This window comes from Phyllopteryx taeniolatus, chromosome 7 (assembly GCF_024500385.1).
Source record: "Phyllopteryx taeniolatus isolate TA_2022b chromosome 7, UOR_Ptae_1.2, whole genome shotgun sequence".
Lineage (NCBI taxonomy): Eukaryota > Metazoa > Chordata > Actinopteri > Syngnathiformes > Syngnathidae > Phyllopteryx > Phyllopteryx taeniolatus.
In genome coordinates this window covers 26,226,836-26,455,567 of record NC_084508.1, presented here as the reverse complement: position 1 = coordinate 26,455,567, position 228,732 = coordinate 26,226,836, and the positions used below count along the sequence as shown (strand labels likewise).

The 228,732-nt window shown below is 41.2% G+C and overlaps 2 protein-coding genes across 6 annotated transcripts; both read left to right on the top strand.

Annotated features, from left to right (window-relative positions):
- Nucleotides 1-39,787: 39,787 nt before the first annotated feature.
- Nucleotides 39,788-187,643, top strand: LOC133480749 (collagen alpha-1(XXIV) chain-like). 2 transcript variants are annotated; one of them, XM_061779308.1, is made up of 60 exons: nucleotides 39,788-40,170; nucleotides 48,453-48,523; nucleotides 56,289-57,553; nucleotides 65,222-65,275; nucleotides 80,662-80,715; nucleotides 83,720-83,773; nucleotides 84,222-84,275; nucleotides 87,128-87,172; nucleotides 87,635-87,688; nucleotides 88,088-88,132; nucleotides 90,015-90,068; nucleotides 92,060-92,104; nucleotides 99,951-100,004; nucleotides 101,002-101,046; nucleotides 111,626-111,679; nucleotides 112,249-112,293; nucleotides 115,393-115,446; nucleotides 115,621-115,674; nucleotides 117,507-117,560; nucleotides 123,298-123,351; nucleotides 123,419-123,472; nucleotides 124,292-124,336; nucleotides 124,544-124,597; nucleotides 128,323-128,367; nucleotides 133,386-133,439; nucleotides 139,664-139,717; nucleotides 141,036-141,089; nucleotides 142,940-142,993; nucleotides 148,075-148,128; nucleotides 148,252-148,296; nucleotides 152,662-152,706; nucleotides 154,142-154,195; nucleotides 154,771-154,824; nucleotides 154,919-154,972; nucleotides 155,734-155,787; nucleotides 158,565-158,618; nucleotides 158,973-159,080; nucleotides 160,843-160,896; nucleotides 160,998-161,105; nucleotides 161,823-161,876; nucleotides 162,542-162,595; nucleotides 162,717-162,773; nucleotides 163,678-163,731; nucleotides 165,021-165,074; nucleotides 165,337-165,390; nucleotides 170,849-170,902; nucleotides 171,620-171,727; nucleotides 174,811-174,918; nucleotides 175,033-175,140; nucleotides 176,313-176,366; nucleotides 176,495-176,557; nucleotides 176,792-176,845; nucleotides 176,963-176,998; nucleotides 179,343-179,378; nucleotides 180,330-180,356; nucleotides 180,933-181,001; nucleotides 181,170-181,338; nucleotides 181,487-181,596; nucleotides 183,655-183,891; nucleotides 184,724-187,643. In XM_061779308.1, exons 1-60 carry the CDS (start codon nucleotides 40,118-40,120, stop codon nucleotides 184,868-184,870), a joined length of 5,067 nt encoding a protein of 1,688 aa, XP_061635292.1. In that variant the 5' UTR covers nucleotides 39,788-40,117; the 3' UTR covers nucleotides 184,871-187,643. The 2 variants fall into 2 exon arrangements, with proteins under 2 accessions (XP_061635292.1, XP_061635293.1); XM_061779309.1 differs by having other exon boundaries at nucleotides 39,790-40,170; nucleotides 56,289-56,422.
- A 1,670-nt stretch (nucleotides 187,644-189,313) lies between these two features.
- Nucleotides 189,314-228,399, top strand: znhit6 (zinc finger HIT-type containing 6). 4 transcript variants are annotated; one of them, XM_061779720.1, is made up of 11 exons: nucleotides 189,314-189,382; nucleotides 189,476-189,546; nucleotides 190,172-190,237; nucleotides 191,857-191,963; nucleotides 193,506-193,591; nucleotides 199,060-199,163; nucleotides 212,753-212,821; nucleotides 213,010-213,090; nucleotides 213,171-213,251; nucleotides 223,974-224,098; nucleotides 227,861-228,399. In XM_061779720.1, exons 2-11 carry the CDS (start codon nucleotides 189,512-189,514, stop codon nucleotides 228,169-228,171), a joined length of 1,065 nt encoding a protein of 354 aa, XP_061635704.1. In that variant the 5' UTR covers nucleotides 189,314-189,382; nucleotides 189,476-189,511; the 3' UTR covers nucleotides 228,172-228,399. The 4 variants fall into 4 exon arrangements, with proteins under 4 accessions (XP_061635704.1, XP_061635705.1, XP_061635703.1 ...); XM_061779719.1 differs by having other exon boundaries at nucleotides 189,338-189,546; XM_061779721.1 differs by lacking the exon at nucleotides 212,753-212,821 and having other exon boundaries at nucleotides 189,337-189,546.
- The last annotated feature ends 333 nt before the right edge of the window (nucleotides 228,400-228,732 follow it).

The following is a 228,732-nucleotide window of genomic DNA, read 5'->3' as shown; positions in this document are numbered from 1 at the left end:
AGTACTGCAGTTCCATCAAACACTGGCTTGTGGCACAGAGGTGACCTTTAACTTGAAGTTCTGTTGATATAGAGGGGTGACATGCAAGGGAGAATCAGTGACCTTAAAACAGTTAATGGGGAGAACAGCCAGACTTATGTCAAGATAATCACCTATACTCAGGAGACAAGATAAGAGCTGTTACAATCAATTTCTTTGTTACACAAGCGGGACAAAATGGTCTCCCATTTTGATCATACCATGATAATATTGTTACTGTAAATGAAGTAAGGCTTCTTTATACTCGTGCGGACGATGACCCCGCTGACGTCACTGCGGCTGTCCCGCGCGTAGTTTGCTTTTATACTCGAGCGCAACTCACGCGCGCTGTTTTGAAAGTGTGCTGCAATTCACCTCCAAGTCGGGGTGTCGCTATGGCTGGTATTGGCTTGGGCGCCACAGGGTGGAGTTTCCTCTGCATTTTTCCGGTAGCCGTTTTTCCTTTCCTTTCAGTAACAAGCAACAAAGCAACAACGATGGCGACGGTCGAATAGTGTCTACTAGAACAAATGGACCTAGATGACCAGTTGATACGTTAAATTATGCTGCAAAATCGATCGAGAAGGCGGCGGCGTAGATGGTATGTAGAACCAACGGGCACGCTGAGTATGTCATCACAGCATGTGACTAAAACGGACCAATCACGAGCGATGAGCTCCGCTGCGTTCGAGGCGCAGCAACAATTTTTGCTGTGTGTGCGTCAAGCTACGCAGAGGGGCCTGGCAGGCCTTTATTCTCTGACCATGCAACAAAACTGATCATAAATTATATACTGTATTAATCTAGAATGTTTAAAAGCTGTTTTTTCCCTTTGTTTTTAAATGCCTTTAGTCATGTAAAGCACATTGAGTTATATATATATATATATATATATATATATATAAAGGCATGTAAAGCACATTGAGTTATTTATATATATATATATGGTGGCGTTGGGTCCCTGCAGCCTCCTCCGGTTTTTGGGGCGCCTCGGTGGGGTTGGTGAACCGTCCTGGTTCTCCCAATGTGGGACGTGTCCCGTCCGCCGGGCTGCTCTCGGGTGGACTCCTGGGCCCGACCCCGCCTCTCGATTGAGTGGGTGGGGTCCTCAGGCACCCCGGTGCAGGCAAAGCAATTACAGGACACTTCTGTCAGTCATTGTGCATGCGAAAGGGTGTCAATTCACTTACACCCGTGGGACTTATTCTCTGGGTGGGGGGGCCGCTCACTCATTGCGACAAATAATAATAATATGCAAATTGCTTGGGTATTCCCTCACTCATACTCTGCTCCTATAGATGTTTAGAATTTACATAGCCACTCCCACCCCACTTCAGTTGTACAGCCGGGTTGACGACTCTTGTCCTGCATACTTCCCCTCCTGTCCTTGTCCTGTCCTATCTCGTCCTGTACTTCCCTCACAAGGCGTAGCACAACTGCCCCATACAACACTCATAGCTAATGTGTCATTGTTCTAAGTATATAATGATTTACTTTCATCTTGTTTACAGCTAGTGCTTTGTCTTTTGTTGTCTTCTTTTCTCACTCCCCTCTTGAAATCTTGTTGTGTTCGACTGATCGACTCTGTTTCTCAATAAACATCCAGTAAAATTCTAAGAAACCACAGTGGCAGCTTAAAAAGCCCAGTGTGACCCAATAAAACTGTTAAAAGGGATACAGATCCTCCTTTCTGCTCGGCCGAACAGCCGAACAGGACACACACAAAAAAAAAAATAAAAAATAAATTGTGGTATAGCAGTGGTCTAGAATGTTGTTTTCCCTGGTGGGACAGTTAATGTGCTGCTTGTATTTAGGGAGTTTGTGGTTGAGTTTTGCTTTGTCAAAGTCCCCAAGAATAATAATCGTTTACTTGGTCAGCCAGTGTTTGCAGTGCGGTGTTCATGTTAGCCTGTGGGGGATGTAAACACCGGCAAGTATGAATGAAGCAAACTCACGCGGCGAGTGGAATCAACGAATGACTTACAGCAAAAATACAGCGACTCCAAGTCTGGGTTGCAGTGTGTGTTGAGTTCCATGACAATACAGAATTTTACGTTGATGTAGTAGCATATTCCGCCACCTTTTGCGCCGTGTCGCAGTCCGCTCGGTGAAGTTGGAAGCCGGGCAGCGGTATGGGGATGCGTTCACAAAACCAAGTCTCCATGAAGCAGAGAGCGGCAGAACGAACGAAGTCTTTTCTGGTCTTTGTGAGGAGATGACGCTTGTCCATTTTGTTGGGTAGAGATGGTTTACATGGCCTGCTGGGGTTTAGGACTGGAAGCCTGAGTGTGATGCAGCGAAAGGAGAGCAAGGGAGCAAAATCTTCAGGAAGAAAAACAAAAAAAGCAGTTTGTAGGTTTGAAGGATAAAGTGTGGGTGATCGGGGTCAAAAGGACAGACTGAGTAGGGTGAGCGGGGTGGCTTGTTGAAGGTGATGATCCCCATCACATGCTCCATGGTCTCCTGTGGTGTGGATGGCTGAGGGCTAAGCACACACAACACATTTCAACCCAATGCCCCTCCTGAATGCTTTGATTTCTACGGCTCCCTGTGACCTTCATCACACACTCCTATATGTGAAAGTCTATGTACACGTATGAGAGGAGTAGGCTGGATTCTCTGAGTGGCATCTCATCTTGTTTTTATTGCAGTTTGGGATGGAGGATGAAGGATAAAATAATTATAAGAATACCATTTGAGATGAAAAACTCTAACTAAATTAAAAAAGCCAAATTTCAAATAGTTTTTTTGCTGACCACAACATAACAGTTACCCGCACAATCTGATGACGTCCCAAAACAGAGTTTACAAATTAACCACAGCATGTCACTTAGTGGCACTTAGACCTACACCAAGATCAAACAATTTTGCACAATTAGTTGAACAGTGACAACATGCTTCCACTCTCGTCATGTAGGTGGCAGTAATGCACATTTCAAAGCATGCACCAGATGCCACAAAAATAAGCTTTTTTTCACCACAGCGCCATCTGCTGGAGCTCATCAGTCATCACACAGAATATATTTTTAGTTCATTGGTTTTTACTATTTTCTGTCAGTTCAGCCTCTAAGAACCAACTCCAAGAGGCCAAAGACAGCATATAATTTTATTCTCTCTTTTATCTTATACTTTTATTTTTTTAAGTCACCTGCACATGTAATACATTACTTGAGCATGTTCTTCCGATTAATACATAACTATACTGAAAAATAACATGCATGAATATGTAGTGTACCACATACAATTTAAAAACGATGGTTAGACATGAGAAATAGAGAAAAAGAGAATTTTGCTTCAGGGATCAGTTAGGTGGAAAAAGCAAGACAGTAATAATAAGTATACGATGAAAGACAATACTGAAGTAATAAATATGCAATTTCAATAACACAAACCACAGAAAAGTTCAAACAATAAGGACAACAAATTAACACGTTCACATTCAAAGGCAGTACAACTAAGGAACAGGACGTGAGGAACAGATACAAGGAGCCAAATTGGTGAGCAGAAAGGTAAGAAAAATAGGAAGTGAGAAAAAGCTGGAGGAATATGTGACAAACTTTCAGCCCTGATGCTTCGTCAGGACCGCAACCACCCCCCCCCAAACCCCCCAACTCCACAACCCCCCCATACTCCTCCACAAACACGCGCCCGCAAACACACACACTCACAAACGTTGAAGACAGAGTAAAGTTTATGTGGAGGTGGAAAGTAAAAAAAAGAAAAGAATAGCTACTTTTTGCCAACTCGTGATATGATTGAAACAGAAAAGGGGGAAAGGGCAGATTAAGGTGTTGCTCCATGCCACCTGGTGAGTGTGTATGGGTGAAGGGTTTGTTCACACCAGCCCTTATTAATCCAGTTAAATGGAATACTGTAGCATTTACCACTTGGGTGCAGTTTGCTTGTATTGATGCGAACAAGAAAACTGAACCTTGGCACAAACCAGAGATGAAAAAATAGTTGATCTGGTTTTAGTGTCCACATACAGTAATTTGAACCAAATTGTGCTTTATTGTGATTAGTGAATGCTCATTTTAATTTATATTTTGTTAATATTTTTATCTTTGGTTCGCCCCCCCCCCCCCCCCCCCCCCCCCCCCCCCCCCCCCCCCCACACACACTAATTGGACCCGGGGAACACTTAGGTAATCGAAATAATTTCTCAGCAACAATCAAATGGAAACTTACCAGAGCAGACTCCTGCAAGTGATCTGAAAAAAAAAATTGCCTTTAGACTTGGAGATGTAGCACGTTGGTTATCACCCAAGGCAACTTCCTGCACAGTGTGTTCTTTGGAACTTCAAACATAGTTTATGTTTTGATCATGAGGAGGCCCTTTATGTTTTGTTTCAGGATAAATAATACCTCCCTAATCAAAAGGCATTGTACACTGCTCCCGAAATGATGCTCTAGGCATCCTCCTCTCTTTCATGCTTGTTATAGAATTCACAAAACAACTCCTCGGGCCTGATGTACTTAAGGTTGTGCTTGCAAAAACAGGCACAAACTTGATTGCTCACACAAACAAATGTGGAAGATGATTACTAACTGGGCACACCCTGAATCGTCTCTGCCAAACGGGTAAAATTGACTTGCAGTTGATGTTGCGAGTTCTGGGAGGAGTATATGCAGAGAGATTAATTTAGAACACTTAATGTGATTTACCAAACCTGAGGGAAATTGCAAAGGCTGATTATGTATCTTCAAATACCGTGTCTAAAAGGCAGGTGTAAACTAGCACGCACAGCAGTGCCAGCGTACCACAAGCAAAATGAGAGGTGGCAACAAGAGCACTACTGCTCATGTAAACATTTTTGAAATACAGGAAACAGAAGTTATCACAGCATATCATCTATTTTGTAATTTTGGAGCTTCTGAATGATCTAGGGGCTGACATTGAGCCAGTCACAAGAAAGAGTCATGCCATATCACCTGCCAAAACTCCTTTCAACTCTTTATTTCCTTGCATCTGGGCCATTTGCTTTCAGTGCACTGTGTCAATTGCTGCTGGCCTCTCCCAGAGAAGTTTTTCGGGTTTTTGTCCCAAGTTTAAAAAGCAATGTTAAACAGGATGGGCAGATGCATTGGTCTTCCACTAATGCTTCCAATTCCATCACTTCAAACCGTATTTTGCATTTGCATGCTCTCCCAAATTTTCTACGGTGAAAACCATCAGAGGTAACATGCCAACTGGTATTTAATACTTGTACAAAAGCCTTTGTTTGCAATGACACCTTCAAGACGCCGCCTGTATGGAGAAAGTAGTCGCATGCATTGCGCTGGTGTGATTTTGGCCCATTCCTCCACACAAGCAGTCTTCAAATCTTGAAGGTTCCGTGGGCTTCTTTTATGGACCTTGAGTTTCAGTTATTTCCATAGATTTTTGATTGTATTCAAGTCAGGTGATTTTCTGGGCCATTTTAGCAGCTTTATTTTTTTTTTCTTTTAAACCAATTGAGAGTTTCGTTTGCAGTATGTTTTGGATCATTATCCTGATGAAATGTCCACCCTCGTTTCATTTTCATCATCCTCGTAGATGGCAGCAATTTTTTGTCAAGAATGTCTCGGTAAATTTGCCCATTCATCCTTCCTTCAATAATGTGAAGTTTACCAGTACCATTTTCTGAAAAGCTGCCCCACACCATCATGTTCCCACCTCCGAACTTCACTGTTGGTATGGTGTTTTTAGGGTGATGTGCAGTGCCATTTCTCCTCCAAACGTGGTGTGCATTACGGCATCCAAACAGTTCAATTTTGCTCTCATCCGACCAGACTATATTCTCCCAGTATTTAACTGGCTTGTGCAAATGTTGTTCAACAAACCTTAAACGAGCTTTGACATGCTTTTTTTTCCAGCAATGGGGTCTTGTGTGATGAGGGTGCATACAGGCCATGGCGGCAGAGTACATTACTCACTGTTTTCCTTGTGACAACAGTACCTGCTGCTTTTTGAAGCTCTCCACGGGTGGTCCTTGGCTCTTGGACAACTTCTGATTATTATTTGGACAGAAAACTTGCGAGGAACACCTGATGGAGGCAAATTTATGGTGGTATGATTGGCTTTCCATTTACGTACAGTGGGGAAAAAAAGTATTTTAGTCAGCTACCAATTGTGCAAGTACTCCCACTATAAAAGATGAGAGGCCTGTCATTTACATCATAGGTATACCTAGGTAGGGAGATAGGTACTCAATCAATTCCAACAAGGCAATGTCGAGATGGAGAGAGGTAATGCTTAGCCCCTAAGCAAAAGAGAAAAGACAAATATTTTCCCATAAATGCAGTCACACCCTCGGGATTTGTTTGGACTGGACTTCCAGTAAATCTTGAGGCAAAACAGCCGTGCATTCACGCACCAAACCTTCAAAATGCTTAAATGCATTCAAAGCATTCTGTTATGGAACATGAAGGGACGGGCGGGATGGAGACATGAAAGAGGAATGGAACGTGACCAGTGACTATTTGTGGTAGATTTAGGATTTACAGTATTATGGCCCCAACCATGCTCACTGGAACATTCAGAAAGCTTAGATATGCGGCGAGAACCAATGGCATTTGCAGCAATTAGTTTGCGATGGTCTTGAGACAGCTCTTTGCTCTTACCCATCATGAGACGTGTCTTGACTCACACCTTGGCAATGAAACCTTTTTGTAGGCCATCAATTAGGACTGAACCAGCTGATATTCATTTTTCCTGACAAGGGGCTGGATTGCTGTTTGATTATTGATAGATTCTTGGTGTTGTCTTGGCTTTCCATGCCTTTTTGCACCTCCCTTTCTTCATTTGTTCAAACTTTGTTCCTGTGTCATTTCACATTTTTACACAAAACTTAATTTCTGAGCTGATTTGTTCTACTTTCTTTGCATTTATGGACACACGTGTGCTATATGTTCCGCTATATACAGTATATATATATACAGTGGGTACGGAAAGTATACAGACCCCCTTAAATGTTTTACTCTTTCTTATATTGCAGCCATTTGCTAAAATCATTTAAGTTCATTTTTTCCCTCATTAATGTACACACAGCACCCCATATTGACAGAAAAAAACAGAATTGTTGACATTTTTGCAGATTGATTAAAAAAGAAAAAGTTAAATATCACACAGCCATAAGTATTCAGAAACCTTCTCTCTCGTGCTCAACATGAAGCAACGCGTCTTTCCTCAATATGGCTGAATTTGTTCTTTTTTTTTTGATGAATTATTTTTTATTTTTTTTGGTGAATATTTTGGAAAAACCCGCGAAGCACTGAAGCCACAAAACGTAAAGCGCGAAGTGGCGAGGGAACACTGTACTAAAGTTACTTTTAATGTAACTTAGTTACTTTTAAAATCAAGTAATCAGTAAAGTAACTATATTACCTTTTCATGGCAACTGTGGGAACACTGCCCGAGACCGTAATGAGGACGAGCAGTATAGAAATTTGATGGATGGATGATAATAGACACAAGTCACTATTTCTCTATATATTAAATATTTACTATTGTGTTGTCGCTGACTATTTGTTTTGCAGGTCTTTACCTACATCTGTTCCCTACGAGGCAACTTGACTAATGTGGTAGAATGCTTTTATCTCAACACAAAGGTTCAGGGTTCTAACCTCATTCGCCCCCATGACCATGTCTGAGGTATATTTGCACAAGATACTAAATACTCAGTTGCTAATGTACTATACAGGTACATTGACAACATTCATCCCTAGTTGCTTGTGTTGTGCACTGCTGAGGACCGTTATGTTTCATAAAAAGACAAAAGTAAGCCAACTTCACTAGTGTTCATTTGGTTCTTGTTTTGTGCTCTTTTTCTCCTGCTGCCTCGCCTTCTGCTGTAGGTCGGTTGTGTGATGGGGTGTGTATGGATGGGATTGGGGTGCATTTCACACCTTCAGGGCAGCTTGGTGGGGGGCTGGCAGCAGCTTGATGAGCCGAGTGCACCTGGCTGCCCCCCAACTTCGCTGGTACAGACACGGTTTAGTGATCAAAGAGGTAATCCTTGCTTCATCTAGACACAGCCTCTTCTTCCTCCTCTTGCTTCACCTCCTAGTGCCTCGATCATTTCTGTAGCTCCCCAAAAAGTTTTTCTTCTTTTTCAAAAATCCATAAAACCCTCTTCATCCTCACTCTTATTCTTGAACTACCTGTTTCCCTCAATGCCCATGGTAAACCCTGAAGGCCTCGTTGTCGGATTTTCTGACTCATTAGATCTGCTCAGTGAAGTGAAGCTGCCGGCAGATTCCTTCCAGCCAAGTTCATCGGCCTAGTCAGTGGTCTGACTGTGCGGTGATAAACGAAAGGGGGGTGCAACCGTCAGACCCCGCTGCGACTTTGTTTAGTGGTGGACGAGATGAGCAGGAGGGGGCCAGGAGATGCAGGTGGGAGGATGATGGAGTGCAAATGATTTCTGATGCAGTCGTACGTTTACTGTGGCAGGACAGCGCCACACCCTAAAGCACTGCAGTGTGGAGTGTTAACGCCTGTCTGTTATATGGATGCTCATCTTGGCAGCAGGTGTCTCTTTGACCTTGAGTCTAATGTGCAGATGGTGTCCTGTTGACCTTGACTCTTTGTGCTTATCTGAATAAAAGGGACCAACATGGAGAACACCATTTCACGCCAGACCAGACCATACCTGGACAGATAAAAGCGTGATGGTTAGTTTCATCACATGCTCCCATGCATTTTACGTACAAGGTATAAAAGTTGAAGAGCTTGCTGGTGCAGAAGACCATGATTGCCATCATCTATCTCCCTGCTGCTGTGTTTGAGCTTCAGAGGGATCCATCCAAATAACGTGTTCATAGGTGCTCCTTGTATGAGGACGGCAAGTGTAGCTTGTAGGTCATACCAACAAATCAACTGAACATACTGTAATTAAGTCATTTCATCGTTTATGACCAAGAAAAAGCATTTGTGTGTGTATGTTGTAGCGGACATGCACGTCGCAACTTTGAGGCGTCAGAGACTCGCGACCACCTGAGAACTCCCACTCCTCCACGCTGCCCTGCTGTGAGAGGGCGGCTAGGAGAGGGCCTGGTGCACGTCAAGTGGACCTTAACCTAATTAGCAGCTTCCCGTCAAATCTTGATTCCTGTCTTCAAAAGACCCCTTCCCGGACCAAATGGTTGGAGAAGACTACGTGGTTAATATCCACCGATGCGCGTGAGGCTCCACCCACTGGCGTTGAGAGGAACTTGTGGACGGACGGGCCTCTGATGTTTGTTAACAGAAGATAAAATATTCCAAACGTATGCCTAGGTGTCTGTGTCCCCATTCTCACTTTGACAGGTCCTCTGTGTGATTTTGAAAGCTGTTCATGATTTGAAATCAAACAGTACGAAATGTTGTATTGAATAATAAGCAACCCGTCTGCCACGACCAAAGTTTAAACAATGATTCTATTCGTGAGAGTACAAAGTTGGGAGTGTTTTAGATTCATATTATTTTAAAGTCCATTTACTCAAATTTGTAGTCAAGATTCAGGCTTATGGGTGTGGTCTTCTCCAAGTCGGCACTGCCTCTTCCTACGCCCCACTCCTGGGGTATTTAACTCGAAACTCACACCTCTCTCAGGGAGCTGAGTTCAGGCTAGTCTTGTTTTTCCTCTCCTCGTACCTTGCGGGCAGCTCGCCAGCCGGGCCACCCATCCCCTGTGTGTTTCATTAAATATACCATAAAATTCCACTCGTGGTCGTATTTGTTCTGAATTTAAGTAAACCTCTGTAATCTAGGACTTAAAATGTTGTAGAATGTAGCAACCTCCAGATTCTGAGACTGATTTAAAAAGGTTTGGCGTCATTTCGCCTAAAGTTAAACTTGAAAAACTTGACGTGGTGCCCTTTGAGACATTAGTTTGATTTGAACAATCAAATCGAATTTTACGATAAACCGGAAGTAACGCAAACGTCGCTCCAGGCTTATTACTTTATCCTAAATTAATTACAATTCTTATTTCATACATAATTGCTACAGTGTACTATAGGTGATGTGATTGTCAGCCATCCTATAAAATGTGGAGCTTCTTTGTTTTATTTTGTTTCTATTTCAAAATTACGAACCCTCTTAAAATTAAAAGGTTTTAAATGTATGACGCACGGTGAAAGACTGGTTAGCACATCTGCCTCACAGTTGTGAGGATCGGGGTTCAAATCCCGGCCCTGCCTGAGTGGAGTTCATATGTTCTCCCTGTGCCTGTGTGGGTTTTCTCCAGGTACTCCGGTTTCCTCCCACATCCCAAAAACATGCGTGGTACATTGATTGAAGACTCTAAATTCCCTGTAGGTGTGATTGTGAGTGCGCATGGTTGTTTGTTTATACGTATGTGCCCTGTGATTGGCTGGCGACCAGTTCAGGGTGTACCCCGCCTCTCGCCAGAAGATAGCTGGGATAGGCTCCAGCACGCCCGCGACCCTAGTGAGGATAAGCGGTACGGAAGATTGATAGATCGGTTTTAAATGTGACATATGAAGCCAACAAAATAAACATTTAAACATGTTTTACAGACCAGAACAACAACTAGAATTTATGTTCATTTTCACGGCTACAGGGCATTAATAACGATGAGAGGGTTATCTAAAAACCATCATCTTGTTTGAAAAAAATGTTGACTTGATGTAAATTACATACACGGTCTGTAATATTGTCCTAATATTTTAGTAGTCAATCTTGATCAAAAACATTTGTCGCCTGGACCTACATGACCAGATGATACGTTTAATTATACTGCAAAATCGATCAAGAAGGCGGCGGTGTAGGTGGTATGTGGAACCAAGGGAAAAGCTGAGTACGTCATCACAGCATGTGACTAAAACGGACCAATCACGAGAGATGATCTCCGCGACATTCTGCACGTGGCGACAATTGGTGCCGTCTGCACGTCAAGGCATGGCCCTATGCGTTGGTCACGCGATGCAATGCGGGCACTGTCGGCCGCGCGAGCGTGGGAGTATAAAGATGCCTTAAGAATCATAAGATAATTAGCCAATAAAAATATTGTGCTACAATCACTATATCAGTACAATGACATCTGCTCTACATCATATCTGTGTAACCGAAGAAAGGAAAACTTAGTTTTGATACCAATGGTCCAAGTGGTTCACACAGCTGGCGTTGCATCATTATTCACTTTCCCATGATTTTGAGGAGTACAGACAGTCAAGTGCGCACACATGGGCAGACGTATCATTTGATGCCTCATGCTGGTTTATTGACACTATATTATGAGAGATAACCTTACAAAATTTATATTTCCTCTACCGCTCCAGTAGAGATCTTTATCTACTGCATTGCCTGCCGGATTTCTCAAAGTGCAAAAGTGAATCATATGAATCTGTTTTGACAGCCACCCAGAGAAAGAAGATGAAAACAGCCTCTTGTGGAATCGACTTTGCTATGATGAAAATGTAAAATGTATGTCTAAATTATTTAGACATTTGGAGAACAGTTGTAGATTGTTTCTCAGAAATTCCTAATTATTTGTGATACAACAGAAATATTTGTGGTGAGCAATTAGCCCACACAGGTTGCTAACAAAGTTGGTTTTAGTCTGAAGATTTAAAGTAACGAAGCCAGCTGTTTTACAGTAAATGAGTGTGATTGAGCATCAAACCTTGCAGCTTCAGAGAGTCGCCTTTTTAAAAGTTTCATCAGGCATTCCTCAACAACCATTTTCCGTGTCACAATATGTGGACAAAATGTTTGGGACACCACAATACAGTCAGAAAGTAAATTTAATGTTAAAATATAGTTTAACTCCAATAAATTAACAGTGAGGAAGCAACAACGACTGTGAATCAATTTAATATTCTATTATCCATCCATCCATCCATTTTCTGAGCCGCTTCTCCTCACTAGGGTCGCGGGCGTGCTGGAGCCTATCCCAGCTGTCATCGGGCAGGAGGCGGGGTACACCCTGAACTGGTTGCCAGGCAATCGCAGGGCACATAGAAACAAACAACCATTCGCACTCACAGTCATGCCTACGGGCAATTTAGAGTCTCCAATTAATGCATGTTTTTGGGATGTGGGAGGAAACCGGAGTGCCCGGAGAAAACCCACGCAGGCACGGGGAGAACATGCAAACTCCACACAGGTGGGGACGGGGATTGAACCCCGCACCTCAGAACTGTGAGGCTGACGCTCTAACCAGTCGGCCACCGTGCCGCCATATTCTATTATGTAAATTGATAAATAACAGGTTCAGTTTCGTAATGGTCCCATATTTTGGCTATTTAGACTTCCATAGACTGACTCCCTAACATGGACTTGGTATAAAAGTGTCAATTTCATTTCAAAATAACACCTTCCCCCATGACAGCTATATCTGTTTGAGTCCACACAGTCCATGTTTTTCACTTTTGGACTTCATCACTTCCTAACCATGTTTTCCTTTAAAAATTTCAATGTTCCTATATGTTTGTCTTTTATTCATTCATTCAGCAAAATTCTGATGAATAAATAGCTGACTTTTTTGTGAATTTTTATTTTTTTTTGGTTTAGATTGACAGGAGTGTGTTTTAGCTGTGAATTCTTAAAAAAAAATGAGAACAGGTTTTAAACATAATTCATATTTTGTAGGTTTAGTATTATTTTAATATATTTAGTGTTAGTGATTTTATTTAGATTTGTTCAGTAACAGGTCAACTGTTCCACTCTGCTTTCATTTTTACATTAAACTCAACAGATTATGTTATTTTGGAGACATTTATGAGGTCACCTTCATTATATAATCTCAGTTGACATAACCATTGTCTTGGCGAGTTCAATGTTTGGGTTTCCATCGAGTTTAGGGGTGGAGTCAGCTTAAAACTGTCTGGAAGTCTCAGTGATGACCTCAGGTCTGTCTCTGTCTCAAATGCCTGGATACATCTTTTGATTTCAGTTTTACAACAGGATTATGTTTCTTGTAGTAAAAGGGACCCCCACACAGTATAAAAGGCATAAAGGCATGTTATAAAATAAAACTTACTGTGCATTTGAATTTAAATTTGTGGTGCAATTCTACACCACTGAATAAAAAAAAATAGCACAATTAATACAAAAAAACTGCACAATTAACAAATAAATAAAATCCCACTGGCGGTGTCAATCAAAATTGACCAATATTTTTGACATAACACCCTTTTAAAAACTTGTTTTTGTTTTGTTTTGTTACTGCTGCCAAAAGCATGGAAGAGAGGTGTTTTTTGAGTGCTGAAGTGTTTGTAGCACTACACACAAAAACAACTACAAAACAGATTTCAATGAAAGTTTGTGGAAGGATGGCGGACACGTGCATATGTCCAATAAAAATGTATCTCGATTTATTCATTTAAATATTTATATAAAGTATTTATTTTTTGCATTTAAATTACAAAGGTACAAATGGTACAAATGTCCCCCCAGCCCTGAATGCAGTGCACAGTAGACAAACACCTTTTATCATTATCGGTTTGCTACGATATTGCTAAAAGAAATGAGAAAAAATTTAAAATAATCACAAAACACGAACAGAAAATATTTCCCCATTATTTGTTTTGGAAACAAATGTTAAAAATAAAAGTAATATATTTAACTGGATAACGGCGATTTATTTATTTTTTTGCTCTCTAGAAAGGGGTGATAACGACTTGCACGTTTTCCTCTCTTTGCAAAGATTTATTTCTCAAAAGGAGGTCAAAGAACATTGATGCCGCGAAGAACAGTGCTTGGATTTTGAGACTGACACCACGCTGACATGCTCTGAAACCGCGAGAGACAGCAAAATTTCTCAGACAAATCTTGCCGGCAATGCTGCGAGATCAGATTAGCAACCCCGAGACTTAATTTCCTCTTCATCCACTTGTTTTTCCTCTTTTTGGGGGGCTGATTATTATTGATTATGTTTTTTTCAAACCCTGCTGACACCAATATACCATCGTGGAGCCACTCGATGATTGATTGATGGATTGATTTCATTGACGGAAATTTTGAAGCAATCTAGTGGATCCCACCATGACGACCGCAGCAACCCGCTGAAAAGACTGAAGTTCTAACTCGTCCACTAGCACTGAATCTCTACTACCCAGCTCACCCGACGCCGATACTAAAGTCCTTTCCTCCACTGACAAGAAGCTATCACTTCTCGATCTAATGCACCAGGAGATTAAGGAGCTCTAAACCATCTTGGAGTTCACGCACCAGCAAGTCAAAGAGCTAAAGGAAGAAAATGCCGAACTTCATTCAGCTATGAAAGCAATGACAACTGAGGTAGAAGTTTTCAAGAAAGAACAAAAAAAAATCAAAATCAAAGAAGCAATGCTGGACTTACAGTCAATAAACTCATCTTTTCTGGCTTTTCTGAGAGTACACCTGATAATCCAGAGGCTCAAGTAAAAAAACTTCATGTCAACAGTGCTGAAAATCCCAAAGGAGACACTTGCCAACATTTGCTTCCACCAAGTACATATACTAGGTGGACCGCGAGCAGGGAATCATCCCCGTCCAATCATCGCGAAATTCAAACATTTCCAGCAAAAAGTCTTTGTAAAGTCGAAAGGACAGGAGCTAAAGGGTATACCGTTTTTGGATGAATGACCAGTTTCCACGCGAAATCAATGAGCAACGCAAAGTCCTGTACCCTCTAATGAAGAACTACCGGCAACAAGGAAAACGCACCTCACTGGTTTTGGACAAAACTATACATACACCAGTGATTTCCAACCTTTATGGAGCCAAGGGACATATTTTACAATTGAAAAATCTCATGGCACACCAACAAACAAAAATGACACAAAAAGTCGATACATTAATTACTGTATGTACTTCCTGCCATCTAATAGAAGACAATTCGTTATGTCTGTCACTATGCCTCACTGGCATAAATAGATGAACAAAGATGCATTATTTATTATAAATATAATTTTTTGAGCAGTGAAGTCAAATTTGAGAATTTCCCACGGCACACTTGAAGATCGCTCATGGCACACTAATGTGCCACGGCACACTGGTTGAGAATCACTGACATAGACGGTCAATTGTTTCGCAATTCCAAAGTCACCCCTAGTCTCTTTTAATAGATGAGTATTCCTTCTAAGTTTGCTCTAATATTTGGTATATAGTAGAGAAAACTGTAATAATTTGTGGAGGAAATAAATTTCACCCTCCACTCACTGACATGGGACATTACCCTTGTTTTCTTTTTACTTATCTTTCTCGATGGTACTTCCTTTTCCCTTCTTTAAGGCCCCCCCCTTCCCCCCACTTACCGAATGCTCACTCCCCCCTCCCTGCCCCCACTGTACGCATACTGTATGTATTAGCATGCTGCTTATGTTTGTATGTGTAACTCACGTGATATACAGTATGTCCTTGTCTTCCGTTTACATGTTTTGGCTATGTGTAATGAAGACATGCTTGGCACTGATACATTGCTTGCTGATATTCAGAAGAAGATTGCATTTTCTTCTTTTTTGGGAATGTGCTCTGATTGTCGACATTTCATTCCGAATTATTATGACTAGGATTCTGCAGTGCGCTCTTTCACCCTGGACAGGTCACTCACTTCTTCATAAGTCACATGTCAAATGGAAGCCTGACGCTACCAATGCTTTTGAACACCTGAAGTGTGCTTTGCAGTCCTCCCCCACTCTTGGGCTTCCAGATTCATCAAGCCCTTTGTTCAGTTTTTGGACGAACGTCATGGTAACATGACTTCCGTTTTACTTCAGCGTCATTGCTGACCCTCTCCACCCAGCGGGGTACTTCTCTTGTCATCTTGATCCAGTGGTGCGTGGTCTTCTTGCGTGCCTCCGAGCGGTGGCAGCTTCTCAACAGGCTGTGCTCACTACATCTGACTGTGGGGTACTCCCCACCCACCTTGTTTGCTTCTCACTGTGAGTTCTATCTGACAGGAACAACGCTCTTCTCACTTGTCTGATGAATGTTGGCTCCGGTCCAACATGGTGTTGTTGGACTTCTCATGTGATGGTACAGCATTGCAAAACTCTTAACCCTGCCACTCTCATGCCACTCCCTGATGAGGGGGAGCCAGATTCTTGTGTTTCCGAGCTACAATATTTGTGCACACCACGTGTTGACCTCTGACACGCCCTTGCAAAACCGGATTTTATCTTTTATGCAGATGACTCTTCGTCGCAGGACCCTGACACGGTTTCCTGCCGCAGCTGCTTGCTTCGGCTTCAGCGTCGTGTCTTCCTCACCGCTCCCTTCTCATTATTTGGCGCAAGTGGCTGAGTTGGTGGTGCTCACTAAGGCTTGCCGCCAAGCGGAAGGTAAATCTGTTGCAATCTACACTGACTCTCGTTACACCTTTGGCGTGGTTCATGACTTTGGGGAACCCTCTGACGGCACCGCAAATTTTTGAATGACAGAAAACCTATTCTTCATCATGACTCTTGTTGCTGCTCTTCTTGATGCCATTCTTTTCGCTTCTGTCATTGTTGTCTGCAAATATACAGCACACAGTAAAATTTCAGCCGTGGAAATAAAATAGCCCAAAATTGAATTGTCGGACTGAAAGACTTTTTTCACTGAAATACATATTACGTGTTGAACACTGACGGCCAATGCACGCGAGTATGTACACTTGAGATTAAAGAATCATTTACTTAAGAAGAAATAATCTATTGAGCATTGCTGAACCAACTAAATTTACTTTTTTTACACACACCTTAGATTCACGGTTTTATAATGTCATTGTGTGCAAATGGCTAGCTTAGCTCCGCAGAGAGCAGCAACATAACAATTTTACAACAGCCATTCTACGTCATCATTCCCAGAATGCTTTGCACATGCTAAAACATGGCAGCGATAGTGTATCAAATTATGGTCTAAAAAATAAATAGTTGTTTTTTTAATTTATAGGAGTAAATTATAAATATATACCACTGTATTTCAGTAGTAGAGGTTAGTAGTTGTAAAATTAAATGTATTTGTCATTTCAATCGGAGCTCACTTTAAATGACTAAAAGTAATGGGACAAATTAACAATCTGTTGGATTTATCTTACCCAACATTATAAAAAATAGACACAAAAGGAATGAAGACACTGGTTTCTTTTTCTCATGAGGAGGGCGTATGGGAGATTGTTCAGATCACAGGCTCTCAACATGCTCTAACCAATCTCTCCCGTCGCTCCTGCATTTATTTGAAAATAGGAGGGTTTTTCCCAGACATAATGTTCTAAACAATAAGACACAACACAAAACATTGGACCAACACCTGTCACGTCCCCGACCACATCCGATCACGTCCTTGGTCCAGGCGCCCTTCCATCGGATGATGCTGAGTCATCTTTTTGAAGGCGAGACATCTAAAATCGTCCATAATACTAATGAAAGCTAAGCAAATAAATGATAACTTCTAAAATATATTTAACATTTCCCTCCTGTTTATCATGTATTTGCACAAATTCTCATATCATCTTACAGTCACTTCATTTCGATTTTTAACTGTAGAATCATTTTTATGAAACAAATACATTTACACTCAGAGTAAACTTGTCATACATGAATGTTGTAGTTTAAACATCGTAATCATCTGCATCAGGAAACAAATCAGTTAAAGCAAAATCATCATTATCATCATTATCATCATACAGTAATGGATACATCAGCTCCATACGGTTCTTCATGGGGGTTATGGCTGTGGTGATTAATTTACTGATTAATGCCCGAATGCATGGGATACAACAACATCCACACAATGTCAGAATGGCTGCAAAAACAGCAATTGATATCAATATTGGTGAAATTAGGGTTTTATATTTACCAAAAACGTCCATCCAGCTGTCCCACAAGGAGTGTTGATTGAGGGTCCGTAGACCATCGATGGCTCTGGTCAAGCTGCCATCTGAAGCAGTATTGTTTGTTCTCATAACATACCGCAAACACATCCCTCTCTTGCGAGGAGCATGTCGACAGCTATGCGGCCTTGGAACGTCCTTGAGCTGCTCGTGCACAGCTTCCAACCCACTCTTGAGTCCAATTTCCTAATCTCTGTACATTGAAGTGAATATAGTTTATCCCATCAACATTTTTATTAATCGTACACCAACAGCATTAGAAGTATTCAAATCCTCCTGCAACTTGGTCAGCTAATTTGTATTGATTAGGAACCCCACGAGGAACACCTATGGCGTCGATGTATGTTTTATGTTGGATAATTTTGCCTCTGCCAGGATAAATCTCTTTTTTGTCTATGTTCAAGATTGGACAAAAACATTGGTGCCCTTTCCATTAAATCTTGAACAGGCAATGGGTATACAGACACATGCAATATCAAGGTGATAATAGCGCACAATCCAGCTATATCTTTAGGTAATCTATCAAACAGTCTATCAGAATCAGAATCATCTTTATTTGCCAAGTATGTCCAAAACACACAAGGAATTTGTCTCCGGTAGTTGGAGCCGCTCTCGTACAACAGACAGTCAATTTACAGAACACTTTGGAGACATAAAGAGATTGACAAAAAACTATTGTGCAAAAAGATGCAGAGTCCTCTAGCAGCAGTTTGAATGACTAATATCGCAATAGTCCGGTGCAATGACCGTTGTGCAAAGGGCGCTGAGACTTCAAGGAGTGTATGCGGTTTAAAGTGACGAGTAGTGCGATAATCTGGGACAATGGTTGTGCAAATGTTGCAGATGCTCCTCAATCAAGTGTGCAAATGGAGCAGATGCTAATCTGGCATGAGTGGCCAGTACATGCAAATAGTGTAGCATGGCGAGACAACTACAACGAGTGCACGAGTAATACATAATTGGCCCCACAGAAATGTGACAACGAACTCAAGTCAAAAAATTGCCAGCTTGTTGTAATGGAATAATACAAACAACACAATCTTTTCTCGCTACATTTGCTGCTTGTTCCATCAATAGTAACCAATTGTTATTTTGTCCTGAAACTCCTGTGACAACAAGGAACCAATCATCAGTAGTTATGTTGTTAATCATTAAAATTTGTCCACCTTTCTTTGAAGTTTTCAATGGCATTTCTGGTTTAACATGGTTCCTATAACACAATGCTACTTGGAAGTGGGGATCTTTTCCGCCAGAATATGCCCACAAGCTCACCATCAAACACATTGGGTGACTTGATTTGTATTTCAATATTAAACTATGGGCCGTTTTGCTTAGGTTAAACTTCTTTCTATGTTCTTTTGCTGTTCTTTTTGACCAACTGGACCAATCATAACCTGTTTCACCAATGAGGTGTTCCCATCCAAAGCCTATAGTTGCATACCAGTCATATCCAAATCCCCAATTCTGCCCATTCTCTTGAGCATCATTGGTGACAGCCGCATATGGAATTATGATTAAAGCAGCTTGATTTTGGGGGGCACCAAATATTAAACCGTTTTGCCGCATTTGGAGGCCATGCCCACAATTTTGATCATCAGCTGTACTCCTTTTGATACGAGTTAATGATTCAATTTTTTTTATTATTGGGTTCGTCATATTGGTCCAGTTGGTAGGTGATTTTCTATCTAAAAAATGGGTTTTATCATTGAGGGTGGGACATCCCATGTACCACAAAAACAAAACCAACACCATAGTAGCCAAAGTTGCTACGTAACCACTTATCGAATCTCGTAACCAACGTGGGTGTGCCATTCTGCTGAGTTCTCACTAAACGGGTTGGTGTCTTTTTTCTTCACTGACCAGCAAGCGTTTTCAGAATCTACACATCTGCTCCCACTCCGTTATCAGACTTTTGCTCACGTTCCCTATTTGAGTACCCAGCTGAAATGACTCTTTTACAGTGTGTTAAATGAACCCACGTGTTTCTTTCTGCTATTTTTTTTAGGGCTGTAAAGTGTCCATCTATCTGTGCCACCATCCCTCCGGTTGAGACATGTGACACAGCATGGCTCAATATAGCAGTCCATTTGAATAGGTTTTTTTTCTTTTTTTATTTTTATTTTTTTTTTCTGTGCTAATGTAAATTTCATTTTGTAGTTTTGCACTTTGTTTTTCACAATAATTACGTTCTTGTTGTGGAATACTCATATTGGCTATCAGTATAGATTGTACCATCTTTATTTATCATTAGTTTGCATGCCTCGGTTAATGCTACTAATTCAGCAGCTTGTTCAGCCAATTCCTGACAATCATGCTGGGTGCCTTCATCAAGTAAGGGTATTAGTGTGGCTGGATTTAAGGTTGTGCATCGCTCAACAGTCAAATGTGGTTGTGACAGCAAGATGGCAATGCAAGATAAATGTCTTGCAGGTGATAAAAACGCCATATTGGTTTGCAATAGGAGAGCAGACACTGTATGTGGGACCTTAAGAGTAAATGGATGAAATAACACAATTGTGGAACTGCTCTCTACTGCCGTCAAGGCTGCCACAACTGCTCTGACACAATGTGGTAATGCACACGTTACGTTGTCCAATTTAGTTGAAAAATAAGCTATTGGTCTTAGCTTATCACCGTATTGTTGTGTAAGTACAGAGGTCATGCAATAGCTTTTACAATCTACCATTTGAATGAATGTTTTATCATTAAATTTGGAAGGCCTAGCGCAGCACTGGACACCAAATGTTGTTTAATGTCACAGAAGGCCTTTTCTGCCTCTGTACTCCATTAAACAGGTGATGTCATTTTAAGGTTGTCTTCATACATTAATTTTGACAATGGTGCAACAATTTCTGCATAGTTTGGAATCCATGCTCTACAATAATTTGTCAGACCTAAAAATGATTATTATATGTTTCTTCATCTGTGGTTTAAGATTTTTTAAGACTATAGCTTTCCTGTCTTCTAATATAGTCCTTCCTCCTACACTGAAATTATGGCCTAGATATTTGACTTGCCTTTTACATCATTGCAATTTATTTTTGTTAAATTTATGTCCCTCTTCTGTTAGATGATGCAGTAAGGCCAATGAATCTTTGCATGTCTCTCCATCTGTAGATGCCAGAAGACCTGCGTGTTGTCATAACTTGTGAATAAATGGTTGGACTTTCACAGTAACCTTGTGGTAATCTAGTAAATGTATATTTTTTTTATTCTCAAATGTGAATGCAAACCAAAATTATTTTCTATTGGTACAGAAAAGAATGCATTACTTGTGTCCACTACTGTAAACACAGTAGCGTCTGGTCTTAATGAATTTAACAATGTGTGGATCTGGTATGCATGCTGCTCTCTGTATTACTGCAGTATTTACTGCCTGTAAGTCTCCAACCCACTGAAGGTGGGGCCTTTTTTACAGGGAAAAATGGGTGTGCTACATGGTGATTCTGGACACTCCACTATAACTCCTGCCTTAATTAGTGCTTCAATTACCGGTTTGATTCCTTCATGTGCATCTGGTTTTAATGGATATTGACGAATCCCTGGTCTATATTCTGTTTTGGGTCTAATTTGTACTGGTAAAGCCCCTTTAATAAGGCCTACATCAAATGGTCCCGTGGACCATAATTCTTTTTTTTTTTTGCAACTTTTTTCAATATTTCTTCATCAATTTCAGTGAGAATCATTTGGTCTAATCAAACAGGTTGCATGTGTTTCCCTTCATCACCCTGTATTGTCCAAAACATTGCCTTTCTAATTAGACCAGTTGATGCACTGTTTGTTTTATGCAGCTCATCACATTCTTTTTTTATCTTCTATTTTTGTGATAAGCTGCAAGGCTGCAGACAACAGGGCCTTTCCCACGTTTAACGGTGGTTTGTCTGGGATATCGATTGTGTATTTAACCAACCATTAAAGCCGTGTTCGGTTATCCCTGTCTCTAAATATAAAATTTTATCAGGATCCTATTTTTTTTTTCTTCTAAATTTAATTTAATGAACCTCCAACCTTTACACTGCAGTGTATTCCTGGTTTTTATTTTACTACTTCCTTTCCCCATTTGAAAGAATTTGGTTCAGTGTAATACTACCTAGGGTAGTCTAGAACACTGTTTCTTTTCAGTAGGACGGTGATTCAAATTTACTTTCTGTGGTAATTCTCACTTCAACTCTTTCGAGTGGAGAATTCTTGCCTTTGCATCCACAAAAGTCCACCGTTTACTTTCCCACTGTTTTGGTATGGAATGAAAAACCTAGTGGTTTCCCATTTCCCATTTACACTCTCATTCAAACAGTTCTCATTCACACTGGCTCGTTAGAGGACTCCGCCGTCCTATACGGAATTTAACTACGTCTGTCAACAGCTCGTTAGAGGACTCCGCCGTCCTATACGGAATTTAACTACGACGCCACAAAACTTTCCTTGTTTCTTTATTTCACCCGCCATTGACTAGTATTCACAGGGTTTATTAAACACGGAATTTAAGTACGTACAGGACTCCGCCGTCCTCGCGGAATTTGTCGGACTCCGCCGTCCTTTTTCCTAAAAAAAATAAAAAATTTAACTCACCAGTCGTCTTCAATCCTGTGGATTGTCGTCAACCTTCAGATCCCAGTTGAGGAGAACAAAGACCAGTCCCGTAAAGGGTCTTACTTGCCGTGGCCACGGTCTCTTAACTGGAAGTCGGCTCCACAACTGAAATCCGGCTCGAAGGACCAATTTAATGTTGGATTTATCTTACCCAACATTATAAAAAATAGACACAAAAGGAATGAAGACACTGGTTTCTTTTTCTCATGAGGAGTGCGTATGGGAGATTGTTCAGATCACAGTCTCTCAACACGCTCTAACCAATCTCTCCCGTCACTCCTGCATTTATTTGAAAATAGGAGGGTTTTTCCCAGACATAATGTTCTAAACAATAAGACACAACACAAAACATTGGACCAACACCTGTCACGTCCCCGACCACATCCGATCACGTCCTTGGTCCAGGCGCCCTTCCATCGGATGATGCTGAGTCATCTTTTTGAAGGCGAGACATCTAAAATCGTCCATAATACTAATGAAAGCTAAGCAAATAAATGATAACTTCTAAAATATATTTAACACAATCATAAATAAACTTTCACTTATAAATACTTGGTTACAAATCCCTTGCAGTCAATTACAGCCTGAAGTCTGGAATGCATATACATCCCCAGGTGCTGGATTTAATCCCCGGTGATGCTTTGCCAGTGTCATGAGCTGTGTTTTTGTTGTTTGGATTAAATATTTAGTTTTGTTACATGTTATATCTTGTTTTCTTGTGACCCATGTTCTCGTCTTGCTTATGAGGTTTTCGTTTCCACCTGTTCTTGTCACCCCTGTCACTTGTTTTTACCAGTCAGCTCCCTCCAGCCACTTGTCTTGTCCAGGTGTGCCTCGTTGTCTCGTCAGTTTGCATGTATTTAGTTTTGTGGTTTCTTTCAGTCCGTGTCTATTCATTTTTGTTGCTGTCATGTGTCAGGTATCCTTAGTTTTGTCATGCATCCTGTATTCGTGAGTGTTTTGTTTATTAGTGTTTCTTTGTTACTTTGATTCTTGATTTTCTGGGTCTTTCGTAATTTAGTATATGCATTTTCCCATGATCCTTCGTTACCTTTTTTGTTTTAGGAAATAAATGCTTGTTTTGAGAGTTCAGCACTCTGGCCTTGCCTTCCTGCTTCCCTGCAATTGGGTCCACCACCTTTTGCCACCCACTCCACCACGCAAATCAGCAAACCTGACAGCCAGGACTCTACTGCAACTCTCTTAAGTTCCTGCTTCTTCTTGGGGCAGTTTCCCTGCAGTTTTGTCTTCAGCAAGTGAAGTGCCTGCTCAATCTGATTCAGGTCAGGTGATTGACTTGGCCATTGCATAACACTACACTTTTTTGCCTTAAAAAACTATTTGGTTGCTTTCACTGTGTGTTGTGTGAAGCAATGAGTAATGAAGCATTTGGCTGAATATAAGCAAATAATATTGCACGAAATACCTGTTGCTTTTGTTGGCAGTCACATCATCAATAAAAACAAGGGAACCAGTTCCATTGGCAGCCATGTATGCCCATGCCATGGTACCGCCACTATCATGCTTCACTGATGAGGTGAAAAATATCACTTATGTTAACAATTCAAGCTTGACCACAGGGACACTCCACTGAATGATATACTGTAATAGTTTTCCTGTGGCTGCTCAGTGTACAGTAGGTATAACATACAATATTGATATATTAAATTAGACTATCTCTATTCTAATCCAATTGACAATAAAACTCAAGGGATCAGCATTGTTAATTCCCACCCCCTCCTCCCGATCAGCAAAATTCATATGGACCACTAGTGTGTGTGTTTATGTATGTGTTCGAAGGTTGCTATGGCAACTACAGAGACTATCATCTTTAGTACATGCCAATGGTCTAACAATGTGACTAGGGGAGCTGGTACTTTTGGTATAACAACAGCATAGTTGTTTTTTGTGCTTTTGTGCTTGTGAACAGTTCTCAGTTGTTCTCAGTTGTTTTACACTGACTTTGTAGTTAAACAGCAGACTCCTCTGCTTTTAAATGCTTCATTATGTTCACCATACAATCACTAACTTCATCTGTTTACTGTTTAGTGCTGGCTAAGTTGCACACACGATTTTTTTAGTTGAAAAGATTTTCAAAACACTGTTATGAATCCTGATACAAAATATAAAAGTTATACACTGGACATAAAACAGTAACTTATCATTGAACCCAACTGTGTATTACATTTAACAGCAGCATTTTCCTCTTTGCACATCAATGTTAGTTCAGGCTTCAGCTGCCCCAGTCACTGTCTCTACAAAAAATAGCTTAGATATTCTGTCTTGCTGCCTGGCTGTCCACTGGAGCAAAGCTGTGCCACTTGTTCGCTAAACACAGGTTTAAGGGCTCAGCTCCGGTCACAGATGGACAATCACCGCCACCATCATATGTTTGCTATCAAGGTTCCAGCCAACTTTGGTGGGATTGCCTTAACAGCCTTCATCATCATGACTTCATTTGTGTGTGCTGCCCAGACTGCCAGCAGTATTATATGAACATAAAAGAACAAAGACTTACTGTAGGTCACTTCTCGATTTGGGAAGGACACAGTCATACTCATTGAACGTCCTCCTTTTATATTCTGTTCAAACACCCTGAAACCAGACAGGTCCTGCAGATGGCGGGCTGAGTGGGGTTGGCGCACAAGCAAAGACTGAATACAATCAGCGGGATATCGACAATTTGTTTGTGAAGTCATTTGAAGCCTCAATGCCATCTTGAACAGAATACCAAAACCCTGCATTTTATTTATTTTCTTTACAAATGAATACATGCTTGGTTGATTGAACTGAAATAAAAAATGTTTGTCATCTAACTTTAAACTAATGAACAGAGACTTTATTCAATATTTTTTTGTAAACTGTGAAGTCCCTGTAAACTACCAGAGAGAGTTGAAGCAGTCCAGGAATCTAATCAGGAATTTTAGACAAAAATAAGAAATTTTATACAAAAACAGGGGTAATAGGAAATATTGTATTCTATCACCTCTCACGTTCCAGTCTATACTGTAAATCTGTGAAGAAGAAAAAAAAGAGTAGTGGAGATAATATCTCTCACCGAGGCCTTCCAACTATCTAACAACCATCTGCAAAACATTTACATTTAAAAGTACAACCTGGTGTTAGGTGAATAAAGCTGGATGTCGTCACGATACCTTGTCTCTGGGAATTTCACAGTGTCAAATTGTATTTCAAACATTGAGAGTGTGCGTTAGAATGCACCTGGTACTGATGGGATAGGAAGGTTTAAGAAAACATTGGCAAGAATTAAAGGTTTTGCGGGCAGGAAAAACACTTTGAAAATCCACGGGAGCAATAAAACCCTCAGCTTTTGTTACCCAAACTAAAGAGGTTTTGCAGAAGATGATGGTGGTCCTTTTTCAACAAGCCCACATGCTTGAAAATGGTGGTGTAACAGGTGTCATTTCTCCCGAAATGGTGTATGACACCATTGACATTCCTCAAGTTATCCTCCTACTTCGAGCCATAATAATGTGAAGAATATTGACCCAGCAAAGAAGCCTTTGCAAGGGTTGAGCCTGTGGTCAGAGTAAACGTGTGAAATATTTTAGTTCCTCTTTAAAGAGCAGGAGAAGCAGCAGCAAGATGGTGTGAAGTTTTCTCCAGCTCAGGCACTTCCGGCCATGGTGGAGGAACATTACTGTACTGAACTCTAATTTCTGCGTTCAAGCTACGTCAGTCAGCACCTCCAAAGTCTCCTCTCACAGATACACTGTGTCTGAACTTGGATCACTCTACTTCCCAAACATCTTCTCAAGCATCGTGATGCGACTCAATTTTGTTTAGTGTATGTAAATTGCATTTCACATTCATCCAAATATCATGAATTATGCATTTTCCACACATGGACAAAGAATTTGGAGCTTTTCCCAGAGACATAAACATGACAATAGTCATTGTTGGCCACACACAGCCTTGTATCCTACTCTGAACAAAATACCTGTACGTACAAACTCGAACTCTGCAAAGAAGAGAACTCATGTCTATTTAGTCACATTGTTACTTGTAAAATAATGAGAGTATTCATAAAGACAAATGAAACAAAGGTGCTCGGCCTAGTCTCAAAAGAGCGTTACAAGACAAGCAATCACTATTTAGATCAAAAGCTAAGGTGCCACGGGTGGAAAATATCTGGAACAGATGTGAGATTCTCTTGACAGTCAGTATGTGGCCCATGCAGCTGACTGAAATGAATATGAATGTAGTGAACATGTAAACCTTGGCAAAAATGAATCTCAGCCAATGTAATAAAAACAACGTGAAGAAGACCAAACCATATGCAGTCTGTAAAGGGGGACTGATGGGTGAGAGGAAAAATACATCCCTCAGCATTCCTATTCAGATGTGCATCACAATTTTATGGAACCTTGCTATGCACATTCATTATCTATTCACAAAGTTTCACGGAAAGCCTTTCGTTCCCTTTCTTATGCTTACCTTTCAAGAATAATTGGTCAACAACTAGCAGATTTTTTTGGCCATTGGATTGGGCAGATGCACTCAGTGAGTGTATAACTACAGTATATCAATTATTTACTTTTCACTGAATGGAAACACAATATGTCTTCTGCTGGAGTTAGTCAATTTTCACCGTTTGCCGAGGTTTTCATGTTACTTATTGTTGGTGATGGTGTTAATGTATGTCAATTCACTTCATAAAGACGGGTTTCCATAAGGGACAGTGAATATGAAAACTGCTTTCTCATGTCTAACTTCTGTCCGTATATCTTCTACATCATAAACCTCAAACATTGCACAGCAGGAACCAGGGGGGAAACATACCAGTAATATGTATGAAAAACATTCATCCTAAACTTGATTTAGGTTGATGATTTATGATTTGTGCTGGACATGGATGCCAGCAGGTTTTAAAAGTTAACAGGCAGTCTTTTGCTATTATCGGTTTGTCTGACTTTGGGTCAGCATATGTAAAATCAATCCCATAGTTAAACCCCACGTTGAGTCTCGTAATGTTCTTATGGTAAAAGGACATTGTAATCAAATAGTAAAACCAATGCATATTTGATGCACTCAAACAGTGTTTGGGATTCTCATTAAATGAACCATCAACTCATTAATGAGTTGAGAATTGTTTCAAGTGTCAAACCTGTTGAACGTGTCAAAAGTGTTTACAAGCGTTCAAAACCTCAATGAAGAGCTAAACACCAGGCAGTGCCTCCCTGTGAAACATCCTCCTCCCCTCTGCCTCTCTCCACTCCACATGCACACGCACTCCCAAACTTCCTCTCAGCCCAAACACCCACTTCACCCTGGACTCCCCTGGCCCCTCTCCCTGTTTTCCCATGGCCGCTTAAGCTCTGCAAAAGCACCTCAATGCATAAACACTCTTAGCGCACACAGACACACACACACACACACATACTCAAATGCGGAACATTGTTTCAGCAATTGACTGCGCTGTATTCCGGCATCTGTTGAGCACTCTCCCAGCTGTTGCCCACTCTCTCCTCGCTCAGCAAAATAACAGCCCTGAGAGCTGTTGACATGCACACAAGACAGAAATTATATGAGGCATGGGCTAATTAGAGACAGAGGCTGCTCTAGCATGTAGCCGCTCTGCAGGTAGAGTCAGCTGTCAACCTGATCCTAGAGATACAGTGCGTACGCAAAGTATTCAGACCCCCTTACATGTTTTACTCTTTGTTATATTGCAGCCATTTGCTAAAATCCATCCATTCATTTTCTGAGCCGCTTCTCCTCACTAGGGTCGCGGGTGTGCTGGAGCCTATCCCAGCTATCACCGGGTAGGAGGCGGGGTACACCCTGAACTGGTTGCCAGCCAATCACAGGGCACATACAAACAAACAACCATTCGCACTTACATTCACACCTACGGGCAATTTATCGTCCCAATTCATGCATGCTTTTGGGATGTGGGAGGAAACCGGAGTGCCCGGAGAAAACCCACACAGGCACGGGGAGAACATGCAAACTCCACACAGGCGGTGGCCGGGGATTGAACCCCGGTCCTCAGAACTGTGAGGCCGACGCTCTAACCAGTCGTCCACCGTGCCGCCTTTGCTAAAATCATTAAAGTTATTTTTTTCCCCTCATTAATGTAAACAAGGCACCCCATATTGACAGAAAAAAAACTGAATTGTTGACATTTTTGCAGATTTATTAAAAAAGAAAAACTGAAATATCACACGGCCAAAAGTATTCAGACCCTTTGATGTGACACATATATTGAACTCGGGTGCTGTCCATTTCTTCTGATCATCCTTGAGATGGTACTACACCTTCATTGGAGTCCAGCTGTGTTTGATTATACCGATTGGACTTCATTAGGAAAGCCACACCCCTGTCTATATAAGACCTTACACCTCACAGTGCATGTCAGAGCAAATGAGAATCAAGGGAACTGCCTGAAGAGCTGAGAGACAGAATTGTGGCAAGGCACAGATCTGGCCAAGGTTACAAAAAAATGTCTGCTGCACTTAAGGTTCTAAGAGCACAGTGGCCTGCATAATCCTGAAATGGAAAATGTTTGGGACGACCAGAACTCTTTCCAGAGCTGGCCATCTCGCCAAACTGAGCGATTGGGGTGAAGAGACTTGGTGAGAGAGGTAAAGAAGAACCCAAAGATCTCTGTGGCTGAGCTCCAGAGATGCAGTCAGGAGATGGGAGAAAGTTCTAGAAAGTCAACCATCACTGCATCCCTCCCCCAGTTGGGCCTTTTTGGCAGAGTGGCCCGACGGAAGCCTCTCCTCAGTGCAAGACACATGAAAGCTCGCATGGAGTTTGCTAAAAACACCTGAAGGACTCCAAGATGATGAGAAATAAGATTCTCTGGTCTGATGAGACCAAGATAGAACTTTTTGGCGTTAATTCTAAGTGGTATGTGTGGAGAAAACCAGGCACTGCTCATCACCTGTCCAATACAGTCCCAACATTGAAGCATGGTGGTGGCAGCATCATGCTGTGGGGGTGTTTTTCAGCTGCAGGGGCAGGACAACTGGTTGCAATCGAAGGAAAGATGAATGCGGCGAAGTACAGGAATATCCTGGACGAACACCTTCTCCAGAGTGCTCAGGACCTCAGACTGGGCCAAAGGTTCACCTTCCAACAAGACAATGACCCTAAGCACACAGCTAAAATAACAAAGGAGTGGCTTCAGAACAACTCCATGACTGTTCTTGAATGGTGCAGCCAGAGCCCTGACTTAAACCCAATTGAGTATCTCTGGAGAGACCTGAAAAAGGCTGACCACCAATGTTCACGATCCAACCTGACAGAACGGGAGAGGATCTGCAAGGAGGAATGGCAGAGGATCCCCAAATCCAGGCGTGAAAAACTTGTTGCATCATTCCCAAAAAGACTCATGGCTGTAGTAGCTCAAAAGGGTGCTTCTACTAAATACTGAGCAACGGGTCTGAATACTTATGGCTGTGTGATATTTCTGTTTTTCTTTTTTAATAAATCTGCAAAAATTTCAACAATGAAATTTTTTCTGTCAATATGGGGTGCTGTGTGTACATTGATGAGGGAAACAAATGAACTTAAATGATTTTAGCAAATGGCTGCAATATAACCAAGAGTGAAAAATGTAAGGGGGTCTGAATACTTTCCGTACCCACTGTATATGCCAACCTCCCTCAGTCACATTTAGGTCAGACTGCATGACTAATGATCAGTTTACAGAGTGGGGACAATTTAACCAATCAATTAGCTTATTAAAGCCTTTAAAAAGTCAGGCTACTTGCCCCTTACAAAACAAAATGTTATACTCCACCAAGTGAGGAGTCTTCTTTCTGTTCGTCATCCACTTTCTTGTTTTCTTTTTCAGTTTAGCCAGCCTGGTTGACTTTGGCTTCACTCAGGGCATATTCGAATGAAAGTTTCCACATTTCCCGCATTTACAAGCTGCCTTAGTACTGCAAAACGTTGACCTGAAAGACACTCTGCTCCCAAACTTACATACTGCTTGAGCATTGGATTTAGCCGTTCCTGAGTGAGTAGAGAAGAGACTATCCAGGTAGGAATACATGTGGTCCCTGGGACAGAGCCAGTCACACTTCTAAGTCAAAACCAAGGACAGGCTAACAACATATTGCAAGAAAACCCAAGGGTTGGTTTTAAGTGTAAAGAATATTACCGGGCAAGTGTAATGGTTCACATGGCTGACTTTCACATCCCAAAAACATACGTGCTAGGTTGATTTAAGACTCTAAATTGTGAAGTGTGTGTGAATGGTTGTTTGTTTATATGTGCCCTGCGATTGGCTGGCGACCAGTTCAGGGTGTACCCCGCCTCTTGCCCGATGATAACTGGGCTGGGATAGGCTCCAGTACGCCTTGTGAGGATAAGCAGTACAGAAAATGGATGGATGGATGGACGGGAAAACACAACTTTAATTTTGCCAGCCTCGATTTTCCTCGTCTCTCGCCTCCAAAGAGACTGGACGACAAGATAACTCACTCCGCGCATGAACCAGGGGTATTTCTCTTGTCAGGTATTCAGACTCTTTGTCTGCGTGGGCCAGGGAGGCCGGGCCACTAGCTTACACACATGCACAGTCTCACACACGAGGAACTATGCGAGGTCCAAAAAAAGGATGATTCCTCATGCATCATGAGGCATTTTTTTCAATGCAGTACATACAAAGGCAACACTGAGCCCACAGAAAGTGTCGTGCGCTAAAGAAAAAGAAAGAAATACTGAGTTCATTTTAATATAGTTGAAAAGCCAGCATTTTGAGAAATGCAGCAAACAGTTGACAAACACTACGAATTGCCTGTGAGAAAATACATGTCACAAATGGCAGTCCCGCAACTTTACAACAGAGTGAAAGATGACATTAAAATAAATCAAAGTACTACTTGTACATGAGATAAGCATTATCAAACAGGTCTAGATAAAAGTATCTTTTTCTCGAGATAAATATTCAGAAAATTGTTACGAGTATTGTCAGACGTACATGTGACAGGGTGTTCAGTGTGTGTGTGTGGCGTGTATACGAGGGTGAGTTTGCATGCATAGTGCAGAGCGAGTCCATGCGGGAAGTGCGTGTGTGTTTTGGTGGAGGTGTAGAGACTGTGACCTGGAACGGTTATGCAAGCAAAAGAATATTCACTGAAACTAATGCACTACACCCCTCTGTCCAAATTTTTAAGTGATTTTAAGTGACCTTTTTTGTTGATTTTGAGTTTCAAACTTTCATAACGTTCTTAATCTTCATCCTATTTAAAAAAAAAAAAACTGTGATTATTGGAAAGCTTGCTGAACACAGAAAGAGACAATTTTTAATAATGATGAAGTGATGAACTTTAAGTAATTATAGAAAGCCAAGGGCACAAGTTTACAAAATAATGGAGTTAGAGTTTGCGGATGGTGGTCACATGATTTGGTGTGCTTTAATTTAGCACTTTAACATGCATCAAAAAGACAAATTAAGAGTTGAGTATGAACATACACTCCATAAATTGTGAAAATACACAGGTAGGAATAAATAGAGCATAGTTGAGAGGCATTTGTGTTCATAAAAATCATGAAAATAGTGTTGGAAGCGACGAATAATCATGGCAGGTCAGAGTAACATCACGAGGGGCCTGGCCAGCGGCGGGTCAAAAATATTGTGTGCCTTGCAAATTGACCAATTTACATCACATTTGGCAGAAGCATAGAAAAATATAGAATATGTACTGTATTATGATATGGATTTGAAAATGTATTTTACTCATGGAAAGCAAAACATTGTATTTGCTGGGAACAACCATTCAAATTCATAAGTAAAAATATTTTTTGGTAGTTTTTAAAAAAAAAAAGCTCTGTTTCAATCGAACACGTTTTGATGTTGACAGAAAAGTAAACCTCATGAAAATCGGTTGAGAAATTAGCCTTTGATGGGAATGTTGCCTCCATCACATATTAAACTTATCGTATGTACATTATAAAATTATTGTTACCATTATATTATTAAAGCGCCTGCAATGCTTTGGGAAAGGTTTTTTTAATGTTTTTTTTGAAAACTTGTTAAAAGTCTGGCTAGCTGGCAGTAAATTATGTCACGTTTGAACATCCATCCATCCATTTACTTTGCCGCTTATACTCAGGGTTGTGGGCTGCTACCTATCCCAGCTATCTTTGGGCGGGAGGCGGGGTACACCCCGAACCGGTCGCCAGCCAATTGCAGGGCACATAGAAACAACAAACCACTCGCACTTAGATTCACACCTACGGGCAATTTAGTCTTCAATCAACCTACCACACATGTTTGTGAGATGTGGGAGGAAACCGGAGTGGCCGGAGAAAACCCACGCAGGCACGGGGAGAACATGCAAACTCCACACAGGTGGGAATCCCGGTCCTCAGAACTGTGAGGCAGATGTGCTAACCAGTTCCCCGCCGTGCCGGTTCATTTGAACATTAACGTAATATCCATCCATCCATCCATTTTCTGAGCCGCTTCTCCTCACTAGGGTCGCGGGCGTGCTGGAGCCTATCCCAGCTGTCATCGGGCAAGAGGCGGGGTACACCCTGAACTGGTTGCCAGCCAATCGCAGGGCACATAGAAACTAACAACCATTCGCACTCACAGTCATGCCTACGGGCAATTTAGAGTCTCCAATTAATGCATGTTTTTGGGATGTGGGAGGAAACCGGAGTGCCCGGAGAAAACCCACGCAGGCACGGGGAGAACATGCAAACTCCACACAGGCGGGGACGGGGATTGAACCCCGCACCTCAGAACTGAGGCTGACGCTCTAACCAGTCGGCCACCGTGCCGCCATTAACGTAATATTTCAAAAACATTTATTTCAGTGAGTAAATGTGTAAGAAATCTAGCTTTTTTTATTTTTCACTCATTATGTTGAATATAACTATTTCAATAATCCAAATACATTTTCTTATCCAAATACATTTTCTTATTATTTAAGAACTAAATAACTTTTATTTTTGTTTTTTTTCAGCGAAAGCAAGCACTCACCTTGAGAGATACAAAAATCTCCCTATATGTATTTTAATATTAGGCTGGAAAATATAAATTTACTTTTTCCTTTTTTTTTTTACTTCGGCGTCATGATCAGTGCCCTGCAGTTCCACCTTTGGAGCTTGGGTGGCGCTTTGTGCACCGCTCTCTCTCTCTCTCTCTCTCTTGCTCACTCTCTCGCACCCTTGCTCTCTCTCTCTCTCTCTCTCTCACCAACAATTACTACCTCCTCGCCTGCACACCTGTTCCCAATCAGCTCTCATCACTGCCTGTATTTAAGCCTGCCTGGCCCAGGGATCCGATACCTGCGTATTCCTGCTCCCATGTGGTACTACGGTCTATATATTGCTCCGCGACAGTATGATTGAGTTGCTGACTCCTGTGCTTGCACTTACTCGCTGTTGTTTCTCCTCCTTCAGTGCCCTCCTCTCCCGTCCCGAAAAAGAGGCTATGGAAAATTATATACGACTCCCTTGCCTCTGGACTCATGCGGCCCTCTTTTTGGCCCCTGGGGGCCAGGTTCTTTTTTGTGGAAAAGAAAGATACCACTCTCTGCCCCTGCATTGACGTCTGTGGTCTCATCGATATTACAGTAAAGAATAACGCCCCGCTGCCCCTCATTGACCCTTCCTTCGAGCCCCTCTGTGACGCTCAAATATTCAACGTGTATCATCTCATCTGCATTAGAGAGGGGGATGAATGGAAAATTGCCTTCAACAACCCCCTCGGACACTTTGAATACCTGGTCATGCCTTTTGGATTAACCAACGCTTTTCAAACAGGTTTTTCAAACCTTCATCAATGGCGTCCTACGTGATATGCTCAACTGGTTCATCTTTGTATTCCGGATTCCCGTTCCCCCGAAGAACATCACCAGCATGTCTGCCATGTCCTTCAACTCCTGCTCGAAAACCACATTTTTGTGAAACCAGAGAAGTGTGAATTCCATCTCTCCTCTGTACATTTCTTAGGATACATCATTGCCAAGGGACAGTTACAACCAGACCTGGCGAACATCCAAGCAGTCATCAACTGGCCCATTCCCTCCACCCACAAAGAACTGCAATGTTTCCTAGGCTTCACCAATTTCTACCGTCGATTCATCCGTGACTAGACCAAAGTTACAATTCCTCTCACCAGTCTCACCTCCACCAGCACCCCATTCTATTGGACCTCAGGCGCATCGCAAGCATTCGAACATCTTAAGGAACTATTCACCAGAGCCCCCATCCTGTGACACCCCGACCCCTCGCTCCAGTTCGTTGTCGAGGTTGACGCCTCAGATACAGGAGCTGGGGCCGTCCTCTCCCAGTGGGAGAACAAGTGGTTAAGAAGGCTTAAAGAATCCAACCTGACCTCAAGACCGGACCTCCGGACCGGCTCTTTGTGCCCAATTCAGCCCGATCCAAAGTTCTTCAGTGGGCATTCACATTCCAACGGCCAGACGGAGCGGGCAAACCAAGATCTGGAGTCCGCTCTTCGCTGCGCTGCCGCACGCAATACCGCCTCCTGGATCACCTTTCTCCTGTGGGTCGAATATGCCCACAACTCCCTCACCAGACCTGGTCCCATTTTCCCAACTAATACAAGAGTCGTCGACGGTTGCAGGTTCATCCCCCTCCCCGCCTGCTCTGTGTTGCTTGGCTCCGGCTCGAGCTGTTAGCCCTGAGAACATTGATCCTCCGAGTAGTATATGACTGTCATTATTATTATTGGTTGTATTTTAGATTTTCATAACCCCAATTTCGCTTTATCTGCACCATAGAGTGATAATAAGGACTTTCTATTTTGTTTTATTTATGTTCATTCTTCAGTTGTTGTTGTTTTTTTAAGTGCTTTATAAATACAGTTCTGTTGAGTGTCTCAAAGATTAAGCAAAGCAAGTATAAGCATGCATGGGCCTTTACAGTGAAACTGTGAATGGCTCATTAAATCAAATCAAGTCAAGTTTATTTGTTTAGCCTTTAATCACAAAAGAGTCTCAAAGGGCTTCACAGGCCCACAGTTGGCAATGACTGACGACAACCCCGAATCTAAACCTCCCAATCGGGCAAGGAAAAACTCATAGCTCCATTTCGCAAAAAAAAGGAATCTTGTGAAGGGATGGCAGATGGGGGTGGGTCCCCCTTTCAGGATTACCAAACTGCAATGAATGTCGAGTGGACAACATTTATCACATAGTCTAGTGCTGTACAATGTTAATAAAGACGGGATAAGAGTCCACTTAAAAGAGATGAAGAGCCACAAGTAGACCAGGGTCTGTTCTTTTGATAGCTTTGCCATTAACTGCATATCTATGGCATTTTGAAAGCTAATACGTCATTTACGGTAATTTTAAGTAATTCCAGCAGAGAGCAAGTAAACGAGTTTGACGTTGTCATTGCTGTCACTATGCATTTACCTTCCCTCTGGAAATCAACACACCACCTTACCCCAAATGGTCCATATGGTCTTTTCTGATGCTGTTTGACTTCCAAGTTGTTCGAATTTCAAAACAATCTTTCTCATAAGAAATAATGTAAAGTGAATCAATTAGTACCAGACTCAAACTGTGGCCAGCACAAAACATTTATTAACCATATGGCCAATTATAAAGTAACATTTAACATTCTTAACTGTCAGGCAAGTATAAAGAGAACGACAAGTTCAATTTCCGATTCTAGTGTTATGATCATACCCTTCCTCTTTGCCATCTCTTGCCCTCTTCTGTGGCTACCACTCTCTCTCACGGTCTCTAACACACACACACGCAAAAGCGCGCGCAGACACGCGCCCAAAAAACTAAAAAAACAGAAAACAAAGAAAAGGCAAAACACAGATGTGGAGTTACATAAGATTTGCTTATATCTCACGTGCGTCACGCATAATGATGGTTTTCGTTGACTTTTCAGGCAGATTTTTCCAGAAAATTGTGGTTAAACTACAACTTGTTTTACCTTTGGGGTGTATGCTAAAACATTTGGAACACTGACAACATCGCTATAATTAACAGACAGTATGTATTGTATGTAATGCTTTATCATGTCGAAGGTGCTTATCCTTTAAACGACAATCAACCACAATCCTGTCGTCCAATCCATACTCACTATAGTCTCTGTCTGAGAACAGCAGCCTATCGAGCGTCACAGAGACTTTGGCTCAGTTACATCACATTTATCAGCTATCCCAGTGGATAAGTTATGAAGCCTGCTAGAAGGGAATATTATGTTACAAAAGGCAGTCAGTGTCCACCCATCTGCCCATTCCTCGAGACAGAAAAAGAAAGCAGATTTTGATTGTTGGAAACCAGTTGTTCATGGGAGCTTAGTACACATGCTGAAAAAGTTTGATTGAACCGATTTGACAACTTACTTAAATTTTCAAGTTAGGAGCGGTCACATGGTCATTTCTTTGCGAGCCAAAGTGGTATGAACAGCTTCAGATATGCCGCCAGCCAAGTGAAGTGAAACTAAAAGGAGAGTTGAAGTCGCTGATGCACTATCACACGTTTATTGAAAGGGACTGTCAAACACACAAATACAAAAAACACTCACAAGGAGCATGGATCCATATCCGGGGGCATTAGCTGTCACTCAAAACAAATTAGCCAATGAGGACGCATTCCTCATAAAGCCCACCCACCCGAGAGGTTTGTGCCGAAAGTCAGTGCAAAAAACAGAAACGTAAGTGAAAAAAACTGAAACACAAACGCAAAACTAACACTTGCCAACTCAACTAATTCCGGACTCCTGACGTCACTCACTAGGCCACGCCCCCTAAAGGCACACCAAAACAGGAATGTACTTCAGTGTGCATTTGTGTGCGTGTGACTTTCGACTTAATTACGCTTTATTAAACCAATTTTTTTTCTTTCAATTTTTCAAATCATGCTTGAATATTTATATTTTACAATAAAGTTATTTATTAAAAATATGCAACAAAAAATACTGGTATTTTTTGGGAGGTTGGAATGGATTAATGTAATTCCAACTCATTTCAATATGTAAACTAATTTGATATTCAAGTAAACTGATTTACGAGCTTGATCACGGAATGAATTAAACTGTAAATGGATTCATGAACTTTGATTTGTGTACTGAGGTACAGCCATGCTTGAAGACAGAATGGTATTCCGTGTTACCACAAAGTCGGAAACGTCAGAAATGTAATTTCATGAACATGTGTTGGTAAGATTTGAGAAATAAAATGTCATGTGAACGAATCCTAGCATAATCCTGATTGATTTCGAGATGGGTCGCAAATACTCTTGTCCAGTTAGCATAAATGTCCAAACAAAATTTTGTGTTTTTGATTCCTGGAAGAGGTCGAAAACATGTGCTTGAATAATTGCTATCCTGAGATGATAGCTGACGTTAAAGCCAGAGAGAGGGAGCAAGGGAGAAGATGCATCTCATTCACACAGAAACGCTGCTGCACAAAAAGTTTCACGTCATGTTTCTAAGCACCGCAGAATGAAGGCTCTCTGTAACCCTTCTGTTTATAGTGCCTGGCAGACTTCACTTGGAGTTTCCATGTCCCTTTGACCTCTAGTACATTACTCTCTATTAAGGCATCAAAGGTAATTACTCAAACTATCATTTTACTGTGTAGAACTGTGTTCAAGGCAGCTCTGTCTCCCAGTAGCGTCTCGGAGTTTCTATGCAGTCCATGTCTGTTCAATGAACTGGGGGAGGCTACAATCATTTGGAAAAGGGAAGTGGGGCGCGTAGGTGGAGTGGGATGGGCTGCTCAGGGATCCACAGAGCTCTGTTTGTTTTAAGCTGATGTGTTCATCTGGAGCTGGAACAGTGGAAGTGGGTCAAAGCCTGTTTGATTGAGAAAATGTGGTCATATTGTGGTGCTCTGTTCAGACATGAAAAAACAATAAGGTTCAGAAACCTACAGTGTATACAAACAAATATGACAACTGTTAACCAGTCCATCACAAATAGAGGCAGATAAGTATTTATAATTTTCACATTCACAAATACAGGGAATTTAGATTCAGTGAACTGGAAAATGTGTTTTTGGACTCAGAAGCCAGAGATCCCAGAGATCTCTTACTCAAGCATAGGACATGGTTTGTGGGCTGTACAGTTAATGGTTTGAATCCCACAAATGGTGGAAAAGTATTTAGTTAAATGCACAGATGCTAGTCTACTTCTAGAGCACTAAGCAAGGTGCCCCCAGGCAAGAGACAGAACTGCCAAACTGCTCAAGGCGCAAGTCACCTGGTTTCTCTTGCATACCTACACTACTGACAAAAAGGGATAATCGACTTTTGGGTGAAGTTTCAGGCTGAGCTGAAAATTCACTATAACCTTTATAGGTGGACATAATTTCTCTAAACTTTTGAACGCACTTGTTTAACTGTTCTATGTTTCAGTACTTCTTGCACAACTTACTTTTCTCTTACAAAGAGCTTCAGAGGAGCTGTTAGATTCATGAACGACCCAACAAATATCCATCCATCCATTTTCTATACCGCTTATCATGTGCAGGGTCACGGAAAGATGGTCGCCAGTCACAGGGCACATACAGTATAGAAACAGACTACTTTTTCCACTAACAATCGTATCGCCACTGTGTGAGAACTGAACCCAAACTGCCTGCACGGAGGTTAGTCCATTACACAGTATTAGTATCAGTATTAAAACAGTCCTCTTCATCATGCTATTCACATTTTGACGTCATGAGACCAAGACGACACCTAACAGTTGAGCAACAAATCTTCGTCATTGCGGGGAAAGTGGCCAGTGAGCTTTGCGTGTCACAGAATGTCAGTGGCAGGTTGCAACAGAGATAAAGAGAGGCTTGAAGAGTGAAAGAAAGGCATCTTTGAAAAAAAAAGAAAAGAAAAACCTGAATTTTTCATTTCACATTGAAGGTCATGAAAAATGACCAAAGTCATACACATCGCAATTTTATTTTAACTAAAAGAAAATCTGTTTTTCATATTGAAAGCACGAATCAATATTAAAGGATATCCAGTACTTTTTTTTTTTTTTTTTTTTTTAAGTCTTCAAGCTTCTATCATATGGTGCACGTCTTGGAATTGTGTTCCCTGAGAAAACCCCATGCAAGCACAGTTAGGTAAAAAGGTTTAAGTAAAAAAAAAAAAAAAAAAAAAAAACACACACACACAAAATATAATAATAATAATAATAAAATTGTGATTCCAATCGAATAAATACATCTGATTCACACCTCTAAGAAGCTTGTACTTCACATCTAATTTCAGTAGGCTACTATTAAAACATTTACAGAGCCAGCATTTTTGGAAGTCTGCACAATGGACACTAATACATTTAAACCAACAGGTCCTTATATAAATGGTGCTATTTGCCTTAGCGGACAACAGTGAAAGTAATGAGTGCGCACATGCCAAAATTCTATACGTGATGTCACAAGGCAGACCTCGGTGAAATCCAACACCAGCAGCTGGTAGGTAGGAGTTGTAATCGCATCAGTGCAAGTCGAGGCACATAGCGCGAACCACCACTGCCCGGAGGTAACGACGGACAGACACATCGACAGTCGTTACCTGCGCCGCGCGTCTCCAGTTTGGATCAAGAAGCGATCCGGCGAGAGGCAAGAGATCTCTCTTGTGGACTATCTCGCCATGAGGAATCTCTGAGCTGGCAGTAACATAACTCCCGCGGCCGCTCGAAGCTTCCCCTCGGCTGCTTCCAAAGGCTTTGCCCATGAGCAGGTATCCTTTCGAGTGTGATTCTGTTTTCACCCAGATTTCTGCTGCCTGGACAAATGCATACAAATGCATTTAGGAGCTCAACGGACAAGGAGTGGACACGTTTCCGCGGCAGCGACGTAAGTGCGCTTTTGTCGCAGATGTCATATTATGCGCGTTTGAAAGTGTTTACGCCGCATGCTCGTGTGACTGGAAACGTTATTCTGCTCGTTGGCGTCTTTCCCCGAAAGGCTGCCAAATGACTGAACATCTTGTTCGACTTCACGCAGCTAAACTAACTACCATTCATTCGTTTGAAATGACAAGTAAAGATACTCTGCTTGCAGCTGTTGCATTCTTCTAAAACATTGCGGTACCAGTGGTCTCGGTGCTTCCTTAATGTTGGTGCAGTTCTACAGGTATAGGTCAAGGTATTAGAAACACGTCCTTGAATATGATATAGCAGCCTATGCGTTGAAACAATTCTTGAAGATGATATTTAGCCTCGGGGACCAGAATGCTGTGAAGAAAAAAGTGCTTATTCAGCATGCCAGTGACAGGGGATGTAAAAGTGGAGTTGGCAAAAGAGCAGTCCAAATCTTTTCTTGAACAGTCATCTCAGAAGTGACATCCCTTGCGCCCCAGGATAGATGGAGCTCCCCTTTTAGTTTGTGACTGAAAGTGCTCCTTGTAATGTCTGGAACTACATTGTTTTTGGATTCCAAATAATCAATAATGCTCGGTGATGAATTCTATGCAGATGTGAGCAAAAGGGCGGCTTACAATGCGTTCCCAGCGACCTCTTGAAATTAAAGTCGACTTGAAATGATCGTTTGTCTTGTTTTTCCTTCTTCTGTGTGAAAGTGACAAGTGAGTTGCCCGAGCAGCCTCCTTTGAATTCAATGAGAAGAGTTTAGTGTGTATGCATCGGTGGTTTACTGGCTCCTGAGCGCCAGACAATCCGCCACTGTTGTGGGCATTGCCGCTACTTTGCTGTCAGTGGCACAACACAGCTCGCCAGGACCTACCAGAAACACGCTTCAATTGACTTCATTTCAGGAAGTCAAGAGGAACAGCTGCATTATTGGATTGCCTTGTAAATGCCATTTGATGTTCCTGCATAGTTACAATGTGTTCAACTTTGGTGGGTTTGAAGCTGAATAGGGGTGGAAGTTTCTCTACTTTGGACTAAAAGGTCGCAGGTTCACGCCTGCCATGGAGAAAACCAATTGTTGGTTGTTGGAGTGAAGCCAGTTCCTTAGCACTGCTGAAGTGCCCTTGAACAAGGTGGTGAACTTCACTCACTCAGACATCCTCCGAGTTTAAATTGAAAGTCCTCATGCAAGACAATTAAGGGATTCTGTCTTTTTACAATGAGACATGGTCTGCATTTAAAAAATATATATATATTTTTTTACATTTGTCACAAATAACCAAAGGATCAAGAATTTGGCACACGCTCTGTTTTTGTCTTGCTCAAATTAGCTTGTTTTGAGGGGGCGACCCTGACACATTAAAGGGATGGATTTTGTTACCATGATGAATATGGGCATAGCTTTGGGTGGCTGAGCGAGCGTAGACTGTGAAGGACATGCGAGGCCCCACAAAGACTGTATGGATTGTACTGTATTTTCCTTGTGGAGTCAGCACTTCATCACCAAGGTGCTCAATTACACTTGTCAATTCGTGTGCAGATCTGTGTATCTGGTGTGTGCAGTCGACACATGGGGAAACACTAGTAAGCCCGCACCACCACCACACCCCCGCAGACATGACAACTTCATCAAGCAATTACATATGTGCCCCTAATGTGCTGTTTATGCTAATCTGTGCATCCATCAAAACTCTGGGCAGCTCTGGTTACATTTTGGCTTGAAAGTGGAGCATCTTCGCACGACCTAATTTCACTTTAGGTTCATAGGAGGCATTCTAGAGACCCAACATTTTGTATGCATGCAATTAAAAAGTAAACTTTCCATAACATATTCCCTTTAAGCTCATTTCAAATTATTTTGTAAGTTTATGAATTTGGTTTGTTTCATTCTGCAGCGCAGCAGTGTCCCTTTCTGAGTGTCACCAAGTAGAACTCTTAATAGAGAAAACAAAATTAAAATCCCCCAGTTCAAAATACTGGATAGTGTTTTATTACAATGACACAACTACGAGAATGACATGTCAAGTAGACTATTATGAAGTGTGTAATCTTCATCTCACTCATATTGCCATGTAGACATGTTTGTGGCCAGTACTTAGTCATCACCTGTTAACAATGAATCTGGGTTGAATAGTTGATCACTTGCTGAGAGATGACTTGTGTTTTTCTTTTACTTATTCTTTTATTTAAAATATATATATTTATATATACAGGCAAAACGGCATTAAGATGTATTTTATTCATTTTTCAGGTCGAACTAAACACAATGAATCATGCATTCAAAGAGCACAGCTTGCACAATTTTTTGCTCCCTTAACTAACTTTTTGCAGACTAGCAGCCGTAGGGGTGTTGGTCTGTTTCTGTGACTTTTTCTGCATTTAAGGCTTTTAACATCTGGAAATCCTCCTGCAAAAGGAAAAGGGTAAACCAATAAAAAACACTGTAAGTTTACTCACAGCCCTTTGTCTGCTTGCTGTCTTGTGGACTAAGTCAATCTTTACTCTGGTCTGCACTGACCTCTTGACTCCAGACACTACTCTCGAGGGAGCGCCACAGTGGCTCAAGAATTAACTACTGTACTGGAGATGAAATACACATGACAGAAAATGTTTAGTATAATATTTAGTGTAATAGTTGATGAGGCATAGTTTTGAAATCAGTCAATGTGAAGTATAAAAAAAAGTTGGCAGCAGATGATGCAAAATAAAATTGAGAAACATGTTGGTTATTAGGCGGCACGGTGGCTGACTGGTTAGAGCGTCAGCCTCACAGTTCTGAGGACCCGGGTTCTATCCCCGGCCCGCCTGTGTGGAGTTTGCATGTTCTCCCCGTGCCTGCGTGGGTTTTCTCCGGGCACTCCGGTTTCCTCCCACATCCCAAAAACATGCATTAATTGGAGACTCTAAATTGCCCGTAGGCATGACTGTGAGTGCGAATAGTTGTTTGTTTCGATGTGCCCTGCGATTGGCTGGCAACCAGTTCAGGGTGTACCCCGCCCCCTGCCCGATGACAGCTGGGATAGGCTCCAGCACGCCCGCGACCCTAGTGAGGAGAAGCGGCTCAGAAAATGGATGGATGGATGTTGGTTATTAGTGCTTCCACAATATCAAGTCTGAAACACAGACTCATTAACCCAAACTCAAGACACACCTATTCCACACTAATTTTTGTTTTATGTTCTGTTATTATTATTATAGTGCTTGATTTCTCTGAACTATGTTTGTACGGTGACCTTGAGTGGCTTGAAAGGTGCCTGTAAATGAATCCCAATTATTATCATTATGAAGTCCTTTGGCTAAGCATTCAGGTGTTAATGTGAAAACACAGAAACAACATACAGTACATATTGGCTATGGATTATTTACTTGTTTTTGGTTGCGATTGTGAAGCTAACCATGCAAGTACATGGTACACAAACCACAAGCTTTGTTGTTTTAATGATCTTTTTAATTTTTTGTTGCACTCTACAGAGATACATTCCTAGTAAATATACTGTTTCTGACCGAGTTCCTTTCCTATGACACCCACATTTGTATGTAAGTCAGAACACACTTAGGGGTGTGTTTTTGTTACTGGCATAAATCCAGCAATGCGCCTAGCGTAACTCTGCAAGGAGGTAGGCCAGACCCGGTGTTGGTAATTTCTTGGACCGGCGTACATCAGCGCATTTAAAAGTGGGACGTCAGCACTGGTGTGGGTGTGTTCTCAGCCGACTTCAATATTGTCCGATGGAAGCAGCTCCACTCGTTGCTTTTAAATGCGGCGCAATGTCTTGCATGGAGACGTCTCTACATGTGGAAGAGGACGCAGCGATCCATGGGTGACTGGAGCGTTGAACATTAGCGGGTACCCATATTAAATACAGAAGGAGCTGGTGAAAAGCGCTGGGTACTTAAATATGTCTGCGGACCTCATGTATCTATATCCCCTCCAACTATTGTGTGTACCTCACCCCTACCCATTGTAGGTTTTAAACAGTTTCGAGTTGTTTGGATAGATTAACAACTTTTCATACTTCGTTGTCACTAATGCTGTGGTTTGAGGTAGGCCAAGTTAGACTTGTAGACATATACAGTGCTATGAATGTCTCCACTCACTTTACAGATAATAATAGTAGATTTAAGAAATACATTTACTTTTTTGCATGGTGATTGTAAAGAGAATTTTGCTTCTTTGTTAATTTAAGCACTCTGCTTCTCTGTCCTCTGCCTGGCTGAATGAACCATTGTTGACAATCCAAGCTCATTTTCAGGGGATAAAGACACATAACTGTTACTGTGTAAGGATTCAGCGGATTGGGCTAGTTCTAAATTGTGATTATTTATAGTCTTGAGATGACACCCACCCCCCGCATAGTGGTATTTCCCTCAGTCAACAGAACAGTGTTTGGGGAGCATTGACTTACTTTCAGTGCAAGGACTGGGAAGCATGTCACTTACTTTTAATAAAGACTTACTGCCATTAACTGTTCTCATTGTTTTCAGATGACAGGATTACAGTGTAAGTTTTATGTTCCAGTGTTTTTTTCCCTGTCACCCTGAGACTGAAAGTTTGCCAGCATGGTGTTTGGTTGTGAGGATATATCCACCCCCTGTGTCATTGTAGATGTGCTGGATCTTAGTGGGGGGGATCGGGGATTCCTTTAATAGCTCTCGCAGGGACGACAGAAAAAAAAATTGTCTGACTCAGCATTACCCCTTGACAGTCCAAAAGGGAATGCTCAAGTTATATTTAGCTTTTCGTTCCTATTTGAAGTCTGTTTTTAATAACTGAGAAGTTTAGAACGAAGAGAAATTTACTTTTTTATTCCCCTCTCGGCAGATGAATTATTGTAATACCACATGTTGTTTTCTCCTGTTGCGTTTTCATATTTAGGATTAAGTGTCTGTGTTCCTGGACATGGATGCCAGACTACATTCTTGATTGAGAACAGGTTATAGTGTGTTTTTGCAATTACATGCATTCCCATTCGTACTCAATACTTACTCCCGCTTCATCCCTTTCTGCTTGCGCTTCTCTTTCCATTGCTTAAGTGTGGGAAAACAAACATGCCTGCCTTTCTGAGGCTCTCTGCCAAACAAGGCCACACAAACTCTTGTATTTTCAGAGTTGCTTCACTGAGACAGTGAAAGTGAGACGTTTATAAGGCACGACACCGATGCTATTTTCCACTATCATTCTGAAATAACAAGCTAGTGGAAGCTTAAGGAGCAGACTGTGAGTGATGGCATGCTCTCGTTGGTCTCACAGGCACAGAGTGAAACAACCTCTCTTTTTGTCCCACAGTTGTCATCCCAGAAGTTATCAGGAGACCTTGCAAGTTGTGTCAGCAGCTTCTATGGTGGAGCTGCCGGTTAGCGTTATTGACTTAGTCTGAATGTTCAGGGTATGGTAAAGCATGCGAACCCCTTTTGAAAGCAACATCAAAACGTAACTCTTATTTCATTCACTCATTTCTTTCAACTTTTACCCCCACTCATTTTACATTTTTGTTCCCGCCTCTTGATTAGGTGGGTTGGGATCCTCAGCCCCCACGATGCAGGCACAGCAATTACAGGACACTTCTGATGGTTATTGTGCATGCGAAGCGGTGTCAATTCACTTGCAAGTGTCTGGGGACACAGACTTATTGGCTTGGTGTGGGGCCACCCACTCATTGCGACAAATAATTTATTACTATGTGAATTTCTTGGGTATCCCTTCACTTACACTCTGGTCCTACAGATGTTTATAATTTACATAGCCACTCCCACCACATTTCAGTTGTACACCTGTGTCCACGACCCCTGTCATGCATGCTTCCCCTCCTGTCCCTGTCCAATCCTGTCTTATATTGTCCTGTCCTTCCCTCACAGAGTGTAGCACTACTGACCCTTACTACACTCAAATCCAATTGTCATTCTAATTGTTATATAATGCTTTACTTTCCTCATCTTGTTTACAGAGAGGGCTTTGTCTTTTGTTGTCTTCTTTTCCTATATTTAGTTAACTTTTCTCTCTCTCTCCTTTGTTTTTTCTGTGACTCCCCTTTAAAAACTTTGTTCCATTCGACTGAATGACTAATTCTCAATAAATATCCTTCAGAATACAAATAAACCACAGTGGCAGCTTAAAAGGTCCACTTAACTGTGACACAGTAAAACTGTTCAGGCATAAAAGGGATACATATCTTCCTTTCTGCTTGACCGAACAGCCGAACAGGACAAAAAAAAAAAAAAGGAAAAAAGAATAACAATATTAAGTGAAGTTTCAATATGGTCAGCTGCGGTGCTTCTGTTTATAGTTTTGAATGGAAGACGAATGAACGATTTGATCATGCATTTCCCAGAGACATCTTTAACACTACAATTGGGCTCTTCTGATTATGTACACTACACTTAAGGGGTTAAGGCGTAAAATGAGGGCGAAGAGGTAGAACTGGTATTGGCCCTTAGTGTAGCCCTTGGTACAGCTGCTTAGAGTGCAGTGACACCTACAGGGGAAGACTGATTAGATGAAAGGACTGAATCTATTGCCAATTGTACTGTGGCTCACAATATGAATCCTGTCATTCACAAATGCAGAAACGTCTAAAAGACTTTGTGGTTGATGAACTTCTATGTGGTCTTCAACCACAAGTAAGTCCAGTTGTCTTTCGTTTAACCTTTACAAATTACTAGGCTTTACGCGATCAGGATTTTTGGGACCGATCGCCGATCCGATCACAAGATGGAGCAACGTGTCTATTTAAATAACTTTTTCATTTACTGTCTATACTTGTGTACTGTATACTGAGTATCTTCAAAAATTTTCTCTATTCGGGTCATGTATTCCAATCAGTGAGGTCAAGCCAACATTACAACATGACAGAAATTATGGGTGCTAAATTACTGTAATTAAATGACTTTATTATAATTAAATTACTTCACACACACCAAAACTTTAGCGCATGATGCGACAGAACGCTTGCATGTTTATGTATAACCGTTACTGCTTGCACTAGCTTGCTAGGCTACATAACGTTTTGTTGCCTGCTTACGAGCGGTATCGTATTAAAAGTACGTGAACATAACTCAAGCAATCCTTGAATCAAAGTCCTCTCCCAAGTACCGGTGACCACCAGCACACATTTTTCCTCATTTTGTTCTTATAATACATACGACGCGATCCATTGTTGTTGTCGTTGCCATGGTAACGAGTGTATCCGGTCGCGTTTGAGTTGACAAGATAAAGCCCAGTGATTGTAAAAGATGGGATGCGGTGGTATCGGAATCCAAGGTGGATGGATGGATTAATTTGATTGATATGAGTATTTGAATGTTATCCATCAATAGGTCATTGTTGTTTCTAAGAAAATAATATTCTAAAGTAATATTTTTCAAACCTTTCATGCCAAAATGTCTTTACCGTTAGGTATCTGAAAAGAAGTTTCATGATTTGCAACATGTTTTCTGAAGATGCTAATTACATTTTTGGATACATAAGATTTTTGTCTTGTCGTTTATGCCTCTCTTATGCCTTTTCCATGAAAACTAACACAAATGCATCTTAGTGTCTTTCCATTTTTTGGTTCTGTTACAAACGGTCCTTCTTTGTCACTCAAGCTGTCGTTACCATTAATGCCAATGGAGAGTGAGAGTCAGAGTGACTGTTATGTTGTTACAATACACCAGAGGGATCTGTGAGATGAAGTGCCAGGATGAGGCAGCCATTTTGGATTCACACAATCGCAGACAGCAAAATAAATGGTGTTAATTCTGAGAATGAATTTATTAAAGTGTCGGAACCATTGTATGTCTTTTTTATGATTGTATAAAGACATGAGTGTAATGGGTTTCATGAGTAGTTAGGATCATTTATGCACTTGCATCTGCAGAGTTTGAAGGGCAACATGTAAATTGATGATTTGTATGTCTTTGCCATTATGCACATTTGTCTTTACCATTGGGCAAGATGTATGTATGAATGTATGCCTTGACCCAAGGGATGACTTGACTCAACTTGCTTGATTTTAGCCACAGTAACGGGACATGTTCGAAACTTGAAGGTTATGATTTGAGACTTGAAACTGGAATTGGCCCTTACTCTTGACTTGCACATAAAATATGTGATTTATTCCCACCTCTGGTGGTATCAGACCGTTTATTCTCTGTAACAAAACACAGGGTGGGCAGCTAAAATAATAATAAAAAAAGAAGATAAGCTAGTCACTGCCAACAGACAGGCTCCCATTATCACTGTAAAAAAAAACAAATAATAATATTTTTTTGTTTCCATTTCTCCTTTAGGTGGAACTTTCTACTGCTCCTGTCAGTATGCTCTGCAGCACTCTCTGTAGAAGAAGACGACCTAGCTCAAGGTACGTAGCATTTGAATTCATCTTAAAAGCCATTGTCAGCGAACATAGAATACAACTTCAGAATGATATATGGTACAACACCTGAAACTGACATGATTGACTTACTCAACCTTAAATGAATAGAGTAGTAAAATTTAGAGATTAGGCACATTATTTCACTTTCATAGCGCATAAATCAGATCCATGATCCATCCAATCAGTTAGCTGTGATTCCCAACCTTCATTGAGCCGAGGCACATAGACATATTTTACATTACAAAAATCGTACATGCCAACAAACACAAATATAAAAAAAAGTACTGCATACATACTGAAATCATGATAATCGTCTCAATTTACTCACAATTACACTGGGCCGTTTTAGTTGAACACAATCTTACTATTCTGTTGTAATGATGGCAACAGTGGATATGCAGAGTAATTGCACCTTTTGTCATCTAGTGGAAGAGTATTTAATTCTTCTGCCTGTCACTATATGTTGGTGGCATAAATAGATGAAGAAAGATAAACTACGGTATTTGTAGTAAATAATTTTCGGAACAATTACGTGAAAACTGGATAATCTCTCACGGTACACTAATTTGCTGTGGCACAGTGGTTGCGACTCACTGATATTAAGGAATGCATTTAGAAGTATTGTTTTTGTATTCCAATTTAAGCGCCACAAAAACCTTGTTAATTACATTAGTGTCACTACAGTATGTAAAGTAGGTTTTATCACACTGTAACAATCTTATATCTTCAGCAGAAGGTGATTCAGGGGCAAAGACCAGGGGATCATTTTCCTCTGTTCCTCCCTCAACATGTCTGCTCTTGCACTCAGCGCCACAGAATGCACATAAAAGCCACCTAAATAACCTCGCTATGATTGCTGCCTCTAAACTCAGCCATCTTTTCTCCTTTCTGTGTCCTTTGCAGAGCTGTCATCTGTTTTTTTTAAAAGTCTAAATAGGTTAAACACAATCTTAATGTTTAGGTTCATATGAACAGGAGTCCTCTGGGAAAGTAATACAATCACTCAACAGAGATGAAGACGAAATACTGTAGATAATAGATGTTTGCCTCAGCTGGTCACATGTTCGGCATTGGAACACCATTATTTCTATGCTCAGAGCAAGTATGTAAAGCAGTATGCTGTACAGAAGACAGTGTTAACATTTTCACTGATAATCATATGAGCCAAGACAATGCGTCCATTCAAGCATAATCCCCACAAACTCTACCGTATGTGATAACACACTCATTTGAGTGTGAACATGTTTTAGGATATACTTTGATACGGAAATAATACTTCCCATAAAAAGCATTGGAAGAGTTTGGACAATTCCTTCAATTTTGCTATATATGATACAGCTCGCAAGCAGGCAACAAAACGTTATGTAGCCTAGCAAGCTAGTGCTAGCACTAACGGTTGAATTACAATAAAGTAATTCAATTACAGTAAGTCAGCACCCATTATTTCTGTCATGTTGTAATGTTGGTTTGACCTGACTAATTAGAATACATGACCTGACTAGAGCAGTGATTTCCAACCTTTATGGAGCGAAGGCACATATTTTACAATTGGAGAATCTCACGGCACACCAACAAACGAAAATGTCACAAAAAGTAGATACACAGTAATTGCTGTATGTACTTCCTGCCATCTAAGAGAAGAGCATTTATTTGTTCTGTCTGTCACTAAGCCTCACTGGTATGAATAGAGGAACAAAGATACATTATTTCTTGTAAATGAAGTATTTTTTTAGCAGTTAAGTAAAATTTGATCATTTCTCATGGCACACATGAAGATCGCTCATGCCACACTAATGTGCCACGGCACACTGGTTGGGAATCACTGGACTAGAGAATACTTTAAGATACTCATTATACATTACACAAGTATATACAGTAAATGAACAAGTCATTTAAATAGACACATTGCTCCATCTTTTGATCGGATCGGTGATCGGCCCCAAAAATCCTGATCATGTAAAGCCTTCTGAAAACATTTGGGGTAAACATCAAAAGATGAATATGAGACTGGATATTAAAATTTCATCTTTTATATTCATGTATTTACTATACATTTGCATCTGATAATTAAAAAGAACATAATATTGCATTATTTGTAACATAACACAATTTTTTGGGTGGGTAAAGGTATGGTAACATACGTATATTTAAAATACAATCAATTGATGTTTCAAAATATCCACAATAACTATGTTATTTTTTGTTCGCCTGTCTATGGCGTGTCCATTTTTTGTTAGCATTAAGATATCGGATTATGTTACGCTAATGATAATGGCAGTGACGATACATTGAAAGTACTTTCAACGAACATTTATGGTGACAAATAAAGTCCACAACAAAATATGCTCAATAAAAATAAGGTCTAGAATTATTGGATTTGGCAGTTCAGTTGCCTTTTTCAATGGCCAGTTCAGTTGCCTTGAACTTCTGTATCATAAGCATTACGTCGGGTGTGAGCTTGAGCAAAGCAGATCTTAATACGAACTGAATGCTTCAATGTGTGCAAATTTAATTTTAAAAGTAAATCGGATTTTTGAGAATGCCCTCCTCCCCATAAATTCTGAAAAATGCTCGTCAAAAAGGCTGCTCAGAATTGCTTGATTCTGGTTCACCAGAGAAGAATTACCGCATATTAAACTTTATCAGAAGTTCTTTTCAGATTTGAATGAGTATTGTCATGTCAGCATTGTCTTGTCTTTGTGACACTTTTCAAAAATACAAAGAAACAAAAACTGGATCTCTCTAGTTTAAAAACCATGAGACTATAAGCCTTAACCCAGAGTCAGAAACAGATTTGATTGTCATTTACTATGAACAGCATGTCTCCTTTTTAGTGTCTCTGTTGATCCATAAATCACTCGTATATTACTAGTTGTAGCCAACTGGTTTGAAAGATGATGAACAGTCATTGGCTAAGTGGGTTTGTAGGTCTAACAACATGTGCTTTAGCTTTTAACTTGAAAGTAGGAAATACACTAGCCAGATACAATGCATGATTTTGCTTCTACCCATATGATCAAAACATGATCATAGTTTTTTTTCAAATAATTATTCTCAAGTTAAGCACTTTATTTGAACATGTAATCCTTTTTTTTAATTTACTTGCTCTTAGTTTCAAATTCACAGCCCTACTTTTATTTAGTAAATTAGAAAACACACAGTTGTGCTCATGTGTTTGATTACCCAGGCAGAATTTATAAGACGGGTACAATTCTTTTAAAGAAAACATGGACCAGGCGAAACATAAAATTTTATTTTAATGCGATTCAAATTAAATGGTCAAACATTCCAGAAAAGCATGATCATTAAAAAAACACAGACACGCCTTCCCATGAGCAAGCAGAGTCTGGGGTCTCTGAGGCGGGCTCTCTTATCTTTGGGGTTGATTGAGGTCAACGAGGTGGTTAAAAAGCTCCTTGGTGGCAAGGCCCCGGGGGTGGATGAGATTCGCCCGGAGTTCCTAAAGGCTCTGGATGTTGTGGGGCTGTCCTGGTTGACACGCATCTGCAACATCGCGTGGACATTGGGGACAGTGCCTCTGGATTGACAAACTGGGGTGGTGGCCCCCTTTTTAAGAAGGGGGACCAGAGGGTGTGTTCCAACTACAGGGGGATCACACTCCTCAGCCTCCCTGATAAGGTCTATTCAGGAGTGCTGGAGAGGAGGGTCCGTTGGGAAATCAAATCTCAGTTTCAGGAGGAGCAGTGTGGTTTTCGTCCTGGCCGTGGAACAGTGGACCAGCTCTACATCCTTGAGGGTGCATAGGAGTTCGCCAACCAGTCTACATGTGTTTTGTGGACTTGGAGAAGGCGTTCGCCCGTGTCACTTAGGGAGTTCTGTGGGGGGTGCTTCGGGAGTATTGGGTACCGAGCCCCCTTATACGGGCTGTTCGGTCCCTGTACGACCAGTGACAGAGTTTGGTCCACATTGCTGGCAGTAAGTCGGACTCTTTTCCGGTGAGGGTTTGGACTCCGCCAATGCTGCCCTTTGTCACCAATTCTGTTCATTACTTTTATGGACAGAATTTCTAGGCGCAGTCGAGGCATAGAGGGGGTCCGGGTTGGTGACTTCAGTATGGCATCTCTGCTTTTTGGAGATAATGTGTTTCTGTTGGCTTCATCAAGCCGTTATCTCAAACTCTTGATGGAGCAGTTCACAGCCGTGTGTGAAGCGGCTGGGAATAAAATCAGCACCTCCAAAATCTGAGACCATGGTCCTCAGTTGAAAAAGGGTGACATGCCCTCTCCAGGTCGGGGGTGAGATCCTGCCCCAAGTGGAGGACTTCAAGTATCTTGGGGTCTTGTACACAAGTGAGGGAAGAGTGGAACGGGAGAGCGACAGGTGGGTTGGTGCAGCGTCTGCAGTGATGTGGACTTTGTATTAGTCCGTTGTGGTGAAGAAGGAGCTAAGCCGAAAGACGAAGCTCTCAATTTATTGGTCGATCTATGTTCCTACTCTCTCCTATGGTCACCAGCTGTGGGTCGTGACCAGAAGAACATGATCTCGGATACAAGCGGCCGAATTGAGTTTACTCCGCAGGGTGTCCGGGCTCTCCCTTAGAGATGAGGATGAGAAGCTTGGTCACCCGAGAGGGGCTTAGAGTAGAGCCGCTGCTCCTCCACATTGAGAGGAGCCAGATGAGGTGGCTGGGGCATCTGATTCTGATGCCTCCCCGGTGAGGTGTTCCGGGCACGTCCCACTGGGAGGAGACCCCGGGGACGACCCAGGAAACGCTGGAGAGAGTACGTCCTTTGGCTGGCCTGGGAACGCCTCGGGATCCCCCCGGAAGAGCTGGATGAAGTGGCTGGGGAGAGGGAAGTCTGGGCGTCCCTGCTAAAGCGACTGCCCCCGCGACCCGACCTCGGATAAGCGGTCGAAAATGGATGGATGGATGGCTGTACTGTGCTTCTACCTTAGTTTGCCCACGTGCACAGATAGTGAGGTCAGGTCAGGATACCATTTAAAAATACCTTTGACACATAGAATTGCAATTTGTGAAGTTCTTTCAGTTCCCATTTGTCATGAGAAATAATTTTTTTCACTTTTTTAAACTATGACAATTCAGAATTAACATATCTGACATATTTCCCTATTATCTGCCTATAGTTCCATACTTTAAGACTGCAAGGAAGAGCCTTTACTTTAAAAAAAAAAATATTGTTGTTTTTGTTCCTTGTGCCTTAATTTCAACGAACCACTGTACAGTACATCATGGTCTATGGTCACTTTCATGAATATACAGTATATCATGGTAGATTGATTCTAGAAGGCTGTCAGGTAGGGATGCACAATATTTTGTTTGGGCATCGTAATCGCAATGTATGTGTGTGCAATAGTCACATCGCAGGTCTGCTGCGATGTTGGTGTACTGTAATATTCAGTGTATCAACTGTAATATTAAAAGTGACCAGCAGAGGGACCTGTTTGGACATGCTAATAAAATTAGCACTTTGCATGTCACGGTAAATTATAACGCTTCAAACAACACACGCAGAAGCCCAGAGTGTTGAATACTTAACAGTGCTGTGAAAAACTATTGGCCCCCTTTTCAAATTCTTATGTTTTTGCATAGCTTCCCCACTTTAGCGTTTAAGATCATCAAACAAATTTAAATATCAGACAAATATAACCCAAGTGAACTTAAAATCCTGTTTTTAAATGGTGATTTCATTTTTTTAGGGAAAAAAAACCTTTTCAAAGTTTCCTGGCCCTGTGTGAAAAAGTAATGGTCCCCTGAACGTAGTTACTGGTTGGGCCATCCTCAGCAGCAACAAATTAAATCAAGAGTTTTCTATAACTGGAAATAAGTCTTTTGTATCTCTGTGGAGATATTTTGGCCCACTCTTCCTTGCAGTATTGTTTGAATTCAGGAAAAATGGAGGGTTCCTGGGAACCTTCCCAGGACTGGCCGGCCTATACAAATTTTAATTATGAACTATAAAGTGAACTTGTTCATTTTTGGAACGATGAACTGAACCTTGAACTAGTTTGCATAGGAAAATTACATTTTCTAACACTGATCCTGCATTATTTCATATTGAAATATATATCACAGGTTTAAAAAAAAAAAATCACAATGTCATTTTTTTCCAATATCGTGCAGCCCTACTGTTAGGATTGGTGTCCTGTATCCTAGTTTGGCCTCATTCTTTTCTTGTCCTCCTCTGCCATCTGGGACACAGCTGCTTTCTGGAACATGTGGCAGAAAGATACATTTTAAAGATTGTGAGCATGGGGAAACTCCAGCTTTTGAAAAAAAGAAATATATAATTTACCTATGAACTTTAAGTACATTCTGGACTGTATTTTTATTTCATTTACACGACCACAATACAGAGAACCAAAAATATAATTTGTAGGATGTTGAGTTTGCCAGATTCCTGCACCTGTCACTATAGTTGTTTTGTGGTCCTAATTATTGGATGTAATAGAGAGGTAAAATGGAATTGTTTTGTAGCGTAATGTGTTCTTTTCTGTTTTATTTATTATTAGATTATCACATTTTAAGTATAACTGACTCCTATATATAATGATTACACCACAAAGTGTCAATCCTGCAAGGTTTTGATTGGATTGTTTATTGGTTGGTTTGTCGAGGGTTTGTACTGTATATGGATCATGCAAGAACCCATTGAATTCCGGTCTAAATTTAGGTGTTTATTGTTGCCGTTTGACGTACTGCATGAATGGAAAAGTCCTTCTCGGTCAATGTCAAAATGGCCCCATCTGCCCATCTTAAACAACATCCTCCATAAAGCATGAGTAGCCTCTTAACTAACAAAACAGCTAACAAAAATACATTACTCCACAATATATATAGTTTTGGCATCGGAATCTGGGTAATAGTGCTATTACTGTTGGAAAAGTTTACTGTGCCCTCATCTAAAGAAATGGACAAAATGTTATTCAACACCAGTCTTGTAATGTAACGCAGTACAGACACTTCATTGCCATGCTTATGTAGAATTTTCACGTATGTGTACATTATTTTGGTATTAGATTTTCTTCTGGGAATTTTCACTTTTACTCCAGTACTGAAAATATATCCTTTACGCCAATAGATTTCCCCTAAGCATATTCGTTACTATTGGTACTACAAAAATAAAATAAGAAGAAATGGTTTGTTAATGTAATGCCTGAGCCGCATGCCAGAAAGCGGAAGAATAGTTATGCCTGTACTGATGTGGTAGGGATACCAAAAGGGGAGGTCATGAAAATGAGATGCTCGTAATCAAGAAGCCTATATATGGGTGGACCTGTAGAATGTGTGTTTGGCTCGCTCTCTGTCGCGCTCTCCAGCTTGAGGCCAGGCTAACTTCATTCAATAGCCAACACATAGATCTTAAACCAAACCTTTGAACTAAAGTAAATTAAAACAATAACATTAAAATAAAGACAAACCTAATCAAAATTCTAATCATTCACTTTTTTAACATCTCTACTTTTACATCAAATACTTAATTACATTTAAATCAGAAAATTACTTTTGATACTCAAGCACAGCAGTTGTCAGATACTTTAAGACTTTTACGCAAGTAATATTATACATAGTGACTTTAACGTCGATCGAAGTTATTTTCTGTTGCAATGCTTGTACTTTTACCCTAGCATCACTTTCAGGTATTTCATACAATACTGTCCACCACAGGGGCTTAGTACATACATGTTTTTCATGTATAACCCTTTTGTGGGAACTACTGGAACAAAGCAAGTCTGCTAAATTCTAATATTGTCTATTTTGTTATTTCAGGAGTGGATATCCTCTATCAACTCGGGCTCACAGTTCAGAGTATAACAGACCATCCATACGAAAGATCTGCCAAACCTTCAGCCACATATACCACTGTTCCCTCAACTATAAATCTCCCATTTTCTGGATATGGGGTAATACTAGATTCAAACTCTCTTTATGAGGCTCCTGTGGGCAGTCTCTTTCCTCCAGAGTTTGGTGAGGAGTTTTCTGTTGTTATAAGTGTAAGCTCCTGGCGAGCAAAGAACGCTTTTATTTTCAGTGTCAGAGATGGCAGAGACAGACTGCGCTTTGGCATTCAGCTCCTACCACGCAGAGTGGTGGTCTACACAGCAGAGAAAGCCGCCATCTACTTTACCTACAACTGGCATGATGGGCGCCAGCGTCCTTTTGCTATTGGTGTTCGCGCACGCTCAGTGTCCTTCTATTCGGATTGTGGAGCAGTACACCAGCAGGAGCAAACCCTGGGGAGGTCTCAGACACTTAGGAATTCTGGTGGTCAATTCACTTTGGGGAGGCTGAACCCTAAAGCTGCACCATTCAATGGGCGAGTTTGCCAACTAGATATATATCCTTCGGCCCAAGCTGCTGCACACTATTGCAACTACCTTAGAAAACAGTGCCGGCTGGCCGACACGTACCGATCGTCTTTGGGACATCATGGTTTGACTATCGAGGCAAAAGATAGCCCCTTTAATACCGTAACAATGTCCTCTCTTGGAACAGCAAATATTCATCAAATGCTGATGAATTCCAAGGGAACAGTGGCCTCTGACAGTGTGCGCAAATATTATTCAACCCCAAGCCCTATACCAGAAGCTCATCTCGAAGACCAGAGCCACATTTCTGCATTTGAAACCCTTGTGAAGTCTACTATATCCTCTGATCACGCTGACAGAGAAAATTCCGCTACTCTCAGTGGGCAACCAGCTCTGGATTTCATAGTAACTGTAACCACAACCAAAAACATGTTAGCCAAAGGACCGAGACTCCAAGGGGAAGGACTCTGGAACATCTCCATAATCAACTCCGGGGACTCAAGTTTTGGTCCTCAAGAGGGTCAGCAGCAACTGGAGACTCATCCAATGGCTGGTGACACCACTTTTTATCATGAAAATAATGTAGACTCCTTAGAGCAACATCAACTGGATGGCAGCTATGATGACCGGGACATGGGCGGATATGATTATGGGTACGAAGAGGAAGACCTCTTGTATGACTATGAAGATGGCTGGCGTGGCCCCAAAGGAGAGCCGGGTCTTTCGGTAAGTAACTGTATCCACAAACGACAATTAAAGCTTTAAGTGTTCATGAGAAAGGTTTCAAATAGTTAAGCCATATGTTCAAGAATAATATTATGAATAATTTTTATACAGTGCTTAAAGGTCCCATGACAAAAAAATAAATAAATAAAAAACCATTTTTTTTCCCACTGTTTTAATGCATAACATTGGTCAAAATGAGGGTCTCCTGGTTTAAGTTTGACATCTATGTATTGTGTTGATTGAATGCAATAGCCCAAAAAGGCATAAAGCTTGCAAAATGACCAGATAATATTTTGCGGCCGTTGTGATATAGAAACAACACTCAATATTCAAGTACCTGTGTCACGGTTTGTAATCAAATGGTATTGGACTGGACCCAAAAGCAGACGGAGACGGAGACGGAGGAAGCAGTTGGCAATGGTTTATTTGGGAAAGCGCAAGGTCTGGATTTTCAAGGCGTGATGGTGGTCCATAGGAACAGGGAGCGTGCTGTAGGCGGGAGTGTGAGCAGGTGAGGGAGCTTGGCGGCGTGGTTGGGCCAGGCGGTGGAGTGGGAGACACGGGAGGGCACTGGAGGAGGAGGAGAGCACCAGAGGATAAGTACGTATGCGGGTCACCAAGAAATCTTTTCACTCACAAGCAAGAGTAGGGATACAGGAGTCGGCTGGTGTACCATGGAAGTTCGTGAATACTTCGCTGGAACACTGGATATGGTAGGCTTAAGTGCAGGCTGTGATGTGTGCTGATTGGAACCAGGTGTGCGGGCAAGGAGGAGATAATTGCTGAAAAGAGAGGGGAAACCAAGGCACAAAGCGCCACCAAAGCTCCGCAGACGAACTCCAGGGGACAGATCATGACAGTAGCTCCCTCTCAACGGAGGCCCCCTGGCATCCTTTCAGGCTTCCCAGGGTGGCCCGCATAAAAATCCCTAAAAAGTGAGTCATCCAATATGAGCTTGCGAGAGATCCAGGAACGTTCCTCCGGACCATACCCCTCCCAGTCCACGAGGAACTGAAACCCCCTACCCTGGGGCCGCACATCCAGGATGCGCAACACAGTGAAGGCAGGATGGTCGTCGATAACACGGGGGAGGAGGCGGAGGGGGTACGGCTGGAGGGCTATGAGCACTGGTAGAGACAGGCTCGAGAAGACATACATGAAACGTCAGGTGGATCCTGAGAGACTGGGGAAGCTTCACCTGTACAGAGGTGGGATTGATGACTTTCGTGACCGGAAAAGGTCCAATGAAGCGTGGCGTGAGCTTACCTGATTCAGTTTGGAGAGGGAAGTCACGGGAGGAGAGCCAAACCATCTGACCCACCATGTATACAGGCGTAGGGGAGCGATGAAGATCCGCAACCGCTTTTGACGTTGCTTGGATGGGACCATATGTTTCTCCAAAACCTGTATGTACCTTTCAGCATTAATGGTGCCTTCACCGATGTGTAAGTTACCCATGCCATTGGCACTAACACAGCCCCATACCATCACAGATGCTGGCTTTTGAACTTTGCGTACATAACAGTCCGGATGGTTCTTTTCCTCTTTTGCCCGGAGGACACGACGTCCACAATTTCCCAAAACAATTTGAAATTTGGACTCGTCGGGCCACAGAACACTTTTCCACTTTTCATCAGTCCATCTTAGATGAGGTCGGGCCCAGAGAAGCCAGCAGCGTTTCTGGGTGTTGTTGATAAATGGCTTTTGCTTTGCATAGTAGAGTTTCAAGTTGCACTTACGGATGTAGCGCAGAACTGTATTTACTGACATTGGTTTTCTGAAGTGTTCCTGAACCCATGTGGTGATATCCTTTACACATTGATGTTGGTTTTTGATGCAGTGCCGCCTGAGGGATCGAAGGTCACAAGCATTCAATGTTGGTTTTCAGCCTTGCAGTGAATTCTCCCGATTGTCTGAACCTTTTGATGATATTATGGACCGTAGATGATAAAATCCAAAAACTCCTTGCAATTGTACGTTGAGGAACATTGTCCTTAAACTGTTAAAACAATTTTCTCACACACTTGTTCACAAAGAGGTGAACCTCGCCCCATCTTTGCTTTTGAATGAGCAATTAAGGGAAGCTCCTTTTATACCCAATCATGGCACCCACCTGTTCCCAATTAGCCTCTTCACCTGTGGGATGTTCCAAACAGGTGTTTGATGAGCATTCCTCAACTTTCCCAGTCTTTTTTGTCACGTCACAGCTTTTTTGGAAGGTGTTGCAGCCATAAAATTCCAAGTTAATGATTATTTGCTAAAAACAATCAAGTTTAGCAGTTTGAACATTAAATAGCTTGTCTTTGTAGTGTATCCAATTAAATATAGGTTGAACATGATTTGCAAATCATTGTATTCTGTTTTTGTTTATGTTTAACACAACGTCCCAACGTCATTGTAACTGGGGTTGTTGTAGGAGCCGAAATCGAAGAATCCAAACGCGATGTCACTGACCGCTTGGCCGCCACAAGATGGTCGCTGTTGCAAGGACCAATCAGAGCATAGCTCTTTACCATAATTAAACTCAGGTGAACAGCAATCCACTCAGAGCAAAGCTTATTTACATAGGGCTACATCCTCCCATAGTCAGAAAAATGTGCGGAGCTCCGCTCTTTTCTGTCCAAGGTATGGGCATTCCCTCTCATATCTGGCCTTGCGCGTATTCTGCCTAATACTTAAGCACATTTCCTCATGCGCACTCCAGAGGCTGTAGTAAGTCTAGTGCCCTTGGGGGTGAAAAATCATATTGAACGTTTTGATTCGCTCTCGTGCTCCAAGCCTCCGACGGCTTCTGGCGGCTGACTCGGGATGCTGACGGACACCTGGCACACTGACTGCACAGTGGCTGTAATATGTCCTTACCACATTACGCCGAACGACGGCGGAACGTCAACATATTTTGTCATATTAATGAATTAATATCCATGCACGAGCTGCAAGCGGCATTTTCATTTGAAACATGCTGCATGGAGGCTTCGGAGTTTGTCTGAAAGTGCCGCTCAACTGTAATCATCTTAATGGCGCGATGTTGTGTTAGATTTGGAATACTTTTGTTGATATTTGATTTCATCGTCGGTTGTAAAATCCATTTCAGTGACATGCCAGTGTGTGTGGTGCTAGTATGGTTGCTAGGCAACGCTGAACAACAGCTGGCCACTCGCTTTATTGATGGCCTTCCAAATGCGGATTAAATTACATATATTGTCCAGTATTTATTCAATAGAGTATATATAGAGAGAGTACAAAAACACATGCTGCTTCAAAATAGGCTGTTTGAAAACACACAAGCCAAGTATGTAAAATACAGACTTATTGAATAGTCATGAGAAAAAGGGCATTCTGGGCTTTTCCAACCCAGTTTATCTTAGAAACCTGAAGACATCCTGGACATAAAGATTATTAAAGAAATAAACATTTTGATGGAATGGGACCTTTAACAATATTAGACAACATCATAAAGAGCAGCATCATGAATGTGAAATTTCAACTTTTTTTACCATTTTGAACTAGAATAAGACATTTCAAACTAAATTCACCTTTTTATATCCAAATGTGATCTGGTTTACTGGGCTTCTCTGAGAAGTCAGAAATTCATCAAGCATAATATTTAACCACCTAAAAAAATTATTTTCCCTTCTGGAATGCCTGTATCTCTAATATGACGTGTGTGTGTGTGTGTGTGTGTGTGTGTGTGTGTGTGTGTATATATATATATATATATATATATATATATATATATAGTGACCTCTGAAAGCACTGTTCTTTTTACATGTAACGTATGTGCAAATATTTCAAATAATATTTTAGGCCCTTTTTCAAATCTTGGCTGACGTTTTTGCTTTGACTTTTATGTGTGAGGGAATAACTCTTGTTGAAGGATGGCAGTATATACAGTACTTTAAATGTAGCTCTCAGTTCAGCCATTTGATTTACATCAATTTGCCTGTCAGGATAACTTTGCAGCTGAATGCAGATTTTCAGGGACTTAGTAATGTGTCCATGAGTGGATGGCATGAGATATTTTATCTTAATAATGTAAAACGTTTTGACACACCTTTCAGCTTCCATTGTATTGCAGAAAAAACAAAAGTTTAATTGACCTCTGATACAGTACACAAAGCTCCCCAATGTAATTTCCAAGCTACTAGTTATGAATTTTGAGTCAAACATGTTGGTATGAGTATTTTCAGTTTCCAATACAATAATCTTTAAAAATGAGTCCTACTCAGGATACCACAGCATCATTACACCGTAATAGCTGTATCATTACTCTTCTATCCATTATCTTGCCCTTGATCTTGCAATTAAAGTCTAACTCATTAATTGTAGGGCTGCAACTAACGGTTATTTTAATAATATATTAATCTGTCAATTTAGAAAATATCCATCCCTATATTAAAAAAAATTATATTATTTCAAAATGACAGTGCAGAAAATGCACAAACATAAATTGATTATGAATCCGTTACAGGTTTCATCTGTCACATGTCAGAAAATGGACAAAACAGTTTTTTTTTCCAAAGTAAAAACAGATAGTTGCATATGTCTTATTTTGACTGAACACAAAGATAATCAATCTGTTTTTATCAACATAACTAACAGAAACCTGAGAATATTACCGGGGGCCTTAATCTTTGAGGATTTGGAAAATATTTGTTGATTAATTTGATAATCGATTAATTGCTGCACCTCTAATTCCTTCATTTTCCAAGCTTGTCCTGTTCAGGGTTAAGCTGGAATCTCTCCCAGCTGACTCTGGGTGAGAGGCGGGGTATACTGGTCTGATCACCGGTCAATCCCAGGTCAGAGAGAAATGACCATTCATGATGACATAACATTAGCATTTAGTACATTCAGTTAACATGCAAATGCAGACTAATTAAAAGTGAGAGTAATTAAGATGGATGGGAAGGGGTACAGTGAGAACATGCAATCCCCACACAGATCAATAAAAAACAAGGAGAACAAAACTGAGAAACATTTGTATGTGGAAAAATAACAAGCATGCATATGATTTAACACAATGGGGGCTCTATTTTGGTGACTGGCGTTAACTCCCAACTTAATGTCTTTGGCACATATAGCGTTCACTCATGAGACCTAAAAAATGTACAGTGTGTAATTCCATTCAATTTTCATCCATCCATCCTTTTTCCGTACCGCTCAGTATGGTGTGCTAGAACCGATCCCAGCTATCTTCAGGCAAGAGGCAGGGTACACCCTGAACTGGTCGTCAGCCTATCGCAGGGCGCATGTAATAAAACAACTTTTCACACTGACACCTATGGGCAATTTAGAGTCTTCAATTAACCTACCATGCATGTTTTTGGGATATGGGAGGAAACCGGAGTACTGGGAGAAAAGCCACACAGGCACAGGGAGAACATGCAAACTCCACACAGGCGAGGCCGGATTTGAACACTGGTCCTCAGAACAGTGAGGCAGATGTGCTAACCAGTCGGCCTATCTGCCACCAGCCATTCAATTTTGAATGAACTAATTTCAGAAACACATTGCCGTTTCAGTCACTGATGGTGTAGTGGTACACTCGCCTGACTTTGGTGCGGGCAGCGTGGGTTCAGTTCCCACTCAGTGACGGTGTGAATGTGAGTGTGAATGGTTGTCCGTGTCAATATGTGCCCTGTGACTGACTGGCAACCAGTTCAGGGTACACTGCCTTTCGCCCGAAGTCAGCTGGGATAGGCTCCAGCCCCCCGTGACCCTAACCAGGATAAGCGGTGTTGAAAATGGATGGATGGATTGCCGTTTCAGTATGCATCAGATAATTTCCTCCCTTTCTTCCCCTGTCTGCAAACATCCATCCATCCATTTTCTGAGCCGCTTCTCCTCACTAGGGTCGCGGGCGTGCTGGAGCCTATCCCAGCTGTCATCGGGCAGGAGGCGGGGTACACCCTGAACTGGTTGCCAGCCAATCGCAGGGCACATACAAACAAACAACCATTCGCACTCACAGTCATGCCTACGGGCAATTTAGAGTCTCCATTTCATGCATGTTTTTGGGATGTGGGAGGAAACCGGAGTGCCCGGAGAAAACCCACGCAGGCACGGGGAGAACATGCAAACTCCACACAGGCGGGGCCGGGGATTGAACCCGGGTCCTCAGAACTGTGAGGCTGACGCTCTAACCAGTCGTCCACCGTGCCGCTGTCTGCAAACATCCATCAGTCCATTTTCTGAGCCGCTTCTCCTCACTAGGGTCGCGGGCGTGCTGGAGCCTATCCCAGCTGTCATCGGGCAGGAGGCGGGGTACACCCTGAACTGGTTGCCAGCCAATCGCAGGACACATAGAAACAAACACCCATTCGCACTCACAGTCATGCCTACGGGCAATTTAGAGTCTCCAATTAATGCATGTTTTTGGGATGTGGGAGGAAACCAGAGTGGCCGGAGAAAACCCACGCAGGCACGGGGAGAACATGCAAACTCCACACAGGCGGGGACAGGGATTGAACCCCGCACCTCAGAACTGTGAGGCTGACGCTCTAACCAGTCGGCCACCGTGCCACTGTCTGCAAACAATATATTTATATTACTAATGGTGGACTTATACAAAAGGTCTGCCTTTACAAAGATAATCAGTTTTATATGACACTGTCAGTGAGGTACTACTTTAACAAAATGTTTATTATTATGCTGGTACTGTAGTCTGCAGTGATGTTGATCTGCACCTTTGTACTGAGAACTCTTTCTAATATTTTGGTTACCCGATTTACCTACAGAGGGTCAAAATATTTGTGTGCTCTATGATGCAACGCAGTTCTGCAGTTAATTGGCTCTGATGAACAACTTTTATGGTACATAGCCTTGACTATGCAGTATCATAGAGTACGGTTTCTCAAACTTTATGGGCCAGGGACTCAATGGAGAGATTTTTTTCCTAATTAAACATAACTGCCTTGTGCACCTCTAAATGCCATTTGAATTATTTCTTTATTTATTGACCGTTCAACCTAAATATTCATGGCCTGTTTAAAATGAAGGAACTTAACAAAAATGAAATGAAATGTTGATCCATTGTTGCATGATGCATGCATGCAGGGATGTCAGATTTATGTGATAATATGTCACAGTCATATCAGAGCTTTCAATTGGCCCAAAACTCAGACATACTCAGATTCATAGACAATGAGTGTACCTGGTGGGCTACAATGTGGTTGTCTACAATCATGCATTGATAGTTTAGCATTAAATTTAAGAAATATTTTATTTGTCTTTCCTGTTCAATGTTTGAATGTTAGTTGGTAATGACAAATTTGAATTTAAATGATTAAATCATTTGGGGATATGTAGTGGTGTTGTGAAAGCATTGTTTGCCTTTGCTTTACATCTTTTACTACAACTTAATTCTCTCCTGTTCCTTATGTTGCAGACATTGCTTTTTAATCCCAAAGTCTTATCATAGCAGTATGTTCTCCAGTTTGTAACAAAGACCTCCTGCTGAGAGCCTCACAAAAATAGCTTTTAACTGAACACAGGCTCCCGTCTTTAAACCTGTTGGCTCTTACATAAATATCGCACATACTCATTGTGGAGGCTGGGACAGTCAAGTACATGTTATTGCTTGCCATTAACATACTCTAACTCTCTTTTCTGTTTCCCCCTTCTGCTCTCTCTCTCTCTCTCTTTCTCTCTCTTTTTTTAATCTAGGGTCCTCCTGGTCCCCCTGGTTTACCTGGTCCTCAAGGAGCAAGAGGCTCTAGGGTGAGTAACATTGCCTGAGTCAGCAGTTTGTCCATATTGCTGCATGTCAAAGACAGAGACAGTACATTAACAGGTTCAAGAATAGGGATCTGTTTTTAGTTTTATTCTCTTATCACTTTGCTGTATTCACATTGCATGCATTACATCGTAAAAGAAGATTCCCCATGAATGAATGCATGCAGGCAAGGAAGAGAGCAACAGTGTGAAGTACCTGAGCAGTTTGGGGGTTCTCCAAGGCTGGATTTACACTGCAGGTCAACATGCCTAATTGCAATTTAGTGCCAACATCCATATAGTATATGGAGGCACTATTTACACATACATTTCAAGCGACACATATCCATTGCATCACACTTGAATACATGAAACTACCAAGTGCGTTGATGTCCAAAATGCAGGTGAGCAGCTACATAAGTGTCATGCGAAAGCATGGCATAAGCAATAATAAATAAATAAATAAATAATACTACTAATGTGAAAAATTACGTACTGTTTACTCTTTCCCACATTCCCACATTGATTTGGGGGAAACTTCTGGATTATTCTACTGTCCTCTCTCAGCTATTATTTCCCTTATTTAATGAGACATACAATTCTTATGTTTTTTTCTGTAGTTTTGATTTATGTAGGTGGTTTTTAATGTTTTTTTTGTGTTTGATCAGGCAGGGTGCGTGTGATGGATGTGCTTCCGTCACCGACATACAGTAAATTACAGACTGACTCCCACATTGATTTGAGGGAAATTTCAGCATTATTCTACTGTCCTCTTTCAGCTATTATTCCCCTTATATAACGAGCTATACAATTCTTATGTTTTTTTTTTGTAGTTTTGATTTACGCGGATGTTTTTAATGTGTTTTTTTATGTATGTTTGATCAGGCAGGGTGAGTGTGATGGATATGTTTCCGTCACTGACATAGAGTAAATTGAAGTAGTAGTCAGACACCTGCTGTTTGATAATACTGGGTGACTTAAATCGTAAAATGAAAATTAACTAATTAATTAAATAACTGCCACCATAATTGTCTCTGTGTGTGTATATATATATAGAAATATCAAGAGACCGCTGCAATATTTTTAAAATCAGCAGCTCTACATGTTTAACAGCCATTCTATTAGTGTCTGTTGAATTATAATAATTAATTAACGCAGTTAAGTACAGTAAATAACGCGAGAGCAGACCAACGGGATGTATACTGTTCAAAATAAACATTCACAATGAAACACGTATTAGATAAAGATACCTTACACTTAAATACTTTCTTAATTCTTTGAGAAAGCAGAAGTGTATTTTTAGAGGTAACATAATTACAGTAGTTACACTCCAATCTTAAAGAGGCACTGTAAATTTAACACACCACAGAGAAGAGTAATGAGCAAGCCTACCAAATTTGAATGAATCAAAAAAAAAAAAAACATTGCAAAGTATATAAAATCTGGTTTCAAAACTTGAATAATAAGGGCCAACTCTCAGCTCTCAGATGCTGTGGGCGTGTCAAATGTCAAAAATAAGCACACAAGTCAACTTACCCTCGTTGTTGGTGACATAATGGCACAGCCGAACACGGCACCAGACGACAATGGGACGGTCGGAGGGAGTCCAGGTAGTTAGACAGTCGGCACTGCCCCATTCCCTAGTATCAAGTTACCCTCGAAGCCATGTTGTCTCTGGTGAAAGTTTACAAAACTATCCGTCGTATAATGCCCACTACAGAGACGGGTGGTGGTGTTGATGTTCACCTCGCCATCTGCGTGTGTCTTTAAAAAGTTATTCCATTGCTTTTTGATTCCTCATTTTTTGGGAGCTTAAAAAAACATCAACAAGCTGTTCTGTAAATTGAGGCATCCAGCGAAGACGCCTTTTCAGGGCGTAGCCATCATTAGCTTGCTAACTGCAAGCTAGAGTGGTAAATGGGCCTTATTATGGAAGCTAAGCACAGCTAACTCACAACTGAGCAGCATAGCCAAATGAAATGATGTCACTCTGTACTTATATAATGGGGGAGGCAACCCGCGCGAGAAAGTATACGCCCCAGCCCCATGTCATCGCGAGGCTGTGTTATACCCCTGCCCGCAAAATCAGGAAAGATGCTTACGCCATATCACAATAATTCATCACTATATTATTATGTCTTTGCATATGTTTTCAGCCCTTATCTTCTAACATATTTAATGTATTTCAAAACAAAACACGGATATCTGCTTAGAGCCTCTTTAATTTGAGATTTCTCTTAACACAGTTTTTAGCAATCAAATAGTTGTTGGAAATAAACAAAAACATCAGTTTTCAACATTGCTTGTGGAACGCAAAATGGACCTTAAACACTAATCTGCCTCGACTAAAGTAACAACCTACCGTACGGGGCCTTCAAGGAACACAACTTTAGTTGTGGGTTTACCGCTCTCATCAAATTGAGTGTCAGTAACTATCAGTTTTACTTTTCTTACCCTGCAATCTGACCCTGGGTAAACATCTGTTACTCTGGCCAACTTCCATTCATTTCTTGGTGCCAGGTAATTTTTTTTTTTAGAAGAACGACATCATTAACCTTCACGTTTTTTCTGTCCTTCTGCCAATGTTTTCTCGATTGGAAGTTGAAAAGATATTCTTTTTTCCAATCGAGTCCAAAACTGATTCTTCAAATACTGAACTCTTTGCCACTTCTTCTTAAGATACAGCTCTTCCCTGACAAAATCTCCAGGTCGGGGCAGAAGGTTTGCGGACTCAGTGGTAAGAATAGGATTTGGAGTCAACGGTTCAGGTCTTGAAAGATCATTCAAGTGTTCGGCAGTGAGTGGTCTACTGTTGATGATAGCCATCACCTCATTCAAGAATATCCTTAAGGAGGTACTGTCAAGCCTTTGTGCAGAGTGGTCAAGATCTGTGAGACCACTGACCAGTTCTAATTAGTCTCTCCCAGACATTGCCCATGTGACTCGCTGCTGGTGGGTTCATAAGAAATGCACATCCCAGAGCCTTCAATCTTTCTTGCTCCAATCCCTTCATGAGTTCAGCAAACTCTTTTCTTCCACCAACGAAATTGACACCTTGGTCACAACGTAACTGTTGAACATTTCCTCTTATGGCAATAAATGTTTGCAGTGCATTGATAAATGCATCAGTTGTCATGTTATCAATCAGTTCTTTGTGTAGGGCCCTCGAACACAGACAGAGGAGTAAAAGACCATATTTTTGGGGGGAGTTTTCCTTCCATCTTTAACATAAAGTGGACCAAAACAGTCTACGCCAATGTGGGTGAAAGGAGTAATCGTTTCCATTTTATCCTCAGGTAAGTCACCCACTCTGTTCTTTAGTAGATCTCCTATATTTTCTACACTTGACACATTTGAAAATGTGAGTCGAGACACCACTGCTGCATTCTAGAATCCACCATCCATTCACCTGCAGTTAATTCATTGTCATTCCATGGCCTTGGTGATGAATTTTTTTTCATGAAAATGTTTAATAAGTAAAGCTGATATATGGCAGTTAATTGGGAGTATTACTGGGTGCTTCACATGTGGATGCAGTGTAGCTTGGTTTAAGCGTCCTTCCACTTTTGGGATTCCCTTTTCATCCAAGAAGGGTTTTAACTTTAGCTTTAGCTTACTGTAATTTTTAGTGTTGGAGACTGCTTTCTTTGCTTTCAAGCTATTTATCTCTTCTGAGAAGGCTTCTTCCTGCACTAACTTCACAATAACAAGTTCTGCTTCTCTCCTTTCTTCTAAACTTATGGTTTCACCTGTTCCTTGTTTCAAAACTTGGTAGACTTTGACTTGTTTTTTCAATCTGGCGATTGGTCTGACCACTGTTAACCAATCAGAGAACTTCTGTAGGCAAACCAATAATGATGTCTCTTCCTCTGCCTTAGTATTAAACACAAATGTCGTATGAAGTTTAGGATCGTCTTCACTGAATTCTCCCACCATGCCTTATCTGTCTGGTAATTGCTTCTGCCAGATAATCTTTGGTCCAGTAAACCAGTTTGAGGTTTTGAGTTGAGTTGTATTGCTGTTAAGCCTCGAGAGGTGTAATGTGCTGGATTGTTATCAGAGGCAACATGAGCCCATTGTTCAGGTGTTGTACATGATCTAATTCTCTGTATGCAATTAGCTACAAACAGTTGAAACCGTTTGACATCATTATTTATATAGCCTAGGAATACAGTTGAATCAGTCCAACAGACCTCTTGCAAATCATCGATTACAAGCTCATGTTGGACGATATCACAGGTTTTAACTGCAACAACTGCCGCACACAGTTCCAATCTCGGTATAGTAGTGACCTTGGTTGGTGAAACTCTTGACTTGCCCATTACCAGACAGCAATGGACCTCGTCGGACTTGTTGATGGTACACTCACTGTATCCAGAGATGCTTGTGTCTGAAAAATGGTGAAGCTCATACCGTTTGGTTTCGCCAAAGCTTGAAGGTAAGTATGGTCTTTCGAGTTGCATTGTAGCCAGTTAAGGAATATCTCTTATCCAGGACTCCCACTGAGGTCTTAGGCATTCTGGAAGATCCTCATCCCAGCTGATCTTCTCTCTGCACATTTTCTGTAGTATTTGTTTGCCTAAAAGGCCAAAGGGTGCCATGAACCCTATGGGATCACACATAAAAGCTACCGTAGAGAGCATGCCTCTTCTTGTTAATAGATTTAGCTTTACTTGAACTCTGAATTTAAACAAGTCAGTGCTTATGCACCACTCTACTCCAAGAGCTCTTTCCATGTGCATTAGACTTACAGCCATGCCTTGATCCTTGACTACAGGTTGCTCTTCTTCTGGGATGGTTGCCATTACACTTGCTCTATTGGGGACACATTTTTGGAGTCTTAGCTTCACTGCATCACTGCTATTGAACCTTTTTGTAATCGGCATAGGACACCGACCAGTGTTTGTCAAGTCTGGACCAGTGAGCAGAAGATCATTGAGGTATGATTCCTGAAACTTGGCAGAACGGTCAAATACCGTAATTTATCATGTTTAATGTGCATCCATGTATAATACGCACCCTCAAAGTTAACCTCAGAATTCTTGAAAACCATCCATTCATCCATTTTCAACACCGCTTATCCTGGTTATGGTCACGGGACGCTGGCGCCTATCCCAGCTGACTTCGGGCGAAAGGCGGACTACACCCTGAACTGGTCGCCAGTCAGTCACAGGGCACACATAGACACGGACAACCATTCACAATCACATTCACACCGTCACTGAGTGGGAACTGAACCCACGCTGCCTGCACCAAAGTCAGGCGAGTGTACCACTACACCATCAGTGACTCTCTTCTTGAAAACCGTTCTTGTATAATGCATTTTTACAATGCATGATTTTGTTTCCTTTCTCATAACATCAAGGTGGTGGTGGCATATTAGAATGAAAGTGTACACCTTTTTCATAACCTCTAGATGGCGGCATACATTTATAAAAGTTTTTTTAATTTTCCCCTATACCTATGTATATTGTGCACGATTGACTTTTGACAATTTTTGTGGGAAAAATGCGCCTTATACATGAGAAATGACGGTACTAAATGTACTTTCCACGGCTTGTGTGGATGGTAAACTCCATGATGAGGACTATTCCATGCTGAATCACTGTCAATTTCCTCCTCAGGGACATTCTCTGCATCACCTCTTGCAATTATGTCACTCATAAAGTTCACATAATCTTTGTACTAAGTTTTATCTCTCTTTTGTCTTCTTTCCAGACAATGCAAACAGTGGCACAAATTTTGTTGTTGGCCAATCTTGGTCGTTCACGGAGGGTTACTGAAGCTTTCATGGTTGTGTCACTTGTTTGACTACTATGCGATGACTAATCCAAATGGCGTCTCTATAGTCTATGCATGGATTATTGTTGCCAACAATACTCCAGCCAAGATCTGTACGTTGTGCATGTAGCTCATTGTCCTTTCCAGTTACAACTTCCCTCGGCAGTAGCGCTTGCTACTCCAATGAGTAGACCAACCTCGCAGTCTTGGAGATGAGCAATTTCATCCTGAAGATGCTTAGATGGGACCATGCCTTTGCAGTTTCACCTTTTGATATGTGAGTTCTGTTGGCAGGGATAAATTCATGTGTAGACAGATGGTAAAGACATTCTTTTACTTGAGTAAAAGCCCCTGATTTGCAAGTCATTAACTCTTCGACTACTTACAATGGGGGTTCTTGCTGTCATAGTAGAGATCTTGAGTTTGACTTGCTCTTTGTTTGCCTCCAAAGCTTCTGCCATTTGACTCAAAATGAACATTGTCATTTTGTGAATCCGACAGAGCATAAACAAGGACGTTTTGTGCTGATTGAGTTCTGGATGAAAGCCAAACAGGAATTATTGCGGCTGTTTGTGTGTCAGCTTTATGTCTAATGTCTTCAGTAGCTGTTGTGGTTGTTTTGTTGCCTTAACTGGAATTTTTCTTGATTTGTGCTTGGTTTATTTTATTTGATTGATTGGTTTATCCCTTGTTTGTGGAGGTCTTTGTCCATCTTTGAACCTATCCTCATGTAGACAGGTAGGATGTTTCTTTTGGCATGTGTCGCAAACACTTGTGCTTTTGTAGTTCTTGGTATGATGACCAAATTTGAGATAGCCGAAGCACAGTCGTTCTGATTGAACATATCAGACTGTGATATCGTCAGTCCGATGAACTTCATGCATTTGTGCAAAGAATGCCGAATCTTCTTGAAAATGCATCTTGTGACTGTCTTTCCCATGCACCTTGTGGTTGTCCTTTCACTTATCATTGTTAATGTCCATCCATCCAGCCACTGAGCCGTTATCCATTTCTGTTTTTCACTGCTTGTTTTAATGACTGCAGCGATGTAATAGGATTACATGTGATTCTTGCTTCTCTCGTCAGGAATTTGACAAACTGTTTGAAGGATGGGAATTCGCCACACTCTTCTTCAATGTCAATAACCTTTCGGTTCCATCTTGCTGTTGGCCAATCTGGTAATTTAGGAAGAATTTTCCCATTTTCACTACAGTCATTGAGAATCTACAATGCCTTGATTTTTTTTTTACCACGGCAGCTTGGCAACTACGGAGAAAATCAACAAACTCTCTAAGCTCAAAGCTTGTCCTTAGAGCCGATCTTCGGCCAAGCGTTGAAATTGTCGCTATAAACTTTTGCAATCATAAATGGATCTCCATATCGCTCCTCCAAAATCTCCCATGCAGCAACATAGGCAGATTTGGTCCAGTGTAGGAAGTAACCATCAAGTGCTTTCTTTGCATGTCCACTTATGTATCTATGGAGGTAATATATCTTCTCCTGTTATTTGATGTTCTTTTTGGTCAATCAATGTTTCAAAGGACAGCTTTCAATCATTACACTTCAATGGATCCCCACTGAATATTGAAAGTTCTGGAATTTAAAGCACCAGTCAGCACCTTGGCAAGCTCTGCTGTACTTTCATTTGCGTAAGTGGCCACAGCTTGAGGTATAGCAAATTAGTTCAAAGATGTAGGTTTCTTCGGCAGAGGACTTGGAGGAGCAGGTACTTGGATATTTTCGTCAGTTTTAATTTCTGTTATGTCTTTCCTCTTTTCTTCTTTATTGCTCTCTTGACCGTACACAAACATCCGTGCCTTTTCTGCTTTAAGACTTTTCTCTGCTTCGAATATCCGCAACTTTCTCCATTTTTCCTCTAGTGCCTTTTGCAAAGCTACATGTTCTTCATCCATTTGAGCTTTTGAGATAATTCTAGCTTCTTCTTCCTCTCTTTGTATTCTTCTTTTCACTTCCTCTGCTTCTTGTTCTAAACAATACCTTTTAACTACTGCCTCTTGATTTTTACTAGTTTCATATTAGCTTCCACTTCTAAGCGTTCTACAACTCCAATTCCAATGAAGTTGGGACGATGTGTTAAACATAAATAAAAACAGAATACAATGATTTGCAAATTATGTTCAACCTATATTTAATTGAATACACTACAAAGACAATATATTTAATGTTCAAACTGATAAACTTTATTGTTTTTAGCAAATAATCATTAACTCAGAATTTTATGGCTGAAACACGTTCCAAAAAAGCTGGGACAGGGTCATGTTTACCACGCTGTTACATCACCTTTTCTTTTAACAACATTCAATAAACGTGGGAACTGAGTACACTAATTGTTGAAGCTTTGTAGGTGGAATTCTTTCCCATTCTTGATTGAGTCACACAGTCCAGTGTCTCCGTTGTCGTATTTTACACTTCATAATGCGCCACACATTTTCAATGGGAGACAGGTCTGGACTGCAGGCAGGCCAGTGTAGTAACCGCACTCTTTTACTACGAAGCCACGCTGTTGTAACACGCGCAGAATGTGGTTTGACATTGTCTTGCTGAAATAACAGGGGCGTCCATGAAAAAGACGTTGCTTGGATGGGAGCATATGTTTCTCCAAAACCTGTATGTACCTTGCAGCATTAATGGTGCCATCACAGATGTGTAAGTTAACCATGCCATTGGCACTAACACAGCCCCATACCATCACAAATGGTGGCTTTTGAACTTTGCATCCATAACAGTCCGGATGGCTCTTTTCCTCTTTGGCCCGGAGGGCACGACGTCCACAATTTCCCAAAACAATTTGAAATGTGGACTCGTCGGACCACAGAACACTTTTCCACTTTGCATCAGTCCATCTTAGATGAGCTCGGGCCCAGAGAAGCCGGCGGCGTTTCTAAGTGTTGTTGATAAATGGCTTTTGCTTTGAATAGTAGAGTTTCAAGTAGCACTTACGGATGTAGCGCCGAACTGTATTTACTGACATTGGTTTTCTGAAGTGTTCCTCAGCCCATGTGGTGATATCCTTTACACATTGTTGTCGGTTTTTGATCCAGTGCCGCCTGAGGGATCGAAGGTCACGGGCATTCAATGTTGGTTTTCGGCCTTGCCGCTTACATCCAGTGATTTCTCCAGATTCTCTGAACCATTTGATGATATTATGGACCGTAGATGATGAAATCCCTAAATTCCTTGCAATTGTACGTTGAGGAACATTGTCCTTAAACTGTTTAACTATTTTCTCACGCACTTGTTCACAAAGAGGTGAACCTCGCTCCATCTTTGCTTGTGAATGACTGAGCAATTCAGGTAAGCTCCTTTTATACCCAATCACGGCACCCACCTGTTCCCAATTAGCCTGTTCACCTGTGGGATGTTCCCTAACAGGTGTTTGATGAGCATTCCTCAACTTTCTCGGTCTTTTTTGCCACCTGTCCCAGCTTTTTTGGAACGTGTTGCAGCCATAAAATTCTAGGTTAATGAATATTAGCTAAAAACAATAAAGTTTATCAGTTTGAACATTAAATATATTGTCTTTGTAGTGTATTCAATTCAATATAGGTTGAACATGATTTGCAAATCATTGTATTCTGTTTTTATTTGTTTAACACAACGTCCCAACTTCATTGGAATTGGGGTTGTATTTCCCTTTTCTTGTTATTGTAGTACCTCCAAAACCGCTTGACATGCAGCAGCCTCTGCTGCATCTTCCTGTCGCTTATCAGAAGACCTACTTGAATGTTCTGAAATACCCTTCCAGATTGTGGTGACGGAATCTAATCGTGACTCTCCGATGGGCGACTCAAAGAAAGAATCTGCCTCGGGCTTTTCTTCCTCTTTGACTGGAATCCTTTCGCTCAGATATTGCTTTGCTTTGGATAGCATGAAATCTAAAATGTCCACCTTTTTTCACCTTTTAATGAAGTAAATGTGCGTTTGCCTGTCTCATGGTCCTTTGACGAGACTTGCCCACTGGACTCCTGTGATGTTCGTCGTCGATAGCTGCCACTCGGTCGATGAACAGTTTGAGTCTTTACTATAACTCCCTCCAAGCACGACCAGACACAAGTGGTTCTCTTTAACAGCTGGTTTATTGAAGGCTTGACTTTTCCCTCAAGTCCACCACTGTGAAAACTATACAATATACACAAACAAAAACATGTTACTTTAACATAAAGTATAAAGTCATGCATGTCATGTGTTACAGGGAATAAATGGTCTTCTTCAGGGAATAAATGGTCTTCTTCAGTCTTAGTAGTTTTTCCAGTCGGTAGTTAGCAAAGTGGAGCACCCCATGTGCGTTCTAGCCAGTTTCTGGGCATGTGACCTCTATGAGTATGCAAGTAAATAACGCGTGAGCAGACCAACTGAATGTACTGTATACCTTTCAAAATAAAAGCACAAGGAAACGTATTATATAAAGATACCTTATATTTAAATACTTTCTTAATTCTTTGAGATAACTAACAGAAGTGTCTTTGTAGAGGTAACATAATAACAGCAGTTACAAGTAGTACCTCAAAAGTAATTGGTATCAAAAAAATAACTACCGACCATGCCAAAAGAGTTTAAAAGAAAAGTTTTGAGTGAGGAAAGGAATTGTTCAAGTCGTGTAATGCTAGAAAAAGCCCCTACTCAATGAGAAGCAAAGAAGAACCAGCCAAACCTCAGGTTTGCAAAAAATCATAAGAATTGGACCATAGAGGACTGGAGTAAGGTCATCTTCTCTGATGAGTCCAGTGTTCAGCTTTGCCCAAGAGCTGGTCGTCTAATGGTTAGATGGAGACCTGGAGAAGCCTACCAGCCACAGTGTCTCGCACCCACTGTAGACTTTGGTGGAGGATCGGTTATAATCTGGGGGTGCTTCAGCAACGCTGCAATCGGGCAGATTCGTCTTTGCGAGGGATGCATGAATCAAGCCACATACAAGGTTATCCTTTAAGATCCTTATGCTCTGACAATGTTTCTCGACTCTGAGGAGTGGTTTTTCCAGCAGGAAATTGCTCCATGCCACACAGCTAGGTCAGTCAAGGTGTGGATGAAGGACCACCAGATCAAGACCCTGTCATGGCCAGCATGAGAGAGCATGCCAAGACGCATGAAAGGTGTGATTAAAAATAAGGGTTATTCCACCAAATATTGATCCCTGAACTCTTCCCAAATTTTCAAACTAAATATTAACTTGCTTTCCTTGAGTTATTTGAGGTCTGAATTAATTGCATCTTTTTTTGTTATTTTGACCCTTTATTATTTTCTGCAAATAAATGCTATAAATGACAATATCGTTTTTTGTAATTTTGGAGAAAGAATGAAACAAAAATATTTATTTTACTCAAACACATCTTGATAAATAATAAAATCAGAAAAACTAATAATTTTGCAGTCGTTTCTTAATTTTTTCTATTGGTACCATGCGTATTTTTTTTTTTTTAGATGGGAGCTGTCATTCGGCCGAGTTTTTGCTTTGACTTGCGAGCACCAACTTGAGATAAGAGCGTTTTATGGTGGCAGTAAACTCAATTCAACTCACTTCACTATAAGCTCCACTTTAACTAATGGTGAACATTTCATCAAATGAGAGAGGTTTCAAGCTTTTAAATGCCACTTCTAGTTAAAGTTTATGGTCAAACTAAGAATAAAATAAAGAGAATTACACGTTGTGTATGTAAAACAACCTCGCCTTTGCCTTTGGAAAGTCCGCGAGCTTAATGCAAACAAACGACAAAATGAATGGAAAACGCCATTGTTAGGCTAACAGTTAGCATCGACAGTCACAATTTTAGAACCCTTTAAGATATTTGAACGCATATGGTGGAACAACACATAATTACAGTTAATATAACATTACTCACAGGCATACTTTCTTTATCCTTGACAAAAATGACTAATATTACAGCAACTTACTGAGTGGTGGAAGAGCAGAAGAAGAAGATGTAATGTATTCTTCTTCGTTTGTCTGCATGACTGTATTATACAGTAGTGCCTCCCGTTGGCCAAGGTAGGCACACCAGAAGGCACAGCACACTGAAGCAGCATTAAATCATGATTCACAAACTGTTTAATGTTTTACATTCTATTTAATTATTTGATTCTGCGTTTTTTATTTAATTATATGTATTTATTTAATTTATCACTATGACTGCATTAACCGCACTAAAACCAAGGCATTTCAATTGCACAAATTAATATTATGCATCAAAGAGTAAATAAATTCCCAAATTATTAAAATATTTACCTAATACCGACCTTCAAACAATGCACAATATAATTTCCCCCCTCCCCAACCTTTTTAGCGCTACTGACCGTTTTCATGTTATGACATACAGTATTTTGAAGGACCTGCATTGAAACAAATCAAAACAAATGATTAAAACTATCACTCACCATTACGCTTTAATGAATTAGTGTTGTGTTCCATCACACACCATATTTTAATATGCCCCATTGTCACCGGGCGCCAAAGAAACAGGCATTTCTGTTTCACTGTTTCTATTTCACTTGTGCTTTTATTGTATTTGAAAAAAGACCTGCATATTTTGTAAGTGACCATGCTCTCATTTTTGGTTAAGTATTTCCCACACAATCTTTTCAGGGTAGCAGCGATCATATTCGCTGAAGCTAGCAATGTGTGACTAACTCGATGTTACATGGTTGTTTCAGTGCTAAAGATATTTTGGTCTGAAATCGAAAATGCACTTTTGGACCATTTTCATCTGGCAAAACATTTTGGTGACCTTGAAAGTTGTACTTGCTCGGTTGGGCTAGTGTCTGTAAGGTAAGTGGTGGCACAACACAGCGGCATACTGGCCCTGGGCCACCATTAATGTTAGATCCTGGTTCCAGGCCCAGAAATTGCCTAATAGCACAGCTGGCGAAAATGGAACCGAGGTTGCACTATACTGTAATGTTTGTCCGTCAGCCAGCACCACCCGTAAGCCCTAAATTTTTCTTATGTCATAATATTGCTCAAACTGTTCTTCCAGAGGGCGTGACACAGTGTAGTTGCTATGATTTGATTACATTACAAAGGCATAGTTTTGCGTCCTCCCTCCTGCCTTTGCACAGTATGTTGATCGACATGAGAGCAGCTGGTCAAAAGTGAAACATGTCTACTTGTGAAAGGTTAGAGAACACATGTAAACCCTCTGAGTCATGAAGCAAAGACAGAGCAAAGCTTGGAGTTATTATGTGGTCGGAAGCTTAGGGTAGTGTGCGGCGGCTCTGTGGTTTTGTTTCTGTTGGCTCAGCATAATGTGGCTGGCATATTCTGCTTTGACCCGTTATCAAAGCCTTCGAACGATGGCACAGCATATGGTGTAGGTATTTGTCATTGAAACAAACATGGTTTGGGCTGTTATGGCAGTTCCCAACAGTGTTCTTACATGTGGATAGTGATTGATTCTGTCATCAAGGCTTTAATGAAGGAAAAAGATGCAGTCATTGTTTATATGGTTGTGGTTCATTTTCCACAGCAGAACAAGTGAAACTGTCTATATATTTGAGCACAAGTAATATTACAACAGTCAAATCGTGTACCTATTTGTGGATGGGGGGATGAGGACATGTAATAACTAACCAAATGAACAAGATGAGAGAGGACAGTGTCTAAACACCTGTAAGAACCTGTGAGTTGATGCAGTGGCTATGGAAAGTATTCAGACCCCCTTAAATTTTTCATTCTTTGTTACATTGCAGCCATTTGCTAAAATCATTTTTTTCCCTCATTAATGTACACACAGCACCCCATATTGACAGAAAAAAAAATCTGAATTTTTCTTTTACAGATTTATTAAAAAAAGAAAAACTGAAATATCACACAGCCATAAGTATTCAGACCCTTTGCTGTGACACTCATATATTGAACTCGGGTGCTGTCCATTTCTTCTGATCATCCTTGGGATGGTTCTACATCTTCATTAGAGTCCAGCTGTGTTTGATTATACTGATTGGACTTGATTAGGAAAGCCACACCCCTGTCTATATAAGACCTTACTACTCACAGTGCATGTCAGAGCAAATGAGAAAAAATATTGATATTTTATAGTATGTTTTCTCATCTTTATAACAGGTGGTCTAATAAATGTGTTAAATGGGCTAAAAATTGCTTTTCACATTGTGTGTTGTATTGTCCATGGAAATAAACAATTTCATGTAATCTTTAATTTGAAAGCTCTTTTGAAAGACTGAAATATAACTGAATGAAATACAAAGATGTTTCCTCCAGGCCCCTGACTTCAGTGGAGAGCAAGCCTGGTTTGTAAGCAGCAGGGATACAGATGTGCAGGAATGCAGCATATTTATTATGTGGCTGTGATTGTGTGTCTAAGTGTGTGAGGCTGTGATTCTGCATCTTTCAGTGTGTGTGTGTGTGTGTGTGTGTGTATGTATGTGTCTGCGTGTGCATTCTTGCATACCTGAAGTTTGAGGGAGGAAGTGCCTTCGGGGGCCGCAATAATTAATGTTATTTAGGTAATACATTAATGTAATTCTAGTTGAACAAACAAACTATAGACAAACAACAACAGTATCAGACAAGGAAAGTATAAAAATACAAATATATCTGCTCTGGGATGTATTCGTCGCCAAGGGGATGAGGCCTTCTCCATGCAAGGGGTAAGGCTGTAGCTCCTCGCAATTCTAGGTGAAGTATCGTAACAAAGAGGGAAACAAAGTTTGATAGCGTCAGTATTCTCCTGCAAGATATCTTGGACTAAAAAAAAAATAGTGAAGGAATAATGCAATGAAGGAGACAAACAAAGTAATAAAAGAGAAAGTAAGTCTGAGCATCCTGAAACAGGCTGCTGATTCTCAGCGTCCGAAAGTGACTGAAATGCAATTAAAAAAGATATAATCAGAGAATCTATTAACTCTTATTTGAATATTTAAACACTAAGAGTACCGGCTGACCTTTATTGACCTTTATTCAGCCTTACTTATTGCAATCAAGGGGGGAAAATGAAAAAAACAGCATTTTCCACCTTAATGTACCACATTGATCTTAGCTTTTTGCGGAACTGTCACTGTACATACAACCACCTTTACATACAATTGAACATATGCGCGTCACAAGAGTATATGTTCTTATAAACCAATTTATTAAAAATATTTGAATATTAATCTTACTCTACTCAATATTACTCTGCTACTTTCTTTACCTTCAGCCGATCAACGTATTCATATTTGGCCCTTGGTTGGAGGGGCAGGGTACCTGCACAACAAGTTAAATCTACATCTGATCTGTACCGATAGCCAAATCCTTCTTTGTAAAATACACATAGATATAGATCACAGATATAGTCCTTAATTATCTGTTTTGTTCAATAACTGAGGTCAGTGACAAGTTTCTTAACCGAATCTGTGATGATAGACTTTCTTGTGCATCAGTATGAAGAACAATGTTAATCATGTGCAAAGATCATTTGTAATCATGTAATTGATTTGAGGTGATATCACCCCACCAGGATGTTTCCAAAAACATGCCACAATCATGCCTTCATGTAGCAGCTGGTATTCATTTTTGTATATGAGTCATCTTCAGTACTTTGCTGTTAATAGCCACTAAACATAACAGTGTGTTTACCATGTTCTCTTTCTAACCGTTTCAGGGTCCCAATGGTCCACCCGGAAAGCCTGGACCAGCAGGACCACCTGGACCCAAGGTGAGCCACCATCTCTTATTGTAGTCAAATGGTTTTCTGACAGTACGAGACAGGATTCTGCGTAGTATCTGGAGTGAGACTGATTGGTTTTCTTCTGAGCCAGAAGACACTAGCCAGAAATGGTGCATGTCATATTAATCGCCAAGAAATCAGTCCACCCCATCAGCGTTTTTGCAGTAAAAGGGTAATGAAGTTGAGTGATTATTATTTTGTTCCTCGTGCAAATGATAGCTTTCTACATAATACGATTGAAAGAACGAGCACTGTTTATCATCACGTGAAAGTATTACGAGGGGAAATTCACCATCATTTCGCAGACTGACCTGCCAATCACCATTTAGAGAAGATACCAAGATCATTAACTGACAAATGACAGGACATTGTAACAGCCTGAGGACGTGTTTGACATCTTGTTTGTAAAAGCGTGTCTGCTATGATCTCTGTCGACTGAGCAAATTGCTTGACCCGGCCGGCTGTTGACTGTCTGAATGTGCTGATGTATATTCATTAAACATAGTGTCATGTACTTTAGACCATTATAGGATCACTTCACATAAGTGTGATAAGTAATCATTAACAGTTTTTCAAGTGAGGTGTAAACAATAGCCTTAATTAGGAATTAATTTTTAGGTTGTGATTTTCATCACTAAGAAAACAAATGGCCCCACCTTTGACACAAATAATGTAGTAGGAACCAGAATAATAGCGTTTACCGTATTTAAGGATGCTAGTGAATGCAAAATGACAGAAGCATGACTCCTGTCAACACATGTCTAACTCATGGTGCATCTGTCATTCAACACAGTAATTCAACACAACAATATGCCCAACTCAGTAACGTTATCCACAATGTGTCCAAATACTGCATATAGTAGACACAAAGGGGGGAACCTTTTCCACTCCCATGATGCACTGGGGCTGCCTCACCAGTGGGACACTGCAATATACATGTGGAAATTCTGAATGCATACAAATGTGTTGATATTTTGTCCCTACAATGTGCCTGATTATAAAACCTTTAGGCCTCTCGGAAGCCAGCCCAATCAGTGTGACTAATAGTGTGGCCAGACATTATCAGTTGCCGATATGCATCCATTTATTGTACATCTTTTTTTTTTTTTGATAGGGAGGGGTATTTTGGCCTTTTATGCTTGTCACGTTGGGCACCCCTATCTCGACAGTGACGCACATTAAGAACACATGTAATATGATTGGGGAAGCTAGGAGCTGATTGCAGCCGAGCTTGTTTTTCTATGTGGAGGGTTGGGTACCAAGTGTTTGCCAAATGCAGAAAGATCCTTCCATCCTTTTTCTGTAGCTTTTGTCCTCATCAGGGTCTTCAGTAAGCTGGACCCTATTTTATCTGACTTTGGGCAAGAGACAGGGTACATCTTGGACTGCTCATCAGCCAATCGCAGGATGAAACAAGCTAAAGTAGCAACATTGATCTTTTTAAGCTAAGATCTTTTGCAGCCATGGCTTTACTTGAATTAGTAATTGATTACTTGAATTACTCAATTTGTTTATCAGTTAAATCGACCGATGCCACTGGAGCTGCCTAGAAGGTGTTGTAGTGTGGTCATGCAATTTTCCATGGGCATCAGGCTGATTAAAGTATTTTAAATGGCAATAGTTATGGCAGTAAAGACGTTCCATATAAAATACAGTAAAGTCTTTCTGGCTCACACTGTTTGTAAACAAATAAAACCAGCCACAGGCAGATGTTGGCAAGAGGGGTGATAATGACCCAGCATATTTGCGCTTCACATATACCAGACATTGCTCATCAGTCAATTACACCAAATACAAGAAGTTCCTGGTTGTACTTCCCTCTGTGATACCAGATGTAAATGGCACATTGATGCAACCCAGGAAGGATGTCGTCAGGTTGGGGTGACTGTGGCACCTTCTGACATCCACATCGTTCCTATCCCTGTAACCTTAATTGTTCTTGTTTCTTAGCCACCACATTTTTTACACGCAACATTGTGGAGCAATCTGCCTTTGGAGGCAAATCCAATAACTGCTATTCTAATGCCCGAGTTGTTTGTCTGTGATTCATTCTCCAAAACCCCCTGTCTGGGGGTGGAATGAGGGATTGTGACTGTGCCCCAAAGCAAGAAAATATATCCGGTCGAAATGTGGAAGAGATCCCTGAAGTTTAACAACGCTCACATGTTTTAAGCACAATCTGAAATGTTTTGATGATGTACTCGGAGGATTTAAAAAAGGATTTTCTCAATCTTCTTTTCTTAGATCGTTCAAACCGTGTTGAACTCTGCCTGTATGCTGCGCTGAAAATTTCCTACCCACACTTTTGTATGCCTCTCTTGCTGTCAGTCAAAAATGTGAGAATAGCATGCTTGAAGGTATTCAGGCAAATAAAATCTGAGGTGTCGAACATGGTTTAGACAAATCTGAGCAAGCTGGAAGTCTCAACATTCATGTCAGAAGCAGCTGTGTAAAGAATTACTGTATATTAAACTTAATTCCTCACATTTTTGTATCTTTCCGAGGAGTTGGCACAACATTTGTCCCCTATGTACAGTTTCTAACGTGCGTAATTACGTTGTATTTACAAAACACAATGAGTCATGCAGTAGGAAGGGGGTGGATGGAAAAGCTAGAGCCATGGTTCGCGAGAGAACATACACGCATGGCTACAACATTAGGCACACCTGCACCGGCACACATCCAATACGACAACATTCAAAATGTCTTCTTATTCAGGCATAATTTAGATCTGATTTACTCCGTCAGAGAGATATTAATTGAAAACCAATGTTTTGATACATTACTACCTCTGTGACTGTGAAACTCATGTCATAATTGCACATTATGGAAATATGGATGTGATGATCACAATAATAAAAGAATAGCAGCAGATTTTTGGTCGAGATGACTGTGATCTACAAAAATAGACTATCTTCCTGTCAGTGGCTTAGAGTCTGAAACAGATTTAGGCAGCTGACTACATCCTTAACCTGTGACCTTGTCATCCTAGGGTGCAAAGGGAGACCCAGGGCTATCTCCAGGTCAAGCTTCACCAGGAGAAAAGGTAAGGAATCTGACATTGCTCTCTGTGTCTAGGCTCTTCTCTGTAGCTGTGGGAGGCCCTCTTGTTTTTTCCTCTGTGCTCTCCCTTTTGTCATATGTCATCCGTGTCTCCTTTTCTTCCAAATGTAATAAATATTTTCCAGTGCAACACAGCTACACGTCTTCATTTAATTAAGCACCCACAGTAACTTTCCAGTGCTTCCAGTAGATTTACGGTACACTGTATATCTTTGTAGCCACAATTTAAGTCTGAACTCCCCCATCACCAAGACTTAAAATCAGTGCTGTCTTATTTCATAGCTATGATAAATTCCATTCATACGCATGTATAAGCAGGGATTTCTGACGTATTCATCAATGCACTTTTGATTCACTCCGATATACAGCCGTTGCATATTACAATGATTTTGAAAGTGACAGTTATTTATCTTTGTTATATGTTCCAAAAGGGTGACAAAGGGCCACCAGGTCTGGTTGGTTCTGATGGATTTCCAGGTTTGCAGGTAAGATTCAGTCTGTTCTCAAATGCAATGAATTAGTTGATGAAATAAATGTGGAATTCCGTGACATCTATTCCTTAATCTAACACATTTGCTTAATCAAATTTTCTGACGCTGTGCTGGCATACAGAATATTTGAATTGTACCGTCGTTTCCTTGAGTCAAAACCTTTGGTCTTGCTAAAACATGATAAGCTTTGAGATGAAGGTCCAAGATCATCTGAAAGAGGAAAGACACCCACTCTGCTTGGGGTCAAGCAGTCAATTACAAGCACAAGCTATTACCATAGCATCCCAGGCCTACGGGATAGTCAATAAGGTTTACATTAAAGTATATAAAATATAAACTACAGTATTTATTTGGTGGTTCATTGTGTTGATGTTAGGAAACACCCAAAATTCCAAAATACATGTCTAAGCCTAAAATTAGCTATTTAGAGCTGGACTTTTGATATATGATGTCTGGTGTATGTACAAATGTCAGAGATGAATAATCTTGATTGAAGATTCATTCTAGATTCTTCATTCTATTCATCCTGGGGTCCACACTTTACATTGTGACACTACAATCTATGAAAAAATTAAATACAAATACACAAACAAAATAATAGATCACGTTGTACTAACATATTAAGCATTTCAACAATTACAACTCATTTAAACAAAGTAAAAAACAAGACAAAGACATTAAAATTGCTCCAAGTGACTCTAAAGACAAAATATTTAGCAAGCCCATGTGGTCGTCAAGGTATTAGATCCTTTAAGTTATTCTTTAAAACTATACAGATTATTATATGTTGTTTAATATCATTTGGAAGCAAATTCCATTCATGCATTGCGCTGAATATGACTGAGCACTGAGCTGTCTCTTTTTGTATCCACTTGGATATGTCACACAATATTTATCCATCTATTTTGTATACCGTTTTACCCGTCATTAGGGTCGCTGGAGCCTATCCCAGCTGATTTTCGGCAAGCACACCCTGGATTGGTTGCCAGCCAATTGCAGAGTACATATAGACAAAGTACACACCAATTTTTTTTTTAGATACTTCAATTAACCTAACATGCATGCTGCACAAAGGAATGCCAAAGCCAAGATTCTAAGTCTGAACCTCAGAAATGTGAGGCACATTTGCTGAACGGTAGTCTATTGTGCTGCTTTACGTGACGCTTTCACACAATATTTCTCTTGCAGAAATACAATAAAAAGTTTCATCAATTTGTATTTGTGGAACACCTCGTATGAATTAGATCTTCATTCATTAGAAAATCAACATCAAATTTGACCTTCTTGGAACAGAGCAGTCGCAATTAGGTCACCAACTAGTCTCGAGGCCAGTGAGATATCACAGATTTTATCCGCACAAAAGGTGTAAGCTATGCATTATACATGGATGCTGTTTGTATGTAAAGAAATGCGTTTTTAGATGGTGTGCACCCCCCCACACACACACACACACACACACATCCATTTTGTCTGTGTGTAGGAAACGCCAGACCAATAGCCATGTAAAGTTTCACTCTGATTTTAATTTTGGTGGTTAATTTTTTACCAATGGCATGGATAGCACAAATGCAGTCATTAACTTGACCGTCTGATGCTGCAGGTCAGAGAAAAGCTGCAGGCTGTAGCGGTTTGGCCTGGCGACTGGCACTCGGCAATGCATGACAGCTAAGCCATGGACAAGGAGAAGGAGGAGAAGGGAGGGGCAAAGTGGGGAGTTTCTTTGTGCCACAGATCAGCGAAGGGCGCAATTCTCACAAGAAAACACTTTATGGGGAAATTAACGCTAGAAAGATTCAGTTTATTTTTTTTAGCTATTGATCACTGCGATTGGCTGCGGCTGCCTCTCGCCCAAAGATAGCTAGGAAAGGCTCCAGCACTCCCGCGACCCTAGTGAGGGTAAGCGGTACAGAAAATGGATGGATAAATGGATATTGATCAATGAAGAAAAAAAATTGGGCTCCAGCAGAAAGGGCACTTTTCTCATCCAGGACAAAAGGGCTGATGCTTGAGCACCAATCGGCTCTCTGTGTACGTTCCTGGTTAGGTTAATTGAGGACTTACCTATAGGTGTGAACTTGAGTTGAATTGATCTTTGTCTATAGACAGTCCAGGTTATACCCTACCTCTTGCCCTATCTCAGCTGGGATAGACTCCAGCTCCCCCGTGACCCTGAATGGGATGAGGTATAAACTGAATGAATTAATATGTATGACTAGATTAATAAATATAATGATAAAACTGTAAAATAACCTTTGCTCTTGAATGGAAATTTTATTTTTTTTGTAATTGATGAAGTCTTAATTTATGTGAAATTTAATTACAATTCAAAATGTACTGCCGTTAATAAATATACCAAATTAGGGCTGCAACAAATACTGGAATGTTTCGAGTACTACGACTACAAAAATGCTCGAGGAATTTTCTCTGGTTCGGGGATCACTGCCAGCCTTCCTAGTTAGAATGAGTCTGATACTGTATCTGTAATTATGTGTGTAAGCCTTTCAGAAGGCGGGCAGGAGTGAGTAGTGTGATGTAAGTGAAAGGAAATGTCAGTCTGGGAAGACGCCGTTGGCATGAGTTGTAGCCGACAGCAGCTTGTAAGTTTGTGATGTTCTTGTGTTGCCGGGAGCTCAATAAAGCGACTGAAAATGCACTGGCGACTCCTTTCCTCCTTGAACACTTCCGAGGGCATTGCTATACTATTGGTATATACTGTACAGTAGCTGCCTGTTTGAAGTTTCATTTCTTCATGTATTGTGGTCGATGTGATACAGGTATAGGCCTAGCGCTATTAATATTTAGGAAAATATACACTTAAAATGCATTTGCTTTATTCCATTCTCAAGGGTCCAAAAGGTTATCCAGGACCACCTGGGCTGCCAGGAAAACAAGTAAGTAATATATAATCTATTTGGTATTATGATTAATGCAACTAAAACTATAGTACAATACATACTTCCTTATTGTATAAAGCTAGTTCTTTAAATTATCAAGCCAAACAAAATGTCAAAGTTGAAATTAATAGGGTTTGAATAATTTTTTTTTAATGATGATGTAGATTTAATTTAAGACTATTTTGTGTCAACCATGGGTAATCTTGGTTAAGCAAAAACAGAAGGAGTTAATAAAAACGATAATAGCAACAGAAGTTGGTTGAGGGGTGTAGAAAGGAACACTTAACAGATGGGGTAGTCTTGGTGGAGCCTGTCTGGAATGAACAGTGCTTGTTTTATTCCAGCTTTGACAACACTGGTTTGACTTTGTGTTTCTCCTCTTTCACTTTATCCATCCATCTCATCTACTTATTCACTGTTCATTCATTACCTCGCTCTCTCTGTGGTTCTCTGCTACAGGGCATACCAGGACTTCCTGGGGAAGCCGGGTCTGCAGGTTACCCTGGCAGGCAGGTGCAGTGAAAAATACAAAAAAAATATGGTTCTTGTTCGTCCGTTGTCTTTGGTTCTTTATTGCTCTCCACAAAGTGCCAAACAAAAAAGATCGCTGCTTTTTTAGCTACAGTATACATAAGCTTTGGAAGAAAAATCTGTGGTATCTAATGACCGTAAAACAGTCAAGAATATAACATAATGCACTATTTATACTGTGTGTGGAAATAGGTTTATAAATTTGCAAGTAAACCAGATGTTTTTTTAATCATTCTCTATCAGTCATGACTTGTTTTTTCTATATATTATAATTATTGTGCAGATCAGACTGTAAATTGTTTAGATTTGATTTGCCATTTGTTGTTTAGGCGCTCCGTAAATACAAAAAAGTTCTCATTGCCAGTCTTTCTGTTGTTGCAGGGTGCTACTGGCCCAGAAGGTAACCCGGGGCCTAAGGGGATTCGTGTAAGTATTAGTAGCTCCTCATATTTTGTCTTCAGAAACACTTAATACTTCATTTCCTGAAAGGATTAGCATAGTGTCAGTCCTTCAGTCTTGCTTCAGAGAGCCGAGTTAGTTTCTGAAACATTGGCTGCACTCTGCTTGTGGGTGTTCAGGCTCTTGAACACCCTTCAAGATTTCCTAAAATATAACAACAGCGATGCCGCCAGATCGCAAGAAAAAAATGAGATAGGAATACTACTGGGGGAATATGAAAACAAAGAGTGTGAGGGTGAAAGGAACTTTATTGGAGAGTTCCATATCAGAGAAAGAGGAATTGTGGTTTTTCTATAACATCAGGAGGCAGAATTTGAAGTGCATTCACTTTTATACAGAGATAGTGGACACGAAATGACTTCCAACACTCCATTACGTCCAATATATATTGTTTTTAATGTTTTGTAAAACAACTCTCAATATGGTGCATTGCATTTCTTTACCTTTGTGAATTACAACCACAAAAATAACACATTGTAGCCATGGGATACTATACATTCTTTCCCAGCTGGTCGCCAATCAATCACAGGGCGATTGAGAATGGGACTTCATATACACTATATTGCCAAAAATATTGCTCACCTGCCTTGACTCAGATATGAATTTAAGTGACATCCCATTCTTAATCCTTAATCCTATTCTTAGGGTTTAATATGACATCAGTACCCCCTCTGCAATTATAACATCTTAAACTCTTCTGGTAAGGTTTTCCACAAGATTTAGGAGTGTGTTTATAGGAATTTATGACCAGGCCACTCAAGTTCTTCCACATAAAATGTCTTTATGAACCTTGATTTGTGCACTGATGCACAGTCATGTTGGAACAGGAAGGGGTCATCTCCAAACTGTTCTCACAAAGTTGGAAAGGTTCAAAATATTAGCCCCTGTGCTCCAGGGAAAGGAACTCTGAATCCTTCAGCATACCAATTGATTTTGGACAGTCAAACATTTTGGGCATTACCTATTCCTGTTCCAACATGACTGTGCACCAGTGCACAAAGCAAGGTCTGTAAAGAATTTTGTGTATATGCAATTGACTGGCCTGCACAGAGTCCTGCCCTCAACTCGACAGAAAACCTTTGTGTTGATTTTGAGTGGACAGTGAGTCAGGCCTTTACCTCCAACATCAGTGTTTGAACTAACAAATATGCTGCTGGAAGAATGGGCAAGAATTCCCATGAACTCACTCCTAAACCTTGTTGAAGGCCTGCTCACAAGAGTTGAAGCTGTTGTACCTGCAAAGGGTAGACCAACATTATCATATTAAACCATATGGATTTAGAATGGGATATCACTTAAAATCATGTGAGTCAAGGCACGCGAGCGAAAGTCAGCAGTGTGAACCACTACACTGCAAATGCCATTTGGTATTTATTGGAAGTTGCTACACAAGAAAAAGCATGCCAAATGCAGGTGTCTGCTGCCTACCTTTGTACTACAAAATTAAAAAAATGGATAGCATGCATCTCATTTGAAAGAGAAGTAACATGCACATAATTTGCAGAATTGTCATAATTGTAATTGTAGTATCAGTTGGCTCCCAGTTAGATTGTTCACATTTTTGGTGTGTCTGTAAAATAGTGGATCAACCAGAAAAATACTGATAGTGTACTCTCAAAAGGGCCTACTGTAGTAACAGATAGATAGATAGATAGATAGATAGATAGATAGATAGATAGATAGATAGATAGATAGATAGATAGATAGATAGATAGATAGATAGATAGATAGATAGATAGATAGATAGATAGATAGATAGATAGATAGATAGATAGATAGATAGATAGATATTTCTTTCTTGGTCATGTGAAAGTTTTGTGACATGATATTGTCATCTGACAATTTCCAGGGTTTCATTGGACTTCCTGGTATAGCTGGGCCACCAGGACTGGAGGGGGAGAAAGTGAGTGATAATTAGTTTCTTTATAAGTGCAATTGACAAAGTTGTGTTATATCTACCGTATTTGCACGACCATAGGGTGCACCGTATTAAAAGGTGCAGTCTCAGTTACGTGGTCTATTTCTGTATTTAACACATACATAAGGCGCACCGTATTGCATGCTAGCGTATGTTTTTAAAAAGGAAGCGGGAGCAAAACTGAGTTTGGTTGTACTTTATTGAAGTATTTAACAATGTACTCACGTTATTTTTTGATCAATCCTCATCTACAAATCCATCAAAATCCTTATCTTCTGTATCCGAATTGAACAGCTGGACAAGTTCTCTATCAAACATGCCGAGTTCCCTCTCGTCATTGTCAGAGTCAGTCTCGTTGGCGGGGGGCTGTTCAGCAAAGATGCCGGCTTTCGCGAAAGCTCGGACAACAGTCAAAGCAGATACCTTAGCCCAGGCATCCACAATCCATACAGATGGAAAGATGGCGCCGTTTCATAAAACGAAAGCACCAAGACGGATCTCCTTGAAAATGTTCGATTTTCATTTCTTCTACAAGCGTTATTGCCCTCAGTTGAATGGTGACTGTAGAGACGCTTCTCTCTGCTGTTCTTTGCTCATTAATCCATTGCACGAGTTGGTCTTCCAACTCGGGCCACCTCACCTTGTTTCCGTGGAAACTCAGCTTCGTCTTATTGACTTGGCGAAGCTCTTTTTCCTGCTTCCTCCACTTGCGAACCATGGATTCGTTGATCCTGAATTCTCTCGCGGCTGCTCGTTTCCCATGTTCCTCCGCGTAACTGATAGCTTGCAGTTTAAACTGTGCTTCATAAGGGTGTCTCTCCGTAGGTGCCATTTTGAGGGGTCCTGAGCCAAACCGATGTTGTTTTTCACAATACACATACCGGCGCTATATACCTACTGGGGGCGTGCCTTTAGCATCCTCTTTCATGCGCACCCTTCCTCCTTTAACGTCCGCATGCTGTCCTCAGTCATGTCCGTCTTTCCTCTATATAAGCAGCGTGTTGGCAGAGGGCTCTATTTTCATAGATGGTGGATCTGCGGCAGCTTATAAAAACTGGCGTATCTTAATTTTGCAAGGCTCGCTGCACACAGCAGTGTAGACGTTCCTCTTTTAGATGTGCTGGGGTGTGCTAATCCACAAAATTCCCAACACTAGATCTAACCTGCCTCCGCGCAGTTACGCCATGCATCACAGATTTACGCCAGTTACAAAAATACAGCCCATAGACAGGAGTGGAACATGAAGGCAAGTGACAGCAATTTTTTTATGTAATTTACAACCTGATTAGCTGTTAAAAAACTGTTTGGGTCTCAGTTTTCACTTTGGTAGCTAGAATGAATTTCCATTATTCACATTAGGCTAGCGTCTCAAGGAAGTCTTTATCTCACACAGCACAGTTAGTAATTTTATGTGATTTTTAAAGTTATTTAGAAATTATTTACAATTATGCGGCACGGTGGACGACTGGTTAGCACATCTCCCTCACAGTTCTGAGGACCGGGGTTCAAATCCTGGTCCCGCCTGTGTGGAGTTTGCATGTTCTCCCTGTGCCTGTGTGGGTTTTGTCTGGGTACTCCGGTTTCCTCCCACATCCCAAAAACATGCATGGTAGGTTGATTGAAGACTCTGAATTGCCTGTAGGTATGAATGTGAGTGCGAATGGTTGTTTGTTTATATGTGCCCTGCGTTTGGCTGGCGACCAGTTCAGGGTGTACCCCACCTGTCGCCCGAAGATAGCTGGGATAGGCTCCAGCACGCCCGTGACCGTAGTGAGTATAAGCGGTACAGAAAATGGATGGATGGATTTACAATTAGTGTTCAGCAACATGTTTGAATAATTAATTTATCATTGTTCTGTAAAAATTTGTGAAGAAATTATGTACAACAGAAGGAAAGTGCCTTCTCATGTGATAATCGACTGTACAATTCATTTTGAATAACATCTTACCCCTGCTTTCTTTATACTACTTTGTAGGGCATACTTGGTCCTCCTGGAAAACCTGGTATCAAAGGAAGACAGGTAATATAAATGTTTTATTTTTTATTTATTGTGTAGTGCCACTTCTAAACACAATGTGTGTGTTTGTTTGTGTGCGTGTGTGTGTGTCTGTGTTTTGTTATCTTTGTTTCTGTGAGAGTGAAGATCTAGAAATTGCTCAAATGTTCAGAAACGATATCGACTATTGTATTAGGGTGCTTTCTCTGTGTAAACAATGTTTCTGTCCCCGCTATTAAAAATCCAACCCTACTAAAATGTGTCACCACAAACCACGTGACATTGCTCTCTTCTCTTATTGGCTACAAGAATGTAAACAGGAAAATGGTTTGATGTGCAGACTAGCGAGTGAGAAGCAAATAAAGTAGCACACATTAACACAAAATGGAATGCGCCCACACTCGGAGTGGCCCCTTGTCTAATTATTTTTTTAAATTATAAAAATGTTTCCTCTACAATACCTGATCAATTTTAAGTTGTAATAACACCATTTACCACTTGATGGAAAACATCGCTTTGTAGCACTTCCACCAGGTCTTCTCCATCAGAGAAGAAGAATAGGAAGTAGTAGAGATGTTACGAGAGTGTAGTTTGTATAGGTTACTAGAGTTTGGAGATTACAGCATAATTTGGACATAGCTTGGACAGTAGATAGCGAGCGATTAGTTACGTAACTCCTCGGAATCCTTGGAAACAGGCTGTTGGCCACTAACCAAGCACCCTGGGCTAATAGACCAGCAGTTGGTGCACTCGACTCTCAACCTGAGGGATGATGGTCACGTGAGTTGGAACCACAGGCAGGACAATGCTGCATAAATAACAATCATTATCAGTGACATTTGTTTTTCACCTTTTCTTATTTTATTCAAAGGTAAGGTGTTTATTGTGTTCCAAGAAAGTAGGGTACAATAAAACCTCACTGAGAGAGGAAAAATTACTGCACCCCAGTTTATATAATCTTGCTTTTGAATGAATAACTTAAAACAGAAATGGGTAGTGATGGCGAGGTGAAGTTTCATGAAGCATTATAACACTTCAGCCATTGGTTCCAGTAATGGTTCATTTCTTGATGCTTCATTGCACACGAAACCATCTGCTGGCCATGTGCATAATCACAGGCAGCTGTATCTTCACCACATACAGTATGTGCTGCGTTGCATTTTTGCATCTTTTTGGCTCTCGTGAATGACTATGTATGAGAAAACAATGTTTTACCAAGTAATTTCCCACCATAAAGTGTAAAATTTATTATTTTTAATGTATTCTGTGTGCTTAAAATGTTCATTATCACTGGCATACCAAGTTGTATAATGTTTTTCTGTCACTTTGGGAAAATGGCATGGGCTTAAGAGGGCAGAGGTTTTTGAAAGTGCTTATTTAGAAATAACAGTTTATCATCATTTTTGTGTTAAGTGATTCATTAAAGAGCAAAAAATTTTAATTGTTGGTACAGTAATTTCTCCTCTCCCAGTGAGGTTTTATTTTACCTTGCTTTCTGTGAACACAATAAATACTTTCCCAATTAATAAAATAAGAAACGGGAAAATGTAGTTTTTGATCAACAAAGGTAATTGATAAGCATCAATGATATTTCCTTATGCAGTGTGGTTCAGCTTGGGGTTCAACATCAGGCAAACACCGTATCACTAGAAATGGTTGTTATTTCTAAATAAGTACTTTCAAAGTCCTCTGCCCGCTTAAGCCCATGCCATTTTCTGAAAGTGACTGAAAAACATTATACAACCTGCCATACCAGTGATGATGAACATTTTACGCACACGTTAAATGCGCATTTAAGGATGCATCAAACAATTTATTTTACACTTTTATGTCGGGAAATTACTTGGTCAAACAATGTTTTGTATCACATAGTCATTCACAAGAGTAAAAAAGAATGCAACACATCACATATGTGGTTCAGATACAGCTACCTGTGATTATACACATGGCCAGCAGGTGGTTTCGTGTGCACATGAAGCATCAAGAATGAACCATTACTAGTACCAATGGTTGAAGTGTTACAATGCCTCGTGAAGCTTTATTTCACCATCACGAGAAAGCAGTTTATAGTATGTTCAGCAAATTGAAAGGCAAGTCTATGTACCTAGTTTTTTTTTTTATGGACATTGTCAGCCATGATTAATTTTGTGGTCTTAATGAGTCACACAAGGCAAAAGGAGGCTCTATTAACTCGCAAGAACAAGCTAGCATCTTCCATATCTGCTGAGACACCATGTAACGCTTCGCTTTTGCTTCACTCAACAAGCAACAGAACTGGGTTTCATTTCAACAAAGTGCAACATAAATGAAATGCAACAGTTAAATACTGTAAAACACACATTCAGTGAACTATGAGTAAAATAAACACACATAAACAATAATGATTAATGTCCTTATTACAGACAAAAAAAAATCTGAATTTCATGGTGCAATGCACGCTGGGAACCAAAGTTAAAATGCAAGAAGTATACTGAAGCTGCCAAGGGCTGCTCTCGTGGAGATCTCAAATCAAAAGTACACAAACAACTGATTTGTTTTCTTCACAAGAACCCTTGACAGTTCGTTTAAAGTGCACAGTTACTAGTTCTCCGGAAACATGGACATATTTAATACCGTTAATAGTGTTGCAAACGCATATGGTGGCTAGACAAGCAGCAGGACAGGGGAGATGCACAAGGGCTCCTTCAACAAAGCAGAGGGAGCTGCCCTATACTACAAAGTTAGTAGGCTTAATGATTTGGGGATTTTCAATAACATGCAGGACAAACATACTAGTATAATATTACAATTTTGAGTGAGTTGATTTTTGTAAAAAAAAAAACAAAATGCACAAAATTAGTTTTTGCACTTACTGTTGGTTAAACGCCTTTTGTGCTAGAAAAAAAAGTGTTTTCTTTTTCTTCATTTTAAACTTTTGTTAAAGACTGGATCTTTTATACATGCATTTGAGCATGACATATATTAAGATACTGTGCTGTACATTGGTTCAATAAAAAACAGACCTATGTACATATTTTTTGTCCTTATTTAAAATGGCGTTTTTGTCATATATCTAGTTAGGAAGTGTGTTGTCCCATACGGCCCCCTGGTACCGCTGGCTGACAAAAAAAATAAATACAAAATTAATTCTGGCCCCCTCCATTATTTAAGTTGCCCATCCCAGATCTAAACAGATCTTATCTGTTTATGTCTCACATGTAGTCGTTGTATCAATGATATTCAAATGTGATAGGAGCAAAATATTAACACATTTGTGTATCCTGTTAGCTGCCAATGCACACTAATGTTCTAGTACTAGGGTAAAGGTAGCAGTGGCAAAGGCCAAACAAGAGGGATAGAGATGGGAAGGATGTGCAGCAGGTTAGGTGGTTAAGGATAGAGATGGAAATGTCATGACTGGTGCCAATAGTGTGCTGGATAGATGGAAACAATACTTTGGGGAGTTGATGAATGAGGAAAATGAAAGAGAAGGAAGAGGAGAAGAGGCAAGTTTGGTGGACCAGGAAGTAGATATGATTAGTAAGGGGGAAGTTAGAAAGGCACTAAAGAGGATGAAACATGGAAAGGCAGTTGGTCCTGTTACCATACCTGTGGAGGTATGGAAGCATATTGGAGAGGTGGCTGTGGAGTTTCTGACCAGGTTGTTCAACAGAATTCTAGCGGTTGAGAAGATGCTGGAAGAATGGAGGAAAGGTGTGCTGGTGCCCATTTTTAAGAACAAGGGTGATGTGCAGAGCTGTGGTAACTATAAAAGAATAAAGTTGATGAGCCACACAATGAAGTTATGGGGATAAGTAGTGGAGGCTAGACTCAGGATAGAAGTGACTATTTGCGAGCAACAGTATGGTTTCATGCCTAGAAAGAGTACCACAGATGCATTATTTGCCTTGAGGGTGTTGTACAGAGGTCAGAAGGAGCTACATTGTGTCTTTGTAGATCTAGAGAAAGCGTATGACAGACTACCCAGAGAGGAACTGAGGTACTGCATACGGAAGTCTGTAGGGGCAGAGAAGTATGTTAGAATAGTACAGGACATGTATGAGAGGAGGAGAAACAGAAGAACAGTGGAGAGGTGTGCTGTAGATATGAGATATGAGAGAAATTTAAGGTGGAGGTGGGACTGCATCAGGGATCAGCTCTGAGCTCCTTCCTGTTTGCAGTGGTGATGGATAGTCTGACAGATGAGGTTAGACTGGAATCCCCGTGGACCATGACGTTCACAGATGACATTGTGATCTGCAGTGACAGCAGGGAGCAGGGGGAAGAACAGTTAGAAATGTGTAAGCATGCACTGGAAAGGAGAGGAATGAAGATTCGCCGAAGTAAGACAGAATATATGTGCATGAATGGGAGCGGTGGAGGCGGAAGAGTGAGGCTACAAGGAGAAGACATAGTGACGGTGGAGGACTTGAAATACTTGGGGTCAACAGTCAAGAGCAATGGTGAGTGTAGTAAGGAAGTGAAGAAACAAGTACAAGCAGGTTGGAACGGGTGGAGGAAGGTTTCAGGTGTGTTATGTGACAGACGATTCTCTGCTAGGATGAAGGGCAAAGTTTATAAAACAGTGATGAGGCCAGCCATGATGTACAGATTACAGACTGTGGCACTGAAGAGATAACAGGAAGCAGAGCTGGAGGTGGCGGAAATGAAGATGTTGAGATTCTCTCGAGAAGTGACCAGGTTGGATAGGATTAGAAATGAGCTCATCAGAGGGACAGCCAAGGTTAGATGTTTTGGAGACAAAGTTAGAAAGCGCAGACTTCGATGGTTTGGACACCTACAGAGGAGAGATAGTGAGTGTATTGGGAGAAGAATGATGAGGATGGAGCTACCAGGCAAAAGAGCCAGAGGAAGACCAAAGAGAAGGTTGATAGATGGAGTGAGGGAAGACATAAGAGCAGTTGGTGTTAGAGAGGAGGATGCAGAAGATAGGCTTCCATGGAAAAGGATGACACGCTGTGGCGACCCTAACGGGACAAGCTGAAAGGAAAAGAAGATGCAGATTTAGCAGACTGAGGTTGAAATTCCCTGACATCATATGCAAACTGATCTACAGTGCATTTGGAAGACCACTTCTCAGAGGAAGTCTCAGACCTCCTGATTTGGTCCTCATCAGAGTTTGTATCTTTTCTTCACACCAGACCAACTGAAGCACTCAAGGGGTGAAACGACCGAGAGTTTAATAGAGATAAACTAAAGGGTTTTATTGGGAAAGCACCTTTAGATGTCTACTGCGGATCTTTTTATTTATTTATTTATTTATTCATTCATTTATTTATTTTAAATAAAAGTAGCAGCAGTGGACTGCATGTGGCAGCAATTTGAAGTAATTCACAACCTGATTAGATCACAAAATGTGAGGATAACTGAATTTTTCCACTTTGGTGATGACTGGGTAAATTCCCACATTTTATTCACATAAAGTTAGTCTTAAGGTAATAATTTTAGCCATCAATCTTGATTGCTCTGTTACAGATCACCACATACACAATGCACACCACACTACTACTGAACTGCAACAAGAGTGGAAATGATCCTGCAAAACTGCACCGATAGACGACTCCCGTCTGTAATCAAACGGTTCGCAGTCAATGATAATTCCATAAGGGAGTTCGTGATGTGACCACTAAAACTGCAAATGTTCAAGGGCATATTTTCAAACATTGGGCCAGAAATAAATGCTAAATATGTCCCAAGGTGACTAAGAATGTGAAATGCTGCACTGGGCCATTGTGCTTTTTTTTTTATTTTTATTTTTTTATACTTTAACCCTCAGTTTCACTGTGTGTGTTGAAGTTTCCAAGTGGGCAGACTGCCTAGTGTCTGTTTCGTCCAATACTTTTTTTTCTGAACTGTTATTGAGATCAGAGTTTGTGATTCAAGGCAGTCCACAAACTTACAATACATGAGCTAGTCTGGCTTTAATTAAAGCAATGTTTTCACTGAAATTCATTAAAATAAAAAATAGGACTGCATTATATTGGAAAAAAATGTGGTATGCAATATTGGTGTTGAATATTGCGATATCAATATGATTGCCATATTTCACATGCCAGTAAAGAAATTATTTTTTTATTATCTAATGAAATAAATGAGTTTTTAATGTGGCAAAATAAGCAGGCTGATCGAATTAATTGTAATTAAGGCTAAACTATTCTGTGGCACAAACATTTACTCAACAATATACTCAAGAATACTCAACAATCAACAATATAATAGCCATACTCACCGATAGCCAGATGTCAGAGGTGGCTGTAGTCTGACCCACTTGTTGAGTTCTGTAGTTTTTACTGCAGTAACACTATTGTTTGTTGCAATAGACACTTGTTTCTGTTCTTTCAAGTCCCAGTTTGCCAAAAGATTTGGAATTGAGTGAAATATCCAATTTCCAGACGCCGTGTTGTTAGTTCATTTTTTTGCTGAGAAAATGAACGGCAAAGGGTTCAGTTGTGCGACTGGACCATAGGTCTGTGGCGCTAGCGTAAAAGCGTAAACGTCCATTTGCCTCGTACATCTGTGGACTGGTGACTTGGGACAAGTAGATTCACAAGGGCAGCTGCCATCTTTGGTACTCTTCCTTCATTAGATCCAAAAAGGCTTCTTTGTCTGCGGTACTAATTGGTATCGTGCATTTGGCTACAAAACGGGCAACAGCTGTGGCAATAGCGTTGTGGCATTTCAAAGTCTTTTCGAAAGCAGTGAACCTAGCAAAACTCTCATCAATGCTTGTCTGTGGATTTGCTTTTTTTACACCTTGCCTCCGTGTTAGTAGTTTTGGGAGTATTCGACCTGAAGACTTCATATGGCTTCTTGTGGTTGTGCGCCACTGTAGATTGGTGGTGTTTCCTCTCGACTTAGCCATATTCTTCAACATGACTTGACTTGCACAGTATTTCCATCTGGGATACATTTTTTTCTCTTGAAAACCCATATTTCAGATGTGTTATTCATTTTAGGCACAAGTTGTCCATTGTTTTCATCCTCGTTTATTTCCTCCTCTCCTGCATCTGCCATTCTTCCTCTGCCTGCTGCTGCTGAGATTCTCACTGTACGACGATGGGTCCACTCTAGGCAATAGGAGACCAGTATCTAGGTGGGGTGAATGGCGATGCGCATTTAAGGATGCATCAAACAAGCAACAAAGCAGACAATACTATAGAAAAAGTATTAATTTATCACACGTCTTTGTAATACGCATATCGCACGTACCATTATTGCGATGACAATATTTTTTTATATATCCCGCAGCCCTAATAAAAATGTAAAAGGTAGCATGGTGTTCGAATGGTTAGCACTTCCGCCTCACAGTTCTGAGTTTCAGGGTCCAATCTCAGCTCTGACTTTTCTGTGTGGAGTTTGCATGTTCTCCCCGTGCTTGCAATTAATGGTTTTCTCTATGTATTCCGGCCTCCTCCCACATTCCAAAAAACATGTTTCTTAGTTTAATTACAGCTTCCAAATTGTCAAAAGATGCGACTGTGAGTATAAATGGTTGTTTGTCTATATGCCTTGCAATTGGCTGCCGATCAGTCCAGGGTGTACCCCACCTCTCGCCCAAAGTCAGCTGGGATAGGCTGCAGCTTATCTATGACCCCAGTGAGGAAAAGTGATATAGAAAGTGGATGGATGCATGGAAAATATGATATTCTCTGTAACTCTTTGTCATTTTTTTAATGGCAGTATGTCACAGTTATTTTACACCATTGCTTATACGTTCACATTTTCCTAACTCCAGTTTGATGGTCGAGGCATGGAGAAACAACATGCTAAATGTTATACAAATTTTGGTTGAGTCATTTTCTTCAGGTTTTATTGGGTTATTTACACATAATTAATACATAAAATTGAATGTGGATGTGTTTCCTCACAGGGTGTGGTGGGTGAAATTGGTGAACGGGGGCCAACTGGTCCTGATGGCAGTGAGGTAAGAATCTTTGTGACCTCTTGGCATGGTTTCAGTCTAGTTCAGCCTACTGAGCTTTGCTCTTCTCAGTCCACTCTAAATTCAAAGCTTTCTAGCATCTTAATTCAGGTCAGTTGTCCACACTCATTACTTTCCACAAACAATTGCAATTAGGTACATGGCCATTACACCGACAATAACGGAAAATGAAAGAAAATATTGGGTGGGCCTTTTGCACTTTTGCTGTCATGCTTCTGGATGACTCTCTTACAATAAATTTTTTTTAGTGTGTGTGTGTGTGTGTGTGTATGTCCCAATTTTTTGTTCCATTCATTCATAAGAGGATTTCTACTGTCACTGATGTTGGATGAATGGGTCTGGCTCATAATCTGTTCTAGTTTATCCCAAATGTGCTTAATAGGCTTGAGGGACTTTATGTGCTCTGTGTGGCCCACTCAAGTTCTTCCAGACACGAACATAATTAGGCGCTTGAAGATCTTGGAGACCTTGTACAGACACTGAGCTCTATCGTGAGGTGAACTGGGAGTGAGACATAAGCAATAGATGGAGGTTAGAGATCAAATAGCTGTTAAAGAGCAAAATTTGATCACAGTACCACTGAAACTAGCTCATGAACTGTCAAGTAGTGGGGAAGAAGACTGGGTTTATGTATTACTGAGGAAGAGCACATGTTGATGTGCCCCAAGACTTTTCACGTTGTGTTTAATCTCTGCATAATTCAACGTTTTGTTTTTTTTTGAGGGGAAAAAGAGGCTGTACTTGATATGTAAAAGCTTTTGTTTTTCAAACCATGTAAGTGGATACCGAATTGTTAAGGAGTGCAATACCTAATATATATGAACAAAATGCTGATGTACAATCTATAAGATTATGGTACATTTAATACAATCTAATTATTTAAATACCTTATTACATTGGGAATCCCAGGAATGCATAATTTGCAATACTTGAAGTATACTGACCTGTCTATTTAGGATGTTGCTGTGATGTTTTGCAGGGACTTGTTGGTGGTACTGGTATTGCCGGCTTTCCGGGCCTAAGGGTAAGTATGTGTTTTGCAATGTTATGATTATTTGAAAGGTGTCTTACATTGTATGATCCTGTTAGAATCCATATTTGATCATTTTCTTGGCACATACTGATGCATCTGAGTAGTTTCTAGTATTACCTGTCAGTCTGTGTTTTTGCCTCCTGAATGAAAAATGTAATACAGCGGTTTGTGCTGATTGGAGTTGCTGCTACATTTAAGTAGCAGCATATTCACGCCCCAATTGGGGGATATTGGGGGGGGGGGGGGGGGGGGGGGAGTGCTGGTGGAGATTTTGGTTTATTTTCAAAACAGCAATTCGTAGTGTAAGCACCCTGTGCGCCACCCATTGATTGCGCACCCATGGCTGATCATCAACGTGGGGGGTGGTGAGGTGGTGTGTGCGTGTCTTTGTGAGTGCTGTCTCCCACAGAAAGCCGCCATGGGCGGCTCCCCATATCACCCATATCAGAAACAATCCCTGAGGTGAAACCATATAAATGCTTCCTCCCCTCATCATAGTATCACATATACACAACATATTGTTTTGAAATCAGAAGTCAAGAATTGTGTGTAATTTTGTAATAATATAATATCTATAATCTATTTGCGTAATGAACATGAATATCGTCACCTCCGGTTGAGTGAATTATGCCGCTGGCTGCTGTGCTGCCGGTGCTCACCGGCTTCTTTTAAGATTCCTTTTAGTTTTAATCTTTTGTAGAACAGTCACACTTGATTTTAAGGCATTGACCGGTTCATACACAGGAGCTTTTATCTGTTGATCTGAGGAGCCTAGTGAAAGACATCAGTCTTCGCTCCTCTTTGCTGAGTTTTTTGTGGTTTTTTTTTTAAACCATGTGGACTACAAGTGTGAAGCTTGCTGGTTTTGATCATCCTGATCCATCACCACTCTTGATGACGCCCCAACAATAAAATCCATCTCAAACTCGACGCCCGCCACGAAAAACTGTCCAGAGAGTTGACGACACAGTGTTACCCAGTCTGGCTAGGTCGGCTAACACATCACTCCGAACGGACAACACCACCGTAAACTTGGGACTTCTCAAACCTGGTTACTCAAAACCAAGGGACATCTCGTCCAGGATCTTCTACTTGACCGTAAGATGGACTTTTTCTGCGTCACAGAAACGTACCAACAACCAAATGACTGCAGCCCTCAACGACGCGACCCCACCGGGGTTCCGCAGGAAGTGAAAAGCCTCGCCTCTCTTAACTCACGTTTGAATCAACAGCTATACAAACTCTACGGACCCACTCCCACTATCATCGTTATTATTTACCGACCACCTAAACACAACAAAGATTTTTAAACTGACATTACTACCCATTTGTGCCATCTGTCTTCACTATCTCCTAACATTATACTCGATACAATTTTAATGTTTACATGGATATCTACAATCACACAATTTCCAGCAACTTTTCATCTTTACTCAATAAATTTGGTCTTCAGCAATTAATCAACTTTCCCACTCACTGCAAAGGAGATATCCTGGATCTGGTATCCTGTTCCGGGATCACTACAAGCAACTCCAACTTCCCTCTTCAGACCACATGCTACTAACTTTTTCTACAAACCTAACTTTTTACAAAATCAACCTCCCCCCGTGCCATCTCTTTAGCCAGTTCAAGAACATTAGCCCCGACAGTTTCTCCACTCCTATCAACAGCCTCCCCAGCATGAACTCTCTCTCCACCCCCAATTAACTGGTTACTCACTACAATATGTGTGAATATTCTCGTTTATCCAGGTAATTTCATTCTCAGGGCATTAAATCGATCGCAACTGGACTGTTCTGGTTGTCTTAGAAGAGGTTTCAACTTTCATCCGAGCAGGCTTCATCAGTTTATCCAATTTCATGCAGTTCATGGTTTTGTCGATCGAAACGCCGCCGGCTTGGTTGCGGCGGGCGTCTGTGCATGTGTGGGCCGGAGGACAACGGAAAAAGGAAGCGTGAAGCGGAGGTCGCACGGTTCCCAGAGCCAGCACGAGAAAAAAAAACATGAGAGCCAGACCCGAAAGAGTGCGGTAGAGGCGTGATTCAAGGGTTAAATACCCAGGCGGTGTGTCTAAGGGACAGAGAAGGTTGGCGAAGACCACACCCATCGACTTGAATTACAGTCTGCAATTTAGCCATAAGAATGGTGTAACCCTAACTCTCCCAACTTTGTACTCTCACTGATAGATAAAGCAAACAGAATGATTGTTTAAATTTTAGTTTTGGCAAATCAACTGTTTATGGTTCAATCACATTTCATGCTGTTTGGGCTTCAAATCAAGGCAAACGGTTCTCAAAGTCTCGCAGCGGCACGTGTAAAATTGACACACTGACATGGACATCAAGGCATACATTTAGAATATTTCTGAAGAGTTCGTGAAATATCAAAACAGACATTTTATCTTCAGTTAAAAGCAACCTGCGGCACGGTGGCCGACTGGTTAGAGCGTCAGCCTCACAGTTCTGAGGACCCGGGTTCAATCCCCGGCCCCGCCTGTGTGGAGTTTGCATGTTCTCCCCGTGCCTGCGTGGGTTTTCTCCGGGTACTCCGGTTTCCTCCCACATCCCAAAAACATGCATGAATTGGAGACTCTAAATTGCCCGTAGGCATGACTGTGAGTGCGAATGGTTGTTTGTTCCTATGTGCCCTGCGATTGGCTGGCAACCAGTTCAGGGTGTACCCCGCCTCCTGCCCGATGACAGCTGGGATAGGCTCCAGCACGCCCGCGACCATAGTGAGGAGAAGCGGCTCAGAAAATGGATGGATGGATGGATGGATAAAAGCAACCTTGAATTGAAGCTGTCCCAGCTTGGTCTTCTCGGAGAGAGGATCCCCAACCCCTTGGCTGCTGTCAGTTCAAACAAAGAAAATAAGTCCTTGATGACTGCAAACCAAGATTTTGAGGGGACCTGCTAATTACTTAGGGTCCACTTGACATACGCCAGGCATCCTCTCAGTGGCAGTCTCACAGCAGGGCAGCCTGAAATAGTGCAGCCCATCAAGTGGGGGAGGTTCTGGCAACTGGGTCAGAGTCACTACACGTGTGAACATGATGTTATTATCTACTGAGTTAATGTGCTTGGTGAAGGCTTGCACTTCTTGGATTTCAATTATAACCCATGTGTAATCCACATATCTGTACCAATGACTTGGAGTTGTTCCCTTAGAAGGAGTTCAGAGCTCTCCTTTCCATGTCCTCCATTACAGGTTTGCTACCGGTGTACCGGGGACCCCATAGCACAACCATGTTTTTTTCTGTAAAATATTCCCATTAATTGAAAATCTGTGGTGTTAAAACACAGTTCTAGCAAGTGGAATATCTGTTCGGGATGAATTGTGTATCTGTCTTGGAGGCTGTGATCAAGCAGGAGTTGTTGCCTCCCAGTTTCCTGTGCCTCTTGGGTTGGAATGCATGTAAACAAGGAGGTGACATCGAATGAAACCATAGTTTCATTGTCAACCAGCTGTAGGTCTCTGACCTTATCAACAAAGTCCATTGACTTTTGGACAGTAGAGTATTCCAACCAAGGGTGCTAAGATGTTACCCACATACTTAGCAATGTTTTAAGTAACAGTTGATGCTGCTGACAATTGGTCTGAGAGTGCCCCTTATTTGTGTATTTTCAGCAGACCATAAATGCCAGGATTGGTCTCCTGTGGATATAGGATATAATAAATATATAATACAGTGCAGGGTTGATGGTTCCTGACTTTAACATTTGTAGGTGCTCAGTGATTTTTTTTCTTTTACCCGCTTGTTGGGTCTCTTCTCAGTCTTTCATTTGCTGGCATCCTTGTTAAGTGTGAGTACCTTGTTATGGTAGTCTGTTGTGTTAAGGATAACTCTGAATCTCCACTTATCTGCTGGCAAGATTGTGACATTTTCATCCTTGCTCAGCGTTGTCAAAGCGTTCCTTTCCTCTAGGAAGAGGTTGGGGGGTGGGGCTTTGGGATTGGAAAGTGATGCCGACTCTTTTTACTTGGTTTGTTCCCCATCGGTTTCTGTTAGTTTGTTCTTCCTAATAGCTGATTCTGTAGTCGTGATCATATCAACGATTGGAACTTGTTGTGGTGTCATGGCAAAATTCAAACCTTTGGCCAACGCCTCATCTCTGAATAGGTAAGTTCTCTGTCTACCAAGATTTTTATCCATGTATTGTGTACATCCTCACTGGTTGAGTTCCCAGTTACTTGCCTCCATATGAGCAACTGCGAAGTGGAGGTGTTATGTCTCGGTTGTAATTTCTGAAACTTTCTTGTTTGTCTTTCCTTGGTTTTGTTATGGTGAGCAAGCTGGGCTTTAGTTGTAAATGTGATTACCTTTTTCACAGACCTCTTGGGGCATAATTGTTTGTAATTTGAGGAGCAATTCGTCTACTTCTAGCTTGAGGCTTTCAATGGTAAAATTTACTTGTCTTACGCTCTCATTCAAGAGTTGTTGTTTTTTTGGTATCTTTTCCACAATGTTGTCTGTCCTGAAGCCTTTCATGGTGGGGCATAGGCATAGGCTTGGGGTATGAGGCAGTTTTGTCTGCATCTCAGGTTTAACCTAAGATGGTTCCGGTAGTCTGTACATTTTCGCCTGTCTTTTCATGTTCCCGCACCATTTTGAGGGTATCAGAGCCAAAATGTTCAGAAGCATGTCAATTAATATTCTCATTCATCCAAGTCACATCTATTCTGGACTGCCTATTGACTTTAACGTTTCCTATATCATTTGCCATTTTGATTGACATTTTATGTTCTGTTGTTTTCATTGTATTGCTTGATTTCTTGTAACTATGTTTATACGATGACATTGAATGGCTTGAAAGGCACCTATAAATAAAAATAATAATAATAATTAATTATTAATACATTTGACACCTCTGTTCATATTAATATATTAGTTAAGTAATTAATTACTTAGAATCTGTCGAAGCGTGATGGGTGGTGCGCTCATAAATGTGATATTGTTTTGGAAATATTTATTTCTCGAGCTGGTTTTCTCCATAAGCACGTTCTGCATATCTTTCCCCTACTATGCCGCCAACGGCCGCATCTGTGATTTTCCCGTACGCAGAAAATTCCTGTCACTCTTGGCTGCACACCGCCGGTGCCCTGCACGATGCATTTGATGATTAAAAAAAATGGAAAAAGAAAGAAATACAGCTCATACCACTGATGGAAAGTTTTACTGACTTTTAAAACTGTGGTATACCTTGAAAACCTTGAGCGTGAGGCTGGTCGCCAGCCAATCGCAGCGCACTTTTCGACAACCAATTACACTCTCATTCACACTTCAATGAATATATTCAATGGCCCTAACATATCTATTTAGAATGTGGGAGGAAGCCACAGTACCAGGAGAAAATCCACACAAGCATGGGGAGAACATGCAAACTCCACTAGGCGTCCCATCTCAGAAATATGAGACTGACATCCACTTTGCCACCATACAGACAAATTCCTTGTGTGTTTTTGGACATACTTGGCAAATAAAGATGATTCTGATTCTGATAAAAAATAATATATACAATACAGATAGATTGCAGTAGATATAATATGCACTACTTTTTTTAAGATAGTTGCATAGTTTGTTTGAAATGTACTGTCCTCACCATGATGCAAGACTTGTTTGGCATTGGGGTAAGTGACTTTCTAGGCTAATGTAGAAAGATGTCAAGTTTCCTTTATTGTGATTGGTCAGGGGGTGGAAGAACGAAAAAATGAGAGAGTGGATTAGTTTCAATTTAACGATGGCATAAGGCTGCAATGAAGTGAGTGGAAAATGTCTTCCTGCTGTGTTGATTTGTGTGAGTTCACGGCTAGTTTTAACTGGCCAGGTTACGACCTATTGGCTTACACGCTAATGCAGTTATAGTGAGAGCTATTGGACTGAGGCTTGTATACCTAACGAAAGGTTGGACAGCCTGTGATTGGATGGACTCAATTGCCTTCGTGATCTGACAGAAACCTGCCGTTTCTGTTCTGCATCTTCGTGGATGTTTTCCAAAGGGACAAGAGGAGCTACGCTAGGGCTGCTGGTACTTCTGGTGGACTCGATGCTTATTCCCTCATTGGCTGTTTGGTATGGTATTTGAACTGCTCCTTCATCATGCGTAAATGAGAATGGCATTTAACTGGATCCGACGTCTCGTCGTCACATAGTGACGCAAGCATCAATAAGGTCTGCCACGGGATTTTATTTCATTCCTGGCTATTGGTTTATTTTCTGTGTGGTCACATTAGATTGTACAGAACAGTATTGTGCAGTGTTGAGTGCACAGAGACTAAACGAGGTCACGTTTTGATGGCATTACAGACAAAGGAGAAAAGCATCAATGACTACAGTGGAGCTATCTGTAGGACAATATTCCCTTTATTGATGGTTGGTTCCTGAAGCTGACCCAATATGGCCACATGCTTGACATGCCGCTGGCAGAATTGAGATTTGACCAATGGATACTTTTAGACAAGTCTTGGAGACAATAAAGCAACTTCTTTTCGTTCTTCTTGGTCTAACCAAATACGATGAGGTTGTCAAGTTATATAAGACAACTTTACTTACCTTGAGACACTGCAGTCCAAAAACATGCATGAATTGGAGACTCTAAATTGCCCGTAGGTGTGAATGTGAGTGTGAATGGTTGTTTGTTTGTATGTGCCCTGTGATTTGCTGGCAACCAGGGTGTACCCCGCCTCCTGCCCGATGATAGCTGGGATAGGCTCCAGCACGCCCGCAACCCTAGTGCGGAGAAGTGGCTCATAAAATGGATGGATGGGATGGAGGTCCGTGGTCTATTCAGCGCAGTAGTTGGCATTGTTTTTATGTTTATTTAACAAAACTGCTTGATAAAAGACACTTGTTAGTAGTTAAAACCAAGATCTCTGTTGCATACAAGCTCCATTGGGAGTTGCCATATTTACGCCGTGCATAAACAATGACATCACCGCGCAGTCACAGCGAGACAAAGCTTGCACAGACAGAGCTTTTCCTGGCTTTATTCTGAATGATGGTACACATGGCGAAAATGCACTTCTGATCAGTTTGGCAAAATGAATATTCAACCCCTGTGAAGCCAGATGAAATTCCATTCAGATTGAGTTGAGTAGTCTGTTAAAACCAGTTGCAGGTGTGTTGCTCAGAAGACCTGACTGCACAAAGCTGAGTACAATTGAGTTGGTCTGTATTGATTTCCTGTTAATTGAACCTGACGCCTGGGGAGAAGCCAGTGTCTTAAGGCGCTTTCACACTGCATTTGGTTTTTATGATGCTCACCGCAGGATATAACGCAGGACGGCACAGGGATGACGACAGCATGGCACAAGCGTGCCGATATTTGGCACTGGTTGCTAAGCTACCAAACAGGAATAGCCCTCTGGTTGAAACATTAAGTAGTTACAACAGAAAGCCCTGGCTTTGCTTGTAATAAGGAGAAAGAGATGTCATAAAAAGTGAAGCATGAGTGACTATGTTATATTTTATTTGAAGCTAGCAGTATTGTTAAAAATGCTAAAATCACATGTTTCTCCCACTTTTCAACCAACCTGGTATACTCAATGGAGTGCCGTCTTTACCACGTCACTGTACCTGCGATTGGCTGGCAACCAGTTCAGGGTGTGCCTCCTGCCCGATGATAGCTGGGATAGGCTCCAGCACGCCTGCGACCCTAGTGAGGAGAAGCGGCTCAGAAAATGGATGGATGGATGATACGTCATTTGTCTTGTGATCCAGAGCTGGGGACACTGGGAAACTGCATTAATCATTTTTTCCCCCATTTTCTACATGCTGTTTACTGTACAACTCCGCCAAAGTCCTTGCTTTTGTCACTCTGAAATCACTCCGCCACATAGTGTTGCGTTGTTGTGCAGCGGCAGTACATACACAATGAATTAATTGGTAGATGGTGAACTGTGCTCTGCTAAGTGTGAAAAGGCCTTTCGTAGTCATTGACCCTTTCACCCACTATGCTCAGCCTTTCCCTACAAGTAATGAGACTGAAACAACAGTGGCCAAGGTGTTTTTGGAGGCGTTCATCCATTACGGTCTGCCAACATGTTTCCACTCTGACCAGATATGAGACTTCAATGGTAGGTTAATAATTAAAGGTGCTTTTAGGCATGTGGGGAATTAAGAAATCAATAACTACTCCTTACCACCCTCAGGGAGATCTTCAGCCAGAACACTTCAACTGCATACTCCTGTCCATGTTGGGCACTCGCAATCAGTCTCACAAACAGAAGTGGAAATATGTAACTTTTCTGGTGTAAGCCTCCAATTACCTGTTTTGAGGCGACAGGCTACTGCTGTCTGTTGATATGTGTTGTGGTCTGTCTATTGGAGAAAGAAAATCAATGCACAACCAGTATATGAAAAGACTAAAGAGCCATGCGTAAGGAATAGGATATGAAGCTTCGATGAAGAACCCATCAGAAAAAAAGTGAAACTTTGATAACAAAATCCGAGTTCACAACCTGCAAGAAGGAGACAGGCATTGGAAATACTGGGCAAACACAAATGAAAAGAAAAATGGAACCTGTAACTACAGTATACAATATGTGTTCATTGGAAATCTTCCCAACCTACCTGCTTACCGGGTCCTAATTTATCTGAGGAATAGTGAAAACACTACACTGACTTTATCTTCTACCCATACAGTTCCTGCTGGGAGTCCACCAATAGTAACAAGTAAATGTAAAACCAGTCACGACAGCAAGAGCGGCAAAGAATGCAGCACGGTAGACTGGTGAACTAAAGAGTTGTGGCTCTGAATCTATTTAAATGTATACAGTATATAACTCTCATTACTGTTTCAGTCCATTAAATAATCATAATGTATTGCTCCATTTATTTTGTAAGCTAATGCACATACTGTACTCAAAATTATTTTCCTCTCCCTGAAGTTCATAACGAGCCCTAATTCTGACCCATGGATCAAGAGGTGATTGATTGAAAATCACAGTATAATTGTGATCTGGAAAGTCTAATTCAATCTTTCAGCTACCTTGTGGTCTTTATAAAAAATGAATATTGTTCCTCTTTTGACAATGTGTAATCGCTGGACTCTAAACTACAACTTGTAAATGCAACCTGTAGAAATCGCAAAGCCTAAATAATAATTCATTATAAAAGTGGCCCACCTTTTCCAAATCTTTAGATCAACAAACCCCAGCCCACAAGTAATATTGAGTAATCATTCTGTACATGGGAACCAAAACACTTCCACTTCCCTAATCCGCCTTTTGATGTGATTCATATTTAGTCATCTTTACGCTTGAGTCATTTTGGCACTGGTTGGCAACTTTTTATTTGACATCTAAAACACGTTCATTCACACGTTCCAGTCTCATTCACACTGGTGTGGCTTTAGTTGTGTTCATTCATTTATTGAAACCGAATCATACAAAGCAGAGTAATCAGAACGAAAGCAGAAACAAAGCAGCAAGCGTTCCTTCTGGAATGTATTTGATGTCTGTGCCAGTGTGTGATGCTAAATGTGATGTAGTCAGACACCTAGCTGACAGAAACAAGGATTTGATGAAAATAGTGTTTTTTTAAGTTTAGAAGCTTGTTGGGGGGGGTGACTGTGGTAAAATGTTTATTCTTTTTTGCCCTTTCCACGCAAAAAATTGTAATAGATCGAAATTGTTATCTCACCGCTATTTATGGAGGCCACAGTGTTGTAATGTTGAATACTATTGTTTCTCATAATCCCTGGAATCAGCTGCCTCGCTTTGTTTAGTTTGTGTGTCCATGTTCATGTGTTTTCTGTTCTGAGACTTTTCATGGATTCCTCAGGATTTGTTTCATTGGCACTGCATAAGGTTCACATCGACTTATGATTGAATGAATTAAAGTACATTATAAGTGTCTGTCATTGGCCTCTCACAAGAATGCTCCTCCGACGCATAAGCAAACTTTCTGCAGTATATGATAATATTAACTTGAGAGAAACATTTTGTATTGGGATCTTCCATCCATCCATCCATTTTCCGTACTGCTTGTCCTCACTAGGGTCGCGGGCGTGCTGGTGCCTATCCCAGCTGACTCCCCTACCCCTTCTCTTTGAGATGCAAATTAACTGTAGACTCAGGCCCCCTAGAAACTCTCTCCTCCTGTTTGGTGCCATGCATTTGTGCTATGCTATTTATGCGTGATAGAGGCTGCTTTGTGTCTCCAGTTTGAGGTCACTACACACCTCACTATTACTGCACCAGCATTAACAACATTGCTGACATTATTTTTAAATTTAGGCCAACTTGGCAGATCTTTGTCTTGTAAACCCATAATTTTCAGTTCATCCAAATATTATAGCCATTTCAATGGTGTCACTTTGACAGTAAGAGTGCAACTTGAATACTGGCAGTGACGAGCAGAGCCAAGAACACTCATGCAAAACAACTGCACGGACTGTCAGGAGGGCTTAGCCGTATTGTGAATAATGAATGTACTGGGTAAGACATTGGAAACAGTGAGCTGCCAACAAGAAAGATGTTAGGTGCTAGTACAAATGACTTTCAGTGTTAAAGTGCCTATGGGTCTGATTGTGTTTGTAAGATTCATTTGTCCATCTAATTCTTTCCGTAGGGAGACCTGGGCTCTGAGGGTCCTCGAGGATTGCCTGGTATGGTCGGACCGAAGGTAGTTAAACAATGATTATTCAAATGCTTCTAAGTTTGAAATGTTTTATTGTCAAGTTGTAGCTATAAAACTGCATATATGTATACCACGGTTATATACAGTATATGAAATATTGTATTTATCTCAATATTTGTCACATCTAAACCACGTTTTTGTCATTGTATTTTACAAATATGAATTTGTACGTGAATGTAAATCACTGTCATAGTTACAGTATGTTAAAAATGAATATTGGGTTTCATTTTTGTGTGTAACTAATTTCATCCAAATTATCATTTGAAATCTTAAGAAATACAAATCAGCAATATATTATTAGCACTTTATTAATTGAGGCTAACTGCTATATACTGCTGTCAATAATATGAGCAAGCTGGATGTTCCCCATCGTCTGACATTTGTGGCAAAATTGCATTGATTATTCATCATATTTCATCCTTGATAGTATGAAATCTAAATTTCTGTGTTTTTACTTTTCATTGATCCTATTTCTAAACAATTCTTCTGTATCTGCTACTACTTCATTTATCCTTTGTTTTGTTGTTCTCCCTCCTTTCCTCCCTCTGTGGCAGGGACCAGCCGGACGAGCTGGCCTGCCTGGATTGAAAGGTGATAAGGTGATCTAAATATTTATATTATTGGAGTGTATCTGTGTGTAATTTGGCAAAGACATTAATGTGAGCTATTAGTAGTAGAGTTCTTCATCCTGTTTTAGTGGCTATTATAATATACTCCTTGAAAAATGAAACAGAAAATATCCCAGTCATTGGAAGACAGCCCAGCCATTTTTAATTTGTTCTGCTGTTAATAAAGGTTCAAAAATGGATCCAGGTTATGAATCTGAACAAAACTTTGCAGGCAGTACTGTTTTGCTCCAGTCTTATAGGGGAAGCATGTTGCCACCTACTAAAGGAGACAAAAATAAACAAACAGTCCGCTGCTTTCCAAGGAATCTGATTTTCTCATTCAATAAAGTAAAAAAAAAAAAAAAAAAAGTCTTAAATACCTTTATATTAGGGTCAATGTACAGTGAAACCTAGATTCACGAACAGAATTTGATCTGAGATACAGCACAATATTGAGAGAAGTGAAAAAACACTTAACGAAGAAATAAGATGCTGTATTCACTAGAAAATCCTTGTGCAATGTTGTAGCCTTTTCGCATACATTATTGTGGCCTCACCAACGCTATGACCAGCGAGCTCTCGTACAGTGGTCGAAGGTGGAACCTGGGCAGACTTTCACCTCTCTCTGTGTCCAGCTCCCTCCTTCTTCAGCCAGCCAGCTAGCCAGCCGTTAGGGCTGCACAACTAAACAAATTGTAATTGTGATCGTGATTTTGGCTGCCACGATTAAATGAGCCTGATCGTAGGCGATTTTTTACATTTAAAATGCAAGCACTGCTGCATATGAAAAGTGCTTCATTTGTAGCTGTGCCTGCAATGTAGTGAGCCAGCCACCAGGGGCGAACGTATGGTTAAGGCTTCATTAAGGGCCAGCACCATGCTCCCTGGCCAAAATAAAAGCTAAAAATGACATTAACCTCCAATGTTGTAATATATGAAGCTCTTATTTTCAAGTTGGCCCTCAGTACATTGGCGGCGTGGCGGTGTGTCATGGTAAGACACTATTAACAATCGTTGTAGCGACTGCCTTGACTTTTTGGCTGGCCTGACCCCAATGAAAAACTGCCGGAAGTAAATAGAGAGGGAAATCACAAACTTTCGAGTTCTTTGCAGTTTGTGACCGTGCACGACTGACCAATGGTGAAGCAGAACAACGAAGACATACTGCACCCGTCCTTCAAAGTTTACCATAGTGATGGGGATTTTCAAATGAAAAGTCAGTGCTTACAACCTAATGTTATTGTTTTATGCCTTAACTGTATTTGCTTCCATGAAGTAATAGCATATTTATTCAGTTAGTCCTTGGTAATGTAATGGTTTTTTAGGTACATTTTTTTATTATTATCATCTATCATTCGGCGGCACGGTGTACGACTGGTTAGCATATCCGCCTCACAGTTCTGAGGACTTGGGTTCAAATCCGGCCTCGCCTGTGTGGAGTTTGCATGTTGTCCCCGTGTCTGCGTGGGTTTTCTCCGGGTACTCCGGTTTCCTCCCACGTCCCCAAAACATGCGTGGTAGGTTGATTGATGACTCTAAATTTGCCGTAGGTGTGAATGTGAGTGCGAATGGTTGTTTGTTTATCTGTGCCCTGCGAATGGCTGGGGACCAGTTCAGGGTGTACACTGCCTCTTTGCCCGAAGATAGCTGGGATAGGCTCCAGCACGCCCTCGACCCTAGTGAGGAGAAGCGGTACAGAAAATGGATGGACGGATGGATATCCTACCCTCACCTATGGTCACGAGCTGCGGGTCGTGGAAATGAGTTTCCTCCGCAGGGTGTCTGGGCTCTCCCTTAGAGATAGGGTGAGAAGCTCGGTCATCCGGGAGGATCTCAGACTAGAGTCGCTCCTCCTCCACATTGAGAGGAGCCAGATGAGATGGCTGGGGCATCTGATTCGCATGCCTCCCAGACGCCTCCCTGGTGAGGTGTTCCGGGCACGCCCCACCAGGAGGAGACCCAGGGACGACCCAGGGCACGCTGAAGTGACTATGTCTTTCAGCTGGCCTGGGAACGCCTTGGGACGGAAGTCTGGGCATCCCTGCTAAAGCTACTGACCCCGCGACCCGACCTTGGATAACCATTAGAAATGGATGGATGGATATCTATCATTCATTCTCATTTGAAGAATCATTTTTGAACGAAACACTTCCATATTGTTTGTTGAAAAGTAGTGCAATAAAAATAAAGATTTTCCCAAACATGAAGAACAATCGTGATTTGATCAAAATAATCGTGCAGCCCTACTAGCTGTCCATCTCCGGTGTTTTGCTTCTTCTCTGGATTGGCTGTACTACACACAGTAGATGCTCCTTCTTCCGTGAGGGAGGTCTGTGGAGTTTTTTTTTTTAACTTGTGTCCTTTGTGTGAACATATCCAAAGCAACTTTGGGGGTTGAGAAAAGCACAACACAAATTTGATTTATAATAATAATAATCATCATAATAATAATTAGTATTATGCACGGCAAGATCACAAACACGAACATCATTCTCATGTTTAGTCCATTTTTTTTTTTCCCTTCCTTTTATGATTAGGCTTCTTCAAAACACTACAGCTAGCAGTTTGTAATTTCTTTGGAGCCATACTGAGGGGAAATTTTGAGCCCAAAAAAAACCAAAGATACCTGCAATGTGTCATGTACGAAAAAATAATGTTTATGCGATGCATGAAAAAGCACAACTGAGCATTATGTGTCATTTCCAAGACTCTGATGATGTTCATGGACCCAAAATTGTGTGTTAACTGAGGCAATAATTCCTCCAAAATGTTATTTGTGAACTGGGCCGTTCGTGAACCAAGATTTCATTGTATTTAACAGATTTTTAATTGGCCCGTGGTCATGCCTCCAAGAACTTTGGTGGAAGCTGGTTGTGATAGTTTTTTGCATTAGCTTTCAAGCATATGGAGTAAAACAAACAAACAGACACACACCCAACCGAAAACATTACGGGTTGTCAGAAAAAAATAACTGTGCTCTTATAACGAAAGAGCTACAGGTTATTGTATACATGCAATGACTTTATAATATCCATGTATTCAGTGTTAGGGTTGTGTTGTTATATCTCTGTATGATGCTGTGAAATTCAGGGTGAAGTGGGACAACAGGGTGAACCAGGAGAGATTGGTTACCATGGTGATAAGGTATGTGCACTGTCACATAATTTAGCTTTTTGACGAAGCCACTGTACATTTTGATGGTTTGTTAGTCAGACCGTGGTGTCTGGTGTCCTTCTGATATGACTGTATGTGTGTGTGTGTGTATTTGTGTTTGTGTGTGTGCACGCATGTGTGTATGTTTGTATTTGTGTCTTTCAGGGTGTTCCTGGTGTATCTGGTCCTCCCGGTCCAAGAGGAAAACCTGGACCACTGGTATGTTTCAGTCAGTATAGGTGTGTTTTGTTCAGGTTTTGTTAACTCATAGGTTCCGGACAGTTTTTTTTAGCTTATGAACTAAAGCTTGCTCTGCCATTTTCCCAAATCACTGATACAGTCTTTCATTTACTCAGTAGTGACAGAAACAAGGCAAGAAATTAATGGAATGTATTTTGGAATCTGCAGTTTGTGTTCATTTTAGGGCTGTCACTAGCGAATCTTTTTAGAATCGATTAACCTATTCATATTTAGTTGAGTACTCGAGTAATTGCCGCCCCCCCTTTTTTTCTTTCTTCTTTACTCTCATTTATGAGGGCTGGACTTCTATCCTTAAACTGCATATGTTGGAACTGAGTGTATGGTATAAACTCTGTACAGAATTTGAGACAACAAAAATAGCCTTTGCTAAACAGTTAGCTTTCACGATTAGCATTAGCATGCTAGCGATTACCATTCCAATTTCTGTACCGCTTATCCTCACTTGGGTCGCGGGCGTGCTGGAGCCTTTCCCAGCTGATTCTGGGCAAGAGGCGGGGTACACCCTAAACTGGTCGCCAGCCAATTGCAGGGCACATACAGTATAAACAAACAACCGTTCAGACTCACATTCACAAATACGGGCAAATTTAGAGTCTTCAATCAATCGACCATGCATGTTTTATGGAAGTGGGAGGAAACCGGAGTACCCATAGAAAACCCACATAGACATGGGGAGAACATGCAAACTCCACGCAGCCGAGGCCGGATTTGAACCCAGGTCCTCAGAACTGTGTGCCAGATGTGCTAACCAGTTGAGCAATGTGCCGTAGAGCTGTTACCATTCATTTTAGGTTTAAAAAAAGAAAAAAATCCCACTAACAACCATTCAGTTCACTCATACTCTACATAATGTTATATGTATATTACACATCTCATAGTGTCTTAAAAATAACTTAGTTGCTCCTCTGTTGTTTTTGGCAATGTTTTTCACTCGTCCAACAGTGCGTCCATCTGCAACAATTTTTTTTTTCACAGCCCTAGTTCATTTTCACAAAAACAATATTAGAACTTTAGTAAGACATGCAATATTCAGGATTGACTCTACACTGGTCCAGAAGCTATCCTCGCGCATAAGGCCATGGTTGAAAAAAAAAACAAAAAGTGTCTTTATTTGAAGGAAGAGCCTGTGGTACCATCACAATACAGAAAACAGTCAGAAAACAGACTAAAAGAACTAAGGTTACCTATAGATGACCTTCATCACATTCCTTGTGGATTATCTGTAACACAAATGCCATATTTGACTGGTTGAAGTCATCATGATGACTGTTTTCCCCTTTGCGAGAACCGGGTTTGTAAAATTTCTCAAAAATACTGAGCACAAAACATCGTCAAAGCTTTTTTAATGGCAGTTATCAAAAATCCCTGAGTTAACAAGAGGGGGAGAGTAGTCGTCGTATCAGTGTTTCAGTGTAATACAGCAACAGACAAATATTCAAGTACTCTGCTGTTGTTTACACATTTGTAGCCAAGTTGGTGAAACTTATATTGATCGAGTTCTCAAAGCATAAGCAAGCATTGGCTAATAATTGAGACAAGAGAGCCTGATGTCAATGACTTTTGAATCATGTCAATCTTCAATCACAGTGTAATCACAATGACATAATTTTAACAAACTATAGTTGCTGATGAGATAATGAATTTACTTGAGATTATCTGAAAACATTCCAATATAATCATAAACAAATTCAATGTTTCTGTTTAGAATGTAAATACTGAGTGACAAGCATGTACACAATTTTTGAAGAAATTATATTTTCAAGTTTTCATAAGCTCTGTCTTATCAACAGGGTAGAATTGGAGAAAGTGGGGTACAAGGCCCACCAGGCCCTCCCGGACCAGAGGTACTGTTAAGTTTGTTTCTGGTGTTTATGAGAATAAAGGCCAATGATTATATATGGAAATAGTTTTAGATTTGTAACACATACTCTTAGCCAAAACAAATCTAAAGTCTAAATGTGTAAAAAAAATTGTTGAAACACTGTTCTAACAACACATTCTCTATTCTGTATTTCCACTTACCCAAGGCAAATACATTCAAAGTACCGTAATTTGCGCACTAATGTTGCGCACTATAATGCGCACCCATGTATAATACGCACCCTCAAAGTTGACCTCAAAATTCTGGAAAATCCTTCTACCTATGTATGTGTTTATTTTAATGGGATTCAATTTAAACTGTCAAGCATTTCAGAAAAGCATTGTCATTAAACAAAACCTAACCATAAATAAGTTAATGATGGTCATCAGTCGTATGTAAAAGAAAAAACAATATTTCACAAATTCTGCCAGGGTATGTAAACTTATGAGCACAACTGTACATATTATGCAGTCATGCGTACCCCTGTTAAAAGTGTAGGCTACACTAGGGGGCGGTGGCATATTGGAATGAAAGTGTACAACTTTTTCACAACCTCTAGATGGCGGTATACATTTATAAAATGTGAAAGTCTTTCATTTTCCCCTATACCTATGTATAATGCGCACTATTGATTTTTGACAATTTTTTCAGGGAAAAAATGCGCATTATACACAAGAAATTACGGCAACAATCATATGTCAAGATTACATCTACAGTGCATCGTCAAAGAAAATTTGTAATTGAATCAAGATCAAGATCAAATTGGAATTTTCCAAAAAGGGTCATTGTTTGATAGTCCTTACAGGAAGAATAGTTTTACAAATACCGTAATTTCTCATGTATAAAGCGCATTTCCCCATCCATCCATCCATTTTCTACCGCTTATCCGGGGTCGGGTCGCGGGGGCAGTAGCTTTAGCAGGGACGCCCAGACTTCCCTCTCCCCAGCCACTTCATCCAGCTCTTCCGGGGGGATCCTGAGGCGTTCCCAGGCCAGCCGAAGGACGTAGTCTCTCCAGCGTGTCCTGGGTTGTGTCCTGGGTCTCCTCCCGGTGGGACGTGCCCGGAACACCTCACCAGGGAGGCGTCCGGGAGGCATCCGAATCAGATGCCCCAGCCACCTCATCTGGCTCCTTTCGATGTGGAGGTGCAGCGACTCTACTCTGAGATCCTCCCGGATGGCCGAGCTTCTCACCCTATCTCTAAGGGAGAGCCTGGGCGCCCTGCGGAGGAAACTCATTTCGGCCGCTTGTATCCGGGATCTTGTTCTTTCGGTCACGACCCACAGCTCGTGACTATAGGTGAGGGTAGGAACGTAGAGCGACCGTTAAAATGAGAGCTTCGCCTTTCGGCTTAGCTCCTTCTTTACCACTTCTTTACAAAGTCTGCATCACTGCAGACGCTGCACCGATCCGCCTGTCGATCTCCCGTTCCATTCTTCCCTCACTCGTGAACAATACCCCAAGATACTTGAACTCCTCCACTTGGGGCAGGATCTCATCCCCGACCTGGAGAGGGCATGCCACCCTTTTCCGACTGACGACATGGTCTCAGATTTGGATGTGCTGATTCTCATGCCAGCCGCTTCATACTCTGCTGCGAACTGCTCCAGTGAGAGTTGGAGGTCACGGCTTGATGAAGCCAACAGAACCACATCATCTGCAAAAAGCAGAGATGCAATACTGAGGCCATCAAACCGGACCCCCTCTACACCTCGGCTGCGCCTAGAAATTCTGTCCATAAATTCTTCTCCCATGTACCCTCATGGACCCTGCCGAGGGTGTAGAGCTGGTCCACTATTCCACGGCCAGGACGAAAACCACACTGCTCCTCCTGAATCTGAGATTCGCCTTCCCGGCGGACCCTCCTCTCCAGCACCCCTGAATAGACCTTACCAGGGAGTCTGAGGAGTTTGATCCCCCTGTAGTTGGAACACACGCTCCGGTCCCCCTTCTTAAAAAGGGGGACCACCACCCCAGTCTGCCAATCCAGAGGCACTGTCCCCGATGTCCATGCGATGTTGCAGAGGCGTGTCAACCAGGACAGCCCCACAACAACCAGAGCCTTTAGGAACTCCGGGCGAATCTCATCCGCCACCGAGGAGCTTTTTAACTACCTTGGTGACCTCAAACCCAGAAATAGGAGAGCCCGCCTCAGTGAACCCACACTCTGCTTCCTCATGGGAAGGCGTGTCGGTGGAATTGAGGAGGTCTTCGAAGTATTCTCCCCACCGACTCACAACGTCCCGAGTCGAGGTCAGCAGCGCCCCATCCCCACTATACACAGTGTTGGTGGTGCACTGCTTTCCTCTCCTGAGACGCCGGATGGTGGACCAGAATTTCCTCAAAGCCGTCCGGAAGTCTTTCTCCATGGCCTCATCGAACTGCTCCCATACCCGTGTTTTTGCTTCAGCGACCACCAGAGCTGCATTCCGCTTGGCCAGCCGGTACCCATCAGCTGCCTCAGGGGTCCCACAGAGGCCCGATAGGACTCCTTCAGCTTGGTGTCCACCAACGGGTTCGGGGATTGCCGTACCGACCACCTTACGGCCACAGCTCCGGTCAGCCGCCTCAGAAATGGAGGCACGGAACATGGTCCACTCAGACTCGATCTCCCCCACCTCCCCCGGAACATGAGCAAAGTTCTGTCGGAGGTTGGAGTTGAAACTCCTTCTGACAGGGGATTCTGCCAGATGTTCCCAGCAGACCCTCACAATACGTTTGGGCCTGCCACGTCGGACCGGCATCTTCCCCCACCATCAAAGCCAACTCACCACCAGGTGCTGATCAGTTGACAGCTCCGCCCCCTCTCTTCACCCGAGTGTCCAAGACATGCGGCCGCAAGTCAGATGACACGACCACAAAGTCGATCATCGAACTGCGACCTAGGGTGTCCTGGTGCCAAGTGCATGTGTGGACACCCTTATGCTTGAACATGGTATTCGTTATGGATAATCCGTGACGAGCACAGAAGTCAAATAACAGAACACTGCTCGGGTTCTGATCGGGGGGGCTGTTCCTCCCAATCACGCCCTTTCAGGTCTCACTGTCATTGCCCACGTGAGCATAGAAGTCCCCCAGCAGAACGATGGAGTACCCAGCGGGAGAGTTCTCCAGCACCCCCTCCAAGGACTCCAAAAAGGGTGGGTACTTTGAACTGCTGCTTGGTGCACAGGCACAAACAACAGTCAGGACCCGTCCCCCCACCTGAAGGCGGATGGATGCTACCCTCTCGTCCACCGGGGTGAACTCCAACATACAGGCACCAAGCCGAGGGGCAATAAGTATATCCACACCTGCTCGGCACCTCTCACCGTGGGCAACTCCAGAGTGGAAGAGAGTCCAACCCCTCTCGAGAGGACTGGTACTATAGCCCAAGCTGTGTGTGGAGTCCGACTATATCCAGTCGGAACTTCTCAACCTCACACACCAGCTCAAGCTCCTTCCCTGCCAGAGAGGTGACATTCCACGTCCCTAGAGCCAGCTTCTGTAGCCGGGGATCGGATCCCTAAGGTCCCTGCCTTCGGCCACCGCCCAGCTCACACTGCACCCGACCCCAATGGCCCCTCCCACAGGTGGTGAGCCCATGGGAAGGGGGACCCACGTTACCCTTTCGGGCTGTGCCCGGCCGGGCCCCATGGGTGCAGGCCCGGCCACCAGGCGCTCGCCTTCGAGCCCCACCACCAGGCCTGGCTCCAGTGGGGGGCCCCGGTGACCCGCTTCCGGGCAAGGGAAAATTAAGTCCATTGTTTGTCGTTATCATAAGGGGTCTTTGAGACGTGCTTTGGATGGTCCCTCACCTAGGACCTGTTTGTCATGGGTGACCCTGCCAGGGGCATAAAGCCCCAGACAACTTAGCTCCTAGGATCATTGCGACACACAAACCCCTCCACCATGATATGGTGACGGCTCAAGGATGGGTAAAGCACATTTCTCCCCCAAAAATTGTCAAAAGTCAATAGTGCACTTTATACATAGATATAGGAAAAAAATGGAAAAACATTTCACATTTAAATAAATGTATGCCGCCATCTAGAGGTGATGAAAAAAACTGTACACTTTCATTTCAAAATGCCACCGCCACCTAGATGTTATGAGAATAGTGTACACTTTCATTCCAATATGACAGGGGTACATACATATGACTGCATGTATGTCCAGATGTGCTCATAAATTTAATATGAAATATTAATATGTGAAATATGTATATATTTTTTAAAGTCATCCGACTGATGACTGAACAACAACCATCATTAATTTCTTTATGGTTATGTTTTGTATAATGATAATGCTTTTCTGAAATGCTTGACCGTTTAATTTGAATCCCATTAAAATAAAATTAAATCTGCTAACGGGACAAGCCAAGGAAAGGAAAAAGAAAAGAAGTGTTTCGCCTTGTCCTTCATGTTTTCTTTAAAGAATTGTACCCATCTTACAAATTCTGCCTGTGTAATCAAACATATGAGCACAACTGTGTGTTTTCTAATCTACTAAATAAAAGTCGGGTTGTGAATTTAAAAATAAGAGCAAGTAAATAAAAAAGAGAGTATTACGTGTTCAAATAAAGTGCATAACTTCTGAATAATTAATTGAAAAAACTAACAAACTACAGATATTTCATATTTTGATCATATGGGTAGAATGAAATCACGCATTGTAAAAATGCATTGTACATAGGTAGAAATGTTTCAAGAATCTTGAGGTCAACTTTGGCGTATTATACGTGGGTGCGCACTATGCACGAGAAATTACGGTAGTTGAAATTTTGGTATCTGTTTAGAATTTTCTAGAATTCAGGATTATTCCTGTTAGAAAGTTTACGTGCATGTTCACATGCATGGGTGCATACATGCATGTGTGTATTGTTAAGCCACATAAAGTCAAGGCACACCTCAAATAGATAATTCCATCCAAGATTACTAGATATCAAGTGGGTGTTCAAAAGGGCATGTTCTCTTACTTTGGTATCACGATTCTGTTTCATAATACGACTTTTGTCCTCTCGTGGCGTTAGTGAGAGGCTGAAGGCTAATGCACACCGGACTTGAATTGAACCATGTTGAAAGTGCTTTCAAGAAATTGGTGTTGAACAACTGCATGAAGAAAAATGTGTATAGTAAAATAAATGAGGTGTACCAAATGCAAATACATATACCATTGCACCCCAGGAAATGTTTCTGATGCATGTGGGAAAAAACATCCAAATAAACGACATATCCGACCTGGAATTCACATAAAATAGTGTATTTCACTGTACAGTGGTCCAACAGATTTCTGATCCTACAGCAGCAACTTAACCCGAATTTGTACACAATTTGGAACACACTGTAGTCTATCACTAACCTACACAAAGAAATAAAGTCATAATTACAGTAAATATTTGCATGTAAAAAAAATTATGGAGCTGGGGTATATTTGTATTCGAAAATGAGTCTCTGTTTAGTTAGTTATGATTTAATTAATTAATTATTGTCTTTTGTTTTATGTACAGCACTTTGTTGCAGCTGTAGTTGTTGTGAAAGTGCTTTATAAATAGTTGAGTTGAAAAACACATCAATGCCATGAATATAAAACAGTCCAATGAAAAAGGAAGACTTTAACACAACAATATTTCCTCAATAAACCCCATTTTCCATTTTTAATGTATGAGCTACAACTCAGATATTAGTAAATATATATTAGACATATTATTGAGCTCAATTCACACTCGGGTATTTTTCAGGGTTTTCCAGGAGACATCGGCATGCCTGGGCCAAATGGACCACCTGGACCAAAGGTATGATAACATTTCTATTTTTCAACTCACATAAACATTACCATTCATTTAGTGTGTTGCATTTTAGGGTTTGCAAGGTGCTAGGGGTGTCCAAGGCCCAATAGGACCAAAAGGAACACAGGTAAGAGAATTCAATAACTTGAGTTAATTATTTAATATTTTCACAATAATGATATGAGGATAAGCGATATGGAAAATGGATGGATAGATGGATATGTGGAAAACGCTGCCCATCCAAAAAAATAAAAAATGTAAAAATAACATTCACATATAGTTTGAGGAAAAATAAATATTATATCAGACAACATGTCTCATGAAGCATCTCTTTTGTCTAAGATGTTTCTCGGGGCATGTTCCACAAGGTGAAGTCATTCTTCACATTGGTTGCTTATAAAAACAAGGCTGAATGTTTTTCAGCCCTAGGGGGGGAAAAAGCCTTTTGGGCACTGTAAGTGCTCATTGTTACAGCTTCCAGAAGAGACTTTCCGTACCAGTACCTAATAGCATCGGAAATAAAAAACTAAAACAACAAATCACATATGCTCCTGTTTTGTACTTGTTCTTTCCAAATTGTTGATTATACACACATAAATACTGTTCTTTTGCACTATTTAATCAAATGATCAGACTATTTTAAGGCATTCAGTTACAGTGCAGTATGGAAGTCAGATTTCACACTGTGTCAGAGCAAACCGACATTTGTATTACAGATTGACTGATACAGTAAGTGATGTGATGCTTAATTCATCGTTAGTTTCAAGACATGCCGTTGTAACAGTTTTCGCTTTCTATATTCACTGAACATACCTGCGTGAGTCATGCTTTTTATTCTACCAGCTGAATTTGCTCTAGAGATGAGGGTGAGAGGAATGGTGTGTGTGAATGTTTTTGTGTATACAGTATATCAGTTGATGTACAGTACTGTGCTATGTGTTTGCAGGGTGAAGAAGGTCCACTTGGTCCATCTGGGAATGCTGGTCCAAATGTAAGAAGTCTCAGAAGATTTATAAAACACAAACATACAGTATACTCAAAATGAGAGTCTTGCAGATGGTTTGAATTTTACAACTAACTGTGCAGCAATCAGATGGAATGAACTGTGATAAACCAATCATGAGATGAGACATCTTATGATCATGAGATGTGAAATTATGTGTACTCAATGTCTCTGTTGCTCTGTGTATCATTTTAGGGGCGACCTGGAAGAAAAGGCTATATAGGTGAACCTGGTCCAGATGGTCTGCTGGTGAGTCTACTTTTGTACTTTTTCCAAATAATACTCTGTATTCCTGACTAGATCAAAGCTGACTCTTGTGAATGGGTCGCTGTGAGTCATACAAAAATTTGAAAAGCTAATTTCCAAAATGCTATAAATCCATTTTAATTGTTCTGTGAAAAATGCCAGACCTGCAGATTTTAGAAACATGGGTTTTACCCCAGTAAAATAATTAATTGGTTCTGTCTGCAAATATACTGGACAGTACTGTAATAATAATAATAATAATAATCATCATCATCATCATCATAATAGCCATAATAATGACTTGTAATGAGCAAATCCAACCGCAATGTTATTAATTATAAAATCCAACAATTAATTGTTCTAAAGCAGCCCTATGGGAGGGGGGGGGGGGGGGGGGGCTCGTGCAAACTGTTGGCTGGTCCCAAGCCTGGATAAATGCAGAGGGTTACGTCAGGAAGGGCATCCAGCTTAAAACTTTGCCAAACTAATATGAACATTCATCCAAAGAATTCCATACCAGATTGGTCGTTGCCTGGGTTAACAACGTACGCCACCGGCGCAGTTAACCTATAGGGTGCCGTTGGAGATTCAGCTACTGTCGGTCGAAGACGAAGGAGAGATGGAAAGCGGGTTCTTCAGCAGAACGAGAAGAGGAAAGCACAGAGCCTAGAACTGAATGTGCGGACTTCGAATGTTGGGACCTTGACAGGAAAAGCTTGGGAGTTGGTTGACATTAGGATTAGGACAAAGGTTGATATATTGTGTGTCCAGAAGAGCATGTGGAAAGCCAGTAAGGCCAGAAGTTTAGGGGCAGGGTTAAAATTATTTTACTCTGGTGTATATGGGAAGAGAAATGGCGTCGTGGTTATATTAAAGGAAGCGTTAGCTAAGAATGCTTGGAGGTGAAAAGAGTATCAGATCGAGTGATGAGGCTGAAATGTGGAATTGAGGGTTTTATGTCTAATGTGATTAGTGGCTATGTCCCACAGGTAGGATGTGACCTAGAGGTGAAAGAGAAATTCTGGAAGGAGGTAGATGAAGTCGTTCTGAACATCCCAGACAGAGAGAGACAGAGTCGTGATGGTGCAAATTTTAATGGACATGTTGGTGAAGGAAATGGGTGATGAAGAAGTGATGGGTAAGTTTGGTATCCAGGAAAGGAACCTCGAGGGACAGATTGTGGTAGACTTTGCATAAAGGATGGAAATGGCTGTAGTGAACACTATCTTCCGGAAGAGGCAGGAACATAGGGTGACCTACAAGAGCGGAGGTAGAAGCGCGCAGGTAGATTACATGTTGCGCAGACGATGTCATCTGAAGGAGGTTACTGACTGTAAGGTAGTGATCGGGGAGAGTGTGGCTAGACAGCATAGGATGGTGGTGTGTAAGATGACTCTGGTGGTGAGGAGGAAGATTAAGAAGACAAAGGCAGAGCAGCGAACCATGTGGTGGAAGCTGAGAAAGAAAGAGTGGGAAGAGGTGAGACAGGCTCTCGGTGGACAGGAGGAGCTCCCAGAAGACTGGACCACTACAGCTAAGGTGATCAGAGAGACAGCCAGGAAAGTACTTGGTGTATCTACTGGTAGGAAAATGGAGCAGGAGACTTGGTGGTGGAGCCTCAAAGTACAGAAAATAATACAAGGAAAGAGGTTAGCAAAGAAGAAGTGGGAAACTGAGAGGACTGAGGAGAGGAGAAAGGAATACATGGAGATGCGACATAGGGCAAAGGTAGAGGTGGGAAAGGCCAAATATGAGGACATGACATGTATGCCAGGTTGGACACTGAAGAAGAAGAAAGATCTATACAGGTTGGCCAGACAGAGGGATAGAGATGGGAAGGATGTGCAGCAGGTTAGGTGATTAAGGATAGAGATGGAAATGTGATGACTGGTGCCAATAGTGTGCTGGATAGATGGAAAGAATACTTTGAGGAGTTGATGAATGAGGAAAATCAGAGAGAAAGAAGAGTAGAAGAGGCAAGTGTGGTGGACCAGGAAGTAGCAATGATTAGTAAGGGGGCAGTTAGAAAGGCACTAAAGAGGATGAAAAATGGGAAGACAGTTGGTCCTGATGACTTTTCTGTGGAGGTATGGAAGCATCTAGGATAGGTGGCTGTGGAGGTTTTGACCAGGTTGTTCAACAGAATTCTAGCGGTTGAGAAGATGCTGGAAGAATGGAGGAAAGGTGTGCTGGTGCCCATTTTTAAGAACAAGGGTGATGTGCAGAGCTGTGGTAACTATAAAGGAATAAAGTTGATGAGCTACACAATGACGTAATGGGAAATAGTAGTGGAGGCTAGACTCAGGACAGAAGTGAGTATTTGCGAGTAAGAGTATGGTTTCATGCCTAGAAAGAATACCACAGATGCATTATTAACTTTTAGAATGGTGAAGGCATACACTGTAAAGGAGAGGAATGAAGGTTAGCCAAAGTAAGACAGAATATATGTGCATAAATGAGAGGGGTGGAGGGCGAAGAGTGAGCCTGCAGGGAGAAGAGATAGCAAGAGTGGAGGACTTTAAATAATTGGGGTCAACAGTTCAGAGCAACGGTGAGTTTGGTAAGGAAGTGAAGAAACAAGTCCAAGCAGGCTGGAAAGGGTAGAGGAAGGTGTCAGGTGTGTTTTGTGACAGAAGAGTCTCTGTTAGGATGAAGGGCAAAGTTTATAAATCAGTGGTGAGTCCAGCCATTATGTACGGATTAGAGACAATGGCACTGAAGAGACACCAGGAAGCAGAGCTAGAGGTGGTGGAAATGAAGATATTGAGGTTCTCTCTAGGAGTGACCAAGTTGGATAGAATTAGAAATGAGCTCATCAGAGGGACAGCCAAGGTTAGATCTTTGGGAGACAAAGTTAGAGAGAGCAGACTCCGATGGTTTGTACACATCCAGAGGAGAGAAAGTGAGTGTATTGGTAGAAGGATGATGAGGATGGAGCTGCCAGGTAAGAGAGCTCAAAGAAGACCAAAGAGAAGGTTGATAGATGTAGTGAGGGAAGACATGAGGGCAGTTGGTTTTAGAGAGGAGGATGCAGGAGATAGGCTTGCATGGTAAAGGATGACACGTTGTGGCGACCCCTAACGGGACAAGCCGAAAGGGAAAGATTCATTTATTTTTCTTCAAAACACGGATAAATCCGGAAACATAAACAAAAGAACATGCAGTGGGTTTCCTGCAATATTAACAACTTATGTAGTTCGCCAAATCATGTGATCATGGTTCTTAAATAAAAATCATGTACTGTAAATACTGCATGATTCTATTTTGTCTACATGTCAGAGTATATCATGAGTTGACGGTAAAGAGCAAGAGTGCGTGTTTGTTATGGTTATACTTGAGGGTCAAGAAGTCTTAACTAGCTTTACTTTGCATTTATGATAAAGAAAGGACTATTCCATTCCCCATTACATGTATGGGTTTCATTCTTAGAGTACTATCTTTTTTGTAAACACAATTCTAGACTTTGTTTTGACTATGTTTTTATCTGTCATTAGCTTTTGTAGTGTGGCTCTTAATCAAACATAAAAACCATTCATGGCTTTCCTGGCTGTCTAACTATAAGCAACACACAGTAGCGGTACAGTGTGTGTGCACGTGTGTGTTCCTTTTTCAGACTTGGAAAACCTTTCAAGCCTTGAGCTAGTAGCAGGCAGGATGGTTGCACTCAAAAGAAACGTTCTAATTGCAGGAAGCTAATCACTACGCTGTTAAATGTTTCCTTCTTCCAGGGAGAGAAAGGGGACATTGGAAATGTTGGAAAAATTGGACCACAAGTGAGTTGCTTTCACACTAAAAATGACACTGACAGCAATTAACACTTATCCTGTTGTATTTAACTCTTATCCAGTTGGCGATTTGTGTTAACTGTGTCATGTGGAACTTACGTGTAAAACGTGTTATTTAAACTTCAAAATGCTACAATCTTTGTTACATAATAATTGTGTGATGCCGAACACTAACCCACTTTTATGTCAAAGAAGAGAAATATCAACCGATGTTTCATCATGAATTAGGCAGTACACCACAACAGAGTTGAATGCCACACTGAGGGATTCTCTGACTAAACGTCACTTAGCTTGGTTTGTTTAACCTTGCCAAAATGTGCTCAGTGCCTGTTGTTCCATACACAGTGTATGTGGTTTGGATGGCCACATACAATCCACACTCAATCCCAAAATATTCGTCAACATTGTTACAAATAAAATCAGGCATCACAAGTACTTTCACTAAATGTGTTTACTAATGTACAGGAAACTTTACCGACGTAACTTTTAGAGTACATTCTGTCTTCATATGTGTTCTGCACATTGGAGACACTGAAGTCCACCAAGTTGGACTCAGTTACTGGAGTGAACATATGAAAAGGATTAGGTGATACAGAAGAAGGAACACTTTGAAGCTCTACAAACACATAGGCTCAAATAATGCTATTACATCACTTTACAAATAAAGTGGATGCATAAAACCGGAGAAAGACCGTTACTAAAGATTGTAGGTCGAGTGGAGGCACATATGCTTGGCCAAGTGTCCCATAAAATGTTTCAAGGGAAATGATGAAAAGCATGGTGTGTCCACCACTCAGTACTTTTTTTAAATAAACAAGGGCGCAGGGGGAGACAGGCTTGGGCAATGACACGTGGAAGGTCGGATGAATTTGATGGTACCCGGAAGATAAGCTGGCTGCTGTGCCCACCGCCTTACAGAATTCCTTCCAAACCAGGGAGGAGAACTGGGGATCTTGGTCCGAGACGATGTCGATGGGGATACCGTGGAGTTTGAAGACATGGAGAACAAGGAGGTTAGCAGTTTCAAAAGCAGAGGGTAACTTGAGGAGGGGTATGTAATGGACATATTTGGAAAATCGATCGACAATAGTGAAAATGATTGTGTGACCTTCAGAAGGGGGCAGGCCGGTAATGAAGTCCAGAGCAATGTGGGACCAAGGGCGGCTCGGGATGGGTAAGGGGCGCAGCAGACCAGCTGGAGGCAGGCGTGAAGCCTTCCCTCGATCGCAGACAGAGCAGGCTTGGACAAATTCCCGTGTGTCTTTGACCAGGCTGGGCCACCAGAAATGTTGCTGGATGAAGTGAATAGTGCGGGTGATCCCTGGATGAAACATGATCTTGGAGTTGTGGGCCCACTGAAGGACATCAGAGCGTGCCGATTAAGGTACGAATAGACGGTTCGGAGGACCGGTGTTGGGGTCAATGTGAGTCTTTTGAGCGCGTTTGACTATCCGTTCAATGTTCCATGTGGCAGCACACACGAAGCAGGAGAAAGGGAGGCTAGGTTTGTGTTCGGAAGGGCTGGAGGAGGGTGAGATATGCGGGATAGGGAGTCGGGGTTGCTGTTGCGGGATCCAGGTCGGAAGAAGAGGCTGTAATTAAACCGGCTTAGTAAGAGGGCCCAGCGAGCTTATCGGGGGTTGAGTTGTTTGGCAGAACGGAGGTAGGCAAGGTTCTTGTGATCAGTCGAGATGATAAAGGGTACTTCGCGCTCCGCAGTGCCTCCTTTCCTTCAATGCCCAAATAATGGCCAGCAGCTCTCGGTTGCCAACGTCATAATTACTCTCAGCAGGGGACAGGCGACGGGAAAAAAAGGCAAAGGGATGACGTTTCAGCGATGTGGGTTCCCGCTGCGAGAGGACGGCCCCTGCCGCAGAGTCTGAGGAGTCAACCTCCACAAACTGGAGGGAGGGGTCGGGGTGGCGTAGGATGGGAGCACTGGTGAACAGGGTTTTGAGTTGGCTGAAAGCTTGGGATGCTGCCGGGGTCCACTGAAGGGGGAGCTGGTGGATGTAAGGCTAGTGAGGGGAATTGCGACCTTGCTGTAATTGTGGATGAAACGGCAGTAGAAGTTGGCGAATCCAAGGAAGCGTTGTAGTTCTTTCCGGGTGGTGGGAATGGGCCAGTCAATGATAGCAGGATTTTAGCAGGGTCAGGTTGCAATTGACCTTTGGCCATGATGTTGCCGAGAAAATGTACGGAGGACAGGTGGAATTCGTAATTTTACGGTTTGATGTACAGACGGTTTTAAAGGAGGCATTGGAGGACTTCGCGTACATGAGCACGGTGTTCTTCGGGGGAGCGGGAGAAAATGAGGATGTCGTCTAGGTAAACAAAAACAAACCGGTTAAACATGTCACAGAGACGTCTTGGAAGACTGCGGGGGCGTTGGTTAATCCGAATGGCATTACTGAATATTCAAAGTGTCCGAGAGGGGTATTGAAAGTGGTCTTCCATTCATCCCCCTCTCAGATACGGATGAGGTAGTAGGCATTTCGTAGGTTAAATTTGGTGAATATTTGGGCATCGCAGAGGTGTTCAAATGACGGGTCAATGAGGGGAAGTGGTGATTTGTTTTTAATGATGATGTCATTGAGCCCACGTTAGTCTATGCAGGGGCGGAGAGTGGTCTCTTTTTTCTCCACAAATAAAAACCCGGCCCCAACTGGAGACGAAGAAGGGCGAATAAGTCCCGAAGCCAGAGAATCACAGATGTAGTCCTCCATTGCTTTTTTCTCCGGGTAGGAGAGATTGAAGAGACTGCTGGAGGGAAGAGGGGCTCAGTCGTAAGGGCGGTGTGGTGGTTGGCTTGACAGCATGGCGGTAGGGATACAATTGGCGATGAACACGGAGGAAACACTGAGGACAACCAAGGTACTGCAGGGTGGCTCATGACACTATTTAAACATAGTACCAAAATGGAGTGTTCCTTTTCCACAAAAGCTGGCAAAACAGGTGTCATGCAAAATGGCACCAAGACTCAAACTAATGAAAACAACCAATAACCTTCTTAATGAAAATAACTACTTGTCTGCAGCTTTTTAAGGCAACACAAGTGTTTTTTTTACAGAAAGCAGACTAAACCTTTTATTGGTTACCAATCAATCACAGGGCACACAGAGACAGACAATCACTGACACTCGCATTTACACCTACGGTCACTGAGTAGTAATCACTGTGAAACATGCATTATGTACTTTACTGCATTCTGCAGAAGGTGTTTTGTGCAGGGTAGTGCAATTTCCAGGCTATCAAGGCATTCTGTAGTAAAATGTACTGTCCATTTTCAGTAAACTTGATCTCAGCTGCAGGTCATGGGTCCTCCAACATGATGAAGACCCAGACAAAAGATTCTGGTTAAGGCACCCTTCAAATCTGAGCGCTGGAACAGTTTGAACACGCGCTGTGGGTCTAATTACCTGTCAATACGTGCAGAAGTCTCATTGAGAGTTATAGAAATTGTTTGATTCCAGCGATTGCCCCAAAACTTCATGTAACAAAAAATAATGGATTAAAGGGTACCATAATTTTCATACAGACCAGTTCCACCAATGTTTTCCCCAAAGAACTCTGTTAGACCACAGTTCAAAATACGTCTGATTTTCATGTATAATGTTTGTCAGTTACAAGCTAATTTCATGTTGTTCTCGTGTGTATATGAGGTATCTGTAAATAGAAGAGTGAATTAAATTTATATGGGATTTATATTGGCTCTCCAAACTGGAGAAAACCATATTATGACCACATTGGTCTGTGTGGTTGGCCAATAATGAGCCTGTGGTCTACAGCAGGGCACTAGCATGAGTGATTTTCTTAGTGGCTCAAATATTGAGACTGGTCTATGAGTTCAATTTATCCTTGAGTCAGTCTTGATTGACAAGTGTAAATTCATATTTTGTGAAATGTGTGGATTACTCATGAGTCATAATGTAATTTGCAGCTCAAGATTCTGTTCTAAAGAGGCTGACACTGTTTCAAACCACAGTCCCCTTCTCAGACGTGGTCTGGAAGTGATTAAGCTCCTCTGATAACTTGTATATTACATTAGCTAGAGTAGTATTTGCTATTAACCATAAAAAATACTGTGCAGCTCCTTTTCCATGTTGTCATCCCACTCCTAAACCCATTTGGCCAATAGATTATGTCTTGTCTATTATGCCTTGTACTCCCATGGGCAGTAATCAGAGGCCTTTACCTCGTTCTCAGATGTCTTCTGCTGGTGTGCTTGGATTATGTAGTACATTTGGCCTTGGGTGTTCAAGAAGGAGTTTGAGTACACTGGGAAAGAAAGGTTAAACCAGCATTTGCCAAGCTGTTATAACCAGTACTAGATAAGATATTGAAAATGGATGAAAGGATGGAAAAGAAGGAACTTTTTTTCTATCCTTCCTTGTGGCAAAGTATTTTTCATATAACATGTCCGTTTCACTGGATGGAAGCAACCTTTCTGTTGGTGTAAATGAAAGTGTGCGTTATAAAAGACATTCTGTTTGTTTGAGCAGGAAGACAACATGGTGCTTATAATTGTTTTTTATTTAAGATGATTTGAAGACAAACATCTATAGACCATCAGGATATGATTCATCTTACTGTTTTTTGCCTCTTTCCTGTACTATTTATGCTTTTATTCTTCCCCAAATTGTTCCTGTTCTGTACAAATACAGATTAAATAATCAGTCGTCATTTTGCTTCTCATGAGTTTTATTCTTGCTTTGTTGTGTTCTTATGTTTAATTAAATGACACATTTATTAAGTCAACATGAACTCAGTCAGATCTTAAAATTAATTTGAGTTGAATACTTCACACTTCATGGGTCAACTCACAGCTTTATCCTTTAGCCAGCACCTTATTACTTACCAAAGCATAGCATTGCAATCTATGACCTCTTGCATTCCAAGTGTCATAACAGGTTGGGAAATTACCTGGAGAGGAGGGAAGATCAGACTTTCACATTGGCATAGCCTACTTTTTCTCAGCGCCTTTCAATTTTTTTCTCTCTTTCCAGGGTCTTGTAGGACTCATAGGGACAGCTGGCATGAGTGGAGGTCCCGGTGAAAAGGTAAGGAGTGTGTTTTCCGATCATTATGCTGTCAATCAGCATCAGTGGGTTGCTTGTCAGTGGCAGACCCCTGTATTTAGGGCTGTGCTAAGCCGCCATAAATTGAGGCCCTAGAGGCCCTTGAACACATGCCTTAGATAAACAGTCAACACTTTCACTTCCACATCAAAAACAATATTGTCCAATATTGTCCACACAGTCACTGCCCCCTCCCATTGGACTTGTTTTCAGGTGGTAGAGTTAATGTGACAGTTTGGATGGGCCAATTCAGAAGGCAAACCTAGAAAAAGTGTGTTATCTGCAAAATAGTTTCTCCCCAAAATTACCTTGCACCTTTAAAAAAAAAAAAAAAAAAAAGTTCAAGCATATTTTAGTCTTACAGATTAAATAAAAATCATGGCCAATAATTGACTTCTTTTTTCCACCCTCCATTGTAAAACTTCTCCTTTCTATTCAGAGGATCCCTGTGTGTCAGAACATGTTCTGAAGCTGCTCAGTTGTCAGTTGATTTCTCTTAAACTCTTAAACCTGTCCCTCAAACAGTCTGTCAGCACCAATCAAACCTTATCAACATGGAAATTCCTTTCACATTATGCCATATGCATACATTTACTTCAGTAACACCATCCTTCCATCCATCCATTTTCTGAGCCGCTTCTCCTCACTAGGGTCGCGGGCGTGCTGGAGCCTATCCCAGCTATCATCGGGCAGGAGGCGGGGTACACCCTGAACTGGTTGCCAGCCAATCGCAGGGCACATACAAACAAACAACCATCCGCACTCACATTCACACCTACGGGCAGTTTAGAGACTTCAATTAACCTACCATGCATGTTTTTGGGATGTGGGAGGAAACCGTAGTGCCCGGAGAAAACCCACGCAGGCACGGGGAGAACATGCAAACTCCACACAGGCGGGGCTGGGGATTGAACCCCGGTCGTCAGAACTGTGAGGCAGACGCTCTAACCAGTCGCCCCACCGTGCCGCCACTTCTGTAACACATCCTGGATATTTAAAAATATTTCAATCATTATTCCACTCGAAGCTGCTAAGTTGTTGGATTTTCTGAGTTCAAGGTATAGAGGGGTTTAAGAGGAGAACTCTTCACTTTGAGTTACAGTAGCCAGTGGCGGAGCTAGACTTTTATCCTTGGGGTGGCCAAGGCTATTTCAGGGGGTCCACAGACTATGATAATGAATTTGTTTCTCGACCAATGACTTGCAAGTCGAGTCTCTAAATGTTGCAATGCACATGCTAAGCACACAGAAGATGAGGTTTGTGCGTATAATTTAAAGTTTATTAACAATGTTTACAACACAATGCACAACTTCACCAACGCCAACATTTTTTCAATAATCACAGAGTAACCCACTCACACAGTTAGCCACTCACACACACACCCTCACAATTACCCACTCACAGTTACTAACACACACACAAGCTCTTCACTCACACTCTGTCAGTCCATCTTACCGTTGCCTGACTTGCTTCTCTTTAAAGTTATATATCTTGTCCCCCTGTCTTTTCATTTCTCAACGGACCCTATGAAAAAATTGGCCAGGTTTGTGACACTTAGCATCACTTACAATGGCACAGTGTTAGTAAATCCACACTTCAGGCCTAAGAACTGTGAGGGGAAATAGACCACTGTAGATGTAAGTTTAAAATTCAAACTTTCAGCTACTCAGTGGTTCCCAACTGGTTTTGCTTCAGGACCCAAAATTTCACTTAGTCATTAAGTTGCAACCCAAATATTTGACATGCTTTACCAATTTATTTCACACAAAAAAATAGCCCAGTAGTAGAAAAGCCTTTATGCACTGTTGAAAACATGAAAACAGATATATAAATATACAGTGGGTACGCAAGATTTTCAGACCCCCTTAAATCTTTCACTCTTTGTTATATTGCAGCCATTTGTTAAAATAATTCAAGCAAATTTTTTTGCACATTAATCTAAACACAGCACCCCATATTGACAGAAAAAATAAACGGAATTGTTGAAATTTTTGCTGATTTAGTAAAAAAGAAAAACTGAAATATCACACAGCCATAAGTATTCAGACCCTTTGCTGTGACACTCATATATTTAACTCTGGTGCTGTCCATTTTTTTTTATCATCCTTGAGATGGTTCTACACCTTCATTAGAGTCCAGCTGTATTTGATTATACTGATTGGACTTGATCAGAATCAGAATCAGAATCATCTTTATTTGCCAAGGATGTCCAAAACACACTAGGAATTTGTCTACAGTAGTTGGAGCCGCTCTAGTACAACAGACAGTCAATTTACAGAACACTTTGGAGACAGAGACATTGACAAAAAACAATTGTGCAAAAAGATGCAGAGTCCTCTAGCACTTAGAGCAGTTCGAATGACTAATATTGCAATAGACCGGTGCAATGACCATTGTGCAAGGGGCGCTGAGACTTCAAGGAGTGTATGCGGTTTAAAGTGACGAGTAGTGCGATAATCTGGGACAATGTTGGTTGAGCAAATGTTACAGATACTCTTCAATCAGTGTCCAAATTGGGCAGATGCTACTCTGGCATGAGTGGCCAGTATATGCAAATAGTGCAGCATGGCGAGACAACTACAGTGAGTGCACGAGTAATACATAATTGGCCCCACAGAAATGTGACAACGAACTCAAGTCAAAAAAATTGCCAGCTTGTTGTAATGGAATTATAGGTTAGGTGTTTAAGAAGTTGATCGCAAGAGGGAAGATGCTGTTGGAATGTCTACTAGTTCTAGTTTGCATTGATCGGTAGCGCCTACCTGAGGGAAGGAGCTGGAAGAGCTGGTGACCGGGTGCAGAGGGTCCGAGAGGATTTTGCACGCCCTTCTCTTAGTTCTGGCAGTGTGCAAGTCCTCAATGGTGGGTAGGGGGGTACCGACAATCCTTTCAGCAGTTTTGATTGTCCGTTGCAGTCGGAGTTTGTCCTTTTTTGTAGCAGCACCAAACCAGACTGTGATGGAAGAACACAGGACTGATTCGACTACCGCTGTGTAGAACTGTCTCAGCAGCTCCGGTGGCAGGCCGTGCTTTCTCAGAAGCCGCAGGAAGTACATCCTCTGCTGGGCCTTTTTGAGGACGGAGTTGATGTTAGTCGCCCACTTCAGGTCCTGAGAGATTGTAATTCCCAGGAACTTGAAGTCTCGACGGTTGACACAAGGCGGCTGGACAACGTGAGGGGCAGCTGTGGCGAAGGATGCCTCCTGAAGTCCACGATCATCTCTACAGTCTTGAGCGTGTTCAGCTCCAGGTTGTGTCGGCCGCACCACAGCTCCAGCCGCTCCACTTCCTGTCGATATGCAGACTCGTCACCGTCCTTGATGAGGCCGATGACAGTGGTGTCATCTGCAAACTTCAGGAGTTTGACAGTCAGGTTCACTGAGGTGCAGTCGTTCGTGTAGAGAGAGAAGAGCAGCGGAGAGAGGACACAACCTTGGGGCGCCCCAGTGCTGATGCTGCGTGTGGATGAGGTGGCCTCCCCCAGCCTGACCTGCTGTGTCCTGCCTGTCAGAAAGCTGTAAATCCACTGGCAGATGGCAGGTGAGACGCTGAGCTGGAGAAGCTTGGATGAAAGGAGTTCAGGGATGATGGTGTTGAACGCTGAGCTGAAGTCCACGAACAGGATCCTCGCGTAGGTCCCTGCACTGTCGAGGTGTTCTTGGATGAAGTGCAGTCCCATGTTGACTGCATCATCCGCAGACCTGTTTGCTTGGTAGGCAAACTGCAGGGGTCCAGCAGGGGACCTGTGACACTCTTGACGTGGTCCAGCACGAGACGTTCAAAGGACTTCATGACCACAGATGTCAAAGCGACAGGCCTGTAGTCATTCAGACCCGAGATTGGAGGTTTCTTGGGGACTGGAATGATGGTGGAGCGTTTGAAACAGGATGGAACTTCGCACAGTTCCAGAGATCTATTGAAGATCTGAGTGAAGATTGGAGCGAGCTGGTCCACGCAGAGTTTGAGGCAGGATGGGGACACATGCCGCTTTGTTAATCTTTTGTTGTTTGAAGATGCGTCTCACATCCTGTTCATGAATGATTAGGAAAGCCACACCCCTGTCTATATAAGACCTTACAGCTTACAGTGCATGTCAGAGCAAATTAGAATCATGAGGTCGAAGAAACTGCCTGAAGAGCTGAGAAACAGAATTGTGGCAAGGCACAGATCTGGCCAAGGTTTTAAAAAAAAATTATGCTTCCCTTTACGTTCCTAAGAGCACAGTGGCCTCCATAATCCTGAAATGGAAGACATTTGGGATGACCGGAACCCTTCCTGGAGCTGGCCGTCTGGCCAAACTGAGCAATTGGGGGAGAAGAGCCTTGGTGAGAGAGGTAAAGAAGAACCCAGCGAGGCTGTGGCTGAGCTGCAGAGATGCAGTCGGGAGATGGGCAAACGTTCTTGAAAGTCAACCATCACTGCAGTTGGGGCTTTATGGCAGAGTAGCTCGACGAAAGCCACTCCTCAGTGCAAGACACATGAAAGCCGCATGGAGTTTGCTAAAAAAAAACACCTGAAGGACTCCAAGATGCTGAGAAATAAGATTCTAAGATAAGATAGAAATTGTTGGCCTTAAGTCTAAGTGGCATGTGTGGAGAAAACCAGGCACTGCTCATCACCTGTCCAATACAGTCCCAACAGTGAAGCATGGTGGTGGCAGCATCTTCCTGTGGGGGTGTTTTTCAGCTGCAGGGACAGGACGACTTGTTGCAATCGAAGGAAAGATAAATGCGGCCAAGTACAGTGATATCCTGGACGAAAACTGTCTCCAGAGTTCTCAGGACCTCAGACTGGGGTTGGAGGTTAACCTTCACACAAGACAATGACCCGATGCACTAAAAGGAGTGACTTCAGAACAACTCTGTGACTGTTCTTGAATGGCCCAGCCACAGCCCTGTCTTAAACCCAATTGAGCATCTCTGGAAAGACCTGAAAATGGTTGCCCACCAATGTTCACCATTCAACCTGACAGAACTGGAGAGGATCTGAAAGGATGAATGGCAGGCGATCCCCAAATCCAGGTGTGAAAAACTCATTCCCAAAATGACTCATGGCTGTATAAGCTCACAAGGGTGCTTCTACTCAATACTGAGAAAAGAATCTGAATACTTATGGCTCTGTGATACTCCAGTTTTTCTTTCTTAAAAAAGAAAAACTGAAATATCACACAACCATAAGGGGGTCTGAATACTTTTCCGTACCCACTGTATGTAGTGGTGCACTCGCCTGACTTTGGTGCGGGCAGCGTGGGATCAGTTCCCACTCAGTGACGGTGTGAATGTGAGTGCGTATGGTTGTCCGTGTCTATATGTGCCCTGCGACTGACTGGCGACCAGTTCAGGGTGTAGTCCACCTTTCGCCCGAAGTATATGAAACATGAAATAAAAAGGCACACTTTTTTTGAAGTAAATAAAAAGGGAGACTTCTTTTTTTATAGTTGAAAAAGGCAGACTTCTTGAATCAAATAATAGACAAAATATTCACTTGAATTACAGGTAGGCTGTACCTATTTTAAACAAGCTACACTGGTGATACTGGTGAAATTTCAGAAATCAAACAATGAAATATAAAGGCAGAATTCACTTGAATTACAGTATTTATGCTTTTTAAACAAGTTACACTTGTGATAACTCTTTAACAGCACTTTTGTGATGCCCTCAATTCCTGAAGTTTTTTTTTTTAAGCACTCCACTACTTTGTCTTAATAGTGTTTTTAGCTATCTTTTTGCGCAGTACATTATGCATGAAATAAGATGCTTCATATAAGAGAAAAAAATGCAACAGCAACACCTTTGACACTGGAGCGATGTCAGTTTTAAAGCTTTTAAACTAACATATCAGTATACCAACAGTTTAGAGACATAACAAAGGGAAAAACGTGAAGGATAATCCCCCACCCTCCGTCACGTTATATTTCATTTAAGCCAACAGAGCATGAAACAGCTAGCTGGCCTATTGTCTGCTCGTTTCATTCCTATAAAATCACTGGAGAAACACGTAAATATAAGCAGCCCTTTTTGCAGGGTTTCATCCACTGTATCAAAGTATCTGCTTGCTCGAAACCAACAAGCTGTCTCTCTGAGCCTCTGAACTCCAGTTTCATAGCTCTTTGTTGGGAAAGGATGTGTTTCTTTAGTCCGCCAGGTCATAGTTTAATGATTCCCCGAGTTTTTTACCATTTTGTTTTTTACTGTTTCTTTGCCCAGGGTGACCGTGGACCGACAGGTTCAACAGGTCCAGCAGGAGAGAAAGGGCCACGAGTGAGTATGAATTTTGATTTATTGTTTTGTGTAATTTAATTCATGAAACTAATTGATTATAATATCAAGTAAAATTAGATCGAATGAATGAATCGAATCGAATGAATCGAATGTGCCAATATCATGTTATTTAATTTAAGTTTATATATTCACAAACATAACTTGGTCAAACACATTTCTCTCTATAACATCTAAATTTGGCCTATGAGTCCAGCCTAAAATCTCTTGCATAAGGTCAGTTAAACTGACAGCATCATCAAATAGTGAAGAGCCTTGTTTTACCTGCCATCAGTAGAATTTGTTTTCAATTTTAAGTACAATACTTTGTGATGAGTTTCACAATGTTCATTGGTGATTAGCTGCAGAGTAAATATCTAGCATCACAATATATTCACCTTGAAATATTTCTCCAGGTCTCAAAATAAAAACTATGTGAAGAAATCATTGACCAATCCTTCTGCTGTTGTCCTGTGCATTCCGTGCATAATTCTGTGGAGAGTAGCTTTCCTGCATTGCTCACGGTCCAGGACCCTTAAATTGGCACCAGTCCTGACCTTGTTGGATTGAAGGCTATCTGATCGCTGACTGCTAATTGGAATTACTCATGTGGTGGCTGAATAACAAGGAAGATTGAAAAATTACTTGTGATGTTTCACTCTGAGTGTGAGTCTATGTGTCTTACGTAAGAATAAGTTGTGACGTTTTTGTAAGATAAAACGTGGAGTGACAGGTCAATGGAAAACCTTTGAACTATGCCACCATCATCAGCACCCGATTCCAGTGGAGAGCTATTGCCTCAAGATATTATGTTTTCATTTTTTTTCATTTAATAACCATTTGCTTGACTTTATAGTCTTGATGCCCCTCATACATTTTTTGGACATTTCATAAGAATTGACGAACATGCAGTGGTAAGGACTTTGACCCGAACTACTTCAAGCTCCTTAGACATTATTAAAGATAGAAGGATTCTAAAGCTGAATGTCTAATATTTCCTTAAAATTAAATTTTCTTCCGGTGAGGAGGAGCGCTGTTCAGCCGCCCCTGAATTTTGACTTTAGTTCTTTAAACATACGTATTATGTTGTAATATTGATGGTAAGATATAGTCATACAACTCTCTGAACTGAAATGTTCCTGAAGGAACAAATAATATTTGTTGTTCTTTGACCTTTTACTTGAGTGTCTTTGCTTTGGCATTAAACAGCAATTTCTCTAGTGAAGTCAAGTATACAGTTGTGACTGGTCGGGCTCTAAAAAGAACTTACGACCTACAGTACCTTTCTATACTGTTTACTATTTGTGTTTCTTCTCTGAAGGGATATCCTGGGTTACCTGGGAATCCTGGGGACATCGGCATGCAAGGTACACCTGTAAGTGCCATATCCTTATTTCCACTATTTGATTCTTAGCATGCATACATACTGTATGTGTGTGAATCAATGCATTAATTCGCTTGCGTCATTATTTATTTCAACCATTTGGAGTCAATCTTACGAACCCTTTAACTCCATAGAGAACTTTATACTTCACAAAAACATTCACTTATAAAGGGTGATTTTATGTATCGGTTTTTCTGTATTCCCGTGCCTGCGTGGGTTTTCTCCGGGAACTCCGGTTTCCTCCCACATCCCAAAAAACATGCATGGTAGGTTGATTGAAAACTCTAAATTGCCTGTAGGTATGAATGTGAGTGCGAATGGTCGTTTGTTTATATGTGCCCTGCGATTGGCTGGCGACCAGTTCAGGGTGTACCCCGCCTCTCGCCCGAAGATAGCTGGGATAGGTTCCAGCATGCCTGCGACCCTGGTGAGGCGAAGCGGTACAGAAAATGGATGGATGGATGGATGTAGTTCCTGTAACCTGCACTTTAGTGAGGACTTTGATATTTATAAAGCCCCGCTAAAGCATTAATAGCAAAGCTTCAGATGGCCACCATTGGTGTTGGTTAAACACTTTGAATGCATGTTTTGTCCTTGAAAAAAATGATCAAATATGTAAATCTTCTAGTACTGCTCATTCCCCACAAACACAATACATAATTTACTATTTACAGTCAAAAAAGAGAAAGTGCACCTTTATGGTCCAAGAAATAATAATCATCATCATCATCATCATCTTTCCCAGGTCCTTCAATTAGCCTCTACAACACATGCTCTGCTGTCATTATTGAGACAAAAAGGCATAGCAGTATGCACAAAACCTTGTTCAAGGTGTGCCTTAACACAATGCCAAGGAGCCATTTGCGCTTAGAGAACCTATTGTTGCTTATTGCTTATTTTTGCCAAATTGCATCTTAACCAGCGTCACTGATGGTGCAGTGGTACACACTCGCCTTACTTTAGTGCTGGCAGCGTGGGTTCAATTCCCACTCAGTAACGGTGTGAATGGTTGTCTGTGCCTATATGTGGCCTGTGACTGACTGACGACCAGTTCAGGGTGTAGTCCGCTTTTTGCCTGAAGTCAGCTGGGATAGGCTCCAGCGCCCTGCGACCCTAACCAGGATAAGCAGTGTTGACAATGGATGGATGGATGCATCTTAACCAATCACAAAACTTCTGGAACAATGTCCTTTGCATAGCCGAAAGTGGTGATTGTCAAAAGCTGAACGGAATATTTCATTGAAACACACAATATCAAGTGAAAAGCTGTGCAGACAGGAGAAATGATTTGGGTTTATTTTGTCCTGGTGCATGTCATAGTAACATTTTCAATTTAACTTGCAACAGGGCATGCAAGTGTTCCAATGGCCGAGTCAAATCCCAGAACTAAACATATTGTAAGTGGAATTATGTGCAGAAACAAATTGTTGCAGATCTCAATGAACTGAAGCCATGTTGTTAAGAACTGTGAGCCTAAGTTCTTGTACAAAGTGGTGAGCAACTGCAGCTACATATTGGTATTGCTGTTAAAGGTGGTTCTACTGGCTATCATGAAGAATCATGTGGTGTATATACTCTTCTTAGTTTTTGACACTTCTTTTGCCTGTTGACTTAGCTGTTGGTAAATGCATTATTACATGGTGTTGTACAACTGACGTATTCAGCTAATTTTAACTCCTGGCAAGGGATATATTGCATTTACCATTAACTGATGTTGATATGTAAAACCTCTCGGGTTAAATATCATATATAGTACTGTACGTAGTACTGTACAGTACTGTACATTCTTGTATTGTTATTCTTTGCCATAATGTAATTTTGTAACTACTTTTTTCTCATAGGGACTACAGGGGAAGAGAGGGAGTCCCGGCAGTGCTGGTACAAAGGGCCGTAGGGTAAGAACTGAAGTTGTCTTTGGAATACAGCATATTTGTGATATGGCATCCGTGAATTTGCCAATTCACCAATTTTTGGGTGGTCAACCTATCCTCTGTTATTTGCTGAAAAATTCACCTATTTGCTGTTTTGTTTAACTCAGCCCAAAGCCATGTCTAAGATAAAAATATTGCTTTGGCTCCATTTTTGGGCCAATGAACAATGTTGAGATGTGGGGAAGAGCTTAATTTAGTCAGGCTTTTGCCTGATCTAACAGAAAATTATCTGTAGCATCTCTAGGCAATTACAAATTCAGATTTTTGCAGCGGGGCTCGGTACCTATTCCCTGAGAAAGAAGGGGGAAGACTATATGTATTGTATGTATGTATGTATGCTGTAAGCCAGCAGCACACCGAACGACACATCTGAACGAAACAGAACTGAACAATCGCGAACAAACTATAAATCAACTATTCCTATCTTTCTTCCGTCCAGTTTGCCATTTTTGTTGTGAAATATCTTGCGACATAACCTTGGATTTCCATTGGCTGTAAACATCAGTGCTGTTGCATCGTGTCATAGATCCCCGTACACTCTGTGACGCCAATCGATCACTGGTTTGGACGGGCGAAATTGCCGCCAAACTATTTGCAAATGGTCAGCGACTAATGAAAATTAGCTCTGCTGGAAAGGTTCAGTTGCATTTGGCCGCGTCGCTCGGTGTGCGGGTGACTTGAAAAAAAAAATATTCAAAGCTACCTGGCCCTGTGTAATAAAAAATACAACATAACAAGAACATAATCTGATGATACCCAAGACTTTTGGGGGAATATTCTATGGACTGATGAGACGAAAGTTTAACTTACACAGCAACACACACACAGCATTTCAGAAAAAGAACAGCATACCAGCAGTCAAACATGATGGTTTTAGTGTGATCGTCTGGGGCTGCTTTGCTCTTCAGGTCCAGGATGACTGGTGTGACTGATGGATTCTGCTCTTTACCAGAAAATCCTGAAGGAGCATGTTCGGCCATCAGTTTGTGACCTCAAGCTGAAGCCATTTGGGTTCTGCAGAAGGACAATGAGCCAAAACACACCAGCAAGGCAACTTCTGAATGGCTTAAAAAAACAAAATGAAGGTTTTGGCCTGGCCAAGTGAAAGTCCAGACTTGAATCCGATTGAAACGCTGTGGCATGACCTTAAAAATGCTGTTCATGCTCGAAAAGCCTCGTGTTGCTCAATTAAAACTATTCTCCAAGGAAGATTGGAGCAAAATGTCTCTACAGAGATGTGAAAGACTCATTGCCAGTTATAGAAAACACTTGATTTCAGTTGTTGCTGCTGAGGGTGCCCCAACCAGATCTTAGGTTTAGGGGGCCATTACTTCTTCACACAGGGCCAGGTAGCTTTGAATAGTTTTTTTCCCTTAATGAATAAAATCATAGCAGTGTGGAGTTGGTATGTTCTCCCCGTGCCTGCGTGGGTTTTCTCCAGGTACTCCGGTTTCCTCCCACATCACAAAAAACATGCGTGGTAGGTTGATTGACGACTCCAAATTTCCCGTAGGTGTGAATGTGAGTGCGACTGGTTGTTTGTTTATATGTGCCCTGCGATTGGTTGGCGACCAGTTCAGGGTGTACCCGCCTCTCACACAGAGTCGGCTGGGCAAGGCGCCAGCACGCCCGCGACCCTCGTGATGCTAAGCGGTACAGAAAATGGATGGATGGATGGATGGATGAATAAAACCATCATTTAAAAACAGGATTTTGTTGACTTGGGTTATCTTTGTCTGATATTTACCTTTGTTTGATGATCTTAAACATTAAGGTGAGGAAATTATGGAAAAAAAAAAAAAAGAGAAGGGGGCCAATATTTTTCAAATATTTTTCATGGCAGTCTAAACGGCTTGGCCGCAGCCAGCTGGATGTTGTTTAGTATCTGAAAAGTAAATTTTTGTTGTGCAAACTCGTGATATGACACATGACGACGTTCACATGGGCTTCAAATTTCAAATCACAGTAAAACTAGTGGCCGAAAGACAGCAATTCATGAGAACTAGTGGGAGAACGCTGCACAGTGTGTGACAGTTTAGTGGTGTTCGTCAGTGTGGCTCAGTGTGTGGCAGGCCTGAGTCCCGCTTGGCACTTGACTTGTTTTTTGCACCCAGTCATAATATGTCTTTTCGTATGATTGCTTTACATGTATGTGAACTTATCTCCCAAATTCCCTTGTGATTGGTTGGCGACAAGTCCAGTGTGTACCCTGCCTCTTGCCCAAAGTCAGCTGTGATAGGCTCCAGCTCACCTGCGCCCTAATGAGGTCAAGCGGTACAGACAAATGGATGGATACCTCATTCAGGACAAATCAAAGGCGAAACTATGCATTTCTGACGTGACTGTCTTACATGTTTATTATTCAAATTTACACATTTTGTTATGTTACAGCACTATTTGAAAATTGACTTTAAGGTCCCATATTTTGGCTATTTAGACCTCCATTGAGTGACTCTCTAACATTGACAGTGATCCAGACTTTGTGTCGGTCCGTTGTGGTGAAGAAGGAGTAGTAACCGCACTTTTTTACTACGAAGCCATGCTGTTGTAACACGTGCAGAATGTGGTATGGCATTGTCTTGCTGAAATAAGCAGGGGCGTCCATGAAAAAGACGTTGCTTGGATGGGAGCATGTTTCTCCAAAACCTGTATGTACATTTCAGCATTAATGGTGCCTTCTTAGATGTGTAAATTACCCATGCCATTGGCACTAACACAGCCCCATACCATCACAGATGCTGTCTTTTGAACTTTGCGTCCATAACAGTCCGGATGGTTCTTTTGTGGTTCTGTTAGCTTCATCAAGCTGTGATCTCCAACTCTTACTGGAGCGGTTTGCACCCGAGTATGAAGCGGCTGTGATGAGAATCAGCACCTCCAAATCTGAGACCATGGAAAAGGGTGGAGTGCCCTCTCCAGGTCAGGGATGAGATCCTGCCCCAAGTGGAGGAGTTAAAATATCTTGGGGTCTTGTTCACGAGTGAGGGAAGAATGGAACGAGAGATCGACAGGCGGATCGGTGCAGCGTCTGCAGTGATGCGGACTTTGTATCGGTCCGTTGTGGTGAAGAAGGAGCTAAGCCGGAAGGCAAAGCTCTCGATTTACCGGTCGATCTACGTTCCTAACCTCACCGAAGGAACAAGATCCTGGATACAAGCGGCTTCCGCATGGTATCCGGGCTCTCCCTTACAGATAGGGTGATAAACTCGGTCATCCGGGAAGGGCTCAGAATAGCGCCGCTGTTCCTCCGCATTGAGAGGAGCCAGATGAGGTGGCTTGGGCACCTGTTTAGGATTCCTGGTGAGGTGTTCCGGGCACGTCCCACCGGGATGAGACCCCGGGGATGACCCAGGACACGCTGGAGAGACTACGTCTCTTGGCTGGCCTGGTAACGCATCACAAGCCCCTCGGAAGAGCTGGAGGAAATGGCTGGGGAGAGGGAAGTCTGGGCTTCCCTATTGAGGCTGCTGCCCCCGCAGCGGAGGAAAATAAATGAATGAATAACATATGGCAGCACTTATCATGTTGGGGCTTTTGTTGTTTTCCTGCATTCTGTAATTGTGGTTACATTCCCTATATAGCTGAGACACCTCGGACTATCACCTGTTCTTATTTGCAGTACATTAATTTTAATCATGAATGCTATTCAATACATCAAGAATCAGTCAACACTGAGAGATAGTACATTTTGTAAATGAGTTAACCTCTGAATTATTAGCATCAATCTCATTTTAAATATCAGTCACATTAAACTTTACCTGTACTGTCCAAAAGCAAATATTTTGATTCATTTGTCATTCTTCAGTGATTTCCGCGGGTACTGCCATTTATTTTTTAATCTTGCCGTTTTATATTGTTTGTTCCATGCAATGCACCACATACCGAACCAGACCACACCTGTGCAAGCAATGAAGATCAGTCAGAGCTGAGTTTGTTGGTGTGGTGTTGTTATGTGGCCCATGCAGTTAAAATAAAATATATACACTGTATATGGAATGAAAATATACGATTTAATAATATATGAATTATTGTGACTGCGACAGTGAATTTCCTGTACATTAGACAATTATACAGGAGTCATTTTTGGGGGATTTTTTTTTATCATTGTTATTTGCGTTAACCTTATTATTTAAAGTATATTATTATGTTAGTGGCTGCACGGTGAGCAGCAAATCCCAGCCTCGCCTGTGTGGAGTTTGCATGTTCTCCCCGTGCCTGCGTGGGTTTTCTCCGGGCACTCCAGTTTCCTCCCACATCCCAAAAACATGCATGGACTCTAAATTGCCTGTAGGTGTGAATTTGCGTGTGAAGGGTTGTTGTTTATATGTGCCCTGCGATTGGCTGGCGAGCAGTTCAGGGTGTACACCGCCTCTCGCCCGAAGATAGCTGGGATAGGAGCCAGCACGCCCGCAATCCTAGTAAGGCTAAGCGGTACGGAAAATGAATGAGTGAATGATTTATGTTAGTAAAGTTAGTGAGGGATCATAAATAATGTCCTGAACAACTGAAAGATACACGATAGGATGCAAGTAAGTCATTTATCAAAAACTGATGACCTGAGGTATATTTTTTTTCATTTTTCTTTCCAATTACAAGAAAATTTTAAATAAATTAGTAGAATAATAATATTAATAGAAAAAAATCCCTGACTTGAGAAAATATGAGAGATGAGACAGGACAAAAGATAAAGATTGAACCATGTTTGTCTGAAGCTTGAAGACATTATAGTGACATCAGAGCAATCAAGGTCTTAAATACTAAATGAAAGCAGATCCTCTGAAGGAAGAAATCTAAAAGACAAGCAGACAAGATGAAAACATCTGATTTTAGGGGTTTCTGAACTTGACATCACAAGAAGATTTTTATCTTTTGCTTTACCTGTGTGGTGCGCAATCAATTCTAGCAATGCTTGCTGGGGTTTCCATGCAGTTGCATCATCATTAGGACTTTCAGTATTTTATTTTCGGAATTCACTCGTAGACGTGAATGTGACAGTTTGATGCACAATGTACATTCTTTGATTAGCGACATTTTGTCACCCTCAGGGGCCTCGAGGTCCTGATGGCCCGCTGGGAGAACCAGGCCTCCAGGGCGCCAAGGTAACCGTTGACTGCCCCTATACAAATGAGAAATGAAAAAATGTAATATGGAATATGATTTTTTTTCATTGTGTCTTTGATATTTTTTATTTATTATTATGTATTGATAATTTCTCCTTTCAGGGGGAAATTGGTGATATTGGGATAAATGGAGAACCAGGTTTCATAGTAAGTAAACTAGATTTTTCGTGACAATATATGTACTAATTGATAACGATATTGATGATCTTCACCATTCTTTAAAATTTGAGCGAGGCCACATTTAACAAGGAAAGAAAATGGCAAGTATGTGCTCACTGCTCTTATAGTGTGTTGTGTACTTGGGATCACCTACACAGAACACCACACATAAGACCACTGTTAGTCTCCTCCCCCCCAAAACCGAATGCCTGCCATTGTACCAAGAGTGACCTGTGAGAGGCAGCATGGTGCCACAGGGCATCCAGACTGCTGGAAAATACAAAAAAGTAATAGAAGTCACGTTATTTGTTGGGTTGAAAGAGTTGGGTTACACATTATACAATCAAAACAACGAGTTGCTTACATATTTGTGTCTGGCAACAGTGTGAGCTTCAGGTCGCCTCCAAATTGAGTATTGTTCCCTTTCAAAGCACAATCACAGAGCCAGTTGCTTAGCCCACGTCGGTGTTGTCCACACACGTAAGAATTTTGTTCAGAAATATTCAACAGGTTTAACATTTACAGTTGTTGGCTGCGACCATTTTCCGAGCAGGTCGGGAAGCAAAAATTACTCTTACCGCACTCCTAATTGTGGTGGGGACTAGGGATAATTTTAAGATTTTTTATGCTCATGTAGCGGCATGGTGGATAAACTGGTTAGAGTGTCTGCCTCACAGTTCTGAGGACCGGGGTTCAATCCCCGGCCACTGCCTGTGTGGAGTTTGCATGTTCTCCCTGTGGCTCCCACATCTCAAAAACATGCGTGGTAGGTTGATTGGTGACTCTAAATTGCCCTGAGGTGTGAATGTGAGTGCGTATGGTTGTTTGTTTATATGTGCCCTGCGATTGGCTGGCAACCAGTTCAGAGTGTACCCCGCCTCCTGCCCGAAGATAGCTGGGATAGGCTCCAGCACTCCCGCGACCCTTGTGAGGATAAGCGGCTCAGAAAATGGATGGATGGATATGCTCATGTAGAAAATTCCTAGGTTTTCTTAACTTGATTTAATTTTAAAGTCCAATACTATATTTTTCAATTCCAAAATTTTGTGTCTTAAAATACAATCACTGTGATCAGTTATTATCCACACATGTAGATGACAAACTGAAGCAAATATTTTTAAAGAAATCTGAATTTGTTTTGTAGAATGATTTAAATAATAATGATAATAATAATTAAATATAAAGATTTTCCAATGTACTTATTTTGTTTAGGGAAAAGGGAAAACATATTGTTATTTATTATTATAGTAAGTATGGTATGATTTTAGTAGTCCGGCCCGTTTGACATCAAAGTGGGCTGTATGTGGACCTTGAACTACAATGAGACACCCCTGACTAAAGCAGGGACATAGAACTAGTTTTCGTTGCAGGCCACATCATAGTTCTTGTTGCTCTTAGGGGATCTGTTAAAAAGTTGAAACCACATAAAAGTATGCCAAAAATCACACAGTTCATTAGGTACCTTTGTTTTAAGGTTATGGCTCAGTTCATATTTTGTACAACCCCAATTCCAATGAAGTTGGGACGTTGTGTTAAACAGAATAAAATGATTTGCAAATCATGTTCAACCTATATTTAACTGAATACACTACAAAGACAAGATATTTAATGTTCAAACTGATCAACTTTATTGTTTTTAGCCAATAATCATTAACTTAGAATGTTATGGCTGTAACACATCCAAAAAAGCTGGGACAGGTGGCAAAAAAGACTGAGAAAGTTGAGGAATGCTCATCAAACACCTGTTTGGAATATCCCACAGGTGAGCAGGCTAATTGGGAACAGGTGGGTGCCATGATTGGGTATAAAAGGAGCTTCCCTGAATTGCCCACTCATTCACAAGCAAAGATGGGGTGAGGTTCATAGTGCGTGAGAAAATAGTCGAACAGTTTAAGGACAATGTTCCTCAACGTACAATTGCAAGGAATTTAGGGATTTCATCATCTACGGTCCATAATATCATCAAAAGGAGAATCTGGAGAAATCACTGCATGTAAGCGGCAAGGCCGAAAACCAACATTGAATGCCTGTGACCTTCGATCCCTCAGGTGGCACTGCATCAAAAACCGACATCAATGTGTAAGGGATATTACCACGCAGGCTTAGGAACACTTCAGGAAACCAATGTCAGTAAATACAGTTCGGCGGTACATCCGTAAGTGCAACTTGAAACTCTACTATGCAAAGCAAAAGCCATTTATCAACAACACCCAGAAACGCCGCCGGCTTCGCTGGGCCCGAGCTCATCTAAGATGGACTGATGCCAAGTGGAAAAGTGTTCTGTGGTCCGATGAGTCCACATTTCAAATTGCTTTTGGAAATTGTGGATGTCGTGTCCTCCGGGCCAGAGGAAAAGAACCATCCGGACTGTTATGGACTCAAACTTCAAAAGCCAGCATCTGTGAGGGTATGGGGCTGTGTTAATGCCAATGGCATGGGTAACTTACACATCTGTGAAGGCACCATTAATGCTGAAAGGTACATACAGGTTTTGGAGAAACATATGCTGCCATCCAAGCAACATCTTTTTCATGCACGCCCCTGCTTATTTCAGCAAGATAATGCCAAACCACATTCTGCATGTGTTACAACAGCATGGCTTCGTAGTAAAAGAGTGTGGGTACTAGTCTGGCCTGCCTGCAGTCCAGACCTCTCTCCCATTGAAAATGTGTGGCGCATTTGCACAATGGTCATTGCACCGGACTATTGCAATATTAGTCATTCGAACTGCTTTAAGTGCTAGAGGACTCTGCAGCTTTTGCACAATTGTCCAAAAAAAAAAAAAAAATGTACCGGCATTACCAGATAACTATTAACCCTTTATTGCTCAGTGACTGTTTTTTGTCAATGTCTTTATGTCTCAAAAGTGTTCTCTGTCAATTGACTGTCTGTTGTCGTACTAGAGCGGCTCCAACTACCGGAGACAAATTCCTTGTGTGTTTTTTGGACGTACTTGGCAAATAGTGATGATTCTGATTCTGATTATGAAGCGGAAAATACAACAACGGAGACCCCCGGACTGTTGAACAGCTGAAGCTGTACATCAAGCAAGAATGGGAAAGAATTCCACCTACAAAGCTTCAACAATTAGTGTCCTCAGTCCCCAAACATTTATTCAATGTTGTTAAAAGAAAAGGTGATGTAACACAGTGGTAAACATGACCCTATGCCAGCTTTTTTTGAATGTGTTGCAGCCATAAAATTCTAAGTTAATGATTATTTGCTAAAAACAATAAAGTTTATCACTTTGAACATTAAATATCTTCTCTTTGTAGTGTATTCAATTAAATATAGGTTGAACATGATTTGCAAATCATTGTATTCTGTTTTTATTTTTGTTTAACACAACGTCCCAACTTCATTGGAATTGGGGTTGTACAATAAGGAAACAAAATACAAAACAGGGACAGATACAGAAATAGGGACAGAGTTTATCTTTTTGGAAATTTGAAATAAAACGTCAGCAGCTTAAATGTTTTCATTTTCGGAAAGTGTGACATCAATAGTTTGTCTTCTTAAAGAAGTTTTAAATGCTGTTGGAAGTTGTGTTTTCCTCACACTACAGTATATATTTATTTCCAACTAGCCATGATGTCTGTTAGTCAGAAGCTCGCTAGAGCACGAGGCAGTTAAACATTTTGTCCCTTACGTAACCTGTAATATGATTCCCACTGCTTTGAATGGAAGTCCCCCCAAAAATTGTGAAAAGCTTTTGCGGGCCACAGAAAGTGATTTGGAGGGCTGCATCTGTCCCACAAGACCTTAGTTTGACACTAGTGATCTAAAGCCAAGAATAATGATTTTCATGAAAACAGCATCACCTTGCGGCATCATGATTAACGAGCATGTGTCCTTTGAAGATACATATTAACATCCTGGAAATGGTATTACCCATTGTTCCAAACATTTGCCCAGCTCAGTTTTACTTGCCTCTGTAAAAACCAAGTGAGACTTCAATCATTTGTGTTTCCTCCCCTGTTATCGTTACTCTGTCACCCACCACTACAGATTGTTTTATACCCAAATGCAACTAAGTACTATAGCTACTAATAGCAGCCAGTAGTCACCCGAAGAGTGTTTAGTATAATCAATGTAGTGCCTTTAAGCCACTATGGTCAGCTAAAAAAAATAAAATAAAAACATCCCAAAATAGATGTTCTGATATGTACACACAATGATTACTCACTCATAAATAATTTATTCTTTGGAAGGCTTTCAGACAAATGGCAGATTTATATTTTTAGTCAAGGATCGTGATGTATAGTCAGTTGTGTGTATAAGTGCAACTTGCAGGTAGATTTTCAGCATCAATTACAATGTATCAAATTCAAATACTTGTTTCTCTCTTTGTAGGGCAAAGTTGGCATTCCAGGAGAGAGAGGCCTCCCTGGGAAGCCTGTGAGAAAAGTTTACTTTTTTCAGTATTTGCTGAGCTGTCCTAAAATGTGTGCATGTGTTAGTGTGTTTCTGTTTTTTGAGTGAGTATTAAAGATAACAAATGGCCATTGACTTATGACCTACATCGTCAGAGTGGCAGTCTAATTGGAATGCAGTGATTATTATTATTATTTTTTTAATGCATTTTGTTTCAGACAATCAGAGAACTGCTTGGTTAAGCTATTCACGGCCCACTGTTTTCGTAATTGGGTGAATGCAGGATATATTATCTCCCCATAAACTTAATTATGCGCACCTAATCTGGAATTGTATATAAATCTACCTTTAAACCATAGTAATCATCATTAAACTGAAATTTACTGTACTGAAAATTATGTAGCTGTGCTTTGCAGGGCTGTACAATTGCTTCATTGAAGTGTTTAAAAAATTGTTTATCATTGATGAAGGACAAAAACGCCTGCAACCAGTTCCATTACAAACTACAATAAACTGTTAAATTAACTCTGAGATTATCTTTCATTCAAAAGTAAGTATCATTATCTTTGTGAATGCAAAAATTTTATAATTTTTACTTGTGTTCTATCGCTTCTGATTGTTCAGATTTACCTTATGTAACCGATGACCATGTGTGCAGCATATAAAAACTGATGTTTTTGTTTTTATTTTGAACATTTAAAAGGAGAAAGAAGTAAAATAGTAGCAATTGTATATACTTTTTTTTATGAAAACAAAGTGTTCAAACGTCGTAACTATCAATATGAAAATGGAAAACACATTTTATGCTGTAAATAGAGTACAATATTGTGACTGGCCCAACAGTTCCATTGTCTCTGGTCAAATATCGCCATCTACTGTTTAAAAAAACATTCCGTCTTCTGGATCCCTGACAGGTTTCCCTATTCTCTTTATTTTTGCATTCATATCATTTTCAAATGCTGCACTCTTGGTTGAATCTGATTTTACATTGACATTATGATGACGTTTGTGGTTTGCTACCTCAGTTTTTCCTTCCATTATCACCATTTACCCAAGCCAGTTAACCACAGTGTATTGATCCTCTCACTCAACTCAGTTAACAACAGTAAATGGAAACTACTGTACATGTTTTTCAATTGTTATTGCTATGATTAATGCATTGAGTTTATGAGTCTACTCATCACTGTCAATACTGGACTGACTATTGTTTCAATTTAGTGCCCAGTCTCAGCTTGGCAACACAATGTCTAGACGTCAATAAAGAGCCTCTTACATTGCGATAAAGCCCATGTGGCGTTGCTGTCACGTGTGTGAGCATCAGGAAGCTCTCAAAAATCAGACACACTCAACGTGTTTGTGGTTTTCTCCCTAATGATGTTGGCCGTGCGGAGAAAAAGAGGAGGTTGCTTTATTTTGTGTGATTTCACAAATTAATGATTGGCGCTGTGCATGTCTCCAGGGTAAACCAGGTATTCCAGGCAATACAGGGGATAGGGGACCCCACGGTGATGCTGTAAGTAGCTTTATTTCCCATTACCACTAATTGTCAAACCCATCTGGAAACTAGAGTAATGATTTGTGTTAATGTGCACCAAATAGCCATTGTTTGCGCATGCTGTTTTATGTGGCTTATTACCAGCATTGGAACTGCTTGAGTGGAAAACAAAAGGCATTGTTTTAGATTTTCTTTGTTTTCTACTCTGCATTTCTTACACATCAAAACCTTATTATACCTTAGACCTCCCCTCTTGGAGCTGTGTTCAAGTTTTCTTTTTTTTTTTTTAATATTCCTGGAAGTCAGCCGAGCCCTCGGGGAAATCAAGAATGTCAAACAATCAAATATTTGTTATGGCGTGAGGTTTCCATAGCGCAAGAGGAGGTATTAGTAATGGGTCTCATCTTGCTTCTGTCAATGTTTCAGGTTCCTCTATTGCACAGATGAAATCCTGACTGTTTGTATTTGTTTGGACGTTGCGTGTCAGACCTGTGTGTTATGTCTGTTCTGCTGATACATCCCAGATTTACATAGGAAGTCAAGCAACGATGCTACTCAATTTAAGGTATTTAAAAATGTTTATTCTCTTGTAGGGACCCAGAGGACCTCCTGGAGAGGCAGGACCTGATGGAGAGCAAGGACCTGATGTAGTTTTCTCAGAATATTCTTCAACTGATTTATTGTTGACATTCTTTTTTTTTTTTTTTTTTTTTTAATGCTTATGCTTCTTGGTTCCCTCAGGGTGGCCCTGGTGTTGAGGGGGAACCAGGTGCAGTTGGAGAGCCAGGGTTAAAGGTGCCATATTTTACCAAACCAACTTTTTTCTAGTATTTGGGATGTAATATTGGCTCTTTGATGCCTCAGTAAACATGTGAAACACTCCACGCATTCCTGAGTACCAGATGTTTTTCTGCCAAGAGGCCTGGAATCAGGTCATTCCAATTTCTTGAGATTATCTACGTCACTAGCGAAGATCTCCGCCTAGCTCTCAGCTACTGAGCCAGCGCTGTGAACATAACAAACTCTGCATAAAATAACATAACAAACTCAAACTCTTGTGTGCTCTCACAAGTAGTGAGGGTTGGGTCTTCTACACAGTGGCTACCAATCCGAGGAAAGGAGGCAGTCTTAGCCAAATATGAACAAAGCGGATACAAACCCGGATCAAACAGAAGTAGCTGTCAGGGGGGCCTTTTCTGGACACTTGCATGACAAAACCAAGGTGTTTTGTGAATTGAAATTGAGACTTTTATATTAAGGCCATGTTAGAGAGTCACTCTATGGAGGTCTAAATTGTCAAAAATGGGACCTTTAAAGGTCTGTATAACCCCACAAGGTTATTGCAGGCACCTCTAAACTATAAAACATATTTGGATATTCGTTCTGTAGCGCCCTCCACCAATGTGCAAAATCCTTGAACCTTTTCTTGCAATGTGTACCTAATTGTAGGCTTTATTGAGTCTACCACACTGTACAATGCAGGTAGGACGACATGCATACACTGAAGTTTGTTTTAACCCTCAGACGGCCTTGTGTTGCCTGTTGTGCATCCGTAGGGTGATGTTGGACCTCCAGGAGCAGAAGGAGAGCAGGGACAAGAGGGAATTAGAGTGAGTAACTTCAAACTACTCACTATATATGGTACAATAATAACCTTCCCCTCACTGATCCATGTTTATTGCCCTATCTGTTTTGCTGATTGACAAAAAGAAATAACACAGCATAGTTGTATTACATCATATTACCTATAGCACATCAGAATCATCAGAATCATCTTTATTTGCCAAGTATGTCCAAAACACACAAGGAATTTGTCTCCTTGTGTGTTTTGGACATACATGAATTACTGTAACACTGAGTGTGCAATCACACATTAAAAAAAAAATTACAGATGCTTGCGCACACACACACACACTATATATATATATATACCATAGACAGCAAGAATAGAGCTATTCCATCAAAATGGATATTGGTGACATTTTTATGTCTTACCGTAATTTCTCATGTATAATGTGCACCCCCAAAGTTGACCTCAAAATTCTGGAAAACCCTTCTCCCTACGTATAATGCATTTTTACAATGCATGATTTTGCTTCTACCCATATCATCAAAACATGAAGTATTATCTGTATTTTTTTAGTGTTTTTCAAAGAATTATTCTGAAGTTCAGAACTTTATTTGAACATGTAATCCTTTTTTTAAATTATTTTATTGCTCTTATTTTGAAATTAACAGCCTTACTTTTATTTTGTAAAGTAGAAAACACACAGTTGTGCTCATATGTTTGATTACCCAGGCAGAATTTGTAAGATGTGTACAATTCTTTAAAAAAAATCTATATAAATTTGCTTTGCTAAAGAAAACATGAAGGACCAGGCGAAACACATTTAATTTTATTTTAATGGGATTCAAATTAAACGGTCAAGCATTTCAGAAAAGCATTATCATTAAACAAAACATAACCATAAAGAAATTAATGGTGGTTGTTGTTCAGTCAGTTATATTTAAATTTTTATTTTTTTTTTAAATATGACTAATTTCACAAATTCTGCCAGGGTATGTAAACTTATGAGCACAACTGTACATATATGCAGTCATACATATCCCTGTCATATTGGAAAGAAAGTGTAGGCTACACTTTTTTATATAACCACTAGGCGGGGGTGGCATTTTGGAATGAAAGTGTACAGCTTTTTAATAACCACTCGATGGCGGCATAGATTTATGAAATGTGAAAGTTTTTTTTCTATTTGCTCCTATATCGATGTATAATGCGCACTATTGACTTTTGACAATTTTCTGGGAGTAAAAAAATGCGCATTATACATGTGAAATTAGGGTATTTCAGTAACAGTATTTTTGTATAACATTGGGGAAAGATCCATCCATCCATTTTCTGAACTGCTCATCCTCACTAGCGTTGCGGGTGTGCTGCTGTCGATCCTAGCTGACTTTGGGCAAGAAGCAGGGTACACCCTGAACTGGTCACCAGCCAATCGCAGAGAACATATAGACAAACAACCAGTCACACTCACATTCACACCTACGGACAATTTAGAGTCTTCATTTAACCAACCATGCATGTTGTTAGAATGTGGGAGGAAACCTGAGTACCTGGAGAAAACCCAGTAACACATTCAAACTCTACATTGGATAAATAGTAGTCTGTCGGCATCCACTGCTAATATTTTATTTGGATATGTTTTTTATATACATTTTATAGAATATTAACTTCAACTTTATAATACTAAATGATGGGCCAGAAATTGTATGTCTTATGACAAATGTCTTATTATTTTTTATTATATTCGTATTATTTACTTATTGTCATACATTCCTTATAAGCCCTCAGATAGCCACGTTCACAAATGACGTCGAGCAGTAGGTGGCAGCAATGTATGTACATTACAAAGTTGCTGGCACCTGCCAGAAAAATCAAGAAGACATGACAGTCTAGCATGTTTATTTTCACAGCATCTTTGAACCACCTGTCATTGCATTACAATGTGTTTCAGCGTGTGCCAAGTTGAAATCATCCAGCAATTTTTGACACCCAGAGCTGCTGTCAACAGTAACGCATCAGTTATTCTACTACTGCCAATTCCGGAATGATGGGTGGCTCTGGCTAGAGTACTTTTTCTTAACTGATATAGGGATGTTTTCATGAGCATTTTAGACATCTCATATGGAGCGTCAGTAGTAACGTGTACATAAATGGGAAATCTCTGAATGCTGCCGGATGCAAGCTTTCACAGGTTATCAGATGAAGGCTTGTTTTTTAATACACTGAAAAAATGATGCTTTAGCCTTTAAAAATGATCTCATTTGTTACAGCTAAATGTATTAGTTTGGCAGAGATTATATTTATGATTTAGTTCAAACCTTATTTTTTGGTTTGATCCCAAAACAAAGTTTTAATTTTGTCTTTGTCAAAAATTTACATGAACACTGAGGAAAACTACATTTTATTATGAGACGTAGACTATTTTGACTATTGGTTCTTCCATTCCTTTTTTCCTTCAAATTCCTTTCTTCCTTTCCTCCCTTCTTACCTACAGTCTTGTCCTTCTTTTCATTTTTCAGTGTGCATTTGTACAGTATGTCAAGAAGAAAAACAGCTATTACAATGTATAAAGCCTCGAAAGTGGTAATAATCTTCAATTTTAAAACATTATTGTTTTGCTGTGCCACTTATTTGTCTGCCATACGTAGCTAATGTATCATTAACAATTAGTGATATCTGGTGTGTACATTCTGGTTATATTACAATCATGCATTTCAAGTTCAACTTGTAATTTGCAGTGGTATAAAACTGTGTCTCAATTGTCCAACATATAAAGCTTTATCTGGAAAATATTATATTTTGTGAATGCTGTCTTTTTAGGGCCCTCCTGGTCCACCTGGTGAAGAGGGTCCACAAGGGAATGATGGACCCAAGGTAAAGGGGAAAAAAATTATTTTCAATGGAATGCACCATCATTCCAGACTGTGTCATGTATTACAGATCAGTACTTTGTATTTATTTATTTATTTATTTTCCAGACACATTAAGAAAGTTTTCTTTCAATTTTAATCCAACCAGATAGTTCAAGGTTAATGCTAACACATTCTGAATATTACCACAATGCATTGAGTAAATCATCCACTCATTGCCAGAGCCTGGCTTTGAAAAAACAAGGAGTCCTATAAACTAGATGATGAACTGTACATAATACAGCCAACCTGTTTATTCTTCATTTGAAAAACTATTTTCTTTTCAGCTCATTTGACTTTGCTCTGGGCTACATTTCAGGGTGAGCCTGGTGAGTGGGGTCCAGGAGGAGAGCCAGGGGACAAAGGGATAGAAGGAGCCTCTGGATCTGCAGGGCCACCTGGACAACCTGGGAAACAGGGCTTCCGTGTACGTATAGTTACAGTTTTTCACCATAGTTGGTAGATACACCAAAAACTGTATCCCTAAGGGAATAAATGCTAATCTAATCTAAAATCTTGTCGATTTATTGACTTTTTTTTCCCCCCTCTCACACTTTTAATAACCTTTCATTACAGCTACCAAATTGACATTTCTCAGTTCAACCCAAATAATGCCACTGTGCCCCAGCAGAGGTCACCCTCACTACATTTAGGCTTATACTATTCAGTCATTCAGGCGGCACGGTGGCAGACTGGTTAGAGCGTCAGCCTCACAGTTCTGAGGTGCGGGGTTCAATCCCCGTCCCCGCCTGTGTGGAGTTTGCATGTTCTCCCCGTGCCTGCGTGGGTTTTCTCCGGGCACTCCGGTTTCCTCCCACATCCCAAAAAAACATGCATGAATTGGAGACTCTAAATTGCCCGTAGGCATGACTGTGAGTGCGAATGGTTGTTTGTTCCTATGTGCCCTGCGATTGGCTGGCAACCAGTTCAGGGTGTACCCCGCCTCATGCCCGATGACAGCTGGGATAGGCTCCAGCACGCCCGCGACCCTAGTGAGGAGAAGCGGCTCAGAAAATGGATGGATGGATATTCAGTCATTCATTCATTCAGCTTCCGTACCGCTTATCCTCACTAGGGGGGCAATAAATTGCAGCGCTTAGTACATACTACATTACAATACCTGTACCTAAAATATGCCGTTGCAAAGTTAATAATGTTTAGTTTTGATAGATACTATCAAAGAGGTATTAGTTTGAAAATATTTTCATTCTTGTGGATGTAGTTTGCAGTAGTGTTGAACTGCACTGCATCATAATGAAAACAGTCTAATATTTTGATTACCTCAATTGGTTACGTCTTGGGGTAAAACTCATTATATTCTCCCATTATATTCAGGTGTATTGTTCCAGTGGAATTGCCCAAATGATAAGATTTACTGGGCAAGAGAGTGGTCTCGTGGTTAGCTGGTCTGCCTCACAATCGTGAGAAGTTGCCTGCTCTCCCTGCGCTTGCATGGCTTTTCTCTGGGTGCTTCCTGCCACATTCATAAAACATGCAAGTTAGGTTCATTGAAGACTCCAAATTGTCTGTAGATGTGAATGGTTGTTGGTCTACATGTGCCCTGAAATTGGCTGGCAGCTAGTCCAAGTATAGAAAGTAGATGGAATGTCCTTTGGCAAAACTAATATGTATAATTGAACGAGTCTCTCACAATTGGTATCAAATGAGCCCTATCAGGGCCTCTTTGTCTCTCTAAAATGATCAACAAAGCAACTGAAAAGAAACACACAGTAACACAAAATCTTCATCCTGATGATATATGACACCATTTGGTCACACAGCTGAGGTAAGCATTTACTGGGATAGGGACCGAGCCCTGTCACAAATGTAGACAATCCATGAATAATTGACACCTGTGCAAAAAAAGGTTTGTAATTGTTTAAGGAAGCTACAAGGTGGTAGCAAAGCACACTTGTCTCAATGAAGCTCCTTAGTTCACTTCAACATACTTCCTTGGCTCCAAGATACCACAACATAAAGACAAAGTACTACTTTTAATGCTTTTCTGAGCACAAAGACAGCAAATGTAACTTTTCAGCTAATAACAGAGCATATGTTCCTCCAAAAAACCTGCGATTATGTGAATTTAGGAATGCCAAACCGCAAATATGCGAAGGTTCACTGTACTCATTAGTGTTTGTATTATCAATAACCTTGATTTTTGTGTCTTTTTTTATGTTCCATTACAGGGGCCAGAAGGAAAACCAGGGTCACCAGGAAACAGGGGACGCAGTGGAAAGAAGGTCAAAATATAGAACAAATTAATAACAATCACCATTTATTGTGTGCCTAACATGTCCTTTTAGGTCAAATGTGATGCTAAAAAAACTTTGTCTCTACCAAGGGTGAGAGAGGTCCCTCCGGTCTTGTTGGTGAACCTGGAGACCGTGGAGACATTGGCCCCCCAGGCGAGGCGGCGCCAAAAGGTGCCAGAGGAACTCGAGGGCCTCCTGTTAGTTCCCACTTCTCTTCTTTTTACATGATTTTGAGTAGTCAGAAAAGTGAATGTGTGATTGACTCCTATAAATTGTACTTGGTGCACAAATTATTCGCCATGTCCCCTGATTGTTGAAACTATAAAAGTTCACCATGGGGAAGTGGATTAGCTAAGTGTTTATAATCCTAATATTATTAGTATAAACAAAAAGTAGACTATTACACTCGATTTAGCAAGTAGTTCAGGATATAATGTACTTAAATTGATAAAATACACTATTGCAATTAAAATTAGGATTAGAATTATGATCTTTATTGTCATTGGACAGTTTACAATGAAAATGCTCTTATTCAAATTTACATACAGTATGTATGCTTACTTTTTTTTTTTTTTTTTTTTTTACTTATCTCACTTAAACAAGTAAAGCATTTTCAATAAATTGTCTCCTGATTGCCAGTCTGTTTGACAGAGCATAATAAAATAAGAGGAAATTCCCGGTTAAAGGAATCCATTCTTGAGAATCAATTTCTTGACAAAAACAACTTTTTTGTCCAAACCCATATTGAACATGTTGTGATAGTTGTGGAGAAAAGATTTATCTGCCCATCGTAAAGCCGCAGCATGTGCGTGTTTTTGAAGCCAGGGTTATATTTAGCTTCACCGCAGTACAAAAAGACCACTAGCTCTGAACTATAGTTTATTTTTGTGCATTTTTTAAATTTTCTTTTAAAGGGTCGGCCTGGGATCATGGGTATGGAGGGGCAACCGGGATTGGCAGGATACACAGTGAGTTGCTCTACTTTTGGTTTTATAAGAACATATTTGAACAATGTGCAAAATGACACACGTAGAAGTTTACATAAATTTCACATTGCGGATACTGATGATTTGTGGATACTGATGATTTAAAATTGTGGATACTGATGATTTAAAAATGTGTGAAGCTGAGTAAAATGTAGTCTGTATTGTGGCTACAACTTATTGTACCCCCACGCACCCCCACCCTCCTTGTTTTATAAGAAGGATTTTTTTTTTTTTAAATAACTTGATCTAACATGGTTTTCACCAGCGTGGTGGGGGTTGTCCTGGTTTGTCTCCATAAATGCAGACACTGTATTTCTAAGTCTGATGGCTTCCTCACCGCTCTTGTAATGGATTGATCTGATTATCATTTACCTAAAGTCAAGTTTATTTGTATAGCCCTAAGTAAAAAAAAAAGAGTCAAACACTCATCAATATGAATGTGTGTATGTATAGGACTCATTTATATTTTCCCTCAACTGCTGAGTGATGCCTGTGAATAAAACTCCAAAATGTTCAATACTCAAGTGTGAAGTTTTTTATTTTTTTATTTTACAATGTACTTAATTTGGTAACTGAACATTACGAAGCAGGTTTTTAGATTCAACATTTATGATACATATTGTAATTAATTTTCTGTGTCGGTTTAGGGTCATCCTGGCAAGCAGGGGCCCATTGGACCCCCAGGGCCTAAAGGTGAAAAGGTAACATGGCCTGAACACCTTTCAATTTTCTAATTCTAAGATTTAGACAGAATGATTCAGTCCTCCGTCAAGCTCATGAGTCCAGTAGTAAAGATTTAAGTGTGTGTTTATTCTATTTCAGGGTTATCCAGGTGAGGACAACAAGACCCCAGGACCACCAGGGCCCTTAGGTGAACCAGTAGGTCTTGCTTTGCTTTCAAAATAATTTCTGATCCCTTAAACCCTGCATCCCATTTAAACATGTACATGTTTACCTCAAAGATGCAAAATAATCCATTGCAACCCTGAAATAAAAACAATGTTATGGTAGTCAAAGTAAGACTTTTTGAGACATACACTTATTGGACAAAAGACCAGGCATGTCTAAATGTTATAAATTAGAAAAATACAATGATGCAAGGAGAACGTTCACATTCCTGACTTTTAATTTATTAAACGTGTTAAAACCAATCACTGTCGGTAAAGATATGCTAAGAAGGTATACATTGTTAGTACTGTATACTATGTGTATGTGTATATATTCATTAAAAACAACTGTATCACAGCTTTCTGTTAAAGTTCATGAGATACTTTTTTTTTAAGCTGACAATCTTTACATCATTCGGTTCATTAATGTGATGTTTCACAAATTGGACCTTGACATATAGCAGAAAGTGGAGCAAATTCCCGCAATTCTTGCTGAAAGTAAATTATCTTTATCAATGGAAGCATTATGAATCGAAATATTATTTTTGTTGAAATAGTTTATTTTCATCTTTGCACATGTAGCGAAGCTATATACTGTATAAAAGGAATTGATTGTGCTTATTAGTAATATTTGTAAAAGTTGTTAAGAGAATTGCCCTGTAAAAAGACACAGACTGTGTCAAATGTTTGTTCTAGTACAAGCTGCAGGCCACTAAAAGGCAGGCAGCGGGTTGCAAATGGCCTTTGGGCTGTACCTTTAACCCCTCTGCATTAAACATTAGTCATAGATCACTCATTTGTACAGTATGTGTTGAAATGATCCTTACATTATTTTAAGCTTTATTAGTTCATTCATCAGTTTGAGACTTATTCTGAGTACATTTGTTTCTAAATAGGGGACACCAGGAGAGCGGGGAGATCGTGGAGAGCCAGGAGATGAAGGATATCAGGTAGAAAAAAAGACAGCGTTGACATGAATGTTAGACAAAACTTGTAAATGTGATAATGGAGGACACCTCACTGGATTACCAAATTCCCAGAGATCCAGAATGGGACGGTCATGTACAGGAATCTTTGCATTTGATTACAGCTCCAAAATTAGCCCTTTTTAAGGCCACCTACTGTATACCAAGCCTTTCTCTCATAATCAGTAAGTAGCCATGACAAGGCACCCCAAACCCAAAAAACCCACGCAATATTTTTTTATTTTTTTGTCCTGTTCGGCTGTTAGGTCAAGCAGAATGAAGGATCTGTATCCCTTTTATGCCGGAACAGTGTTACTGTGTCACAGTCGAGTTTTTAAGCTGCCGCTGTGGTTTCTTAGTATTACAATCGAGTCAGATGTTGGGACCAATACGAATGTACCTCCATCGTATCTCTGTATGTTGTCAAAAGCGACCCCACAAGACTACAAAAGGTGAAGAGGGCAATGTTAGGCTTAAGCCAACCACACCTCTGAGAAAAGGCTCGATAAATGTCTCTTACAAGGCAAGGACCCATATTTGGTACATTATAATGTAATTGAACTCTGATAGATACTTAAACTTGTGATCTCTTTCAGCCAATCAGGAAAGAAAGGTAAATATAATCATGAAAATGTATACTTAAATTCAATTAAAAAGGTACTTTGTCTATTTACTGTTAATCCATCCATCCATTTTCTGAGCCGCTTCTCCTCACTCGGGTTGCGGGCGTGCTGGAGCCTATCCCAGCTGTCATCGGGTAGGAGGCGGGGTACACCCTGAACTGGTTGCCAGCCAATTGCAGGGCACATAGTAACAAACAACCATTCGCACTCACAGTCATGCCTACGGGCAATTTAGAGTCTCCAATTAATGCATGTTTTTTGGGATGTGGGAGGAAACCGGAGTGCCTGGAGAAAACCCACACAGGCACGGGGAGAACATGCAAACTCCACACAGGCGGGGCCGGGGATTGAACCCGGGTCCTCAGAACTGTGAGGCTGACGCTCTAACCAGTTTATCCACCGTGCCGCTTATTTACTGTTAATGTATATCATTATTATAAACATCGTGAGAATGATTAATGATATTCGATTTTTAAGTATATCAATAAATGGCACAGTGATGCGCGCCTCAGAGCCATAAATTATAAATGAAATTATTTTTACTCCTGGCACAAAGCAGCATAACGCACAGTGTGTTTGTCATCGCTACTTGTTAACACAGGATAAGCGTTAGAGAATGAATGAATAATAATTTTGTATATTATGTTTCAGGGACACATCGGTACCACTGGATTGCGTGGGGCTGTAGGACCACCAGGCCTACCCGTAAGTCAGTAAACCACTGCTAGACTAGGTACAGCAAAGTACTAAATTGTTCATTTTGTAACATACATTGGCAACTTAAATATTTTTCCACTTTACGTTAACTCATTCACTGCCAGCCTTAGCAAGTTACCCTATTATAAAGAAAGAGTCTGTAATGTGTATTGTTTAACTATTCTACACTCATATACAGTGTACAGTATACTATATGTGTCACTATGTATTTAAAAATAAAGGATCCCGTTATTTGTATCCCTTGTTTCAGGGATCACCAGGTATGCCAGGAAAGCCAGGCCCGAAAGGAGAGATGGGTTCGCTGGTGAGTTTGTGCAAATCCCATGAATGTAGAAGAGAATGGAGTAAAACAGAAAGGGGTTGCAGAAATCCTCACTTAAGATGCAGGGCATGACGTTTGAGTTCTTGTGGCAGACATAAACATGTTTCATCATGAAACAGCACACTAAAAGCCAAACTTTCTGAATCTCCATAACACAATCCAACAAATTAAAGCACTACACGTGTGAAAGTCAAACTGTATTTTTATCATTGTATGTCAATTGTCAATTCTATCCATCCATCCATTTCCAACACCGCTTAGCAGGATAAGCGGTGTTAGGGTTGCGAGGCGCTGGAGCCTATCCCAGCTGACTTCGGCGAAAGGCGGACTACACCCTAAACTTGTCGCCAGCCAGTCGCGGGGCACATATAGACACAGACAACCATTCGCACTCACATTCATACCATCACTGAGTGGGAACTGAACCCACGCTGCCCGCACCAAAGTCAAGCAAGTAGACCACTACACCATCAGTGACACAGGTGTTAATTCCTTGCCCTGCCAAACAGAAACAACAGTCAAACAAATCAATATGGAATACAGGCTGTATTGGCCTGCTGCGGGACCTACACCCACGCTCCAAAATCACTGGAACAATGAGGCTAATTCCTTTATTTTTTTTCTGTAGACTGAAAACATTTAGGTTTTCTAGGTATTTACATCTGGATCTGATACAAATAATTGTATCTTCTAAGTTGTTTAAGGAAACACCACATTTTTTCAGTAAAGGTATTTAAACAGATCCACTTAAAATAGACTCAATAAAAGTGAATAAGACCTAATATTTTTGGCAAATCCTCTGCCTCCTTTGCTTACACTAACTTCATCAAGCCTCTGGTCCACAGACATCACCAAAATTTTGCATTTTACTTCTTCTGTACGTGATGCTTTTACTGCAGCATTTCAGTTGTTTGTTTTGGGGTGTTACTCCCATCAATCTCCTCTATGTGGTTTAAGTCTGGATATTGGCTTGGCCAGTCTGAAACCTTCCACTTCTTTCCCCTGATGAACTCCTTTGTGTTTTGGCAGTGTGTTTTAGGTCATTATATTTCTGCAAGAACAAGCTTATAATCAGTTTGGTTGTCTTTTCTTTAAAATGGCAGACAAAATGTTTCTGAAGACTTCTGAGTTCATTTTTTTTTCTGCCAGTGTAACTTATTGTACATCAATGAAGATTAATGACAGTGGCCCAAAAGAAGCTATGCAAGTCCAATCCATGACATTAGCTCTCCTGTTTCACAAATGAATTTGTATGTTTGCGATCATGACCAGATCCGTTCTTTCTCCAAACTTTAGCATTTCCTTCACTTTGGAAACTTTCTCCCAGTATTTTTGCAGCTCGACCCTATATTAATTCCAGCATGGTCTTCATATTCTTCTTGCTAATGAGTAATTTCCATCTTCAATTGTCGTCAACTGCTGTTTTCTTTGGGCTACCCATTCGACATCTGTTAATTAGTGCAAACGATGTTCTTAAAGACCTTGTAAAAAGAACAAAAAAAATGTCTTTTAAATTTGACACACCACAGAGAAGAGCGTTGTTAAAAAGTCTATCAAATTTGAATGATTAAAACAAATTGCCAATTACAAAAATAAAATATGGCTCCCAAATCATGAAAAATGCAGCCCGGCCTCAAGCTGCAGGACTGTGTGAGTATGTCTGCTAAATGCTCCCCTTCAGCTGTAACTCAAGTATGTGTTTGTGGCTCATGTGGCTCACACAGCCGCAAGCTGACTGTCAATTTATTAAACAATTAACTTTTCCTGATGTGTCGCTGCTCTGTGGACGCACACACGACACAAACTAAGTGAGATGGACGAGCCGACGCCATACTGGCGAGCTCACTGCCTAGTTAGCTCATGAGCTAGCGCATGTAAATCTTTCCCTGAAGTGTCTCTGTTGAAAGGGCCCACGTGGGGGGCGGCTTTAGTGAGTTAAATGGGCCCCAATCCCGTTGTGCAGGACTGCTGGCGGTGAGCCATCGTATTTGCCGCGGCGTTGCTCCGAGCGCGGCACGTGGGGGCACACGGCAGAGAACGTGTATCCCAAATAACACAAAACACATTCTATTTCAGGGAAGATGCATTTTTTTACAATTGTAGGCGTACTGTAGCTTGATGACCGACTGCACGCTGTAGTGGTAATTGCGCCGAATAGCCACTGAAGGGGCTCAATACTGATACTATAGTGGGGGAGGACCGACTGCCCGACTCAAGCCATAAGCCCAATTGTGTACCTGGTCTTAGCCCCGCCCCAAAAAATAAAAAAAAAATCCTGTCAACTGAGTTGGCGAAAAACTGTTCAATGATATACAGTACCTAAACAATTCAGTACTAAGTTGTTCTTCTAGTTAAAAACAAGACACAAACATGACTTTACAGCAGGGGTCTCAAACTCATTTTTGTCGCGGGCCACATTGTAGTTACGGTTTTCCTCAGAGGGCCGTTATGACCATAAATATCTTTAATCACCTCATCATTTTTTTTTTTTGTCCTGTTCGGCTGTAACAGCCTAACAGCTGCATCACCTCATCATATTATTACACCCGGAATTTATAAACTAGTTTTAGAATCAGAAATCAAGGGTAATGGGTTTTTCAACTGTTGTTCATATTTGGTAACACAAAAATACTTGCAATATCTCAATGTTGTTTACGAAATATGACAATTTGAAATCTTGGTACAGATTGTAACAAGAATCATGGAAGTTGACACATGATTTGCCTTCGCGGCCCACATAAAATCATGTGGCGGGCCGGATCTGGCCTTGAGTTTGACACCTGTGCTTTACAGGGTCTTTAAGGATGTTTGTGATTCTAGTTGGTTGTACATGCCATGGCCAGTGTTTGTGCAATGGCGCTGATTGATTTTCTATCTTTGCGTGAATTCACAATTGCTGTTTTTCACCCACAGACTGATCTCCGGTGTTCATCACACCTTTGTAGCACCAAAGTAGCAGTCAAGCCAGCCGCCCCTAATTTTGTTCATACTTGGCATTACAGTAATAGGTCGCCAACTCGTGGCAAAAGCCAGCTTCAAAATAAAAGCTTCCCAATAATACGGACGTCATTGCTCTTCGGTTAAGGAATGCAACCATCCACCCATCCATCCATTTTCTGAGTCGCTTCTCCACACTAGGGTCGCGGGCGTGCTGGAGCCTATCCCAGCTATCATCGGGCAGGAGGCGGGGTACACCCTGAACTGGTTGCCAGCCAATCGCAGGGCACACACAAACAAACAACCATTTGCATTCACATTCACACCTATGGGCAATTTAGAGTTGTCAATTAACCTAACATGCATGTTTTTGGGATGTGGGAGGAAACCGGAGTGGCCGGAGAAAACCCACGCAAGCACGTGAAGAACATGCAAACTCCACACAGGCGGGGCCGGGGATTGAAACCCGGTCCTCAGAACTGTGAGGCAGACGCTCTAAGGACTGCAACCAGCAAAGTTAATTTGAATCTTGAGATACATTAAAAAATGTAGTTTATTTGATATTTTAGGAAAAATAAATGGTAAATGGACTGCACTTATATAGCACTTTATCTCATTACAGTGCCCAAAGCGCTTTACAAAGCCTCACATTCACACACACACAGTCATAAACCAGTGGGCGACTGCTGCCATGCTAGGCGCTGCCACTGTGAGCATAGTGTCTTGCCCAAGGACACTTCGACATGCGGACAGTCGTAGCAGGGATTCGAACCCGTTCTACCTACTGAGCCAAAGCCACCCCAACATAATCCCATTGGTAAAAAACATAATCCCAAATCCAGATCTGTGTTACAGACCACCAAGGACTCCACTAAAAGAGGTTTGATGAAGATCTGATATTGTATTTCAAAATAAAAGTCTCCGAAAACTAATAAACTAAATTTTTTAATGCATCTCAAGATTCAAATTAACCTTGCTGGTGCTATATACCTACTGGGGGCGTGCCTTTAGCCTCCTCTCTCAGGCGCACCCTTCCCCCCCTTACGTCCACATGCTGTCCTCAGCCACGTCCGCTTTTCCTCTGTATAAGCAGTGTGTCGGCAGGAAATGCTCCCAATCAGTCAAGCGGAGCGCTCATCACACAACAACATTTATAGATTTTGGAACTCGGTGCACACATAAGGCGCGCCGCATTGTAAGGCGCCCCGTCCATTTTGGAGAAAATGTAAGACTTTTAAGTGCGCCTTATGGTCGTCAAAATACGGTAGTATAAATGCAGTCTTGGCAGTTAAAACCCAAATCAGAAACTGAGTGTAAACATTCAGTGCTGTCTATTGTTGGAATAATCAATAATCAATTTGTCAAACAAAAGGTGCTAACTTCTAAGTTGCATTTTCGATCTAGTTGTAAATATCTGGTGATCTCTCGTCTCATATTCATCTTGTAATGTCAAACCCAATTGTTTTCAGTTTACAGGGGAAATAGAGGACGGGGCTGGATGTTATGCTTGTTGCTGTGGATTAAGAAGAATCATTTTACAGCCTGGATAGAACACACCACTTGTCTAAAATACCCACATGTATTTTTCCTTTGTCACCCGAGACTAGTCCATGTAGATTTATTTTAGTTGGGGCTCATTTTTTGTGCTTCATGGTTTAGCTCAGTTTTGTAGGTTTTTATTAAAAGGGAAAGGGACAGCCTAACCTCTTAATATGAGACACCTGATGGAAATCGGTCTTAGCCGCATAATATGGAGTAAATAGAAAGAACAAATTAGAAAAGTACTGCCAATTTCCATGGTCACCCTGAATTCAAGGCTCCCCTCCTTTCTAGCTTCTTTTTTTCTTTTCTTTTTTTTTTATCCCTGATCTGTTTTATGAACTTTTTTTTTTCATACAACTTCTGATTATATAGCTCAATTTCCTCCATGAAATAATGAACATCCTTCAACTAGTTCCATCACGTATTGTTCATGTTAAATGTAACTCAAAACTAAAAAAAATAAATAAAATCTCTAATTTTCATTCCAATTATATAACCAGTTCAAATACTTTGGGGACACTTTGCTTCAGTATAAGTTGAGTTAGAGTTGTGTCAAAGACAAATAAATGAAGAGATTGAGCAGTGAGTTGACAAAAAAAAGGGGGAAAAAGGAACATTTAGTACCAGCTGCATTTTCTGTATGGCTATACATTACTATTTACTCCCCTATATAAAAAATATTTTTAAAAAAGGAGATGTATTTTTGGGATGAACTTGTGTTGTATATTATTTTCAAAAGAGCTACTTACTTGCTTCTTTTGTCATTTTTGATGTGCAAAAGTAAACATTATTATACCCACAGAAGACAGGACAATATCATGTATTTGGCCTCTCCATAAGGCTCACATTAGACACGCTCTTGAAGATTTCCGTTGCTCATTGAGGTGTGTGTGAGATACATAACCATGTGATTTTCTTCATGTCTGTTTATGTTTTATTCCCTGTATGTGTGTTTGTTCAGGGCTCAGCAGGAATGAAAGGAGCAAGCGGGTTGTCTGGAGCTCCTGGAGTAGAAGTAAGTATCACATCTCTTAAACCCATCACTTGGTCCACAGACAAATCACTGAAACATTAGAATGAATGGCGCTTTGACTTGGGTTGACCATATGAAAGATTTTTAGATTATTTAAAACGTAAAACGCCGTTACTGGTTTTGGAAATTATGAAAGCAAAAGACCTGTAAGAAAAAGCTAGTTGAACTTTAGAAATCCGGAAAAGTATATAAAGACATCTAAAGATTTGAAAATGCCAGTGGTGATGGTGCAGTAATGCCTTTTTACCTTCAACTCAACTGTGCAGCCCATTTTTGTTCCATATTATGCATTTTGAAACATTCACACAAAAAAATTTTGTAGAGAAGCCTGTATTTCAGATGAAGTCGCTTTTAGGTTTGTCTTTATATCCTGAACAATCTTCATGGCAGTTGTGGCTGAAATCTTTGTTGCTCTGCCTGACTGCACTTGGTATCAACAGAACCACTAATTTACCACTTCACTCCAGACAGGCGGGACCGGGATTTAAACCTTGGTCCTCAGAACTATGAGGCAGATGTGCTAACCAGTCGTCCACCGTGCCAGCCATTTTTTATTATTTTATATAAAACTTACAATTATTGCTGGTATAAGCAAAGAAAAAAAAATCAGCTCTCAGCATATTTTACAGAAAATTCAACATTTTCAGACTGGGAGGGTGACAATTTTGTCACATTGATGTTGTTATTGACATTTTGCAGGGGCCATTTGGTTTACCTGGACCCAAAGGCATGAAGGGTTACCCCGGACCTGATGGTCCTTCAGGACTCATTGGCTTACCAGGATTACCTGGAAAACAAGGACGACAGGTACTTATGGACATCATTGTATATTTATTAATGGTAATGACTGTATGTATACTGTAAATGATGATGTTTATTTTTGTGACATTGCTACATACGTGGAGATGACGGCTACAATTCATTCATAGAAATCCTGTTTATTGCATTCATACATTCCTTCTCTACATTATATAACTTTTTTTTTTTTTTAATCAGCCGAATAACACGTGCCCCTGATGTAACCCAGTTGACGAATCCCGAGCAGCCAGCATTTTGTCCACATTATTTCCGCATCCAAACTCGCAGTATTTTGTATTTTTTTGTGATGTGGTCACATGGTCACACGAGTTACGGAGCCAATCAGGTACGTATATACAGTAACAAGGAAGTGGCGCGATTGCCAGATGGATGGGCCACAGGTTAATACCACAACTTTTCTTTCTACTTAAATTATGATCCAAATTAAATTTACAATAGTTTATATTTACAACAAAAGTGAGTACACCCCATTATGCGACTGTCCAAATATTTTGTGTGGCCACCATTAAGAAGGGGCTAGAGGTCTCCAAAATCCACCAGCTCCATGATGTCGGAATGGAGTAGTGGAATCGGATTCCAGTAGCAATCTGTTAAGCTCTGGTGAAGTCCGTGCGCAAGTGCTGGAAAATAATAGGGTACAACAAAATGTTACAAAATGTACTCACTTTTGTTGCCAGCGCTTCAGACATTAATGGCCATGTGTTGAGGTATCTTGAGTTGAGACTAAATTTATACAGTACATGCTGTACACTGACTACTTCACTATGTAGCAATGTGTCATTTCCTCCGTGTTGTCCCATGAAAAGATATAAATGAAAATTTTACAGAAAATTGACGGTTGTACTCACTTTTGTGAGCTACTGTGTATGTAGTATTGTTTCACATATGCTTTGATTGATTGTTTCTTGCTTGTTTGATATACTACAAGTTTGGACACCCAAATGACAAGTATGTCCTAAACACAGATTGAGAGAGAGATTTAGCTGCATCTCGATACTGAAGATGGTCTTCAGTTCTGGCCATCTATGTTGTTGTTAAATGGCTTGTTTAGTTTGATTGGCTACTTACATGGATTTCATGCTTGGATACTGTACTCTTCTAGCTATGAGATTGCCAATAACTTTCTGACAATTGCTAAGTATTATTTATGCTGTAACTCCTTTGCACAAAACATTGCATAATACACTTATATTGTGAGAAGGACAATCATTTCATTCACCAGTATTTTGGGATGTTTTGGATGCCTACAGAAATCACAGCATTATCTCGGTGGCATTATTCCCTGAAAATCTATCAGTTTTGCATTATCAATCCCACACCGTTTTACTCTTCTTTTTTTCCCAGTTGGCTATAGGTGCTTCGCTAAAGGATGATATTTATTTAATTGATGGGTTTGGAGTGGTTCTCCTGTGTTTGATAAGTAATTACAGGTAGCAGCAGTATCCACATTGGAATGGTTGTTTGCCAGCAGTACGGTATTTTTGATTGAGGCTTGTTGTTTTGGTACAGTTTAGTACAATACAGCAAAATACAGTTATTTAAAAGACAAAATATGTAGTTATGTAACCTGGCAAGCTAGTTGGGTACATTACAGGTAGACTCCATCTTAAAAATTGTGGCTTCAAATTTATACACAACTCATTCATACAATTACTGTATATTTAGCAACCTCGTCACGAGAGTCCGTTACCCAAGAGCCTAGACGACCCTTTTATGTTTAACAACCACACCCTTTCTTGGCAATTTGATTTGATTGTTTTGTTCATGTGTGTTGGTTTCTATATACTTGTGTATTATACATTCATATAATGCAAATGCCAATTTAGGTTTATATACTGTAATTATATTCATTACAGTAAGTTTTGGGGAACGGTGGGAGACTGGTTAGAACATCCGCCTCACAGTTCTGAGGACCGGGGTTCAAATCCCGGCCCCGCCTGTGTGGAGTTTTCATGTTCTCCCCATGCCTGCGTGGGTTTTCTCCAGGTACTCCGGTTTCCTCCCACATCCAAAAAACATGCATGGTAGGTTGATTGATGACTCTAAATTGCCCGTAGGTGTGAATGTGAGTGTGAATGGTTGTTTGTTTGTATGTGCCCTGCGATTGGCTGGCGACCAATTCAGGGTGTACCCCGCCTGTCGCCTGAAGATAGCTGGGATAGGCTCCAGCACGCCCGCGAACCTAGTGAGGAGAAGCGGTATGGAAAATGGATGGATGGGTTACAATAAGTTTTGGATTCTGGGAAACCCAAGGTCTTCTTTGGATTTTGTGTTGAAAAGGTTAATATTGTTTCTCATGTATTGTGTAAGTTTGTGCATGTTGCATAACTGCCTGCAGGGGCATTGAGGGAAAATATAGCTTAAATACAGTATATGTATTTGGCAGGGTTTACTGTCTTTCACAATGCCTTTATTAGTACTCCTGCTTGAAATAGCTTCTGTCCTAAGCATGCATTCCTGTGAGGACCTTGGTCAGTTTTAATTAAATCACATTCTCTAATTGAGATGAGAAACCGTGTCTATTTCTTTTGCAAGAGTTTGTCAGAGCATGCACCTTTGGGGTTCACCTTACAAATTCCAAGCAGGTTTAATCGGGCTTATCCACTTCCATCAAGTTGCTCGAGGAACATAAGCCATATGCAACGGCCCACTCAATCTGTTATTCCAATATCACTCTCTCCATTCTGCCTCACCACACTGCTGATGGAAACCGCTTTGGTCTGCAGCGTGAGAAAGCAACTCTGTGACAGGCAGTCCGTTTTACAGTTCGGCCTATTGTCAAGAACTATTATGACTGGGGAGGCCAGCAGGCATCAACTCTGTGGTTTAGAGCCATGCACATACTGTATGGAGAAACTGTATTCGACTGTAGTATGCTAAATATTAAAAAAAAAAAAAATAACATCCAATTTTTAACTGCTACCTTATTTGGTAATTATCTACTTAGCATAAAAAATCTAAATTTTTTTTCAATACTTGCATTCTGTATGAATTCCTCTCATTAGTCTATATTTTATTTAGGACTTGGTGGTGTTCAAATTCAAATTTCACCTACTGTGGGCTGCTTTCAGGGCCAGCGAGGCTTGGCGGGACCGGTGGGTACTGCTGGACGTCCAGGTACTCGGGGCAGTGTTGGACTCCCAGGACCACCTGGAGAACTCGGACCACCTGGTCAGAAGGTGAAAATGACAGCATAAATATTGGATCCAATATATTGTGATAATCTACAACATGCGTTAAGAAAAAATGTGCACTACATTTTGCTGACTTTGCCAATTCTTTTGGTGGTCCAGGGTGAGATTGGCCTGCCAGGAGATCGGGGATTGTCAGGGATCAGAGGGATGGAGGGGGCTACCGGTGACCAGGGCATGAAGGGTGAGACAGGAACCAAAGGGCAACCAGTGAGTACTTTGACACATTAGTTAGGTTAAAGCAAAAGTCGGTCTTAAATACAATTGAACCTCTAAAGTTAAATTACCCATAATTGATACTAATGGAAATTCAACCATTACAATCATAAAATACGTTAAATGTTAAATGTACAACACATGGTCGTTTGATTCATCACATTAACATAATAATAGAGACGAGCAGATGAAAATAAGTTTTTCCTGTTTTGAGGCTAGGTGTAATTATACTGTCAGGTATTCCAAACGAAGGATAAGCATGTTTACCTTTATTTTTCAATGAGTTGGCACACTGAATAAGTAACAAAAACATTGTTATTTTTTACTACATTGCATATTCTAAATTGGTGCTAACCTTTCAAATGTTTTTCTCCCATATTGTGTTAAAGTCCTCTATAAATATATAAATATAACTTTTGGGGCTCAGATAACAGTTGGGCAAGAAATGTGGTTAAGACTTTTCCATCCTAAATGGAGTCAAAGAATTATCTGGAGAAGACCTCAGATGGAAACATTTCTCGTGCTAAGGCCAAGTTATGTAAGATCCTCACACTCCAGAGACCCGAAAAAAGGTGCTCCACTTCACTTATGTAACTTCCCAAGAAAAAAAACAACATTCAGTCCTTTGCAGTCCTCTCCCGTCCCTCATTTTCTCCATTGATGTTCATGTAACAGAGAGCAGACTTCAACCCTTGGGTCAGATCCTTTTACACCATTTAGTGAGTTGCTTGGCCAAAGTTGTTGGCCCGAAAGTGGATCTGTCTGGAGGATGTGGATGACTGGCTGTATAAACATTGTGGCTGCCACCCTGGATGACAGACAGACCTCAGACAGAGTTGGGTGCAGACACTGAATGCCTATACGAGTGTGTGTGTGTGTGTGCGTGAGTGCTCGCGTGAACGTGGGTTGGTCCTACTGTTGATCCAGACGTTAACCATTTTGCATGTGCCCTATTCCTTTTGAAATGCAGCAGGATTGTTTAAAGGACAACATACTGTTTCTTCCGGGTTGGCGGTGTCCTTGTTTAAAAAAAAAAAAGGAAGAAAAAAAAAGATTTCTGATCATACAGTATACACACTATATACAGTATGCTCTCTGATTTGTACGCTCATTTTTCGAATGGGTAAAACACCTCATTAATAATATTATGAATGTTCTTTTGCCAGGGGGAACCAGGTCATCGAGGGATGCTTGGTTTGCAGGGCTTTCCAGGTCCAAAGGTGAGCACAATAGTAATGGTAATCTGCTTAACCATGAAAGTACAAAAGATATGGTAAAATTGATCAGACTACACAATTATTATCTATATAGTGACATATATGAAATTAAATATTCTCTTTTACCTTAGGGTCCAAATGGTGATGTGGGATTGAAAGGTGTCCTTGGTCCCAAGGGCCCCATGGGTCATCTGGTAAGTTTTGTCCAAATAATATGAAACTCAAACCAAGATTTGACAGACATATTCACTCACAATAAGGGCTACTGGATGCAGAGTATAGTGTTCATAGATCCCACTCTGCATTGAGAAACCCAATGATGTAGTCAAAAGTACAGTATTGGGAAAATTCCCTTACCAGTTTCTGTAACTTTCATTTCACAAAAAGAGATACAAGTAAGCCATGCTTAAAAATAAAGTTTGTTTCAGGGATTCACTGGACCAGTGGGGCCTGAAGGAAAGACGGGGCCTATGGGAAAACCTGTAGGTTTTTTTTAATTTACTAAAACAAGTTTATTATGTTCTAGCAGATGGATTTTATGTTTAAATTATGTATGAATGAAACACAATGCTTTTTGTTTTTTTTGGCCATTTCTACAGGGGCCACGAGGTCCAAGAGGAAGCAGCGGTGAAATGGTAAGATCTCAGTCCAACCTGTAATCAATAAGTCAAAAACTTCTAAAGGTGAAACACTAAATTACAACTGATACCATATGTGATGATATCATGATTACACTCACCTGAGACATCAAACTTGATGTCAGCAGATTCCTCTTTGAAAAATCACTCCTGGCTCCATTCATGGCGCCACCTCAAAGCAGCTTGCGGCTCTAAGTTGAATTTTGGATGAATGCAGGCTGGACTACAGTGGTAGTTTTAATCTATTTTATCCGCAGTCATTGTGAAAGAAGTTGGTGTTGACGGGAGTTTGTTTGGATGAAATGCCTCGTCAAATTGTTAGCATGACAAACCACTGTGTGTCTGCATATTCATATTACCCAGGGCACAGGTCCTTCAGAATACATTGTATGTCATATAACACCATACTTTGAAATCATTGTATACAGTATATCTGTGCCTGATGGTGTTAAATTTTTTACTCATCAACATTTAAATTCAACCTCCTCTGGCCACAATGAATCAGAATCGGAATGATCTTTATTTGGCATGTCAAAAACACACAAGGAATTTGTCTCCGGTAGTTGGAAGCCGCTCTAGTATGACAACAGACAGCCATTTTGACAAAAAATACTTTTGAGACAAAAATATCCTACATATCACAATCCACAAAGGTAGAATCGAGGCAACTGGATTTGGTCTTGTTTGTTGGAGACGTTTCACCTTTAAGCCAAAATGCTTTTTCAGTTCAAATTTTTTAGGTGGGAAGTCATCCTATGTATGCAGAAGTTCTATCTCGTCGTCAGTCTACACATCTCTTTCTGGCTTACTTCACATTCCCTGCCATTGCTGTGATTTTGTTTACATCCATCGCACAGGCTTTGTCTGTTTTTGATGACTTCTACTGGCAGCATTACAGCACCACTCAGGCTGGCCATATATACGACAGCATTTCAGCATTTTCATATGGACACCACATTTCTTGAAACGATTTAAAAAATGAAAAGAATAGAACGGCTCCATTTATGTGTGAAAAGGGCCATAAAAGGCTTCTTTTTCACCTCTTTCAAACCAGCAGTCCTCCATCCAAAATTTGGGTGTCATTGTCCTGGAAGGGGGCGGCAGTGTAGGCGACTCGTTAGCACGTCTGCCTCACAGTTCTGAGGACCCGAGTTCAAATCCCGCCACGCCTGTGTGGAGTTTGCATGTTCTCTCGTGCCTGCGTGGGTTTTCTCCGGGACCTGCGGTTTCCTCCCACATCCCAAAAACATTCATTGGTAGGTTAATTGACAACTCCAAATTGCTCGTAGGTGTGACTGTGAATGGCTGTTTGTTTACGTGTGCGCTGCGATTGGCGGGTGACCAGTTGAGGGTGTACCCCGCCTCTCGCCCAGAGTTACCTGGAATAGGCTCCAGCACACCCATGACCCTAGTGAGGATTAGCGGTACGGAAGATTAATGAATGTCCTGGAAGGAATGTCTCTTCTTGAGATACCAATGAGTCACTGATGTTGTAGTGGTACATTTGCCTGACTTCAGTGCAGTTGGTATAAGTTCAGTTCCCACTCAGTGACGGTGTGAATGTGAGTGCCAATGGTTGTTGTCTCTATATGTGCCCTGCGACTGACTGGCGACCAGTTCAGGAGTTAGTCCGCCTTTTGCCCAAAGTCAGCTGGGATAGGCTCCAGCATCCCGTGACCCTGAATAGGATGAGCGCTATTGAAAATGGATGGATGAGATGTCAATGAACCGCTGACTCTGCACCCGAAGAAGCTGCTCGTCAATATTGTGCCCTGTGCCTATATAACAGCTGTTTAGTTTTCCCAATGTAGTGGTCATTGTACTCCTCACTCCACTGAACTGCATAAGCACCACATCAGTTTGTTTTTCAGCTTTTATGGGGTGAAGCAGCTTTTTTTCTGAGGGTGTTAGTTGGGTTAGTATGTTGTGTTTGAGTTTCTTTGACAAACCAGCCATGTCGGGGACCGCCACATTCCGCCTCCTGTTTCTGTTTTCAGGCTCGGGTGTAGTGTCCAGTCTTCTCCTGGTGCTGTTGATAAAAGCCCACTTTGGATAGCCACAGTTAGTAAGAACCTTACTAATATGTGTCTCCTCCTTCTGTCAGTCAAGAACAATTTTGGTTGCCTCGATTTAACCTGGATGACTGAGAATCTATACTCACTTCCACAAAAAAATCCCACTGGTTTTTGTCACGGCCTTATAGAGACTTCGAAGATACATTTTGGCTTTACACTTGACTTTTCTTCACAACAAACTTGTTGTATTTATTTAGTGGAGTGGTGGTTTTAACTTTTTTTCCACAATTTTGTAACATTTTCACAACAATTTCCCATGTTTTCAGGGCCCCCAAGGACCACATGGAAGTGCAGGACCCAGAGTAAGTTGGTTTTGTTTCATGTTAACAGATTTTTCGTTTGTGTGACGGAAACTTGATGAAACACAGTTTCAGTTAACTCTTTATTTCAAGTCCATCTGCCCTTTGTATATACCGCTTGTTGTATCCAAGATAAAAGCGGAGCTGTTGCCTATTCGAGCTGAACAAGGACAAATCACCAGTTAATCACAGGACTGACACATAGAGACAGCCAATCATTCACTACACATTCACACTGATAGGAATTTTTGTCTTCGATGAACCTAACATACTGCACATGGAAAGAGAACATGCAAACTCCACACAGAGATTTTAAACTGCAAACCTATTTTCTGTGAAGTTACAGTGCAAACCAAATGCTCTACTTTTTCCCCCCTACAATATTTAATTACCTATTATCTATAATTCAAATGGAAGAAGTATTTCTACCAGATGGTATATTTCAAATAAGCTAGTAAATGGAATCTTATGTTGTGTGTTGGCTTGATGTCAAGGGCTGTCAGCTGCATGAATAGAGTAAATATATCAGCCTGACATCAGGTAACCCTGTGAATTTAACAAAGAATAACTTGACACAGTAAACGAAGCGCAACAATGGAAATATGTAGTGCCATAGTTAATGTTTCTTCTTCTTGGCATCAAGATATTTTACAAGAACAGTTTAAAGTGATAATTATTTGTCGTCAGATCTCTGTCTCTCAACAGACTGCTATGTTGCTCTATCCTACGTGTCATACGCACCACTGTGGTTGGTACCCAAACAGAAAGGTGGAAACGGCAACAAATTTGTACCAAAGCGAACTTTACTACTCATTGGAAAACTTATAGAATACTATACCACTCTTTTACATTGACAGCCACCAATCCATAGAAAGTCTCTCCTTGTGTGCATATCTTCTTCTAGTATTGCTGTAGACCCACATGCTAATTTTTTCATGTTTCTTTCTCCCATAGGGCCCCCCTGGTGCTCCAGGTCCTACAGTAAGTAAGATAAGAAAATCAAACACCAGAAGTAAACCTCCCCCCACAAAAACAAAAATAAATACAAATAAAAAAATATCTAAACCTTTATACTTTATATAGTACTAGATAACATTAAAAACTAGTTTCTGGACTGCAGAGCTATCGCAGGATGTTATAAAACCCATGGATGCTCTCTTAACACAAATGTATTTTACTGAATATACAGTATGTCAACAAATGGTTAGAAGATATGAAAAATGAAGCCTGCTTATTTTTCATCAGCGGCTTAATTTTACTGCTTCTGTGATACTGACTGACTCACCTGTTCGTATGTGGAAGACAAGAGATCTGATATGGATCTTTTTCTTTCTTTTTTTTTAACATTGTACAATACCTGGTGGAATGCTCGACAGGACCCAATAATATGGTTTATTGATGCCTTTTACTGCTGTCATTTCATTATTCACATATTCAGGTGCTTTATACCCCAGTAAATTATAACTATATTAAGTGGCTTATTTTCCCAATATTTGCAGAAATATGTCAATACATTTTCATTTAATAACAAAATTAATCATGATCTTGATCCCACAGAGGCAACTACTATATGATGATTCAGAATTCGACAGCATGTCTGACTCTAAAGCAGCCCTCGGAAAAGAGGTGAAGTATTTAATTCATTCAGTAAAGGTTGCATGCAGGGTAGCAAAGGACAGCAAAGAGCCTGTATTAATACATGAACATGCTTAAATCTAATGCAAACATACAGTAGATAAATTATGTAGTTACATATTACAAAATGTTTTTTCTTGACATTGCTGTTATGAGCAGAATTTTCAAGACACTGAGGAGAACCTGCCAGACCAGAATTCTGCGATTTTTAAGACTTTGCATCACCTGAGCAGCATTATTGAGAGCATCAAAAAGCCTCTGGGAACCAGAGAGAACCCCACTCGCGTCTGTAAAGACCTGCTGGACTGTCATCACAAGCTAAAAGATGGTGAGAGCAGATTGGTAGATTGTTTATTTGAGCAATCTTTAACTTAAACCTCAAGCTTACTTTTCAATCTCTCTCTCTCTCTCTTGCTCTCCCCCCCCCCCCCCCTCTCTCTCTCTCTTTCTCTCTCTCTCACTCTCACAATCTCAAGGTTGGTTCTGGATTGATCCAAACCTTGGCTGCACTTCAGATGCTTTCCAGGTCTTTTGCAACTTCACTGCAGGTGGTCAGACCTGTTTACATCCACTGGCCACTAATAAGGTAACGTTGAAATATATGCATGTATTAAACCTTGAAGGACCTTTAACGTTAACTAACTAATCCTAACAAATTATTTTGATGTAATTTTTGTTAAAAAAAATAAATAAAAATGGCAGTTAATTTCCAACATTATCAATCAATTTTGGAGCAATCAGTAAATAACTAATTGCCCTGGGAATGCCCCTTTTTCATTTCCAAAATCGATATACCACCATGTCTTTGTGTGTCATCTTCCAAACTCTTTTTCAAAGGTGAGCGATGCAATCAATATATTGATTAAACCTGCGTATACAGTATAGGTGGAAATGAATGTAAACACACTTACCTCATGCGTTGCCTTCCTTCTGCAACGATGCATTACAGCAATCGATTTGAACAAAACAAGCTTATTCAAATGTCAAACTTCCCGATTTTCACTCGTTATTGTCTAAAAAAAAACATCCAGACTTTCAATATGGGCATCAATTACACTGCAGAACACGTAGTACTTTAACGTTTAGCTGACGTGTTGTTTTCAACCACAATGTGGGCAGGCCAAAAAATCTGTCTGAAAATCAAATATGTCATCAGAAAACAAGCCTAAAATTATGACTGAGTCTAATTTGGAGGGATTTTTTTTTCTGCAGACATTGTTTTTAAGTCCACAACTATGGAAAAAGTGCCAATGTTCACAGCATTTTGGAGGTCCTTTGAGATTAGGGGCGTAAACTTTCATCAATTAATCTATTTATAGTTCTAAAATCCAACTACATTGACTAGCAAGTTGTCCCTTGTACTGGAGATGTACCACTATATAGTGGACATATCCATCCATCCATCCATCCATTTTCTGAACCGCTTCTCCTCACTAGGGTCGCGGGTGTGCTGGAGCCTATCCCAGCTATCATCGGGCAGGAGGGGGGGTGCACCCTGAACTGGTTGCCAGCCAATCGCAGGGCACATACAAACAAACAACCAGTCGCACTCACATTCACACCTACGGGCAATTTAGAGTTGTCAATTAACCTACCATGCATGTTTTTGGGATGTGGGAGGAAACCGGAGTGCCCGGAGAAAACCCATGTAGGCACGGCGAGAACATGCAAACTCCACACAGGCGGGGCCGGGGATTGAACCCCACTCCTCAGAACTGTGAGGCAGATGCTCTAAACAGTCATCCACCGTGCCGCTGGACATATACAATAAATGTAAAAAGTCTACAGACCCCTACTATACGTACTGAAAATGTTCATTAGTAAATAAATCCTAAGTGTTCCTCTACTAACTCTTCCTCAATATGAGGTCATCAGCAGTGTTGTACCTGAATGAGTTCAATGAACGAAAGTTCATGAACTAGTTTGTATTTTGTACGAACGTGAACTGAATTTAGTTCATTTCTGCCCGAAGAACATATTTGAGAACGCGCGCATTCTGGCATCAAAGAACAGTTTTCGAACGAAAGTTCATTTTCATTCAAGAGTGCCAGGTTTCGCTAGGGACCTCCAGGATAAACCCGAGAGTTTCCTGTCATAGTCCCAAAATTCAAAGAACATTGAGTGAGTTGGGGGCGTTTCTTTATCAGGCACGTGAAGTGGATGGGGCAGTGGGAATGAAATGAGGTTACATTAGAATTTTGCTAGCTTTTTGAGAAATTGAATAGCCTGCCTTCAGCTACCTTTTTTTTGTTCCACTTAAACTTAACTGCACCTCTGAGCAACATGATCCAACCCCGCAGTTTAGGGAGTGTCTTAAAATTATAAAATAATGATAACCTGACATTTAAGGGACAGGATTGAAGGTACCAAAAATAATTTCACACAGTCACCCTGGTAAGGATAAGATTAATACTGTATCGGTGTACATACGTAAAATTATACTATTCTAATTGTTATTATTAAACCTCAACTTAAGATGCAAGGTGCAATAAAACAGTAAAGAAACATTTCTGATGAAAAGTTTCTGTTTATATGAACAGTCTCCATGCAGCTCTCAAACAGAGGTAATTCTCAAACAGCCACTTTTGCCCGAATGTAGTTATGACATATTGATGGCACCTCTGTCTGTGCTTCAACCCTGCAGATGGTGTTTGGTGTAGGGAAAGTCCAAATGAAGTTTCTTCAGTTACTGAGTACCGAGGCCAGCCATAGCATTGCACTCCATTGCTTAACGGATCATTCCAACACCACCGCTGACGGCTTCAGCTCTCCTGGCCACATACAAAAAGAGAGCAGCAATCTTCGGTTTCGAGGCTGGAACAATCAAATATTTGAGACCGACACACTACTTGAACCATATGTGCTACAAGATGGGTGCAAGGTAGGACTGCCTCTGTCCTGTTTTTCTCTTGAGTTTTAGATTTTGTACCCCTTTATGCTGATAAATGCAGTATTTTGGACTAATCCAATTCCAATGAAGATGGGACGTGTAAAATATCGTTTTCAACTTATATTGAATTGAAAACACTACAAAGACAAGATATATAATGTTCAAATTGATAAACATAGTTGTTTTCTGCAAATCTGTACTAAGCTCACAAAAATCAAGGCATTGCAATTGCACACATTAATAATAATGCTTAAAAGAAAAAAATCCATCCATCCATCCATTTTCTACACCACTTATCCTCACTAGGGTTGCAGGCATGCTGGAGCCTATCCCATCTGACTAGAGAGGGGAGGTACACCCTGAACCGGTCGCCAGCCAATCACAGGGCACAAACAGTATAGATAAGCAACCACTCGTACTCAGATTCATACCTACTGGCAAATTAGAGTTTTCAGTTAACCTACCATGCATGTTTTTTGGAATCTGGGAGGAAACCGGCGCACCCGGAGAAACCCCTTGCAGGCACGGGGAGAACATGCAAACTCTACACAGGGGAGGCTGGATTTGAACCCAGGACCTCAGAACTGCGAGGCAGATGTGCTAACCAGTCGTTCACCATCCCAATGTGGAACCATTTAAAATGACTTCAAAATATCGCCAAGAAACAATACTACAAAAAATAAATCTACAAAACACTTTTTGAGCTATGCTTACAAACCTTTGCTATTTGGGCAGAGCAATCCCCCATGAATAGCGGGGATTCACCATATTTCAATTATGAGTCCATTGTTTTCTCTTCTCTCCTCCATCTATTGTGTTTCAGATCCAAGATGGCAGCTGGCATCAGTCACATTTCTTCTTCCATACTCAGGAGAGTCACCAACTACCTATTGTAGACATAGAGGAAATTCCCGCACCACATCGCAATGTTCAGCAACATTTTGAAGTTGGTCCTGTCTGCTTCCTTTGAAGCTAAAATTGCCTCTGCCCTATCACATTAAACTCCTTGATTGGTTGGTTGTCTACCAAATGTTGTACGCAAAAGATTGTATGAGGAAAATAATCTGTCTATATCTGGCTAGTGACAGACTTTCATAGACCCACTTACAGTGGGTACGGAAGGTATTCAGACCCCCTTAAAATGTTCACTCTTTTATATTGCAGCCATTTGCGAAAATCATTTAAGTTAATTTTTTCCACATTAATATACACACAGCACTCTATATTGACAGAAAAAAAACATTGAATTGTTGAAATTTCTGCAGATTTATTAAAAAAGAAAAACTGAAATATCACACAGTCATAAGTATTTAGACCCTTTGCTCAGTATTTAGTAGAAGCACCCTTTTGAGCTAATAAGAGCATGGGAATAATGCAACACCTGGATTTGGGGATGGTCTGCCATTCCTCCTTGCAGTTCCTCTCTAGTTCTGTCAGGTTGGATGGTGAACATTGGTGGGCAGCCATTTTCAGGTCTTTCCAGAGATGCTCAATTGGGTTTAAATCAAGGCTCTGGCTAGGCCATTCAAGAACAGTCACGGAGTTGTTCTGAAGCCACTCCTTCGGTATTTTAGCTGTGTGCCTAGGGTCATTGTCTTGTTTGAAGGTGGACGTTCGGCCCAGTCTGAAGTTCTGAGCACTCTGGAGAAGGTTTTCGTCCAGGCTATCCCTGTACTTGGCCGCATTCATATTTCCTTCGAATGCAACCAGTCGTCCTGTCCCTGCAGCTGAAAAACACCCTCACAGCATGATGCTGCCACCACCATGCTTCACTGTTGGGACTGTATTGGACAGGTGATGAGCAGTGGCTGGTTTTCTCCACACATGCCACTTAGAATTAAGGCCAACAATTTCAATCTTGGTCTCATCAGACCAGAGAATATTATTTCTCATCATCTTGAAGTCCTTCAGGTGTTTTTTAGCAAACTCCATACGGGCTTTCATGTGTCTTGCACTGAGGAGAGGCTACTCTGCCATAAAGTCCCGACTGGTGGAGGGCTGCAGTGGTGGTTGACTTTCTAGAACTTTTGCCCATCTCCCGACTGCGTCTCTGCAGCTCAGCCACAGCCTCTTTGGGTTCTTCTTTACCTCTCTTACCAAGGCTCTTCTCCCCCAATTGCTCAGTTTGGCCGGACGGCCAGCTCTAGGAAGACTTACAGTCGTCCCAAACCTCTTCCATTTAAGGATTATGGAGGCCACTGTGCTCTTAGAAACGTAAAGTGCAGCAGAATTTTTTTGTAACCTTAGCCAGATCTGTGCCTTGCCACATTTCTGTCTCTGAGCTCTTCAGGCAGTTCCTTTGACCTCATGATTCTCATTTGATCTGACATGCACTGTGAGCTGTAAAGTCTTATATAGACAGGGGGTGGCTTTCCTAATCAAGTCCAATCAGTGTAATCAAACACAGCTGGACTCCAATGAAGGTGTAGAACCATCTCAAGGATGAGCAGAAGAAATGGACAGCACCCGAGTTAAATATATGAGTGTCACAAAAAAGGTTCTGAATACTCATGGCTGTGTGATATTTCAGTTTTTCTTTTTTAATAAATCAGCAAAAATGTCAACAATTCCGTTTTTTTTTGTCAATATGGGGTGCTGTGTGTACATTAATGAGGAACAAAATGAACTTAAATGATTTTAACAAATGGCTGTTTTAAAGGTGTCTGAAAACTTTCCGTACCCACTGTAATATGTATGGACCACCCGACAGATAAGAACAGCTGTATTTATCAAATATGTGTAAAATATGTTTTTGCTTGTTTCACTGTTAATCAAATGGTGCTCAGGTTGGCTGTATGGATGCATATAGCCCCCTGATCACAGGGTTGGGCCTCACTATGCCAATCAAACCCCTACAGACACCATCCCTTACCACAGACACACCCAGACCATTCTATGCAGAGGCTCAACGAAGGAGTGTGCAAGGCCTCTAAATAGGAGCACTGTATAACTATAGATCTATATGAGTGCAATAGCATGTGGATGTTATGTATTATATCCCTTCAAAGGCTATATGGATATTGTTATCATTATATTTTATTTTTAGTCCTACACCGTCGGACCTACTCATCTTGACAGATGGTGCTCTACCTCTACCTTGCTTTCAAGAATGGTTGCTTTTAGTTTAGTCTTTGTTGGCTTTGTGTATGTACCGGTTACATCAAGGTTTATTATGCTGTAAAAGTACTTAAGTTGAGTTTGTCCCTTTTAATTTATGAACTGTTATATTTAGTGTGCTTCATATTAGTGTAGCCTTGCTTATATGTGGTAGATTCTTCAGGGGAATCCTATCATTGGTGCTGCAACAAAGAATGAGTCATCAATTGGTTTTTGCATTTCCTGTGTATATTTGGCCAACATACTGTATGTTTATTTATATCCTATTTTGTTTCGTTTTCCACATTACTGTACAACAGTAAGTTATACTCTCAGAGAACTATTGGTTCATCCACACTTATAGAAGTATTTATATTTTCATGGTGTTTTTCTTTATTCACACCTGCAACTGTATGTTTATCACACTGTTACTTCAGTTTATTCAGTGGACTGGCAGCTACAATGGGCCAGAGTCAGAATTTGTTTAAACACAGCCATCATATTCTTAACTTTTGTTACTTAACTTACATTACTTTGAGTAAAGTATGATTTTATATATATATATATGATTATGGATGAAAAATAGTTGGGTGCATATGTGTAAATAATAAATATGACGACAAATAAATGGAAATTTGATCCAACAAGATTTGTGTGTCTTTAGTAAATGATCATATACTTTACATATTTAAAGTGGTGCCTAAAGGAAAAGAAAAGTGATAACAATTATAAGCGCCCACGGCTGACAGGGACCCTAGAAAATGGATTTTCAATTTGCAATATTGAAGAGGTGGGGCATAAAGTTGTATCTTTTTTAAGGGGCTCCAAATCCCTAGTATTACCTCTGCATACAGTACTTGCATTACTTACTACGTTACCTAATATTATATTTGCAAATGTGCCTAACCTAAATTAGCCAGGGAATGAAGTACAGCACTGGCTTTTGTTATTGCAACCAACACAGTCTAATCAAATAGGGTAACTCAAATGATCAAATTGCATAAACAAAGGAATAACAAACAAATAAATAACCCCCCCCAAAATATTCAAATTTAAAACCTTTGCTCAGAATGAATCATAAATAAAGCATCCAGTACATTCTATAAAATACTCCTAGTTACAAAGGAGGTGCAAGGGAGGATGTTCAGCTACTTCACCAGAGTACCCTTCTTGGTGCCTTCTCCTGGAAGATTTTTACGACCTCTCTCTAATAGAAGAGAGTTTTGGCCAGGTTACTGTAATTACGAGATTGCTTTTATTTTCAACACCTTATAGTGAGAGCTCTTTACATTTTACTGTAATATCTTTGTGGTCATTCTTATTTTCTTTAAGCTTTCACATCTAAATAATTGAGATTTTTAATTGAAATAATACCAGTGAACTTGTTAAATTTGTAAAATAGTAACACTATGTTTAAATTCTCTGTCTTTTTTGTTGTCTGTATCTCTCTCCTACTCTACTGTTAAAGATGACAAAGGCTTTCAAAATCACAGATTTAATTAGTACAAAATGAATAGGCTTTGTGTTATGCATGGATATTCTTTATTGTGAGTGTCCTTTGTGTTAAGGAAATAGTGCTGTAAAGTTAAGTACTGTATTGGGATTAATTTTGCACCAATGTCAGAGATTGGACACACTTGTCTGTCTGATGCTGCAAGTCAGAGGAGACCTGTTTGGCCTGGTGGCTGGGACTCAGCACTGAATGAGAGCTAACTGGTGGAATTCTTACAAGAAGTCAAATAAATGCCCATTAGATATCAAAAGACTTGGTGACAGAGTGGTCATATCTATATTTTAAATATTAATAAATGAAGAAAAAAAGGGCCCAGCAAAATGGGCACTTTTTCCTCATCCAGGGCAAAAGGATATGGTCTGTGCACGTGCCTGCAGGTATCGAACAAAGATAGGGAAGGAAATTAATGTGAACATTGGTACACACAAAAATAAATAATCATTCAACCACAACATCCTGCACTAATCAAACAAATCTAAATCAGGCTAAATGTAAAAATTGTAATTATCAAATTTCAACCTATTATTGCTGTGTGCTTTTTGTTTGTTTGTTTTTCAACTAGTCTGTTTCCATCATTACATCCACAGACAGTACCATGAACTTCAGTCGACTGGATTAATTGTGAGAGCATGGCGGCTGTACAAACAATATGCTCCAAAGGAAACACTTCCACATTGGGGCATGTGGATATTTTTCAGGCAGAATGTTGTATTTTCACATAACAGAACAGCCATCTTTTGCAAATAAACACAAAAAGCTGTCTTAATCACTCTCGGGACGCCATAAACACGTTCTGACACTGGGAGGCGCTAAAGAGCAGATGTTAAACCGGATCTGGCTCTACTACAAGGCGCATGGTCACCGGCGGAAGAGGTTTTGTTTGTTTTTAAGCTTTGCTCAAGTGTGGCTACTAGTCATGTAATATAAAGTGGCGTTTCCCCATCGATGCATACAATGTCATTTCAGGAGACTCCAACCGACAGTAAAAGTCGGGACGAAGAAATGAGGGGGACGAAAAGAAAGATTTCTCTGTCGAAGTAAGTGCGGAATTCAAACTAAGACTGAACTTCTATATTTCCATACTAATGACCGCTTTAATGCGTTTGCAATGAATAGTTATATACACCCATATTCTACTAACAGCACATTGAGATCCAGATATGTTCTCGTTACCAAACGAGTTTAAAGTTATGAAACTATATCGTTAGCACGTTCGCTTAATGTAGCTGCTTCCGGTGACACCGGCGAGAAACATTAACGCGTAGTGTTTAGTTCCATCACCTGTCGTTTATATATACAATAAAAAAATGCATTTACATTTTATATAAATTGTGGAGGCACGGTTGACGACTTGTTAGAGCGTCTGCCTCAAAGTTCTGAGGACCGGGGTTCAATCCCTCCTACATCTCAAAAACATGCATAGTTGGTTAATTGAAGACTCTAAATTGCCCCTAGGTGTGAATGTGAGTGCGTGTGGTTGTTTGTTTGTATGTGGCCTGCGATTGGCTGGCAACCAGTTCAGGGTGTACCCCGCCTCCTGCCCAAAGATAGCTGGGATAGGCTCCAGCACTCCCGCGACCCTTGTGAGGATAAGCGGCTCCGAAAATGGATGGATGAATGAATTGTTTGGTTTTGTGATTTAATTCGTCTCCTTACCAACAGTTGTGGTGTGTGCGGCTTCGGGGAGGCCAAATACAAGTGTCCCGCCTGCCTCACACATTCATGCAGGTAAGAACATTGACAGCCAAGCAAACTGTCATTTTGGGGTTTGGGTGGCAATTGCGCTGCATGCTACAGCAATGGAATGGTATTACCGGGGGTGGTGCCTTGGAGACTGTGGCTACATAGAAATCTGAAGGTGCACAACATTCAGATTCAGAAAACTTTTATTTTTGTGAAGGGCCCATAGAGCGCCACAGTTTTTGACAAAGTCATTGTTTTTGAACTTTACAATAACTAACTAACTTCATAGCATAAGAATGGATTCATTCAGATGTGGGGTACTAGAGGTCATAGTTCTGAGAGTTCAAGAGGAGAAAACCCTGCAGAACAAAGGTGGATATGCTCTGGGACCTACAACTGGATGGCAGCCTCTCAAAAATGTTTGGAAGAGTGAGTGTCCACTTCTCAAAACTGATGGATCAAAAATAACCCCAATTGTTGCTGGGTTATTATAGCACCAAGACAACAGTAGTTAATTTGACCCGGCAGGATGGGTTGGTCGATTTTAGCCCAACAGGTGAGTTCACATTTTTCTATTCTGACCTCCTGCTCTATCTCTTGGATAGGATTATGTAATTTCATTCAGTGTGCACATTTTTGGTATGTGGATGAAAGCTAGAGTACCTGGAGAAAACCCATGCGAGCATGGGATAAACATGCTAACTGGGGGGCCTGTGACAGGATTCTAACCCAGAACTTCTCAACTGGTTAATACATGTGCTTCACAATCACAGTGCTGATCGAGTGACTAATAATTTCAGACTAGTTCTTCCCTTTTTTGGAAAAAATGGCAGTTATGTCATATGTGTTATAGCGATACCTCTCACCGTTACTTAACACAATATTTTTTACTGGCACAGAGCCATGTATTTGTTGTTTCTATTTCTTTTGATTCATGGCCTGAAATAACATGCCACTGCTTCTGGCAACAATCTGTGGTCTATTCCTTGATTTATGTTGATGTTGAAACATTAAACACCTAATCCTCAAAAATCTGATGGCATATTGAAAGTCATGTCTGAAATTGTTGGGCACCCGAGGTTGCCCTTAAGCCTTAATCAGTCAGCATTCCTTTTCCTTAGGTTTTTTATTTATTTTTTTTTTATTATTATTATTTTTTTAAATTATTATTCCATGTTATTCTGACTCTGGCCAAATACCTCTCTCTCAGATGTGAAACCCGCTCTCCCAATGCACAGGCTTTATTTTTTTATTGATCTGGTTTGTCCTATACATGCACATTTGAACAAACTATTTTTGGTATGTAAGCAATATATAAATATTTTAAAACATTGTGGCACCTCTAAGGTTGAACAAAATCTGGGAGGCTTGTAGCTCTCTGATTTGTTTGTATATGGAAGCTATTTTTCCCTTAGGAAATAATGAAAATAGAAATAATTGTTCCATTGTCAAACAGTCAGCCGACTCAACTTTATTCACAAAACCTTTAAATAACATGTTAACATTCTTAATTGTCGTACACAGGCATGAAAAAACAAAATGCTATCTTAAATTTAATGAGAAATGACAAAGGTATCATGCAATGTCACATTCAACTTTAAGTTTTTTTTACATTCTTATTAGTCACACAAATGTGAAACAGATTATGTCTCTGTGTCTTCAAGTTTGCTTTGTGTGAAGAAACACAAGGAAGAATCAAGATGCAGTGGTGTTCGGAACAAAACCGCCTTCCTGAACCTCTCTCAATTTGATGAAATTACTCTACTCAGTGGTAAGGTTGTCCTTATTCACGATGTTTATATATTTTTATATACAGTCCTCCTCACTATTATTGGCACTAAATGTGGAATGTCTCCTGAAGAAAATGAATCAAGTGAAACAACATTTTTCAAGAGAGAACTTGTGTTTGGTACAAAAGAGGAAATGATAAACAACATTTTATGGACAGATGAAACAAAAATAGAGCTTTTTGGCAATGCACACAAACGGTATGTTTATGGACGGTGCCATGAAGCCTTTAAGGAAAAGAACAGCCTGCCAACAGTCAAGCATGGTGGAGGATCCATAATGCTGTGGGGCTGCATCTGGTACTGGAGGCCTTGACTGTATCACAGGTATCATGAAATCAGAAAATTACCAAGAGGTTTTAGAGCAAAATACTGTATCTTACCCAGTGTAAGAAAATTTGTTTTGAGGCAAAGATTGTGGGTCCTCCAACAAGACAAAGACCCAAAGCACACATCCAAAAGCACACAGGAATGGTTGAGAAGGGGAAAACAGGTTCTAAATTGGCCAGCAATGAGTCCTGATCTCAATCCAGTTGAAAATCTTTGGGGGGGAGCTGAAATCTGCCATCGGGAAAAAGAACCCTACAAATGTTCAAGAGCTTGAACAATGTGCAAAGAAACAGTGGGAGAAAATACCACCTGAGAAGTGCAAAAAAGCTTATAGATGGATAAAAGAAATGTGTGGAGGCTGTCAAAGAGTGTGCAATCAAATGTTAAGCAGGCGTGCTATTATATATTATATTATGCTATAATAATGCTGCACATGCTGTTTTTATTTTATTTGAAATTACAATATATAAATTGATAAAAGGAATTTTCTTTGTTAAACTACTTTGGACCGCCAGTTAAAAAAAAAAAAGTAATCATACGACGGATTTCCAGCACCACACCGGAATACTTTAATCCATAGCATTGTGTCCTCGGATGCAAATCATCTTAATTTATGCCCCCCCCCCCCCCCCCCCATCAAACGAGATCTTTTATTGTATTATGTTAATAAGGCATATTTGATCATTTAAATTTTACTTTATATATCGTGATGACTTTCGCAATTTTTCTTTTTGTATAACTTACAGTATATGTGACTTCCAGGTAAGATCTTCATCAATCATGTTTCCTAAAAAAAAAAAATGTATCTGTCAAATTTACAGCCAATCTATTTTTAGTGATAAGTTTTTATTCTGTCATAATATACAATTTGACTTCTTAACACTGAGTGACAATCTGTTAATATCAAGGCAATTTTTTGTACTTTTTCCAACTCATAATTTACCACTCACTGTTTTGCTTGATCCTGAATAAAAACAATGTTGAATCATTGGCAAATAACATACTTCTGAATAGCTTACCGGTAGATGCATTTACAAAGTCATTATTGTACATTATGAATATAAATTGGGTCCAAGAACTGACCCTTGTGGTACTCCGTGATTGATGTCACATAGTTCAGATTTTGTTTTATTTCTCTGAACTAATTAATTTTCTATTAACTAAGTAGCTTTTTACTGTTCCGTTCTCATCTGAAGACTACAGGTTTCTGGAGGATACAGGAAGGTTTGCTGGCGGTGCACAAAGAGACAATCTCATTCGTGTTCCTCATGCTTCGATGAGAGTAAGCCCTTGTTTTTGTACTTTTTTACATTTTTTTTTTTTTTTTTTTTGGTTAAACATTTACTATTGTGCTAAATTCCAGGTAGTGTACTTTAGATGCTCAATAGGTTATTATAAACTTAAAGTGAGAACACGTATTGGAATAAAGACTTTTTGCTGTGTTTCAGTTTACTATATTAATGTACCCTTCATCTTAATTTGCAAGTTCAAAGAATAGGGAGGAATAAACAATAACAATCATAACATGTTTAGTTTATCTCAATCTAAAATTGTTAATTGCACCCTTAATTGTTGTTTCATGGTCTATGAATTGTAGTACAGTTAGCGTATTTTCGCGACATAAGGCGCACCGTATTAAAAGGTGCAGTCTCAGTTACAGGGTCTATTTCTGTATTTAACACATACATAAGGCGCACCGTATTATTGGGCGCAGCCATGGTAAAACATACGCTAGCTTAAAACATACGGTCGCATGCATGCATGATAAAACGTACGCTAGCATATGCATGCTAGCGTATGTTTTTAAGAAGGCAGCGGGAGCAAAACTGAGTTTGGTTGTACTTTATTGAAGTATTTAACAATGTAAACCGTGAGTTCGGTTGTACTTCATTGACGTATTTAACAATGTACTCATGTTATTTTTTTATCAATCCAAATCCATCAAAGTCCTCATCTTCTGTATCCGAAATGAACAGCTTTGCAAGTTCTCCATCAAACATGCCGTGTTCCCTCTCGTCATTGTCGGAATCAGTCTCGTTGCCGGGGGGCTGTTCAGCAATGATGCCAGCTTTTGCAAAAGCTCAAACAACAGTCAAAGCAGATACCTTAGCCCAGGCATCCACAAACCATTCACATATGGTGGCGTAACTTGCCCGGCGCTGCCTTCTAGTCTTAGTAAAGCTGTGTTACTGCAGTTCTTCATTATAAGGTCAGCAAGTCCAATTTGGAGTGTAAATTGTTTTGTTCCCAACTTATGCTACTAAACAAACATTTAAAGGCTGAATACTAATCTTTCAATGTAATCACATCATTATTGCGTGTCATTTTCACAATAGTTTCACAGCTTATTTAAGGAGGTTGTTCCACATATTAAGCAAGTTTTTATGCATAATTTTGAAAAATAGGATGCAGTTTTTTTTTTAAGAAACAACATGAATTAATTGTGGCTAATCACAACTTTTGGTTAATTTTCACTGATCACGCCCAAGCCTGATTACCTCCAGACCTGTTCACTTAAACAGAATCTGGCCTGACAAAATCAAGTCAGACAAAAGATCTAAAAAGCTGCAACAAAATGACACAATCCAAAGAAATTACAAAACAGTCGAGAAATAAAGTAATTGACATCTATCAGTCTGGAAAGGGTTACAAAAGCCTTTTCTAAAGCTATAGGATTCCAGCGAACCATAGGGAGAGCCATTATCCTCACATGGAGAAAACATGGAACAGTGGTGAACCTTCCCAGGAGTGGCGGGCCTACAAAGATTAGCCCAAGAGAACAGCAATGACTCATGCAGGAGGCCGCAAAGGAAATCAGGACAACTTAGAAAGCGGGCCTCCTTTGCCTCAGTTAAGGTCAGTGTTCATGAAACAACAATAAGGAGCAGACTGGGCAAAAATTGCAGAGTTCCCAAGGCCAAAACCACTGCTGACCAAAAAGAACATAAAGGCTCAGCATACTTTTGAATAAAAACATCAGAATGAATCCAAGACTTTGCGAGAATATTATATGGACTGACGAGTTGAAAGTTGAGCTTTTTGGAAGGTGTGTGTGTCATTACATCTGGCATAAATGTAGCACAGCATTTCAGAAAATAACATCAAACATGGTGCTGGGAGTGTGATGGTGTTAGGCAGCTTGAGGACCTGGACAACTTGCTGTGATTGATGGAAGCATGAATTCTGCTTTTTCACAGAAAATCTTGAAAGAGAATGTTCAGCCATCAGTTTGTGACCTCAAGCTGAAGCGCACTTGCTTGGGTTCTGCAGCAGGATAATGATCCAAAACACACCAGCAAGTCAAGTTCTGAATTACTTAAAAAAACAAAATTGCGGTTTTGGAATAGCCTAGTCAAAGTCCAGACATGAATCCGATTGAAATGCAGTGGCATGACCTTAAAAAGGCCTTTCATGCTCAAAAACCCTCAATTTTTAATGAATTCAAACCAATTCTGCAAGGAAGAGTGGGCCAAAATATCTCCACAGAGATGTGAAAGACTCATTGCCAGTCATAGAAAACGCTTGATTTCTGTTGTTGCTGCTGAGGATAGCCCAACCAGTTATTAGGTTTAGGGGGCCATTATTTTTTTCACACAGGGCCAGGTAATTTTGAATATTTTTTTTTTCCCTTCATAAATATCACTATTTAAAAACAGAATTTTATGTTCACTTGGGTTATATTTGTCTGGGTTACATTTGTTTGATGAGCTTAAACATTAAAGTGGAGAAACTATGCAAAAAAAAAAATAATAATAATAATAATTTGAGAAGGGGGCGAATACTTTTTCATGGCACTGTATAAGCTTATATACTGTAAATGTTGATCATAAAACATTCTTTGTAAATTACATTGATGATTACGTTACACTTCCCATGAGCTCACCACCTGTGGGAGGGGCCAACGGGGTCAGGTGCATATTAAGCTGTTTTAAGATTGGGACCTTGGAGATCCGATCTCTGGATACAGAAACTTGCTCTAGGTACGTGGAATGTCACCTCTCTGGCAGGGAATGTGCCCGAGGTGGTGTGCGAGGTTGAGAAGTTCCGACGAGATATAGTTGTACTCATCTCCACAGACAGCTTGGGCTCTGGTACCAGTCCTCTTAAGAGGGGTTGGACTCTTTACCACTCTGGAGTTGCCCACGGTGAGAGGCGCCGAGCAGCTATGGGCGTACTTATTGCCCCCCGACTCGGTCCCTATATGTTGGGTTTACACCAGTGGATTAAAGGGTAGCCTCAATCTGCCTTCGGGTGGGGGGATGGGTCCTGACTGTTGTTTTTGCCCACACACCAAACAGCAGTTACGAGTACTGACTCTTTTTGGAGTACTTGGAGGTGTTGCTGGAGAGCGCACCCAATGGGGACTCCCCTCGTTGTGCTGGGGGACTTCAACGCTCACGTGGGAAATGACTGAGATCGGAGGGGCGTGACTGGGAGGAATGGCCCCGCAGACCAGAACCTGAGTGGTGTTCTGTTATTGGACTTCTGTGTTTGTCATGGATTGTCCATAACGAACACCATGTTCAGACATAAGGGTGTTCACATTTGCACTTGGCACCAGGACACCCTCGGCCGCAGTTCGATGATTGACTTTGTGGTCGTGTCATTGGACTTGCGGACGCATGTCTTTGACATTCGGGTGAAGAGAGGGACAGAGTTGTCAACCGATCACCACCTGGTGGTGAGTTGGCTCCGATGGTGGAGGAAGATGCCGGTCCGACCTGGCAGACCCAAACGTATTGTGAGGGTCTCTTGGGAACGTCTGGCAGAGTCCCCTGTCAGTCTGCTCTTCAACTCCCACCTCCGACAGAACTTCACCCACGTCCGGGGAGAGGCGGGGGACATTGAGTCTGAGTGGACCATGTTCCATGTCTCCATTGTTGAGGCAGCCAACCAGAGCCGTGGCCATAAGTTTGGCCTTTTTGGCCGGTGGGACTCCGGAGACAGCTGATGGGTACCAGCTGGCCAAGTGGAACTCTGCTTTGGCGGTCGCTGAGGCAAAAATGTAGGTGTGGAAGGAGTTCGTTGAGGCTATGGAGAATGACTTCCAGACAGCAATGAGGAAATTCTGGTCCACCATCCAGTGTCTCAGGAGGGGGAAGCAGTGTTTGTAGTGGGGATGGTACGCTGCTGACCTCAACTTGGAACTTTGTGAGTCGCTTGGCCAAATACTTCAAAGACCACGTCAATTCCACCGACATGCCTTCCCATGAGGAAGCAAAGTCTTGGGACTGTGAGGTGGGTTCTTCCATCTCTGGGGTTGAGGGTCACCAAGGTGTTTAAAAAGCTCCTCGGTGACAGGGACCCAGGGGTGGATGAGATCCGCCCTGAGTTCCTAAAGGCTGTGGATGTTGTGGGGCTGTCCTGGTTGACACGCCTCTGTAACATTGCATGGACATCGGGAACAGTGCCTTTGGACTGGGAGACTGAGGTGGTGGTCCCCCTCAGAAGAAGAAGGGGGGCCATGGGGTGTGTTCCAACTTTAGGGGGATCTCACTCCCTAGGTCCTTCTATGACCAGTGTCAGAGTTTTGTCCGCATTGCCGGCAGTCAGTCTGCTTCGCTTCCAGTGTAAGTTGGACTCTGCCAAGGTTGCCCTTTGCCAGCGCTTCTCTTCATTACCTTTTTGGATAGAATTTCTCGGCGCAGCCGGGTTTATCCAAGCCATGATCTACAACTCTCGCTGGAACGCTTCACAGCTGAGTGTGAAGCAGCTGGGATGAGAATCAGCACTTCCAAATCTGAGGCCATGGTCCTCAGTTGGAAAAGGGTAGAGTGCCCTCTCCGGGTCAGGGAGGAGATCCTGCCCCAAGTGGAGGAGTTCAAGTATCTCAGGGGTCTTGTTCACGAGTGAGGGAAGAAGGGAGCGGGAGATCGAGAGGCAAAGCTCTCGATCTACGTTCCTACCCTCACCGGAAGAGCTGGACGAAGTGGCTGGGGTGAAGGAAGTCTGTGCTTCCCTGCTTAAGCTGCTGAGCCCTCGACCCGACCTCGGATAAGCGTAGGGAAATGGATGGATGGATCGATGGAAATTGCGTTACAGTACTAGATATCAATTTCTTTTAGATCCTGTGAGCCTGTTAAAGCAACTCCATACTTGTGTCAAGTCTTGGGTTAATTAAATACTCCCTTAAGACTGCTTCAGGGGTCAATCAGTTATTTAAATGCAGTTTCTTCGTCTTCTTCTGAGAGAGAGAGAGAGAGAGGCAGATAAACGCTTGGCACGTGTTTTTGGATTTGGCTTCCAGACAGTTGGAAATTCACTAATCTGGTAGTAGATTTACCTAGCCCTCTTTTTAAAATACATCTCTTTGACCATCTCTCATTGTCTTCCAATCTGAAGCCATAAGATAAATGAGCACCAGAAAGTTTAGTCGTTTGCCCTTTTAAACTGTGAAGACACTAAAGTTTAACAGTCAGGTTTTTTGATCCAAAACAGATGTTTGGTATTTAGACATATTTGTCTAAGAAGGCTATATCCACCCACACTGTCTTTTCCGCTAAACTGAAATGTCAGCCAACATTTGGTCCCAACAAAATCTACTCATGGCTTTCTCATAGATCCTATCTCACAAAAAGTAAGTGGTTTTGTCACAATCTGCCTGCTGTGCCATCTTTTTGTTTGTTTGTTGGTTTTACCAAATCTGCTCCTACAACTACACTAATAAATATATTTTCTCCCTGTAATTTAGGACAGATCTGTAATTTATATTGTGTGCATTAATCTCTAATACCTGTTCTTGTTGTTCAGGCGAAGAAGCTGATAGTAAATGCCAGAAAGATGAACATCACGTTGAGAACCCTCCCTAGCACCTTCACCAAGAGTAAGGAAAACTCTACCATCTTCAATTTTAGGTAAGAATGCAGCCACGCTGACTTTTCATACAGAGGCACATGATACACATCACTATTACTGTACTTATTTGTGGTTTTGTGCTGAGGTATTACACTCCATATTTCTATGTTTAGTGCTGATTTACATATGTATCAGCATTGGAAAAACAACGTTGGTATTTCTTGGGGGTTAAGCAAGTAGAACATATTTGAATTATGATAATTGTCACAATCCGTTCTTTAGAACACATTTGTTAAGTCAAATTGGTGGATTAAATTATTAATCAACATAACCACTTGATGGCAGTCTTGCTAAACCCTCACGGTTACATGAAGGCTTACTCTTGAAATGACTGACATCCTCCAGCGTGAGGCCTGCAGCTTTGGTGCTTACATGAGCACACAATTGACTAATGTACACATTCAGGCACACAGTCAACCTTTAGAACCTCTTGAGCCATAGAGCCCTTACATTACACTGTGCAGAGTAATATTTTTTATTAGGACATTTGGACATAATCCATCCATTTTCTGAGTCGCAGGAGTGCTGGAGCCTATCTCAGCTATCAACGGGCAGGAGGCGGGGTACACCCTGAACTGGTTGCCAGCCAATCGCAGAGGACATAAGTTAACTGTTAATTTGTTACTGAGCCTTAAAGTAGTTTACCAAAATTGGTGCAAGTTACCTGTTTGTGTTACCCTGGTGTTAAGTAGTTTGCCAAAGTTGAGAATCAGGATTGTGTATGACTGTTGAGAAAGAGTTTCCGAGCACCATTTACTGATTTACAGATAATGCCAGATGGAGTGAAGAGACCTTGACGTAATCTGATTATTATGGCTGGGTTTAATTCAATGGGCATTATTTTGGGCACCAGTTAAGGAATTTAAAGAATGACTCACTGTTAAAATAAAATAAATGGCCTAGTGAAAATAAGTGTGAGTCAGCTTTTCTGAGTCTGACTCAAGCAAGAAGTCTCTACGCAATACTGTAGGATGATTAAAGGCAGCCTTTAAATTAGAATACAAAGAACTCAAATAATAAATAAGAAGCGTTTAAAAAATCACACCCAAATTGCTTTTTCACATTAAAACAAGATTTATTTAAGATAGGTACAGACATTAAAATGTGTGCGAATCAAAATCCCTGTATAAATTGGTCAGCTAGAATGCCACCAGGGTTTGCGCTGCCTGTTCAGTACCTCGCCAAAGACTAATTGAAACAGGATGTGGCGAAGTGAATATTGCCCACGTTCGCCACGCAGGAAAATCAAAATTGCCTTTGTCAAAACACAAAAGCCATTCCTGATAAAAGTTAAAGTGAGCACGGTCATTCTGCCGTGTGTGGTTTAGTTTTTCCCCTGCGTCGTAAGATGCTTCAATCCCCGCCCAGCCGCTGCTGGCTAAGCAGTCAGGCTCACGGGCTTTCCGGGCTGCGGCGCATCGGGGAAAGCGACCTGTTGCCACTTGGTGCCGAATTGAAGCAGGCGTATTTATTACAGCGACGTACGTTTAAAGTGTCAACGGTCAATGTGTCCTGCATTTGTTCTCACATCTAGCTAACTGAATTCTTCATTAACGCACGAGCCGCTATCCAATATTCAATATTAATATTCTTCTGTGATTGATGGTTTTTCGTTTTAACAGTTTAATAGTAAAATAAAGATTTTTTCTTCTTATAAATTCATCATAACATTTAGGCCTGACTTACAGGGAAGAGTTGCTTATTTGTTGGCTATATCCAATGCTAAAGATTTAGCCATTTAGTCTTTTTCCTTTCGGCTTGTCCCGTTAGGGGTCGCCACAGCGTGTCATCCTTTTCCATGTAAGCCAACTGCCCTCATGTCTTCCCTCATGACATCAATCAACCTTCTTTGGTCTTTCTCTGGCTCTTGCCTGCCAGCTCCATCCTCATCACCCTTCTACCAATATACTCACTATCTCTCCTCTGGGCGTGTCCAAACCATTGAAGTCTGCGCTCTCTAACTTTGGCTGTCCCTCTGATGAGCTCATTTCTAATTTTATCCAACCTGGTCACTCCGAGAGCGAACCTCAACATTTTCATTTCCGCCACCTCCAGCTCTGCTTCCTGCTGTCTCTTCAGTGCCACTGTCTCTAAGCCGTACATCATGGCTGGCCTCACCACTGTTTTATGAACTTTGCCCTTCATCCTAGCAGAGACTCGTCTGTCACATGACACACCTGACACCACCTCCAACCGTTCCAACCTGCTTGGACCCGTTTTTTCACTTCCTTACCACACTCACCATTGCTCTGGACTGTTGACCCCAAGTATTTGAAGTCCTCCACCCTGGCTATCTCTTCTCCCTGTAGCCTCACTGTTCCCCCTCCACCCTTCTCATTCATGCACATATACTCTTAATCATAAGAATCAATCATAATTCATCTTAATTCAGATAATCTTCATTCCTCTCCTTTCCAGTGCATGGCTCCATCTTTTTAATTGTTCCTCCACCTACTCCCTGCTTTCAATGGAGATCACAATGTCATCTGCAAACATCATGGTCCACGGGGATTCCATTCTATGCTCATCTGTCAGCCTATCCATCACCACTGCAAACTGAAAAGAGCTCAGGGTTTATGCCTGATGCAGTCCCACCTCCACGTTAAACTCCTCTGTCACACCTACAACACACCTCACCACTGTTCTGCTGCCCTCAGACATGTCCTGTATCATTGTACCATACTTCTTTGTCACTGCAGACTTCCGCATGCAGTACCACAGTTCCTCTCTGGGTACTCTTGTCATACGCTTTCTCTAGATCCACAAAGACACAATGTAGCTCCTTCTGACCTTCTCTGTATTTTTCTATCAACATCCTCATGGCAAATAATGCATTTGTGGTACTCTTTCTAGGCATGAAACCATACTGTTGCTCGCAAATACTCACTTCTGTCGTGAGTCTACTCTTTCCCATAAATTTGTGTGGCTCATCAACATTTCACCAAAGATGTAGCCACATAAACATGAACTTTTTTTATTTATTTATTTATTTTTTTATTTTTTTATTTTTTTTTGCTAACTACACAAGTGTGGCTGGGAGCTTTCTATACTGTTTAGCTACATTGGCTAAGAGTTATCATGTCCCAGTGTCCTCTCTGGCCGCGCATTTGAAATAAAGATGCTCTTGTCAAATTTCTGTTCCCTCCTGTTGCTCCTGTTCTGAATGTTTGAACAAGGTAGCATGTTTTAATCGCAAATAAGCTATTAAGTGAGTAGAATATTGTCATCAATCCCTAATGGTAGCATTGAGACTCAGTATATAGTTGATGTGGTTTTATACTGTTATTTGTAATGCTTTGTTCTTCCCATGTATTCAGTACCCGGAGAATGTCCTCGGTAAAATGTCTGGTTAGTATCTGTCTGTCTAACTTTGGGATGTTTTCACCAGATTCGCATGGGGGCGGCATGGCTCAGGGGGTAGAGTGGTTGTCAGACAGTGTTAAAGCGCTGAGTACCTTGAAGTTTCAAAAGGTCTACACAAATGGAAGCCCATTATCATTTAACCACCCACAACAGGGCCTTATTCACACAACACCAAGAAGACACAGGGGATGGTATGAAATTGTATACCTCACCTTAAATTGTGAAAGCTATATATAGACTTTTTTTAATAATGCATTAAGTACATTATATAAAAAGTATAAGTCCAGCTGCTGAGGGACATTATTCATGGTGCACACTCTGACATAGAGCTGATTCTAGGGTTTTCATGTCTCTCACTGGTGTGTGTGTGTGTGTCTTTTACTAAGGGTTAGTTTGCATGGCTTACTTTGATTATAAAATATCTTTATAGTGTATTCAATTGATTATGAGCTAAAAGGAAATCGACAAATCATTGTTTTCTTATTTTATTTACGTCTTACACAACTGCCCAACTTCATTGGATTTGGGGTTTGTAAATGAGAGAGGAGCAAGATTGAAATCTCCATTGACCAGTATTAGCACAGATGTCGCGATCACAGAATGACGTCATTCACGTATGCACAACAACTGTAGTTATCTAACAGCCGAAATTTTGTCTATTGGCGACCACCACATACAGAAGGATTGTTTAAATTCTCCAGTTCCATTTAGTCGTCTCTCTCTCGCTTCACTGCCTTATAGCGCCGACTCTCAATCCTCTCCATATCTACTCCAGAACATATTTGGAAGCTCCTCGCATTCCCACTCCTTGCAGATGTACCTTCGCAGGTAATCCAAGAGCGCCGCTCAACAAAAAACGGGGCTGCAGCAAAAATGCTGCCTTTTAGGGCACAAAACAACAACTGCCGATATTCTCCTCCAAAAATATGTCAGTCTACAACAGGGTCACATGATGTACAATGAATATTAAAATGAGAAATAAGGGTGGAAAAATAAAGGGAAAAAGTCTCATGAAAACCCATGAGTGACTCGCTGTGGCGACCTGATGGGACAAGTCGAAAGTGACAATCACATTCTTTAACATACAAGTCACATATTTCATCTCTGACATATTGGCTGTGAATGAGTAAATTTAGCAGTAAGAATAATATGCATCGTTTTTTGGAGTAATTTGTGATTTTGGCAAGTTCTTTCAGTTGATTTGTATTAGACTTTACACCGATCTGATCGGTATCGGCCGATAATTAGGCCGATACCGATACCGATCGGCTTTGTCATACTACGCCGATCCTCCGAGAAAAGACATTTACTCCACGTCGCCGTCGTGTACAGAATATTCAAATCCAAAAGCTAGTTTATTTTTAGCCTTGTCGCGTATCTTTTGACATAGTACTATAAATATCTGACCACAAATAAATTTATTTAAAAAACCATGTCGGGAGTGTGAGACAGACAACATGTAATGCCCGGATCAGACTACAAGACAAAGGACGTTCGCCTAAGGCTTGCTTGATGTATGTTCACATAGTTTTAATACGGTACTGCAGGCAACAAAACGTTATGTAGCCTAGCAAGCTAGTGCTATCACTAACGGTTGTAAGCGAACATGCAGGTGTTCTGTCAAATCATGCTCTAAAGGTTTGGTGTGTGTGAAGTAATTTAATTACAATAAAGTAATTTAATTACAGTAAGTTAGAACCCATTATTTCTGTCATGTTGTAACGTTGGTTTGACCTGACTGATTAGAATACATCTGACTAGAGCAGTGATTTCCAACCTTTATGGGGCCATGGCACATATTTTACAATTGAAAAATCTCCCCGCACACCCACAAACAAAAATTTCTCAAAAAGTGGCTACATTAATAACTATGTACTTCCTGCCATCTAATAGAAGACCATTCATTCATTTGTTGTCTGTCACTATGCCTCACTGGCATAAATAGATGGACAAAGATACATTATTTATTGTAAATATTTTTTTTTGAGCAATTAAGTACACAAATATATACAGTAAATGCTTTGCTCCATCTTGTGATCGGATCGGTGTTCGGTTATCGATTTTTTTTTGATCAGTGATCAGCCCCAAAAATCCTGATCGTGTAAAGCCTAGTTTCTAGCTTTCCTCCGGAGTAGCATATATTGACCTCTACTTAATGGATTGCTGTGAAATTTTAGGATTCACAATTGTAGTAGGGGGGAAAAAAATTACGGTGTTAAGTATTTTCAAATAGCGAAGTTGGCCGCCTTTATTGCACATTACATCTTTCAGCTATACATTTTCTTAATGGTGATCACAGGCTAATTGTGTGACACATCATGGTCCTTGGATTCCGTTCTTTTCTTGGCCTCTTTGTGTTCTGACTGAGCTTCTGATTTATAGCAGTTGCCTCATTTGTCCAGCAATTGATGCTCAAGCTAGAAGTCTTATACTGCAGCTGCATATAATTTTTGTCTTGTTTTTATCAAACTCTTTGCAACCTCATCTGTTCAGCGTTTGTCTTGAATCCATGACTGAATGTATTGATCATATCTTTGTGTAGTGATTCCTTCACTGTCTTAAAGTCATTCCACCAATGTTCACTTGCCTGGCACCTGATAGGCAGATACACAGAATACTTATGAATAGTAGGTTGTTGTTGTTGTTGTTTTAACTGTTGTACATCGTGTTTTCGTCGCTTTTCCTAAAGTTTACACATGTAGCATATATTGGTTTAGATAAAAAAATTAATTAATTTATGAGAAAAGAATAAGCCGGAAGCGACGCCTGCGTTACTTACGTTTTAGCGTGATTTTTACGTTTTAACGTTAAAATCTCGTAAAGGGCACCACGTCTCTCTTTTTGTGTGTAAAATTTTGGAAAAAGTGATGAAAAACCTCTTATCAGTCTCATAATCTGAAGGTTGCTATACTTTGGAAGTACGAATTCTAGATCCAAGAGGTCTCTTAATTGTCGCACCCCAAATACACAAACGTTACAGGTAGTGGATTTTTATAGTGAATTTAATGAAATCTGTGCCTGTGAAATCTAACAGGGGAAGCTACAGGAAACAAAACACAGGGGTCTAACTACAGAACAAAGGACATTGGTAAAGGAGGCTGAATTCGTGATGTGAGGGCGTGTTGAGCATGCGCGGTGACAATGCATAGAGCTGGGAGTTCTTGTTACTGTTAATTTAAACCCAAATACGCACCAATCTGTACTTTAGTAGACCGCACGTTGGACTTACATTGCGTGGAACACAATTTAAGCAGGCTGGTCGATCTCCTGGATGTTTGGCCGGTCCGGTCGAGGACAGGTGGTTTTGGCCTCATTGGTGATTATTATTATTATTTTTTTTTAAATCTAATTAGGGTTGTTAGCAAAACTCTCTGTGGCTTGTCAAAATCTCTTTACAGGGACTTTAACTGAGAACAGTGAACATGTATTGAGAATACAGAAAATTCAACAAATTAACAAGCGCATCACTATTTCCCCATATGAACAAAAGTACTCCTGCCCCAAACAAAAACCGAAACCCATTTTGGAAGTCTCAGAAAAGATACTATTAATGGGAAAGTTTATTACCTAAGCAGCAGATGAAGCATATGGCATACAAACAATGCGATGCAATTGGGGACACACAACACCATCCATCCATCCATCCATTCTCTACCGCTTATCCGGGTCGGGTCGCGGGGGCAGTAGCTTCAGCAGGGACGCCCAGACTACCCTCTCCCCAGCCACTTCATCCAGCTCTTCCGGGGGGATCCCGAGGCGTTCCCAGGCCAGCCGAAGGATGTAGTCTCTCCAGCGCGTCCTGGGTCGTCCCCGGGGTCTCCTCCCGGTGGGACATGCCCGGAACACCTCACCAGGGAGGCGTCCGGGAGGCATCCGAATCAGATGCCCCAGCCACCTCATCTGGCTCCTCTCAATGCGGAGGAGTAGCGGCTCTACTCTGAGATCCTCCCGGATGACCGAGCTTCTCACCCTATCTCTAAGGGAGAGCCCGGACACCCTGCGGAGGAAACTCATTTCGGCCGCTTGTATCCGGGATCTTGTTCTTTCGGTCACGACCCACAGCTCATGACCATAGGTGAGGGTAGGAACGAAGATCGACCGGTAAATTGAGAGCTTCGCCTTTCGGCTTAGCTCTTTCTTTACCACAACGGACCGATACAAAGTCCGCATCACTGCAGACGCTGCACCGATCCGCCTGTCGATCTCCCGTTCCATTCTTCCCTCACTCGTGAACAAGACCCCAAGATACTTGAATTCCTCCACTTGGGGCAGGATCTCATCCCCGACCTGGAGATGGCATGCCACCCTTTCCCGACTGAGGACCATGGTCTCAGATTTGGAGGTGCTGATTCTCATCCCAGCCGCTTCACACTCGGCTGCGAACTGCTCCAATGAGAGTTGGAGGTCACGGCTTGATGAAGCAAACAGAACCACATCATCTGCAAAAAGCAGAGATGCAATACTGAGGCCACCAAACCGGACCCCCTCTACGCCTCGGCTGCGCCTAGAAATTCTGTCCATAAAAGTTATGAACAGAATCGGCGACAAAGGGCAGCCTTGGCGGAGTCCAACCCTCACCGGGAACGAGTTCGACTTACTGCCGGATATGCGGACCAAACTCTGACTCCGGTCGTACAGGGACCGAACAGCCCGTATCAGGGGGTTCGGTACCCCATACTCCCGAAGCACTCTCCACAGGACTCCCCGAGGGACACGGTCGAACGCCTTCTCCAAGTCCACAAAACACATGTAGACTGGTTGGGCGAACTCCCATGCACCCTCGAGGACCCTGCCGAGGGTGTAGAGCTGGTCCACTGTTCCACGGCCAGGACGAAAACCACACTGCTCCTCCTGAATCTGAGATTCGACTTCCCGACGGACCCTCCTCTCCAGCACCCCTGAATAGACCTTACCAGGGAGGCTGAGCAGTGTGATCCCCCTGTAGTTGGAACACACCCTCCGGTCCCCCTTCTTAAAAAGGGGGACCACCACCCCAGTCTGCCAATCCAGAGGCACTGTCCCCGATGTCCACGCGATGTTGCAGAGGCGTGTCAACCAGGACAGCCCCACAACATCCAGAGCCTTTAGGAACTCCGGGCGAATCTCATCCACCCCCGGGGCCCTGCCACCGAGGAGCTTTTTAACTACCTCGGTGACCTCAAACCCAGAGATAGGAGAGCCCGCCTCAGAGAACCCACACTCTGCTTCCCCATGGGAAGGCGTGTCGGTGGAATTGAGGAGGTCTTCGAAGTATTCTCCCCACCGACTCACAACGTCCCGAGTCGAGGTCAGCAGCGCCCCATCCCCACTATACACAGTGTTGGTGGTGCACTGCTTTCCTCTCCTGAGACGTCGGATGGTGGACCAGAATTTCCTCGAAGCCGTCCGGAAGTCTTTCTCCATGGCCTCACCGAACTCCTCCCATGCCCGGGTTTTTGCTTCAGCGACCACCAGAGCTGCATTCCGCTTGGCCAGCCGGTACCCATCAGCTGCCTCAGGAGTCCCACAGGCCAAAAAGGCCCGATAGGACTCCTTCTTCAGCTTGACGGCATCCCTCACCGTTGGTGTCCACCAACGGGTTCGCGGATTGCCGCCACGACAGGCACCGACCACCTTACGGCCACAGCTCCGGTCGGCCGCCTCAGCAATGGAGGCGCGGAACATGGTCCACTCGGACTCGATGTCCCCCGCCTCCCCCGGAACATGAGCAAAGTTCTGTCGGAGGTGGGAGTTGAAACTCCTTCTGACAGGGGATTCTGCCAGACGTTCCCAGCAGACCCTCACAATACGTTTGGGCCTGCCACGTCGGACCGGCATCTTCCCCCACCATCGGAGCCAACTCACCACCAGGTGGTGATCAGTTGACAGCTCCGCCCCTCTCTTCACCCGAGTGTCCAAGACATGCGGCCGCAAGTCCGATGACACGACCACAAAGTCGATCATCGAACTGCGACCTAGGGTGTCCTGGTGCCAAGTGCACGTGTGGACACCCTTATGCTTGAACATGGTGTTCGTTATGGACAATCCGTGACGAGCACAGAAGTCCGATAACAGAACACCGCTCGGGTTCTGATCGGGGGGGCCGTTCCTCCCAATCGCGCCCTTCCAGGTCTCACTGTCATTGCCCACGTGAGCATTGAAGTCCCCCAACAGAACAATGGAGTCCCCAGCGGGAGCGCTCTCCAGCACCCCCTCCAAGGACTCCAAAAAGGGTGGGTACTCTGAACTGCTGTTTGGTGCATAGGCACAAACAACAGTCATGACCCGTCCCCCCACCCGAAGGCGGAGGGAGGCTACCCTCTCGTCCACCGGGGTGAACCCCAACGTACAGGCGCCGAGCCGGGGGGCAATAAGTATACCCACACCTGCTCGGCGCCTCTCACCATGGGCAACTCCAGAGTGGAAGAGAGTCCAACCCCTCTCGAGAGGACTGGTACCAGAGCCCCAGGTGTGTGTGGAGGCGAGTCCGACTATATCGAGTCGGAACTTCTCGACCTCACACACCAGCTCGGGCTCCTTCCCTGCCAGAGAGGTGACATTCCACGTCCCTAGAGCCAGCTTCTGTAGCCGGGGATCGGATCGCCAAGGTCCCCGCCTTCGGCCACCGCCCGGCTCACACTGCACCCGACCCCTATGGCCCCTCCCACAGGTGGTGAGCCCATGGGAAGGGGGACCCACGTTACCCTTTCGGGCTGTGCCCGGCCGGACCCCATGGGTGCAGGCCCGGCCACCAGGCGCTCGCCTTCGAGCCCCACCACCAGGCCTGGCTCCAGCGGGGGGGCCCCGGTGGCCCGCGTCCGGGCAAGGGAAAACGAAGTCCATTGTTTGTCGTCATCATTAGGGGTCTTTGAGCCGTGCTTTGTCTGGTCCCTCACCTAGGACCTGTTTGTCATGGGTAACCCTGCCAGGGGCATAAAGCCCCAGACAACTTAGCTCCTAGGATCACTGGGACACACAAACCCCTCCACCACGACAAGGTGACGGCTCAAGGAGGGGACACACAACACATTTTTTTAAATATGAAGAAACACTATTTTAATTAATATATATTTATATTTAAAGACACTTTTTAAATCTAACCAATAGTGGTGGTACATTTCTATTTACATTTAAATTGCAAATACTTCTCTTTGCCTTGAGGATTTAATTTAAAGGGACATTTGGATTTTAACAAAATAAATAAAAATAAATATTCATTACAACTGGGAAAAAAAACATTTTACAAGGATTATTTTGTGTTCATGTTAAAAGGAAGACCACAGTCTTTAATAAAATATTTCATAATAAGCATGTTACCTTTTTTAAGTAAAATAGTCTTTTTCCCATCTCGTAAAGCAGGTTGATTTCAACAGAGGCATTTTCATTTTATTGAAAAGAGCAGTTGATGGGGTTATATATTTATACACATCTGTTCAATTTTTAGCACATTTTATCATCAACTTTTATATAAACAGCTCATTACCTAACACTCAAGACCTTTCAGTTATTTAAATAACCTGTGTAAGGGAGTGCATCCTGATCAGCAGCTCGTTCCATATTAATATCTTTTGTTTTTACTTTTGAATATGCTCTCTTATTGTTTGACAATGAATGGTGGCATTGGCACTTATCCCAGGTGTGCACTCTGCACTTTGCCTTAAATAACTGAATACATTTTGAGACAAGCCCCCTTTTTTTCTAGTGAAGTGCATAGTTTCCATTTGCTGTAATAACAGAATAATGGTATCACACCTGGTGCCTCACCCTCATTTTCTTGCATGTAGAAACACATCAAGGCCTCAACAGATATATGCAGACACACACTGACGCAATAAAGAGGAAATTCTGCCAACAAGCACCTAAAGTCCTCTGACTTTGGAATTACAGAAGTTGTTAGATCTACCTACAGTTGTGTGGGGAAACTCCTCCCAGACCCAGTTATTCATGACTAACCATTAGCTGTTATTTTATTTGCTACAACATTACCATGTCAAAAGTGGAGCTTTTTATTTTATTTTTACCAATGTCACTTCTTTTTTTCAACAATACAGAACAAAGAAAAGGTGGGGATTCTTTTTATTTATTTATTGTTTTTTAATGCTAGTGGATCAACAAATCCAAAACATAAATGCTGTGGGATTAATGTATGTTACTGCGACTGGCAACTAGTGGTGGGCGAGCTGTCAAAAAAAAAGATCATGATTATTTTTTTCATATCGTTCAATCTCGATTATAGGATTTTTTTATATATAAAGTTTTTAAATAGCTGGTTTTTCTGTGCTGAAAACTACAGCAGCTGGATAGTAGTTCAACATTTTAACATTTCTTTTAACAACACTCCACATAGTCAATATTTAAGAGTAACCCCAACATGTTATTGGCATACTAAGCTAGTAAGGCAAAACAATTTTCACTCAACAGCGCAACAACTGCAACAAAAGCCACCAGATACACTCGTTACCATGGCGACGACAACAACAATGGATCGCGTTGTGTGTATTATAAGAACAAAATGTGGAAAAACGTGCTGTTGGTTACTGGTACTCGAGAGAGGACTTTAATTCAAGGATTGCTTGAGGAATGTTCACGTACTTTTAATACGATACCACTCTGAAGCAGGCAACAAAACGTTATGTAGCGTAGCAAGCTAGTGCTACCACTAACAGTTGTACGTAAACATGCTGGTGTTCTGTTGAATCATGCTCTAAAGTTTCGGTGTGTGCGAAGTAAGTTAATTTCAATAAAGTTAGCACCCATTATTTCTGTCATGTTGTAATGTTGGTTTGACCTGGCTGAAAACTTACTTATCTCAGTGGCCAATCCTTGAATGTCCCCCAGAGGTCATTGTTTTACCTTTTGTCTAAAATGCTCGAGAATACTTTTGAAGATACTCAGTATACAGTACACAAGTATATACAATAAATGAACAAGACATTTAAATAGACACATTGCTCCGTCTTGTGATCAGATCGGTGATCAGTTATCGTTTTTTTAAACTCTGGCCCCAAAAATCATGATTGTGTAAAGCCAAGTAAACATTATCCTTTTCCAGTTATGATGCTATTGTTATTGTTGATTCTATTATCACTACATTCAAAAGTCCATCATCTTTAATAATAACAAGTTTTGTCATTTTACCCCACCTGAATAATGATGACACACACAGTTGCTTTGGTCTGGTGGCCTCACCGCTAGCAGTGGCTAACTGCTAATGAGACGTGTGCTGTGCAGTGAGTGACAGGCTGTACTGACTGCGCTCACATTTTTATGCTTTCCACATAATCGCTTCGGTGGTGGTGGTACTTCTTCAAATGAATAAACACAGTGTTACCTGTTTTTGAGGGCGCCGCCATACTTTGCACATTAGCTAGTTAATAGCATTGCTCCATGTCACTTTGGAGACGCCACCATACAACCGGTAATGGAAACTCTCAGACCAGCCGCCCGCCGAGGACGCAGCGTGCTCTGTGTAACGACGGCTGAGTTTGACTCATCCGTGAACCTGACAAACTATGAGGGGCTGTCAGGAACATAATTGAGGATTACCTCACACACACTGTTGACTAAAGTAGTGTGTACAAAAGTGTTTCAGTAGTGTGTACAAAAGCATTTCAATAGCGTGTATGAGTGCATTTCAGTATTTTGTACAAAAGTGTTTCAGTACTGTGTATGAGAGCGTTTCAGTAGTGTTTATGCAAGTCTTTCAATAGTGTTTAGTTTTGCAGTAGTGTTTATGGGAATGTTTTCAGAATTATGTATGAAAGCGTTGTAGTAGTGTATGCGAGCGAAGAAAAATACATGTCAAGGTACATGTCTTGTAGTGTTGCTACTGTCTACCCGAGATACGGCAAGATTTTATGGCAGTAGTCTGACAGTGCAATCGTGAAAGACCAAATTGGTCTTGTAGTCTGAATCAGTTATTACTCAGTCCTGGACAGTGCAGTATTCATTTTTTAACTTGAAAACAAAACAACTTTCTTGCTTTGACAGATAATACTGGCCATCTTATCAAAAGACTGTTTGGTTCATCTTAATCACGTATCATGTTGTATGATTTCTTATGCTCTATAATTATTCTCTAAAAAAAATACTAGATGTCTCCATAAAGCAAATCTAAATTTATTGCGGTATCGTCAGTCTGAAAGATTTGGCAAAACTGAGACTGTTTTGATGTGTGATTGTAGCGAAATCAATCAGGACTCTTTTATAAAATATACTAAAAATTATTTGACTTTGTTTCATGTAGAGAAAAACTTTTTCTTTGGCACCTGAAGATTGTGTTCCCACAGAGCGGTACAGAATACAGCCAGAAAAGGTAAATCTCACTACCAAATTCCAATGCAAGTATAATTAACTGCGGATGTTTTATGGTCTGCAATCTTAGTCTACTATATCAGTATTTTCAATAGTGACCTTTATGACTTTTATAAATGTTGCCATTCATATACCAAATGTATTTTCTTTAACATTTGTCTTACCGGTATATATATTTTTTTATTTTAGGGTGTGTGACAGGCTAACTCTAGAACAGATCCTGATGCCTTTTATACACCCGACAGAGTCAGACCCTGTGATACGCCAGAAGTAAGCCTTTTTTTGGATGATTAAGAGTTTAGTCGTAGCTTAGTGTTGACACACTGTGTTGATATGAATATATTTTTCAGGTTGAAGAGGTATGTACATGCCCCAATTGAGGATGTCAATGTTTTTATGAAGGCAGAAGGATGGAAAGCAAACGCAGTCAGGTGAGCTACAATGGATATAAAAATGATGACTTTCTTCACTGGGTTCTACCATATATTTAATGTCTTGGAACGTCTTTTGTACCCTTCTCCTGACTGATGCATTTGAACAATGAGAACCTTCTGATGCGGCGGAAGCTCTCTGAGGACCATGGCTTCTGCTTTATAATGTGACTACAAAAATGTCACGAAAAGCCTGCTAGAGCAGCTTAACTGTATTTGGGGTTAATCAACAGACACTTTTATGATGAAGCCAGCACATTGTACATGCATTTCTCTCTGAAAAACTGATAAACAAAAAGGGTCATTTTCTATTTATTTTATTCATTTAACCTTTATTAATGCAGGTAAGGCAGTTGAGAAAAAATTCTTATTTACAATACCGACTTGGCTGAAGTCAACAGAATAAGACATTTTGGACCAGGGGTTCTTAACCTTGTTGGAGGCCCTGAACCCTGCAAGTTTCATACATCCATTCATCAAAAACTTCATAATTGGAAAAATAAAATGGTTTATTTTAAATTCAAATCAGGTATGTAAATTTAAAATGAACCACGCATCAGTTGAACACAAAATCAGTGTTCAAGGAACAAAACCAAACAAACATGAACTTCACACAAAAAAAACCATAATTAAATTCAGTGAAAATGTACTGTAAATTAATGTGAATTTTGCAGTTGCCTTTCACCTTGGCATGTGCCACTCTCATTTTCACAGCAAAGTCTGTTTTCTTTTTTGTCTACAATCCTCGAAAAGAATTGTTGTCTAAGGTACGTCAGGTGAAAGCTTGCCAGTATTTGGAAGTACCGTATTTTCATGTCCATAAGGCGCACTTAAGTCTTAAATTTTCTCCAAAATGGACGGAGCGCCCTATAATGCGGCGCGCCTGATGTGTGCACCGAGTTAAAAAAATCTATAAATGTTGTTGTGTGATGAGCGCTCCGCTTGACTGACTGGGAGCATTTCCTGCCGACACGCTGCTTATACAGAGGAAAAGCGGACGTGGCTGAGGACAGTATGCGGACGTAAAGGGGGTAGGGTGAGTGTGAAGGAGGACGCTAAAGGCACGCACCCAGTAGGTATATAGCGCCGGTCATGTGTGTCATGTTGAATCTACATGACACACATGACCGGCGTTAAGGTTAAAACAAGGTCAGCGACGTCAGGCCATTCAGCACCAGACCCGAAAGCAAAGAAGAACCGACAGAAAGCATCAAGGAAATATGGGCTTTCATAACTCCCAGGCAATGCCACAGGCTGATTGCCTCAATGCCACGGCGCATCCAGGCAGTGGTTCAAGCCAAGGGATTCCCAACCAAGTATTGAAGATTAACATATCGTATTGAAAGTACCATATTTTGATTGATTTAATGTGCGACCCTAATTTATTTCTTTTTTTTCGACAAAAATTGAGAAGTAAATGGTGATTTCTTCAGAGTATTCAAATTTCTTGAATTCCTGATTCCATGTGTTTTATTAGCTGGAAGCCCAAATTATGTAAAAATAAACAAATAAATACTTGAAATTGTGGGCCCTGAATCTATAATCTATGAAAATGTTTTAGTTTTCTTTAGAATCAGAATCATCTTTATTTGCCAAGTATGTCCAAAAACACAAGGAATTTGTCTCCGGTAGTTGGAGCCGCTCTAGTACGACAACAGTCAATTGACAGAGAACACTTTGGAGACAGAAAGACATTGACACTGGGCAGTAAAGGGTTGCTAGTTATCTGGTAATGCCGGTACTTTTTTAATTTATTATTTATTTATTTCTTCTTTTTTTTTTTTTGACAATTGTGCAAAAAGAGTCCTCTAGCACTTAGAGCAGTTCGAATGACTAATATTATTTAGAATGGAATTATGGAAATAATTAAACTTTATTGATATTACATTTTTTGGGAAAGGATTTATGTGTGTATTCGCTGCTGGTTGTGTGTTGGCAGTTGTCACACGAGCAGATTTTGCACTAGTCCATGCTTCAATCATGCACCTGGAAAAGCCATTGAACCGCTGCATTGATCCAAGGCTTCAGAGTTTTTGTGTCAATCAAGTAGCCTACACATGCACGCTACAAATCTCGAACAATATCTCCTGATTTTTACAGTTGACAAACAACCGTCAAAAAGATCAGAGGCAGACGACACGTCGCCACTGGCTTGCTTGTGACGTAAGTCCGAGGGGCATGGCTTATAGATTTTCTGTGACTTCCGTTGATATAATGAAATTTATGAACTACAAACGCCTCTTTGTTGTGCTATATGTATTCCTTACTAGGTAACGTATGCCGTGTTTACTCATTCTCAGCTCTAAAATTGTTTTATAGGTTGTATGTTTGTACCACATTCTGTAATTTAACTTCGAAATTTATCATGAATGATTATCGTAGATGGAATTCTTTCCCATTCTTGCCTGATGTACAGCTTCAGTTGCTCAACAATCCGGGGTCTCCGTTCTCGTATTTTGTACTTCATAATGTGCCACCTATTTTCAATGGGAGACTGGTCTGGCTGGACTGCTGGCAGGCCAGTCTCATACTCTCACTGTTTAACTACAAAGCCATGCTGTTGTAAAGGCCTTTTCCCACTGCACTTGGCAAAGCATCTGACGCCCTCAACTTTCCCATTGATTGTGTGCTGAGGGGGTGTCAGAGCGTTTTGACATGGCGCCAAACGTCAATGCAGAGAGGGCGTCTTGACGCTCACTGTTGCGTCATCTGATAGAAAAATATTCTATTCTGGTGCGTTGATGCGGTGATGTTAAAAAGCTCCTCCAATGGGAGAGAGGCCAGGGGGAGTGATTTCTGAGCGGTATTTTGCCGTATTTTAAATGGCAAGGGGAAATTGAAGATGCTCTAATACATGCAGTTTCTCTTTGTCCTGAAATCTCTGCTCTGAAATATACCTCAAAGCGTTCTTGGTAAAATTGTAGCTCACAAACAAGCCTAAATTCTCCAACGAGCCATTACTATGGGGCGAACCCATATCCTTTTTTTTTTTCCTGCAGCTCGTCTCCTCCGGCTCCTCCTTAAAATGAGCAACGCCAGGGCTTTTTTGTGTGAAAAAGACCGACGTTGTCGAGGTGTGGTCTACTTCTTTAGCTGGAAAAACGTTTGTTTACTTCATGGTTGGCTGCTACGTCAGCACTTCCACCTATGGGATGGCTTTATCCCTGTTGCCGTCGACGTTGCACTTTGACGGGGGGGGGGGGCTTTCACACTGAGCAAGTGGAGTGTGAAAAGGCCTTAAACGTACAGAATGTGGCTTGGTGTTGTCTTGCTGAAATAAGTGGCGACATCCCTGAAAAAGACATTCCTTGGATGGCAGCATATGTTGCTCCAAATCCTGTATGTGCCTTCACAGATGTACAAGTGACCCATGCCATGGGCACTAACACACCCCAATGCAATCACAGATGCTGGCTTTTGACATTTTTGCTGATTACTGATGATCCTTTTTCTCTTAGTGTGGCCTAGAGGGCACACTGGTGTGTCCATGATTTCGAGAAACAATTTGAAATGTGGACTCATCAGACCACAGCACACTTTTCATCAGTCCATCTAAGATAAGCTCAGACCCAGGGAAGCCAGCAGCGTTTCTGGGTATTGCTGATACAACTTGCATTTGTAGATGTAGCGGCAAATTGCGTTAACTGACAGTGATTTTCAGAAGTGTTTCTGACCCCACGCAGTAAGATCCTTCACACAATGATGCCGGTTTTTAATGCAGTTCCGCTTGAAGAATCGAAAGTCACGGTCTTTCAATGTTGGTTTTTGTCCTTGCCGCTTATATGCAGAGATTTCTCAAAGTCCTCTGAATCTTTTGATGGTATTATGGACCATAGATGATGAAATCCCTAAATTCCTTGCAATTGTACACTGAAAAACGTTCTTTCACTGTTTGACTAATTGTTCATGCAGTTATTCACAAATTGGTGAACCTCACCCCGTCCTTGCTTGTGAACAACTGAGCCTTTTCAGGGATGCTACTTTTATACCCAATCATGTCACTCAGCTGTTTCCAATTAACCTGTTCATCTGTATAATGTTCCATACAGGTGTTTTTTTTAAAGCATTCCTCAGCCTTCTCAGTCTTTTATTGCCCCCGTCGCAGCTTTTTTGGCATGTGTCGAAGGCATCAAATTCAAAATGAGAGAATATTTGCAGAAAAACAATCATGGTCAACAGTTTGAACTTTAAATTTTCTAGTGTATTTTATTGAATATAAGTTGGAAAGGATCTGCAAATCATTGTATTTTGTTTTTATTTACATTTTACACAACGTCCCAATTGGAATTGGGATTTGTACCGGTATGTTGAAATGGGTTTTATTTAGATAGAAGTGGTGCTTTGCCACTATATAGGCAATTCTAAACCTATTTGGGCAAGGCAAATTTATTCATCATGCATACAAATCAGTCGCCTTTTGACGAAATCCGCCGTTGTGAACTCAACATAGGCCATTTATGTGAATCGTATAGCTCCGAAGAGTTTTTCCTGGGGGGGGTCGCCGTCGTCATAGACTTGTTTCGTACAACTGAAATAAAGTGTTTTCTGTAACTGGCAATGAGTCTTTCATATCTCTGGAGATATTATGGCCCACTCTTCCATGAAGAATTGTTTGAATTCAGCAGAAATTGAGGGTTTTTGAGCATGAATGGCCTTTTTAATGTCATGCCACTGCATTTCAATTTGATTAATGTCTGGACTTTGACTAGGCTATTCCAAAACCTCAATTTTGTTTTTTTTATGAAATTCAGAACTTTACTTGCTGGTGTGGTTTGGATTGTTATCCTGCTACAGAACCCAAGTGCACTTCAGTTCGAGGTCACAAACTGATGGCTGAACATTCTCCTTCATGATTTTCTGATAAAGAACAGAATTTATGGTTCCATCAATCACAGCCCAAGATCATCACACTACCACCACGTTTGACTGTTGGAATGATGATTTTAAATGTTCTTTTTCTTAAATGCTGTGCTACATTTACGATGTAACGAGACACACCTTCCAAAAAGCTCAACTTTCATCTCGTCAGCCCATATAATATTCTCCCAAAAGTCTTTCAGATGCTTTTTTTGGCAAAAGTAAGACGAGCCTTTGTTCTTTTTGGTCAGCAGTGGTTTTTGCCTTGGAACTCTGCCATGGATACCATTTTTGCCCAGTCTCTTCTTTATTGTTGTCATGCACACTGACCTTAACTGAGGCAAGGGAGGCCTACAGTTCTTTAGAAGTTATCCTGAGTTCCTTTGTGTCCTCCTGGATGAGTCATTGCTGTTCTTGTAGGTCGGCCACTCCTGGGAAGGTTCGCTGGAATCCTAAAGCTTTAGAAATGGCTTTTGTAACCCCTTGCAGACTGATAGATGTTTCAGGGAGTTGTTAATGGGTTGGGACTCATTGTTTCCGTGAGAGGTGCATCCCTTGACTTATACTGTCTCAAGTGTTCTTAAGCGCAATCCTCTTTAATTTACTGCCAAAAACGAATTACCTCGGTTTTGTTGTGTTTTAATTGAAGGACGTTTTGGTTCATCCAGTTATTTATTTGTTTTAGACAGTGACCCAATACCTCAATTGAACTATCGTCATCTAGAGACACTGCTAGATTTAAGGGCGGTGTGGAGCAATAAGGAGCAATGAACTTGCAGATTCACAGATCACAGCAGGGCTCAATCCCTATTCCCTGCAAATAGCAGAGAAACACTGTACAGTATTATAAATTGACCAGCTTCTTCTTCTTCCTTTTGGCTTGTCCTGTTAGGGGTCGCCACAGTGTGTCATCCTTTTCTCCTCATCCTCCTTTCTAAAAACTCAACAGTCATCACTCCTGGAGGCTTCCATACCTCCACAGGTACAACCCCAATTCGAGTGAAGATGGGACGTTGTCCATCCATCCATTTTCTGAGCCGCTTCTCCTCACTCGCGGGCGTGCTGGAGCCAATCCCAGCTGTCATCGGGCAGGAGGCGGGTTACACCCTGAACTGGTTGCCAGCCAATCGCAGGGCACATACAAACAAACAACCATTCGCACTCACAGTCACACCTACGGGCAATTTAGAGTCCCAATTAATGCATGTTTTTGGGATGTGGGAGGAAACCGGAGTGCCCGGAGAAACCCCACGCAGGCACGGGGAGAACATGCAAACTCCACACAGGCAGGGGCGGGGATTGAACCCGGGTCCTCAGAACTGTGAGGCTGATGCGCTCTAACCAGTCGGTGCCGCCAATGGGACGTTGTGTTAAACATAAATAAAAACAGAATACAATGATTTGCAAATCATGTTCGACCTATATTTAATTAAATACACGACAAAGACAGGATATTTAATGTTCAAACTGATATACTTTATTGTTTTAGCAAATAATCATTAACTTAGAATTTTATGGCTGCAACACGTTCCAAAAAAGGTGAGACAGGGTCATGTTTAGCACTGTGTTACATCACCTTATCTTTTAACAACATTCAATAAACGTTTGGGAACTGAGGACACTAACTGTTGAAGCTTTGAAGGGGAATTCTTGCTTTATCTACAGCTTCAGCTGTTCAACAGTCCAGGGTCTCCATTGCCGTATTTCCGCTTCATAATGCGCCACACATTTTCAATGGGAAACAGGTCTGGACTCCAGGCAGGCCAGTCTAGTACCCGCACTCTTTTACTACAAAGTCACACTGCTGTAACACGTGCAGTATGTGGTTTGGCATCGTCTTGCTGAAATAAGCAGGGGAGTCCATGAAAAAGATGTTGCTTGGATGGCAGCATTTGTTTTTCCAAAACCTGTATGTACCTTTCAGCATTAATGGTGCCTTCACAGATGTGTAAGTTCCCCATGCCATTGGCACTAACACAGCCCCATACCATCACCGATGCTGGCTTTTGAACTTTGCGTCCATAACAGTCCGTATGGTTCTTTTCATCTTTGGCCCATAGGACACGACATCCACATTTTCCAAAAACAATTTCAAATGTGGACTTGCTTGATCTACAGCTTCAGCTGTTCAACAGTCCAGGGTCTCCATTGCCGTATTTCCGCTTCATAATGCGCCACACATTTTCAATGGGAAACAGGTCTGGACTGCAGGCAGGCCAGTCTAGTACCCGCACTCTTTTACTACAAAGTCACACTGCTGTAACACGTGCAGTATGTGGTTTGGCATTGTCTTGCTGAAATAAGCAGGGGAGTCCATGAAAAAGATGTTGCTTGGATGGCAGCATTTGTTTTTCCAAAACCTGTATGTACCTTTCAGCATTAATGGTGCCTTCACAGATGTGTAAGTTCCCCATGCCATTGGCACTAACACAGCCCCATACCATCACCGATGCTGGCTTTTGAACTTTGCGTCCATAACAGTGCGTATGGTTCTTTTCATCTTTGGCCCGTAGGACACGACATCCACATTTTCCAAAAACAATTTCAAATGTGGACTCGTCGGACCACAGAACACTTTTCCACTTTGCATCAGTCCATCTTAGATGAGCTCGGGCCAAGAGAAGCCGGCGGCGTTTCTGGGTGTTGTTGATAAATGGCTTTTGCTTTGCATAGTAGAGTTTCAAGTTGCACTTACGGATGTAGCGCCGAACTGTATTTACTCACATTGGTTTTCTGAAGCGTTCCTGAGCCCATGTGGTGATATCCCTTACACATTGATGTTGTTTTTTGATGGTCATGGGCATTCAGTGTTGGTTTTCGGCCTTGCCACTTACATCCAGTGATTTTCTCCAGATTCTCTGAACCTTTTGATGATGATATGGACCGTAGATGATGAAATCCCTAAATTCCTTGCAATAGAACGTTGAGGAACATTGTCCTTAAACTGTTCGACTATTTTCTCACGCACTTGTTCACAAAGAGGTGAACCTCGCCCCATCTTTGCTTGTGAATGACTGAGCAATTCAGGGAAGCTCCTTTTATACCCAATAATGGCACCCACCTGTTCCCAATTAGCCTGTTCACCTGTGGGATGTTCCAAACAGGTGTTTGATGAGCATTCCTCAACTTTCTCAGTCTTTTTTGCCACCTGTCCCAGCTTTTTTGGAACGTGTTGCAGCCATAAAATTCTAAGTTAATGATTATTTGCTAAAAACAATAAGGTTTATCAGTTTGAACATTAAATATCTTGTCTTTGTAGTGTATTCAATTAAATATAGGTTAAACATGATTTGCAAATCATTGTATTCTGTTATGATTTGTTTAACACAACGTCCCAACTTCATTGGAATTGGGGTTGTGTGTCATCAGGACCAACTAACTGTCTTTCCATTTTCATGCATTTCCATTTTCTTTAGTGCCTTTCTAACTTCCCCCTTACTAATATTGCCACTTCCTGGTCCACACACACCTTTCCTCCATTCCTCCAGCATCTTCTCAACCGCTAGGATTCTGTTGAACAACCTGGTCAAAAACTCCACAGCCACCTTTCCTAGATGCTTTCATACCTCCACAGAAATGTCGTCAGGACCAACTGCCTTTCCATTTTTCATCCTCTTTAGTGCCTTTCTACCCCCTTACTAATCATTGCTACTTCATGTTCCACCACACTTGCCTCTTCTACTCTTCTTTCTCTCTGATTTTCCTTATTCATCAACTCCTCAAAGTATTCTTTCCATCTGTCCAGCACACTACTGGCACCAGTCAACAAATTTCCATCTCTATCCTTAATCACCTTAACATGCTCCACATCCTTCCCATCTCTATCCCTCTGTCTGGCCAACCTGAATAGAGCCTTTTCTCCTTCTTTAGTGTTCAACCTGACATACATGTCATCATATGCCACTTGTTCGGCCTTTGCTACCTCTACCTTCCCCCTACGGCGCATCTCCATGTTTTCCCTTCTCCTCTCCTCAGTCCTCTGTGTCCCACTTGCTTACCAAACCTCTTTCCTTGTATGATTTCCTGTACTTTGAGTTTCCACCACCAAGTGTCCTTCTCCCCTTTCTTCCCAGAAGATACACCAAGTACTGTCCTGCCTGTCTCTCTGATCACCTTGGCTGTCGTGGTCCAGTCTTTTCAAAGTTCCTCCTGTCCACCGAGAGCTTGTCTCACCTCTTCTCGAAAAGCCGCACAATACTCCTTTCTCAGCTCCCACCACATGGTTCTCTTCTCTGCCTTTGTCTTCTTAATCTTCCTCCCCATCACAAGAGTCATTTTACATACCACCCTCTGATCACGTCTAGCCACACTCTCCCCTACCACGACCTTACAGTCAGTAACCTGCTTCACATTAGATAATCTGCACAAGATTTAATCTACCTGTGTGCTTCTACCTACCTCCACTCTTTTAGTTCACCCTATGTTCCTGTCTCTTCTGGAGGAAAATGTGCACTACCCCCATTTCCATCCTTTTTGCAAAGTCTACCACCATCTGTCCCTCCCAAGTTCCTTTTCTGGATGCCAAACCTACCCATCACTTCTTCATCACCCCTGTTTCCTTCACCAACATGTCCATTACAATCTGCACCAATCACGACTCGCTCTTTCTGGGATGCTCAGAACTACTTCGTCTAGCTCCTTCCAGAATTTCACTCACCTCTGCGTCACATCCTACCTGTGGGGCATAGCCACTAATCACATTATACATAAAACCCTCAATTTTAAGTTTCAGTCTCATCGCTCGATCTGATACTCTTTTCACCTCCAAGACATTCTTAGCTAACAATTCCTTTAAAGTATGCCCGCCTTCATTTCTCTTCCCATCTACACAATGCTAAAATAATGTGAACCACGCCCCTAAACTTCTAACCTTATTGCCTTTCCACCTGCTCTCTTGGACACACAATATAGCAACCTTTCTCGTAACCATCATGTCAACCAACTCCCAAGCTTTTCCTGTAATAGTCCCAACATTCCAAGTCCCCACGTTCAGTTCTAGGGTCGGTGGTTTCCTCTTCTTTATGCCTAAGAACCCGCTTTCAACCTCTCCTTTGTCTTCAAATTTACTAGTTTCACTGCTTTAAATGTTTTGTAAATATAATATCCAATGTAAATAATAAGTCATGGTTTTTTTCCACAATTTTACCTAAAATAAAGTTATATTTCCTATTCCCTCAAGAATGTCTTAACACATTACAATTTAGGATCATGTCAAATGATCTACAACCATCTCTCCCTTCTGGGAGGGAGGGCTTTTTTGAAGTTAGCCCGCCAGAAAAAAAACTGCACGTCAAATTCTGGGAGAGTTCTTGGATTGCCTTGTTGTGTGGGTGTCTGCTCGGGCGGTTCACAGTCTCCTTGTGCTTTTAGCAAAAGAAGCAGTAGCTCTACAACTGTCTTTGTAATGGCTTTGACAGGTTGCGGGGATAGTGCCACTTGCAGTACAACTCCAACCTTATATGCTTTTTTTGGTGATGACATCCCAGCAAAGTGTTTCTGAAGAATGTTGTGTAAAATTAAACCAGGTCTCCCAAGAATCTAGTTAAATATTTACACAGGTGATTTATGACCAGTCCTAATACTTGACCGGACTAATTAGAGGCAAGCCAAGACCCATGTCATCCCAAACAAGCAGTGCCTTTAGGGGTATGGAAGCTGCTCACATGACTTGAATTTTTACTTTAGTCCCTTTCTGTTCAAAGAAACAGAATCTTCACTGCAACAGAAGATAGCTTTAATATTTGTTTCAGTGTGTGACAGACAGGTGGACAAAAGTAACAGTTTGTGTCATACCCACGGTATCTCTTAACCTGCATGTTTTAATCATGTCTTATTACTAATTGGTCTGAATTTGATCTGGAATAGGTACCACAAGATGGACTTACAGAAGAGCCTAAGAGACAACCTGAGCTACAAGATACTGATTGAGTATCCTTCACTCCATGTGGTACTAAGCGATCATTGGACGGACTTTCCATTGAAAGGACCAGGTAAATCACTGATTTATTCAAAACACCATGATTTAATTCGTATAGAACTCTCAGCACGCACTGACATCTGGAACTGATAACATTTGATGCTTAAAACATTAAGATTTATGCCTGATGCTTTGCTTCATTTCATTTTTCTGTTGACACTTCTACTTGCTGGTTGGTGATGAGAAAGAATAGTATCAAAATGATTCCAACAGGATCATATAATGGTATTGGTTTCTCCAACAGGGACTGTAAACATCCCCCTCCTCTAATTTTTCACTGTAGCAACATGCTAGCTACCTAGACAAAAAAGTAGCGTGGTCTGCACAACATCAGAAGCTCCAGTTGGAAATCAGCAGCAAACAAACCAAAGAGAGGATGAAATATGGCTTACTGTTGAATAATGACTTCATGTGACGTGAAATGACATGGAAGGAGCCATTGTGCTTATGTCACCTGTATGTCGCTCCCTGTGGAGTTTTACGAGTCTTAATCTTTAAACATTTAATTCAGATATTATTGATTGTATTGGTTTCTCGACAGATGAGGCTTTTGACTGTGTTTGGTCATAATAAACCACACTTGCCCTTTATCATAGCATTGTCTTACACATTCCAACTGAATGACGCATTAGGTTATTCCTGTCTTTGTACGTGTGTGTTTTCAATGATAAGGCCTTGCTGTCTCACCATTTTGATGTAATGTTAGTCCAAGAAACATCCCGCTAATTACACATGCCATGGCTTGGGAAGCTGGACAGGAAATGATAACAAGCCATCAGATGCTATGACAAAGGCGAGGATAAAGGGTTTAGACTGGCTCTCGGGCCCCACTGCATGCTATAGGAGTTAGGCCTACCACACATCGAGCTACCACTGAAACTGAACTATTGCACAGTGTGTGGGGTTTGGCAACTTTTCATGAACACCCGAACCTCAGCCACTGGTTTTGCTGCATTTCGTTACTTGAATCAACAATAAACAGTGACGCAATGTAACAGTCGTAACAGCCAGTCAAAAATGCACATGAGCATTCTTTTTGTTTCCAGCTTCTATGGGTAAGCGAGACCCATGCGGTCGGCGGCCGCCTTAACACCACCAAGCCATAACAATATAGAATATATTGTATATATCCCTCCAACCATTTTCTTTACTGCTCATCAGAAGCATATTTATTTGCCAAGTATGTAAAAAACACAAAAGGAATTTGTCTCCGGTAGTTGGAGCCAGTCTACTACGACGACAGACAGCCACTTGACAGAAAATACTTTTGAGACATAAAAACACAGTACGGAGAGTCACTGAGCAATAAAAGGTTAGCATGTTGTAATGCCAATACTTTTGTATTTTATTTTTGGCAATTGTCCAAAAGATTCAGAGTCCTCTAGCAATTTAGAGCAGTTTGAAATGACTAATAGAGCAATAGTCTGGTACAGTAACCATTGTGCAAATGGCCCAGAGACTTCAAGAAATTTAAAGTGACTAGCAGTGCGATAATCTAGAAGAGTGTCAATGGCGGAGATACTTATCAAGCACATGAGTGGCCAATATTGGTCAACAACAGATATGCAAATAGTGCAGTGGCGAGACTACTACAGTGAGTGCACGAATAATGTATAATTGGCCCGACAAAGATGTGACAACAATCTCAAGACAAAATTGGTAGCATGTTACAACGGAATTGTAAGCGAACTGTTTAAGAAATTAACGGCAAGAGGGAAGAAGCTGTTGGAATGTCTGCAAGTTTTAGTTTTCATTGTTCGATAGCGCCTACCTGAGGTAGGGAGCTGGAAGAGGTGGTGACCGGGATGTGGAGGGTCCAAGAGGATTTTGCATGCATCCTGTTCAGGCTTGCAGGGAGCTGGAGCAAATCCGGGCGAAACCTATATTATTAATTTCCTATGTACCTGTGGCTAGAAAACGAAGTCTGGAGAGTCTCTGCCGCAAATGCCACAATCAGTCATTCAATATCCACACTCTGGCCTTTGTTTCTCACTTTGTGGCCATCTTCTGCTTCTACAATCAGGCCATGTTCTTGTGGTTCAATAAAAAAAAAAAAAAATATATATATATATATATATATATATATATATATATAATACATTGTTTTATGCAAAGCCTCAAAACTCTATACAGGGTTGCAGTTTTTCCATTGCAGTGCGTCGTTGGATGTGCGGTGCTCAATTGCTTGGTGTATCGCGAAGAGTCACCAACTGTAATTTTCCCATGATGTCAACTTTACTCTCGTTCAACCACGTAGCTCGTTGTGCTATTATAGCCCTTGGTCAGCATTCTGCTTTCAATTGACAATAAAAAAGTCTCTTCTTGTCACGCTTCACCTGTACCTCAAGAATATCTTCCGTTCCGCTTATCCTCACTAGGGTCGCACGCATGCTGGAGCCTATCCCAGCTGACTGGGCAAGAGGCGAAGTACACCCTGAACTGGTCGCCAGCCAATTGCAGGGCACATATAAACAAACAACCATTCACACTCACAGTCAGACCTACGGGCAATTTAGAGTCTTCACTTAACCTACTCTATGTTTTTGGGATATGGGAGGAAACCGGAGTACCCGGAGAAAAGCCACGCAGGCACAGGGAGAACATGCAAACTCCACACAGGTGAGCCCGGGATTTTAACCCCGGTCCTCAGAACTGTGAGGCAGACGGGCTAACCAGTCGGCCACCTTGCCGCCCTCAAGAATATATTTTGGCAAAAGAAGAACAAAATGTAGGTTAAAAAAAATTTGACATATCACAACACTGTAATTGAATGTTTGTTTTTGTCTTGCAATGGGTCTTCTATCACCAGATTACACAAAGCCGATGCTAAATCCATTGCGTTGACAAGCTTCAATCCTGAATGATAGCATTTTGTCCATAAGGCTGTTGAGGCTTAACAGTGATTAATGGCAGGCCTGACAGGCATCGATCCAATAGAACATAGGTGTTAAACTCAAGGCCCGTGGGCTAGATCCAGCCCACCACATTATTTTATGTGGCCCACGAAAGTAAATCATGTGGATCAACTTCCATAATTCTTACTAAAATCCGGACCAAATTTTTTTATTTTCATATGTAATGTTAAAATAAATTATATTTTTGTTAGTAATTCCGATTTTTATAGTAACTAAACAAACTAGTATCCTTGTGATTTCAAAATTGGTTATCCCTCAATTTGTTCTGTATGCGCAATAATATGAGGCAATTAACCGTTGATGTTGTTTCTCAGTATCATGGCCCTCTGAGGGAAACCGTAACTACAATGTGACCCATGACAAAAATGTATTTGGCCCCCCTGCTAGAAGTACATACGTGAACAGAAGTAAATACCAAAATTAGAATAGTTTGAAGATGCAAAGTCAAAATTTTTTGAAGTTTTATTGAAGCAACATTTGTTAGGACTATTTAATGTAATATTGTCCATCAAAAAATGTATCACATTTAAATGTTCCAACAAACCCATTGTAGTTCAAACCCCCCCCCACCCAGCCTTTCTTTCTCACATGTCCACCCAGTTTCATTACATAACTCATGGCTTGGCATGTTGCCCCATCCTGAGCACCAGCAAGCGGCCAAACCATAGCGTCATCCCCCATCCTGTCTGAACTCTCCCTCATTTTCACAGTGTTTACATAGGACTCATGCTGTGTATAAGCGAAATCATCACACTAAGCATGTGTGTTTAGTCGGATATGTAGCTAACTTTCTGTTGCAGGAACAATATTTGACCTTGCAATCTTTTTTTTAATATGCAAATGTGGCCGTGTACTTTCAGCTGAGCCTCCGTCAGCCTACGATAAGTGTGCGACAAAGAGTGTAGCTGTGGACCACGCAAGCGAGGACCTTACCCTACGTTCCCCATCCCTGCATTGCTCTCGCACAACAAGAGGCAACATCTTGAGAAAAACACAATCCAGCCCTGAATCATTGCCCCCACGAGAGAAAAGAGTAAAGAGAGAATTAGGGGAAGAAGAGCTAGAAGAGGGAGAGATTGCAGATAGTGAGGATGAAGAGAAGAAGGAAGAAAATTCTGGTAAAAATACCACATTGATTAAGCTATCTGATGGTGCCAATAGCAAAGATTAGCTAGTAGACAGTGTGGACAAAGATAATAGTGTTAACAAAAATATTGGCCTGGTGATGACAGTGTGACTGCTAGAGAGAGCGCAGTGTTGAGCATGACTGGGGACAAAGTTTGAATGAGACTTCAGTTTGCAGAAACTTTTGATAGTCAGCTCTACGTCTAGTCATTATCAAGCAGACCAGTGTAATGTAATTCTTTTTTTAACAAATAAACTCTTTTCATAAAATAAACAGCCTAATTTCAGTTATTTGTTTGCCATTTTTATATTTGCATTTTTCTAATGTCTTGCTTGAAAAAGGACATGTTCGTGTATTCGTACAGGGAAACCTTGATAAAACTGACCCCGATATAAAGGATAATGGATAAAACGGATTCGTCAGGACTGTACAATGTGTCCAGAAATAGTTTCCATTTGTCACTTAAAATGCCGTTGACAAAGTCTGTTGGTTCCAGAATTAGCCACTGTTGTTTGCTGGCGCTGTGGCACAATGCAGGCAGAGAATGGGACTGATGTATTTCCGGGTCACAGATATACAACATGACTTGAGCTAATTATAAAGGTG

Coding starts and splice junctions, on each gene's coding strand:
- LOC133480749 (XM_061779308.1), top strand. CDS start 40,118: ATGCATTTAGGAGCTCAACGGACAAGGAGTGGACACGTTTCCGCGGCA. Junction 48,524..56,288: donor AGAAGACGACCTAGCTCAAG/GTACGTAGCATT, acceptor TTGTTATTTCAG/GAGTGGATATCCTCTATCAA. Junction 154,196..154,770: donor GGGGACCCCACGGTGATGCT/GTAAGTAGCTTT, acceptor ATTCTCTTGTAG/GGACCCAGAGGACCTCCTGG.
- znhit6 (XM_061779719.1), top strand. CDS start 189,455: ATGCATACAATGTCATTTCAGGAGACTCCAACCGACAGTAAAAGTCGG. Junction 213,091..213,170: donor GACCCTGTGATACGCCAGAA/GTAAGCCTTTTT, acceptor TATATTTTTCAG/GTTGAAGAGGTATGTACATG. Junction 213,252..223,973: donor TGGAAAGCAAACGCAGTCAG/GTGAGCTACAAT, acceptor GATCTGGAATAG/GTACCACAAGATGGACTTAC.